Source organism: Oculina patagonica, chromosome 12, assembly GCF_052425735.1.
Source record: "Oculina patagonica isolate OP01 chromosome 12, crgOcupat, whole genome shotgun sequence".
Classification (NCBI taxonomy): domain Eukaryota; kingdom Metazoa; phylum Cnidaria; class Anthozoa; order Scleractinia; family Oculinidae; genus Oculina; species Oculina patagonica.
This window is the reverse complement of record NC_135769.1, coordinates 13,108,413-13,356,211: the sequence shown is the minus strand read 5'-3', so window position 1 is coordinate 13,356,211 and position 247,799 is coordinate 13,108,413. Positions and strand designations below refer to the sequence as shown.

The 247,799-nt window shown below is 38.4% G+C and overlaps 16 protein-coding genes and 1 non-coding gene across 25 annotated transcripts; 8 read left to right on the top strand and 9 right to left on the bottom strand.

Moving 5' to 3' along the window:
* Positions 1-4,415: 4,415 nt before the first annotated feature.
* LOC144632703 (uncharacterized) lies at positions 4,416-13,497 on the top strand. The gene is made up of 7 exons (XM_078491412.1): positions 4,416-4,879; positions 5,992-6,074; positions 7,323-7,580; positions 8,285-8,548; positions 11,323-11,577; positions 12,822-13,085; positions 13,367-13,497. The coding sequence occupies exons 2-7, from the start codon at positions 6,005-6,007 to the stop codon at positions 13,369-13,371; spliced, it is 1,116 nt and encodes a 371-aa protein (XP_078347538.1). The 5' UTR covers positions 4,416-4,879; positions 5,992-6,004; the 3' UTR covers positions 13,372-13,497.
* Positions 13,498-15,405: 1,908 nt separating this feature from the next.
* LOC144632686 (putative cysteine desulfurase) lies at positions 15,406-27,647 on the top strand. 3 transcript variants are annotated; one of them, XM_078491389.1, is made up of 20 exons: positions 15,406-15,968; positions 16,062-16,202; positions 17,654-17,684; positions 19,235-19,351; positions 20,319-20,448; positions 20,524-20,589; positions 20,973-21,038; positions 21,401-21,582; positions 22,177-22,235; positions 22,317-22,390; positions 22,822-22,932; positions 23,280-23,326; positions 23,472-23,676; positions 23,906-23,970; positions 24,528-24,572; positions 24,737-24,848; positions 25,287-25,445; positions 25,584-25,637; positions 25,993-26,378; positions 27,490-27,647. In XM_078491389.1, exons 2-20 carry the CDS (start codon positions 16,121-16,123, stop codon positions 27,521-27,523), a joined length of 2,025 nt encoding a protein of 674 aa, XP_078347515.1. In that variant the 5' UTR covers positions 15,406-15,968; positions 16,062-16,120; the 3' UTR covers positions 27,524-27,647. The 3 variants fall into 3 exon arrangements, 2 of the variants coding, with proteins under 2 accessions (XP_078347515.1, XP_078347514.1); XR_013566931.1 differs by having other exon boundaries at positions 15,407-15,968; positions 25,993-26,490; positions 26,642-27,647; XM_078491388.1 differs by having other exon boundaries at positions 15,407-15,968; positions 25,993-27,647.
* A 2,211-nt stretch (positions 27,648-29,858) lies between these two features.
* On the bottom strand, positions 29,859-36,562 carry LOC144632214 (FGFR1 oncogene partner 2 homolog). Its single transcript, XM_078490809.1, has 4 exons — positions 36,361-36,562; positions 32,941-33,126; positions 31,909-31,971; positions 29,859-31,153 (listed from the first exon to the last, which is right to left on the bottom strand). Exons 1-4 carry the CDS (start codon positions 36,481-36,483, stop codon positions 30,908-30,910), a joined length of 618 nt encoding a protein of 205 aa, XP_078346935.1. The 5' UTR covers positions 36,484-36,562; the 3' UTR covers positions 29,859-30,907.
* Positions 36,563-36,634: 72 nt separating this feature from the next.
* Positions 36,635-36,718, top strand: Trnal-cag (transfer RNA leucine (anticodon CAG)). The gene has a single exon. It is a non-coding gene; the product is annotated as a tRNA-Leu (tRNA).
* A 1,357-nt stretch (positions 36,719-38,075) lies between these two features.
* LOC144633425 (hexosaminidase D-like) lies at positions 38,076-49,614 on the top strand. The gene is made up of 18 exons (XM_078492301.1): positions 38,076-38,125; positions 39,973-40,238; positions 40,655-40,793; positions 41,914-41,983; positions 42,665-42,774; positions 43,134-43,221; positions 43,935-44,013; positions 44,448-44,533; positions 44,653-44,818; positions 45,549-45,617; positions 45,847-45,906; positions 46,360-46,492; positions 47,073-47,090; positions 47,137-47,201; positions 47,568-47,655; positions 48,434-48,532; positions 48,843-48,929; positions 49,408-49,614. The coding sequence occupies exons 1-18, from the start codon at positions 38,076-38,078 to the stop codon at positions 49,580-49,582; spliced, it is 1,848 nt and encodes a 615-aa protein (XP_078348427.1). The 3' UTR covers positions 49,583-49,614.
* A 5,401-nt stretch (positions 49,615-55,015) lies between these two features.
* On the bottom strand, positions 55,016-61,613 carry LOC144632056 (collagen triple helix repeat-containing protein 1-like). 4 transcript variants are annotated; one of them, XM_078490662.1, is made up of 4 exons: positions 61,518-61,613; positions 57,330-57,463; positions 56,267-56,412; positions 55,016-55,544 (listed from the first exon to the last, which is right to left on the bottom strand). In XM_078490662.1, the coding sequence occupies exons 2-4, from the start codon at positions 57,460-57,462 to the stop codon at positions 55,179-55,181; spliced, it is 645 nt and encodes a 214-aa protein (XP_078346788.1). In that variant the 5' UTR covers position 57,463; positions 61,518-61,613; the 3' UTR covers positions 55,016-55,178. The 4 variants fall into 4 exon arrangements, with proteins under 4 accessions (XP_078346788.1, XP_078346789.1, XP_078346787.1 ...); XM_078490663.1 differs by lacking the exon at positions 61,518-61,613 and adding an exon at positions 57,648-57,739; XM_078490661.1 differs by lacking the exon at positions 61,518-61,613 and having other exon boundaries at positions 57,330-57,543.
* LOC144632054 (putative cysteine desulfurase) lies at positions 55,462-100,295 on the top strand. Of its 2 annotated transcripts, none has more exons than XM_078490660.1 (20): positions 55,462-55,598; positions 70,330-70,506; positions 71,096-71,126; positions 72,260-72,376; positions 72,758-72,887; positions 73,044-73,109; positions 73,812-73,877; positions 74,017-74,198; positions 78,424-78,482; positions 94,482-94,555; positions 94,777-94,887; positions 95,169-95,215; positions 95,378-95,582; positions 96,008-96,072; positions 96,749-96,793; positions 97,346-97,457; positions 97,961-98,116; positions 98,235-98,288; positions 98,439-98,691; positions 99,551-100,295. In XM_078490660.1, the coding sequence occupies exons 2-20, from the start codon at positions 70,425-70,427 to the stop codon at positions 99,715-99,717; spliced, it is 2,022 nt and encodes a 673-aa protein (XP_078346786.1). In that variant the 5' UTR covers positions 55,462-55,598; positions 70,330-70,424; the 3' UTR covers positions 99,718-100,295. The 2 variants fall into 2 exon arrangements, with proteins under 2 accessions (XP_078346786.1, XP_078346785.1); XM_078490659.1 differs by lacking the exon at positions 55,462-55,598 and adding an exon at positions 61,330-61,640.
* LOC144632112 (uncharacterized) lies at positions 85,154-92,742 on the bottom strand. The gene is made up of 3 exons (XM_078490713.1): positions 92,403-92,742; positions 87,779-91,327; positions 85,154-85,200 (listed from the first exon to the last, which is right to left on the bottom strand). Exons 2-3 carry the CDS (start codon positions 91,299-91,301, stop codon positions 85,154-85,156), a joined length of 3,570 nt encoding a protein of 1,189 aa, XP_078346839.1. The 5' UTR covers positions 91,302-91,327; positions 92,403-92,742.
* A 4,106-nt stretch (positions 100,296-104,401) lies between the features above and the next one.
* On the bottom strand, positions 104,402-110,090 carry LOC144632726 (mitochondrial inner membrane protease subunit 1-like). The gene is made up of 6 exons (XM_078491444.1): positions 109,934-110,090; positions 108,125-108,222; positions 107,804-107,873; positions 107,212-107,259; positions 105,912-106,022; positions 104,402-104,751 (listed from the first exon to the last, which is right to left on the bottom strand). Exons 1-6 carry the CDS (start codon positions 110,036-110,038, stop codon positions 104,698-104,700), a joined length of 486 nt encoding a protein of 161 aa, XP_078347570.1. The 5' UTR covers positions 110,039-110,090; the 3' UTR covers positions 104,402-104,697.
* LOC144632696 (protein fuzzy homolog) lies at positions 109,214-121,989 on the top strand. Its single transcript, XM_078491401.1, has 16 exons — positions 109,214-109,346; positions 110,082-110,210; positions 111,227-111,348; positions 112,203-112,287; positions 112,632-112,700; positions 112,820-112,924; positions 114,589-114,677; positions 115,184-115,292; positions 116,711-116,737; positions 117,307-117,375; positions 117,469-117,575; positions 118,637-118,728; positions 119,148-119,252; positions 119,354-119,504; positions 120,503-120,613; positions 121,267-121,989. Exons 1-15 carry the CDS (start codon positions 109,338-109,340, stop codon positions 120,552-120,554), a joined length of 1,320 nt encoding a protein of 439 aa, XP_078347527.1. The 5' UTR covers positions 109,214-109,337; the 3' UTR covers positions 120,555-120,613; positions 121,267-121,989.
* A 141-nt stretch (positions 121,990-122,130) lies between these two features.
* On the top strand, positions 122,131-131,973 carry LOC144632708 (uncharacterized). Of its 2 annotated transcripts, none has more exons than XM_078491416.1 (9): positions 122,131-122,362; positions 127,656-127,887; positions 128,195-128,248; positions 128,404-128,454; positions 128,594-128,666; positions 129,255-129,392; positions 129,623-129,703; positions 130,652-130,713; positions 131,175-131,973. In XM_078491416.1, exons 1-9 carry the CDS (start codon positions 122,216-122,218, stop codon positions 131,291-131,293), a joined length of 957 nt encoding a protein of 318 aa, XP_078347542.1. In that variant the 5' UTR covers positions 122,131-122,215; the 3' UTR covers positions 131,294-131,973. The 2 variants fall into 2 exon arrangements, with proteins under 2 accessions (XP_078347542.1, XP_078347543.1); XM_078491417.1 differs by having other exon boundaries at positions 122,131-122,371; positions 127,680-127,887; positions 131,175-131,972.
* A 3,290-nt stretch (positions 131,974-135,263) lies between these two features.
* On the bottom strand, positions 135,264-154,967 carry LOC144632679 (mediator of RNA polymerase II transcription subunit 25-like). Its single transcript, XM_078491374.1, has 23 exons — positions 154,598-154,967; positions 152,937-152,988; positions 152,023-152,147; positions 151,792-151,855; positions 151,331-151,371; positions 151,015-151,141; positions 150,831-150,896; positions 149,929-150,019; positions 149,243-149,347; positions 148,115-148,254; positions 146,657-146,777; positions 145,453-145,661; positions 143,583-143,662; positions 143,413-143,467; positions 142,866-142,982; positions 142,431-142,538; positions 142,157-142,180; positions 139,550-139,588; positions 138,809-138,949; positions 138,033-138,254; positions 137,536-137,697; positions 136,886-137,152; positions 135,264-136,238 (listed from the first exon to the last, which is right to left on the bottom strand). Exons 1-23 carry the CDS (start codon positions 154,711-154,713, stop codon positions 136,080-136,082), a joined length of 2,631 nt encoding a protein of 876 aa, XP_078347500.1. The 5' UTR covers positions 154,714-154,967; the 3' UTR covers positions 135,264-136,079.
* A 6,941-nt stretch (positions 154,968-161,908) lies between these two features.
* LOC144632716 (CD151 antigen-like) lies at positions 161,909-169,736 on the bottom strand. The gene is made up of 7 exons (XM_078491430.1): positions 169,558-169,736; positions 167,491-167,682; positions 166,938-167,012; positions 166,270-166,365; positions 165,100-165,255; positions 163,599-163,682; positions 161,909-163,442 (listed from the first exon to the last, which is right to left on the bottom strand). The coding sequence occupies exons 1-7, from the start codon at positions 169,657-169,659 to the stop codon at positions 163,389-163,391; spliced, it is 759 nt and encodes a 252-aa protein (XP_078347556.1). The 5' UTR covers positions 169,660-169,736; the 3' UTR covers positions 161,909-163,388.
* A 5,429-nt stretch (positions 169,737-175,165) lies between these two features.
* Positions 175,166-189,830, bottom strand: LOC144632720 (CD151 antigen-like). The gene is made up of 8 exons (XM_078491436.1): positions 189,642-189,830; positions 187,005-187,196; positions 186,353-186,427; positions 185,866-185,964; positions 177,411-177,563; positions 176,643-176,726; positions 175,774-175,868; positions 175,166-175,727 (listed from the first exon to the last, which is right to left on the bottom strand). Exons 1-7 carry the CDS (start codon positions 189,717-189,719, stop codon positions 175,815-175,817), a joined length of 735 nt encoding a protein of 244 aa, XP_078347562.1. The 5' UTR covers positions 189,720-189,830; the 3' UTR covers positions 175,166-175,727; positions 175,774-175,814.
* Positions 189,831-191,084: 1,254 nt separating this feature from the next.
* Positions 191,085-198,272, top strand: LOC144633424 (uncharacterized). The gene is made up of 3 exons (XM_078492300.1): positions 191,085-192,611; positions 192,979-193,374; positions 198,252-198,272. Exons 1-3 carry the CDS (start codon positions 191,085-191,087, stop codon positions 198,270-198,272), a joined length of 1,944 nt encoding a protein of 647 aa, XP_078348426.1.
* Positions 198,050-226,845, bottom strand: LOC144632683 (uncharacterized). Its single transcript, XM_078491381.1, is given in 18 exon segments — positions 198,050-198,535; positions 199,099-199,194; positions 201,161-201,265; positions 202,063-202,173; positions 206,896-207,093; positions 207,511-207,681; positions 207,938-208,054; positions 208,868-208,984; positions 220,236-220,352; positions 220,520-220,615; positions 221,200-221,352; positions 222,860-222,979; positions 223,230-223,340; positions 223,539-223,649; positions 224,287-224,397; positions 225,432-225,542; positions 225,856-225,948; positions 226,434-226,845. Coding segments are annotated over 18 exon segments (2,361 nt in total). The 3' UTR covers positions 198,050-198,524.
* A 9,633-nt stretch (positions 226,846-236,478) lies between these two features.
* Positions 236,479-242,460, bottom strand: LOC144632376 (coagulation factor X-like). 2 transcript variants are annotated; one of them, XM_078491005.1, is made up of 5 exons: positions 242,368-242,460; positions 242,181-242,259; positions 239,639-239,770; positions 237,233-237,355; positions 236,479-236,787 (listed from the first exon to the last, which is right to left on the bottom strand). In XM_078491005.1, exons 2-5 carry the CDS (start codon positions 242,230-242,232, stop codon positions 236,675-236,677), a joined length of 420 nt encoding a protein of 139 aa, XP_078347131.1. In that variant the 5' UTR covers positions 242,233-242,259; positions 242,368-242,460; the 3' UTR covers positions 236,479-236,674. The 2 variants fall into 2 exon arrangements, with proteins under 2 accessions (XP_078347131.1, XP_078347132.1); XM_078491006.1 differs by having other exon boundaries at positions 242,181-242,256; positions 242,368-242,405.
* Between the last annotated feature and the right edge of the window lie 5,339 nt (positions 242,461-247,799).

The following is a 247,799-nucleotide window of genomic DNA, read 5'->3' as shown; positions in this document are numbered from 1 at the left end:
TTGTTCCACTGGGATCATCCGCAGAAAGAGAGCTTTAAGAAGATCAAAGAACTTGTGTCACAAGCTCCGGTGCTACAATATTACGATGTCACAAAGCCAGTGACCATTCAGTGTGATGCAAGCGGAAAGGGGCTTGGAGCAGTGTTGTTACAAGACAACAAACCCGTGTGTTATGCATCCCGTGCACTAACTGACACAGAAACGAGGTATGCACAAATTGAATCTGAAATGTTAGCAGTTGTCTTTGCCTGTCGCAAGTTCCATCAGTACATCTATGGCAGAAGTGTGGTAGATGAGACGGATCACAAGCCACTGCAGGCGATAAGTTCCAAACCATTGTCACAAGTACCGCTGAGACTTCAGAAAATGATCCTCAATGTGCGTGGGTATGATGTGGAGATACGATACATCCCTGGTTGTAGACAAGTCCTGGCTGACACCTTGAGACGAGCATCTGTGCAGGATGATGACTGCAAAGCTTATGAAGAATTCCAAGAAATAAATGTGGTTCTGTTAGTCTCGGATGAAAGATGTGAAGAGTTCCAGAATGAGACCAAGAGAGACCCAGAGCTACTGTCAGTTCTTACCATGGTGAAAAATGGATGGCCAGACACGAAAACCGAAGTCCCCACAGAGGCAAGACCCTACTGGACATTCCGAGATGAACTTGCCGCAGCAGACGGACTGCTTTTCAAAGGGACACGCCTTATTGTACCAAAGGTACTAAGACCTGAAATGCTCCGCCAGATCCACAAGAGTCATCTTGGAATAGCCAAATGCAGACAGCGAGCCAGAGAAGTACTATTTTGGCCGGGAATGTCAGTGGAAATTGAGCAAATGGTCACCAATTGTAGTGTGTGTGCTGACTATGCCAAGAAACAGCCCTCAGAACCATTAAAGCCCTCCGTGCCACCATCACTTCCTTGGAAGAAGATAGGAACCGACCTATTTGAATTTCGTGGAGAACATTATTTACTTTCTGTGTGCTACCGTAGCAAATTCCTTGAAGTTGCAAAACTGGAATCTTTAAGAAGTGGTGCTGTGATAGAGGAGTTGAAAAGGCAGTTTGGAGTCCATGGGATCCCAGCAGAAGTTGTCTCGGATAATGGCTCCCAGTTCAGCAGTATGGAGTTCCAGGATTTTGCCAAAGATTATGGCTTTAAGCATACTACCACCTCACCGCATTACCCACAGGCTAATGGGGAAGTAGAGAGAGCAGTTCAAACTGTTAAGAAGTTGTGGCGAAAGAATGATGACAAGCATCTGGCTTTGTTGGATTATCGAACAACACCATTACCAGACATTGAGCTGTCTCCAGCACAACTACTCATGGGTCGTCGGCTGAGGAATAAGTTGCCCATGAAAGAAAGTTTACTCCAGCCTGCAAGCAACGACCAGTATAAAGTCTCCAGGTATCTAGAGAAGACCAAAGAAATTCAGAAAAAGTACCATGACCGTCACGCAAGCAAGGACCTGAAGGAACTTCAGCCCGGAACCAAAGTGCGCATGCAGCCTTGGACAGCTGCCAAGGAATGGAAGCCAGCTACTGTAGTCCAACATCACCACACACCAAGATCCTATGTAGTTCAAGGTGAAAATGGCAGGAAGTATCGCCGCAACAGGCAGCATTTAAGAGTTTGCCCAGCTCCAGGACATGCTAGCTTGGATGCAGAACTATCTTTGGCAGCAGACCATACTGTAGTCCAGAATAAGGAGCTACCCAGAGAGGAACCAGACCAAACCACAATTGCACCTGCACCGCCAGATATTACATCCCCTGAGCCGCATCCAGAACCAACAAAGGAGAACAGTGCAGGTCCATATGTCACCCGCAGTGGCAGACCAGTAGTAAAACCCAACCGGCTTGATCTATAGACTGGTCTGAGATAGGAAAGACTCTGTTTAGTTGTTCATTTATTTTACTTTAAGCCAAGGACAGTGACATTATTTTCTTTTTCGTATTTTCTTTACTGTTTTTTCATTTTGTAATTATTTTTATTTACAACAGTTATATTTCTTTCATTTAAAGGGAAGGATGTGATATAAATGTGTCAAATAAGACTCTACCCTCCCTAGCTAGTCATTATGTGCTGCTGTATGTCACGTGACGAAGCACGAGGAATAAACACATTTCACTTGTCAGCCATCTTGACTGTTCTGTTATTTTACATGTGTATCATCGCAGGATCAACTGCAACACTAGCTATCTGTTTGGACATCCCCTTTTCGTAATCTTCGTTGACTAAACCTCAAATTTACTTAGTGTTAAAGTTTAGAACAACAACAATGGCTGCTTGTGTTGACACCATTATTTTTGGTCGGTCGTTAGTTTGTTGTATTTGACATCGTAGACAAAATTTCTCCATTTATTTAAGGTAACAAACAAGCCAGCCTTTAATTTTGAAATAGGATATGCGGTATTTCCGAGCTCTACTGCCGCCCTATCACGATTAGTGCTTTATTTTGGCTTAATTAAACTGCATTTTAAAATACCTAGATGGAAAATGTGTTCATTTGACAACCGTGGTTTGTCAAACATTCACCAAAAATAATCGCTGCTAGAACCAGTTATAGCCCATGTTCATTAAAATGTTCTTTTCTTATTACCAACTTCTCGCTAATTGTCCAAAAGAAGTTATCTTAAATGAACAGTTCACGCTTAAAGAGGTATTTAACAAGAACATTAGATATTAGTGATTGTTACAGATAACGAAAACCGAGTAAACAATGGGCGACATATGAGCACCATTTTGACATTTTTAGAGAACGTGTCGCCTTAAAAAAGTTGCCTTATTTGCCTTAATTGTTTACCTTATTGACCACGTGGTTTTAACCATCACGTTTTGATCAAGCGGAATTTCAGAGTTCTACTGCGTCAGCAAATATAAACTTTTATAACAAGAGTTTTTACAGCGCAACACTTTAGTCAATTTTCTGCTGTGTATTCCATATTTTATTGCTACAAACTTAGGACATCTTAGAACACAAAAGGGAACACATTAATTGGGTTCCTTAAGGTGGCTCGATCGGATTTTTTAAACTTGGCAGTCAAAAAGAAGAATAAGTTTGTAATGAAATGTCTGATTTTCAAAATAATTGAAACATTTGAAGGCAGTTAATATAAAGCCTTAATTCAGGTAAACATTGTGCTGTTTTTCACCCTACATCGGATCGCTGCCTCATTATCTGTCTCAAGTTTAAAAAAATTCTATCGAGCGCTTTTTATTTTGCGATCATTTTAGTAAGCGAAGGCCCTTTTTCGATAAAAGAGCGAAATAACACTTCATACCAGTTCATATTCAAGCCGATGCTTCAAGAAATCAAATGAAACGATTTCTCTGAGATTTTCTCCCAAGGTAATTGGATAGTACAAGATTCACTTAAGGCCAAAATGTTACTTGATCGGGCCTTGTGAACGTTTTCTCAATAATGTTTTAAGACTGCTTTGTTTTTGTTGTGTTTTGGCACCTGAAAACTTCATCCAAAATTTTCTCGAAAATGCTCTCATAGAAATTCTTCAAATTTCGCAGACCTTGAGAAAACTATGTCAAGTCCAAGATCTAGAAGCCTTTTTTCAAAATTATCCCTCTATTACAAGAAAATCGGTCTCGTGTAAAATGGGTGGTGACGTCATTATGTTGCTATGGTTACTCCGATTTCGATGAAACTTATCTCATTCGAAACTTTCATCTTTCTTTAGTACAGCTATACTGATCGATTTTTAGTCGGATTGTTTACGGTGGCGTACAAGTTGCTCAAAGTTGAAAGGTATCGTCACTCAAAAATCCGATCGAGCCACCTTAAAAAGCATTTTAAAATTCCTAGCTGGAAAATGTGTTCATTTGGCAACGCCAGTTTGTCAAAAATTCGCTAAAAATCTAATCGCTGCAAAAGGACCAGTTATCGACCATGTGCATAAAATGTTCTTTTCTAATAAATAACTTTCGCTAATTCTCCAAAAAAATTATGAAAATTTCACACGAAGAAAGTTATTTCACAGAACATTTGATATCACTGGTTGTAACAAATATTAACAAAAACTAAACAAACAATGGGCGCCATATGAGCGCCATTTTGATATTTATATTAGAGAAAATAAGCGAAAATTTCGTGATACATTTGGAAATGTCAATAATCGTTTTGATGTTATCTTAACATCGTTATCAAGTAGAATAAATATATTGGCGGTTGCCGGTGTCAAAATGACATAGAAACATCGTTTTACCTTATTGACCACGTGGTTTTAACCATCACGTTTTGATCAAGCGGAATTTCCGAGCTCTACTGCGTCAGCAAGTGTAGACTTTTATACCAAACGTTTTTACAGCGCAGCACTTTGCTCAGTTTTCAGCTGTGAACCCGTACACGTGTATTGATTCCCGGGTTTTCACGGGAATAGTAATTCATATTTATTATTACAACATATTAATTGGGTACCTTACTTTTAAGCAAATAGCATTTTAAAATTCCTAGCTGGAAAATGTGTTTATTTGACAACGGTGGTTTGTTAACAAATTCCCTAAAAATAATTGCTGCTAGAACCAGTTATCGCCCGTGCTCGTCAAAAAGTTATTTTCTAATGAAAACTTATCGTCAATTCAGTCCAAAAGTAGTATCTTAGCTCAAAAATGCATGCGCTGTTTTCGTGCAACACTGGCGCCAACATGTCTGGGAAGATGTAACATGAGTTTTAACAACCCATATCCCAATTTTAAGCTGTCCATTTCAATGTATGTCGTTGCACTAATTAGGATCTCTTATTAAGGAAAAGCACGCAAAGATCACATCGAGTTCTCCACAGAAACCTGACTTAAAGGGTTTGGCTTTGCGGAAAGAGCGACTCAAATTGAAAAACTGAAAGAAATTGTACTCTAGTGAGGTAAGTCCTGTTAACTTAACTTTGTAACTACCGTGTTTAGAACTAGCAAGTATAACATAAACAAGAAGGCGAACAAGGTCCGCGATTCTGTATACCGGATGCAAAACGATTGCAAGAGACACGGTTCGTCCGTGAAATTCAACATGGTGCTCGTAATATACTTAACTTTCCACAGAAAACCAAGCAGAAAAAAATTATCTGCAGCGAAAAGCGAAAAACGTCGATTTAAAACCAATTTTTAACCTCGAAAAATCCCGAAGAACAGACAACTTTAAGTTTTTTTTAGAATGAGGGGTAAAGATTTCAGAAGTTTCAAAGGTTTCTAACGTAATTTTCTTTCGTTTGATGATTTCTTGCCGTGGGTTAGACAGCTCCAAACAAGCGTGCATAGAAAATTTGCTGTTTTTATTTTTATCGCTTTGAGTTCGCATGCATTAACTGCAATCGATTTGCCGTTTTGTCCGTGCAGGTATTTATCTCGTAAATTGCTCGACGATCGCAAGAAGAAATTATAAGCTGTAAAAAAGTCTTAAAAAGGGCAATGAAGTAGAAACTTTCATTGTAGAAATGCTTCTGTTCCTTCACTTACGACTCGACGCAATACGTGGATGTTTGAATGTGGACAAATGTGACGTGGCCTAACATTTTCCATTGGCTCATTAATGTCAGTATAAGGACAGCAAAGATCGGTGAGCTAAACAAAACGAGTTTAGCTCAAGATCAATTATACAGTTCGTTTGAAGTTTTAAAAAGCTCATTTTCTTTTTTTTTTTGGTGACATTTTCCGTCAAGCCCGGTCAAAGCCTCCTGACAGAAATCAAAATTTGAAAATGTGGAGTCGTACTGACCATACCAATAAATATCGAAAGAAGCATTCTGAGTTTGAAATAAAAAACCTGATGATTCTTGATTCATTTGTGGTAAAAACAATCATTAACGCTATAAACCTGAAATGAACATAGCAAATCGTGACAGAGCAACATTTCTTTCAACTGTTTTAAATTCAGATATTTTTTTAAAAAAATTTATCATTACGAGCCATATGGACATTTGTCTGCTATTTATGACGTCACACTCTTTTTAACCCCATATTTTGATTTACTTAATGCCAGGAACTGACACAAGATGAGGATGTATTTGGGGATTTTTGTGTTTGCTGCTTGCATTACTTTTGGCTTTGTACACAGTGAAGAAGGTAAAAAATCCTGTTTTGTAGCCGAAGCTAAGGAGATGGAATAAAATTGTAAAATCCTCGTTAGCTCCTAGTTTGCAGTGATTTTTCTTTGGTTAATGAATTTTAATCGCGCCTGGTATCTTTCTGATCTATATAATGCTTAAAGGACTGAGTGAAGTCCAATTCGTTCCGTAATCATACAAATGGTTAAAAAAATCGGACAACCGCGTAGCAGGAAATGGACGACACGAAGTCCTATTACAGTGGAACCCCGATATAACGATCTTCGATATAACGATATTCCCGATATAACGATGAATATTCTATGTCCCGGCAAAAGTTACAGTAAAATGTATGAGACAGAACCCCGATATAACGATCTTCGATATAACGATATTCCCGATATAACGATGAGAATTTAGCGAACCGAACGTAAAATCTTCCCCGGTATAACGATATTAACAGAACACAGTCAAAATTTAAGCAAAACCCTGAATTTAATACAATAACTTTACTGTTATCGAGTAATCTCTAACGTTTTTGACAACAGCTTTGTATGATGATATACAATTATGATACTGTGTTTTAAGCCTCATTATCCAGTAAAGAAGTACATCGAAGTACATGTTAGCTTGACCCCGATATAACGATATTTTCGGTTATTTTACGGCCATATCGTTATATCGGGAGTTTCGATATAACGATACCCCGATATAACGATATAGTTTTACTGCTCCCTTGGCATATCGTTATATCGGGGTTCCACTGTACCAATTAATAATGAGTATAACAAAATTCTTGGGAACAAAATTAGCCAAATTAAGTGAAGTATGTTGACAATTTGTTATCACTATGACAAAAAGCTATTTTTAAAACTGAAAGTTTTAGGAATATCAAGGAGTATTCAGTGCTAATAAGGAACCAAATAAAGAGCACGCCCATGAGCAGCACACGAACTTGTTATTGGACACTACACGCTCTTCAATTTAGTGAAAAGTAGGGCAAGCTTAGAACCAATTAAATTTGAGAATTTTGTCATAGTTATAATTTTAAAAGTTAAAACTGGGATTTTGTATCAGTGTAATAAGTGAGCTACATCAGAACAGTGAGGTCTAGCGAGTCACAAAGGGACAGTCCCAACAGGAAATTATCCAATTGTCGCCCCTTTTTTTTTTCTTAGATTGCTTCCTCTTCGGGAATGTTTGAAAACATAGTATTTATTTTGGTGTGGTAAAGTTTCTTTCTGACACATTTTGTTTCTTATAACAGCACCATTTATGTGTCCAGAGTGTGAAGCTAAAGGCCAAAACGCAGACAGTGAGTGTGACGCCAACATTGAAAACAAGCCTTGCTTCAAAGAGGACCCAGTGTGCGGACTGTCTGTCAGCACGCGATATTCCATGTACAAAGAGACATCTCGTACGTGCATTAGCCGAGGAGAATTCTATCAGAGCAAACAAAAGTGTGAACAATACGGCATATGTGCCGTGGCAATGTGCGACACAAGTGGTTGCATGGCTGAATTTGGTGAGTTTATTTTTCCATTTCATTTATCCTCGGAGGTACACACAAATTCAAATCCCCACCGTACGGGGAAAAAGGGTTGATGATACCACCCCCTAAAGTTTTTGTTCCATTGATGCACAGCGAAATTACTTTGCATTGAGTAAAAAGCCCTTAATTTACTGTACAATGTGATGTCATATGACGTCGCTAGACCCGCCATCTTGAAGCCGCCATTTTGGATTTCACAATTTTCTTAGAAAGCCAGAAAATATTAGAAATTGAAAAAATCAAGCTCTTGATGGAATGTAAGATTGTACGAAAAAAACTTGGCCATACCAGCATAGAATAATTATATAAAAAATCATCGACCCATAATTAACATAATTAAACTTCCGCTAGGGATGAATGAACAGATACCGAAGGTCATAGAGTAAATCCCCATCGAGTGGGGGTGCGTCCGAAGGTTAATAATACTTTTTCCATGGGTGAGCTACTTTAAGTATGCTGAAAAAATAAAATGATCAGGGAATATTTTATCGTAGCTATAAAATAGCGTGAGTAGACACTTAACCGGGTATTAGTTTAGTATCTCGGAATACCCTATCAACTGTTGCTCAGCTTGAAGTTTCACCCCTGTGTTGCAACTCATCCTCAGTTAGCAAAGTTACAAGGAATAAACACTCTAAAAAATCACTTATTCCATTTTTTTTAATTTTTTTTTTAAGAACCATTTATGTGCCCAGAGTGTCTTGCAAAGGGTGAAAATGCTGAAAGGGAATGTGAAGCCAACATTGAAAACAAGCTTTGCCGGCTAAACGATCCAGTGTGTGTGTCTGGCGTCCAACACACTGGCTCCGAAACAGGAATAATTAGAACCTGCTCCACCAGAACTGCCTACAACAGAATTAAAAATGATTGTGAAAAGTCAAGAGAATGCTCCATGGCAATGTGCAATACAAGTGGTTGCAAAGCTGACCTTCCCACGTCAGGTACTCTGAGTTAATGTATGCATGTGTAAAAAATCAAAGCAATCCGAAGGACAGTTAAACCAATAAACAGATTCGCGTGCTATGCTTCACACACTCAAAAATCGGCCGAAAAGGCTAGTAATAATTCGATTTCAGACCCTACTTATAGTAAATTAAACAATTCCCATATGTTTTCTCTCTTGTAATGAGCGCCCAATAAAATAAACACTCCCCATCCCGTAAGTCTCAAAATAATAAATAAATAAATAAATAAATAAATAAATAAATATATTATATGTATATACACACTGTATAATTTTTTTTTTTTTTTGCTTTTTTATATCATATCTAGCTTGAATGTCGATCCTGCAAACTTTAAAACTTTAGAACCTTTGCCTATCCACTCTATATGTTAAACATGCTGCCTTCATCGTTCAAGTTTATGATGAATAAAAATGACGACACTGCAAATACTGTTTAGTTGTGGTTATTCTAGAGCTACTGGTTTAAACAAAATTACAGTCCAACCTTTTCACTTGAAAAAAGCGTGGAATGCTAAAACTTACTTTAAGATAATAACAACAACAACAACAACCATTTTTTGCCCCAAAAACATCGAGAATAGTACAGCATAAAAAAATAACTAATTAACTTATTAAAAAAAATAAACAACTAAAAACGGGCCTCAAAAAAGCGGACCAGAATTGGAGGGTCACAAAAGGATACTGGAATTCCAGTTGAATTTTAGCCCACTACTGCAGTAATTGATGCAGATCTCAGATCTAAGCCATTGGTTAAAAAACTCATTATTTCCCAGTTGACAGTTAAAATTTTTACCAATCCTCAGCTATCCGTCAAACTCGATCCAGAACCTTGAATTGTGTTATTTGAAACAAAGTTAGTCGAATGTAGCTTGCGCTGCTGCCAAGAGAAATTTTCTTGTATAGCTATTATACCATTTTGGAAGATGAAAATACTGCAAAAAGACCACAAGGCGTGAGAGATTGTACGTAGCCTGCAATCTTCGAGCAAAAATCGGCCTTATTACATAAAATTTTGGAAATTTGCGATTTTTCAAAAAATCGTTTAATTAAAATGCACAAAATTAATTGTCGCTAAATTTCACTGTTGCGAATTTTACGTGACTGCACATGCATGGGCACGCTTTACAACTGAACCAATTTAGGTAGCCTGGTGCCATGTTAATTCAGGCAGCCTGGCCCTTGAGGAAGGGTGTAAGGGTGTAAGCGTGTACGTATGTACATCTCGTTCTAAAGTGTGTCGGGCAAAAAGTAACAGGCATTTTCTGGCATTTTCATAGAAACACCGGGCAACTTTGTTACTGTGTGGTATGTTCCAATATCAATTAGCTGTTTACTCCAGCTTCCCTCCTCTAGCTACTTGCAATGAATTGAAATTTGTTCGAACATGTTACCAATAATTTATTATTTCCTGTTTAAACTAAGATATACTACAAATCTTTCTCAAAGGGGGGGAAGTAATTGTCCTTATGTGGTTGACTGTTTATCGTCAGAATAAAAAGTGTAAAAAGTAATTGCACTTGTCACATCGTTATTACATCTGCAATCCGTTACTTTCGTTTTGAATTTTAAAGCGTGGTTTCCTTTTTAACGATGTGAGCTCAACCTATCGCTTTTGCACTGAAAAACACTTGGCCATGGCAATTATTTTCTCTCTCTTTCAATGAGTAAAGAAGTGGTTATTTGTCTAGAAATCCGTCTAAAAAAGCCTAGCCCACTCGCCATTACCAGAGATGTAGACTTAAGGTTTATGAACTTTTGCTTTCGATTAGGTTTTCAAGCTCTGTATCATTACTTCTTGACTTTATAATGTGTCATTCAAAAACTTATGCCGAATAAAGAGCATGCTCATGAGCAGCACGCGAACCTTGTTATTGGACACTTTACAGGCCCGTAACCAGGATTTTTCACGGTGGGTACGTATGAGCGGCTCCGGCGCGAACTCCTGAGCGCCGCAGGCACGAAAACGTAGGGGGTATGGGGTCATTCTGCCCCAGGAAATTGTGATAAATAGGTTATGTGAGACGGCATTCCGTGCGTTTTGGAGACAGTTTTTTTCTAGCGCCTGGGAATATTAATGTACTTCGAACGGTTCGACTAACCGAGACTATGAAGGACATTTGGTATAATGTATCGTTGAAATTAATCTAGAATCACACAATTTGGTAAAAAATATACCACACGAATCTACAAATGGTGGACCTTCAACCCAAAGGACCATATTGAATGTAAACAGTACATGAGTACAGGAATACCATTTCCCTTTATAAACCGTATTTATTTATTTATTTTATTTCGATGTATTTTTTTTTCACAATGAGCAGACTTCCAAGGCTCGAGAAGGGGGGGGGGGGGGTGCGGATGCACCCATTGCTTCCCACTCCCTACGGGCCTGCTTTAGCTGTACGCGCTCCAATTTGGTGACAAATAGGGCGTGCTAAGAACCAAACAGATTTTTTGCTATGATAAAAATTAAAACTGTATCAGTTTAATAAGCGAGCTATATTAGAACAGTGAGGTCTAGCGAGTCACATAGTCCCAACTGCAAATTAACAAATTGTCGCCCCTTTTTCTTAGCTTGCTTCTACTTCGGGAATGTTTCAAAACATTTTTTTGGTATTAAAAATTAAGGTTAAAAGCTGGTAAAAATATGACTAAACACTCTGACGTTTAGTCATATTTTTTCGGCCAAATGTACATATTTATTTTGCTTTCGTTGAGCTTCTTTCTGACACTTATGGTTTGTTATAACAGCACCATTCATGTGTCCAGAGTGTATAGCTGAAGGTCAAAACGCAGACAGTGAGTGTGACAACAACATTAAAAACAAGCTTTGCTTCAAAGAGGACCCAGTGTGCGCACTGTCTGTCAGCCTGCATCCCGTGTACAAAGAGACATCTCGTACGTGCGTTAGCCGAGGAGAATTCTATCAGAGCAAGCAAACATGTGAAGAATGGGGCATATGTGCCGTGGTAATGTGCGACACAAGTGGTTGCATGGGTGAATTTGGTGAGTTTATTTTTCCATTTCATTTAAACTCGGAGGTACACACAAATTCAAACCCCCACCGTACGGGGAAAAAGGGTTGATGATACCACCCCCTAAGGTTTTCGTTCCGTTGATGCACAGCGAAATTACTTTGCATTGAGTAAAAAGCCCTTAATTTACTGTACAATGTGACGTCATATGACGTCGCTAGACCCGCCATCTTGGATCCGCCATTTTGGATTTCACAATTTTCTTAGAAAGTCAGAAAATATTAGAAATTAAAAAAATCAAGCTCTTGATGGAATGTAAGATTGTACGAAAAAAACTTGGCCATACCAGGATGTAATTATATAAAAAATCATCGACCCATAATTAGCATAATTAAATTTCCGCTAAGGATGAATGAACAGCTACCGAAGGTCTCAGAATCATAGAGTAAATCTCCATCGAGTGGGGGTGCGTCCGAAGGTTAATAATACTTTTTTCCATGGGTGAGTTACTTTAAGTATGCTGAAAAAATAAAATGATCAGGAAATATTTCATCGTACCTTATTACATGAAATTTTCGCGACACGTTAGTTTCGCGCATTTCGCGATTCAAAAAAAATCGCGAAAATAAAGTGACGCGAACAATGTGTGGCGAACATAACATGACGCGAAATTAAATGACTCGCATAATGTCAATAATCAAGAAAGAACGTTAAGTACCACTGAAGGAGGGAATTTTCAATGTCAATGGATGTTGTTGTAAATTGACTCAAGGAAAAATAATTCACGTACAAGCATGAACTTCTTCATTGTGAGAACTGCTCTGTTGTTACTGTTGATATTTAGCCTCGCAGTTGTGTTTTTGTTAAATTTGACGTTATTTATTATTTGATAAAGTCGTCTCATTTTATTCAAGGACATGTCAAATAATTTTGCTAAGTAAATGTACATTGTGTGTTACTCAAAAACGCGAAATTATAGTAATTCAAAATACACAATTTTCGCAAAATCGCGAAATCTAAGTGACGCGAAATACGCGCACTTCAAAATCGCGAAATTAACATGTCGCGAACATTTCATGTAATAATAAGGTAGCTATAAAATAGCGTGAGCAGACACTTAACCAGGTATTAGTATAGTATCTAGGTATCACTTATCAACTGTTGCTCAGCTTGAAGTTTCACCCCTGTGTTGCAACTCATCCTCAGTTAGCAAAGTTACAAGGAATAAACACTCTAAAAAATCACTTATTTCAGTTTAATTTATTTTTATTTAAGAACCATTTATGTGCCCAGAGTGTCTTGCAAAGGGGGAAAATGCTGAAAGTGAATGTGAAGCCAACATTGAAAACAAGCTTTGCCGGCTAAACGATCCAGTTTGTGTGTTGGGCGTCCGACACACTGGCTCCGAAACAGGAATAATTAGAACCTGCTACACCAGAGCTACCTACAACAGAATTAAAAATGATTGTGAAAAGTCAGGAGAATGCTCCATCGCAATGTGTGATACAAGTGGCTGCAAAGCTGAGCTTCCCACGTCAGGTACTCTGAGTTAATGTGTGTATGTTTAAAAAATAAATAGCAATCGAAAAGGACCGTTAAACTGCTAAACAGATTTCTCGCTTCGCATGTAATGCTTCAAACAATCATAAAACGGCCAAAAGGGCTAGTAATGATTCGATTTCAGCCCCTACTTAAATATTAAATTAAACGATTCCCGTATGTTATTTCTCTTGTAATAAGCGGCCCCATCAAATAAACACTCCCCATCCTGTGTTTTAATATTATTTACTGTTTTTTTCTGCTTTTTGTTTCATACCTAGCTTGAATGTTGATCCAGTAACTCGATGATGGAATATGACGGTTTTAACTTTAAAACCTTTGCCTACTTACTCTATATGTTAAACACGCTGCTTTCATCGTTGAAGTTTATGATGAATAAAAATGAAAACACTGCAAATACTCTTTAGTTGTGTTTATTCTAGAGCTACTGGTTTAAACTAAATTACAGTCCAACCTTAGCACTTAGCAAAGCGTGGAATTCTAAATCTTACTTCACGACAACAACAACAACCATTTTTTTGCCCAAAGACATCGAGAATAGTACAGCATAAAAAATATCTTAAAAACTAATAAACTAATTAACAACAAATAAAGAACTAAAAACTGGCCTCAGAAAAGAAGACTAGAATTGGAGGGTCACAAAAGGATACTGGAATTCCAGTTATCAGTTGAATTTTAGCCCATATTTCAACTACTGCAGTAATTGATGCAGATCTCAGATCTCAGCCATCGGTTAATAAACTCATTAATTCCCAGTTGACAGTTAAAATTTTGACGAATCCTTAGCTATCGGTCAAACCCGATCCAGACCCTTGAATTGTGTTATTTGAAACAAAGTTAGTCGAAAGTAGCTTGCGCTGCTGCCAAGAGCAATTATTCTTGTATAGCTATTATACCATTTTGGAAGATGAAAAATACTGCAAAAAGACCACAAGGCGTGAGAGATGTGAACTGTCTGTTACGTTCCTGTACGTAGCCTGTAATCTTCGAGCAAAAATCGACCTTATTACATAAAATTTTGGTGAATTTGTGATATTTTAAAAAAATCGTTAAATTAAAATGCACCAAAATTTATTGCCGTTAAATTTAATTGTTGCGAATTTAACGTGACTGCACATGCATGGGTACGCTATACAACTGATGGAACCAATTCAGGCAGCCTGGTACGCATGGCCCCTGAGGAAGGGTGTAAGCGTGTACGTATGTACATCTTGTTCTAAAGCGTGTCGTGCAAAAAAGTAACAGGCATTTTCTGGCCTGTTTAGTGTTTCACGTGCCAGTGGCAAAATGTTCCGCGGAGAGAATGAGAGGTGACGAGGGAAGTTTCACTCAGACGGACGTTGTTGGCTATTTTGTACACATCATCGATACACCGCGCATCTTTGATGCTGATGCTGAGTGTTTCGTGATGTTCCAATATCAATTAGCTGTTTACTACAGCTCCCCTGCTCCAGCTACTTACAATGAATTGAAATTTGTTCGAGCAAGTTGCCAATAATTTATTTTTCCTGTTTAAACTAAGATATACTACAAATCTTTCTCAAAGGGGGAAAAGTAATTGTCCTGATGTGGTTGACTGTTTGTCGGCAGAGTAAAAAGTTGAAAAGTAAGCGCAGATTAAGTTCACATCGTCATTTCATCTGCAATCTGCAACTTATGTTTTGAAAAGCGTGGTTTCGTGTTTAGCGCGATGTGAGCTCAACCTATTGCTTTTGCTCTGATTATCACTTGGCCATAGGGCAAAGAAGTGGTTATTTGTCTAAAAATCCGTCTAAAAAAAGCTTAGCCTACTCGCCAATCGTATAGCACATGACCCATTAGCAGAGTTAAAGACTTTAAGGTTTATGAACTTTTGCTTACGATTCGGTTTCCAAGCTCCGAATAATTACTTCTTGACTTTAAAATGTGTCACTCGAAAACTTATGCGATGCCTTTACGAGATTCCTTCCATGCACTTTTCATGATGCATTGAGACTCCAACACCAACAGCAAACAGAAGACAATATATCCGGCTACTTTTATTGATAACTATTTCAAGGCCCTAGTACTATTGCTTGTTTTAGATTTGTAAGTGGTAAAGAATCCTGAGAACCTTGTAATAATTTTTTTAAAAACAAAATTTCATCTTGCCCGTTCTTGTGCAACAAGCCATGTTTTTAATATATCTAATATTACTAATGTTCTCTCAAAATACATTTTAATCATAATAAGAGCCTTCTGTTCAATGCAGGGCGCCTACTCTGTTGACACTCTTTGAAAGCTAATTACTGATCGGAGCAGAGGAGTGAAAAAAAGAAAAAAAGAAAGAAAAATTGCCTGGGCTCAATGCAGGAAAACTACGCTCTTCCGGTCAGCGTGAATCCTTGCATGAGTAGTCTAAACATCTGCTCATAAGAAGTTATTTTAAAATCCTAAAATTAACCACAAGCCATGGGTAGGAAGAATTTGTACATTAACCCAGTTAAAAGCGAATCAGATGAAACATGCAGTGGGATACGATTCATTCATATTCAGTACCATTTCGCTCGCGTGACCGTTTTCAAGCATTTGACTGAAAAAATTATCACGATGCCAATCGAAAACTATTGCACTACATATATGTGATTAAATTAAATTGTTATCAATTGTAATTAAGTCAAGGAGAAAGAAAAGAAAGAAACAACTTTTAAAAGGTTTTCTAGGAATAGTCTCTTATAAAAGCTGACGTCGACAGAGCGTAATCAATAAATGCCCGTGGATTCCGTCACGCATGAATGGGTCGTGCGTGATGTCATGATGTCATTTGCATATAGCCAGTTGACGTAAAGATCGGTCATATATAGTAACACGCGAGGAACACAACGAAAGATAATCGATTTACAGGTAGGCAAAGCGATCAAAATATATTTCATTTCATTCAAGCGTCCTGTGATTATTACTTTTAGTATTAATTCTTGCGTTCCTTGTCTTCTCTAGCGTGCAAAATCAGACAGCAAAAGAAATTATTCAAAGCAGCTCGTTTGAAGATAAAAGTAATGCTTCCGATATTTGAATTTATCGAGGAAAATATTATTGGAGGAAATACAAGATTTGTAGGACCTTATGGTGAAAAGAAAGGTATTTAAACCCTGTATACATATATATTTCAGTATAATATTAGCGGTTAAAGAGGGTATTACACAAAACTAGCTACAGAAATATGATTTTGCTATCTTGCAGCGCCGTACTCCGGTGTCGTAATCGACACAAGGTTTCTAGAAGCTGGACTCGCTCAGCTTTTAATTCTATTCGATATAAAAACATTATCCCATATACCCTTGTTATGATGCATGTCGTATTTTCAATTTTTGTACTTTACTTGATATATCTTTATACTCAGTTTATACAATCTGTCACTTAACCGGAACATCCGTCATTAGCATAAATTTCTATCATGGCCGGTCGCTTTATAGTGTCTTGGCTGGTTGCCTTTGTCAAAACGCTTTCTACCCGTTAAATGTTGTTTTGTGGTATATTATTATTTTAATACTCGTAGTTGAGTCAGGCTTATTATAATTTAAGCGAGAAGGTCAACTAAAAATGTTTTAAAAGGTCATCATGCAAGGCTCTGTGAGGAATGTAAGGAGCCCTCTGGCTGACATCAGGAACGGACTAGGCTAATGACAGAATACTGAAGTGATAATTATGTCAAGTACAATTTTTTTTGAAAACTCTGGCGCATCTTCGAAATCTTCCTGCAAGAGTATTCGTTTTTTGTTTACACTGCGCCGAAAGCAGCTGACACATGGAGGACATAAAAGCCCGCAGAAAAAAAAAAATAAAATAAAATAAATAAAAGCCGACAGTTCTTGCAAACCATCTGAAAAGAGCGCTGAACAAGCAAAACAACAAAACAAAATTTGCATGGTTCATTGAGCTACGAGGACCAACTAGGGAACGTGCAGAGGAGGTTCATCCGAATCATCTCGAAGCCTTGTAATTATAATATTTTAATGCAACACAATGCGGTTTTGAGTGTTGTTTTTATAACCCAAAAATGCCGCCAGCTACGCAGGCTAATCGTTTGCAAGGACCTTAACGCCTTACGTCACGCATGTAATCCGGACATTCGTCTGTCATCTTTGCGGAGGTTCAAATTTCGTGCCATACCGATCGTTCTCAAACAGTTAATCACTTATACGTGGCAATCGCTGGTGAAATATTGGAATTTTTTCAGAGGAGCAAGCTTTTACCTTCCTGACCGTAAATAGTTTCTCCAGTGCCTCCTACGCAGACTCACCCTACATTATAAAGTCTGAAATATTCATTTTGAAAACGCCGTCAAACGTAGAGCGCGTTTTCAAAACGTGCAGTTTTATTGCAATCGTTAATAGAAGGCATGCATAATCGCACTGGAACACGATAAAAACTTAACTGTTATTACTACATCATACCTATTATTATCGTTATAAAATTATTTTCAAAAACCAGTACTAGTGGCAAAAATGGTGTTGTTTTAGGTGAATATTTATTGTCTAAACTGAGCACAAATGTGACAAATTTATAACGCAGTATGTTTTCTTTTTTAGTTATTTATTGTGACTACACAGCTTCTGGCAAGTAAGTGAATACGAAAAGTACTGTAAGAAAAACACTCTTTGCAGTTTAGAACGCATGCATAACGTTCAAGTGTTACTTTTTGCTTATTGAAAGTTTTTCTCAGCAAACATTTCCTGTTTCCTCTATGCAACACGCCTGCGGGGAATCATGGTAGCTGTATTCGTTGTTGCCAAGTCCAGTGGGGCGCTTTCCATTTGACCAAAAAATCCGGTAATTTCGGAACAAGGACGAAAGGTACAGAAATTTCCTGGGAAAGTTTCCAGAAAATCCGGAAAGTGTTGACTTTCCGAAATGCGAACCATTCAACCGAAAACCCCGGAAATTCCAGAAGCAAAATCAAATGGAACTGAAAGTTCCCGGAAATTGTTTTCGAAAATTTGGGTCTACCTTGCAAGGTTGTCCTCTTTTCCGGAAATTTTGGAAAAAGCTACCATTTTACACTCAGCCTAAGTTCCTTCGGTAGAAAATTTAGCGATTTGTGCAGCTGATAGCAGCTATATGTGTTAAGGAAGCATTCTTGAAACTCCAAATAAAAAATTTAGGTGAACTCGGTTGTTTTTCGTTGTTGTTTTGCAGGCGGCAGCATAGAAATGTACAAATATTTATAACGCGCGTGCAGGCTACGCTCATTAAACTTTTTGGGTTGGCGACTATTTCGTTGCTTGTAGTGTGCCTTTTGAAAGGTTCCTGTATTTGTGGCCACAATGTCATTCATGGAGTTTATTTTCAGTGCTCGGAATGCTTTTTATTTGCAAAAATAGCGAGTTATATCACTTATATGTGCAGGAAACCAGCCACAGTGCATTATTTTAATACAGAATTTGTTAGAAATTTCCATATTTGACGCACTACCTGACCATATGCAAAGTTTGCTTTGCCTTCAGTGCAGTCAACCGGAAAAGTTGAAAAATGCTGTTCCATTTGCCACTGGAATTTTCTGGAAACTGAAACCAGAAGTTTTGGTCGAATGGAAAGCGCCCCAGGACACTTTTTGTTGGTCACAACTTCCATGATTCAGCTGATGATTCTCTACAAGCACGTCTTATAGCACAGATATTGTTGACGTCACCTATTGTCATTAATGTGCCAACCAGAAAACTATTGGCTAGCGAAACAAAGAGTTCTTTTGTTTAAATTGTTGGACATTTAAATAACAAAGACAATGTTTGTAAACAAATATCTTCCCTATAGAGGGAAAAGACGAGTAGAACTTGAACCACCGGGCCCTGCCTTTAATGCGTGTTTCACAGATGTTATCAATTCTGGGAAAAACAAATAAACAAACAAACAAATATAAAATATGAAATCTTACTTCTTACCAAAAAGTGAAACCTGGTATCCATTTTCCACAATCTGTAATTCTCTTTCATAAACAAGAGAGGAAATATCCTCTCCTGTCATAAGAAACGTAGATTTTCTTTGTAAGGATGCTTATCTGAATCAATCTCGGATTTCTTTTGACTCTCTTAGGTTATTAAATTTAAGTGTTTTTTTTTTTTCCACGACGGCGAGGAGCTAGTTATAATTTACCTTGTGTTCCTATTCGCCAGGCCTCTCAGGTTTATCGAGAACTACATCCGGGACTATGTTTACCCATTTTACGCCAACACCCACACAACCACAAGTGTGACGTCACGACAGACGACGAGATTTAGGCAAGAGGCACGGTAAGCGATGTAGATCATTAGGGAGGTTATATTGGCTTCGGGCTGAAGTCATCAGGTGTCACTGCAGTAACAGGAGATCGTATTGATTAACTGAAAACCCTTTAAATAGTGGTTTACTGTAAAAGAAAAAAAAAAAAAACACCGAAGATCGACAAAGGTACAGTAAGCCAAAATGGAACACGGGGATGGTTAAAGATTTGGGAAATTTCAAACAGATTACAAGCGTCAAACTTGAGAAATTCAGGCGTTACTTTTGCCAGATGCACCCGACCCTTGAAGTAGCGTATTTGAAATTAAATCTTTATTTTTAGCTTTCTTGTTCCCAAGATGCAATAGGTATGCAAACTGTGGCAATTACAAGTACAACTGGTATAGTTTACTTTGTATTGCATTGTAGTTTGCGGTAGTTTTGACATCTTCAAACGACAAGAGAAGCCAGACAAGTTAATTGTTAAAAGAAATTAAACAACTTGTCTTCTAAAGGCCGGTTCTCATATAATTGCCCCGATCGTTTTTATCGCCTCTGTCACTTACATAAACATGACGTTTTCATGCGTTCGGGGTGATTATATGAGAACATCACACAGACAATCGATAACGTCTGCGGCAAAGGCTGCGGCGATTGGGGCGAACACGATCGCTTGGATCGCCCGTGTTGTATCCTCCTTGCTTCTCTTTCCCTTTTTCACCGTAAAACTGCAATAACAGAAAGGATAGGAGGCCGCAAGTTTTGCTCTCTCATTGAAGGCTGCCATTGTGTTAGATCTAGGGCTAAAATGTTTGTTTTTTGTAGGTCTTCGCTCATACCAGGCGATCGGAACGATCATATGAGAACCCCCGATCGCTTCCAATCGCTTCGATCGCCTACGATTGCCTCAGTATTTGCAAACGATCGATGCGATAGAAACGATCGGGCGAACATATGAGTACTAACCTTAACTATTGTTATTTTTGTTTGTTGCTGCAGTTCTATTATAAAAGAATGCGTGAATGCTACAGATGAAGATGTGGTGGTGTTCACAGGAAGTGGTACGACAAGTGCCATTCACAAGTTAATTCACGCTCTGCAGCTGGAGGAAAGGAAACATGAAAAACATGTAAGTACCTTGATCATCATTGAGCTAACGCATGTGATATAGTTATTAAATACAAAAACGTTTCCTTTCTTTCAGGTTGTGTTCGTCGGTCCTTTTGAACATCACTCAAATATTTTGCCATGGAAGGAAACTGGAGCAAAGGTATATCATAGGGCATATTTTAATGACGTATCCATTCATTTCCCGAGGTTACTTTTAACTCTGAGTTATTCTCCACAAAGCTAGTGACTATAAGGTCAGACGACACACTCATTTTAAGTCAATGTTACCCATGATAACCTGATAGCATTGTAACTGTTGGACTAACCTTATACGTAGACATTTTTTTTGTACATGTTTCGTTGACCTCTCTGATCGGTGACGTCACCTAGCTACCAGAGAAGAGTGCTTAAATGAACTGAGAACGCGGCCAGCCGGTAGATTTGGCTCGCGTGTAACATCATAAGTTGTCTTCTAATGGAAAAAGACGTTAGCCATCTTGAGGATAACACCTGGGTTACGGTCCGTCACGTTTATCTCTACAGATTGTGCGAATAGATGACAATGATGAAGGAACAGTGGATATGGACATGCTTCAGGAAAATCTTCAGGTAAAAAAAAAAGATTGCTTCTATCAGAGTGGTATAACATAGAGGAAAACCTCGGGAGTCCACCTCAGATGACTCACGTGGTCGTGAAAGTAGGACGCCACGTTTAAACTCTCCCCCCCCCCCCCCCCCCCACTTAGCTTTGCCAAACATATTTCAGTGCTTGCGTTAGAAGTATTTCTATTCAGTGGCGATAATGCCTCGTGCTTCAGATGACTGACTCATGTACATTCCACTGCAAAGGCTATATTTGTTTCTTGCGTATAATGCTGAAATCTTTGGACGCTCATGACACGGTGTAATTTGTCTAAGATCTGTTTTACCAGATCCATTAATTCTTAGCGTTTTTTTTTTTCGTGTTTTAGAAATATAAATCGGCAAATTACTTCATGTACGTGGCGTTTTCAGCGGCTTCAAATGTGACAGGAATCCTGACAGATACTGTGGCTGTAGCTGAACTGTGTCACAAATATGGCGCCTTATCTTTCTGGGATTATGCCGCAGCCGGTCCATACCTCAAGATCGACATGAATCCGACACAGAATGGGTAAGGAAAGAGGTTGTTTTTTTACAAAAGCTATAGTTGAAATCACTTACTTCGCTTTTCATCACAGTACAGCAAACACAAACTCAAAATGTCGCGGCCATCTTAGTTCGTACTGTGTTCATGCCGTCCCAGCGACTGATTTTATGTTGTTTATACTAATAATAATTTAATAATAATTTATACCTTTATATAGCGCTAAAACTATAAATATTCTAAAGCGCTGTTAACAATATGTAAAAATAATATAAAAATATAAAAATTAGAATGAACCTGTTTTATACTATATTAAACGGCCAGCCAGAATTTGTCTGGCTTTCCTAGATCTTCACCAAGCTCGGTAAGAAAGAGTCTGTGCATGATATCAGGCGCTGATAACGCTTTAAAAAATTTTACTGAACAAGCAATTTTAATTAAACTTTGGTAGACCCCAGGACGGACCATTTTACAGTATGACGTAAATTAGACTACGAACCTGAGTTTCTTTCCACGACGTGAAAAATGTCGGGTAAAACACGGTTGGTTTGTAGCCATAGTTTATAATAGCTAAATGTATTACAATGTTGTAGTTTTGATTTTGATTTTATTATGCTGCAGGTATAAAGATGCAGTTTTTCTTTCCCCTCATAAGTTCGTTGGAGGCACTGGCACTCCAGGTAAGCTTACGCCAGTATTTGGTTGTTTGATTGAAGACACGTGACTTATACTAAGTACACCGTATTCAACTGTTTTTTCAGGTTTGCTTATTGCTAAGAAAAGTGTGTTCAAGAACCCAGTCCCAGGCGGTTGTGGAGGCGGAACAGTGTTATTTGTAAGTTATTCTTTTTTGAAAGATAGGACTTCCAAATATAAAAGCACTTCGGCAATCATAGTGAACGAACTGCTCTTTGTGATCGAGAACTGGGGTCTGTTCATCCGTAAACAAGTTCAAGATCAAGCTTTAGGCGTAGAACTTCTATTTTTTTCTAGTTAGGCACAGAACTTTGCTTCACTGGCTACTAGTACTGCCAGTCCATGTGGTAGTGTCGCACCCCTCATATCGTCTTAACAGTGATCGTCATGATTTATGGAACCAGGCTTTACTCGATAGAAAGCAACAAGTAATGTTTCGGAATTCCCTGCCCCTACTTTAGGTTATGTAAATATCGACCAAGTTTCTTAGTATCTGTCCAAGAAAGAGCGAACTTCGTTTGCGTCAATTCCCCTTTTTGTGTCCTGAACGCTTTCCTTTTCTTTTATCAGGTGACACGCGACACGCATTTATATTTGAAAGACATTGAAGAAAGAGAAGAAGGTGGAACACCAGCTATTGTGGAGTCAATACGGGCTGGTATGGTCTTCCAACTTAAACAGGTGAGATATAGTACGGGCAGTACGGGCTGGTATGGTCTTCCAACTTAAACAGGTGAGATATAGTACGGGCAGTACGGGCTGGTATGGTCTTCCAACTTAAACAGGTGCGAAGTTTTTAAACTTTATGGTGCATGCTTAGAGAGAAGCGAAGGAGTTGCCTGAGGCTTAACCGAGACGCACGTTGTAGCTCTGTCTCGCCTGACTTATAATTGACCGATTTTTATTAACTCGTGCAGCGCTGAAATTTAGAAAAACGTCTACGTTAATGGAAAATTAGACGCTGATTTTCCCTACATGTATTCATTTTAGATCACTCATTCTAACTGTCACGTGCTATCTTATTTCAGTCTGTAGGGACGACAATCATCGAAGAAAGAGAAGAACAGCTTTGCAAGTAAGTTTTTTTCATTTTTCTTTTTTTCACATATTTTTCTCGTTCTAAAGTTTGCGACGAAAAATTTGAATTATTATTGTTCGACCTTGTGCCGTCTCCAGATTTACGCACGTAAAGCAATTTCTCTTTTTCCTTTCCTTCTTAGAAAAGCGTTTGAAGCATTAAACGACAACCCAAACATCGCAATTCTAGGAAACGACACAGCTACACGTCTACCAATTTTCTCCATATTAATCTACCATCAGGACAGCGGTAAACTTGTGCATCATAACTTTGTCTCTGTGCTTCTGAACGATCTCTATGGCATCCAGGCGCGTGGAGGGTGCGCATGTGCAGGACCTTACGCGCAGGTAAGCCTTACAAAAGGTTTTCATTTATTGTGTGTGACTTGACATCCGGTATGGGAGGATCTGTACTTAATAGCATACGAGTTTCAGAGGATAAAAACAAAAAAAAGAAACAATACAATGGAGTGAGAAAGACAGGGCAAGAGCTGAGAATCTTTCCAAAAGCCGCTGGTTCCTATTTTCCTAACTGACCTGATGTAATCCTTTTTCTTCATTCTATTTCTAATTGCAGGATCTGCTTGGTCTCAATGAATCAATGGCCAAAAAGTTTATCTGGTTTCTAGAAAAACACGAAAAGTAAGCAAGCTTACTCACTTTATATTCTGTAAAGGACGCTTAGTTCTTTTCTTTTCTCCCCCGGAAAAACTTTTACCACCAAATGATTTCTTGTTCAATTCAAATTCAATAATAACAGTAAATAAAACTTCATAGCAAGCTAATGAAATTGACAGGCAACGTTCAGCAAATGTCAATTTTGACTTGTTCATTAACTTTGTTGACCTGCTAGACTAAAAGTATGCGTCAGTTGCTGTACAGCTGTGTATGAATTTGATTAGAGTGCATGCTCTTGAGATGCAAGATACATCGAACTTTTTGGATGTTCATCAAAATTGCTCTTTATTTTGTTGATGACAGTCTTTGACCGCTTTGTTTAAAGGAATATATTTGCTAGATTTGCTGTGATATTAGTTACGATTGCTTCCAGTTTATAAAGTGTTTTTGCCCTGGCGCTGATAGGCCGAGCAGACAACATTCTCGCTTTGGTTTAATAGGTGTGTGAGTGTAGCGAAACTAAACATATCTATTATTAAATGCGAAGACAAAAGGTTTTATTTTGTGATGTTTTGTTTTAGTGACGATGTAGGAGGTTTATTAAAGGAACCATTAGAAATAATGAAGTAAGTAGAACCCTAAGTAAGAAGTGTATGACTTGTTTTGTACAAAGTAGTGTCTTAGTGTTGCAAATATAGTAGAACCGTACTTCTGTATACTGAGTTTTGTAATGCGTTGATGCGATATTTTTGACAAAAATTACATATTACTGATTTGCTTTTCTGTCCAGACCTGGCTTTGCTAGAGTGGGTCTTCCTTACTTTATGAATGACAAAACAGTGGATTTTGTACTAAATGCTGTCAACATGGTAGCCACGCATGGCTGGAAATTATTACCGCAGGTCAGTGTACTCTAAAAACAGAACTGTGTTGGTTTGTTCGATGAAAAAAAGAACGGTCAAAAATCAGTTATCACCATCGAATTGTAGACATTCCGGTACCGTAAAAGGAATTTAGATAGTAAAATCGTAAACATGCTTCAATCATTAAGATGTTAACCCATCAACCAAACACTGCGAGTCAACTACTGTTCGACGCATTTTTAGGGCTTTATTGTGATAGAATGTGGAGGACGAGACAGGGCAGTCGAAAACAGATAATGAAAATGTTTCTTTTTAAAACGAATCTCCCGCGCGTCGCTTTTCGCGCTCTACTATGAAGACCCTGTCCCTGCCTGTATGCTGCTAAAGTGCGCTATAAACCTTCGCCCTTTGTTAATATGTTCTGGTTATGGTTGTCTGGTTAGCCTGAGCAAATTTTTGTTAATCGTGTTTTTGCAGTATCACTTTGATCCACACACGGGTGCTTGGGAACACAAGCAGTTTAAAAAGGACAACGGAGAAACCTTGTTCAGCTTATATGACGTAAACTATCAAGGAGCGACTGGAATGAACGTTAAAACAAATGAAGTATGCAGGGATTACGAAGGGTCACTTGATGTAAGCAATATTTAAATTTCACTTGATTTCAAGTATTGGTGTAAACCACATGAAAAAATGAAGCTACCCATACCAATAAGTTGTCGTTAATGTCTCATTATCTCATTATAAAGAAGTTCTCTTTTCTTGTCACTTTAGGATATTGCTGAAGCAGCTGAGAAAGTTTTCAAAGAGGCAGTTGATGTAAACAAGGTATAGAAAACTCTAAGAATACAACTACTGTGTTTTTTACTTGAGTGTCGAAAGTAATTTGTGTCCGTTTCCGTGTCCTTTGTGATTGGCCAGAGGGATTACATTGGTTTGGTTTTACGACACTCTATTAAAAATTGCTTTATAAAGTCATTGCAATAGCAAATGGTAGAAGAGTTTACAGTTAACATCAAGGCAGCAAATTTCATCGTGCTAAGGGTAATAAAAACAATTTACAACCAAGTCCATATTTTACCTGTGTCTTAATATATTTTTCAAGATAAATCAGTTTTTGATGAAATATTGCTGAGACTTATTTCTATTGCGTTTCTGAATTATTTATTTTATGTCAACACAGGAAATTTCCACAGCAGAGGAAGAAGTAATCGAGTTCACAGACGACAGGAACCAGTTAGTCTGGTTTCTTCAGCCAAATGAAGCGCAGTTTTACTTAGCGGCAGAGACATTAAAATATAAACCTAAACCTTTTGGCAGAGCCAAGCCTCCATTTAACCCAAGGCATGGTCATTCACCACGGATATCACCGCAGATATCTCCTGCTGGTTCAATTCCAAATTTACATTTGGATGGTCACGTGGTTAACGGTGTGGATACCGCGTCCAGCAGATCAAACACAGATTCATCTGGTGATTCAGATGATGCTACGCAGAAGCAAATGTCTCTGCGCGAGGACTGGCAACCAAAAGAGTCGCATAAAAAAGCTTCTGGTGGAAAAAAGAAGAAGTGCGTCATTCAAAAACTTAAGCATGCATTAGGCCATGTGTCTCAACACTAACATAGTTCAAACAAATCTACGCAGAAGCAAATTCTCTTCAAGTGCGCAAGGACTTGGAACCTAAAGAGTCGCATGAAAACGTTGCTGGTGGAAAAAAGTGCATCATTTAAAACATATAAGCATGCTTTACGCCACGTGTCTCAACACAATAATGTTTCAAAGAAATCTTCGCAGAAGCAATTTTTTTTTCAAGTGTGCGAGGAATGCAAACCTTAGCAGTTGCATAAAAAAGTTCCTGGTGGAAAAAAAGAAAAAATGCGTCGTGCTTTGGGCCATGTGTCTCAACACAAAAATATTTCAAAGAAATCTACGTACGCAAGAGGAAATTTCTCTTCAGGTGCGCTAGGATTGGGAACCTAAGGAGTCACATAAAAAGTAGCTAGTGAAAAAAAGAAAAAAGTGCGTCATTCAAAAACTTAAGCATGCTTGGGTCATGTGTTAAATATTTCAAAGAAATCTACGCAGAAGCAAATTCCTCTTCAATTGCGCGAGGACTGGGGACCTAAGAAGTCGCCCTTCTCGTCCCTAGAGCTGCTTGTCCGTTTTTAACAAAGAACAGCCTCGTTCCCAAGGCTTTTCCGGCCCGTTTCAAATTACCTGGGGAAAAGCCCTGGGAACAAGGTTGAACAAAGGAAATTCAAAATTTAGCAAATCCAATCAACCGTTTAAAAATCCCTTCGTTGAAAGGAATTTTGCTTCGGTTGATTTGATTGGCTTGATTTAAATTCCCTTTGTTAAAAATTAAGCCAATCAAATCATGTGTCCCCAGAGCTACTTGTTCCTCGTGCCCAGGCAAAGCCGGCTAAGAAGGACAAGGGTCTCTGGTGATGAGAATGAGGAGTCGCATAAAAAAGTAGCTAGTGAAAAAAAAAAATGCGTCATTCAAAAACTTAAGCATGCTTCAGCCATGTGTCTCAACACTAAAATGTTTCAAAAAATTATCACAGAAGTAAATTTCTCTTCAAGGCTCGTAGTGCCAGAATTGGAGGAAAACGTGTGCATAAATATTTATTTTGTAGATAAACATTATAATCATTTTACGACGTGTCGTTTCAACAGCGAGCGAGAACTGAAGAGATATACGAGATGTTGATGTGTGCATATTTTAATTTATATTTATTGGTGGTTTCTATTTCATGGTATTCCGGTTTTACAAAAATAATTTTTTACAATTGTTCACGTTATAATTTGAATAAAAGACTTCAGAGACAACTAAATGATTTGTTTACGGCTTTTATTTCACTCGAGAACTTGTTTCTGTAAACAGTCCACAGTCTATGACTATCTCTGCGTTTGCTCATTCGCAGGACGAGGAGAGCTGGAACGAGCTCAAGCACCCCTTCTCCTTACCGCCTTTCAGCTCTACTTTTAGGTTGGCCTCGCTCCATTTCTTTCGTTATTCTGTGACTGATACAAACAAACGGAACAAAATTATGTATCAGTCAATTTCAAGCGAGATCATCCCCCCGGGCAACCCCCGGGCATTTGACCGCTGCTGAGGCCCAGATAGTGAGGAATTTGATCGAACAGAAGCCCGGGTGGTCGGGCATTTGACCGTTGTCATAAACTAAAATTTGCTGATAAATAGGGCATGATTGTCCTTTTAGACCAAGTCTGTAGGCAAAACGACCGCAATTCAACGAGAAAACCGACTTACAATGACATTTCAGCCCCGACCGGTGGGGCATTTGACCGTGCAACTGGCCCACATAGTGGGGAATTTGATCAGACATTTTGAAAAAATTCAAATGCCCGGGGGTTTCCCCCCGGGGGGGGGGGTGATCTCGCTTGGAATTGACTGATACATTTACTGAATCCTCGTGACCTCTTTTGCTCCCGCGGTGGACAGTGATAAATTGGTTACACACGTCATGGACAAAGTTATTAGTTTCTAAAGAAACTGTCGTGCTGCGTCGGCGGTGAAATACTTAGTTGATTATCAGCTGGAAGTTGATGTCGTTCATTCAAGTAGATAAGCCGCATTAGCTGACATTTCGAGCGTTAGCCCTTTGTCGGAGCATTGGAAGATTATAATCCCAGTTGGTTATCAACTAATATCCCGATTTCTGGAACCTCCAGGGGAAACAAAAATTGCTTCGAGAAGTCGGGGGTAAAATTTTAAGTACTATCCAAGGAAAACGGAAATTGGTTCGAGAAATCGAGGGTTCAAGAAATCGGGATTCTACTGTAAGAGCGCACATCATGGCTGTGATTGGCAGTTACCTTATGGTCAGGCATTCGATTCAGAATCGTAAGGTCAGAGTTCAAGCACTGGCCGGGATCGTTGAGTTGTTTTTTTAGCAGTAGAATAGTTCCAGTGAATTGTTAGGGAAAACTGCTAAGGGATAACCTGCGATACCTGTCCAGGGAGAAGCAATCCTGGCCAGTTGATCCACTGCGCGTCAAGACTACAGACACACCCTCTTTTTTTCTTACGTACTCCGTTGAGCACTCACAGATGCCTCTCTCCATCCAGGTGTACAGGTGGTTTTCACTGTCACGCCACTGTCACGCCGCGAAAAAATAAATCCAAAACTATTGAGTCAAAAAAATCAAGAATATTACAGGTTGTAGAAAACTACTAAATAAACTTTTTGTCCAATTCTCAGGTCCGTATTTTGTTCCGTACTCGAGTTATCCGTCAAAATGTTTCACGCAAATTTAGAGAGAACAGTATGGAAACTCCATGATGGAGTCCAACTGGTTGGGCTCCAACATGGCCGCCGGAAATTAATGAAAACATCTGGCATTAAATTTTGCTACAAAAAGCGGTCCGATCACCCTCGTAAACAAGTAAACATTCGCATAAACACTTCTAGCAACACCTCAACTGTTCAGATTGTTAAAAATCGCAAAATAAGACATTTTTTAAAGAGAACGTGACAGCCTTCTGGCGGCCATCTTGGATCTCGTGTGACGAGAAACTCCGAAATTCAAAATGCTCTATCTTAAAGACGGCGATTGCTATCGAGCTAAAAACCTTCAAAACGATATATATTAAGGACATCTAATAGCCAATGATTTTAGAATTTTGATGACGTCACGGGTACCGGCGAATTTACTGCTGGGGGGTAACCCTGCGATCAACTGGCATCCCATCCAGGGGGAGTAGCAATACTCCTAGTCGCTTAATGCTACGCAAACCGGGATAAGCTCCGGCTGTATGGGCCACTTGGCTCGGACACAGACTTTATCTAACCTTACTCCGTTGAGCGTGAAGTGAAAAATAAAGCGCGCGTAAAAGAAGGAGTGCTGGGTGTCATATGTTATATCGAGTGTCCCTTGCGTTCGAGGATGATTGTTTCAATGGTTTGACCAGCGTGTCCCCAGACCCTACGGTCCATTTAGAACATATTCTTACGCGACAGAGGAGCCCTGGAGTTTCAAATCGAGATTTGACAATGGAAAACTTATTTAAACGCCTAATATAACAATAGTGCAAAAGTTTTTATTCGTGTGCAATACCATAAACTAAGCCATTCCTACTAACTTCTACTACAAAACAAGAAGCAATCTAACAAATTTACTCATCCAATTCAGGACAAAAAAGATACAGATATTTGAAGCAGAAGTCACAATAAATAATAATACCTATATATTTTATTAATTCTTGAGGTTCCTCATTAAAATCCAGCCAGTGGGCAAGCAGTGGAGCAAACAAACATACTTAATATAGTGGAACCCCTGATATAACGAACCCTGTATAACAAAGTCCTGATATAACGAACGATATTCGCTAACACGGCCGAAACAACAACATCTAATTTATTGTATTGAAATAGCACCATGGTATAATGAGGTCCCGTTATAACCAACACAATGCTCTAGTCCCTCAGCGCTTTGTTACATCGGGGTTTCACTGTGACTTGGCAATAAAAACGTGCACGAGTTCAACTTAATCCTAATGAATATCAGAATAATTCTCTAAAAATAATTACCGGTATAGACATTATACTGAAAAGTAGCTAAGAACTGCAAGAAAGCGAGTAAAACGTTGACGCTTTGCATCTGGACAGAAAATGTCACAAATTCGTTATACATAATTATATAGTAATACACTGTATTTTTATAAGTTTATCCATTACACTGGATACCAACGGTATTTAAATTATCGTGGATCCCTCCGGGTGTGTTGTTTTTATTCGTAAATCCACACTTTAAAAATATGTCGAGTGTTATTGATCTCAGAATTACTGATGTTGCGTGTGACAGAAAAGTGAAACTACGCTCCAACTTGTCACAAGACATTTAGCCTTGCATGTAGGAAGCAACATTTATACATAAAACAATTTACAGTAAGCTATGGGGGGGGGGGGGGCAGTTGACAGTTGACTGTAGAAGAGGAGCTTGGATTGCTCTATGTTCTGGTACACAATGATGTGGAAAGGATTATCATTTGAAAAGTCAAAATTGTGTAACATACAACAAAGGCCGTATATCGGCAAAGGTTGACCATCTTGCATTCTAAACAAATAATTCATTCTGTAGGAGTTGGTGTACATGTACTGTCAGGTTCCTGTTTAGGTGAAGCCTCCTCTTCACTGGCTGATTTTTCAGGGAATGATATTCCACTGATCTTTAACAGTTCTCTAAGGCCTTTGTTTTCTGACTCAATAGAAGCCATTTTCTCTTGTTCCTGTTGAATTGCTTCATCATCTATGTGGATTGCTTGTGCCATTACAGCGGCCATTTCACAGATTTGCTCAGTTTTAGCTTGTAACTCCTGAATGAATAAAATAGTACTGTAATTAAACTAACAAGATGTTCAAGGAGCTAAAAAGTATAATACATTTTTTATTTTGCTAGTGAAATACTTATTAGACAGATCTTTTTCTCTTATGCTGAGATAAACACGTAAGGATAAAAACAGAAGATCTGTCTAATAAGTACCGGTATCTCACCAGCAAAATATAAACAAAATATGCTGTCAATCGTTTGCACTCATTGATATTTGTATCCCACAGCCTCCCTCTGTGGGAACCCAGGCGTCTTGGGCTCTTTGACCCTCAGACCCCATCCTTCCAACCCCATCCTCCTAAGAAAGCAATACACTTTGTGCAAAAGAGCATAATAAACGCTAAAAATTAAGGTCATTGTACAGCATAAATTTTATGATAAATAAGATCTACAATCCACGCCACATTTTTTGGGACACTTGCCGTTTTTACACTTGAAACAGGGGGAAAAACTCGCAATTCCCCCTTCCCCATTACAATGTTGTGTGCCTTGAAAAAACAATGCCTCCCATTGCCATCTACCTTGCAACATTCTTTTGGGGGAAGAGGGTTCTTCATTTCTGAGAATTTGTAACAGAATGTCACATTACAGTTTTTAAAATGAGTGTCTCAAGTAATTATGGCATGAATTGTAGTACCTGGGGCTGGATACACCCTTTGAACATGTTATCTTAATGTTAACAATACACATAGAAAAAAAAATTGTATAAAACTACATAAGTTATAAAGAGAAACAAAATACCTTGTAATTGTTTAACTTCATGCAACCAGCATCAAGTCTATTTGCTTTGATTAGTCCAAAAACCTACAAATAAAGAAGCAGGCATGTACAGTGGAACCCCGATATAACGATATGCCAAGGGAGCGTAAAACTATTCGTTATTCGGGGTATCGTTCGCCCCGCGTGGCACCGAAATCGTATATCGGGGTCAGCTCATGTACTTCGTGTACTTCTACTGGATAATGAGGCTTAAAACACAGTATCATATTATCATACACTGTGTTAGGTATTGTAAGTATTGTTTTCAGGGTTGCTTTGACTGTGTTCTGTTATTCGTTATACCGGGGAGATTTTCGTCGGTTCGCTAATTCTCATCGTTATATCGGGAATATCGTTATTCGGATCGTTATTCGGGGTTCTGTCTCAACATTACTGTCTTTTGCCGGGACATAGAATATTCTCGTTATTCGGGAATTCGTTATATCGGTCGTCGGGGTTCCACTGTACATGTATACTCGTCTGTACAACTCTACCATAAAGACTGACTGACTGCTATTAAATTATATAAAAAAAAAACAACTGAAACCGGACTGTACACAAAACTATCATAATTTCTGTTTGTACATGCAGTCAGTTTTGCCATACTGAACAGCCAATAAGTTATTTTTGTAAGAAATCAAATTTAAGAAAAATATTTTTGAAAGGCACATTCAATAACATGTGCAATACGCATGTATTTCATGCACTTGTCACATATTTTTATTTTATTCCACACAAGTTTCAAACACAGTTTACTCTGTTAAGGTATCTGGGAGCAAATGGCAAGATTGAGAGAAAAATCTCAATAATTTTTTATACTGATCATAGGCTGATTCCCAGAAACATTCTTGATCCAAACTAGACAATAAATAATATCAGCTACAGTACATTTTATGTTTTCATGCACTTAAATAAAGTGATTTATTTTATCTGATTTACTGTAATTGAATAAATATAAATACCACACATGAACACATGTATTATTTTAACAAAAAAAAAGGATCTTAAACCAACTTGTTCTCTATATTTGGCCATAATGAGCTCCAAAGCTGACTGATATTCGGCAACTGATGTCTGAAGTTCAATATTTTCTTGCTGCAGTTCGCGTATGCGAGCATTCTCCTCCTGGCTTCCTAAAATAAGTGTGCTGCGAGGCCTGCGGTTTGCCACCTCATTAAGGTCACTGACTACCTCATGATACTGAAAGGAAGAAAAGCAAATGGTCGTCCAGTCATTATAACGTTCAGACAGTAAAGAGCAGCCTGAAAAAATAACATTATTCTTATGCACAGAATTCAAACATTAATAATTCACTAAAGGGCTGAGAACATTCAATTTGCAAGTTTTGTTTATATAGAAGTACCACGCTCCCCAAGGGATTGCCAGAAAGAACAATTACAAAACTGTAGCAGTGATTAGGTTTGGCATACTTTTCTAAAATGGCTAATTTTTGTAAATGAAAATAAGATTTGGATATGTAAATATCCTTTGTAGTATACTAACGTAAAATCACTGAGTTCAAATACAACTGTTACAAATAATTTACGAAGTTCACATGGTCTCTTGTATGGCTGTATTAACTGTAGATTGTGATTGCTTTTGTTTGAAAATATTTAACATTAAAATAGTGAATTCATTCTTTAGTTATCAAAGTTCAATATATGTAGTGGGGTTAAATTTGGGTAAAATTAGGTCAAGAGAACTGCAAACTGTACTAGTTCAAAATAGCAGGGTGTCTGAAATAACAGAGTTCTGGCAGGGGTATTTTGCAGAAAATGCAGAATGCAACATGATGGTGACGGAATGGCGATAATATGACCAACAAATATAAGCTAACTACTGGTTAGCTTTGATACCACACATGTACACATGTACATAATATACCCCTGCAAAATAATCCTGCCGACAGAGTTCTAAGGTAGATAGCACAGTTATTTTGGAGCGATTTTACAATATGATGCAAGGCCACTTATTTACATATCTCTGAATGCTCTTTTAGAACATCGCATATAGAAACAAAAGGAACTATTCCAATTCCATGGGATGCAAATTAGTGGCCCAGTATTCTAGAGTTTAGATGTTATTTTACAGCAAATAGCTGGAAAATACAGCCAAATCCAAGAGGAATGAGTTTTTGTTTGAGAAAGTGGGGTAGAGGGGTCCTACTGTACCAAATTCAGAGCTCAAATCCAGAGCTGATGGTACTACATGCAGCCTGGATATAAATTGAGAGTCCAGCTAATCAAAAATGCAAAGTTAAAAATTCCAAGAAAAATACTTCCAATGCCAATTTCACTGCATGATGGCGATGTCCCTTTTCAAGAACAAAATGGAATGATTTCAATGAAGTTCTCTTTATACCATAACCGAGAAAATTCTCGCATGCTGATTGGTCCAAAGTTATGGTCGATGAGAGTACAGACCATAAAAGTGACGTCAGATCACGCCACGTACACGCACGGGCTAGAAATGTGTACGTTTGGTCTCCATAAATGAAAGCGAATTTCATCTTCTTTTGTTTGAATCAAGTACGCATTTGTTTTCAGAATTCAGAATTGGACTTCTTCAACTCAACAGAAAATTTACCAGGCTTTTGAATTTTTTGTCTAACTGAAAAGAATGGTGCTAGCGAACCGGCAGTGAACTCAGGGAATGAGCGTGAACAAGATCTTCAGAAAGAAAAATCATCTTGCCGCTTCTAGCGATAGGCACACACTCAACGAGAGAATATTAAAAAGGTAATTAAAATTGTTATTCTTTGAATTCTTGTTCATCTTCTTTTGTATCATTGTCCTTTTCATGTGTCGGGTATCTTTACGTCCCACCGGCAAAGTTTCTTCACTGTCAGGCATAACTTTTGATAGATAATTGTTCAAGTTTTTTATGGTTTAAAACAAATCGACCACATTTTTCCATTGCCTACACTATTATTATAAGACAATAGAAATGACGCCATAAAATGTCCAAAACTTTGCAGTGAAACCACTCACCTAACGGCTCGTGGTTCCACTTGAGTTTTGAACATTTTCTGACGTCATTTCTATGGTCTATAATTTAACAATTAGACTACAAGCCCGAGTTTTCTATGGGTAAATAGTCAACGAGGCGCAGCCGAGTGGCTATCGCTCATAGAAAACGAGGGCGAGCAATGTAATTGTTTTAGTAGAAACTCAAAAGGATTGTAGTCCAAAACCTACAATATTGTGCACTTTGAAGACAAAAATCAAGAAAATTTACTGCTTAAAGAGCTACGCGCGCGCGCAACTGTTTTCTATCGGCGAATAGAAAACAGTGGGAGAGCCAATCAGATTTACGGATTTCCAATAGAACACAGCCCAGCCAAGTTTATAATAAAAGAGTTTATATAATAACCTGAATTCTACGCGCATTTGATTGGTTCTTACTTATGATCTGGTACGACACATATTGACGTCCGGGCGGTGTGACTCACGCGTGTGATCAGAGTTCATAGTCCAATCAGAGTTGTCGGCAGTTTTTCAACTTGCGGGGCCAAAGCAAGTCGCTTACATCTTCAGTGGACATACGCAGCATCGTTCACCTTTCAATAACTGGGCGAAAGCTGAAGAAGACGGTATATAGAAATCCGAATCTGTATGAAAGTGAGTGTTGTACAGTTGGACGCACGAAACAAAAATCGGCGCTTTGGGCAGTGACATTCTTGGATAGGTAGTTTATGACTTATTACCATTTTTCTTTTTTCTCGGATTACAGTGCTTCGTGTTAACAAAACTTAATAGTGAATAAAAAATAGCCGGCGGCGGCGCTAGGGCACTGAAGTCTTGTGTTATTATAAAAACAAAAGATTCCATTTTGCGTGGGTCTGTTCAGTAAGATCACAGATGACGTCAAGTGATGACGTCATCAGTGACCCACTTGCCTTCGGCTTGTGGGCCACTTCTTTTGTTCATACCACATTTTGACGTCATCTGTGATCTATAACTGAACAGACGCACGGCAAAATGGAATCTATTTGTTAAGTAGACCATGGAAAAATGTGGTCGATTTATTAAATGCATGTAACATTTTCTAAATAGCATTCCAATGAAAGCCCGACGAAAATCGTCCAATTCGTAACAACGATTTCTTGCTCTATAGTTAATTGACAAATGCTTAAGGTGAAGGGCTTGCAGAAGAATAATATAGGCCTTAGCTTGTAAGTTGTTAGCTCGAATATGAGCTGTTTTTCTAGTCAACCCATTTAAGCTTAATTTAGGAAGATTTTGATATTTTTATTTACTACGAACGTAACATGCAGTGATTGATAAACAAAACGGTTATGAACGACAAACAACCTTAAAGCTTTGCACTGCTACTGTTACTAACTTACTTAATAAATATAAAACCTTGTTATTTGAGAATGAATACATGTACCACTGTCATCACAGTTTCGCGTATCGAAAAAAATAAGCTTACCTGCTTCATAGCATCCAGTTTAAAGTGTAGATTGTTTGCTTGACTAATGAGTGTATCTGATGAGCCATTATGCTCGCGAAGACGAGATGCCAGACGTTTAGCGTCTAATAACAACTGGTCCATTTCACTATAAAATCGATGTTGTTTTCTGTCGTTTCAGTAATAATCCGCCATTTTGAACTTCGCTTATTACAGAAACCGCTGACTCAAAATAAACTGAAAAGACTCATACAAAATGTTTATATAACATAAAAATAACGAAGTTTTCCGTGTGGTCAGGATGGCCGAGCGGTCTAAGGCGCTGCGTTCAGGTCGCAGTCTACTCTTGTAGGCGTGGGTTCGAATCCCACTTCTGACACATCTTTTTTTTCTTACCCTTTTTTAGTCTCTAAGTTTCAAAAAGTTTTCTTTGGGCTTCCTTTAATTATTTAAGCGTATTATTTCATCACTCTTTTCTCTGAAAAATAATATTCCAATTTTATAGCGGCAAGCGAACTACTACTGCAAACGCCATCAAAAAAGCTATCATATTTGCCCCCCCCCCCCCCCCCCCCCCCCCCGTCTTCGCCCCACCCCCCAAAAAAAAAAAAAAATACCCCCCCCCAACCCCCCCCCCCAAAAAAAGGGAAAATTTTTTTTTTTTTTTTTTATTTATAAAAAATTTTTTTTTTAAACCCCCCGTGGCTCTTTTGTAAAAATTTTTTTTTTTTCTTTTATCCCCCCCCCGATATAACCCCCCCCCCCTAACGCCCCCCCCCAAACCCCCTAAAATTGTATAAGCCCAGGGCTTATAACCGGAAATCTACGGATTCTTTTTAATTGGTCCAAAGGTTCTGGGAGAGGACGACTACCTCCAAGAACCCTGAAGCATGTGTGTCCCACAAAATAAAATATACATTTCGTTTAACCCTTTCACTCCTAAACGCGCATTCAGGCGCTAGTGGAGGTGCATTGATTCACTTGTGACGTCATTAATTAGCACGTCAGTGGAATTTCGTGATAAGAATCTGATAGAGCTTGAATCGACCTTTCTACAGGACTGTTCTTTTTGAATATCAGTTGCATTCTGACAGAGCTAATCAAAGAAAAACAAAATCCATTTTTGGTGCAAAATCGTTGCTAAACAGGCCAGTACACCTGTAATTGGTCAATTGGTCATCCTTTTCAGGGTTTTTCATTGATAATGTCAAAACTTTTTTGACTAAAAGATAGGATATGAAGAGTACAAAGTAACGAGAATAAGAAAACGAAAAAAAAGGAAGCAAAAGGGGCAAAAAAAAAATTTGGAACGGTTCAGCAAAAAAAAAAAGACCAAATTTTGGCTTATGCGCATGCACCAAAGTAAAATATTGTACATGTACATTTTTACACTGAATCTTTATGAAAATGTTGCTGAAGTGTAAAAAAAGTGCTTCTTTAGCAAAGTTGAGGTAAATTCCAGACCATAGCACCAAAATTTCAGTTTAGCGGCTAAAAAAACGCGTTTTTTGAGGAAAATTTGGGGGGCAAAGGGTTAAGGGATGGGTACTAGTAAAAGATACGACAGGGAATATTCTTGCATATTATCATAAGACCCGTACGGACCCGCGCGCAATTTCCTTGGAAAACCATATGAAAAAAAGTCCCGTATGAGGGCCGTACGCCTCGCTCTAGCAGGGCCGGAAAAAGCCGTACGGCCCTACTAGAAAAGCGTACGGCCCCGCTACTGCCACGAGATGCCGGAATTAGAACCAGTTGATTCCACAGCTTTGAATTCAGATGAACGGTAGTTAAGATTTTTCTAAAAAGCAAAGAATGTCCAACATGTTAATTAAAACTTTACTATCTAGAAAGGATGTTGTCGAAACCTTCTCTCGCTTAAATGTTCATCAGCCGCCTGAACAGACCCGAGACTACCTTGGAGTTCTTACCGACTTTTTTCAAACTACATGAAATTTCACGGCAGTGACGGGGAAAATTTTCTTGTGCATCCTTTGATCTTATTTGCTGTCTTATGTAAACTGTTCATAAAAGTGTCATCATTAGCAGGTTATTAGTCATGCTTCGTTGATCACAGTCAAGGACTGTAACACAACAAACATCAATGATTAACTGACAGCGCGAAACGAAACATCAGAAGAAATAAGAAAACGAGAAACAAATAGTGTAAAACATTTTAATTACTTTATTATTGTACTGTATTTGTCGAGTGTAGGAGATAATGTTGGCTCGTTTTCCTTTATGGATATTCTGTTGGATTGGATTGTTCAGTGTCAGGTAGGCTCGAGTGATTTTGTTATGTTGTCAGGTGTTTTTAATTTCTCTTATTATTTCATTTAATTTTGAACTGTTAGTGACAGTGTCATGTTCCGGAAAGAAAAGGTAGGGTTGAAAGCTTGCAATTACAATTTCTGACTGACCGAAACCACCAGCGAAACCAGCCGAGGCAGTCAGGAGTTATCGTCATGTAAATGTATTGCTTCGTCGCTTTGCTAGAATGCTTTTTTTCTGCTGATTTGTCCTTACGCACAACATAACCGATTTCGATTGAATAGCAGTTTCATTTATATTAAATCGTTGATACAAACGCCAGAAACAAACTCAGCTTCCTGCAGTGTTCCTGGACGGTTTATACCGGCGAATCACCGGCGAACTTGATGCTTCGTAGCTATATCCGCTGACCAGTTTATAGATTTAGCTAGATTTTTAAATTCGAGGCAATATCTTTCATAGTCTTTCATATGACTTGTGGTTGCATCAGTAGTTTCCTTATAACATGTCTTATAGAATACACATTAAAAGTGCCATTTAACACTTCGTGGCATTCATTTATACCTTTTGATATGAGTATTTTATATAGAAAGGAACAGACAACCCACGAGGGTGTATTGACTGCATAAAACCGATACTTGAAGTATCATTAGTCGAACGGGAATCCAACCTATGACCTCTGCGATACCAGTGCAGCGCTCTAACCAACTGAGCTATCAAGCCAACTGGGAGCTGGGCACTTGTGAATAAGTGACCAGCTTACAGTTGGCTTGATAGCTCAGTTGGTTAAAGCGCTGCACTAGTATTGCAGAGGTCATAGGTTGGATTCCCGTAAAAAATTCAGGCTTGCTTTTCTCAACTGCTTAAGTTGCGCACATTACTGCGATGGTCTTTCATTTGCTTAAAATGTAAATTCCGCAGTACAAATATATGAATTTCATATATTCATTTCGAAACAGGGAATGTTTGTATTCTCACACAACGCCAAGTAACCATTAAATATCATTATGATTGGATTGAATTCAGGCTAATCCAGGATCACTGCGTCAACTTTGAATTCTGGTTTTCAAGTTGTCAGTAATTTGTTTGTATTTTTTCTCTTATTTAACGTTGTTAACTTTGGGCAATGTCAAACTTAAGTTTTAACAATTGAAAAAAAAAAAAAAAATGGCAGCGAGATCCGCTTTGAAACGACAGGAGGAAAATGGCCTTGGTTAGTTTGTTTATCGAGGAGGGACTTTCAGGGATCGAATCCGGGACGGCGCAAGCTGTTCTCACTTTTTACCTTTGGCGACTCAGGGTGACTTGCCCGCAAACTATAAATCAAAATATTTATTTAAATTCTTTTTAACTGGAAACTAGACTAAATAAGATATGGTGCAAATATTGTATTGCTGTTGGTGCATATTCAGTTTACGGAATAGCTTATTACAAAACAGCTCCTATACAGTGGCGGTGGGGCGGGGGCATTTATTTCCAGGGGGCGCACATTAATGAGGGAGGAAGATTGCGACCACTTGACGCGAATCTTACAAAAGGATTTTTGCTCTTTAGATGGAGTCTGACGACTGCCTTAAACATCACTCAATACAATGATACCGATACCTTGGTGAATCGACTTATAACTGGTAAGGAATGACTGTAGTTTTATCAAGCAAGGCGTATGTGTTGAAGAGAAATACAGTTCATTTTTTGCTAAACAAAGGCGACTTTTCTCAACAAATTAGGTTTTAGTCTTGCTTTTGCGTAATCAGTAAGTGCATTTGTTGATTTACTCATTAAACTTTATTTATTTTTTCTTAATTATTATTTAATTATTTTGTTATGAGAGGATCACAGCTTTTAAGATTCGTTTATGGTAGCTTACCTAGCTACCGTTTAGGAATGCAAATATCACTAAGATACAAAAACATAGATCGGTGTGAATGTAATAATAATAATAATAAATTTTGAAAATGCATAAGCTGACACAGCATAATACATACGCTGATTTTAACAAAGATTTTAATGCATAAGCTGAGTGAGATTGCACTTCACTTTTCAGAGTTATCAAATGCAAGAAAAGAAACGTATGAAGCAAAACTTGAACTAGAACACACGAAAGAAAAATTAAACAATCTTACTGCGAGAATGACAGCTCAACACGCTAGCGCTACGCCTGGTAAAGATAAAGCTAAAAACAAGTAAGATCACCTATAAGATCCCCCTTTAAAAATTAAAATATGATATTTGTGTACTTGAAATATTTCCTAGTCTTAGAACTATTTACAGATTATACATATAGCTATTTCAGTGCTTATAGAGCTAGTCCATCCCAGAATGAGCCAATCAGCGCTAGCAATAGCAGTAAAACTTTCAACCAGTGCACGAACTAATGATAAACCTAAGCACGCAATGAATACTTTCCAACGGTCAGTCGAAAACCTCGTTGTTCCGTCTTTTTTCATTCCCGTTCTAAAAGTTTTAACACATGTCACATGCATTAACTTCCACCACTGTTTCGTTTAATAATACGGGCAAACAGACGGATCATCCGTCCAGACCAACTACCGTATTTACTCGAATAAGCGCCGCGGCGCTTATTTAATTTTTCGCGCTTCAAGTGCGGCGCTTATTCGAGGGCGGCGCTTATTTGAGGGCGGCGCTTATTTAAAATTTGGACGCCATAAGGAATCTTATATTTTACAGTAATTGAAAATAGCGTCTTTTGATTGTCAGTATTCGTCTCTTGCTGAAGAGAGAAGCTGTCCTGGCAAAGTTCGCGACCTTCACATTATATACAGAACTACCAGAGAACTACATATTGTAAAAACGTTGGATAGAAAACTTATGGGCGAGCGGAAAAACAAACACATTAAACTGCAAAACATCGTTTTTGATGGAAAGAAATGTCCCAGTTTGTTTTAATTGATTTGTAGTGCTGTTTTTAGTTGAACGGAATCCCTCGAATAAGCGCCGCATCGGGGCTGCGGCGCTTATTCGGGGGCGGTGCTTATTAACTTTTTTGTCCCAATTGCGGCGCTTATTCGAGGGCGGCGCTTAATCGGGGGCGGCGCTTATTCGAGTAAATACGGTATCTTCATAATTCGTCTGCCAAGACCGGAATTATGAAGATAGTTGGTCTGGACGGATGATCCGTCTGTTCGCCCGTATTTATACACATACGAATTATCGGAAGAACTAAAAAATGCTCGCCTAATTAAAATGCAAGTTCGTCCAGACGGATCATCCGTCTCTAGTCTTATAAATCGGGCCAATGTTCATTACCTGAGATTAAATTGTACTCATGCTTTTTTATCTCAGATTTAGTGGCCACAAGCTTGTTCATCTTGATCTTGGTGGAGCGCCTCCAAAGATGACCTACTTACTACAGGTGATCTTTCACAACTTTAATTTACACTATTACTGACTAATGCATACACAACTCTAAGAAAGGGAAAAAGTTTGCCGCCTTGTACATGTAATTATGGGCGTCGGCGTTGACTTTGGGGGTCATTTAACATTAGTGCAAAATAACCATCGCCTGCCGTTATGAGCAGTAAGGACTGTACCAACAACAGACTATTCAAGATCACAAGGGCTCCATTTTTACTACCCAATCCAATTTAAGTCGCTAATTCCGTAGTTTATTCATTTCGGTATGCTAGTGTTAGATCGGGTTAGGTGACAGCCAGTCTAGCTAAATTGAAGTTGTTGTTTGATCACGGCGATTTGATATTGATAACCTTACTGACGTACCACACTACCCGCCTTCAAAACGGGGCAGTACACAAAATATTAAACCAAAACTGTCAATTTCATTTTAGTTAGCACGTAATATGCTGTTATATAACAATAACATGTAAGTAGGCAGTGTGGTCTAGAAGTTAGATCGCTGGACTTAAAATCCAGCATTCCAGGATTCAAGACTTTCCGCTGACCACGTTCTGGTCTTGTTCTCAGTATAGTTGTACTCTTTCGAGATATTATTTTACACGTGCAAAATGAATTTGCCCTGATTTATTGATAAAAAAGATTGAATATCAAGTAGGGAAATTTGCTTCTCTCGTTTTAGTTATTACCGTACTTTGTTCACTGGGGTGCGACAGGGCTCCTTATCGAGTACGCTGATACGTTCCCTTACTCTGGAGAGCTCCAAGTGATTCAAGGACCTGACGCATACAGGTGAAACATCGAAAACCATCGGAAAAAAATAAAAATATTAACAGTAATATTCTTGTAAACGTTAAACTTGAGCTATATAAGTCACTCTAGTAACGATACATATGGTTTTACCTACATTTAGCTCAGTAAGTTGCCTAGCTAGCAGTACCGGCGTTTTATTTTTAGCAGGGCGGGGTGTCAGTTTAACAATCAGATGATTCCAGCTTTTGTCAAATACAGAAAATTCTTGTTTCTAGCTAATAAAGTGGTAGTTTAACACGAGATTATCCAAGGGAAAGATATGTTACTAAGCGGACAGAGAAGGTTCACTGATCAATCACACTTGTTAACTAATTTACATTGCATCTTTTCGATTTTAGCGAAGAAGAAATTGCGTTTCTAGTTAAAGAAGCACAATATCACAACCTGACTGTCATTCCACTCGTGCAGACATTCGGCCATCTTGAGGTATCAAGACTTTTGCATGTTATTATTAAAAAGTAGTGTAGTAATTTGAAACAATTTTTCTATAAAGAAATAACCCTGCATCTTAAAATAAACTAGTAAAAACTTGCCGATTTTTGACCCAATGCATATTTCCACACAAACCATAGCAGCTGCGACAAGGCGCTTGTTCGGTATACACACAGCGAATTTGGAAGAGTGGGAATGTGAACTAATTTTCCAATTCGATATGGCGAAAATACGTGACCCCCTCTCATTGGTTAATGTACATTTAGTCGCAGCGACTTGTCGCAGAAGTGTGCACACGCTGCGACAACGCTGCTTTCGCTCATTTTGTCGCTGCGATCAGTCACACGAATTTAAACTGGTTTAAATTCCGCTGCGACTGACAAAAGATTGTCGCAAAAATGCACCGTGACATACGAGGGAACATGTTGCAGCAACTGTCCCCGCGACATGTTGCAGCGACTTGTCTCCTAGTGTGTCCCGACATTTTTAAATGAAACGTCTGTAGCAAGCAGGCGAGTGTAATTATAAAGACCGGTACGTGAGGCTTGCACGTGACAATCCAAACTTTTTGCGCCTCGCACCTCTCGCAAGGAGTAATTTAAGAGAATTAGAACGACTGTTTCGCAGTCTTAGCAGCCTGTTATATCTATGGATTTTTGGAAAATAATCAATTTAATTATCTTACAATGACCCTTTTCCCCCATTAGTTTGTCCTGAAGCACAATAAGTTTGCACATCTTCGCGAAACAGCAAAATACACCAACTCCATTTGTCCAAAAGATCCAGGTAGGAGGAGACACCGTACTTCTCTAACATGGTCCTTGCTGGATACTAGTCTTACGATGCCGAGTCAAATAAGCATTTTATGTTATAAATTTCCGCAAAGTTCTATTTCTACTTTGTTTTATAATGTATAAAAGACTCTGCTTTATAACAGGTTATTAATCTCACTTTGGTGCTGTATCAGATATAGTACCAGGGAAAATCGTATTTGAAAGATTTTACAAAACAAAACAACATAATACAAAACAAAGCCAAACCATAACACCGCATTAACATTGGGTTGGGCTTGTTCCATATCTTTTACTAGATCGCAAGTCAAGCCAATTTCACCAGCCTTTTAACTGGCTCTGTTTTAGAATTAATAACCTGATGTCGGGGAGAGTTCAAGGAATGATGAAAGATTGAATATTTTCCCCTACCTATGATTCTTTTCACAGGGTCTGCGGCATTAGTTAAAGAAATGATCAATCAAGTGGCCCAGCTGCATCCGGGGAGCAAGTGGTTTCATGTCGGAGCTGATGAGGTGGGCAACAACACAGAAGACAATTGAAAGCTAAACGATTATAAATTAGTCGAAGCGATTCAAAAGAGTAACAAAGTATTTCTCGATCCCACAATATGGCTTGTTCATATTTTTTGCAGGTGTGGAATTTGAAGACTTGCCCAACATGCACAGACGATCAACGAAACAAAAGCATGATATTCCTGGAACATATGATTCCTGTTCTTCACCATGTCCGGAGTAAGAACGTCACACCCATTATGTGGGATGACATGATGAGGGACTGGACTGTAGACTTCCTCAAAGGTTAGCTATCTTATTGTCAGAGTTGAGCGAAAAATTCACTTGTGCTTGGGAATGAACATCATCATCAACCCAATAACTTCTCGCTTGACTCAGTTCAGATCAGTGACTTCCGTACAGTGACTTCACTCACTCAGACGATCCCACCAACGTTTGGTTTTGTGTTGTTTAGTTTCAACCGAACTCTACTGACGCATTTCATCTACGCACTTTTTGGTGTCTTTGCATGCAGGTTATATTGGTTCAGTGCAGGTTCGGCTCGTTGACCGTTGTATTTTACCACAAAAAAACCGAAGTTTGCAGGCTTTTTGCATGGTTACGTTGTTTTATTCTAAACTGATAAGCTCTCTGGGCGAATGGAAGTTGAATGCAGTTAATATGCGATTTACCACTTGTGTGGAATTCTTTTTTTTTTATTTGTTCATAAACATAATAACACTTTTAACAAAAAATTAGTGTAGACGAAAGAAAGCTACGCAAAATATTACTTTCATTAAAATACCTCAAACAAAAAAAAACTACTGATAAAAATAAATAAATGAAAAGAAAGAAAAAGGCGACTCTTCTGCCTAAAACGTTTTTGGTTTTTGGTTTTCGTTTTCCATTTGTTCTGTTGTTCAGCTCTTGTATGGAATTCTTGTACATGTGTCAAGCGCTCAGGAAATAATGGACGAAATCACTCCAATAAAAATAACTAAGCAACTGTTTAACACGCTATTTGTGTTTTCTCCAGAGGTTGGAAAGTTAGCGGAGCCCATGATTTGGTATTACAGGACCGACCTCAGAAGACATTTTCCTAAGGGTAAACTAGCGATACAAAAATCTTTTAATAAAGTAAAATCAGTAACCTTTCAGTAGAGTTATCTCAAGGCTGAAGAAGAAGCTATGGCACAAACGAGTGAAAGGGAACTAAATTCAGAGAAATTGACCACATTAATCGCAATAATCGGTTTAACTTAAACTTACTAGTTTGTATGCCACAATATTAATATTGAATGAAAATAAAAATCATAAAAACTCATTCTCTACAGAAATGTATCAAAGATACTTTGAAGCGTTCCCTAAGATTTGGACTGCTAGTGCGTTCAAAGGTATGTTTCTTTTATCGGCATTTATATAAAAAAATCGAAACTCAGAGCAAAGGAAAGGCTCAGTAACAGGCTTACGCCTATTTAGGACGATACCGCCGTGAAATAATCAACTGGGTTGGTTTTTATTTTGTTTGTAATGATAAGACGTCAGGTTATTATCTGGCCTTAACAAACTTTATTTTGGCCATATTTCCGATGAGCAAACACTATTTAACAGTACTACTTTACTGCTGCAAGAATTACTCCATCCTGGACCCTCCCTTCCGATACTCTAACGAAATTTATGCGATGGAAACTAATTAAAACAATAACAAAAAAGAGAGAAGCCAATGAAGGAAAACCACAAAAAATCAACTGCCCTTTTCTCAAAAACTCTACATGTATGACAAACCAGACAAACTGCAAGTGAAGAATACCACTTAGTGATTCAGTGCTCTCTGTTTTCTTGTTTAGGTGCCACTGGACCAAGTTCTGACTTCGTTACGATATCTAAACACGTGTCAAATAATCTACAATGGGTGGAGATTATGTCCAAGATTTCCAAGAGAAGTGAAGTACTAGGCATCGCACTAACGGGATGGAGCAGGTGAGTTGTTAACTGTCAAAACTGACCTGAACTCTCCACCGGTACACTGAAAGCTGCGACGTCCCAGCTCATAAAATCATGCCTTACTGATATGCTTTGCATGTTGGCTTTGAGTGTGTGAACGTGGTATCTTTAATAGCATGCGCTTGCTATGTTCTTATTATACACCTTTTTATGCACATGCGAAAAGATGGAAGTCTATACACAGAACATGTGTGGAGTTTAGTGCGTTAAATGGCACTGGACTAGTTGGGATTCTTTATTACTAATATCGCCTTCGGTCAGTTAACAGTTTCTCCAATTAGTATGATAGCAGTTTACACATGCACGCAGTGCGGACCTGCATGTTCTTTAAGATCATTTTTGACGAATAATTTTTTTCATTGTATTAAATTAAAATTGGTCGCCAAGATTGACTTTGTATCCTTAAATTATTTCTTCTATTTGATGCTTAAATATAACACTATAAGCATTTATTCCGTGTTCCAATTTTAGGTAATTCATAAAATGCATATTACGTAGTTTTTTGTTGTAGAGTGAACTTAAAAGACTTTTTGTCTGTTTTTGTTGATTGCTGCAGATACGATCACTACGGAACACTGTGCGAGTTGATCCCCTTTTTAAAAACATAAAGGCGTTCGCAACCTGTGTGAGTTATTACCAGCAGGAATTCCATCACTTGTATTCTGTTTAAAAACTATTGATGAAGGTCAGTTTGCACCCATATCTATACATCAACACTAGTACTACAGTAACATGCTCAAACTTTAACAACAATTAATTAATAAATAACATGTAAAACACGAACAGTGCTTAGAAGTTGAGCAAAGGCAGCTTATGTTTTACCGGTGAAACCAGTTCTTCACTAAAATATATTGTTTCGCAGCGTAGTTGAAATGCAATTATAGCCTAAAACACGACTTTTCAAACTCCTATTACTCGCTGATAAGTTTGGTTTGCTCAGGGTGATTGGGTGAATGTTTTCCAGACCTTGTAGTAGTTTAAGGTGCTCATCTGTTTGTTTGTGAAATGAATCTCAACTCATGTATTTTGTTTTTTTGCTTCTTGCTTTAAGGTGAAATGAACGAAGTCTTACGTCAGAATGTTTCTGAGGAACTTGGTTTCAGTAGTGCTATTGATGTAGAGGGAAATAAATACTTTAAGTAAGATAATGACACTGTAAAAGTTTTCAGTAACTCTTCACCCAGTTAGTCGGCAAAACAGAGTACAAACCACTGAGTACGAGAATCTTTATATGTTCTGCATGGAGAGTTAAGTCGATCTCAGTTCACTGTGCAGTTTATCTGAAAATAATAGCAGAAATACAGGTGAAATACAGCTTTGTGTTAATGACATACACTACTACAAGTTCCTAAATAGATAGTTCTTTTCATATACATAACGTAGTAAATTACCTTAGATTATATTGTATTATTAAACAATATTCTTAGGTACAAAAAGTGTCATCACATATTTATTTAACCCTTTCGTCACGGGAGAGCACATATGAGTTTATGACGTTTTCACACCAAAATGGTCATGCAAGGATCTACTCATTGAGAGCATAAAATGTGACTCCCCCCCCCATACATGATATGGTTCACCACCCCTTGAAGTTTTGAAACTTTTTCTAAAATAATTTCATGGTCTCTAATGCATTTGTTATGAACCTACTTGCAGCGAGCTGTAAAATAAGGTATAGTTTAGGGGGTATATTATTATGTATCAAGATTTCTACTTTTTTGAACTTTTTTGTTCTTACTTTTTAAACCATTATTTGTCAAACCAGCCACTTTTTCTGTAATTTTTGATGTGATTTGTGCAATACACAGGTCAAAAGATTCCAAATGGTATATCATACATGGGTATAGGGGGACTATTTATTAAATTGGCATAAATCCTCAGTAATTTAGTGCTGAAAAGGTTAAATATACCTTTCAGTGATGACGAAACATACGGGGATTTTCCAGGCCATGAAATCTACAAACTCACTTGTAAACTAAAGGACGCCCACCATGGACTGGGGCTAGTTCATAGCACGTGAGTACATTGTTTTCGTGGTCTTTGAAACGTTTCATTCAATCGGGGACCACACAATTTTTCCTTCACTGATACTGTTGCCCTAGGTATTTCTTGTTTTCTGTTTCACTTTGCTATTTCCGGTATTTTTTTAAAATCTACTATTACCTTTATCTTTACTACCTAGCTCTTCAATAAACCTAAATCTCTTTAGGTGGAAACGTTGGTCACTGGGTCCTACATCAGTCTTTAATCACGATATATTTGCTGTGTTAAATTTCATTCAATGATTGCAGATTGTAACCCTTCTGGTTCTTCTTGTTCTTTGAAGGGAAAAAGGCTGGATGCTAAAGAGACAACTGGAAGAAAAGGCTCTCAGTTATTTCCGCTTGCATTTTGCACGCATGAAAAGTATTCAGTAAGTTTATTGAATAAAGCGATACCATTAGGTGTAAGAGCTTATATTCATGGTAATCCGACAGCACTTTGAATGGTTTCTTTGTAGTAAACCTGTACTTATGTCTAAAAAGAGGAAAGGTTGATGTGTGATTATTTATTCACTTTATTTTATTTTATATCCATTCCTTTGATTAATCAGACTATGTGGTTATTTATTTTGTTTAGGTTTAGTTTAAATATTTATTCTCTATATTAATCAGACCAACTCTCATGGTGTAAAATTTAAAGATAATCGGCGTGGTAATAATTACCGGTTATACCGGTTATGCAGTGCACTTCATCAGGCCTATTACCATTACTTTGTACTTTCTTCTAACTTCTTTTTCCAACTGTGGATTTTAACATTTTCAAACCAAAGTTTCTAAATGAGAAGCTTACTCGTTGATTTTAAATATACGAAACAAGAGACATTTTGACACTTTTTATCTCTCTTTCAGGGCCGCTAAAGTATACACAAAATTAAGAGATGAGGCATCAGACCTGTTGACACAAATATACAGCAATAACACTGTTACTGAGTGGCTCAGGGACAAAATAGACGATAAAATAACCGACGCTGAACTTCAAAAAATCAAGATAGAAAATGTTGAAAGCAGTTTTGACACCAGATAACACAACTTGTTCTTAGTTATTCTTTTAATTGAGGATTTTTCTTGAACAAAACAAAAGAGATACTTTGTTTTTATTCGTTTTAGACCAGAGACGTTTTTACAAATGGCATGGAATAAATGAGCACTAAAAACATTAGTCAGGTGACTCTTTAATTGCGTTCGACGAAGGAGAACGAGCTAATTTTGTTTTTGCGTCCTGGTCTTTTGAGTTGGTTGCCTGTGTACTGTTATGCGGATGTCGGCCGCTGCGCGCGCAGTGTATGGACTCAGTTGGCCGCCCGTTTGCAGGGGCTCTCGGCCGGGACTGGTGCCACGATGACCTCGATTTTATGCAAAAGATGGCGTCCCAAACGAGAGAGGTGCAGTATTGCGTATATCATTATATCAGGACTAATAATCAATTATGATATATCACGTTTTTCTATATGTTTCTTCTAGGTAGTGCTATTACCGGTATTGAATTTGGTGATTAGGGTTGATTTTTGATTTCCAATGGGGTTTTCTCTGTTATAATGTTGTTCAGAAGGAACTTTTCTCTTCCCAGTGTGAGTGATAAATCATGTATTTTAGATTATTAATAATTTATTTTCCTCCCAGTGTTGGTGATAAATCATGATTTTATTAAGTAGTATTTCTTCTACTCTCAGTGATATAGTGAGAAAACATGATATTATCAGAATATTTAATTAAGTAGTATTTCTTCTCCTCCCAGTGATATAGTGATAAATCATGATATTATCAGAATATTTAATTAAGTGGTTTTTCTTCTCCTCCCAGTGATAGAGTGATAAATCATGTTATTATATGACTAGCTCCGTGAGCGGTCAAGATGAAACGAATCGCGTGCTCTGATTGGCTACCCGAGCGGTCAAGATGGAGCCATCTTGACCGCTCGGGATCGCCCCCTGTGTTCCCGCAAGCGAAAATCTCTTCAGTTCCGTCGACGCTACTACAAAAAGCTTTTCCGTCGTAAACTTGAGCTGTGAAATTTTCGTAAAAAAATTTTCTCCTGTTTCTAGCGAAAGAGAGTCCGATAACAAAAAATAAGTCTTGAAGCGAACGAGAACAAACTAATTAAACAACAAATGTTAACGAGTTTCGTGAATTTTATTTGCCACAACAACCAGCTATAAATACAAAAATTAAAACGCAAAGCGACTTGAAGACATGTTATCGGTTTTGTTCGGCGGAAAAGGGAGAGAAGTCAGTGACATACCTGAAGAATAAAGAATTCGGCAAACTTGTCGTTTGTGTAAATCTTGATGGAGAAAGCGGACGGCACGGCGAACCAGGAAAACATCTCTTCACCGAAGCTTCTAACGCTCACGTCGAATAAGGTTGGGTCGAACATTTAAATCAATGATATAGGAAAGTTCAAGCTTTTCCCGTGAATTTATAAGCCCAAACGTTTTCAACAATCACAATTTCAATATTCAGCTCGTGTCACCGTGACGGCAGGTTTGCACCACTAAAGCGCCAGAAGCGAGCAAATACTCTGCAAACGTCCCATAATCAAAGGCTGGCGGCCAGATGGAATGGACATTCTTGTTTAAGGCTTCAAACTCAATGTTGATTCGCAATTTTAGCCATTTCAATATCCTTTTGAGGGTTAAAACAGGTTAAAAAGAGGTGAATTTCGCTGTTGTCGCGTCGCTTTACTTCGTCTCGATTCATTCAAGAATTTGACAGTCACTCGTTAAACTTTTAAACCAATGAAATGATTTTAGCGTGCGCCACTGATGTGCATGCAACTGGCTTCCTTTTCAGTGCTCGAAAAAAGTCAAATAATAAATCCTTTATTGACCAAGCTTGTTCGGTCAAGATATATGGGTTATTGGCCAAGCGTGAGGTCAAGATGGCAGGATATTGGCCTCGTTCTTTTTTTGCGTGTTTATGTTAAAGCGACTTGAAGACATGTTATCGGTTTTGTTCGGCGGAAAAGGGAGAGAAGTCAGTGACATACCTGAAGAATAAAGAATTCGGCAAACTTGTCGTTTGTGTAAATCTTGATGGAGAACACGCAAATGCATGCAGTGATGCAGTGGTTGAAGTGTTAGCTCGATACGGTTGAATGATGACGTCTGACCTGGGCTTGTAGTTTCGAATAATTCATGTTGTCGGCAAAACTTGGCTTACGGAGCGGGGGGATGGGGGAGGGGGTTAATAGGTTTGGGGATAGACGGATTTCGCCTTAGAAAGCGTCTGGCCGATTGTGGATTTTTGTGATACATTGAGCGGATTCGCGGATATCAAAAATAGAATCCTCATGTCCTCATTCCTCATGTCGGAATATCATAACACCAGCATACAAACCAAAACACTATACAGGGTTTTCCGTTACTCGTGTGGCCCTCTGCATTTCAATGTTTGACTGTTTTGATTTTTCTATGTAAGGAGTGTTTTCGATGTTCTACTACACAAGGTTATGGGAGGTGCGGCCTAATAGTTAACGCGTTGGACTCCAGATCTAGAGCGGTCCGGGTTCGAGCCTGTCCGGGGTAATTGTGTTTTGTTCGTGAGTAAGACACTTTAACTCTCATTGTGCCTCTCCACCCCTATGTATAAATTGGTACCAGCGAATTAATGCTGGGGGTAACCCTGCGATGGACTAACATCCCATCCAGGGGGAGTAGAAATACTCCTAGTCACTTCATGCAACAGAAACCGGGATAAGCTCCGACCTGTATACTTATGGGCTACAAGGCCCGACACGGAATTTTTTACTACTCAACGTTAAAACAAAAACGGAATGCTTTGTAAGCTGTTTTGTAAAATAGCTTTTCGAATTCATTACTGATGTACATGTTTGTCGTCATTCTCGACCCCAGAGCACTGGTTTGTCGTTCGAAAATGAAAGCGCGCGCATTCACACAGTTCATTCTAATGTCGACGTCAAGTTGATTATATTTGTGATGTAATAAACTCACGTACTGTATTTCTTTACAAAGTTGTTGTCAGCTGTAAAGAAGCTCGAAGATGGGAAACTGTTTTTCAGGTTGTACGGAAATGGACGATAGCGCATCCTCGTCAGGACGAGAGAAGAATGCCAAAGGAAAACGAAGATTCAAACTAACAAGAAGAAACAACACCAAAGCTTCTCCAAAAAACTCTCCAACATCAACACCGAGAGATGACCTCTCCATCACTTCAGTAGAGTCATCCAACGATGCCGGTACTGTTGGTACAAAGAGCGAGTGCTTGAGTGAAGGACGTCAATCAATTGAGGATTTAGCAGTCATTGGCCGGGCCATTCCGATTGTAGAAAAACCAGAAAGTCCTGGGATCGAGCCCGGCGCGTCAAATGCGAAGATTATCGTTGTGCAGCCATCCATGACGAGCGAGAATTCTTCAAAAGAAACTTTTCCTTGAGAAGGCATAAAAAGGCCTATTACTGGTAGCGAATCAAACACGTCGTTGTCGCCTTTCTCTCCGCTTGAAGAACCCAAATGCGACGCCGATCTCGAGGAGCTCAGTCTTGACGAAGAATCAAGTTCCACACTCGCACCGCAACGCGTATCTGAGGAGCCTGAGCGGAGCAGCCACTTGCAACTTCTTGAGTTTCTTAAGATACGTCTTAATATGGCCGTTAATAACATGGAAATCAACAGGCTGCTTACCAGCGTGGATCGCGCTTTAGACAGAACAGCACGAACTCGCGAGCTAGGATTCCGACGCATGCGTGCCGCTGAGGAGGCACGGCGAGCTTCACTGGACTTCCAGGAAGAGACTGGTACCGCATATAGTCATGAAGAGGAGACTGGGGATGAGGACGACGAGGAAAGTGACGAAGGGGGTGGTACTCCTCCTCCACCCATCCCTAGGGTCTGTTGGCAGTGAGAGGGTCTTGAAGAGGGAGAGGGGCAAAAATAAAATCCCATTTCCAAGCCCAAATCTGCCCAAATTTCTCCCAAATCTCATTTCCCTGCCCACATTTCTCCCAAATCCCATTTCCCTGCCCACATTTCTCCCAAATCCCATTTCCCGGCCAGCCCACATTTCTCCCAAATCCCATTTCCCTGCCCAATTTTGCCCAAATCCCATCTTTAGGTCTATTGTTTTGCCGAATTTCCAAGTCCTATTCCCTGTTCTATTTTGATTTTTTTGCGATTCCCAGTCCCAGTGACCCAAAGCCCTTTTTTCCAGAGAAAATTTGTCCAAATCCCATTTCCCACTTTACCCTTTGTGACCCCTCCAATAAGCCAACAGATCCTTCAGATGGGTAGCTGAAGCTATGCGACTTACCGGTAATGACGTGCTCACTGCTGTCCTGTGGGTGCCTGATCAGTTTATGTCGGCAAGACTTTGAAATCACGGTGCATTTATTTTTGGGATGCACTTGACAATTTAAAAAAGGTCGCCTTTTTATTTTTTCTGTTTCCACTGTAAAGACTAAACAACTGCCCAACACACCGACACCTATACCCGACACATTGTGCTTGTTGGGCTTGGAGATTAACAGACTGGAGTTTTGCATCGGACGCCAGCTTGGGTTGTGAATTAGCATAAATCATTTTACGGTAGTAAACTAAGATCAACAAACGACACGCAACATGAAGCCAAAGATTGACCGTGTAAGGATGACACGTTCTCTCGGCTCGACCGTCAGTTAGAAAAGGGTTCCCTCTTAACTATGGATCGATTTATGGGTTTTAGGACTTGTTTCGTACTGTGAGCTCGCCTGAAACATCAAATCTTGCTACCAAGCTATTAAAAGGTAAATTCAACGTAAATGAACTATTAAATTAGTAAAAGTTAATTTTCTTCAAAAATGTATATCAAATAAATGATTCACGAATGGCCTAAACGTATGCGTGATTTGAGATTTGAAGGAAAACGTTCTTGTGATTCGTAATTGGCACCCCCTCCCTTCTACCATCCTGTGTTTTCATGCAGCAAGACTCAGTAATGAAAAAAAACTACCCATTCAGCAGTTAAACTCCAGCTTATTTGGGACTTCAGCTATGAAATTGGTACGACTTTCTAGTGCTGCATGGTCGCTTGCAGGGTCCTTGCCCTGTGCCGTTGGCCGTTTGATACAGTGTAACGTTGACTTAACGAACCTCTATATAACGAAGTCCTTGGTATAACGAACGATATTCTTCAGCCCGGCCAAAATTACAGTTAAATGTATGGAACAGAACTTCGATATAACAGGGTCGTCACAAGCAACAGGCACTCAAGGCACTTGCCTCGTCTAAATATTTACCCAAAATTAAAAACAAAATATGGTTTATTGGGAACTAATAATCCCCAGTTGGACAAGATTGATTTTTCTCAAGAAATACCTCATGAAAAATGTATCTGAAAGAGATTCGTAGCTTCTATATCAGAATCCACTAGCAAGATCTTGCCTCTTGCCTCGTCTATGGCAAAGGTCTGGTTATGGCCCTGATACCCTGTTCAAACTGACAAAACTGACTGATTTATACCACGGAACAAGATCACGATACTTTTTTCTTTGGCTTTTATTGCAGAGGATTAAATAATACCAGAAACCCATAGGTTTCTGATAATACAGAGGATTGTACACTTGTTTTTCTAAGCTTTTTGATGCTGAACTACTTTAAAACTAATGACCGGCATGACTCAGAACTTGTTTACTGGTCGGTTGCATATAATGACACCTCTTCAACGAAGATCCTTGACATTGTGGCAAATCCGGTATTTGCATTTCCCAGCGCCCTACCAGTACCGACACACGGCCCAACCCGTATTTCCACTCTAACGTTTCCCTCGTGGATGTTACGGCAGAAACCTTCAATATGGCCGTGGACATGACTATTGAGGTTTCCTGCATAAGCCTGGTACAATGCACCCTCGATAGGACCGGGGGTGCTGCACTCCACACCGTTAAATGTGAAATACCAGCGATTGCAACAGTCATGACATCCAGAAATCCTGATATTCCCAGAGTAGTAAACATGAAGGGGCGTGTCTCTGTTGTGCTTCTGGAAATCACATGCCTGTTAACACAAAATGGTTTCGCTTTAAATGATAGGAATGAAATGATCTTCGCAGTGAGTAAAATTTTAATCAATTCTCTTTTAGCTTGAAAAATATCTTAGTTGCAACTGAAAGCCATCATCATATATATGATGATGATGATGATGATGATGATGATGATGATGATGATGATGATACATATTTTTTATTATGTTAATTTCTTTTTTGGGTCCGTTTGCACAATTTTTCCCTGATAAAACTAGCATTTTTTTGTTCCTGTCCTCCAACAAAAATAAAGGGGTCCAGTGATGAGCCCCACTAAACATGCCAAATGGGTATTTATTTAAATCTTTTATCCCCCGGGACTTTCATTCAGTAAACGTACGGCATTTTAAGAGTTTAAAATCTTATTCGGGTGTAGAGTGTACCTCTCTTAAAGAAATGGAGAAAAGACGTTCAAAAATCAATCGATATATTTAGAAATATTTTTAAATCCTACGAAAGCTTAATCACGCCAAAATGTGTAAACATTGTTTTGACCCTGTTTTCAACACACTGGTCGTTACCAGGGAGACGTGTGTTTGGTCACCGCTTGTGAAAACAAGTTTTTTCTTTCTTTTCATCTAAGACGTGTGTTGACAGTTTTTTGTTTGCACATTCTAGTGGCGATATTTTAAAACGGCATGGAAATCAAATAGAAAACGTGTGTTATTTGCTACATTGCGTCGTGAAAATGACTCACCCATATGACGCCTTCGTCTTTGTGATCTTCATGCTTCCAAGTGCACTCTTTCCAGGAATTGCCGCTTGTATAGGCGCGGGCGCACAGCAAATGTAGAGCCAACAAACTCAGGGCGATGCGCAGAATCTGAGCCATTGCTTCAAAGGCTACGAACAATAAAATAGCACAACAGCTTTGTGTAATAGTTAATTGAATAATGGGAGCAGTTTCAATGGGCTTTTCAGTCCTTATATAAATTGTTATGATTTTAATAAAAAATATAGAAAAAAAAAAGACAAAAAAAAAAAAAAAAAAAAAAAAAAAAAAAAAAAAAAAAAAAAAAAAAAAAAAAGAAAGAATAGATTTTTGAAAAAAAGAAGGCGTAAAAGTTTTAAAAGTTAATCTCGTTTTTTTTGTAACTTATAATTATAACGCCTGGAAGACATTTTTGTTTGTAATGAAGCTTTAATTAATTTGGTTTTGCCATTTAGATCCATAGAAGTAATTTCTTCGCTAACATTAAGTTGATAGAGAACATTTGACAAAACGTAATCAAATAAACTAAACGCAGCCGTGACAAAGTCCCTCCAAGTAATCTTGATTCAATATTACAGTCGTAAGTACAGCATGCCCGCTAAAAATTGCTTGAAAACAATATAAGAATTCCATCTAGTTAATCAGACGTGACCATTTTACCATACATAAAAATGCGTAGACTAGACTGGCAAACAAATTTTAAAGAATAAAAATAAATAACTTTCATAGGCCAGCATGTTGAATCGAAAATGGGAATACCTTTTCGTAGGATTATGATATCTACAATTTTCAAAAAAATTCAAACTTAAACTTCATCAAAGAGAATTTCTTTTAAAGATGCAATGAAACTATGGAAGACCCCAGGTTTTACCTGAAACAAAAATAAGAACGTTTTGGAAACTAGATCTTGGACTGAAATTAAATCTAATAGGACTATCCCAGAGCCCATCTGGCTAAGTTTTTAAAAAAGAAAGAAACAAGTAAACTGGAAACGATTGACACCTTTGGCGCTAAAAAAAAATGTTTCTGTCATTTTATACCTTTGTACCTTTGCTGCACTGAAAATGTATGGTCCGCAAATCTGTAAAGAACGTTTCTGGAGCAAGATGGCGAGCAACTGATCTCAAGTGACTGCGTTCCGAACCTTTTCCACATTTAATAACTTTGCATGTGGCGAACATCCTAAGAGGTATAATAAACACGGGATGGTTCATAATAATTACTCCTAAGATGGCTAATCAAAACGTCAACTCAATAGAATGACAGGTAGATGATCATGTGACTAAGACAAATATCAATATCATTTAGTGTTCGTGTGAGATATCAACTGTTTTCCAATAAACATCAAGTTTCACATATCACCAACCTTATTCATGCCAATTCCAAATATTTCACTGGTGCTTTCTTTTAACCTGTTCCTCGTCGCCCGGCGCAGTGTAGTGGGTGTTCTATAAATAGCTATGTTCTCTGGGCCCTACTCGATCAGCTTTCAAAAAATATCAATATAAAATATCAAACGCTATAGTTACTATTTTTTACTATAGTAACGAAAGAAATGCATCTGTTTTAAAACATAAAACAACAAATACTTCGTAATTAAAACTTAAAGGGGGTAAAGTGGACAGAGATCCATAATTACCAAAAATAGTACGTCCGAGTTGAATCGCCTCAAGCCAAAGAGAGCAAAAGTGCTTCTCTTCGCCTTATAGACTTGAGAGCTGTTGGTTAATATCCAATTCACAAGGATAAAGATCGTTACAAGCTGGGACAGATATTTTGCAAATTATAATAAGGGGCATAAAAACCATATTATTCAGTTAACGAAAATATCCTTTATTAGTATATACCACACAAGTGAATAGTACTTTTTGCGCGTGCTGATTGGTTAACTCTGAGGTGATTAGCAAAGTACTATTCACCTCCGAGCAGCTAAAGAGAAACAAACTGCCTTCACGCGTCGCTTTGTTTACCGAAATTGATGTTTTAGTACACTAGTTATTCAACTTCTGTCGGTGAATGTAGTGGATATTTACCCCCACTTCGGTGAATAATTCTTAAGTATTTTATAGGATAACCCGGCGGTCTATATCACGTACCTAAAAAAAAAAAAAAAAAACAAAACCAACAAAAAACATCGTCATTGATACCCGGGCGTACAATTATCAAAACAGTGGAGTAAAAATATTTAAGGGCATCATAACTGACGTAGTGCAAATTTCTGCTTAAATGAAATATATCCAACTATTGTAAATATTAATTTTTTTAATTTTCCTGCCCGAGCCGAACCACGAAAAAAATAAAACTGGGAGACTCAAGCCCACTTGAATTGCGACTAATAAATATTCTCTATATCCTTCTTTCCTTAAATCGAACACATGCGAATACCGTATCCCAAGAAAAGAAATTACAGTCGAACCCCAAAAAGTCCCCCTCCCCGAATTAGGGTCGCCCTCAAGTTAGCCTGTTAGGCTCTCGATTTGTGGGGAAGAGCGAAAAAAGCGGGTTTCCCCACAAACCGAGAGCCTGGAATAGGCTACCCTCAAGTAGGCGCCGTGTACGTACAGGACAACAAAAATACTTAAAGTGCCGGCTTTAGTGCCGGCCACACAGCGGTCAAACGCAAAAATTGACGTCACATCCGGTCTTTGCCGCCTCGATCTTTCGACTTGAAAGTGGGCAAACTTATGTAAGAAATTCTTAAAGAAATAGTACGGTGAAAGAACAGTTCAAGCTGGGACACTCAGTGAAGATGAATTAGCAAATTTCCAATCCATAAGCGGCGTATAAACCTTAACTTTCCAGGGACGGCGTTAACTTTTGGATTTAAAGCGAAAGTTTTCGGAAAATTTAAGACCCCATTTAAGACTTTGTATGGAAAATTTTGGCGGGAATTACACAGGAACTGCGCACGCGCGCTGCGTTTGACCGCTGTGTGAGTGCCGGCTATGAATAACAGCGCACTAAAGCTCTATAGGACAGCGGTTATTTGATGAGGCTTTGCGGCACCCTGATGCAACAACAACAACAACAACAACAACTTACATACAAATACAAACAAACGAAACTTATTAAAAAAAAAAAAAAAAAAAACAAAAACAAAAAAAACAGAAGTATGACGAATGCAGTCACTTCAATCCGATCGGGAAGAAGACCGTGACACTGACATTTTAAAGAAAAACTATAGCTGTTGTTATTTTTTTTGTTTTCATTGTTTTTAGAAAAAAATAGTTATATTTTATTCAGAAATGTTTTTTAAGGAGTTTTTAAATGTGAGGGGAAAAGTACCAGTTTACAGTAATCGGCCAGTTTCGTCAATTTCGGATATATCTCGAAAACTCCCAGAAAATCGCATTGTTAAACAATATAAAATAAAAAATCCTTCATTCATGTTTTCTCTTAATGAAATTCTTCGGCTTTATTGTGATATGAGTCGGGAAGGAATGCAATATAAATCCATCTGTAAACTACAATGCACAGAAATACACAAACTATTGGAAGTACATAAACTATGCGAAGAACACAGACTAAGCGAAGTACACAAACTATAAAACAACATTACTAAAAACTTCACAAATTACCGTATTTCTCGAATCGCCGCCCCCGTAGCGCCCCCTCGATAGCGCCGCCCTCGAGCGCCGCGCGGCGCCGCCCCCACGCCCGTCCCGCGGCCTTTGTCCGTCCTTCACCTTCCTCCCCTGCGTCTCCCAACGGTTGCGTCGCGCCCCTGTCTTCCACCATTCTCTCGTCTCGGCCGCGCTTCCGGCACCGCCACTTCCCTCTTCGCAGGCTCGCCAGATGCTTTTCCTCAATCCGGCGGGCTGCCCGCCCTCAATGGCCGCCCCGAATGCGCCGCACTTGAGGCGCGAAAAATGCGCCGCGGCGCAAGGTAAATACGGTACGTGAATTACACAAGGGCGTTACACAAGCCACAGAACAACTGAATGCACGGCAACAACACTTCAGTACTGCAACCTACAGTCAGTTTGGACACCAAATACAAAATACATACCAGTTGCGACCACTAAGCAAGCTGGAGGGAAATTAATCGTTGTTGTTTTCCCCATTATTTTCAGTCCAACTTCACTATCATACCCACAACACACTGTCTGGCGATGCCTGCACGTTTCTTCCAACGTTTCCTAGGGGGATCAAGAGTTTTGCTTTCTTTTACTTTATCAAAGCAGGCAGTAAACATATATTTTTTTTTGACGTTGCTTATTCAGGCAAACACACTTAGCCATGAAAAACATCAATGAATTTTATTCAGTTTAATTTCTTGTGAGCCGAGTCAATCCTTGGCATGTAGTAGCATTCTCTTATCGTTTTCTTCGTCACATGTAGTAGAATTCTCTTATCGTTTGTTATATAACATAGAGTTCTGTTATTGTTTGCCGGCTCTGCTGGACGTCCCAAGACGTATCTTAATACCGTTTAAAAGAAACAACCAGCAATGTCAAGAATGTAATCCCACCATTTGTTTATTTTGTGACATGTGTTTATTGCTATAACAAACCTTGTTCTTCATGTTCAACAAACATGTACCCCTGGCCATAACAGTACTAAAATAAGTATTTCATAAATTTGTGTGGCCGTTTTGTAACGTGAAGCGGGAAGGCACTTCACACAAAATATTTATAGGCACTAACATCTCAAAACACAAGCTGCTTGCTTGTACCTTAGCTAGGTATGTCTGGTGTTACTGACCAAACAAATTTCTTATTTATGCAAACTTTGCTGTACATGTTTTTGTAAAAGCCATGTTTTCCCAAGACGTATGCCTAGCTTCCAGAAAGTACCGTCACAAGCAATTACAAAGTGTTAACCTTCTTTTTTAATCGGTAAATGGTAAAAACAAAAGTCACTTCATCTTAATTACATATTTAAACAAAAGGATTTCTATCATTTCTAAATTAAAAAACACCAAAACAATACTTCAATCTAATAACTGGCGCTCGAAATTCGTGGCTTTCTGCTGTTTATAAAACTGGATAAAAATAGCATGTAGCACAGATCTCGCGTGCAGTTTGCCTGCTGCATTTGGGGAGTTGATATAAGGTGGACTACTTACGTATTACCCGGATCATTAATTTTATTGTTTACTAGTAGCTTTCCAGAGGTGTTGAATCATTTGTCATGATTTAATTAACTTTACTGTCTATCAATTGGTTTCGATTTAATTACTGACGAGACTGCCAAAACATTATTACAAACATCAGTACTAGTTGATAGGGCTTACTGTGTATGATCAATACAGCACAAACTCTAGTAAGGCTGATTTACACCTAGTAACCGACACTTTGGTCTACGCCCAGCTGTGAATTACCTGGAAGTCGGTACACGATGGAGTCAGCAAGTCCTGGTAAGAAAATTAAACACTTTTATGCGTTTTCAACCAAGAGGCTTATGATCCCTTTACAGTACTGTACGTCAACAGGGTTATTTTTTAACATCAGTATCCAAACTGTTCTTGCATGCCGGGACGGATTTCTGATTACATCTAAAGGATTTTTTGTTGACATTTTCCGGTCAACTGATTGCAAACCGTATAAGACCTTTAGAGCGGTGCATTCACATAAGTGGGTATACGTAGCACCAAATTAAGAGATGCAACTATTGTTTGTTTGATTTTCTTGACCGGCTTAATCATGGACGAACTGAAGATTATCTTATTGCTGTTAGATTCTTTGACATTCTTGATACTTAAATTCAGTTGTCCCGTTTTCCGAATCAGCAATCATTTGCTGGTAAGGACTGATACACAAGTTAGCCGGTTTTTCTGGTAGAAATCTCTTTGTGCAGTGTAAACGCTGCTCGGTCCTACTCATTATTTATTAAACAAATCAGAAAATTATATTTTGCACAACGCGCATAGTGCCTTGATGTTTGAATAAACTGTAATTCATAGTAAAAAACCAGAGTAGACGAATAGATGCTGGTGTTGCTCATGAGTGTTTTGTAAAATACATCAAAGTACCGCGCGGTCAGTTTTGATGACAGCCTGATTTGAGCGGCAATCAAGGTTTTTTGGACGAGGGCTGGTGCAATGCATATTGACCAATAGGCTTCAATGCCGAGAAAGAATTCTTTTACGTAGAACTTTTCTGTATGCTATGAACCATTAACCTACTTAGTTGAACCCGTGTAAACTTGCTCGGCCAGTATTTTAGGTCAAAGTTGTCAGTGTTTTTGATGACATGACCTTAGTGCCGTGAATGCGCTGCTGATTCTCGGCCATTTCAAAAACAAAAAAAGGTTTCTGCGTAATGTGCGACTGGTGAACTTTTAAATTTATCTGATTGAACGGCAATGTCATTTGCGAATTAAGTTTGACAGTTCAACCGGTATGTTTGTTTAGATTTTCGAATTCCCTGGATAGAGTTTATTTTTTTGCGTAACAAAAAAAAAAAAAAATTGTCGACGCAAATGAAAAAAAAAACTCTACTAAAGTAATGAGATGGTGGCCTCGAAATTTTTATGAGCATCAATTGATTCTTACTACGCCCACATATTCATTACCTATTGCGTCAAAGAAATCTCGAGCTCATAATTAAATTGTTACATCGGGCTGAACATGACAAGAATAGACCTATTGTAAAAAGAAAGCGGACAAAATTGTTCGATGTTTTTAATAAAAGATGTTCAAACAGGCTGACACTTTTTGAAGTGGAGCAAACATTGCGTTAAATCAAACAGCGTGTATTCGGGATTTGAAAGCCAAAAAATAAAAAAAAGTCAAAAAGACTTGTCGTAAAATGCAAATAAAACAAAATCAAAACAATTTTTGTAAAACCGCGAAAACGGAAAATCGTTACCATATCATAAAGCCTTAATTTTCCTGTGCTTTTCGTCCAGTAGCTTCTCAAATTTTACTAGAAGTTTAATAAAGTGACGGCGCTTGTCATCCTCTCAATAGAAGCACTAAATAAATTGCATTCATTTACAATATCATGACGTCATGGCCGCTTTCCATTAAAAAGATATACCGGCCTGAAGCGGCTTAGTAAATGTGTGCAACTAAAAAAAAGGTAAAAAAGAAACCCTATGCTCTGTTCACACATGAAAAGCAAAGAAAAAAAAATAAAAAACACAAAAAACGTTTTCAAGAATCTTGCTGCGAGCAAGATTACAATTTAATGCGAGCATCTTAAGCAACCCGGCAAACCATACCGGTATTGGTGAGTTGTATTCTGTGTAGTTACAAAAATCAATCGATATATTTAGAAATAGTTTTAAAGCCTAAGAAAGTTAAGAAAGCTTAATCATAGAGAAATGTGTAAACATTGCTTACATTACGCTGGTCGTTACAAGGGAGACGTGTGTTTTCCAAATCAGCGATCATTTGCTGGTAGCTGTCAGTTAATCCTATATTGTCAACGCAACTATTTTCCTTATTTTCTCAGAACTGTCCAACTTGGGATTAAATTTGGATAGTTTCAATTAGGACTTTTAGTTAAAATGCACGAACTGTCCAATTTAAGAAAAATTGGACACTTCTGTCTTAGTAAATCATATCCAAGAAAAAACAACATGTGACAGATACTAGCCAATTAGCACAAAGCATAGCGTCAGCCTTGTAAACCCTTGGCATTGTTACTCGATAATGGCGGGTTTTTTATTAGGCAGATTTGCCACGTTTTCTCCATTCCTTTTGAGCTTTTCAGCAATAGTATTGAAAATGAGAAAATTTCAAAGTTGTCAGAAGAGAGGCTAGCTACACTAAGAAGCAAAAACCAAGACCAAAAACACCTCCAAGAGTACAACACTTGGCTGAACGTAAGCGCAGCGAAGCGAAGCAAGAAAGCTGGAAGATATCCCTCGCCATGAGCTAGATGCAATTCTTTGTCGTTTTTTGCTGAAATTAAAAAAACAACAACAACAAAAAAACGGCGACGAATACGAACGAGATAGTGGAAAGGAAGATATCAGATTCAAGAAGTTGCAACGCTCGTTCCGACACTTTGTTTACGACCGTCATCGTTTCATGCAATTTTTTCACTCACTTTGTTGCAAGCTTCGCAAATTCAGGTGAATAAAAAAGCTGTGTTGTCAAGTTTTATTTTTGAAGACACTGATGCTTTGAGTGGGTTACGCTGTGTTATGCCTTTTTATTACTGAAGGCTTTTCCCGTTCATAAAAACTACCCCACATGTTCATTACCTATTGCGTCAAAGAAATCTCGAGCTCATAATTAAATTGTTATATCGGACTGAACATGCCAAGAATAAACCTACTGTAAATTGTTCGATGTTTTTAATAAAAGACATTCAAATAGGATGACATGAAATTGTCACTTTTTGAAGTGGAGTAAAACTTGCTTTAAATCAAACAGTGTGTATTCGAGATTTGAAAGCCAAAAAAATAAAAAAAAGGCATGAAAATCTGAATGAAAAGATTAGTCATAAAATCCCACTGACTTCTGCAGAGCACCAGCGTGTAGATTCACGAGACTTCGTTATTAACTTTCCAAACTCAACATACAAATTTAATGAAACAAATGAAATGGTAAGTTTGTTTATTGCTGTGATCACCTCAATGATTCCTTCTTATACTCTGTGACCGATTTTTCTGCCTATTTTATTATACTTTTTGCTTATAAGGTGAAGGAAGATTAAGTTTTATTAATTTTTCATTCCCTTTTTGCGAAACCGCTAAAAAGGAATATCGTTACTGATCATAAGTTTTCCTGCGCTTTCCGTCAGGCATTTCATAAATTTACTGAAATTTAATAAAGTGAAGGCGCTTGTCAACCTCTCAGTAGAAACACCAAATAAATTGCGTTCATTTACAACATCATGACGTCATGGCCGCTTTCTTAAAAAGATATACCGGCCTGAAGCGGCTTAGTAAATGTGAGCCCCTAAAAAAATAGGTAACAATAAGAAACACTATGCTCTTTTCACACATGAAAAGCAAAGAAAAACACTAGAACGTCCTCAAGAATTTTGCTGCGAGCATGTTAAGCCACCCAATTATGACCGAAATTGGTGAGTTATTTTCTGTGTAGTTATAGGTACTTAGCCTCTCATATCGGAAAATCTTATAACAGATAACATTGCAAGCGAATGTTGTCTCCATGCCTTGTTTAACAGTTTGCTATGAACAAATCAAAAATAAAACCAAAAATGAATGCAAACTGAACGAAATGTTAGACAATTTTGGACAAATTTCCAAACTTTCGTTCGCTTCAAGTGAAATAAAAAAATGCAGTCTGACGAATTGTCACGCGCGCGACTTACTTTGCACTGAAATTCGCCGATAAATTTTCATGACGTCATTTCTATGGTCTGTAAGAGTGTAGGCCGTGGAAAAATGTGGTCGATATATTAAATAGACAAAAGGCCTAGATAAAGCTCGCAAACCAGAAAAATAATAGTGTGTTCAAAGAGTGAGGAAAACAACATTTTTTTGTGATCTAGGCTGAATTTCTGACGTATTCACTGATCGCTCACTGTCGAGAGTAAGCGACCAGAGAATACCTCTGAAATTCGGGTTAACGTAGGCTTAGAATACTATAGATAATATATAGTTATTACCTTTTTTGGCATACATAGAGTAAAAGAAGATAAGTTAAGTACTACTCGATCTATGCATTATATTGTGTCCGCTTTTTTGATAGAAAAATTCTAAACGCCCGGCCCCCCATAAGGTTGTCGGCATCTTTCAGGCCCTTGGCCGGAGACAGCACAGATATTAAACATGAATGGAACCTGGCATTTGAGTTGGCCGCTCTTTTAAAAAAAAATAAAATGATAAATTTCAGTCAAGCAAAATGTGGTGCGTCGCATCATGAAAGGAATGAAGTAACAATTTTGTTTTCCAATGATGCGGGGAATTTTATGTGAACAGACAAGACTAGGGATACAAAGGGTATTTTGTCTGAGTGAGGATGAATAACCAGGATAAGAGATAAAAGTTGATCTCTGGTTAAAAAGTTTAACGTTTTGAGACTTTTCGATTGACAGTCTGCAACCTTTCGTAAATTAAAAGACCTTTCACAGATAAAAACCGCGAACGTGGAAATATATACCGTGAAAAATATGAAGTAGAAAAAATTGCACTAAAAACAATAAAAAAAAACCTTTGCAGAATAAAATGCTAAGACACTTGTGATTGCGGTATGCCAAGATTCCGGTGTTTTCCTTACGCGAATTCGTAAACAACATTTGTTTGTCGATAAGTTTGTGTTCTTGGCTTAGGAGATACACATTCCCGTTGTAAGGTCTCGAATTCCATCATTCAGTGAGCAGTCTTGTACGTGGCTCAGTTAATTGGTAGATGACATGACTGCAACTGATCATGGTTTGAGTTTGATCGATCAGCCTACTACTTAATAACCGTTCCGATTTACTCTTCTGGTAACACCATTCTCAGTCCGTGACAATCGAGTCTCACTTGAAGGTACAGGGGGGACTGGTCAAAAATATTTTATACGGGGAGGCTCCGCCCCGTAATCCCTACCTTTAGATACCATTTTTGACACGGAAAAGGCAACCCATATTCATGTCTGAAGTAGGGGTATTGCATTTATTTTCTTAACTTTTTTCTCTTTATAAACCCTTAAAATACTTAGATGAACAGTTCAAGATATTTTGTAAAGCCCTTTTATAAACCTAAAATACGGTTTTCCTACCTATATTTTCTTTAAAGCAGCCCGTAAAATCCCTAACTTTTTATACAGTCAACTCTCTTAACGGAAACCTCTATAAGACGGACACCTCTCTAAGACGTACAGCTGGTGTTTGTCCGATCCCTGCCGTTTTCAGTCATTTTACTGTATTTAAATTCCCTATAAGACGGACACCTCTCTAAGACGCCCCCCAAGGACAGTTGGAGCCGGGGCACAACCTTCCCCTATAGCCCAATATAGGGAGTACCTATCCCCCCTCCCCTACCCCGGAGTTCAGAACGTGTATGGTACCTCCTTAGCTTACGACCTTTTGCTACGCGGTGGCTTTGACAATAGGAAAATTGAACATATCAGATTAATGACAGATAGTTGTTAATATAACATTGAACTTTATACCCCCAAACTATTAAACGCAAAAAATGGAAGATTAAACATTAAAGCAAAAATTGAATCAATCAGGAGTAAGTAAGGTATGTAGCCATGATTGTAGCGTAAGACTAAATGGGATACAGGAAGACTAAATATTTGGCTCCAGGTCAGGTACAAGAATGAATAAGAACCAACTGTTTTGCCGTTCGTTCGACTTCTCAGTGAATATTTATTATCGCTTACTACTCGTTTTTGGCATTGGTTTCACGGGGTGCAAAGTTGTTAATAAACACCAAATTGGCTGTGATCTCGCTAATAGGTTAAAGCGTGATTTATCCTCCTAAAGTCTCTTCAAACTGTCATCAGTAGATAAATTTTTTTATCAATGAATAATAATTTCATTTTGATTGAGGCCTCAATGTAACGATCCGAAGGAATCTGGTAACCGTCATCAAGGGTGCTTTGTACTAGTCCTTAAATTTCTTCAGAGGCCAGCTTCATACGGTTAGTATTATGTACAACATTTACCAATGTCTACTTATGCTGTGAAATCGAATGACCACCCTCATATCAAATAGCCAGCGAACACAGACGGTTTTCCGGCTGTTGTTTTCGGCGTCAACATCAGCCGGAAATCCTCCTGTCTTCGCAGGCTAAAAGAAGAAACGTCTTCCCTTGCTGCTCCTGAAATTATACCATCCCCAGAAGAGTTAGTCGAGAAGTTTTTTAACTGGGCTGATTCAACAGACTCATACCATTATTTAACAGTCCTGGCATATATCAATCAATGGTTTAACTGCTGTCACTGAGCCAAGTAGTCAATCAGAAGTCAAGTACAAAACTGTTGTAAAAGAAATAATGGAATTCGAGCTACAAGTAAGACCTTACAACATGAATTTGTTTCTCCCGAGACCACCAACTCATCTACAAGCAAATGTGATTTGATATTCCCTGTGTCGATTTCCATTGGAGATATATCGAAGAAACTGAAAGGTGTTTACAAACCAGGAAGAATATATTAAACACAAAAACCTTTCAAAAAAGGTTTAACCTTGCCACTCACGCTATTTAAAATATCTAACAGGGACTAACATGAGAAAGAGGATGATTCTAGTAAATGATCATTCTTTTTTTTGTAAATAGGATGGATCTTATCCCAGCGCAACATGTTTTTTTAGCTATCAGTTTACATACGAAAGCTTGCAATTGACCTTAGCGCTAGGGGTCGCGCTAGGGTCGTTCTACTTAGGATGAACCTAGTGCAAGGATCAGTAAGGATGATTCTATTTACACGCAAAGAGGATGATCCTAGAGCTAGGATTATCCTCTTTCCATGTAAATAGGGCCTTGATTACGACTCAAAAAGGTTCCCGCCCCCACCCACAAACATACACTAATAATAAACAAACTCTCCCGAACCCCCGTAAACGTGGTCAAACGTCGCTCCCAACATTTGTGGTCCCCCGGTAACGACATTTTTCTTCGCGGGTGGCTTTTGACAAATAAGAAACATTATATAATACTTATACATCCAAAAATTAAATGTAGGAATAAGAGATGAAAGTAAAAACGAATCAATCGGGAGTAAATAAGATGTGTATAAGCTTAACATAGTGTGGGGTAGGAGGGCAAAATATTTGGCTTGAAGTCAGATACGAGACGAGTGATTGAATGAAGAACCAACTGTTTTCCCGTTCGGCCGACTCCTCAGTGAATAATTATTATCTGTGACTATCTCGTTTTTGACATCAATTTTACGGGGTGCAGAGTTGTGAATAAACATTAAAGTGGCTGTGATCTTACTAATGGGTTTAAGCGTGATTTATCCTCAAAAGACGTTCTTTGAACTGTCATCAGTAGATAAATATTTATCAAAGAATGAAAATTTAATTTTGATTGAGGCCTCAGTGACACTTGGCACCGAAGGAATCTGTAACCGTCATCTACAGTGCTTTGTACAAATCCTTAAATTTCCTTAAGGTTTCCAGAAAGCAAACTTCATGTCGTAAGTATTATACCCAACACATGGCACATGCAACAGTTAAATTAACACTTTAAATGCTAGGCCTGCGTGATACCCATATCCCCCTGTGTCACTCCTGATGATTGAGGTGAACATGCTAATGTGATCAGAATATACATGACACGAATTAATTCCAGATGAATTTATTGCGTCGGCGATACTGTGATGCTTAAATAAAACAGAGCCTGCTTTATACTGTATTCGTGATATCCGTTTGAGCAAAGAAAATTCTTCTGCTGCGTGTTCGTGTTAAGCGTCGTAAATTAATTGTAGAACTGAATCAGAATTCGGCAATGAATTATTGTGTGCTTAACTGATAAAACCAATTTTTCTGAAAAGGAACGTTTCACTCAAAATATTGTCTGATTTGTGTACTAATACCTATAATTTTCGTGTCCAAGTACAAAACGAACCTATCTTGATGCCAACTATGGGACACATCTTGAAGGGGTGGGGGTGGGGGGACTGGTGTGGAAATTGAAACACTTAAAAATGCTAATAAACCGATGACATCCATGTCACGAACGCCCAAGGCAAAACATAATGGACCGCACTCAATGCTTCAGACTGATAAATTCTCCGTGCAACCTTTACTTTTTAGATGGAGAGAGTGACAGTAGAATCCCGATCTCTCGAGCCATCGATTTCTCAAACCTGCGAACTAGAACCAAAAGTCATTACTCTTCCATTAATCGAACTGCAATTTCACCCTTGATTTCTCGAAATATTTTTTTTTACTCTTAACGGCTATTGTTCTAGTTTTATACGTTGTCCATGGCGATGACGGATTTAGTTCCTTGTATTTCATACTTTTTCCTTTTTGTTCAGCTATCCTTCTATCAAACTTCCTTTTCGAATTGTCTTTCAAACGTTGCCGCTTAATTTAATGGCTTTGCTAAACATTGCTCAATAAATATTCTGGCTGTTTCAAGTTCTCTCTATTTTTAATTTCCAATCAAAATGGTTCTCATTCTTAAAGCATATGAATAAGAACTTCTTTATCAGATTTTTTTGTCTTTAATTTCGAAGTCGCAGAAACAGAGGACAATGGCGATCAAAAAAGTGGCAACTTAGTTCAACATCTCAAGGAAGAAGAAACCAACCAGGTTTTTCTTGACGAAACAATGCTGCCAATCTTGGAATTTATTGATGAAAATGTGATCGGGGGCAAGACAAGATTTGAAGGACCTTACGGCGAGAGAAGAGGTACGACTGTAGTAAATACCGACTTCATAGCTCGGCCCGGCTAGTTCAGAATCATCTACCAGCCGAAGCACGCGGTTTGAAAAGAGATATTTATGAAACTGAATCGCCGGTAGACCGACAGTACGCTATTCATAAAAGAAAGGAAGATGTCTAGAATTTTTCGGAAGGGTTACATGTTTGAAGATTTGGAGACATGGGATAAGTTACAAGGATAAACAAAAGCTTCCTATCATTGACAGATTATACTCCGCCTTTAAAAGAAAACACCCAACCTAAATGAACTTTTAGTCAACCTACTCTTAACCTACAATATAAACCAGGCGTTTGGTTATGATGCATTGAAAATTCTGTCAACTTTACTTCGAACTGAGTAACCTCCTTATCAAACTTTAGACCGATGATACTCTTCTTTCTGCTTCTTTTGATCACCAAGAATTAGCCCAGGGCTAATTTTCGGAATTCTGGCCGGGTAGTAAAAGAATCTTAGTCAATCTTAGTGAGTTAGAGTAAAATGGGAATGTATCCCTTCATTGATCGCTGGACACTTGTTACGGTACCTTATTCATATCTTTTGTTTTTATCTTATTAGTTATTTACTGCGATTACACAGCTTCAGGCAAGTAAGTGGATTTTAGTAATGCTTTCCAGCCCAGGGTGAAGAGGTATGGCAAACAATAATGCGTCAAAATATTGATAAAAATAAAATCTCAAAAGGGAAATAATCAATACTGAAAAAGGACCATTGATGGGTGAAGGAACTACGTCACAAATTGCACATTGTACAACCTGTCAAAAAGTCTTGTGAAAACACGTGACGCGTGCGTGAATACACTTCATTCGTACACGTGAATGATAAATTATGTATCGTTGATTATGTAACAAACAGCCGTAACAATATTGAACGGATGTGGAATGCTGAATTGTTGTGTAAAGAAACGATTGTAGGAAAACGTGTCGAGACTGTAAACAAAGATTGGAGAAGGGGAGAAAATAGAAAATGGAGTCCTCGATTGTTAAGATCGTGACAAGGGAAACTTTCTAAAATAACCTAAATTTTCTGATTTTGTTTTAAAAGTTCGTCGTTTGTGTTCAGCTTCAATGACTTTAATATAAGCATCGCTTATCGACCATTTTTGTTCCTTTTACTTTTGTTAGCTGCTATTTTTATTCACGTGATATGTGTGTCAGTAGAATCTGAAAGCCTTCCACAGGAAGCTTTACTATTGTTAGCAACTACTAAGTTTAGCGACGTTTTCTGAGCAAGATTTAGCGACCATTAAGTTAAGTGGTTTTCCGAAAACTGAAAACAATGAGCGATATCATATAATCCAGTTTTTATTGAACTAATAGCTAAGATGAAAATAAATAAATGTTCAGTAAAAAAACGAGGTCACTTGAAACTGAATTGAGCCTTATCATTGTAAGAATGAACAAAGGTAATTGAAAATGTCAGAAAATGGGTCCTCGTCAGGGAAAGCAATCTTTCCCTCTACGATGAACGCGATCCAAGCTCTCTTCAAGCCCTTGTTATTTGTTGTCTGGCCTTCTGAAGTTGTTATAAAGTTGTACAGGGCCACTATATTTAATTTAGTATTTTTCCGGAGCCTGAGGGTGGGAGGTACTTAAATTTAACACGTACTAAATTTGACCGAGACAAATTTTAGCGAGTACTAAATTTAGCAATTTTCGCCCCCATGACTCGCTCAAATTGCTAAAATTAGTAGGCACTAACAATACAATATTTCGTCATCAGGCCTCTTGGGTTTATCGAAAACTACATCCGGGATTATGTGTACCCCTTTTACGCCAACACCCACACAACAACAAGTGCGACGTCACGACAGACGACAAAATTCAGACAGGAGGCACGGTAAGGAGAAATAAGCGTTCAGCTTTTGTTAATTTAGTCAAAAAGCCTGCTCAGTTATGTGACGTATTCATAGAACCCCAAGATGACGTGGAAATGACTTGGAAACTTGTGGTGTTTGCTGCATTGGAAAGTTAAGTGAGAATCTTCTGGTTCTTGCTTCGTAAGTCAACAGTTCCCTCAAAAGTTTTAACTGATTAACTAGTGGGGTCGAAGACTCGCCGATTTTATTTTCGTCCGTATATACTGTGGCAAGCTACATTGAAAGTCTGATTTGCCATGCAGTGCTACTTCTGTCGAGTGCTTGATCCTTTTTATTTTACAACGACTTTTTAATAGGATAATTAATGAACATATTGGATTGTTCTTAAATGCTTATTTCAGTGAAATCATTAAAAAGTGCGTAAACGCTGGAAAAGAAGACGTGGTTGTGTTTACAGGGAGCGGAACGACTGGGGCAATACACAAACTAGTTCATGCTCTGCAATTAACAGGAAAAGTAGTGGAGAAATCTGTAAGTACAAACAATCTTTGCGCTTCATATACTTTCTGATTTCTGGAATGTACATTGTAAGTTTCTAAAGTTGTGGCGTTTGAACATTTCAGTCTTTGTTTCAGTGACTAACATTATGATTCAGGAATCAAATTTGTTTGTTAATTTTTCAAACAGGTTGTGTTTGTCGGTCCATTTGAACATCATTCAAATATCTTACCTTGGAAAGAAACAGGAACAAAGGTAGTGTGACAGTAATCGTACCGACTGCATGATGATGAATATTGGTTTCGTTGATGCTGAGCAGGGTTAACGATAGTTTATATGCCATTGCCGTGGTTTTAGTCAGTATTTGCCCTGGCCTTTGGTTTATAAACATTACTTATGTAACCAACGATATAGGCTTCAAATATTCATCTACAGGAATATATTATTTGTTTGAGATCGGTTGCATTACCTACACGAATGTTGTGTTAAAAAGTTGAACTATTATTAATGACACGACTGAATAACGTCTGCATATGTGCAACAACAAGCAATCTCATCCCCAGAGCCCGTGACCCTTGTTCAGCGGAATGTGAAATGACCGCTCTTCAGGGGAACGTGGGCTCTGGGTACGAGATTGGACAATAAATAAAAGTAAATGTCGACGCGAACATGATGTGTGGTTCTTTTGTACAACGGCAAGAGAGAAAGAAAGTGTTTTTCATTTTCGCACCAAAGCGCGTTTTTTTTCTACCTTAGCAAACGAAAATCAGAACACTTGAGTTTACGTTGATTTTTTTTCGCCAAGAAAACTAACCAAACTTAAACCCGTTGTACGAAACAAGACAAGAGCCAGACAATCATACTGAATAAATCGGAGTTGTTTGATGTGTTCTTTTTTATTATTATTATTATTATTATTATTATTGTTATTATTACAATATTCTGTTATCATCATAGATTGTCAGAATACAGGATAATAACCAAGGGACAGTCAATATGGGGATGCTGGAGGCTAAACTCAGGGTAATGTTCAAATGTTTACCCGATCATTTCTGTTTCAACACTTCTGAGTAGTTCATCCTCTCGCTTACTGCTCAGAATTGGTTAACCTTTGTCAAGCATCAGTGATGTTTCAGTGATATTGCTGCTCGTCCTTTTACAGAAATACCGTTTAGCAGAATACAACATGTACGTGGCGTTTTCAGCGGCTTCAAATGTGACAGGAATCCTGACAGATACTGTGGCTGTAGCTGAACTGTGTCACAAATATGGCGCCTTATCTTTCTGGGATTATGCCTCAGCCGGTCCATACCTCAAGATCGACATGAATCCGACACAGAATGGGTGAGAAACGTTCCATTCTAATAGAGAAGTCTCTTTTTAAAAAAAATAAATCATCTGGCCAATCATAACGCGCCAAAATACATACATACATACATACATACATACATACATACATACATACATACATACATACATACATACATACATACATACATACATACATACATACATACATACATACATACATACATACATACATACATACATACATACATACATACATACATACATACATACTTTATTGCATAGCTCCCCCTTGGGGGCTCTTCCGCCATACAGAAATTAAAAAGATAAAAGATAAAAATATTTACAATAAAGAAGAAAAAAGAAAACAAAAAAAAATCAGAAAAAAAGGGGTATAGTTGAAATAAAAAATTCGCAATTAAAATTATATACATTACAGTTAAACGGGTATTTACAAATTTATAATATGTTTAAAAATTCTCTTTTTAAAAAGGTTCAGGTCATTTGTCTCTCTAATGTTCTTAGGCAAGTTATTAAAGAGCTTCGCTCCACGGTAGGCAAACGATCTCTGCCCTGTCTTTAGTCTACACTTCGGCAGCTCAAGATCGTTTTTCTGCCTGGTGTTACGTGTGTGTGTTATTGAACGTCGCTGAAAACGAAGATAGCTTGGAGTGGCATTATTTAAACATTTCCTTACCATTACTAGGTCGTTAAAAAGCAATTTATCTTTTACACTAAGCCATTGAAGGGATTTCAGGGTCCCTGAAATGTGATCGTACTTTCTTAAGCCAGCTACGATCCTACAAGCATAGTTTTGAACTGACTGGACTTTTCCCACATTCGCTTTGGTTGTGTTACTCCAAACCGTCGAACAATAGAACAACTTGCTAAATACAAAGGCATTTATGAGAAAGATCAGGGTTTTCTGGTCCAAAAGGTGCTTTATCCTGTTAACTCTAGTTAGTTTATGAATGCAGTCTGAAACGGTTTTAGTGATATGTTCATTATAATTCAGATGGGAGTCAATATACACTCCTAAATCCTTTGCAACAGTTACTGGCTTGATTTCTGTTCCTAATAATGTCGCGGATGGTAGAGTGGCAGGTAAAGTCCTCATGAGTTGTGGGACTCCCACAAACAGAAGTTTTGTTTTATCAGGATTGATGAGCAGGGAATTTCTACAGCACCAACTTGAAATTTCTTTAAGATCATCGTTAACAGCAGAGATGATTTCGTGCAGTTGGTTGGAGGGGAACCCAAGGAAGAGTTTGGTATCATCCACATATCCGAGTGCTTTGCAATGTTTTGGGACCTGAAGGAGGTCATTTACATATAATGTAAACAGTACCGGCCCCAAGATGGATCCTTGCGATACCCCTACCGTTACGGGTAAGGGGTGGGATAAGGTATTCTGGATCTTGACTACTTGTGTACGTTGTGACAAATAGCTTTCAAACCAGGCACACGCGGTTTCAGATACACCAGCTTTGCGAAGTTTACACAACATTAAGTCATGCTGAATACTATCAAAAGCTTTGGACAAGTCCAAAAGAACAATGACAGATATCTTCCTTTGATCCATGTTATTAAGTAATTCATCAGTAAAGTGAAGTAACGCAGATTCAGTTGAATGAAATTTTCTATTTCCACTCTGCAGATGATGTATGATATCGTTCGAGCTGAGGAAATTAACAAGTTGTGAGTGCGCTGCCCTTTCGCACACTTTAGATAATAAAGGAAGTAACGAAATAGGTCTCGTGTTCGCAGGCTCCTCGCTATCCCCCGATTTAAGAATTGGAACGATTTCTGCCTTTTCCCAAGAAAGTGGGAAGCTGCTTGAATGGAAGGAGTTGTTAATAAGACTGGTTATTACAGGAGCGATGACTGGTAAGCTATCTTTCAAGGTTTTGGCATTGACTTTGTCGCAACCAGGAGCTTTGTTTGATGGAAGACTTTTTATAATCTTCTTCACATCGTCAACGGCAATAGATTGGAATGCAAATTTGGTGATATTATTTTGACCGGGGCTGCGATCAATTTCGCACGGATCAATTCTGTCCATGTGTTGGGTGTCAAGATTGTGTTCCTCGGCAAGATTCACAACTTTTAAATACCGCGAAATAAATCAAAACGCGCAGATATGCCACCGGCGCCCAGCGCGGGAAAATCAGGAAACCAATTTACAATTAGTTTTAGATAAGCACCAGATTGGCCGAAAAACAACATGTTTGTTGTGATTGGTTGCAAGAGTATTTTCACTGAACTAATCACAGAGCTTAACAAACAAAGCAACAGATCGACTACTTTAGACGTGTTTGACAGACAAACGAAAATTGCTGTAGAAGTTTGAAGACTTTTTTCCCGAGCCATAATCGAATTTCGTTTGTCAACGTGGAATGAGAAGTGACTGCCTGCTTCTTCAAGAAACGTGGCCTGCTAAATAGCTAGCCGTGAGCCTTTGTTACATGTTTTGTTTGTTAAGTCAAGTTTTCGAGTTCGCTGTAAGCTGCGACCCATAATTATGTGGAAGATCAGAAACAAACTTTTTACTTTTAGACAAACATTTAATTTGCTGAGAAACGTGATCTAGACCCCCATTAACGCCCTCCATACACAGTGACTACTTTACAATCAACCCAAACGTCAAATTTAACTACCTTTTGTAGGAATTCGGGGTTCTTTGAAAAAAGGGGGCGCCATTGTTTTTTGTATTCAGTTGCAAGTGAAATTACAGCGTATATTTGAATTTATAATACAGCTGTTGCAATAACAATAATGTAAGTGTTTGTGAAATGAGAAAAAAGAACACTAATTAGGAAAGAAAACAAAAAGGCGTAACAAAAGTTACAAAATGTTTACACAAGAATGAATTAAAGTGAAAGGGTAAAATTAACATGATACAGCTGTTTGTTGTTAGGTTTATCCAGTGAATAAGCAAGCCAAAGTTCCTTCAACTTCAACATGTATTTTGTTGAGCATGATCTAAAATAATAATAGTAAAAAAACAGTTGCGAAAGACAACCTGTGAAATTCTTCTAATTTTAGACGTTGAAACCTGACTGAAGTTTAATGCTCACAGATACGTGTTGACCGACATTCTTTTGATGAATATGGCTATTTATATGTATGTTGCGACAACATATCTATAAATAAATCTACAGTATTCGAAATTTATTTTTTTCGTCAAATTTGACCAGTCAAGTCTACAAACCACAATTTATATTACTCTCGGCCAAGGTTTATGTTACCACCCGAAGGTGATTAATAAAAACAGAGGCCTTGATAATTTTCTTCATCATGGACATCATGTGAAAAGCTTGTTTTATTTTGCAAGTAAACATCAATTCTTTAATTAATTTTTGACCTTTGATCGCGTTTACAACGTTTGTTCTGATCACAAAACATTCACGTCATGTGCAGTTTCAAGTGCTGAGAAAAAGGGTCCAGCACTTTGCAACTCTCATACTTTGATGGGTCAGTGCTACAAACATTTAAAGCTGATTTCCAGTCCGTACTGCGCAGACTCGGGGTTTGTTTTCGTTTTTGTTTTGAATTCGTTGAAACGTTACACTTCGGTGACAGCATACATGACGTTTTGTAGTCCGCCATTACGGTTCGTTTCGTTCAAGGTTCTTCTACTCGTTATTATTTGTTCTGCAAGGATATCTGGCGTTAACAATGAAGAAAAAGGTAAGTTTGTCGCGGAATTTTTAGTTTTGCTTGTAAACATTCCCTTCGAGTGGGCTCACATAAACATTGCAGCCGAGATTGCGCAGTACGGACTGGAATTCATCTTTAACAGTTACTGCTACCAAAAAGGTATCAATCAAATGCCCAATCATTGATAAACAAACTGTGATTATTTTCTTGACGTCACTGGTAACCATAGCGACGGTATAACATGTTACAACACCCTTAATTTAAGATTTAAGTCCTTATAACTCAAAAGCGGTGGCGCAGTGGTGAAAGCACTCGCCTCCTACCCGATGTGGCCAAGGTTTGAACTCCGCGTCATCTATAGGTTGAGGTGGTTGTGGGTTTGGGTTCTCCAATTCTCCTCCCTACGCAAAAGCCAACACGCCAGGATCTATATTCCAACTCTTTCTAGATTACACGACCCCACAAGCTTCTAGGTTTGAATACAACCTTGCATAAATAAAGGTAATTTTCTTTTTCAAGTGCTGAGGAAGCCGCCATTAAACCGGATCAGTTTAACTACTGGTGGAGTTCAACTTAAAAGTTACTCTTGTCTTTCTTTCAGTTATAAAGATGCTGTTTTTCTTTCTCCTCACAAGTTTGTAGGGGGACCTGGGACTCCAGGTATGAAATATTCCTAGTTCATAAATGATCAGCACTGTAATAAGTAATATTCAAAATAGGGAACAACTATTCACCAAAGTGGAGGTGGCTAGTGGTGGAAATCTACTGAACCGTGAAGCCGCCACTAGCCACCGACACTGAGGTGAATAGTTGTTTTAGTAGATAGTAAAACAGTGAGATAATAAAGCCCGAACGAATGATTTTTGACTATTTTTTACCCTTCAAAGATAACAATTTTCTTGCGCGCGTTGCTTGGAGGTGCATAGCAAAGGTTTCGTTCAACCCACCTGACAGAAAAGGTCTAACAGCGGATTCTTATAGAAGAATAACTGCTCTTTAAGACTAGGTACTATGTAGTCCGAAATTGTGGTACCACCGACGAGATAAATAGGGTTCTTTTACCAAATATGGCTTTTAGCATAGAAACGAGGCTTAACCAGTTTTTGACTTGTAAAATTCACATCCTTTATCAAGATATCACAAAAATAACTAAAAAGTGACACGTGAGCCTCTATCTTAATTTTGACTGCTTACAAAACCATAAACCCTGTCACGTGACATGTCACATGACCGTTTTCCCTCAAAAATCGGTCTTTTTTCCAATTCTGACAAGTTTGAGTTCCTGCTAAAACCTTACAAACAGGTTTATTTATGAATTAAGCACTGAAAAACAATTTAGAGGTCTTATTCCGTTAAATCATGATAAAAAAATTCCATTTTGATACACAAACTTTGACAAAATTGTCGAGGAAAGTACACGTCTGCATTTCATTCCTAGTCAGCATGGAAACGAGGCTGAACTTAAAACGGTCTTTAAACGCATACTATCTTTGAAAATAGGCAGTGATTTGAAAAAATAATTTTGTAAAAAAAAAGAATTTATTATTAAAGGGTGTATGGGGTCTCGTTGCCATGGAAACGGTTACCATAGAAATATGCCAGAAGTCACACATTTTCTTCTTTTTTCAAACTTTTAGAATTTTAAGCTGCATGTTATGAATTCAAAAAAAAAAACAATATTATTTTGCCTTTAATACTGTCGCTAACTTTGTACTTGTTCTATTTTCGGGCTGGATTTAGGGGGCAATGGCCCAGAAATACACTTGCAAACTTTGAATTATAGGGCACGTACGAGGCTACGAGAATATGCAAGTGGTAAGACACATACAGTCTACATAAAAAAAGATGACAACTTAAAACGAGAGTACAATGTAAACACTTTTTACTGTGAGGTATCTCTATTACATTTGTCTCACTTAGTTTACACATCTTTCAAACAAATGTATATATCATAACAGCATCTTTTCAGGACCAATACGCACTTGAAATAGCTACTCGTTTTTACAAAAACGCTCAGTCGCTTAGCAGCTATTTGTTCCTTTTTGCATCACTGCGTATGAATGTAATATACTACAATTGCACGGGACGAGCGTCAGTCAGCCCCTGCAGAGACATTATCTGACGGATACTGATCTGATTTCTACACAGCAAATAATTAACTAAATTCACTCGGTCTCGGACTCACTTGAATCATCATGGGAAAGCAAGTCTCCGTTCAAAGGATTGTTGCATCCTTCATCTGCCATACACAAGCAGGCTTCAGTGCATGCAAGATCGCTCATCTTGCAGGAACAATTGCGCGTACATTCAGAAGTTGTGCAGCGGCATGTTGTCAGCTCTGTGATCCCTGATGGAGCAGGACTCTTTGTCATCAGGACTGGAACAAGCTTACCATCATCTAGCTTCCATCCATTTCCTTCTGGCGAGGGAAGGTTCTGAAGTGGAACAAGGGATTTGTTCCAAACAAACACTTGGAAGTTAGCTCTGTTAAGATGGTGCCTCAGGCAGTCTGATGTCGGAGGTAGTTCTTCGCTCTTCAGATTCCTTTGACAAAAAAGGAAATATCGGGCCTCATCTGCAATCTCAAAGCTTTTTCCAGACGCATAAATGGAGCAGATAAAAGATTCAGCAATGCCTTTTACGGACTCTTGTAGGGGATGATTTTCTCCTAGTCGGCTTAGATCCTGCTGCGCCTGTTTTTCCTTCAGGAGTACCTTCCAGGCCTTCTTCTTCCCTATACCAGAAAAGGCGCTTGTTGAATCGCATCCAGTAAGTGCATGGAACGATAGCAGGCATTTACACAGAGGCCTACCCAGGGAATCACAGACATCATGGACTGGAATAAATCTCTGTTTGTCCTTCACACCTGTTTTAAACCACAGTTCCTGGCAGCCCAACTCTTCAAAATGTGCTATTGAAAGCACGGCCACATCCGTGTCTGGGGATTGAATAATAATCCGTTGATGGGTGGATGCGGCATGTTTTGCATGAAGCAGCAGGCGTGTATCAGCCTCCTCGTGATCGGAACGTAGATTGGGGTCTTCAGTTGTCGAGTTCTCCGTGACAAATACAGTTTTTAAACCATCCTTGAATCCTCCAGCAAGAAATACCTCCTGTGAAGGGGTTAACCGTGCGGGCAGCTGTTCACTGAAGGTACTGCAAAGAAATGCGGCCAAGTTTTCTTTGTTCTTTGGGTTCGAGATAAACTTTGCCCACTGCTTGGGGACTGGCGTGGATGCACTGTGGATGTTCACTTCTAAGGAACTTGACTCTCCTCTCTTGCTTCGTTCACCTGCTTTAATTGATACAGATCGGTACTGGTCAAAAACAAGGTCCACTCTGGTGCAGCTGTTCCGACCGAATGAACTTGTGACAAAATCTGTATACTTTCCGGCCAACTCTCCAAATGTTGCGGCTCCTGCAGATTTTAAGTGAGCGTCCGTGTAAGAACCGACCACTCGATTTTCGGCCCAGAACAGAATTCCTTCAAATTTTCTGTGCAAGACAATTGATCCATATGATAAACAAAAATAGCAATATTTTGGCTTGTAGTGTTATTTGTCAATATTTTTGGCGATGATTGCTGAGAACGGTCAAAAACCGAAAAAATCATCCTGTTTCGAGTCAAATTTAGGCGTCGCGCTCAACGCGCTGAAAAATTACTCTTTAACTCAAATAAAATGAAACTTGTATATCATTTTATTTTATGTCTTGTCTATTAGTTCATGTTAAAATATTTGAAATCGGACTTAACAAAAATTAATTATGATTTTTTTTAAACACCCCATAAAGAGCCATCGCAAAAATCACGCAAACATACTGTTGGTTAGAGAAGTTTTTCTCAAAAGTTTAACGCGATCTAGAGCCCTGGACACTATCCACGATTAGTACTAGGGTTGGTGTACTAGAAACAAGAAAAAAAAATTTTGGGCACTAAGCTTTTCGAATTTTAGGAGTTCTATCAACAAAGCCTATTTTTAACGGTCGTAACGCGCGTCACGCAATTTCTTACTATTGTGTTTCCTAACTTTCCCACATAAAACAGTTGTCCGAGGGAGCAAATATTTTTGAAACTAGCTTTCTGCTCGGAAAAAGGCATGGACAATCCTAAATTTATCAAATATCGCCCCAAAAATAAGAATTAAGAAGGTTAAATCATGAGCGGCTCCGGTATGAGTTGTCTTTAGTTCCGTCTTTAACTGTGCAAAAAGCTTCGAAAAGCGGTTTCCGTTATTCGGTAATCATAAATTGGGAAAGAACTACGAAAGAAACCCTTAATAATTTAACATATTAAACACATTTAACAGCTAGAAATTATTATCATTGTATTATTAAAGTGTACGCCCAGAGAAAATGCAACGCAAATGAAAATAGGCCAAAGCGAATTTCTCAGAAAATGTCTGTTTCAGTCGGCTTTGATGCACGCGGGAATGTTAATGAAAGTTATTTTTAGTAGGTTAATTTCAACCCGTGTGACAAATGCTTGCTGCTAAAACTATTTCTTGTTTTACTTTATATCATTTGTTTTTCAATTTTGTGAATAGGCTACAAACTTTTCCTTTAATATTTATTTTCTTCACTTTTTTTTGCACTGCCCTTGTGCTAAATTTAACTTATGCAAATTTGTGACAATTGATGTCGTGCGTGCTTACATTACGGCAGGAATAGTTTTGCTCTTTGCGTTTCGTGTTGTTTCGTTCTGTGAAATGGCAGGATTTTGTTCCTTCTCGGCAATTTTAGGTGGTAAGTACGAAAGTAGTCGTGGACATACAGATTGTATAGCCCTAAATGATTGTGACGGCGATATCAGTTTGCATCTAGCAAATCACCACCTGTCAAGAGAAAATTGATGTGAAAGGGATCTAATACTGGCAAGAGCAGGTCTTTTAGAACTCACTGAAGAACAGATTAAGAATATGATGGTTTGTCCAGCCCATCGTTTTACCTTAGGAAAGTACTGGCAAGCTCCGAAGACCTGCCAGTATCCAAGACATCATAGAAAGAAATCGGCGGTAACAGGAACTCATGTTATAAATTTCAAGCTGGCCAGGGAAATTAAAAACCTCTTTGGAGAAGCTGCACCCGTTGGTTCCCGTAAGTTTTATCGTTAAAGATTGTTCTTAATCGCTAAAAATTGTTTACATTGTTAAGCCCTAGGCTGAAACAGATTTCACTTCCGTAAATATGAAATGCTAGGTCATTACTATTGTTGCATGGTGACAACTGTTCTCTGGACGCGTTCTGTTAGCTTACCTGAGACCGGCTCAAACACAGGATAAAATGTTATTATAAAGTAATTTGAATGCGACTTAAATAATTTATTCTTAGTGACATAGCTTGCAACACCTGATGTTTTTAACCGTGACTAAATAAATTACTCTTTCAAGTTTGCTGCGAACACAGGGGTCAGGGTTGGTTGAAGGCGATTGTGGGGGAGGGGGGGGGGATTACTATACGTGGAGGTTCTGCCCATTTGTATGGTTTAGGTATATTAATGAGCAGAATTTTGCAAGTTTAAGTATATAAAAAGGTAAAGCATGTATACGAGCCTAGGGGCCCATCACGTTTCCGTAGCATAAAGCGACTAGGAGTATTCCCATCGCAGGGTTACCCCCAGTCTTGCCCAAAGAACACGACATATTGAACCCGGCCAGGACTCGAACCCGACCACTGCAGGAATTTTGCACTTAGTGATCCGGTAGAACCCGAATTTCAAAAGTCCTGTTCACATCAGCACTTATCCACTTGCGATGACTGCCAAGGGCTAAAGAAAGTACTTCAGGAACTCCGACTTGAGATCGAAGGTCCATCCTGGACGCCAGTTAATTCAGAACAACGAGAAGATTTACTGTACGACTTTGACCGCGCAAAGTCAGATATCTTTCTATGGAAAGCGCACATTGTCCGCTCAATAAACCAGGAAGAGGCAAAGCAAGATTTACTGAAAACAGCCGACGCGACGTCCGCCATTGTTATAATGGACTGGGCCATGAAATTTCTTCAACTGAAATATCGTGAGAAGCAGTCCGAATGGTTCGGAAAACGAGGGCTCAGCTGGCATATATCCACCGTCATAACCAAGAATGTCAGCACTGGTAATCATATGCTCACATCCTTGATTCCTGCCAGCAGAATTGGTATGCAGTCTGTTCGATCATCGAGAACACACTGGAGGCCTTAAAGAAGGAACATCCTCACATAACTCAGGTGAACTTTAGAAGTGACGAAGCAGGCTGTTACTACAACAACTTTCTCGTGGCGGCCGTAAGAGATGCTGGGAACCGAGTTGGTATCACCGTCACACGGTACGACTTTTCCGAGCCACAATACGGGAAAGATGTCTGTGATAGGATCCTTTGCCCGATGAAGTCAGCTATCCGACGCTATTGCAACGAGGGACACGATGTTCTTTCTGCAAAGGACATGCGTACAGCGCTTTCCGAACGTCCTGTCCGAGGCACAACTGCCAGTGTTTGCTCTGTGAATGAGTCTCAAAAGACACTTGAAGTAAAAATGACAGATCATTTCAGCAGGTATCATAACTTTCAATTTGAATCAAATGGCATTAGGATCTGGAGAGCTTATAATGTAGGGCAAGGGAGGCTCATTCCCTACCAAGACATCATCGTGAAGCCTCAGGGTCCTACAGATCTTGTTATAGATGTCGACTTTTTTCCAGTCAAGGAAGCACGAATCCATAACGCCACATCAACTGATGGTGAGGAAACCAGCGGTCTTTTCTCTTGCCCTGAGCCTGGGTGTCAGATGGTCTTCAAAAAAGTTAGTGAGCTTGAGAATCATCTTGATGTTGGCGAGCACCGCCAAATGCGCGGAGGGTCCGAAACGGTGTATGACAAACTTAGAAGAGACTGGGCCGAGAAATTCCTTAATGTTGACAACAACGAGGAAAGAAGCAGTGCACCGGTAGCACATTGCGATGAGCGAGGAGACGAATTTGAATATCAAGCTCCTAGTTTTTGCAGTGACTTACAGCTTGGCTGGGCTCTACACAAGGTGCGAAATCAAGGTGTGCGATTTCCTGATGATGTTAAACAATACCTAACGATGTAATTCGACCTTGGAGAGAGAACCGGCAACAAGGCAGATCCCGGAAAAGTGGCTACAGACATGAGAACAGCAAGAAGACCAAATGGTTTGCGGATATTTGACAGGTAAGACTGGCTCACGAAAAGTCAAGTACAGGATTTTTTTTTCGAGACTAGCGGCCACACGAAGAAAGCAGGGGAACCAAGAGTTACAGATGGAGGATGTGTACGCAGAGGAGGAAGGGGAAAAAAGGCGTGAAGTGCTAGAGAGCGTCGCCGCTGAACTCAGTCCCAGGCATCCAATCTGCTATGATTCTTACTGCCTGTGTGACCTGGCACGAGACGAGAGTCTTGACAGTTTCAGTGTAGTTATGCTTAAGGAGATATTAATTAAGATATTTTGAGATTCCCTTTGGTTCACGAGATCGGAAAAAAATCTAGTAGTGAACTTGTTCTCATTTTTTGAAGAATGTGACTGTCGCCAATAGGAAAAAACGTTCAAATGCTATCTATTCAATTCGCGGATGCGTTTGGCTGTTGTTCAAACGTTTAATAATAGTTTTCTGTGAACCGAGAAAATAAAAATAGTTTAAAGCCCTGTATTACTGTTAATGTAGGAAAGGATTAGAGTCGTTCTTTTTTTGTTGCTGAGTTAAATTAGTTATACTATCCACTTTAGGGACCGGTCATTATTTATCAGGGGTGGAGGACCCACGAAATTGTGGAAAAAGTGGGCTAACAAATTATGACCCTCCCCCACACTGGAACCAAAAATTGTGACCCTCCCCAAATTGGAGTCTATTAAGGGTGCCCGCGGGTATTTCCAGGAGCGGAGGTGCTATTTTAAAAATCGAATTTTGGGCATGGAAAGTTAAACCGATTTTTCTTATTTTTCGGTAGTCGTAATGACAAACTAGAACTATAAAATAAACGAAATAAATGAACAGGAAATATCAGCATATTTAAATTACTCTATTTTTATTATTACGGCCACCTTATTAGAAACCCCGTTTTTACTCCCATACAAACTCTGTATTTTTACATTCTCGTAAGCGGACATTCCCGTAAGCGGCCGCGGACACTTTCCGAGATTACGCGGACACCGCAAAGAAAATCATATAAAAAACCTCTGTATCTTGTATTAATCAATCAACTTCACATCGCCGTTCGTCACAATGATTTTACTGTAATTACAGAACCATATTTCAGTGTTTGTTTTGTCGTCATTCACGTCCGGTTACATTTTGAAACACAAGCTCCCGTAAGCAACCATCTATCCCCTTACACCTCTAGTGGCCGCTTACAAGAACCATTCTCGTAAGCGGCCAGCTCCAGTTGCGGACACTTTTTTCGCGTCCCGAGGGTGTCCGCTTATGAGAGCTTCGACTGTAATACTATTTTTCAAAACGCAAAGATCATTAGCTTTTTTATTACTGTCAATAAGTTAAAATTATCCAAAAATTCATTTGAGCAAGTTTCAACGAAATCGGCTGGGTAGAAATCGATGCACAGTTGACTGTTATAGATTTCAGCTTCGCCAGTTGTTACAACAACGCTTGAGTAATGTTTCGATTGCATTGACAGGTCCCTTACTTCTCTTTTTTTTCGATTCGCCATCGATGTAAGCCTTACAGTATCTTTTAATAAAAGTGGAAGCAGAGAGAAAGAAACTAGACACCCAATTCTTTTTTTCTTTTTTGGGGAGTCAATTTTACCAGAATTAACATCAACTTTGTTTTGATACGCCGCGACGTGTAAACCTTCTACAAATTTGCATAAATTGAATTCAGCGAAGACTGAGAATTATTTGATGACGGCATATGAGCTATTTTCAAAAGTCGAAACCAATTATAGAAGTCGTTTTGCTTTGCCAACGTAACAATTTAAGAAATGAAGTATAAAGGGAGGGCAAAATATTAATGTACTTGACATCCTAAAAATAACATTTACATTCCAGCCGATTGAAATCTACATTCCCTGCAAAGATTTTCGCCGTAGTATAAGTCGATGTAAATTCGCCGTACATAATTTTTTAAGGCACTTTATACTATGAATAAAACTTCTCGTTGTTAAAAATCTCGTCAAAATGCGCGAAGGGTTTTTTCATAGTTCATTCCTTATGATATCCAAATCACGGAAACGTCTTTTTCGAAGCTTTCCGGTGAAACTAAAGACTCACACCGGAGCCGCTATGATTTTTAAAACCTTCTTAATTCTTATTTTTGGGGCGATATTTGATAAATGTAGGATTGTCCATGCCTTATTCCGAGCAGAAAGCTAGTTTCGAAAATATTTGCTCCCTCGGACAACTGTTTTATGTGGGAAAGATAGGAAACACAATAGTAAGAAATTGCGTGACGCGCGTTACGACCGTTAAAAATAGGCTTTGTTGATAGAACTCCTAAAATTCGAAAAGCTTAGTGCCCAAAATTTTTTTTCTTGTTTCTAGTACACCAACCCTAGTACTAATCGTGGATAGTGTCCAGGGCTCTAGATCGCGTTAAACTTTTGAGAAAAACCTCTCTAACCAAAAGTATGTTTGCGTGATTTTTGCGATGGCTCTTTATGGGGTGTTTAAAAAAAATCGTAATTAATTTTTGTTAAGTCCGATTTCAAATATTTTAACATGAACTAATAGACAAGACATAAAATAAAATGATATACAAGTTTCATTTTATTTGAGTTAAAGAGTAATTTTTCAGCGCGTTGAGCGCGACGCCTAAATTTGACTCGAAACAGGATGATTTTTTCGGTTTTTGACCGTTCTCAGCAATCATCGCCAAAAATATTGACAAATAACACTACAAGCCAAAATATTGCTATTTTTGTTTATCATATGGATCAATTGTCTTGCACAGAAAATTTGAAGGAATTCTGTTCTGGGCCGAAAATCGAGTGGTCGGTTCTTACACGGACGCCCACTTAACATTTGAATTAAAGCCATTGCGTCGATAAGACATGCTGTGTGAATTTGTGAATGCGGAAGGCTTGATGGGCAGGTGACATCCTTTTCCAGGAGAGGCATCAAACTGCTTTTTGTCGTCTTTCGGAGACTGCCATCTGGGTGTGCTAGTGAAATGGGAACACTGCATAGCTCATACGAAAGCACCTCTTGCAGATCAATGTCCCTGTGCTTTGCAGCAACCAGAAGGCGACCAAAAACCTCACGATCTGCATTCACTGATAAAATCTTCTCTTTCTTGCTGTTGACAGTAATTTTTTTCGCCACTGAACTGAATGACTTTATTTTCAACTTTTGGATTGGATCCCAGAAACTGATCTCGTTACTTTCGATTCTCGACGAGATAAACTTCTTCATGCTTTGCCTGCCTGACTCTTCTGCCTCCAGAAGTCTGTTTGCATCTGCATCTGGAAGAATAACACCAGTAGCAAGATTACTCAAAGGTAACGGTGTGTCTTGAATGTCGTCTGGAATACAAAAAGGGTCGTTGAGGAGACCACTGCTGAAGGACTCGCTCAGCTTCTGAACATCCCTTTCATCTCTTGTTACTCTTGTTGTTCCTCCTTCTTTGTGCGTTCCGATGCGGTCACAGTTGTCGACTGCACACATTTCCTTGATTGCTTGGGTTATTGCTGCTCGCTCGTGGATTGTCAAGAACCATCGATCCACCGCTTCCTCTTTGGTACTCATGCCTACGATGCCACCCTTTGACTTAGAGTCATGATTTACTGATTGTTCAAGTGCCATATCTGGCCATACTTGTGCAAAAGGTTGCTTTGAGCGACTAACAGAATGGTTGCCAGCAATAAACTCTCGATAAACTTCTGGATGATTTAACTCCAGCATGTTCATGTCCGAAAGATAGACAGGAAGCCACCTTGCATAGTTGACCCTGTCCATAGCAAAGAAATGTGGAACCATTGCGGCAGTTGCAGACAGGTGGAGTTTCCAGTTCCCAGTTCGTTCAGCTTTAATAAACTGCAGGAGAACCAGTACCATGTCAATGTAGTCTTCCCAAAAGCGGAAAACCTTTGACTTCTCTCTACTTTCAGACTTGAACACGTCTAGCAGTGACGTCAACGGCTCTACACAGGATTGCAGATCCAACCAACCATCACTTGAGAATTCTTTCTTTGGCACTGAGTTTCTGCACTCCTTAATTGCGTCAACGAAGTGTTGCTTGGCACGGTCCTCCAGTTCAACTTGTTGCTTGGACAGCCATTCCAGGAACGCTTGCCACAGGAGCCTAAATAACGCTTCCATGCTGAGCTTGTGTGCACGAATACCTCTATTGTATGACTTGCCAAGCATCAACACTGATGTCGTGCCAGCTGCATAAACTCCGGATTCAATGAGCAGATCTTCTAAGCCTGATTGTGCGTACTTCTTTCCTAAGAGCGCGAGGTAGTTAAGCGCGATATGAAATCCCCCCATTCTGATTACAGTGTTCTTAAACTCTTCTGGGTACTTCATCTGTAGCTGTTTCGCTTTCGAATAGAGGGCCAGATCAAAGGTAATCACAGAGTCGCGCTGTCCCACTGTGTGGCAAATCTTCTGCGCAAGTTTCAGTAAGGTATAGAGGGTGCTGAAGTTGCTTGCCTCGGCATGGATCATGGGATGGTAGCCAATCATTGTCCTCACTGGGATGCTGGGGTATCTGGTGGTGTTAAATCCACTCCATCCTGGTATGGACTGCTCCTCTGGCTTCTGCTGGTTGTTTAACAAAAACGGGTCTGAAAGGCGCAGTAGCATCCAGCACAGATCGTCCATACAAGTGGATAGGAGCTGGTGATCAGACTGAAACCAGTGGATAACATCTTTTCCAACGAAGTCAGCCAGATTAGGCCGTCTTCTACCTATATTTACTTCTTCGATGATGACCAGACTCCGGCTGGAATCCAGTGAGCGCTTCTTTTTGGAGTGATCGGCGAGCACTACCTGTAATGGCATGGGGCCATACTGCTTCCGCTGATATAAAGCCATCGTTGTGGCATGTGTTGTGTTCTTTCCATCAATTGTCTCTTCATTTATATCGTTGTTATCAGCGGCCATTTGTATAAATGCACCAGGCCTTATGTTGGTTGGGATAACAATGCCATGGGCATTAGCTCTTGCTAAACTTTCATTTGCCAGACTGGTTTCAACTTGCTCGATCTCTTCGTATGAGGAAGAGTGTCCCATTCTGTTTAAGAGAGTAATCAGCTGTTTCGAACCAGTTAAATGCTTCACGCACATTGCGAGGCCAATTTGTTTAGGAAGCTTTATCCTTGCATGCGATGCACAATGAATGAGATCTTGCGCAACCATAATGATTTTACGCTCATCAGTGGTATTAACTGTGCTGGCTGGTGAATGGTCACTGAAGATCTCTCCAGTTACAATCCATCGCAACAGCCAGTAAAGGCTCTGAGGAAGGAGACGTTTTGCGATGTCGAGCTTTAAATCTTCGATATTTAGTGGGTTGATGTTAATACCCTTGCCTTTCACGATCTCTTGCCTAATTAGGGAAGCTACAGAAAAGATTTCAAGGAAGTCGGAAGTAGCTGCTTCTGTTTTAGTTGTGGTCGCAGTCTTTGCTCTGGCAGGAGGTGGACAGTCGCTGGCTGCATTTATAACATCAAGCAGAGAAATAGAGGAGCTATAGACAATCTCTGGTTTTGTCTTTTGCGGCGGCTGATGAAAAACAAGGAGTTCCTTGTAATGACCAGTTAATCGCACTTTCAGCTTCTGCTTCGTATAGCTTGTGGCAGCACCTCCCATCTTCTGTACTTCCTTTTGAAACATAGTCAGAAGACCGTTCATATCATAGGCTTTTCCGTTCTCAATCTCAGGGGTGATTATCTCCAGTAATCGATTGAAGGCTTCTTCAAAGACGTTTTCTTCCGTGGAGGTATTCTGCTTACGCTGAATATTTGTTTTACTGACATACGAAGCGTGACAGGCCTTATGGTACTTTCCTCCGGCTGATATTAAGTCAGTTACCGACTGGATTATGGTTAACAATTCGTTATCTTCACGAGCTTCTGCGGATTCTTTAATACTCTTACATGCTTCATTGGTGACAATATTTAGCAGCTGCCTGTCCTTTTTCCGCGTTGCATTTCTGCAAAAAATACACTTCGACCAGTCAAACAATACACCTCGTTTCTTGCGTTCGGTGTGCACATCGCTTACAGATTGCGTTGCACAGTATCTGAGGTTTTGCTTGCTGGTATATGTCTCATAACAAGATGAGTGCCACAAAACCACTTTCCCATCTACATCACGTAGATCATTGGGTGAGAGACGCTGTGACAGCTCATCTTGTCGAATCCCGATTGCAGTTATTACTTTCTCTATGGAAGGGGGCTTTGCTACACGAAGAACATCATTACTTGTTTGGCAGAAGATGCACTTATCAAAACAGGTTGTGGTTGTCTTAAACCTCTTTGGTGGCTTGGGAAGAAGCTGCCAGCCGAGTTCATCATCCATTCTTTGGGTACATCACAGTTAACAACCTATACAGTTTATGCAGTACCAAAGGTTTCATTAATTAACCATCTTTTTGCATTATTCATCAAACGCTATAGAAAGCGTGGGTAAAAAACTCGTGTGCAGTAAACAGAGTTTGTAATAGCTCTATAGCGAATAGCAAACTGAATTTTTTTACATTATATAGAAATTTTGAAACATTGAATTTGAAAGGTTTGGAAATGGAAACAAAGGGCGAAAGTGTCGTAAAAAAAATTGCTAAACAAGGCAGCCAGTGTTGGCATATATTTTTGCAATTTAGACAATTAATATATATGAAACTATTTTCGACTGCTGCTGAGATAAAGGGGAAAACCGTAATACAGTAATTAGTGCCATGCTTGTCAAGATAAGTTAGTCAGATTTCACTTTTGGTATTCCTCTATTAAAGTTCGCTTCTGTTTGACTAAATGTTTCACCAATAAACCAAAAATGTCAAATGATGCAGTAATAACGAGTTATATCGTACCAAGAGTCAATCTTTAATCCGAGTTAGCCTCCAGCAACAAGTCAACTTCAAATCAAGCTTACTTTTAGCGTATATTGCAACATTCTCTTTTTATTTTCAGTGTGGAAGTGACTGTTATTCATCATCAAATGTTACTACCGGAGCCTCAATTGCCATACCTTGATTGGTATATGGATGTAAACCCAGTATTTAAAAATATATTGCCTTCATGACTCAGTGAACTTTTTTTGGTAGCTGGTAAGGAAATGAATTATCGCAAGACTGAATTTCATACTAAAAACGATTTGAACATCATTAAAAGCGCAATCTTATGATGTTAATATCCATGCTGCTCAATATTTCTCATCTGACGGCAAACAGATGCTTTTCTCTTCACTTAAACATGCATCTGCTCAAAAGTTTTTAAATGTTGCTACGTATGCTACTGCTACGCGACGAGTACTGTGTGCCACGTTGTGAAGTTAAAAGAACTTATCCACGAGAAAAATACAGTATAAAAGAAGGACAAGTTAAGATTGACCTAATGTTGACTTGTCACTCGAGTCAGACTCAAAATTAAGGTTGAATCATGCCACGATCAACTCAGTACTTACAGGTTCGATAGAGATTTCCATCTGCAGAATTGCATCGTAAAGAACGAAAAACCGTCCTAGAAATTGAACTTAAAAGTCAAACCTCTATTTATAAAAGATCCTGTCTCTATTTCTCAACTTAACAAGTTATATTTTTTACGAAAAGTACCATAACAACAACAGAGAACTTCAGATCAATCGAGTCAAGATTCAAAATGGCGGACTAAAATGAGGCTTGGTTACTTATTCAAGCTAACTCGACCCATTCCCCAGCTGTTGATATAAAATTTGATTTTAAATGAATATTAAGCCATTTTAAGCACCCAATAACAGAAAATGTTGTATTAAAGGCAAAATAATATTGTTTTTTTTTTTAATTCATAACATGCAGCTTAAAATTCTAAAAGTTTGAAAAAAGAGGAAAATGTGTGACTTCTGGCATATTCCTATGGTAACCGTTTCCATGGCAACGAGACCCCATACACTCTTTAATAATAAATTCTTTTTTTTTACAAAATTATTTTTTCAAATCACTGCCTATTTTCAAAGATAGTATGCGTTTAAAGACCGTTTTAAGTTCAGCCTCGTTTCCATGCTGACTAGGAATGAAATACAGACATGTACTTTCCTCGACAATTTTGTCAAAGTTTGTGTATCAAAATGGAATTTTTTTATCATGATTTAACGGAATAAGACCTCTAAATTGTTTTTCAGTGCTTAATTCATAAATAAACCTGTTTGTAAGGTTTTAGCCGAAACTCAAACTTGTCAGAATTGGAAAAAAGACCGATTTTTGAGGGAAAACGGTCATGTGACATGTCACGTGACATGGTTTATGGTTTTGTAAGCAGTCAAAATTAAGATAGAGGCTCACGTGTCGCTTTTTAGTTATTTTTGTGATATCTTGATAAAGGATGTGAATTTTACAAGTCAAAAACTGGTTGCCTCGTTTCTATGCTAAAAGCCATATTTGGTTAAAGAACCCTATTTATCTCGTCGGTGGTACCACAATTTCGGACTACATAGTACCTAGTCTTAAAGAGCAGTTATTCTTCTATAAGAATACGCTGTTAGACCTTTTCTGTCAGGCGGGTTGAACGAACTCCTTAATTAACGCCTTTTTCGCGGTCTAGCTCCTTGACTAAGAAAAAGTCAAATAGGAATTTAGTAATTAAGTGCATGCATGAAATTTATTCGTACAAATGACCTCAAAATTCCTCAGAATACGAATAAATTAATTTATCTTGTTTAATATAGCATAAAAAAGTGGACTCGAAGTGTGCAGATAAAAACTCGTGAGTTTTCTTTAAATGCTACCAGATAAAACTACGCTAATTAATTCCTATTTACCTTTTTTCTATAACGACGTTAATATTGCAGTTAGGTGTATATTCACAAACGGAAGAGTCATTGCTTAGTTTTGACATCAGACCTCACCATCACCCACATTGAGACTTTGAGGAAAACAATTTGAAATGAAAATTTTTACAATGACGGTCTTTTTAAGGATTACAAATTAATTAAAAAATTCGGAATGATTTACAATACTTTTAAGATAACTTTTAAATTTACTCAGTGTATTAAAACTCTTCCTGTCCTAAGGCAATATAAAAGGTCTATGATCGTCACGATTTCCTATTTGGAACTATTGACAGTGGTTGTTTGTCAATTAAACTAAGAAAGGACAAAATTTCAACTGACTAAATTTACTGGCGGGCAGGGGACTCCTATATCAAAGGGACGGGGATGCTCGCCGGAAAGTTTCAATTTAATTCATAAAGACAATGTAAAGGAGACCAATCTCTTTGACTCCTTACAGAGGCTATTTGTCTGATCAGTCTAGAGTGAGACTGCCAGCACAATATGATGGTGTTTTTATTTTTTCACGTGCAAGAGGCCTCGACGGCTAAAAATATTAGCGTTTTGTCTTGAACATCCTAATTGAGACCAAAATATGCGAGATGACGAGCATCCCCGTTTCTTTCATATGGGAGCCCCTGCGGGCTTAATTTAAAATGATGGAAATACTTAAATAATTGAGGATGAAATGTTTTTTAACTGTTTTGTCCTTTCAGTATTTTTTTTTAATTTATTTCTAAGGATTGCTTATCGCCAAAAAGAAACTTTTCCGAAATCCCGTGCCTGGCGGATGCGGTGGAGGAACAGTTCTCTTTGTAAGTTAAATTCTTAACAACTGTGAAATGTTTTCTTCTTTTCTAATTAACAATTGGTTCTTGCTTTAACGTACGCTATCGAGTTATGGTGCATGCGGGAAGTTTGGAGAGCACGAAAGGAGCATAAAAAAATGCTCGAGGCGACAGCCGAGAGCAACTCTAGCTTCTTGAGTTGCAACACTAGTATCAATAAGTACATGTCTTTTCATAATCGTATACAGGTGACGCGTGACACGCATTTATATTTAAAAGACATTGAAGAAAGAGAAGAAGGTGGAACACCAGCTATTGTGGAGTCAATACGGGCTGGTATGGTCTTCCAACTTAAACAGGTGAGATATAGTACGGGCAGTACGGGCTGGTATGGTCTTCCAACTTAAACAGGTGAGATAAAGTACGGGCAGTACGGGCTGGTATGGTCTTCCAACTTAAAACAAGATGTGACCGATGAAGTTCATTTAGCACGGGCTGGATGGTATGGTCCTTTAGCTCAACTAATCAGGCCGGAAAGAACTATGTATGCGTCAACACGTTACGGATTGTCAAAAGGCGAAAAAAGTAGAAAATAAATCTTCTGGTGTTTCGTAATCAGTGTAATCTTGTATCTTTGCAGGCGGTGGGAACCAATGTTATTGAAGAAAGAGAAGAGGAATTATGCAGGTTGACCATTTAGCAGTGTCATGTTCTTGAACTTTAATCTACTTTAGTACGCTTCTTCGTTGCTCTTTTAGCTAAAAGACCTAAAAGACCCTTAAAATCAAATACGGGTCCCCCACAACCAATTCTACTTTTCACTAACATTTTTAATCGCCTCTCCTATAGACATGCCTTTCAAGTATGGCAAAAGAATCCCAACATAACCATTTTGGGGAACAACAAGGCTCGCCGTCTGCCGATATTTTCTATGCTAATACATCATCAGGACAGCGGTAAACTTGTGCATCATAACTTTGTCTCTGTGCTTCTGAACGATCTCTATGGCATTCAAGCTCGTGGAGGGTGCGCATGCGCAGGACCTTACGCCCAGGTAATTAAGAGCTCAAGTTGCAAATGGTTACATGACCTTACAAAGAAATCAGTCTGTCACTCTCAGTAGAACTCTCTAACAGAGAATAGAAGTGTTCTTGAGACAATACTGATTCCCTCTACCGCAGTATTTTCTCGTTTTAAAGTAAAGAGCTTTATCCTTAAAATGTTAGTAAGAGCACGACGAAATTTACAGACTCCTTTTTACAAATTTACAGATGTTTCCAATCTTTGTTATTCTAGCCTGCGTGCAGCTGTCCTTGGACGCAGTCTATGTAATACTAAAAACAATCTTCGCAGAGAATTTGTAATTTTAATTACAAACTAAACAGGCAACCTGGATTCTTTAAAAAACAGTTTCTGTCGGGGTAGCTGAGTGTTTGTTCCTAGCCATTGCACATGATCACATGATTAACTATTTCGCAGGACCTTCTGGGAATAAACGAGACTATTGCAAGAAAATTTACTTGGTTTCTTGAATCTCACGAGAAGTAAGTTTAAGCAACATTCATTCTGTTTATTTTTCTATTTAGGTAATACGTCTCTGAACAAAAACACTTATAGGAGAAATGCAGATTTTCACCTACTGGTCTCCTGATACGTTTAATGATACAGTTTTGCATGCGCACCAACATAAAAACACGGTTTCCCTTAACTCAGGCTGTATTTTTAAAAGCGATTTAAGGGAAGGTACTTTTTATTAGGGGTTGGGCTGGGGATTCAGAGGGTAAAGTCATTTATAAAAAAATAGGGCATTTGGGGAGGGATGAACCTGTTTTTTAAGCAGGTGTTGCGTCTTTAACATTGGTTCCTGTACTAGTTTTTGGTGGTGGTGATTCTTGTCAAGCATTTCTTTCTTTTGAACACAGAAAAAATTAAAAAAACTCTTTTGCATAGCTTTGTGCGTTATTCTGCATTGCCTGTATAACTAAGACCTATGGTCGGCGAAGTTACCTAGCAATTAATAAAGTGGATATAAGCTTGGTGTGGGTGGGGAGGGGGAAGAATGAAGGATCATATGTTTTTCTATTGTTTCCTATGCAGGAGGAGGGCCACAACTTTAATTTGTTTTAAAGTACCTTAAATTCCCTAGTCCCCTTCCCCTAATACAAAAGTACTTCCCTAATAATTAACAGTTGCAAATTTATAAATACATTTATCTTGCAGCGAGGATGTAGAGCTGTCATGCAAAGAGCCTTTGGAAATAATGAAGTAAGCAAAGATGATTTGTCATTAACAAAATAGTAGTGAAAATACATTTGAAGATTTATTTTCAGCGGACTGATGATAGCCGCTTACAGTTGAACCATGCATCACGGAATGACGTCATAACAAAGTCTTAGTGACCCTAAACAGTTCTTTTTTGGAGGTGATTGTTATCAAAATTAATGAATGACAAATACAGTGTCCACGCAAAGAACTTTACTGGTTTGCTTTTGATTCTGAAGATTGACATCCTCTATTTGAAAAAGCCTTCCAAACTGTTGAAAACCTATAGAAGCAGAGAAAACATAAACGTTTCCGGAATAGAAATTTTTCCATCCTTTATAATTACGTTGGGGTGGCGAATGATTGCACATACACTGCTAGAGATAGAACAACAGGGATAATAGCGTTTGAAGAGTGTGTAACAGCAGTGTGGTGGTATGTTATGCACCTGTGGAGACCTAGAGTATTAGAAAGAATTCGTACTCAATATTAGTTTTTACTGAAACTAAAATGAACTGGCTAAAACTACAAACTCAACTTGTTGCCTTTTTTCAGACCAGGCTTTGCCAGAATCAATCTTCCTTACTTCATGGATGACGTTACAGCTCACTTTGTGTTAGAAGCAGTGGACATGGTCGCCACGCATGGCTGGAAATTATTACCGCAGGTTAACATTAACAATTTTTTTACGATTACCTTCTCCAGTTGGGCTTATTTCCATTTCAGAGTATCCTTTAAATTATAAACAGATGTGTATATTAATTTCCGCGTGAAAGTTTACTCTGGGTACTGCCCGAAAATTTGGGTAGGGTGTGAGGTGCGCTTCCTGAAAACCTTATTTTATTTCAGACAGAAATATGCGATTTCTTTTCCCAGGAACTGCTTTGCCAAGTCTTGGACTTTTCTTGTCGAATTCTTTAAAAGTCCCTTCAGGCGCGTCTTAATCGCACTACTCAATAGATGAATAACTTTGCTGAAAATAGTCTCTTCTAATAAATATAGCCCAAATTAGGGATGTGCCCTACATTTCTCCCCCCCCCCCCCCCACCCCCACCCCACCCCATCACCACCACCGCCACCTTCCCGGTATTCTAAACCCTTCAGTACATCGTACTTATAATTGTTTACTGTTCAAGCTTGAGTGAATGGTTGTTCTTTTGGTTCTTGTAGTACCGTTTTGATCCACACACGGGAGCCTGGGAAAACAGATATTTCAATGGAAACAAAGCAAGTCCTCCCTTCAGTCTTCATGACGTAACTTATGACGAAATTGGAGTGGTAATGAAAAACACCAACGTACCGCGAGATTATGACGTCAAACTTGACGTGAGTTGGCCTGTCTTTTTCGAGGAAATAATACTCTTTTACAGTGCTTTTCACGGTTATTTGTTGAATTCAGTTGGAGTATATTGATTTTTTCTCTTTCCTTGGTTTTTATTTTCAGGAAATCGCAAAGTCTGCAAGCAGAATCTTGAAAGAGGCGGTTGAATTAAATAAGGTTTGCTTCTAGCCAAATGCAATGTTAGTCATGTTAAGAACATTGAGTTGCTTGGGTAAAAATGTCAATCTGTACGATGTTAAAAAAATTTTGATATATGAAATAACCGTGAAAAAGTTTGTCTTAATTAATGGAATATTTTTTTTTTAGGAAATTAACACTTCCGATGACAAAAAAGTCGAATTCAAAGACGACAAAAACCAGTTAATCTGGTTTTTGCAGCCTCAGGAAGCACAGTTCTACCTGGCCGCTGAAACTCTGAAGCATAAACCCCAAATATTTGTTAGGACGAAACTTCCATTTAGGCCGAGAAAAACGTCAAGGATGGTACGGAAATGGCCGGAAATTCGTGAAATTCAAGAGTATCTGAGTAAACTGAAAGCATCTGAAGTTGGAGTGGAAGGTGAGGTGTATGTTCATACAATATGTATGAACACCGAGTCATTTTTGTTATGCTTCTGATTGGTTAACAAAGTGGCGCCAGTTTTTTTAAACCAATCAGTAAGCGTGGTAAAGCGAATTACTTTCGACACTTGAGTGAAAACCGCTTTAAAAGAAACGGCTTGTATACATAACAAGTCAGGAAATAGTTACCAAACTTATAACTTATTCAAGCCGATTCTCCGAATTTTTTTTCAGGATATCTGATTTTAAATAGTAGGTGAAGTCACTTTTGTTATAGCCTGTTCCAGGCGTTCGTTTAGTTGGGAGGAGCGCGAAAAACGGCCATTTTTTCCACTCACCGGTCTTCGCGCTAATCCCGTTTTTCGCGCTGCTCCCCAACTAACCGAACGCCTGGAACAGGCTACTGCTGTTAAGGATCGACATTCTCCTCAGGGCCGTAACTAGCAAGAGGCAAGACGAAGCACTTGCCTCATCTAGATTTTAACCAAATGCTTTTAGCTATTAGTTATTTAGTTATTAGGAAAATAATCTCCATTTAAACGAGATTGATTTTTTTCGAAAGAAATACGTTATGAAAATGCTGAAAAGAGAATTTCAGAGCTTTAAGATTCCGAACAATTTTTGCGATACATTTCCCAGACCCCACTAGTGGCTCGTGCTTTCGACAATCGCAGATTTTGCCTCATCTGTGCCAAAAGCTTGGCTACGGCCCTGCTCCTAAAACGATGTGGGTTCCTCGTGTGTCGTACGAAAAAATAGAGGGCTGTGGACAGTCTACGTGTGTCGTTCAGAATCTCAACAATAACTCATTATGGTGGTATATTCCTGACGACCTGTTTTGTTTGAATTTGTTTCAGGCTTGCCTAAGAAATCTGATGTAAACAATAACTGTATAGTTGAAGAGAAGAGAATAGAGACACTGAAATCTGTCAAACCGCGAGAGGCGTGGCAATCGCCAGGCAACAAGCCTGAAGAAACAAATAAGGACAACAAAAAACGAAGTAAAATATGTTCCGTTCAGTAGCGGTATTGCCCTGCCGAAAACCGGGAAGGAAAAATTGAAGCGTTTTCAGGATAAGAAAAATAGGCCATTTCCTCCGCTTGGTTTTTTTTGCAAAAGAGTTCAAGTGTGAAGCCATGCTTTTAAAGGGAAATGCGTTTCAGCGATGTAGTTTTAACATGAAAACACTCATTTTTACACAACTCATGTTGTACCGAACTCGTTTGAAAACGGGGGCAAAAGGAACTGAGAAATGGCCTATTGATATCAAGCGTACCGCATATTCACTGTGACAAGGAGAAGGAATACGTTAAATTTATTGAATTGAGTTTGTTTGACAAGAGTTTTACACAGCCATGTAAATGTATGTAAATGTTGTGAAGTTTATATGCACCGTTTGAGAGTCCCGAAACCTTGGCAGGCATAATAATATTTAACTATGACTCAACAAAGATTGCATCGTACACATCATACGTCCTCTGTAAATAACTGAACATTAATAAAATTGGTTGACTCACTCTACTCTAAGATCTCCCGTCAATTCTTGTTTTGCCACTTCATGTAAATACACGGCGAAATTTAATAAAGTGTTGTTGCTGTCAGCATGATTTTTACTTTAATCCACGTAATAATTTAATTGTTATACGAATATGGTGTATATTTTGATTAAAATATAGTGTTGGCTAAAGCTCATCGCAGTGCAATAAACCAACCAGCTTACCAAACCGACCGACCGCCTGACCGACCAATAGCCCGCGACAGGAATGGGGAGGAGGTAGTGAGTTTTGTCACCCGATATAACCGGAATCTTTTTAAACTTGAACTTCGCAAATGCGAAGCGAATCTGCGTGAAGCGATATATCGCTAACTTTTCCAGCCACAAAATGAATGTGCGAGACCGCGCTTGCTTCTTGTTAACTGCCATCATTTTTGGAAAACAAGTGATATATCAGGGTCATCTCAACAAATGAAGGCCTTCTCTAGTTCAGTGGATAGAAACTATAGACAAATAATTCAGAAAAGTCGCAACTTCTTGATAGCAACTGAATTTTGGCACGCTTTTGTAATGATTTTTACAAATTTTATCCTGATTTTTTTCGCTCTTTTTCTGTCTTCTGTAAAAAAAAAAAATAAGTTCAAAAAACGTAAGTACGTGTACGTATGTACGCAAGTCAGTGTAAGTTTGTATGTAACTAATCAGAAAAAATAAAATTAATATGCGTCAAAAATCCACAGTTTCTCCTGGAAAATCACCAAGATCGGTAGAAATGTGTTAGCCTGGGAGATTTTAAAACTCGTCCAGACTGGGAGATTTTTAGTCTGTATATCCGGGATACTCCCGGACAATCTGGGAAAGTTGGCAAAGATTAGTTATTTTCTCGTAGTATTAAAATAACTAGTCGGTTTCTGTTGTTCGCATCTTTATTATCCCCATTAAATGTTGTGAAATAATCACTTAAAAAAGAGAAACCGATTAGAGAACTACATTTATTTACAGACAGGAGAAAAACAATCCAGTCAACATAAGCCTAACTGGAAAGTTCACATGTAAGCGGATAAATGCCGGTCTACCGTGATGTTACTACCAAGTCTAAAGCCAAGAGAGTTTATGTGATTTTTTATTGATTTTTGACATCTTTATGACCACTTTCTGACAGGTTCTGTCTGAACTGGCCAATTATGACTAAGTGCAAGAACTTTGACAAAGTTGTCAAGTTCCATGTTCACTCTTCTTGCATTTATACAAAAGCCTTTAGAAATCTTCAAATGGCCGCATTACCGCACTGCACTGTTATGCACATCGGTAAACGTTCCGGACAACTGACATTGTGACTTATAATGTTTCTCTTATCCAAAAATCTTTCCTGTAACTAATTAAACGCCTGGAACAGGCTGCTTGACATCCAATATACTAAAAAGAACAAATTGTGTATCGCCATACAGCTACGATTTTAATAAACTACATAGGCCTTTCGACCGTAACGGTCCTCTTCAGTGTAGTAACATTTGAAATGGCAACGACCAGTAACATGATATTACAGTACAGATAGGGTGTGTCGAGATATTTATAAAATTAAGTAACGCCGGTGCGTAATGCACACGGATCAACCCTATTAAGGCCATCAGGCTCACTAGTGCGCAACTTACTTATCCAAATGGACTCTTACTCATTTAACTTCTCAGGAGAAGAATGGCTTAATACTACAAACTTAAATGTTTGGTTAAAAGTAGAATTATGGAAATCTAAATGAATTTTAAGGGCAGACTCCTTGCTGTTTCTATGCCCAGTTATGCGGTCACGCAACTTTTGGGTTGTGTTACCTACATATTGTTTTTTACAAAATATACATTCTGCCATATAAACTAAAGATCTAGAAGTACATGAAGATTTGCAATTAATACGAAAAGAATTCCCTGTAGTGGTACTATTTACGGTGTTGATGGGATTAATTAAATTACAGGATAAACATCGTTTAACCCCACATGGAAGTGTCCCTTTGCTCTCACCCGGAACAGACAAAGAAATAGCCTTACGTTTGTACAAAAGGTCTCTAAGATTGGATGCCCTGCGAGTGCAAATCATAACACGAGCTCCTAAATCCCTCCAAATGGGTGATTTGTCCAAGATCTTGGAGCCCTGTAGAACAAATTCCCTGGTTTGCTTAGCACCCGGGCCATATGTAATAACCCAAGGTACTATGTTTTTGTTCTCTTGATTTCTCATGTTATACGACAGAACCCGGGGTTTGGAGGCTATCTTGTTAAGAATACGTTTAACCGACCCTCTGTTGTAACCACTGATTATAAAAGCATCAGCCAGCTCGTCTAATCTGACCAAAAGCTTGTCATTGTTGGAGATGATACGTCTAAGACGTATGCCTTGGGAATATGCCTTGCTTGACATCCAGTGTGTCTTAGGACACACCATAGTTAGTAAAGGATACATGTACTGAAGTCTCTTAATCTTTGCCAGCTGCCCTTTGATTAAGGTCTTCACATGTGACAAGACTTGCGTTAATTACTATGGCGTGTGATCCCCGCCAAAATTGACTACTTCAATTTCATGTTGTCGTACTAAATTGTGGTATATCAATTTTTCGAATATGTTCCAACTTTAGTTCTATGTCCCCAAATTCGGAAACAACAATTTTTATTTTGTCACATCAAATTCGGTAACATTGATTCAAATTCGTTCCAAATTATATTTTGTAACATCAAACTCGGCAGTAGTTAATAAATTCTACACTGATCACAATTTCGGATCAACTTCAAATTTAGTTCTCTCCAATCAAATCCTGAAATGCCTAAAATTAATTCTCTCCTGTCACACCATTTTCGGAACTACCGATTATTCTTTGAATGTCACCAAATCGAATGTCAAAGTGCTAAATCCTGTCTGTCACTGCGCACACAAAACCTCGAATGTTATAGGCAATGTTATACAACGTCAAATCCTGGTACCCAGTACGGCCGAGCAAGCCTGGTTACATAGTTTACTTACTTTATTTTCCCGGGCAAAGGTAATTTATTCCTCCTTCCTTTTCAATATGGCGGAACACGAACAACAGTCGGAGAGAATGGCAGTGTTCATTCGCCAGTTGTTAGTAAGTCTCGAAAAATTGAAAATTGCAACGAGCGCTCAGACTATCTAGACAGCGTCTCATATCGTATCGACTGGTTATATAATTCTCAGGAGGAGGTAGCAAGGCGTGACAGGCCGCACAATCTCTACCGGTGTAAAACATTTGAGAACCTTTATATTTTTGCTCTAATGAGCATATCCTTTAAAGATTTTCCTTTCTAAAAGGAAATGATGGGTGGATCTTTGAAGATTTGTTTGAGTAGTGGTTGTTCCTCTATGATGTGCCATTTTTTCATTAAAATTTGTTTGATGTTTGGCAGTGCTGGTTCATATTGTGTGACAAAAGGCAAAATTTCTTTCGTATCTTTTTTGTTTTGTTTAAGTGCTGACTTCCTTTCTGTGAAGTTAATTTGTGATAGGTGTTTATCTATCAGATTTCGTGGGTAGCCCCTTGCGACCAAGCGTGCTCTGAAATTTAAAATGTTCTCTTCAAAAGTGGTTTCTGAAGAATTTGTTCTTAGGCGTCTAAGAGCTTCACCCTTTATGAATCCTTTTTTCACACTTGGCGGGTGACAAGAGGTGTAGTGGGTGTACTGGAAGGTTTCTGTCTTTCTATCTTTGCCCGGAAAAATAAATTAGTAAACTATGTAACCAGGCTTGCTCGGCCGTACTGGGTACCAGGATTTGACGTTGTATAACATTGCCTATAACATTCGAGGTTTTGTGTGCGCAGTGACAGACAGGATTTAGCACTTTGACATTCGATTTGGTGACATTCAAAGAATAATTGGTACTAGTTCCGAAAATGGTGTGACAGGAGAGAATTTAGGCCTTTCAGGATTTGATTGGAGAGAACTAAATTTGAAGTTGATCCGAAATTGTGATCAGTGTAGAATTTATTAACTACTGCCGAATTTGATGTTACAAAATATAATTTGGAACGAATTTGAATCAATGTTACCGAATTTGATGTGACAAAATAAAAATAGTTGTTTCCGAATTTGGGGACATAGAACTAAAGTTGTAACATATTCGAAAAAATGATATACCACAATTTAGTACGACAACATGAAATTGAAGTAGTCAATTTTGGCGGGGATCAAACGCCATAAATTACTGCATGAGTACACCTCTTTGAATTGTTATCCTATCTATTTTCTTGTAATAAATTTTCTTACACAATTTGGTATAGTAAATACAATAAGTTGTTCACCTATACAGTTACAGTGTAAAATTTAATGTTTGTTTATTTGTTTATTGTTTCGTGTTAGCACCTTTAAACAGTTGCAACATTATCATTGTCAAATCATTTGTAATAATACTAAAAATCTTATATGTACACTTTGTGTCTGATGTCTCCTCTTAACTTCAAGGACTTCCACCATGCATTTAATTCGCAGTCAGTTGACCTTTTTGTAGCATCAGCTATTATTGAATGGGTTTCTGACTTTTCCAAACTCTGCAGGAGGCCATACCTGAAAATAAGCAATTAATAACACAGACATTAATTCAGCTGTACCTGTACATTGTATGACCATCAAGAAGAGAGTCAGGCTTGTCACCTTACAAAATGCTGGCAGATACCGAAAACTTGTGATCGTGGCCAGTAGTAACAAGAAATGAACCTGCAGTCAGCTGGGTCCAGGAGATGTAGATAAACTCAAGCTGCACTGAACTAGCCATTTAAAGTAACAGCTTATTGAGGAATAGTATACACTCCAAAAATAAAGGTACATGTAAAGGTTGAGTATGTATTGATCCAAGTGGCCCATACAGGTTCCATTAAGCATTAAGTGACTTAAGGAGTATTTTTACTCCCCCTGGATGGGATGCTAGTCCATTGCAGGGTTCCCCCCAGCATTATGTTGCCGGTACCCATGCCATTTATACGCCTGGGTGGAGAGAGGCACTATGAGAGTAGAGTGTCTTGCCCAAGAACACAACGCAGTCACGGTGACCCCAGCCAGGGCTTGAACCTGGTCCACCTGAGGCTACCCTGTCTCCCACATCCAAAAATTAAGGATTTACTTTTTTACTTTACCAGTCTGAGGTACAACTTTCTTTATTTTTAAAAATACAAAATGATTTATCGACCCTCCAAAGGAAACAAAAATTGATTTGAGAGATCAGGGTGAATATAATGGCTGTGTTTGACTTTATAGTAAAGAAAATCCAAGGGAAACATCTTTTGGCTGGAAGTAAGGAGATTTGCCAAAAAATCACGGGTTTTAGATACTGGGATTTCACTGTTATAATTATCACAGTTAAAAAGTCAGTGAAGCATATATTAGTGGTGCTCTTCAAATGACAAAGCCAAGTTAATACGTAGTTGATAGAGGGATATGGTTAGGAAGCCCAACAAAGTTCTTTGTTATAGGTTTCAACTTTTTGTTGGCTATTTTGGGTGTTGACCATGCATAAAACTGGACAAAATACAATAGGTGGTTATGTGAATTCATGCAGCTAACCAATAGAAACATTATGATTACATAATTCATGCAAAGTGTATATGAGTGCAAAAAAAGATGTGCATGGTCATGGACCTTTCAACATAAATTTTGGCCTCTTTATTTACTCCTTTGATGTTTGCTGGGCTTCCTAACCATTTCCCTCTATTATCTACGGTTAATCTAACCTTAAAGAAAGCTCTTCCTCGAATGAGTCCATAAGGAACTGGCCCATAGTCCCTTGAGTCTTTTGAACAATCTGGATTATCACCTAGCAGCCAAACATGACCCCTTGGAATCTTGGGTATGAAAGAAAACAAAACCATATAGAAAATAAGCAATCTGATTGGCTAAGAGCTACATTACTACAACTCTATAATTTGAGATAATTAAAAACATATTACCGGTAATTAAGTATTCAGAAATATGTGAATTTATTATAATTTAACACCTAGATTGATGATTATGAATTGGACAGGCCTATTGAACATACCGGTACTTCAAACTACATGTAGCATGCATGGGTAATGATTGTGAAAATTAAGTTACTGTGATCAATTAACACAGGGATTGCATCTTGGCTGTCTACTCAAAAATGTGTTTGCAGGAAAACACCAAGTGAATGAAAGGTTGTTGTAGGATAACTTTCAGAAAAAAGTCATCTTTTACAGTGCAACTATTTGAACCGGGGCACCCTGAACAAAATTAGCCAATCACAGTGTTAATATAAAACAAAGGATAGGGATTTTGACCTGATCGTGGTGGCGAATATTATTTTAGTTCAAACTCTAACACTTCCATCGAATTTGAAAAACCAAGACTGATTTCGCTTGATCTTAAAAATTTAGGATCGAAAGAAACCAATCAAGTAGAAGGCAAGTTTCCTGAGAGGTCTGCATCTGTTTGTAACACCTTGTTAACAGTTCAAATTTTGTAGTTAATCTTTTGTTTACGTTCTAGAACATTATTGGTCCGTTGCAAAAATATGTCCCTATCCTTTGTTTTCAATTAACACTGTGATTGGCTAATTTTGTTCAGGGTGCCCCGGTTCAAATAGTCGCACTGTAAAACAACTTTGTCAAAACACAAGCTTTACACAACATAGATTCTGACTGTACAATCTTATATATCCATTTTGTATTTTATTATTTTTTATTTAAATAAATGTATTTTACTAAGATGAGAGCTTTCAATAAAACCAAGCACCTGTCAAAGCAGAGATGTTTTCAGATATTATTTGCACAAAAATAATCTTACAGGAAGTTTGGCTTGCATTACAATTTTACATGTAGGTGTACATGTACATGGGAAGAAAAACAAAACAAGGAAGACACAAGTAGAAGGCAAATAGATAAACATTGAGTCATATCACAAAACAAGTACACTAACTAAGACAGGGTAAATTATCTAATAATAATAATAATAATAATAATAATAATAATAATAATAATAATAATAATATATTTCATTATAAAATTGCAAACTCACTTTGAAATCATCCTTTCCATCTATACCAGTTCTAATGAGTTCCCCACTCTGCAAAATATAAACATTACAAGATAACACAAGGGAACAAACAAAGGCAATAAACTGCCTGATGGTAAAATAAAACATTCTGAATTGATCAAGATCCTAAAACAGCTTCAATGGGAAAATACATGTATGAGACAACCAGCCCCTCATGCATGGAACTTTCTCTAATAAACATTTCAACAACAAAAAAATGTAGTGTACAGTTATTGAGTACTTAGTTGCGTCTAAAATATGTTAGTAGAAACTCAGCTGTGTTCTATTGGAAATCCGCGAATCTGATTGGTTCTCCCACTGTTTTCTATTCGCCGATAGAAAACAGTCGCGCGCGTGAGTAGCTCTTTAAGCGGTAAATTTTCTTGATTTTTGTGTTCAAAGTGCACAATATTGTGGGTTTTGGACTGCAATCCTTTAGAGTTTCTACTAAAACAATTAGACTACTCGCCCTCGTTTTCTATAAGCGATAGTCAACTTGGCTGCGCCTCGTTGACTATTTGCTCATAGAAAACTCAGGCTCGTAGTCTAATTGTTAATTAAAGTGCACACATACCATGGCAGCAATCCTCTTGCAAATGAGACAATTAGGATCCTCAGGAGATCTCACAATGACAACATCACCTCTGTAACCAAGCAAAGAAATATCAGCCGGCTAAGGGAAAACAATTTACTATGCAACCAACAAAAATTATTAAATAATTTGTGGATGCAGGATCTGGCAGTATGGAACTGCACCTTAATTTTCATAAACCCAAATCTCAACAAATTAACCAGTTTACCAGTACATGTACATTAATTTCACTCTATCGGCATCTGGAGCCCCTTCCCTATACTTGTTTCATTTATCACACATTTGCTGCAATTGTTTACTTACTTCTTTATTGTCCTAAGCTGTGCACTCAAATGCTCTGTGATCACAAGATCTCCATCCTGCTTTACATTGAAAGTAGGAGTCATAGAAGGTCCAGAAAGCTGCACTGCCCCAACAAGAAAAAGACAATGATTTAAAAAACATACTGAATTTTAAGTATATATACATGAAACAATTATTCCATGAACCTGTGTTGGCAGGGACGGTGGAGCATTTTTCCAGGTGGGGGGGGGGGGGCTGACTAGTGACTTGAGGTGGGGGGGCTTAAGAGACTCTTCTCTTAGTAAATCTTTATTTTTTCGGAAAAAGTGGGAGGGCTAAAGCCCCCCCAGCCCCCCCGGTTCCACCGTCCCTGGTTGGATATAAGATGGTAGATAGCGCCTCGTTGGCTGTAATGATCTCATATTAAACAAGTGCAAGTGGAATAATTGTTTTATTAAAAACGCCCAAAGAATTGCAATATTTGAGCTTCCCAGCTGTTTTTATTGACACGTATCAGCTACCATATTTGTGATCAATGGTATAAGAGCTCATATTCTATTGCCTGTTAACCAATCAAAACTTGGGAATTGCAATGTACCATTGCTAGTTTTTAATAAATGCATATTTATACAATGTATGTACTATAGCTACTTAACTTACATAATTTTATGCAAATAATTAATTATAAAGTGTAGTGTTTATCAATTTAACTTATAAGATCCATTGGATACTGTGTGTTTTCATTCTAAAATTATTTACTTTTATTTTTCAAGAAAAAATAATTTAATGCCATAAAATTTTATGGAAAATGGTCTGTGTGTAGTTTATAAACACTGAAAAAAAAAACTGAACCAGAAATCTAAGCATAAGCTGATTTTTTTATACTTTTTATTTTATTTTACTTTATTTATTTTTTTGATTAAAAAATAATAATTAGCAATTTTCTGAACTCCAGATTTCCCATTCTTTCCAATACTCACTTACATAAGGATGACCTTGTGCTGGGGGCGGCAAGATGATTAATTGCTGATCATGTTTCTCATGTCATATTTCAAAATAAATCATAATAATGAGGGCAGAGATCAAATTCCAACTATAAAGTTTCCTGTTCTTTTGTATGCAGAGATGAAATTTGAGATAACAGAATGTGGTTTGAGTGGTCAGCTAAACAAAACATGCTTTGAGGGCGTTTTCATAAGAAAAACAGCTTTATTAAAATACAGGAAACTGCAACATGGATGAAGTAAGTGAGAAGTTTGACATTATTTTATTTTTCTTTTTGCATTTTTAATGTAAATGTATCATTTCGTGTAGACTAATACGCTTCCAACGTGTACATTTATTATACACGGGCTGCTCGACTCATAGCGTGAGATCATTGCATTTATTATTATTGTGGTGATTGTTTTTTAACCAAGTTACTACTTTTTTCGACAAAACTCTGTCTAGCACTAGTTTATCGTGCATTCTGAAAACAACAGGACGTAAACAACAAGATTTCATACCAAGATCGACTTTTAACTGCACATATTGGATAACATGTGTTTTGGAGGCATGTACTTATCGGTATAAAATCACTAAAAACATTCTTAATTGCAACCTTTGATCGTTCATTCTAGATCTACAGGACTGTGCTCGCTTGCTTGGTCACGAATAAATATCGTAAAAGAATAAACAGGTGCAGCGAAAATTCGTTATAAGACTTATCCAGGGGACTTACTGATCGATAAATTAAGACAGCTTTGGAATGAAAAAGTTCAGTGAAAAGTTGCAAGCAAAGCAATCTAGCCTGTCTGTAATAAAATTTGCTTATTATAAAAGTTTACGTACCACAGTAAACTCTGCCACATGTTCCAATACAAAGTTAAGAATGCAACCAGTAGCAACAGTGACACATCCTCCGTACAATAATTTGTACACAACTCCCAAAGTCATTTCATGCTTTCAGAAGATCAACTGTCCGCCATCTTTGTTTCAGTTGTCAGCATTCTTCAGGAGCCTGGACGCATGCGCGTGGCGCGAGTTCAACATGGCGGCTTACTTGGTTTGTTTGACAACTGATGGTGGAATTCCACTGTTTACTCGAACGAAAGGAAACCTACCACAGGTAAACTGCTTTTAGATTGATAAGGTTTCTTTCTAAAACGTGTGGCTTTAAATAAATACTCACAGAAAGAAACTGGAAGTTTTTTCTTTGCAAGTTTGAGCTAAGCTTTATAGTTACACATGGTGTGCAAAGTTCCGCAGAACGAACGAGACGAAACGGAAATAATTTTTAAACATGAAAATCCCAGTTTCTGTTAAACATAAGGTTAAAAAGTTAAAGGAGAGTTAAATGTACTGATTAATTGCTTAGTTAAGTTTACTTGTTTGAAGTTGTTTTGTAAGATTTACAACAATGTACTAAACTTTTTTGCAACTACGCCTGTGGCAATCTTCTCACTCTCCCACAATATGTGTATATTTCTATCTGTACAGTCTTACCATACACACTCATACCTGCCAACTCTCCAGATTTTCCCAGGAGTCTTCAAGTTTTTCATTGAATCTCCCGGTCTGATTTTCGGAGAGTATTCATACATTGTCTTAAATGATTTCCTTACAAATACATGTATGCAAAGATTTCTAGACGGTCTCCAGATTTTTGTACTCTGGGGGTTGGCAGGTATGCACACTACTGCATATGAATGTCACCCAGTATAAGGCAACTTCACAGTAAGTGTGTGTGTTGGTAGCAAGATTTTTAATATTCCACTCCCGCGGTGGCCTAATGGTCAGATGTGCTGGACTCCAGATTGAGTGGTCTGGGTTTGAGTCCTGGCTGGGGTCACTGTGTTGAGTTCTAAGGCAAGACACTTTACTCTCACAGTGTCTCCTTCCACCCAGGTGTATTAATGGGTACCGGCGACTTAAATGCTGGTGGGTAACCACAAATCCCATCCAGGAGAGAGTAGAAATACCGCTACTAGTCACTTCACTGACACTGGGATAAGCTCCAGCCTGATGGGCCACTAGGCTCCTAAGCAGACTTAAATAACTGTTACAACTGGAGTTTGCATGTGAGTTCATGTACAATGTAAGCCTTTATGTTACATTGAAGTTTGTTTATATTATTTTCAATAGTTACCTTTCCCTGTGATTGGATCACTTAACGGTGTCTGCATGTTTGCTAACAATCAAGATGTCTCTCTGCTTAACACCGTCACAGATGATGCCAAAGTTGTTTGGAAGGTTTTTAATGAGAGGTATGTACTGTCATACACATATTATTACATGTATGTACAGTGTATTATGTAATTTGTAAATTATTATACTGTGTTGTTCCAGAAAATGAAGGCTTTTTTGTATGTATCCCCCACCCCTTTGGAAATTCCAGTTACTACGATTTCCAGTTGAGTAAGGCACAAACAAAGTTTGGTGAGGAGGTTTCAACGTTACAACGGCATTGTTGTCAAGGGAAACTTTCTCTGTTTCCATTGGTAATTGTCGTTACAGGTACTGACAGCCATTGTTTGTGCCTTACTCAACTGGAAATCGTAGTAAGCCTCATTCTTTTTAATTTAAAAATTTTGGCTATTGAGACCCCCTCCCCCTCGGAATTTCCAATGACCTTCCTTGTGAGTGGGTATGGATATTTTCTGGAACTACACATTGCAGGATAATTACAAAGTTACGAAAGCAGTAATATAATGTACATGTACATCAAGGCTTAAGAAGGACCAGTTCATTTGGGACAAGTAGATTTTCCTTCTAGGCAAGTAACTTCATTCTAATTAACTTGCCTGATGGACAAGGGTGCAGGCAAGTCATCTGCTGACTAAATTATTATTTTGTGACAAAAAAAGTAAACTAATGACAGGTATATGACTGTTCTGGGCAAGAAATTGAGTGTTGTTGGTCTGAAGGACAATCTGTAATTCAAGATTTTTTCCAGCCGTGTAACATGTATGTGTTTGACATTGTTGAGCTAAAGTTTGCTTCTGCATGTACATTAACTGTACTGTCTGTCTGTCTGTCCGTCCGTCCGTTCGCCATCCCTCCGTCCGTCTGTCTGTCTGTCTGCCTGTCAGTAACTTACTTGTTCTTCTTATGCTTGCAGGATCACCTTAATAATTACCACTTCTGATGACAGTGCTAGTGACATGCATCTAAACAGATTGTTAGAATTTGTCTTTAATTCTATGGTGAGTACCATAATATCAGGAAACTTACCTGTTATCTAAGTATAATTTGTTGCTCAATAGTACACTCTGGTTCCACAAAATGTACTTACAGACCCCATGAAAGTTCATAAATAGAAATTCCAAGAGAAAAGTTTGAAGCTACATGAAAGTTGGATTTTTTTAAGGGGGTGGAAGGGAGGTGAGAAAATTTAAACCAAAATACTTTCATGGGGTAGGAGGGGAAGGAAGATAATAATTAAAGGAAATTTATAAAATTAATATTAATGTTGTTTGATTCATGTATAGTATTCTTTAGAAGTAATAAAAATGTACATGGGTACATAAACTGTCTTTCAATTTTTCAGGTTTTGCTTTTAGGAATAGATGGGCTGACATCCATTAGAAATGTAGAACTTCTCAAAAGGGAGCTTAGAGTGAGTTCATGATGATTGCTACAATGTATACTGTTGATATACCGGTACATGAAGTAAAATAATGTTATACATTGACAGTTTAACATGTACATATGATGTACTTTGATTTTTTTTGTCAGTGTTGTTACAGTCTAATTGACAGTCTTTTGGAAGGCACAGATTTAACAGGAAACATAACTCAAGCTGTTGATGTCATTCTTTGTCCAGATGTTTCAATTTTACAGGTATTATTCCACATGATTAAAATATGAAGGATTAGCTTAGAACAAAATTAATATGGTGCAATTTCATAATTGTTCAAGATTTTCAGTCATTATTTTGTCCATGATTAGCCCCAGGCCCCAGTTCGTCGACACCACCACCACAATGCCTCGAGGAAAGGGTGACAAGTTCAATTTGCAGGGATGGGGGGGAGGAAAGATTGGAGCTGTATCTAGGCAAGGGGTGGAACCCATAACAATGATAAGCTTACAGCCCTTACCAAGGTACATGTAGTAGTTAATTTCCCTCTTCAAAACTACAACCCAAATAACCAAACACGGAGACCAAAAGTTAAATGGCACAGAGAGAGGCTTTATTGAAATTAAACAACACCAGCTCCTCCTGTGCAAGGCCAGAGGTAACCTGCGATCAGGCGTTATTTTTCTCGCGGCGGAGGGTCAACGGAAAAATGAACGCGTGATACAATTACTTGTCAAGTCGTCTGTAAAAAGTCCAGAATCTGGACTTTTTTCTGATTGGTCAGAAAACAAAAGGCAACATTAGAACTCTATCCTGATTGGCTAATTGAGTTCATGTCTAATTTCCGGTCCAAAAATATCGCGCGTAGATGATTGTTATCATGGCGGGTGTTGAGCGGAATGAAGTAGAAAGCGAGTTCTTCTAGCTTTTAGAAATCTCTCAAGAGTTTTGTTCACAAAACATTTAAAGACGAACAAAGAGAGTGTATTCGACGAATAGTTTGTGAAAGAAAAGATGTTTTGGCGGTGCTTCCGACGGGATTCGGCAAGAGCGTGATCTATCACCAATGGTGTCGAGGAATATTACATCACACCACCAAAGACGCCAGACGATCGTGCCAGTGACAAAAACTACGACCTTGAAATGTCTGACCTGAGCCTTACACAAAATCAGCCTTTGCAGAAAACAAATTTTAAAAACCATCCGATCAGCTCGTTCAAAAAGGGTTATTCAAACACATGTTTGTGAGAGTAAAAAATTAATGTAATTTTAAGGTGCTAATCACGCTTTTAATATTTGATGGCATTGCCCACATTCTCGACAACGTTGACAGATATTTTAATTAGGGGGCGGCAGACGACTTGACAATTAATTGTATCAGGCTTTCCTTTTTTTCTCCTTCCCTCCGCCGCAAAAAAAAGAAAGCCTGATCGCAGGTTAGGCCAGAGGGGGACTGCCCAATAACAACAAAACCTCTCCGCCCACTGGTCAATAAGGGTGGGAGGGAGGGAAAAGCTTAAACACGAACGAAACGAAACTAGTGAAACAGCGCCTAAACACTAGGTAATGAAGACACAATGTAATCTGATCGAAAGCACGTGGAAGGCGAAACTTGAGCTAACGTCCACGTGGGCCAAGAAGGAACCAATAACAATCGGGAAATTAACCGTTTTGAAAGGCAGTTCCAAAACAAAACCATTTGTTGGATACCCATAACTATACTCTGAGCTACACTTGCTAGTGATAAATTGTCAACAGATTTTCTGATGACAATCTGATTGGCTCATCAAGTGAGGCAAGTTTATTTCATACATGTACATTGTTTTCACCTTACTAGCCATAGGCAGGCCCTTAACCAGGCTTAGAGGTTTCACACTGTAATAAATTAGCTTCCCACGTGTATAATTATTAGTTTATACAACTGTAGGAGTTTCTAGATGCCTTTGCTACAGCAGTGAACAGTGAGTTTGGTTGTTTGCTTGTGATGGGCAAAGTGGCAGTAGCAACAGAACGGTGGTAAGCAGTGGTCCAACTCTTAAATTTATTTACATCTTTATCTTGGAGGGTGTGTGCCTGCTGTAATTATTCAATTGTATAGGGCTTTTTGGAAAAGCCTGCTTCCAGACTGCTTGCATTGACTTTTAATGTTTTTCTTTCTCACAATAAACATGCATCTGATTTTTGGTAGATACAGGCACATGAACACTATGGACCCTTTCAATTTTCTTTGATTTTCTTGTAAAATTATGGGCTGCAAGCTTTCCACTAAGATGGGATTAGAAATTAACTAGTATAAATTATTGTAAAAACTGATAAACTGGGCCATAAATCAAGGTGAATATAAAACTTGGTCCTAATCTTACAATTTGCCCACCAAACTTGATTTCTAAAAGGAGCTACATGTACATAACTGTAAAAAAGTGGGTGTCCAGCTGTCTTTTGGAGATCTTTGCCAAGACAAAATGGTCCAAGATGTTGCAGCAATTGCCTGTTTTAACCTGAGGTGATTTGTTATCTTTCAGGTGGGAGTTAACAGGCCTGGAAACAGTTTTGTTATCATTTCTTGTGCGTTCATTACCAGCCTGTTCTTGTCGTGATATCCCTGTGTATCTTCCTTATGGTAGTCCAAAGGTATGGTGCTGACTATGTTATGTCTCTTCGCTCTACCTTCAATTACATTCTTGTATTAATTGACCATCTGTCATTTAAAGTTTTACTCAAGATTTTGGGTAAGATCAATAAAAGTGGAGGCAGCATGGCCAAGTGGTTTACTGGGCAGCATGGCCAAGTGGTTAATCTGGAGGTCCCGGGTACCTCCACCCTGCCACTAGCTAGATTTGTTTCTCGGTCTCCCCGAGTTCAAATCCTCAGACACACTTTGTAGATTGCCAATTGGTGTGCCTCCTGCCAGTTGGGATTTTTAACCATGTTATGTTCATTTAGAACATTTGTTCATTCTGTTTCAGTGGCATGCCTGCAAACTAGTTATCTCGAAGCTAAGTGCATGACCACTATAAAAAACGACATTTATTTTATTTTTTTCTTTAAAGTCTATTTGTCTAAAACAGGTATTGAAGTATTACTTTTTGTAGCTGAATGTTTTTCAAATTTGAGGCTCCAGATTGGTTGCAGAGTAAATTCTGTCTTGATTACTTTGCTAAATTCAGCTTACATATTAATTGTAACGTATTGTAATCTTTAAAGTGCCTATGAAGTAAAAGTTAATTAATGCTTATTTGAAAGACTTTTACAAATAAAGAAGAATGGCGTTTACCGTTTTGAAAAATCTTCTTTTGTTCAGGAGATATTCACGTTTTTGTGTTATGCAAATGAGGAAAGTGATGATGTCATAAATTGTTCCACAAAAAGATAGATCACAAAATCAAGGATATCTCAGAAAATATAAAGGTGTTATTTCTGAAACTTGGCATCAGTAGTAACCTTCCTTAAAGGTGCAAGATGGCCCATACTATGATGTAACCATGGCAACACTCTTGGTTTCAGGCTATTTCTGTCATAAACCAAATATCTCACTTTGCAACCCTTTAAAGTGGGACAGAGGGTCCAGCTTGGAACACACATAATGCCCTATCACCCTAACTCTCCTCATTAGCTTGTTGGGAGTGGATCATCCTTGATTAAGCAAAAACTGGGGATATCATTTTTAATTAAAATAGGTATTTGCAGCAAAACTGTTGCCATGGCAATGGCACGACAGGTGTCGTTTTGTGTTTTTTGTGGTGTACATTAATCGTGCCAAGTTTGAAGAACACAGCTCAAATATTCCAAGAGATATTCTTGATTCAATGCTTCATCTTTTTGTGGAACAATTAATGACGTCATCACTTTCCTCATTTGCATAATATAAAAACGTTAATATCTCTAAAACGAAAAAAGATATTGCAAAAAGGAAAACGCCATTCTTCTTTATTTTTAAAAGCCTTTAAAATAAACCGCAATAATTTTTTACTTCATAGGCACTTTAAGTACATCATGTATGTATGCAATCAAACTTCTGCAGTTCAGTAGTTCTATTCATATCATTTCAGGTTCCTCACAGACTTCTTACATTTCAAGTAAGTTTTTTAAATTTCTGCATGTCTGTGTGATTTGCAGAAACATAACCCTCTTTTCTTGCCTATAATAATGAAGTCACAGTGAACAAGAAGTTTTGTGTGGTGTAACATGTCAGTGTACAGTCAAGATCATTGTCTCACTGTAGTTCAATAATTTTCCATAAATTATCCATACCTCCCCCACAGAAGGTAGTTTTTCAAATAACCCCCCCCCCCCCTCTATTGAAATTCCAATTAAGCTTCACACATTTCCTTACATTTTTCGGCCTGTGAACCGCCTCCCACCTCCCACTCCCCTTCTGTGGGGGGAGTATGGACACTTTCTGGAACCACACATTTGGGGATGTGTACATGTATTGAGGATCAAAATAGCAAAGGTCTTTGCAGCATCTTTTACCGTTAAATACTTTAAGGATCTCCAAGGTTTTTTTCGCAAAGGCAGCATTAATACACCACTATACACCAAAAGCCTTTGCATAAATATTTTACATTAATACATGACACTAAAAATCCCTTTAAAGGTTTTGTTCTTTTTTACAGACAGTAATGTTGCTGTTATTTGTCTGCAGCTCATTGAAGGTGTGGAGGTGTGTGTGATATGTGGGCCTAAGCCATCGCTTCAAGACACACAAACTAAGGTAAAGTATGTTAACTTACTGTTAGTGTCACTGTTCATATAGACTTTATTTTCTTTGTAGCATACAACAATGGATATTTTTTCATGTTTGTAGTTCTTGGATCAGTACTGGAGACTTGCTGTAGATACACTGAAATCTAGCCGCAGATCTCACCCTAGGAACCTTCCTGGTGACATGGTGCTCGATAGTGGGATTTTAGGGTATGATGATTATGACTTGTATGGCTAGATAAAACCGTTTTACTGAAACTTTGTCTGGTTTTATTCTTCTGTGTTTCTTTAATCTCAGTTTAACCCTTTGACTCCTGGAGATTTTCCAAAAAACGCATTTTTTAGGTGTTTTTGACCCTTTAAGGTCTATTATAAGCTAAAATAGCTCCAAATCACTGAAATCGGCCCTCAAAACACAAAATGCATGCTTATTTCTCACCAGAATCACGTTAAACAACTTTTTAGCTCGTGCATGGGCACAAATCAAAGTTTGGACATAGTTTTTGGACGATAAACCATCCTACCACTTTAGGCTTTTCATTTTTTGTTATTTTTTTTTTTTCGCTTTTCCTTTTCTTCTTCTTCCTTTCTTTCTGATGCAGTGTTTGGCCTTCTAGCAGGCTTCTTTTTAGTAGAAGAATTTCCGCGAAAGCGTAAAGGAGGCAAGAACTACTTACCATGGACAAGCAAAGGGTGGAAAGAGGCAATTTTCCTCTGAGTTTTTCGCTAAAATTTTGAAGCATATTTCAAGTTCCATTAATCTAATCGTACTGATTAAGGTATCGTTGGAGAGGTTTTCTTCTGCTTCACAATTCGAGCATAGATGTTGCCTTTCTGGGTAAAAGGTGATGACGTCACAAGCGGGACAAATGCCCCGATCCTTTGCGGCCGGTTTAGGATGGTGCAGGAGTCAAAGGGTTAATAACAATCTTTAATGGCCCAAAGTGGCATTGTCAGAAAGTACTCTTCTTGTTTCCTCTCCTAATTCTAGTCATTGTTTATTTCACATATTAATCATGCCACCTATTCCCAACCAAGTCAGAAAACTAATGAATACAAAATGTAGCTTCAGACAAAGTCATCTATGTGTATCTAGTATGTTCAGCTTCGGTCAACATTTTTGCTTATATCTTCCACTCTTTTTGTTATTTAAGCTTTCCATGTGAGAGACAGATTTAAAAAAACAATGATAGGAAACATACATATACAGAAGTGTTACTTTTATGTGCTTGGTTTGTGTTCGTAACAGTCTGGTTGTGAATTTGTTGTAGGTTTGTTCTGGTGAACACAGATGAGCGCAAGTGTCTATCAAGTGTACATCCATCAGGGGTGTTGACTGGCGTGGATCAAGGCAATGCCCCAGGTTCATTATGTAACTGTAGGCATGGCCTTTATTTTAAAGAATGAAATTATCATTATTTTGTTTGTTTTCAGTTCAGTCAACTCTAATTATGGCCTTTGTGAGAGTTTTCTATGCTACCAATGAACGCAAAAAGACCCCTATGGATTTAAGGGCAGTTCAACTGCATGATCATCAATAGCTGTAGTACTTGCACTGTTCCATTTATATTGTAACCCATTGAGACACCAGAAATACTAGTTACAGTTACTAACACTGCCTGCGATAAAACCGTTTATTCCACATACTGTCAGTAAGTACTGCATGTAACATAGGTTGAACATGATTAGTCAGAGCATAACCAGAATTCTTAGTGATCAACCAAAGCCTTGAATTTATAAGCATGTCCATAGGAGGTTCATCAATAATTTTGTTACCAACAGGAGGTGGAATGACCACAGCTAAGAGGAAGTCCATATTGGTGTCATTTTACAAGTCAATAGTTGGAACTTTATTTCCAGCCCCGGAGTCAACCACATCTTCACAAGGTATAGTGTATGATTAAATCTTGTTTTTTTTTTTACAAAAAATGCACACTAGTTAACATTGTGTCAGTCATCTGAATATGGTTGTGATTCTGTCCATGTAGATGAGCCGTCTTGTGAGCTACACAGCAGTCTCCCTCATCAAGCCATGGAAACCTACATGTGTGGAAGTGATCACAAGTGTTATGCAATCCGTACAGCAACGCATGAATTGTTTTTACTGTTTTCAAATGATGTACCCAATTATGCCCTCGGGTAAGTTGAAATTATATCCTAGTTTGTCATATGGTAAGTTTCTTAGCTGTTAAAATTTGGAAGTTTTGTATTTTAACCCTATCCAGACCGGGGGGAGGGTAAAGTGCCCACACTGTCTTTGAACGCTTATAACTTTTTCAAGATTCAACCAAACACTGCCAAACTTTGCGAGTTTATCTAAACTTTATCTGGGAATAATTTGGTAGGATAGGTTGTTGTGTCAGGAACTTGACATCACCACGGCAATGGCATTTTGACAGGCATTCACGAGTGTTTCTATTAATGAAAAATAACTTTAATGAAATTATTTTCACCTTTTTATGGTTTTTAAGCACAGTTTTATTGATTTTGAGTACTTTACAGTAATTTTGGGCGGTTTTCTGAAGAAGGCGGATCCAAGATGGCGGCTGTTTTGACATTATGATGTAATGGTCACATGTGTGACATTATCATCCCACGTGACGTATACCAAAAGATAGATTTTCGGACATACTTTACATCCCCTAAGTTTCATTGTGATTGCTTAAATATTCTGGAAGTTACGGGGGGGGGGGCGGTCTGAAAAGATCCATAAAAGCCCGGTCTGAATAGGGTTAAGAACATATTTTTGAAAAATAACTATAGCTTACATTTATTTATCAATTAGCGCATGGTCATTGTGCGTTTATCAAGTTAGTGCATATAGAAAGCACAAGAGAAGGCCAAAAGAATTTGGACCTCAACAAGTGCACTTCCAACCTTTCAATCTTGCCATAACACTGGTCGGTTTTACTCAGAATTGAAATTCTTTTAAAGCCCAGTATGTCACAATTCAGTTTCAGGCACTTAAAAAATATCTTTGAAAAGTTCTAAAGTTTCCGTGTTTAGTCATTACATGCATACAGTATACACGTTGGCTGTATTGAATTACATCGCATGACTTATCTGGTTAAATGTAAAAAATATCAGTTGGTCAGCACTGTTCTTTATAATGATGTATTTTGCATGTCCCGTTGTAGGTCACTGGCTAGCAGTACACTTACACTGCTAACAAAAGGCAAATTGGTATAACCAAGGATACTCAGCTCTTCTTCTTCCAGTGCATTGGCACCAACTGTTTATCTAACCCAGTAAGTATTTCTAGACAAGAATTCCTTCAAATGTACATTGGTCCGTCAAGACCATTCTGAATTTAAGTATGTCTGCTGACCGCTAAGGAAATTTTATTAACTACGAAACCTGTAGTTTAAACCTTACCTATACTTAGTTGTCCTTATTTATTATAACTCTTCTCCAATAAGTTTGATTTACACTACCCACATACGTAGCAGGAGAGAGAGTGAGAAATAAAAATACCAAATATAGATACATAGCAAACACATTTTTAGAAAAAGCAGCTTGTGCTTGCGCATGTGCTTATGGTTGCGTCGGGACCGTTTTCACTATGAAATAAAAGCTGTTATGCTTGCGTCGCTAGTGGAAACCAGGCTTTAATGGGTGTACAGCAGCAAAGTGAAGAGGCTTATGCGTTGCTTTCTCTTAATCTCCCTTTTACAAAACGAAGTGTCCCAATCGAGATGAATAATGGTGCAACTGTTATTGTTATTTATTTTTGTTTTTATTTTGTGTTGAAATGTTTTGAACCTTGTTCTTTCGCGTGTGTTCTTTCAGTGTTTGTATAGACTCCATGCTTGCGCTTGCGTCGCTAGTGAAAACAATACTTTCAAAAGAGAATGTTAGGTTTTTTTCTGATCATTGTATTGTTCGTTTATTGTGTTAACAGGAGATTGTAGTAAAGACAACAGACTGCAGGATCCAGTGAAGATGATGGCATCCACAAATGCTATTCCTCTCTGTGTAAATAGTAGAAGTGTTTTGTCAACTTCATGAAGAGAACTTTTGTCACTGCATGTAAAAGGAAATATTTTATATAGTGTAGTTTGTACATATATATACATGTATATTTTTTTTTAAATTGTATCAAATTTTATAGCTTTAAATCCCGCTGCTGGTAGTAATTTATTGTAGCTAGTTCATTGATACATAAAAATGGAAAATTGATGTACAGGATTATATTTAAACAAGTTGTAAATATCAGAAAGAAAAATACTTGTCTTGTTAAATGAAAATGAAGTCGAGAGTCTTTCCTTTTTTTGTAGTTTTCCGTTGTTCGTATGTAGCGACAAGTATCCGGAGGTTCCAGGAAGCGGGTTTCCGTCTGAGGGCTATGGAAAACGTGGAGTTCTGAAGAATGAATAAGAAGGGGTCTTTGGAAAATACGGGATCCCGTTCCCGTTTCTCTAAAACGATAATTCGAATTTGTTTTTAAAGTATGTAATTGTGAACTAATTATGGAGCAAACCGTGGCTGTTTTACTGATGGTAATAATCTTTTCAACCGAACACTCAGGTGAAACATTACATCAGGGCGTTCCCTGATTTCATTGAAACGTAGTTTTTCTTTCTTTGCCCGCACAATAACTGATAATAAATACTTTTCAGTGTAATTTATGTCCCGCTCAGTTGCAGTTTTTATTTACGCATGTAAACAAGAAGCAGTCTCAGCCGCGCGAGCTGATAGGGTGGACAAAGCCTGGGTACTTAGTTTCACGTGAACAACATGCGCCTGCATGTCCTTGACCAATCACCGCTTTTGCTTCAGTTTTAAACAAGCATGTCGTCAGCTTCTACAGCGCGCGCCATGACGTCACAATAGCTTCAGGTATATAAGTGATGCACGCTCGCAGAAATCGTCATTTTACCGTTAGCTCTCGTAGAGTGAAGTTGGTAAAGTTTGTATTGGAAAAAGTCGAGATTTACTTGAAGATGGGCTGCGTTTTTAGTAGAAAGCAAGCTCTGAGTTTCAGAAAGAAGAGAAAGGTGAGAAAAGTTCAAATGGCTATGAACTTTACTCAAAACTCGTGCGAAAGTCGTACATTTGCGCTACGACTTCTTCAAACGATTTTTTGTAACCGTTAGGCTTTGTGACGTCAATGCACGCGCCATCCAAATTTAAACTTTGCGCGAGATCTGGGACGGTAAACCTGGTAAGGCTGCATTCATTATGTATCCTACAGGGGGGGGCAGAGGATTTTAGGGGGGGTTCTCAAATTTTTAGAGCAAAAAAAGGGGGGATATGAAAATTGTTAAATATCTACTGGGGGGATGCCTATTTTTTGTAAGATTCTGTCTAGCTTTTGTAATAGTTTTAAAAAAGTGAAAAAAGAAATGATAAGTACAGCAGCTTCTTTCAAGGATTGTAAGCAACAAGGGTACCTCTATCATTCTGAGAGACTATAGGAGCTATTTGAAGTTTTCAAGTAGTGTGCCTGGCCTGTAGATGTAATGTTTCGATACAGCATAGAAAGTAAAACATCTAAAATGGAAACATTTAATGCAACCTCAGTCTAAGCAGTGCAACTTTATTGAATCAATGAATGCAAAAGAAAACAATGTAATTCAGTGCACAGATTATGAAATTGAACAACAAATGTGCACTTAAATGTTCAATGAAAGGATACGAACAATATGACTGGAAAACTATCGCGTCCACGTTTGAAAATATGAACAAGCTATACGTCAAAGAACTTAACAAATATTTAGACTGTCATAAACTTTCTCTCCTTGGGAAGAAAAATGATAAGATAATATAAGGAGAATAATGATGCTGAACAGCAGGAAAATTAGGATGAAGAGGATGGCAACAGCGGAGATGAATCTGTGGATGAGTGTGATAGTGAGAGTGATGATGATGATGATGAGGTTGTTGCTTTTGTTGACGAGAGTGACAGTGAAACGGAGGTTACTGTCAATACTCCTAGCCCTGGTAGTACTCGTACACGAGCTGGCAGGCTATCTATACCTAATTTGCGCTACTTAGACTGGCTGGCATAGGTATGACATAAACTGTCAAAACTCTCTCGATGTTGTTATTAAACATGTCTCTTGAAATCTCAAACATATATACCTTATTATAGGAAATTAACGATACATGTTATTAACACAAATTTCAAAAATTCACGTTAATTTTATTGATGTTAACTTTTTTACTATAAGGATTTAACCAGAACCTTTCTTGAATTCGCGTTAATTTTATTACGCGTAAATTTTGTTCGCGTTGTTAAAATGCTTCGTTATATTCCTATAATAAGGTAGTGTACTATTATACAGATATTTATTTTGATATTTCTTGTGAGGGAGGAGGGGGGTATTCATTTTTCGGCTGATTGCATGGGGGGATTATGAAAATTTGTATGGACCTTGGGGGGGATATAAAAAAACGAGTCGCTGAAAAAAAAAAATCCTCTGCCCCCCCCTGTAGCATACATAATGAATGCAGCCTAACTAATGACAAGCGCAATCATAACGGTGCGTCAGAAAATAAAAAGTGATTTACATAAAAACGAATGAAACAACCTGTATTTTTTCCTCAAGTGTATCACATTGCATGAAAGAACCATAAAATTTCAAGACGCCGTGGATGGTTTGCATCGCGCTAGTCGCCTCAAGTTTTTTTTTTTCACTACTTGTGAAACAAAATTCAAGCGCGGAAGTTGCCGATTCAAAATTTTTTTAAAAAAGCTAATCAGGTAGTAGTAAACTGCTACAGGGGGGAAGACCTAGGGCGCTTTCCAATCGACCAAAAATTCCGGAAATTTAGGAACAAGAGCGAATGGTACAGAAATTTCCTGGGAAAGGTTCCAGAAAATCCGGAAAGTGTTGACTTTCCGAAATGCGAACCATTTAACCGAAAACCCCGGAAATTCCAGGAGCCAGATCGAATGGAACTGAAATTTTCCGGAAATTGTTTTCGAAAATTTGGGTCTACCTTGCGAGGTTGTCCTCTTTTCCGGAAATTTTGGAAAAACTACCATTTTGCACTCAGCCAAGCTTCCTTTGGCAGAAAATTTGTCGATTTGGGAAGCTAAAAGCAGCTGCATGTGTCAAGAAAGCGTTCTTGAAACTCCGTGGTTAACTCGGTTGAATTTAGTTGTTGTTTTGCAGGCGGCAGCAAAGAAATGTACAAATATTTATAACGCGCGTGCAGGCTAGGCCATTGTATTGCTCGTTAAACTTTTTGTGTGGCGACGTTTTCGTTGCTTTAATAAGTGCCTTTTGAAAGGTTTCTGTTGTTGTGGCCACAATGTCATTCATCTCGGTTTATCAGTGAGCGTAATGCTTTTTTGCAAAAATATCGAGTTATATGTGCAGCAAACCTTGCAAACCTCCAACAGTGCATTATTTAAATGCACCGTAGAAATTTCCATATTAGACGCACTACCATATGCAAATTTTGTTTTGCATACCATGCAGTCAACCGTAAAAGTCGGAAAATGCTGTTCCATTCGCCACTGGAATTTCCCGGAAATTTGTATACGTAATTGGACTACATGCTGTCCAATTTGGAAATAATTTGATGAAAAAAATTCCGAGGGCAGCCAAAATTGGACGAGGCCGTAGGCCGAGTCCAATTTGGCTGTCAGAGGAACTTTTTGAATACATATTAATTATATAGCTTGTAGTCAGTGAATCCAGCATAAACAACAAAACTTATGTCCAGAACGGGAAAAGCATTCAACAATAGTAGGCATAACACAGCACATGCAACTCACTCAGAGCATTGTCTTCACAAATAAAACTTAAACAAAACAGTGCAATTTTGCGAAGCTTGCTACAAAGTGAGTGAAAACACTGCATCAATCAATGTCATGAAAGTCGTAAACAAAGTGTCCGAAGAGCTAAACAACTTCCTGAATGTGACATACTCCTTTCCACTATATCGTTCGTACTTCATCGCCGTCTTTTCTTTTCGAATTTCAGCAAAAAACGACAAAGAATTGCATCTAGCTCATGCCTCATGGCGATGAATATCTGACAGATTTCTTGCTTCGCTTCGCTGCACTTACGTTTACCCAAGTTTTGTACTATTGGAGGTGTTTTGCTCTTGGTTTTTGCTTCTTAGTGTAGCTAGCTCCTCTTCTGACAACGTAGAAAATTTCTCTTTGTTGTTTCTATTGCTGAAAAGCTCAAAAGGAATAGAAAAACGTAGCAAACTTGCTCCATAAAATTCCGCCATTGTCGACTCACAATGCGACCAGTTTACAGCGCTGACGCTATGCTTTGTGCTAATTGGCTAATATCCATCACATGTTGTGTTTTCTTCGATTTGATTGGCCGAGACGAAACTGTCCAATTTATTTTAAATTGGACAGATTGTGAATTTTACCAAAAATTTCTAATTGAAACTATCCAAATTTAATCCCAAATTGGACAGTTCCCAGAAATTAAGGAAAAATAGCTGTGCTGACAATATAGGATTTACTGACGGCTATATAATTAGTATACGTAATTGGACTACATGCTGTCCAATTTGGAAATAATTTGATGAAAAAAATTCCGAGGGCAGCCAAAATTGGACAAGGCCGTAGGCCGAGTCCAATTTCGCTGTCAGAGGAATTTTTTGAATCTAATTATTTCCAAAATTGGACAAGCATGTAGTCCGGTTACATATTAATTATATAGCTTATAGTCAGTCAATCCAGCATAAACAATAAACTTATGTCCAGAACGGGAAAAGCATTCAACAATAGTAGGCATAACACAGCACATGCAACTCACTCAGAGCATTGTCTTCACAAATAAAACTTAAACAAAACAGTGCAATTTTGCGAAGCTTGCTACAAAGTGAGTGAAAACACTGCATCAATCAATGTCATGAAAGTCGTAAACAAAGTGTCCGAAGAGCTAAACAACTTCCTGAATGTGACATACTCCTTTCCACTATATCGTTCGTACTTCATCGCCGTCTTTTCTTTTCGAATTTCAGCAAAAAACGACAAAGAATTGCATCTAGCTCATGCCTCATGGCGATGAATATCTGACAGATTTCTTGCTTCGCTTCGCTGCACTTACGTTCACCCAAGTTTTGTACTATTGGAGGCGTTTTGCTCTTGGTTTTTGCTTCTTAGTGTAGGTAGCTCCTCTTCTGACAACGTAGAAAATTTCTCTTTGTTGTTTCTATTGCTGAAAAGCTCAAAAGGAATAGAAAAACGTAGCAAACTTGCTCCATAAAATTCCGCCATTGTCAACTCACAATGCGACCAGTTTACAGCGCTGACGCTATGCTTTGTGCTAATTGGCTAATATCCATCACATGTTGTGTTTTCTTCGATTTGATTGGCCGAGACGAAACTGTCCAATTTATCTTAAATTGGACAGATTGTGAATTTTACCAAAAAATCCTAATTGAAACTATCCAAATTTAATCCCAAATTGGACAGTTCCCAGAAATTAAGGAAAAATAGCTGTGCTGACAATATAGGATTTACTGACGGCTATATAATTAAAACCAGAAATTTTGGTCGAATATGGAAAGCGCCCCTAATTGCCCGAAAAAAATACATGAGAGGCATTTACAATGGACAACGAAACACGCATTGAAATAGCCGCCTCGTAACCTATGAACTGCTTGTTCACGCCGCTTGTAAATCCGACCCGGAAGTCAGAGCATAATGAATTGTTTGACAGGACTATGCCAGCCTCTAGTAATAAAAAATCCGTTTTCCTGCTTGAAAGCTATTAACTTCTTTAATTAAAAAATAAAAAACTGATATAACAAGTGTCGTACATCGTTGCAAAGAGCTTTTTTCGGTTAACCGAAAAAAAATCGGCACTTTTGCACTGGCAGGCCTTGATCTGCAACTAGCATTCTCGTGTAAGAAATTAAATAACTTTTTATGACACAAGATCATAAAATGCCGGTAACAATCCCCTCACTCCCCCCCCCCACTCCCCACCCCTCTACCCTCGCAACCTCCCGCTGGTGGCGGGTATGAGTCTTCTAAGGCTACGTTTACACGGGACCGGTCCGGAACGGATCCGGTCCCGTGTAAACGTAGCCTAAAATCATTCGAATCGACAAATAGGCAATGAACGGGCTCCTAAGTGGAAAAAAAGGATAGGATACTAATTGAACGCAGGGTTACTGCTCCCCGCCCTCCCGTTTAACATAACGTAACGTAACATAACGTTAAACATAACAGCGCCCCACTCCAATATGGGCTTCCCAGCTAAAACGTCGCCCTACTCGTATAAAGTAGATATGAAATCAGGCAGGCACAAAAAACTATGTAACTACTTTCCTTAACTGAAGTATTAAACATTTTTTTCTTAGATACCAAAGACTCATGACACGAAGACTCGTGGCATTATTTTACCATCTGACGACGGGACCAAACCCGTTATAAATAAGCCAGTTGGTCGCCCCGTGATTAAATCTAAGGGCTCGAAATTAATATACGAGAATATTCGTCAAGAATATTCTACACTGGCATTCCTCATGGGTGGAAAAAACTTTTCCGATCCGGAATTGGTCTTTAAAGAGGAAAAACCAGCCACATTGAAAGGTATGCTTTGACTTTTTTTTCCTAAAAGCTAATATTAGGAACAAGGGCGCCATGGATTATCTCGCGTAATGAGCCGTGTTATCTTATCTAGGGACTAAGCACTATCCATAGGGCAAACCTCTGAGTTTTCGCAGCAGTAGTCTAATCCATGAGCTTCCACACACTAGACGTACACTGAACTTTCTTTCTTTCTCTCTTTCTTTTCACTGTATCTTTCCACACTGCTCTTTTAGTTTTTCCTGCATTTTTGTCGCAATAAAACTAACACTAATCGTGATTGTGTATATTTTTTGTACCCCAAATTAAGATCCAGAAGTCCTTCCCGTCCCGAGCATTGTTCCTGCCTGCCCTAGCCACGAAGGTAAATTTATCTCACATCAGTTAAAAACAGAATATATCTTTCCATAGATCAGATGTTCACGTTTGAGGTTTCACATGCGAGGTATCTTCTTGCTTGGCAAGCGATATCATATTAATCGCTTTTTTAATTTTTTTCATCTTTGCCTGATTTTCCAGATGAAGATCTCTCTAGCAGGCAGAAACTACCTGACAGTGTTACATATGAAGGTAATGAAATGAAAAATATAATATACATCTAGCTCTTTTCATAAGAAAAGATGTCGTTTAAAAAGAAAACTGGAGTGCTGAAGGACAAGAATAGAAATAGTAATGCATTTATTATAATTACTTTTGCTTTTTAAAATAGGATTTCATCAGTACGGCTTCCACCTTATGACTGTTGATGCTGAAAAATTCAGCAGCTCTGTGGAGAATTCTGCGTAAGTGATTTAATTTTTTATTTCTTTTTAGTACTGAGTTCTGGAACTGTAATAATTGCAAACTAGCTCTTTAGCTAAGCGGGCTGACCACGTCAATAAAGATTGATTGATTGACTGACTGACTGACTGACTGATTGATTGTTTGATTGATTGATTGTTTGATTGATTGATTGATTGATTGATTGTTTGATTGATTGATTGATTGTTTGTTTGATTGATTGATTGATTGATTGAAGAAAATAAAAAATATGTTTAATTTACCAAAGAGCCAGATCGGAGGGATAGATGGGTAGAAAGCCAGTGATGAATAATTATCTTGTATAAAGACTGAATGCCTTGTGAAGCGTTCAAATTGAACACGCGTCACTTAATTATGACCAACGTGATAAAAGTCAATTTAGTTTTCGTTTTCATTTCCGGCCATATACGTTAACCAAAATGCATTTTAGCTGGTTTTCAGTGTTTTAGACAATACCCTCCTGTATCTTCTTTCCTTTTTTCAATTGTTTACCGTGCCAACTTTACAGCTCATTTTTCAGGTCATTTTACACTGTAATTCAGTATTAATCTTTTCTCTCTGTGCCACAGGGCCATTGTGTGTGGCATAAGTTCCATCATTGGTAGAGAAAGATGCATCGTTGTTTTTAAACAAGATCAAGGCAAAACGGCATACCTGCCCGACATTGCCGCACAAGGGTGGGAATTATTTCACACTCTTTCCACAGAGTAAGTGTATGTTTTTTATTATAAGAAATTTTCTGTTAACATGAACAATTTAAAGCTGACTTTTGTACTCGACAAATAACAATCCAATAAAATCTTTCGTTTTTCATTCTGTCTCATTTGGATTCTTTTAAACTCTCCATCTGAGTAAACTTCTCCATTGGAGCAAACGCTCAGACCGGTACTTCGCCTTCTTTGATTTAATGGCGTTTCGACGTCTTTACTTTATTCAGGCTTGGAGAGCAACTTATCAGGATTGTGTTTCACAAACCATCTTGGTTTGTTCAAGCCAGCCTAGCGGACAGTCTTTTTAGGTGAGTACTCTCTGATAATCAGTTCACGGTACAATCGATTAATAGAGTAGTTTTCAATTGAGTGTCGTAAAACCAAAACCAAAGTTACCACTCTGGCCAATCACAAAGAACACAGACAATCCAGTAAACTAATCAAAACTCAAAGCTAATACATGTAGCTAGCACAAAGCGCGTGCGAGTTATGACTGGTTACTTTACTTCTGATTGGCTTTGAAAGTGGCGCGAGTGTTTTAAACCAATCATTAAACGTAGTAATGCAAATCCAATGCAAACGCGAATTACTTTCGAGGCTCAAGTGAAAACCGCTCTAGTACTCTGCTTACTTTAGTATAACCTTTAGCATCTTTGGGTGGGAGGCGCGGTGGCCTATATAGAGCTAATGGTTAGCCAGACTCCGTATCGAGCCCCGCGGGGGGGGTGGGGGGGAAAACAGGGGGCGGGGGGTTAGTGGTTTAGGGGGGGTTCCCTTCCCCCCACAAAAACAAAAAAACCAAGAAGCCGGGGACGAGGCAGGTATCGAGGGTTCGGGTTCGAAACCTGGCCGGGGTCATTGTGTTGTGTTCTTGGGCAAGGCGTTTTACTCTCATAGTGCCTCTCTCCACCCAGACCAGCATCCCATTCAGGGGGGTAGATAAATAAATAAATATTCCTAGCCGCTTATTGCTACCGAAACCGGGATAAGCTCCGCATGGCTTGAGGCTTCCCTTTTAAGAATCTTTAGACCCGATTTTTTAGAGGGCGCACCTGGTCAATCACTAGCCAGTGAATTATTATTGATCTGGTTGATAAACTTCGTCCCAGGGCCTTCTTCGCCACGATTTTCAAAACGGCGATTCCCCTGCCCGCCCTTTTGAGGGCGAAGAAGACTTTGGGACGAAGTTGTCCAGTGGATAGCGTTATCCATACTTTGAACACCTGGAACTCCTGTTTTTTTTCTTTATCTTTCAGTGAAGAAGCAATGAGAAAACTTGTATTTACCAAGACCATCATTGAGCTGGGGAAACTTACAGGTGACCAGAGTAGTTACTGGAACTATTTAACAATTATTCGCCGAAGTGGAGGTGAATAGTACTTTGCTAATCACCTCCGAGTAAACCAATCAGCGCGCGTGAAAAGCACTATTCACTTGTGTGGTATAGCCGATTACCTGTAACCTCCTGTCTGTAGCTACCAGCAATTCTGCTGAGATAATTATAAGTTTTGTACCAAAACAATCTCGTCATTTCAAGCACTTGCAGGAATAGCTGTAATTCGTCCGTCTTCTATGGTGGCTTGCTCCCGAGAGAGTTAGCGACCAGAGAAGACGGCTAAAGTTCAGCAGGCTGACTTGCTTACATGGTGACAGAGAAGTTGTACATGAAGTTTTAGGCTTTGAGTTTCTTTTGGATATGAGCGTTTGGATACATATTCATTTGCTTTTTCTATAAATTTTATATACTAATTTTGTTTGTCTTTTTCCTTTTCCTTTCAGGTTTCCCCGGCCAAATCCATTATGCAGATCTAATTAAATTGACCCTTATCTCAATAAATTTACAAAAACACTGTACTTTAAAATATGCAACAGCACTAGTCTTTCATTTACATGTATAAGGAAAATAGTGAACATCAGTACATTTATAAAAAAAAACAAGTGGAAAAGTTGTCTTTTTCTTAAAAAAAAGCTTTCTAGACAAAGCTTCGGCGAAATGTATTTCCTTACGGTATTAACCTAATTGTTTCATACACATCCGATGTTATTATTTATCTCTACATGCAGTTTCGTGTAATTCACTTGGTTCATAAACTGACCTCATGCTTGTAAATATACTTCAGTTACGAATGTAGTAAGAAATACTGTTAATATAGTATGAATGGATAGAAAGCATTTAAGTAAGTTTAGTATAAAAATATTAAAATGTTGACTGCTGATCTTTGAAGGTACACAATATTTTCATAAAATACACATTCAGCTGCACAAGTAATAAATGTATAGTTATTTCCACAATTCAAAATGTAAGAGCTGTGATAGAATGAGATTCATGTGATGTACTGTCAAGTGATTTTGTTATGTAATGTGATGAACGTATTGTAATATTGTAAATTTAATTTTATGAAGAAATCGATTATATGATTACAATTGAAAAACAAATTAACACTGAACTGACCAATCATATTTAATTCTCTGTTTTCATATTTTGTAACATTTTTTGTCTTAATTTTTAAAGCAATAAATAATTTTAAAAAAGGAAATTGCTTGTGTTGTCTTTGCTCTACATGTTCCTTTGTAAATGCGCGCCTCTGGTATGTTATAACTGACGAGACGCTGCATTTGGAGAGTATTCCTGTTAACCCTGAAAGGGATGTTAGTTCATAACAAATTACTCTCGACAAGCATTCATGCCAGGTTTTCCTAAGTACTCATTTATACTCCTAGGTGTAGAGAGACATTGTGAGTGTGAAGTACACACATGCGATCCTTAGTCCAGTCAATATAAGCCATTTCGTTGTCTAACCAAAAACAAATTGCAACAAAAATAAAACATGCCTTATTCGACTTTGCATATATTGAGGAATAACATACTAAAAGTCACCGTGAATCGGAGTATTGGAACCTCGTCTTTTTTTGCGATATTTGAACTACAATGAAAGATGAGAAATTTAATTTATGATAACTAATGTGATTTTTACAAGTAACATTGAAGGGTCCTTATCAAAAAATAATCAACTAACAAAACCAAACAACACAAGCCAAAAATCATTAAAAAATGTAGCAGTATATTTCCTATTTATCGTGAATAATACTATTCTCCCTTTTTGTACCTTAGGAACGTATACAGCGGCCGGTCTCTAGATGCAAGTATAAAACAACGTTCGTATCGGATATTTCTTTAAAAAGCTTTTTCAAAAAATAAAATGATAAATATATATACCTTTTTGATGAAAGAAAAACGCTGGTCAAAAAAGTCTGTAAAGCGGCAAAAAAATGGCGGGAGTCTTGGATGAAACCCTTAAATATTTAGAAAATAATCGTGATTTGCTCCCCAAAACCTCTATTGGAAGGTGCCTATAATTCCAGAATCAACACTGATTGATCTTTGCAAAAGTCCCCGAGTGACTGAGCCGTCACAACGCCGGGACACACCCCGGCGTAACTATGGGCACGCCTCCATCTCTGCATTCTTTTACAAAAGATGAAAAATTATTTCAGGAGTAGCATTAACTCATCAGGTTGTGCTACGAATAGGCATTATATCCCGACGTGTGGGTAGCATGCTGGGTAAAATTATGCTGCGAAAGTGCCTCACTTGAAGGACATCCAGCTTTTCTCAGGTTTATCATTTTAGAGAAGAAAGATCAATCTCCTGCTGTAATAACGGCAACCCTAGTGGCCTGTTGGTAGTTAAATACTTAGAATATTTCCTGAAATGCCCCAGGTCGAGTTTCTTCAAGGAAAAGATTTTTAATCAATTTTATTTGTGAGTTATTTTTGGTTCATCTTTTCATTTGTGAAGAGGAGTAATAATTTATCTATATCCTTACCTTACTTACCTATTTTGTATAAAATTCGGCTTACTGTATCCTTTAAAATCAGAGGTAGTAGCGCACGAACTTATCTTTTTCACTTTTGAAAAAATCTTTCTTTATACTACCTCTTTCCCGAGTGAATCTACATATCGCGCTTATCTCACATCTGACCCTTTTATCGTGAGTCATTTTGGCTGTCTTCTTTCAAAATAATGGCAGAGCCTATTTTTTGAACTTAACACTAAATAACGTCATAATACATTCTTTCATGCATAGTAGGTGCTATCCTGCCGAGATGAAGCTAGAGTTTGGCCGTCGGAGTTTTTCGTTTTTAGGAGCGTCATTTTTATTGTTTACCGTCGGAATGATTAGACTTCTTTTTAAAAAAAATATGAACATTTTTATTTGTAATTTTTATTCGTAGTTTTTATTTTTTTTAACGTTGTCTTTTTAACATTTCTAAACTTTTTTTAAACTTTGTAGTCATTTTTTAAATTTTAATATCTTACAGGACCCCAAATACTTGGGTTAATCCTGTTAAAAATTTTTTTTATTTTTTATTTTTAAAAGGATTTAAAACAGCGAGAAAAGCTCTGTTTGAATGCTTTCCCGGCAGTGGGAAAAATGTGACGGTTGGCGTACAAACTGTATTTATACATTTGACGTGGCTGTATACAAATCTAATGTTGAGTGGTAGAGTGATACCTATTTCACTGGCTGCCTGCCCTCTTAAACTCTTCAGTTATTTCAGGCCACAGACCCTTACTTATTTATGTCTTTCCTTTTGTAAATATTTAGGGTGATAGTTGTTGTTGTTGTTGTTGTTGTGTTGTTTGTACATTTTTAATTCTTACCTTTCAGAGTGGAGGCGTGCCCGTCCGTCTGTCCTCGGGACCTTCTCCTCACTTTGACTTTTTTTTATCTTTTTTTGGCGCTTGCTCTCGGGGGCGGCGTTTCCTATCTTATTTTTTGTTCCTCGGTTATCTAATAATATAATTTTTTTATTATTATATTGGTATAACCCAGTCACTGAGGGGGCCGGACTCGCCGCTTGAGTGCTCCTCTCTTATGTCCTCGGAAATACGAGTAAATTCGTCGCTCTTTTGCGTTTATTATGCTGCGCGGTTCTGCTTTCTCTGGGTCATTTATCTTCGACTCTTTTTAGTTTCGGAAGATTTCGTTTTCATTTTGCCCCCAACTCCTGGATCATTCACATCGGTTGGGTGGTAGTCGTTTGTGCAAAACCGACCGCTTTCCTCTGTACTCTTTCGAGGGAGTTTATGTCCTTTTGGGATAAGGATCCGGCTGCGCAAGCGTATTCGGCTTTGGGCGAACAATAGCCGTGTATGCAGTTTCTTTCACATTCTTGGGGCAATTCCAGAGGTTTCTTTTAATCATATAAGTAATTATTTGTTGTAAACTGATTTGTTGGCTTGTCATTGTTTGGTTTTGTTAGCTTGATTATTTTTGTCGATAAGGACCCTTCATGTTACTTGTAAAAATCACATTAGTTATGATAAATTAAATTTCTCATCTTTTATTGTAGTTCAATATCGCAAAGACGAGGTTCCAATACTCCGATTCACGGTGACTTTTAGTATGTTATTCCTCAATATATGCAAAGTCGAATAAGGCATGTTTTATTTTTGTTGCAATTTGTTTTGGGTGTAATACTAAGTTGACTGGACTACCTACCGAGATCCCAAACCCGCCATTTGGCCAGCAACCTCGCCCAGGAGTGGAGCCTGCGGCTTAAATAATTATTTGACTCAACAGGGGAAACTCACCAGGCTGAAAACTGAGCTAAGGGATGCAGTGTTGGTGTTAAACGAAAGAAAATGGCGGCCACTATAAGTTTTCAGTTCAAAAAGTGTTCAACTTGGGCTGAAATTCACCATGTCATCGTCATCAAGTCTCTTCGCGCCAGTAGGCGCATAAGGCCGTAAATTCACCATGTTATTGCAAAAAAAATTTCCCAGCCCGGTTAGTTAGGTATAAAATTCGCATGTAATTGGCCCCTAGTGCAATTTGCCAAGATCACTGTAAATTCCAGTGGCTATTTAATACAGTTGAACTTTATTCTGCTTTGCAATTTTTACACTTGAAAGGTCTAACAGTACTCTATCTATTTAAAGACTGACGCTTGAAAGACTAAACAGATATTGTTACTAAAATTATCTGAACAAATTACATGTAACATGTATCTTTGAGGAGGTCATTTCCGATAACTTTCCAAACGAACCTTTAGGCGACATAAAGCTAGTGTTTTTCTTCTATCCTGGCTGTGTCCCGTGCCTCACGTGAAAAGCTTTTATCTCGTCTGAACAAACAACTTGGCACATTTACATTTCTTTCAAAAGTTATCGGAAAAACCATTGTTAAGATGCTTCACAAGTTTGACTTGATTTCTTGACTTCTGAAAACGTTTCCAGTGATCACTATGATGTCATAGACAACGTTTATACTTATTGATCTTGGATCAACACCTAAAAACCCTAGCAAAGTTTTATATATTTTATCTCAATAATTTAATCCTCCAAGACTATAAAACATTTTAATGCTAGTTACAACTGTATGCATATGGAACGTTATTGTTTATTTTTACGTAAACTTATCCTTTTTTGTTTCTAGTTAACCGCGGACATTTCATGCAAAACGGTCTCGTGAAATTACGACCGTGGTCTTTTACAAGTACAAAAGGTTTTACACGTTACTTCTGTCAAGTATACTTAACAAGGTACGACAAACAAAAAATTGACGTTTTTCTTCTGTGCAAAAGATAAATAAAGCAGGGTTCCCTGTTGCATTTCAGATGATGTCAAACCAGGCACAAGTGTACAATACGTTAGGTTTTACATAAAACATAGTTCCACTATGGCAGTATGTCGAGTAAGCTCATGTTGTCCGGGAGAAAACTGGACTGAGACTGCGATAACTGCTGCTGCTGCTGAACTTGCATCTGAGCCTGCGATACCTGACCTTGAGACATGGGGGACTGGGTCTGAGCCATCTGTGCTTGCGACATCTGCACCTGTAACAGTGACAACTTATTCTGTTTTACTCCTGATTGTTCTGTAAACGGTTAGGAAACAACTATTCTACTTAATAATGAACGCTACGTATTCACTTGATAAAAGGCATAAATCCGAAAAAGTTCAAACGAAGGAAACAGTGATTACAAAACAAGAAGCAGCCCAAGCGGAGTTGTTAAATTTAGAAATGAATTATAATTACACTTGCTATTTGTGAAATGATCCAAGCGCGAGGGAGGTACTGTAAGGCCTTAGGCCTTGACAGAAGGGATCGAGGGAAGCGAGGTCCATGCAGAAAAGAGCGCGAGTCAATACAATTGTACGACTTTTGTTAAACAAAAGCGCGTGAGAGTGAGAAACTTTATCCGATCCAATACTTTGCCTTAAGGGACAATAAAGTATCTTGATTTGGCTGATTTTAGTAACTGGCCCTGGCTGAATTATGCAAATCTCGAGCCGGGTGTTATCCGCCAGAGCCGATAACACCCTCCTCGATCTGTACAATTCTACACATTATGCTCAGTTTCATCCAACAATCGCTAAATGTCAGTGTTGAGAATAAAATGGATTTAGATCAATTCCTGATGTAGGTTTTTACATGTCCTCGATTAACTTTTAATCCCGGATTAAGAATCAGTCCTGTTACCTGGCCAAGCGGCATCTGAACACCCGCCTGAGACCGCTGCTGCTGCTGTAGCTGCAGTAGCTGCCACTGCTGTTGAGTCATTCCTTGCTGCTGTGCACCTGCCAGCCCTTGTTGCTGGGCTGAAGCCTGGTTTGCCTGAAGGAGGTGACGAAGCTGTGACGATATTCCCTGGCTTGTCTGCATCTGTTGAACCTGTGGATCCTGTGCAGTCTGAAAGGTTTGTTGTTGCTGTGGCTGCTGCTGTTGTTGTTGCTGCTGCTGTTGAAGCTAACAATAGTCGTGTGTTAATAGGCTTAGCTCAGCTCTATTTATTGCGCATTTCACAAAAAAATAACCCCGCTGTTTCTTTTTATTACCTAGCATAAGTATCCCATTTCCTTCGTTATTGTCTGAAAATTCAAATTTAGCTAACTTCGATTGCGATGTAGAAAGTGCATAATACTAATAAGCGCTCAAGACTACTGTCAGGAATTCCACAAAGTCCAGGCTAAAGTACCCCCTCCACGCACCTTCCTAGTAGAAAGGGCTGTCAGAACAAAAAATAGAATATTTAATTGTTTCCTCTCAAATAAATCTTCCTTTGATTGTAAGTATTTCTGTCCAGCAATTACCACATGCAGGCAAACAAGTAGTGAGCATAGCAGCCTCACCTGCTGAAATTGTCTTGTCCGTGCTAGTATCTGTTGCGGCGTCAGCTGTTGTGTCTGCTGCTGCTGCTGCTGTTGTTGTTGCTGCTGCTGTAGTTGTTGTTGTTGCTGTAATAGCTTCTGTTGTTGCTTGAGCTGTAACTCTTGGAACGCTTGATATTGTAGCTAACATACAACAGATGAAAAGTCAATCAAAATAAACTCACCACTAGTACACTGCGCGCGAGACTGAAATAACTTTTGAGCTGCCTTTTAAAAAGAAATTTTCAGAATTGTCTGATTGTAAAAAGTGAAACGATCGATTTTCTCCGATAGTGGATTTTACAGATTTTTAGCCTTTAGTCTTCATCTCCTTTATTAATATTATAATACCACTACTAACACTGTGTTAATCTATTTGAATTTATATTTTGTCAAGAAAAAATAGAAGTCTCCAAACATGGGGATTTCACTCCACTCGAAAAGTCAGCAAAGTTCACCGGTTTATACGGAGTACTTACAGCAGCATTGTCCGGTTGATCCATGGACAAAACAGGCATATTGTGGTTCCCAGTGTTCACTCCACTGAATGTTAATCCCATATTGGGGGGCACAGAGCTCTGAGCACTAGTCACCAATCCCTCTGGGTTTTGTCCTAAGCCTTGTGTTGCACTGGTCATCAGTGCATTTCCTCCAGAATTTATCAGAGGCTGCTGGGAAACTTGTGACTGTTGCTGTGGAAACTGAAGAGATTTTGTCACAGTTTCAAAACTCTGAGCCAGAGCCTTGCGGTTCGTTAGTACCGACACTATTAAACTGTTTCTAAAATTTGTAGCACAAAGTGATTAATGAGTTGTTAGTCCTAGGGATGTTCCCCCCCCCCTGGTAACCCCCCTCCCTCCCATCTATTAGCATCTTAACAGGCTACCCCCAACAATTCACTGGTATCAATTAAGTCAACTGTGTGGAGTGGCACTGTGAGAGTAAAGTGTCTTGTACAAGAACACAACAGGTAAAGCCTGCTGTGAAGCCAAGTGGCTCATCAGGCCGGAGCTTATCCCGGTTACTGTAGCATTAACCAGCTAAGAGTATTTCTACTCCCCCTGGATGAGATGCTAGTCCATCATGGGGTTACCCCCCCCAGCAGTAAATTCGTCAGTATTCATTTCTACACCTGGTTGGAGATGACGAGAGTCAAGTGTCTTGCCTAAAAACATAATGCAGTGCCCTGGCCAGCCCTAGAACCCAGACTGCTAACCTAACCTGACCTTATTGTAAACATGACTCATGAACATACCTGGCCTTGTGCCATACCAGCTGCTGCAGCAGCGGCAGCTGCAACAAAGTTGGGCTGTTGTTGAGGCTGCTGTTGTGGTTGCTGTCTCAGTTGTTGTTGTTGCTGTTGGAGCTGAAGCATACGTTGTTGATGAAGCCTAACCTAAGATTCAAATAAACAAAAATTAAAACTTGAACAACCTATAAGGATGTTTGCACTATAGTTTGTAGTGTGGCTGCTCCATGTTACCAGGGTACTCCTCTTAGTGGAGGTTCAGCACAACACGTTTCCCTTTCATAAACAGTTGATGGCATTTTAGCGACACTTGCACACACAAAAATCGTTCAAACGGATCCACTAAAACCTAGTGAAAATGATATACAGTGCCTTTCTGTCACATCAGTTACCGGTACATTAGATGACCCTAACCCTATCACTAACCTACCAGCTGCAGTAAGCGTAAAACTAACTTAGGTTCAATAATCGCTTTATCTAAGCCCAGTATCATCAAATAATCAGAGCACAGTTTCGACTAGCCTATGACTAAACTAGAGCAGATACAGTGTATGGCATCGCCATTAGGAAAAACTTAGGTTACCAATGATGGCATCAACAGCTTACGAAAGTGGAAAACCATACCCCATAACAAACCAAAACGGCTAAAAACCATACCCTTTGGCCCCCCTAACACACCAACAAATAGCTTATATGAGAACATACCCCCCCCCCCCCACATATGGCATGATATCATTGTAAAGGTACCTTAGCGAGTTGCTCCATTTTGTGTTTTTGCACAACACTCTAAAATCAAATGAGACATTTGAATAAATCAAAACATGTTATTCTTTGTCATAATATTCAAACGTACAGTACAAAATCAAAAAGTCCAATTACAACAGAACTGTGAATCGTCACTATCTACTGTCTCATATGTCATTACATAATCATAAAAATTCACAAAGTGGTTTTCGTCTGGACAGCATCCAAGTTCTAAAATCTAACGTGTTAATCCTACAAAGCTTTTTGTTTCACAAATTCTAGACATGACAAACATTACCCCAGGGGGGTAAAGTAGTAATGTAGGGGGTGCAACCTGTAACATTTGTTATGGCTGAGTTCACTCAATGTTGGTGTTACACTTGCATACAGAGGGAAAATACTATGGGTAATAACTTCAATTTAATGGGTATCAACTGACTGCTCTGCCTCGGAGATGAAGCATTCTGAAATTTGTCATGTCCCAGATGAACATGTTTTTTAACTGTCACAACAACAGGTATTTTTATGGCCATCATGTTGGTGCCGCCTGCATTATTACTATTTATAATATAGATAGGAGTCTACGCGCGCTCTGATTGGCTAAAAACCTATGTTTTATCAGAGTATAAAACATAGAAAAATCATGTTTTATTGTTTTTCGTCAGCTTTCCTCGAGTGCTTCGCGCGTCGTTGACTGTTCGTTGGCTATAACCACTCGTATCCAACAAGGGCGAATGGAATAATTGTTTTATTAAATTCCTTTTTAAGTATAAATCCACTGGACATTTCATTTTGATGTAAACGAAGTGAGGCGGGAAAAATTGTGGCGCGGTGTCCACTGCTTGAGTTGAATGAAACTCGCAAGGAAAGCGAGCGAGAGAGTTTTCTTTCGAAGATTTTCTTCGACAATCTCCTCTTAAATCGTCTATTCATGCTGGAACTTGATTGTGACAACAATTAAGGTTTACGGGAAAATCCGAAGCAATAGCTTTTCTGGAAATTATACGTCTTGTTCAAGTCGAACGAAGCAAGGGACGGATGTCATCGAGACTACTATATTATGCTGAGACGAAATTGCACTCGGTGCAGTCGGTGAAGTTTATCGAAGTTCAAAAAGACAAGATCAAGATTAAAAGGTAACAAACTTACCTGAAATGCTTAGCCTTATTTTACGTCGAATACTGAATGAAATTGTGTCAGTTTTCTGGTCTTCCCGTAAACTATTTTCTGCTTTTCATCTTTGTTTACTCGCTCTTGTTGTACATATTTTTAATTAAACTTTTCACTTGCGGTGTCTAAAATCTATATCATAAAGCAAAGAAAGAAGCCTAAGCCATGTTTTATACTGTCATAAAACACTCCGGGCATTTGAGAACACTCGAGAAATGTAGAAAACATTCGCCTGCAGCTCATGTTTTCTACATTTCCCTCGTGTTCTCAAATGCCCGTCGTGTTTTATGACAGTATAAAACATGGCTTAGGCTTCTTTATTTGTTAATTATAATATAGATAGGAGTCTACGCGCGCTCTGATTGGCTAAAAACCTATGTTTTATCAGAGTATAAAACATAGAAAAATCATGTTTTATTGTTTTTCGTCAGCTTTCCTCGAGTGCTTCGCGCGTTTTTGACTTTTCGTTGGCTATAACCACTCGTATCCAGCAAGGGCGAATGGAATAATTGTTTTATTAAATTCCTTTTTTAAGTATAAATCCACTGGACATTTCATTTTGATGTAAACGAAGTGAGGCGGGAAAAATTGTGGCGCGGTGTTCACCGCTTGAGTTGAATGAAACTCGCAAGGAAAGCTGAGGAAAGTGAGCGAGAGAGTTTTCTTTCGAAGATTTTCTTCGACAAACTCGTCTTAAATCGTATTTTCATACTGGAACTTGATTATGACAGCAATCAAGGTTTACGGAAAGATCCGAAGCAATAGCTTTTCTGGAAATTATACGCGTTTTTAAGTCGAACGAAGCAAGGGACGGATGTCATCGAGACTACTAAATTATGCTGAGACGAAATTGCACTCAGAGTCGGTGAAGTTTATTGAAGTTCAAAAAGACAAGATCAAGATTGAAAGGTAACAAACTTATCTGAAATGCTTAGCCTTATTTTACGTCGAATACTGAATGAAATTGTGTCAGTTTTCTGGTCTTCCCGTAAACTATTTTCTGCTTTTCATCTTTGTTTACTCGCTCTTGTTGTACATATTTTTAATTAAACTTTTCACTCGCGGTGTTTAAAATCTATATCATAAAGCAAATAAAGAAGCCTAAGCCATGTTTTATTCTGTCATAAAACACTCCGGGCATTTGAGAACACTCGAGAAATGTAGAAAACATTCGCCTGCGGCTCATGTTTTCTACATTTCCCTCGTGTTCTCAATTGCCCGTCGTGTTTTATGACAGTATAAAACATGGCTTAGGCTTCTTTATTTGTTAAATACATTTTACTCAAAATTATTTTTGTAATAACTCAGTCGTGAAAAACGCTACAAAGTAATAATTTGGACAAAATTATTGCCTGTTCTATATAAACTACATGTAATATTTTTCTGATGTTTTTCATGCAAACAGTGTACGTTACATTGATGAAAACCATTTAAACCTACCCTTATTCCCTCCACAAAGTTTGTCTATGGGAGAAAAGGAAATGCATTAAGCATATATATAAATTTTAAACATATATTTTTATTTAGATTAACACTACAGCAGACTGTTAATTGATGCCTATTCGCTGACAGAACACGACAAAAATGATCTCAGTTTAATACAAACAGTGCAGATCCAAAAAAAAATACAATATTGTAACAAAGTACTTAACCCAACACACAAATACAATACAGCTTTTATAGCAACATATGGTGTGTAAGGAGGGATACAGACCTGCTCTTGAGGGATTAATCCAACAAATGCACGTTTCTTAGGACTAAAAATCAAGAGAAGAACTTTAACATCACACTGTGGAACAGGTGGGAAATGAACACAGCCTGCCTGAAATGAACAAACAATAACTCAGTTACTGTCATGTAACGATTTGCATAGAACATAAAACACAACGTTAATACCGTAAGAGCTCTTGTAAGCACCTCCCTCGTCACTCTAATAAGCCTCCCATCCCGCTGCCCCCTCCATTAAGACCCACTTCCTAAGTGGTAATTCATGGCAAATTATGAAAAAGGAAACAATGTAACTTAACGCTTTTGAAGGTATTCATCCACCGAAATTAACTTAGAGCTTTACTAAGAGCTTTCACGGCATAGACAGTCAAGGAACTTTTATTGTATGACCCCCTCCCCCCTCAAAGTTGTGCACACTTACAAACTTGACTCCATTGGATGCCATTACTCTGTAAAGAGCTCTCAAAGATTCTTGATCATTAGGAGCAAAATGGAATGCCACTGTCTTGGAGTTCTGTAGCAGGGGTCCTAATGTGGACTGCAAATGAAAAGAAATTTAAATATCTTTCTATAGTTTCTCTAGTACAGATATCCTGAGGTATATTTGTACTCCAGAAAACTGGCTTATCTGTTGCCCTTTTATTTCCTCTGACTGCATGAAAGTGCTAAATGGTTTAAAGGTCTTGGTGAAAAAAACAGTAGGATAATAAAGTGAACCTAGTGTCACAGTAGATTTGTATTGACTTGCCCTATACGGGCGCGCAAAAATACTACAAAAGTTTTCAAAATAAAGAGGGATAGCACAGAATTATATTAACTAATAAATATTAAATAATGCAGTTGTAACAAGTGTACTGTACAGTAGAGTCTGATTTCTCAAAACTTGATTTCTCAAGACACCAGATTTCATAAGCAACTTTTCTTTTCCCTAGCTAGCTTAAAATAGGGATTCTACTGTATTATCTTACCAGCAGATTCTGTGGGATGAGTTGCATGATAAGCTTTGGAGGCCAGTTAGCTTTGCTAAAGAAACATAAAAAATGCAAATAAAATTATAAACATAAATAATAGAAACTTTTTGTGCTACTGTTGATCACTGATGATCACTCCTAAGGTATCAGGTTACATATCTACTTACAGAGTATCTCCAGAAACAACTGATGCATGGCAAGCCAAAGAACGTGTTATTCTCTGCTGAGGGCCATTAGGGTCACGAATCTGATGAAAAAGTGTACAATCCTGTCACTGTGTGACGTGAAGACCTACTGTATTTTATTGTGGACACTAATTATTGTGCCACCATCATCACTTACAACAGCTTCCATCTGACAGGCGGATATTAATGAGAGAGACCAAACTCTGATCATTAAATTATACAGGTATGGAAGCAACCATGCATGAGAGAGAAAGGTAAATAACTTTTATTATTTCTCTCGTAAGTGCATGCAAATTAAGTGCTGGAAGATTGAAGGCTGATAATGCCGTTATTATTATTATTATTATTATTATTATTATTAATGCAGGAAATCTATTTTCCAATTGGTACTTAAAAATGATTATTTTTTTCCAAGAGGGCACGGTAACGAATCCTGCAATCTGATTGGTTATTAGCGCGGGCAAGATTCTCCTATCTCTGCCCACGGGCCACGGTAACGCTTTCGTGAGTTTCATTTCGCGGCGAGACGAACATGACAGTTTTGCTCTCCAAAATGATTTAAATCGATGTAGTTGCTCACCAACCGTTGTAAATTTGAAAGGGAAAATTAGCAGTGGAATTAAAGGCCTTGAAGTTCTCCAAAAGGCGAGTATTTATTCTCTTTAGTGACAAAATGAAGTTATAGTTTTATGGCCGTGGTTTGCCGATCGTTGTTTGTGCATTCGCACTGATTTTCACGCCATTGCGGTTAACTGCAAGTCGCCGGTTTACAGACTCGATTTATCCTTTCAAACACCTTGCTTCTCTGCTACTTTTCTCCAAAACCGAATACTGCTTATCGCCATTCAAGAAAATGAGATGCTTTATTAAAAAACAGTCAAATTAATTCTCGCAATATTGTGCCGTCACTGTGCAGGCGACCAAACTACACATTTCAGCTTCATTCAGTTTCACTTTCGCAAACTTTTTGTCAAAACAGAATACTGTGGGAATCAACACAGAGGTTTTTGACTCGTTAAATACAAATGTAAATAGCTAAGTGCTTTCCAGTCCGAAAAGTAAGTTTAATTAACTAAAGAACTCACAAGCCGAAATGGAGTTAAAAGTGTTTCGCAACTCGCTGATTGCTCTGTTCTCAGTACATTGTGCTTTTCTATTATTTCAGATCCTTTTTTTCTTTTTTTTCAGATGAAATTTTCCTTAAGTACTGTTCATTTTAGTGAATTTATTTTGTTTGGCAGTAAGCTCTTATAGCAAACAGATCATTATTTACTCTTGCCGTAGCTCATTTATGGCAATCGACTCAACATTGGATGCGCGCGTATATAAATACAAACACATTTGGCAAGAAAGTCTTTGTAGGTTTTTTAGGTGTTTTTTAATCAAACACATTAAAGTAGGAAAAAAAAAAATAAGTTATTTACCGGCTTAGGGTCGGTCCGTATAGTGAAAACTGTGACCTCGGCCTTGAAAATGCCTCGGTCACAGTTCTTCACTATACGGACCTCCCAGCCGGCAAATAACATATATATATGTACACTGCTAAAATGTTTCCTACAATTTGCATAAAATACATGTCAACCAAACCCATGAGACACTGTAAGTTTGTACCTTTACACCTGTTCTTAATCAGGGTACAGTATGTTAAGACTGAAACCTTCTTTTAAATTATAATCTTTTTAAATTATAATTAGTTAGTTTTGTGGCTATTAGTACCAATTTTGTAGTATTTGTAATGGAGTCATTTTATAGGAATAACCTCCACCAGACTCCCTTTTTCAATTTTAAAATTGTTTTTTTTTTTTTTAACTTGACCCCTCCTGTTGTTAATCAGGGTCAGTACAGTACTTACAGTATCCTGCCATTCCAAATGACCTGTCCAGGCAAGAGCTCTCTGACTGGGAGCTACTTGAGGATTTTCTGAGCTTACAGTTGGTGTAGCTCCAGTCACAGGGCCTGGTCTAGGTGCTTGGTTGCCCGGAGTCTGTGCCCAATTTCCTGATGCACCATCCTGCATTGAATTGGGCTGAGGCTGTCCACCAGTGGGAGCTGGGTTCCTGACTGCATGAACATGTAAATGTCATCACTTTTTTTTAGTTTAAGTGGTAAAATAAAGTAAATTGTGTGAAGTATACGCCTAACTGAAGAAACTTGACCTTGTACAATGTAAAAGCATAAACCATCAACAATGTGACCCAATGGTATTTTGGGTAGACAGCCTTGTTAAGCTTAGCAATATCTCTCGTATTGATAATCAAGTATTTTCTTTCTTTAAGAGCCTAAAGAGGATGATTTAATATGCAACTTGTCTTGTTATTATGTTTACTCTTTCACAGGCTTTATTGTAATAGTGGGAATGTTCATACATAATGGTAGGGGAATAGAAATCAGCACTCATCCAGGCGAGTCTCAGTTCTTTTGGACAGAAACAAATATATTGCACATTGATGTACATTTGTTTAAGTCACTTGCTCAGATGACGGCACTATGAAAATTAAGTTTTTATCCCTGAATAATGGAGTGACTGCAACATCATCATCTGAAAAATTAAGAACTTTTATTAACTTCTCTTTCACTTTTCTGTAAAGGCGTCCGCAGAATTAAGTTATAAGTAATACTTGTTAGCTAAGTTTATTGGATAGGTTTTCTTTTTTTAGCTTATATTCTTACTATGTTAATCTTGTAAATAGTTTTATTTATTTTGTTTCTCGGCAAATTAGCAATTTTTGCATTTGCTAGTAACCCAACAAGCCTCGCCAACCTGAAAAAAAAAAAAGTTATGATGATGATGATGATGATGATGATGATGATGATTAAGTGGTATCCATTGTAGTAGACAGAAGGAGCCAAGTTTGGTTTCAAAGGCTGGTGCAATGCTGAGTTTGTGTGAAAGACCGAGAATGGTGACAAGACAGAATGCAAGAGCCTATTTCCAAGTTAAGGAATAGGAAATGATGATAATGGTGATGATTGTGATTTTTTGTGATGATGATGATGATGATAATGATGATGATGGTAGAAGTTTTAAAGTGGTAACGAAAGTTGACTGTACTTACAGGATTGCCCTAATGCAATTCTCAAGATTTCTTTAGCTTTTTGCTGTGCTGCTGGATTGTTGTTCAAACCTGCAGCTGGTGTTGCTTGAGGTGTGTTTACCATCATACTATCTGGTGGCATCTAAAACGTAAAATGGAAACTGGGTAAAAACTGACGCTCAAAAATTGCTTCACCACAGCTGAATGTTGCCTGAATTTCAGCCACCTCTTCTGGTCACTAACTTCCCTGAGAAGAGACCGATCTCATGGGAGTACGGTAAGCTAAGGTTGCTGAAACTCAGGCTAATGAATGCTGTTGAACTAAAAACCCTGCATTTTAGTTTCTGGACTGACAGCCCTTGCTATTGCAAGGTTTTTGTTCACCATTTACATGTAAATGTTACTATGTCTATCTCAAGAACTACCCAGTTGTATAATCTATAAGATCTCATAGGTTGAAGTAACATGATCTATGATGACTGAATGCATCGATGGACGGACAGACAGACAGACCGATGAATGAGTGAATCAACTTTATGCATTTAAACAAGGTTACCACATGACAGTGAAAAAAAAAATTAAACATGGTTTGCTTCTGATGTTACTTGGTATTATATCACAGAGGAGTGTAGTCAATATTGAGAAAGACCTTCCTTCCTCTGACTCCTGTTTGAATGAGGGACAGAAAAGGTTTAAAAGTCTATGCATGCTTAGTTTTTCATTGATATCAGCATTTCTTATCAGCATCTGAGACATACAGTCATGTCTAAGATGGACAGTCCCCAGAAAGTAGTTTGTATACCAATAACAATCTATTTATTTTAATTTGCCTGCTGGTAAAACAGAAACTGTTGTACACTATTCAATAAATTTTTGTATGGGCACCCAGAATAACACATGCTGTGCAGCATTTCTTTAGTCTGAAGACTTTCTGGATATTCTCTATAGAGCAAGCTGTCCAAAGGGTTGATGCATACACTGTATAGCATTGTCTGCTTGATCATTGCATTATAATTAAGTTTCCTTTGATCAATTGGCAGGGAACATCTTATTTAAAGCAACATGGCAATTCTCTGTGCTATGTTGGTCAAAGGTAAGCTGACTGCCAATCGTGATCCCTAGATTTTTGTGCAAGCTCACTTCTGCAGTAAGATTATCATGGTTTGAAAATCAAAGAATTCATCCACGAGAGTATACTGATTTCTCCACGATACAGGTGTAGTCCCTTCATGTAAAACCAGAAAGCACTGACCTTAATCTCTTACATTGAAAAGGAACATAAACAAAATATAGCTCTTCTTTGTGTAGCCTGCAGGTTTGTTGTGGTTAAAGTGTGCTCGTTGTCGCTGCATCCCTGCTTGCTTGTGCGCACTTTAAACCCCAAACAAAACTGCCAGCTATGCAGGCTATCCTTTTTGCTACTAACATTGTTACTTCAATTCTGTTTAAAGTTGTCAGGTTATAAAAAGTAGACTGTACCTGCGACACCTGCATATTAGGAGTTGATCCAATACCTAACTGCATGCTAACATTTGGTTGTTGTGGCAGTTTGGTTTCAGGCAATGAAGGTTGACGAGGCATTGTCTTTTGTTTCTTTGGTTTCTCTGGACTTTCTTTCACTAAGGGAAATACAGAATAACATCAGAAAACATTTGCTACTTGATGTGATTCTCTACACTCATACCACCTTAATGTCAACAACTCAAGGCAGCTCTTTGTTTTTATAATATGGTATAGCAAATAAATATTATTGAGGAGGAACCATTTCGATAATCGCAGTCTACACTGTTTTTAAGGACAACATCTGCGGTTCACAAAAATGTCAACAAGTATAAATTCCATCAAATTCTCAGAGACTTGTTAATGTTAAAAAACTGGAATCACACATGAAATCTAAAAAAATTGACTACAAATAAGAAATCTGCATTTCATGACTTTTTAAGGAACGGTCTGAAAGGGCACCTGATACCTTAACTATAAAAAGCTGTGATAAAATGTTTCTTAAAAACTTATTAAGAAAGTTGTGAAAAGTGCCAAAAGGAAATTTGGCACGTTGATTTTTTTAATTTTTTTTTATTTTTGCTTTCTTTACAAGATGCTAAATACCTAAAGGGACAGAATCCGAGCTTCAACACCCAGACTGACTTCATCTGTGCGAAACTCTTTGTTTGAAAGAACATTCAAACATTTTTATTCTTTGTGTGATTGCTGTTTTGTTTTTACCCAGCATTTTATTTTATACATTTTTTATCAACTTTCATTTTGATCTGATAATGACGTTTGCTCAAATGTTGAAATGTCATCCTTTTGTAACAAAGTACTGTTTTCTTAATTTGTTTTTAAGAAACATTTTACCGCAGCTTTTTATAGTTAAATAAAATAATTGCAAAAATAAAGGTTGCACAAATATGTACATGTACCTAATATTGCTATTTCTTAATACAGTAACTTAGTTGTTGTTAGTGAAAACTAACTGCAGTAAGAACGGTATTTTCTTCAATTTGTTTCAAAAACTTAGCCAAGAAACAAGTTTTTTTTTTCATTTAGTACTTAAACAACATTTATTGTACAGTAAATTGATATACGTGTACATAATATCATACATACCACTGGCAGTCATCTGGGAAGGTGTCGCTACAGACTTCATGTTAGTATCAGTTATGTGTGCCCCATTCTTTGATACTTCAGCTTGTGAATCATTGCTGCGAGTAACTGATTTGAAAACCAAAAAATGTACCGTATTTACTGGTAGGCATTAAACTGTTAATGTTAATTATAACTTGAATAATCTTAACTCATTTCTTAGGACCTTTCTTCGGGAGAGGGGGCGGGAATTATTAGAGGGGGATGTTTCAAACCAAATGTTTTAAGAGAAATAAAGTTACAGTAGGTAGCTTATAAAAAATTGAACTTCTTGAGGGGGCTTAAAAGAAAGGGCTTAGATAAAAACAAGCACATTTTATGACAGTCCCAGGCAAGCAAGGTTTAAAATCGTGGAAGGCCAAAAAACAACTGGAGAAGATCAGCCGAACAAGAACTGCGGCAGATAGGTCTACGATGGACCCAAATTGAACACCAAGCCCAAGACAGAGAACAGTGGAAGAAAACTGTGGATGAGCTATGCTTCACTTAGGAGCCAAGGCTATATATATATATCCAAAGGGCAAGCTGTTATTAAGGTGTTTTTTTTTCCGAGCCCTGGTACCTCTGATGTCATAGTTATTCATGTAATACCATATTCATTATTTCTGTAAACATCCAAACAATGAATGTAAAACAAACACTGTATTTACCTGGCAAATCCAGACCCTGTATGCACACCAGATGGTTAGGATCTTTGGAGTAATCTTTTGATAAAATACTTTTACTGTCAACTATCAAAGACTGCAACCAAATTTAAGAAAGATTATACCATTAATACTTATTTTTACTGGCAACAGTCCATGATTGTCATTCATGACAAACAATTTCCTGTTGCACTACATGTACTTTACTTTGAACATGTGACAGATCACAACATCACAACAATCAAATCAAAAATAAGGGCCACCTGTTCACTTGCAAATAACATGTACAGTCAACTCTCTCTAAGACGGACACCTTCAGGACCGGCCGCAACTGTTCGTCTTAGAGACGTGTCCGTCTTGTAGAGAGTCGAGGTAACGTGACACCAGTAATTCTGAGATAATAAAGCCAAACCTTTGCACAATGCAACAAACCTTTACTAACTGCAACAAGACTAACAAGGCCGTATTTGCTTGTTAAATCAAAAATTGAGAGCTACAAACTGTAATACTGTAAGTAGAAAACGACCTCTTTAGTGTCCATACACGTAAGCAGAGAAGTAATCCGTTAAAGCGTCATTGTTTCTGGTTAACTAGTAAGCTTGGTATACACGTATCCTTATGGTGCTAACTAACTTTGCTTTAGGTCGATACGACGTTTGGAAGTATTTTCAATAATAAAGCATGATAAAAAACACTTCTCAAGTGTCCGTTAATGATATTTAAGTGTCCGTTGTCTGTCTTAGAGAGGTGTCCGTCTTATAGGGAGTTTGGTTACAGTAAAATGACTGAAAAACGGCAGGGACCATCACCAGGTGTTCGTCTTATGGAGGTGTCCGTCTTATAGAGGTGATCGTTAAGAGAGAGTTGACTGTAATTTACTATTGATATAATTTTATAAAGCTTCTTACCCTTTCAAATGCCCTTTGAAGTGCAGGAATTTTTCTAGGTGAAATAATGGAGAGATGAATTCCTTTCTGAAAGAAAAGGACACAAAAGAAAGTTGTAACAGGAATAACAGCCAGCTGTACGCGTACATGTCACTTGTAATTTGCTAGGTGAGTGGGTAGGTACAATGTTTGCAAAGCTTGTCACCTTTTGGCCCATTTCTTCAGCAAGTTGTTCAACAGTTTTGTCGTAGTAATCATCTGCACACTCACGGCTTGGCAAACCAAATGGGGGTGAGTTGCACACCACCATACAGCTTTTACGGACGATATTTCTAGTGTAAGAAAAAATAATAAAGTTAGCCATTATTTTCAAATATTAACTGCAACATAATACCAAACTGAAGCTCATGCCAGGACAGCAGGCAGCTAAGCTACACTACTGAAACCAGTTGTTGCTATTAAATAATACATTTACATTTGTGAACTATTAAAATTAAAGACAAAAATATGATGCAACTCACTTATAACCTTGGCCCCTCTGAAGAGTTCTTTCATCAAAGATCTGTGAGAGAAAATAATCATGTAATGTTACTAAGTAGAGGTTTATCCTAAACTAACAGTTTTTGACACTAGAAAAGCTTCAATAAATATAAGGGTTCTACTGTCTTGTTTTATTATTTTTTTTACATTACATGTACATTGAAACAGAAATATGCCATTTGAAAACAATTTATCAAGTGACATTTCTATAATTGTTTAAAGCATGTTTTGACCCATTTTCCTTTGAATTAAAAGCATGTACATGTACACAATAATCAAATTTTGCATACTCATCTAATAAATTTAGGATTGTTATTGTAATCTGGTTTACTTTGTAATCTGAGATGCTCAGTGTATACAGTGTCAGCAAAGACTGTCCTAACTTTATAGACCTTTTAGAAAAATCCACAATTTGCATGTAAATACTGATGACTTTACAAACCTGCAAAGCAATACTTAGAGCTTCAGCTAATAAACTGCACTCCTCACCCCCTCCACCCTCAAATCTGAAATGACAAAACAAAGCAATTTAGTCAATGATAACTTTTCAACTGACTGATATGGAAATAAACAAAATGCATTATAGGGATTGCCAGGATAACTGTTTGTTAGTCACTGTTACCAGTAGTTTTTTACGCTGAATGTCATATATGTGAAATTCTAAATAACTAACCTCACTTCATCTAGGAATTGTAGCATCTGTTTAGCATTGCGTGTTTCTTTGACATACTGTACAGCTGGCTCAGGAGTGTGGCCTATTGTTCCATACACCACCAGACCATACTGGTTTGGTCCATACTGATTGGGAATAAATTAAAGTTTCATCAGTAACAGCCTAAACATACAGTGCATGTTACCATCACGCCATTCTGGTTTTATGGAGTAATTATGATAGATACATGGTTTACCTGTACTGCAAAATAACTACGCAGTATTAAAATGTCACATTTGTAGAGAAATATGTGGTCAACCTTTATAGAGACTGGGACTAGCCCGGTCGTGTCATGTCATGTCAAGTAGAGACTGGGACTAGCCCGGTCAAACCTCACGTGTAGTTATTTGTAGTCGTTCATCATAGATAAGAGTTCATCCATTTCCTTGTTAAATGACGATTTATTCGAGCATAACAAATCCGAATGATGAACGACTACAAATAACTACACGTGAGGTTTGACCGGGCTAGTCCCAGTCTCTACTTGACATGACATGACACAACCGGGCTAGTCCCAGTCTCTATAAAGGTTGACCACATATTTTTCTAATTTGTATCACTATCAGGGTCCTCTCTTTTGAAAAAGATCAAATAGTTGATGTACAAGAAATGAGACCAATAAATATTTCTAAATTCAAATTTTTCAGTTTTATTAATTTTTTTAAAATCATTTTGGCATTATGCCCTCAGAATCCGCAAACTGGATAACCATAAAAAACCTTTGGATTTTAGCTGGCCTCTCCTAAAAAAGAAACATTTTGAATGCAACAAAATGAATGTCCTCATATTGAAAATGTCTAGTCGTTGGTTTGTCATTCAAAGAGGACAGGGAATAATTTTATGAGATACTATTTAATCCCTGAGAATTACATTACCTCGTCTCCAAAGCTGTATTCAGAGTCCACAGGAATCTCTCCATTGAAATAACTATTGAATGAGGCAACAAATTATGATGTTAAAATAATAAACAATAAAAAAGAAAGGATAAACAATTATGTGCAACTGTACAATGTAGGTACTCTAGAACAATTATAATTATCTTTAACATCTAATAATAACAATAATAATAATAATAATAATGTATGACTGAAGAGTAATTTTTTTTAATAATATTTATAATTATAACTTAAATTTGACTTGCCATACATGTAGCTGTTTGGGCAATTTTGAAATACCTATACAAATGAAGGGATTAGTCTTGCATTGAAACCACAAATCAATACATCTATTAGTTTTTAATTTAATAATCAAAAGAAATCGCACAAAACAAGTGTTGTCAGTTGTAATTTAGATCATTTCAAAAGCAGTAAAAATACTACGTCAAGTGGTGGAGCATTTAAGTGCATAATTTAAATTTCTTTTTCTAAAAGAACAGCTGTGGATTAGGTTTCTGTATTGTTTACTGTACATCAATCATATTGGATTTTCTCTATGAGGACACAGATCTGCCACAACTGCAAATAGCAGGGTAAGCAGCGTTGCGGAGTGGTTAGAGCGTCAGACTTGTAATCTGGAGGTCGCGGGTTCAAGTCCTGTTCTGACCACTAGCTGGTGTTGTTCTCGGTAGTCCCGAGTTCAACTCCTCTGCTGCGTTTGTAAATAGCCAACTGGTCTGCCTCCTCCCAGTTGGGATTTTTAACCATGTTATGTTCACTTACAATAATTATTTGTTTCACATTGGCCCTGAAAAACCCCATTGGGGGAGTGGTCAATTAAGTATATTATTATTATTATTATTATTATTATTATTATTATTATTATTATTATTATTATCATTATTATTATTATTATTATTATTATTATTATTATTATTATTAAATAGCTTTAGTTGTTAAATTCATAAACATTTTTTCAGATGGTATGTGGGATTTCTTAATGCTTTCAGCTGTAATTTTCTATTTACTATTTTATTCTTTTAATTTCTTATTTTCTTAATTCAGATACACTAGCATATTAGTTTTACACTAACATCCAATTTAAAATAAAATTTTCATCATAATTGACCATTGACTGATTGATTGTCAGATTTTGATTTATATGGCTCACATTCCAGTTTCTGAAATTTCATTGTTGGGTTTAACACAATACATGCAAACAGGTCCTTTATAATAATAGGCAGACCTTGGTAAATTTGTCTGAAGGAATTTAAAACAGGTACTAGACGACAGGCAAGATATACATAGCAAATAGTCGTTCTGGATGCATAATAGCCAGAGGAATAAAACATGTTTTGTTTTTCTAAAGAAATACTATTATAAACGAGCAACATAATTATATTCAAGATTAGGTTACGATTTCAGTTTACAATACAAAATCATCGATATTAGTGTTGAAATAAGCAACGGAGTTGGTATCTGTAAGAAACTGTAGAGATAGCGTCAACCACCATTACCATGAAATAAACAATTGACTTTAAAACTGAACTGAATTACAGTGATAATAAAAGTAAAACATTTTTATCGAGTGCTACTGCCAAGATTAGCTCGTAAGATCATAATAAGTCTTGTTATGTTAAGCTGTCATGAATAATACTCACTGTATTGCGGGTTCTATGTAGGATTTCTTTAGGTTTTCAAAGTCCAGCAGCAAGTTTGCAGTGCCCTCAACAACGAACACAACATCGTTTTCGTACAAATCACCAGCAGCCACCATTATCAACGAGTTCCTCTCTAAAGATTAACGGGAAGTCGATCAACCCTCATCTATATACTCCATCCTTTTTGAGGGGGATCCCCGATTATGATTCAAAGTGATATTTTTAGCCAGATGATACCACAACAACTTCGCGAAGCAAACCTCCGAAAGCGGAAAGAATACCAAATAAAATTCTACATCCCGAGCTCGCTGCGTTCTTCCTGTCGACTAAGCACCAGACTCACTCGACTCCAAATGTCTGTGCGACGAGAGGGGCTGAGCACCAACCGCGGTCACGGTCAAACGACAGAAACACAAATACCCCTATGCAAAAAAGATAATAAGGTTTTATTACCACAATTCAAAGTTGGATATATTTCCGGTGTCCTGAGGATAAAGTAAGTTTGTCAGTTCGGATGCGAAACATATGTTTAGGCAAGGTAAAAAATATATATATATATTTCTCTTCGAAATTTCTATAAAAAAAAAGACGGGCGGGCGCTTTTTTTGTTATTTGTTATTTAAGAACGACTTTCAGCAGATTTCAAATATCGGTCGGAAGAAATCGAAAATTCGATTTCCCTCATTTTTTGCCCACAAATAGCCTTTAGCTAGCCTTGTAATTTGATGTAGTTTTTTCGTCTCGAAGCGCTTTAAATCCGTGAAAAACAAGAAAAAGGAATTTCGCCCACAAGATCGCCAAAAATGGCCGAATACAAAGCTAAAAGTTGGCAACGTAAGTTTTTACTTAGTTCGCGTGCAAAGAAGAACCTGAATTTTTGGATACGTTTTCTTAAAAGGCAAGGTATTCAGCTTCCAAAAATAGGTAATAACTTTACTTGAGCGTCATTCGAGAATTAATTACAAATTTTGTAAAAACACCTTTATTTACTTATAGGAAAATCCCTAATTTATTGATAAAGTTCAGAATTTTTTTCGCCATGTGCCATAACTCCAAATTTCTTCAAACTTCGGCTGTGAAACCCTTTTATGCTATTGTAAATTATGTATGAAAATCAGCTTGGGTTCTCTTTCGAGAGATGTTTGAGGCGCCTCTGAAATAACCCAATTTTAACGAAATTACATCAGCAAATGTAAACAGCGGACTATTGCCGTGTTTTGACGCCAAGCGGTCTTGTCAAAAATAAAGGCGATTTAAGCCGACAGTTGTTTTACAAGTTCTCAGTACCTATAAGCCAATATCTTGTTTCCTAAATACAAGTGGAATAAACTCGATTTTAGCGCCAAAGTTACCTTTAATATTTAACTCGAACAACCTGAATGAGTTTCTTTAGTGTGAGACATATCTTGACGTGTTGTCGATTTCATGTCGCAAGACGAAAATAGAAACTAATTTGTGTTGTGGGCCCACTGCAATTAATACATTCAAAATAACACAACACCGAAAGAAAGATTTTCCACATCAAAGATTAAGTAAAAACTAAGGTCTTCCATGACACTGCAAGTGATAAATGGCATAAAATTTATAATTTTGTGTGACATAGCGAAAATTTAAGAACACTGTGAGAAATAATCAAATTACAAACTGAACTGTTCGACATTGTGTAGTGAACTGCATTCATATTTAGGAACGAAGCAAAATTAAACTAAACTTCATCTTCGCCTGTTTTTTTGTTTAGTAGACCGCGATTTTATTTATGGTAAATGGAAAGAGTTAACCGGCAAAAGGAATTAAAGTTAGGGTATAAACATAGTTAGTTATGGAATAAAGCACTGGATACACTGCTGACATGAAGCGATAAAGCTGCACGGTTAAGTCATGCTAATCCCAAGATACACGCTCTTTTCTACATCAGAACGTCTAATTTTCGGCCGAAAGATATGAGCAAAAAATTTTATTAAAATGCCCCTTTTTTAAAATTTTAAAAACAAAGTCAGATGCGACAGAGCGCCGTTTGAAACAAGCCAAGCCCATACCTACCCCCCACTGAGGTGGGCGCATACCCCTACTCAATCTTCCCAAATTATTTCAACAACTGTGTGTCCATAAACGATTGGTAAATACTAGGCAGTTTAGATGGTCCTGCTTCATGGTACTTTTGGAGCTATTTTTTAGACGTCGGATAGCAGAAAATATGCTCTGAAGTCGCCGATGCCACAGCTTATTTCAAATATGACCTTACAGGTTGCGGGCCTTTCCTAGTAGCGTTTTGGGAAGAGAAGTGTCGTTGAAAGATCCGCACCATAATATCCCGCCAAGCATGATCCTGATAAAACGTTTTGTGTCTTAAAAATCCACTTTTATGCTGCGTTGACGATACTTTTTTGGGGTAGGGGGGTAGGGGGGGGGGGGGGCTTGCACCAAATTTTTGTTGGGGGTAGGGGGAATACAGTCCCATGCTCCGCCACCTATGAATATGGTATTGCAGTAAATTCATTCCTTACCGAAATGTACATGTTCACGTCGCCAATGGGTATTGCAAATTGTTGGTGGTTTCTGGTCAGAATTTGAAAAGATCAGGAGCCATAATCGAATTTGAAAAGATCAGAAGCCATAATCGATGGCTCCTGAAAAGATATAATTATTCCGTACCTGATTTGAATTAAAATTCGTTCTTTCTCCAGCATCGACGTTCTTACAAAAAATTAAAGGTTCTTATATAAAAAAAGCGAGTATATATTCTTCCTGGCCTTGAACAATGTTAGTCACAGTTACTTCTGGCAGGAACAATTCTTCGAAAAAGAAACCAAGAGATCCACGTATTGCTTCTTTCGTTTCACCTAAATATGACTGGTGTCGATTTCAAAGTGATTGCAAATTTCTTTTAGCATTTGAATAGCAAAAGAAGACAGCTTCGAGGAACGGACAAGTTCACATAGCTTATAGCAGTCATAAACTATTGGATGCTCCAGCGACACTTCCTGCATGACTGTATTGGTGAACTCTTGAAGGGCACCCTCCCTCTCTGCGTTGTCCACTTCCTCATCACTAACATCTGCCACATCTTGCCGGCGTCGCTTAGCAGCCAGGCGACTAAAAAAGCTTGCTATCTGCTTGGAAGACGGCGCTTGAAAAGAGACGATACCCTTCACTGTCCCTGGTTGTCAACATGGCTCTTGCAACAGAGTCTGGATCTGCTTTCGCCCTGATTTCTCTCCAAGATCGAATTTCTTTGTCAAGTAATCTTTCTGACTAGTAGTGAATCTACTTTTTTTAACTTGTGAGGACCGCAATGCCCAGCCTATAGGAAGAGACACGCTTCCTGTTGGTCGTGGTTTAGGTACTTCTGTTGGAATGTTTGGGACGATACCAGATTGCACTTCAAGTCTCTCTGAACAACCAGTAATGGCTCTGTCAAGAAGACTCTCGTTTTCAATAGCGCGGTGATGTTTGCCGCAATCAAGGTGCCGCTGAAGTGAGGAGAAACGCTGATAACGTTTAATACATCCTTCTTCAGGAAAGGAAAAGAGAAATGCATTTGATTCATCCAAAGAGGAGTCGTCAGAGCTTGGTGAATCGCTTGGGGCAGGCATGTCAGCCTGTTTCGAAGGGATCTCTGGTTTCTTAGATTAAATTGTTGTAAAAGTCGCTTTTTGTCCGTTAGTGACGCTGTCAACTGCTGATAGCACTGGAACTTCCGTATTTGGTTGGACGTCGAGTTTCTCCTACTGAATCAATTTTCCAGGACGAATTTTATAGGCCCTCCATACAATCAGCCCTTCGTCAGTGTAATCTATGTTTGAAACAGCGCTGACACCTTCCAACATGATAACAGGGAACGTCTCGGGCTCAGGGGCTCCTGAAACGGTAACGTTAACCGATGGTAATCCAACCGCCCAAGTACTCGTAAAGGATAATTGTGGCCTCTTGAACACTGCAAGCATTTATTCAAGAACACTGCGAGCATTTATTCACTGTCGCCTTAAGGTGCGTAAATTTATCATGAAACATATATTAGAGCAGGTAGCCCAAGAGTGTGACCACTTTTAATGAATTAACATTCGTTCGTGCAGTTATTATCCAATCAGAAGCCGAGGACAGCTTTCCGTTGACGTCTGATTGGACAATTTACGTTCCCTCAAGGTAAACAACGCAAATGCAAAGATTGATTGCAAATCTATGAGCAGTTCAAAATAATTTGGAACAAGGGAACAAAAAGAAAATAAAGCTGGGAACGTCAAACGGGAACAACAGTTGTGTTTCTGATATTTTAGGCAACAGAGATCACCAAAAAACGACAAAATATTTTAAGGGAAAAGCGGAATCCCCGGGACGCCCTCTTAAGTATGGTGCCACGCCTTTTTGTATCTCAAAATCTAATTTTCCTGTGAGTAAACAACCAATAGACAGAGTTTTTATTGTTGTATTTCTTTTTCAAATGGGCTTATTTCCGGGGAGGGCTTACATACGATGGGGGGAGAGGAGGTTATTTTTAAATGGACGTTTGCAATACATTTGCGTTTCTATTGGGACGTGATACCGTGCGTTATCTTTTTGGGGCATACAATACCAGATGGTAAAGTTCTTTAAATATAACAAGAGGGGGGGAGGGGGGGGGGATTTTTGTTATAACTAACAAAACAACCTCCACAACAGCAGCCTATATCAGAAAAGTTGTACTTTCTTGGCTTTAAATCGAGAGCGCTTATTATCTGAAAGATTATTGCGTCAGATTTTTAGGGGACTTATTTCTTGGGAGGGAGGGGCTTGTTTTGAAAGTAAAATACAACAGTTACGACAAACACCTAAAACAAATCAAATTTAAATGAATATTAACTTTGAATGGGAAATTGTCACCAGTGGTTGTATTTCCCCGTGTGATGAGAGGAACTACTTTTGACAACAAAGACACGTGACCAGGCTGGTATATCCCTCAGAGTATGAGATTTTTGTTTACGAAAATGATCTTTAGTTTGTGAAGGAAATTTCTACTTGTTTGTTAGCTATGTATGTTCATTGTAATCTGTACAAATCTGATCCGATGGCAACAAATACACCTGTCCTCTGATGTATCAACTTTGCTCCCCGTTTTCCAAGGCCTCCCTCTGCTTTAGGCCATCTTCTATCTTCGCTATGGCCTGATAATTTCTCAGGAACCTGGCATCGCTGAGATCCTCGGCGCCATTCAGTTCCTAAGGAAGATCGGTGGTAGGGACAAATAGTGAACTGACCAATGTTTTCAGAAAAGGTAAAAACTCCTGCTCTGGCAAGAATCAAATCAACCTCTGTTTCGACATCTGAGATCCCCCATGTAGACTTATGTCCCGCTATTTCTCGAGTACAGTATAACAACGGAATAACTTCTGTCTTCTTCGCCTTATCTCTTCGCTCGTAGGTGCAGGATTTTCGACAATAGCGCTAAAGGAACACTTTGCTTCCATACAGAAATAATGATAAAAAACCTGTTTCCCTCAAACTCGCGTTCTAAGCGTTACCCACGCCAGTATCAAGGTTTTCTAATTTATAAACGTCAATTAAGATCATTATCAACGAACAAATGTAAAAAGTACGCCAAAGTATCCTGAGTGATGTGTTTTGCGTACCGTGTTTTAAAGGAAAACATTTCATTGGCATTTATCTGCTAAATACATTAAATAATCTTGCCATCCTTTTTAACAGTGTTCGTTCACAAAGCGGTTTTACACATACTGTTTACATTACGGCGACAAGGAATCTAACGAAATCACGAAATGCCGACCACTACATTAATTACCGACGTACGGGCAAAAGAAATATTTCTTCTATTAATGACATTGTTTAATCCAGGAATGAACTCTTTTGCCATGATATTTTAATTTCAATAAGTAATTTATATCTTAAGAACGGAGATACGTTTATAAAGGAATTTCAAAAGTTATATTTGATATATCAAACAAGCCCGCTGAAATGAACAACCAGCAACCACTGCTTACATTTGCTAATAATTTCGTTAAAATTCGGTTAATTCAGCGGCGCCTCGAAAATCTCCCAAAAAAGAACCCAAGCTGATTTTCATACATAATTTATAATAGCATAAAAGGATTTCACAGCCGAAGTTTGAAGAAATTTGGAGTTATGGCACATAGCGAAAAAAAATTCTAAACTTTATCAATAAATTAGGGATTTTCCCATAAGTAAATAAAGGTATTTTTACAAAATTTGTAATTAATTCTCGAATGACGCTCAAGTAAAGTTATTACCTTTTTTTAGAAGCTGAATATCTTGCTTTTTAAGAAAACGTATCCAAAAATTCAGGTTCTTCTTTGCACGCGAACTAAGTAAAAACTTAGGTTGCCAACTTTTAGCTTTGTATTCGGCCATTTTTGGCAATCTTGTGGACGAAATTCCTTTTTCTTGTTTTTCACGGATTTAAAGCGCTACGAGACGAAAAACACTACATCAAATTACAAGGATAGCTTAAGGCTATTTGTGGGCAAAAAATGAGGGAAATCGATTTTTTTAATTTCTGCCGCAAAATCAATTTTTTGATTGAAATTTGCTGAAAGTCGTTCTTAATTTTTTGTTGCATTCCTTACCTCTGTTGTTCGAATATCGATTCTTTTTTATCCAAAATAAAGTACGGATCTGGAATACGGAGGCTTTATAATTTTAGCTTGAGTTCGTATTAAACGCAGACAAACTGTCTTACAGAATTTTCAACTACGTACAAAGTGAAAGTAACGCCTGTTGGTTTTTGTTAGTTCAACTTTTTCAACAACAAATAAACATATTTGGGGCCTTACATACTTGGCCTTACATACACTCGGCAACTATTTTATCTATCCTTGCTCATGCTAACACTTCAATATGAACGAAATTCGCCGAATGCTCACCCTTTCGCCTCCTTTGCATATCTCTTACATGTAACAAAAGAATATATATATGTTATCACAGGCGGTCACGGGAGCCCATTAATAACCTGCGCAGCTGTAGGTTTAAAAGAGCTAGCCTGCGAACAGGCACCCGAGTAGGACAGGGCAAACAATGGGAGTCTGCTCACAGGCTATGAAACAGCCAGTCGTAGTTCCAAGTGCTTAGATTTATCTCTGTTTACAAGTATAGAAAATTAAAAGCACTGAAAAGCTAAGAACCTTCTCTCCAGTAGTTTTGAAAGGAATGAACTCGTTCAGCTCTAGCTGGAACCAGCTGTATGTTGCGTACGTGAACTGCAATGATTATTTTTACTCTTTCTAGTCTGAATCATCTGCAAAATTTTACAGAGATCAATGGAAGGGCCACCCAGGAAAGCATTGAAAAAAAAAATCCAGATGGTTTCTCTTTGTGTAATCTTTAATAAATCATACCTTTTTATGTCTCATTTAAACTCGTTTGCACTATTTAGTGAATATACCATGTATACAAACCAATGCACGAGCCTCAAACAGACACCATAATTCCCACGCTTGATTAGACAATTACTTTCAATTCAATTTAACCTGTGAACAGGCTCTTCTGCGAGGATGGGGCGAAAAAAAGCAGGCTTTTCTCGGCTCGCTTCGCTCGCTGATCGGATCAGGAGCCTGAGCAGAAAACACCATGTGGAATGGTGAATAAGACACACTTGTGTTTCTAATCTAACATGCTCTCTAGTTTTATTGGTCGGTAAGCACTGACTTTGTTTCGGTCTATTTCATGCAGTGTGGCATTCCCAGGAGGGTGACCCATTTGAAAGGGACGGGGTTACGGTTCGGAAAATGAAGGACGATTCTGGCGTGGCTCAATCTCATCTTGACCTCCAAAAGAGTCCATTTTTCATGCCTGACAGGTCTAAACAGCCAACACAATATGACGGCGTCTCATATTTCTCCACGTACATCCTTAAACGAGACCTTGACGGTTAAACTGAACAGAGGTTATATGCTTATGCTATGAAATATTGGCGCATATCGTGAACACCCTACGTAAATCGTATCCGAACAGTTTAATTTAACCCCCCACGCGAGACGACGAGCATCCCCGTCCCTTTTATATGGGAGTCCCACACCCGGGCTCCAGTATAAGATGGCGGTCAAAAAATGTTTTTTTTTCTCATAGAACGGCAAAAAAATATTGATAAAAATTAAAACGCCACCGCCGTGTAGCACGAGAATAACTGTCTTGTTAGGAAACAAACACCACTTTGTCAGTTACCAGCACAAAAGCCCCACATCTTTCAAGCCATCCGGCATCAGTCTTTACTTTGCCCCCTTCCTCTCAAAAGCTCGAGAAATAACAGGACAGTCTCCTTTCGTGCCTAATTGCCCATCAGGCCGGAGCTTATCCTGATTTCCGTAGCGACTAGGAGTATTTATATTTCAACTACCTCTAGAATGGCACAATGGGATGCTAGTCCATCGCAGGGTTAGTCATTTATACACCTGGGTGAAGAGAAGCACTGTGCGTGTCTTGTCCAAGAACACAACACAATGAACCCAAACCGCTCGATCCAGAGTCCCGCACGCTAATCATCATAGACCAACACTCCCTTTCTGGGAAGCTAAATAGAATAACGATAACTCAATTTGCAGAGGTGATTACAGTCCCCTTTTTAAACTGAGCCGCCACAGCAGTTTTTTTATTATTATTGTTTTGTCAGCGAAACAGTAGATATCTCGTTAAGGGGTTGAGGGAGCGAATAGCTTGCTCATATTTATAATAGTAGTCGATTGTATATAAATGTCATATATGTCTTTTCTTATCATAACAAAATGACACAATCTGCCAGGAATTCTGTGGTCCACTTGGAACACGCGAGGAGAGGTCTGGAAACTATTCAGTAATACTCCACTAAGCGCACCATACACGAGGAGAGAATAATTCCAGTTAACTGCAATAAGAGATAGAATGGACCAGGAAATTAGCAAACATGTAATAATTGAACTAACACAGCTTATACTAAATATCTCCTGATGGGATAAGTTTCTAGCCATGTTACACTTCTACAGATACGTTTTACTTTTCATTTTTTTTGTTCAGTACTTACCTGGACAGCAGATAGAAGCAATGTAACCATGCCCAGAATTAGCACATGCTCGCGAAAATACTCACTCAACTTTGAAATACAACCCTGTGGTAGAAAAATAACATGTACTCTGAATTAGGGAGGATGTTTCTCAATATTGTTGCAATTGTTATATAAGTAGCTGCCAACTTCGGGGCAATTTAGGATAAATTTGGGAAGCGCGCCTATTCTGCTTCGTTTCTGTTGCTCTTGCTTGCTGTCTTACTGGCTAAAAGGTTCGCCAAGGAAAAAAATTGGGAGTTCTTCGCTAGTTTCTTACATTCAGTTGTTGTACTTGTGACTGTGGAAAAGTATGCGACGGGAATTAGCAGGTATAAACCTCGACAGGAACTTTGCAGCTAAAATGCAACTGCTCACGTCATCTTATGTATGCAAGGTCCACGCTCAAAAGGAATTAAATAGGGCCAGCGAGCCATGTTATAATGTTTATTTTTCAATGCGGGAACATTGAATACAGGTCGAAATCAATTATGTACACCAGTTGGGATTTTGTAAGAGGCGACCGCTGAATACTTGATAGGCTCAAGTTACACTAATTTAGCGGTAAAATTTCTGCGACCTTGACAAATGACCTCTAAAGGGAGGGTGCGTACTGCACACCGCCTGAAAGTACCACTCGTAACCTCGTTCCCAGGGTCTCGCTCCCCAGGGAAAGAGGTTGCATCGCTCGAAGCTTGTCGATCGCGAGTTCTATTTATAGACAATACCTTAAGGAGTGAATATGTGATAACGAATAATATGAAATGACTCATTTATTTGATAAATTACGGTTGATTGATTTATAAAGAAAAACAGTCCGTACGGTTTTCACAGCAACTTAAAGCAGCAAAAAAGAAGCATCAAAAGCCTAATGAGAAATCAGGCTTCAACGGGATTCGAACCCGTGCAAACACGGACTGGACTATGAAGCCAAAGAGTGCTGGCCGATCACTTGTTCCACTCATAATCGTGAGATGACAGATAAATAATGATATACAGGGCCGTAACCATGAAAAATATGACAGTGGCGGATCTCGGGAAAGGGCCGGGGTGCCCGGGGCCCCACCTTATTTTTAGGCCAAATACTGGCCCGTAGGGCCGAGAAAAATTATTTTCAAGAGCAGGCCCCCGGGGTCTGGATGATCGGGCCCCCTTCTTAGCTGAAGGTCTGGATCCGCCACTGCTCACACCTTAAAAAACAACAACAACAACCGAAAAACGACTGAGGCAAGTGCCTCGGTTTGCCTCAAAGCGGCTTCGGCCCTGCTATATGACCTACATGATTATCCGTAGAGGAACGCTCCAATCAAACATTGCTCTGATTACTTACTTAAGTCATCAGCCACAGACTAAAATTAAGTGATAAGGCCTCACTGGTAATCGTCCTTCTCATGAATCAACTTCAGGCGTTTACAGGTGTGTATTCCCAGGGCTTACTTGATTATTATAACAATTACGTTGCAATGATAACAGTCACTCATACCTCACGGTAGATGTTTGATGGGTGGTCCCTCTTACCACATGCAGGTGTGATTGTCTTGCAGCATGAGTTTGGAACTGACAAATTCTCGTTTTCGGGCATCTGTTTCCATGCTGTGATGTTCCATGACGAATAACTCTGGCTACCGCAACACTTGTGCTAGATATAGTAGAGCAGTTTCAATTGAGGGTCGCGATCGTAAAACCAAAACCAAAGTAATTACTTTGGCCAATCACAAAAGGACACCGACAATCCAGTGAACCAATCAAAACTCGAAGCAAATACATAAAGCTGGCACGAAGCGCGGGAAAACGTGCGCGAGCGAGTCACGATTGGTTTTGGTTTTACTCCTGATTGGCTGAGAAAGTGGCGCGAATTTTTTTAGCCAATCACTAAGCGTAATAATGCAAAACCAAAGCAAACGCAATTACTTTCGACCCTCAAGTGAAAACCGCTCTAAATGGTTTGAACCCAGGAGTATCAGTAGGTCGTAAAGTATGATCGTCCGGGTGAGAGTAGTTCTCAGAAGAACTGTTGTTGGTGACTGACGTTTCGACAACCTTAATTAGACTAACAAAAGACGGATCGAAACTGACCAATTACTGTTGACCAACTAACACAGTCTTACAGCTAATAACATCACAGCTGAACTGTCCAATCAACTTCAACGGACCAGACTTATAACATCATCGACTGACAACCGACTTTTCACTTGACTCTGAAAATGACTTCCGCTCAGTCACCAACAACAGTTCTTCTTAGAACTTTTCTCACCCGGACGATCACACTTTGCGACCTACTTGTGCTAGAAAAAACATCAATGAATACAGTCAACTCCCGCCTTGCAGACACCCGGTTATTACGGACACCCCGTTATAACGGACAGGTGTTGTCCTGACGAATACGGAATTACTGAAACAAACTTTCGCTATTACGGACTTTCTCTATTACGATCTATTACGGACACCAAGTTGTGGTCCCGAAAGGTGTCCGTTATGGTGAGATTTAACTGTACTGCTTAGTATTGGTTGACAAAAGTCAGTTCCCGTTAGTGGACACTGTTGGGGCCTACAATACTGTCCGTTTAGGAGGTGTTCCTTGTAGTGGATGTTTCGTGAACAGTCTACACTTAGCTTCTAATCTCAGATTGCTTTACAATGAATTATTTTTTACCCTTTGTTGAAGAGTGTCAAAGGATTCTTTAACGTCATCTGATGTTCCGTACTCATTCATTCGGGCGACGATGGATTTATCTAAATCCTCCTCAATCTAGCAAAAAAAATAAAATTAGAAAAATAAACATGAACACAGTCAAAATAGACGGTTAGGAAAAATCTAAGAAATCGATTCACAACTGGCAAAAAAAATTAAAATGAACGTTAAAGAATTTGTGAAAAGACTGTAAGATCAAAATGCTCAGTTTTACTTTTATCAGGTGATGGGATTGAAATGTCACGGTGAAAATATTAAGATGGTCCTAAATTATGCAGATATTAGAGGCACTAAATTAGCAAAAAGAGATGTCACTGTGATCAATCCGTGTGTTTGGATCCCTAGGGAATACCAAGCTTTCACGGGTTTGTAGGCAACGTTTACGTTTTTCCTTGCATGTAAGGCAAATCTCCCTCAGAGTCCCAATGTCACCCCTACGGTTTTTAAACTATAACCAGTTTTGTGGTTTTGCCAAAAACATTGCTTATAAACCCGTGAAAACCCTCATGGTAGTTGAATTCAATCTTGCCACGTCTTGGATTTGTTTCGTTGAATACTGCTACTTATTCCCTGCTGGCGCGTACCATAGACATGCATAGAAGGAACTGGGCATTTACGAAGCTACTTACATGAGCTCGGTGCACGAATGCTACAATTCCTACTGAGCATTCGACTATGAATATCAGCGTCAACAAGATTAGGAACTGCAAAAGAGATGTAAACTTGAAAAAAAAACTTGACTGTAGAAGTACGATGTGCAACCGTGAATCGTTATGCAACGATGTAGAGGAAACTGGACACACACCCCAGGGCATTCTCGTCCCTAGAGCTACCCGTCCCTGTTAGCCAGAAGGGCCTTTACGGTAAAAGGTGGCTTTGTGAACACGTAATTTGTTTGGCTAGATTTCAACAAAGGGAATTTTAAATCAAAACAATAAAATTAAGGTTCCTTTCCGTAGTGCAAAAACCCCACCAGCTCTGGGGATTATAGTGACACTAAGGACAAAAGACGGTAACTTAGTTTGCAGAACTCCTCCCTTAAGAATGGAGCGCTCGCTCATTGTCCTCTGTAAAGATTTCGCATGTTAAACTGAGAAAACCAGACGGACTGGGTGCCAGAGAATTCACTGGAACATCAGTAGAGCCAAGTTAGCAACCTGCTACTCACGTTTGACTACCTACCGAGATGAGGAAATATCTGTGTTCTTTCACCACTCCATAGCAGCCACAGATACACACAATCATAATGAGTCCCCCAGTGGCAATCATCAGACCGACTATTATCAGAAACCACGAGCTTCCCAGCAGCACACTGTACTTGTTCTCAAAAATTAGCGTCCAGGCTCCTACTATCACCAGTGCTACGCCGCTCAACTGAAAAAATAAAAGGTCCATGAAGGTGAGCCCGCCAGGCCTGTCTCTCCTTGACATTATCCCATACTTGATCCCGATCTTGAGAAATGTAGTAAAACTCGATTATAACGAAGTACTAAGCCAACTCGATCGCCCATTAAAAATGACTGCGAGGGAGGGTCATTATACAGGATTTTTCTGTTTCAGTTTATACTATTATTAGTAACTTTAGCTGTGCTTCCGAATATCAAACTCTTCAAGACCACATCGAAAAAACAATAAGAATTGCTGGATCTTTTATAAACCTGGATCAGAGAAATACTTGAAGAAATATCGAGTAAACGACAAGTAAAATATGGAGACGCAAAAGATAAAAGCAATACGTTGCACGGATACAAAGTATCGTCATCTTCATCATCATCATCATCATCATCATCATCATCATCATCATCATTACTATTGAAATTATAAAATTGGTAGATATTTCGATTTTAAAACAAACTTTCTTCATTGGCTATAAGAAGAAAATTTTTTCTTCTTTTTTATTCGGCTTTTATTCCAGGGACTACGTTACAAAGGGGTCCCACCAAAAGTAGCATACTGTATTCAAATCAATCGCAATACAATGCAATGGGTGTATTGATGCTATGGTACAAATCTAAATGTTATCTTTAGATAACAAAACAACGACAAATATTATGCTAGTTTCGGACAATAAGTAGTATCAGTGAACTGATATTGGATGTAATCGGAAATTCTTTACATATCAAAACGTAGTGTATGATCGTCCAACCCAGCACGCTGACTTTCAATTTCAGATTTTTTTTTCTTGAAAAACTCCATCGCCAATGCATGAAACAATCATAAAGTAATCAATATCCGCCCACAAATACTGCTACTCTCTAAGATAACAGGAGAAAGTCTGTATGGTCTCGCCAAACGGGGAATAAAGTGCGGAGGTTTTGGCAAATTATTTGCTAGAGTTTACTAAGGTATCAAAGGTCATGTCTTTCTGAATATGTACGTACAGTACATACAGTATACGAGGACGCGCGGGCATCATGTCCCCGAACAGTCTTTGGGGGATCGTATCCATTCTTTGTTCCTTTGATGTCTTTTTTAATCCCGATTTAGCAGTAACATTAACAAGACATTTTCTCCTCGTTACACTGAGTTCAACGAACCATGTTGTTAAGACATTTTTTCAGGGTGTCAATGGGTTTTATATTACGACGATGTGTAATTTATTTCCATAAGATCCAATGATAAGAAATGCTCAATTAATTAAAACAAGGCCGAAAGGATAATACAAACACTTGTTTTCAAGCCTTTTATGAACCCTTGGTTTCCGGGTGTCATCCGTCTAGTCTTACCGTCTAAACACAAACGTTCGTTCGATATAGCCTTCGTTCGACGAAAATATAATGGAAGTTACTCACGCGCCGGCAGGTTAAAGGCGGCGAAAACGTGAACCCAAAAAATTGTCATGCCAACACGTGATATAACAGAGAAATATACCACAAGTAATGCAGATTATTTGAAATATTAATAAAAAACAATTTTGTCCAAAAGCTCTTTCTACTTAGCAAACTCCTCTCATATTGAATGCATACCATACTTTAAAAGTTCTTGTAAATCATTAAAACAAAACAAATGGTAACGTGATTAACACCTAAACGGCTTTGATGTGTAATTAAAATAATCAAATTGCATTGTACACACAATGTATACCTAAAAAAAGGACTGAACGGGGAGTTTGAAGGTTTGGCTTTTCTCAACAGCAATTGGTTATAAAGATTATTTGTTTAATGTTTTCCACTTGAATCATGCCAAATGTGCCAACAATGTCATTCAAGTTAAAGTTTGTATCATAACACAATGGCGTGATGTACTTACCCAATAAAAGAATGTAAACATGTGCATTGGTGCTTTCAGGCATCTAACACTGCAACAACGTCTCTGCTTCTTTTTCTTCAACTCAACATTCTTCCACGCCATCGTGAAAGGAAGATAGGAAAACGTTGAATGCGGGCAAAAAACACGCGGGGTCGAACTGTAGTACAAGTATGCGAAACTGGAACCCCTTTAAAAGTCGACGGACGATTGGAGATTATATGACAATAAACATGTACCTTAATTTTATGTTTAGGAGAATTGCCATTACACAATATTCTTCAGGTGCGAAAAAACGGTTTGATATTGCATGTCAATTACGTACTATTTCAAAAAAAGTTATAAAACGAACGCCAAACAGGAGTTCATTTGAATATGTAACAAATTATTAATTACAAGAAACCAATAATGCATCTAAAGACGTTCGATCAAAATATAACATCTCCCCAGGCCACCTGATGACAGCATTCGTGACATAACAATATTACCACTATAATCTTCACGTGAAGAGCTTTGATACCTAATCCTTTTTGGAAAGGTTAATAAAAAGATAACAAATCTACAGATCATATTTTGTGTCCGGCATGTAAGTTATGTGCCCTCATGCGGCAGACAGAAACCACGAATATTTTGGTATAAGGTCCCGGGTCATAATGTGTCAACAACTCAGTAATTCCCAGATGTCAAGAGGAGATACGTCCCCGGGGATACGTCGTCATTTGGCCAGTCCATTTATACAGCAATGCATGGTTTCAGCATACATAATTATCATTATGAGCCGAAAACTTCAACATCCCCGGGGTATACCCGAGCATTAGTCAAGTCCCTGAACTCTCTTTCGCGCGAAAGAGAGAGTTCAGGGACTGGACTACCCGGGCATTTGACTCATCAATGCAATGTGCCCAAGGTGGGCGGGAATTTGTCATCAGTGGTAATTATTGGGATGAGGAATATGAAACCATACGAGGGAAGGGTGGGGGAACTCAAATTGTAAACACAAAATCGTCAAAATCGGGTTAGGATCGAATATCATAGCTCCTGATCAATACCATGGAGATCGGGAAGCTAGAGGACTTAAAGGAACAATCCTGTCCTTTGTGGTATTGTGGCTGCAAAAAATGGGCCTGCAAAAGCTTTACTCTGCGTTTGAAAGTAAGTTATGAATATTTCATCCCCGTTTATCAAATATGAAAACCTGGAAGTCAAAGCTTGTGATGGAGGTTAAGTATTTAATTTTGCATGTAAGGTCATATAAGTCGTACTCCAAAACGAAATACACTTCTGTTCTATTCAGTCTATTGACAGGGGACCCAAACGCTGTTTTAGTTTTTCATAATCTTTAAATAAAAATGTTCTAATATTTACCTGCGTTCCTGTGTCTTTTTTTACCAGTTTGGGGGCGATTTGAATCAGAGCGAAGGCGGATTACGTTGCGAGTTTTAAACGGTAATCGGTTAATAATAACAGTTAAGGGACCGGTCATTATTTATCAGGGGGGGAGGGCCACTAATTCTTCAAAGAAGTCGGTTAAAAGATCGTGACCCTCCCCCAAATTGGAGCCAAAAAATTGGGACCCTCCCCAAATTGGAGTCTAAAAAATTGTGACCCTCCCCTTTGAATGTACACGTACAAAAACAATTTGTAAAAATTATTGGTTTGCAGTTCATTTTATTTTTTGGTTGTCTTTTGTTTGTTCTAACTGAAATCGGTGTTAAGGGTGAGCTTTGGAATGAGCGTAGCTGTGTGCTCTCTAGGGTGGCCTTGCATTCTCCCCCAAGAAATTTTGTGGAATATCGATTCCTCTCGATCTGTTTTTCGCGTCTCTGAGCAACAATGTAACCCTTCCAGAACGCCAATTAGATCACTGTTATTTTGAACTATAAAAAGAAGTTAACGAAATAAATTATGAAACTAAAAAGTGATTATGATTTCGGACGATCATTGATAAGGTGTGCTTAAACTTCCTGGCTTCAAAATGAACTATTTAATTAAAAATCATTTCATGCTGGAAATAATTTTTTCAGTGTAGAGTGCATCTAATTACACGAGTCCCAAGCGTGAGGCCCAAGAAGTCATGACACAAGCAAGTGTAGGGGGGTCCGGGGGCATCCTCCCCCGGGAAAATTTTTCACTTTACGTCTTTTTAAATCGCAAGAAATTTACAAAAATTAAAATTAAATTGTCAAAAATAAAAAAAAGTTATCAATTTATACCAGTGAAAAACACCTGTAATCAAAGGTATAAACTATTAAGCATTCAATACCTATTGCGACTTACAAGTTAAATAGGCACTATTGAAAAAATGTTTGACTGTTCCCAAGGGCAAAAGACAATATGTAGTTAAGGCAAAGAAGTTAAGCAAAGTCTAAATACAGTCTTTGAAAAGATAAAAGCTCATTACTGGCCATACTTGAATATTGACTTGAATGTTTAGTCAACACCATTGTTTTGACATCACGAGAAAGGGCGAACATCAGTTTCAAAATTAGGAACTAGATATAAAAATCATTTGAGACACTTTAAAAAAAAGTCATGGCCCTCCCCTAAATACAGTTTGCACAGTTATGGCCCTCCCCAAACTGGCGCTCAAAAAGTAGTGACCCTCCCCTCAAATATAGTGGCCCTCCCCCCCAATAAATAATGACAGGTCCCTAAGGAAAACCCCTGGGGGACTCCCATATGAAATGGACGGGGATGCTCGTCGTCTCGCTTGGGGGTGTAAATTTCGGATTTTGGTCCGGCTTAGGGTGTTCTGGGCAAACTGTCATTATTTTTAGCCGTCAAGGTCTCGTTTGGGGTTGCACGCGAAGAAATAGCCAAAAAGAAAGAATTTTCATTCGTTATACTTACTCGATTCATATAAACAAGGTCTCTTTTAGGGGTCTTCATAAGCTTCGGCCACGCCTAGATTGGTCTCTTTTAATTTTAAGGGTAAAATTCAAAATTTCCGACGAGCATCCCCGTCACTTCTATATGGGAGTACCCTCCCCCCCCGGGAGGAAAACTTGAGACATAATTATGAATAACTAAAACAGCGTTTGGGTCCCCTGTAGTCTATTGCTCATTTTTCCCATGATGACTGAGGGAGAGGGAACATTGATCTCCATATGTGACCATTACTGTGCGTGACACCATGTTTGACCCCGAGGGATGGGAATTTTAAACAACCAAGTCTTCAAAAGGTCAAACGCCTGGGGGCTACCTAATAAACACTCATCTGCTTTCTTAATAGAACGTGGAGTTATTTTGATTAGAACGTACATGCTGTTTTGCAAAAGCCTTTGAAAAAATGGGGTTGGTGCCATAACCTGAGGGCGTAATTTTGCTGATAGGCGAGCAGTCTACTTTTGCCCACGGTTCGTTTGTTTCTCCTTGGAGCGAGAGGTGGCCTGCGTCAAAACTGAAGGGCGAGGCTCTAAACATCCATCTACCAACTAGGGGTGAAGAGGGATTGGTGAAAGTCTACCGTATTTTCTCGATTAAACGCCGGACCCCGATTAAACGCCGGCCTCGTATAAACGCCAGGTCAAAAGTGCGTTTGTTCGAGGTCCCGGCGTTTATTTGCGGTCAAGCTAACAAGTAAAGTTTAATTTGGCGTAACATAGCTAGGATGGACGCTGTACAACAAAATAAAACATGGTAATGTTCGCGTTCCTGTCTTCATGACTGACGATTTTTTTTTCTTGTGTTAATGCTCGCAGTCGTTGAAATCGCGAGGATCCCTCCTGGAGTTTGTACCACTAGTAACCTTTACTTGCTCCTTTATTGTTCATATACCGTTTATGTCCTGTTGTCACAAATCGTGTTTGCAACATAAATGTGTTCAATCCGCAATAATGTACCTTTGGGTAATAATCACATTTGGAGACCCAGGGACAGGTTTTCGGGGCAGAACGAAGGGAAAAATTGTCCCGTATTGACAAACTGCCCCTGGATCTCGGAGTTTGGTAAGTAATAAATCAATCCGAATAATTGACAGAAATTGCACCTCGTTAATAAACGCCGGGCCCCGATTAAACGCCGGCTTCAAATAAACGCCGGGTCCACGAAGCCAAAGTTGATATAAACGCCGGGGGCGTTTAATTGAGAAAATACGGTATTTTGATTTCCACTTTTTGACGGTTTGATTATCACGAGGGCTGGTTTAAATCTAGCAATCACAGCAAAGTATGCCGTTCGCTATTAAACTCGGCCTTCTGGGCCCGGTTGTTCAAAGCATGATTAAGCTAATCCAGGATTAGCGTGAAATTTGATTTCAATTTTATATAATTTCGTTGAGGTTTTCTGTTAATATTTTCTGTCCCACAGTTTTGACATGGACCAATCTCAAACTTAATAAAATATTAGCTTTGGGAAACCCTTTAAAACAAGAGAAATTAAAATCTTGATCATCTTTTAATCCTGGGTTAGCGTTAATCGTCTTTCGAACAACCCGGCCCTGACCTTTAACACTTTGCTTCACGCGTCACTGACGTATTTACCGAGCCATTCACACAAAAGTTTTACTGAACCTTAAAGAAAAAAGAACTCATGTTTGGCTTTTACCTTTCTTTCTGGACACCTTCTTGCGTGTAACATTTCAAAAAACATTTCCAGCAAACTGCAATTCTCGTCACCCAAAAGATGTTCCTTGGATTAGCTTATTCGTTTCCTGTTAGCGATTACAAGTAGATCGGGTTTTCATAAACTTGCAAAAAAGAACCCCACCAATACTTATCCAATAACCCATTTTATACAAAATAAGACTGAACACTAGCCCAAGCACCCACAAAACTGATCACGTCTGAAATACAACAGACTGTTTAATACAAAAACAATGAAAACACAATTAGAGATACGATTCTGTTTATTGAATCAATTGTGGGAACGTTTGTTGTTAAAAAATTGCCCCTCGGACTGTCTTATGGCTGGTATACACTAACAGCACTCATTACTAACATGTGTTTACAACCCAGGGGGGGTACTCCGGCTTGTAAATGACGGGGATGATCGAAGGATATTTTTGGGTTTGAAATTTTCGATCCTGGGATTTTTTTGGGTAAGAAGATTTGGCAAGTATTTTTTTGGGTGACTTGATTCAAATAGGGGATCTTTTTGTGCTTTGGCGCGGCCTTGGCGTATTTATGGTATGATGAATAAACAAACACGAGCGTTATTGCCCCTCCTAGCAATTTAGGGGTAATTTGACAAGGGATTTTTTTAGGGGTTATTTTTGGTCCAGGGATTTTTTGGGTAATGTCGGAAGAGTTAGGGATTTTTTTGGGTCCTGAGTTTTGCCTTCATTCGATCATCCCCGTCATTTACAAGTCGGAGTACCCCCCTGGGGTTTACAACTAGTAGGAGAACATAAATTCGCCTCTGCATCTGTTTTTTTTTTTTTTCATTTTACTAAACAAAATATAAAATAAAGTTATACAACCACAAACAAAATGAAAATAAATTTATATATACAATCACTATCAAAATAAAATAAAACCTTCAAAACGACATGTCTATTTAACGTGTTTTCCACAAAAAATATAACCTTTAAACTTCGATGTAATTAAAACTAAAAAATGCACACCTTACAATTTTTTGTCATTATACACGTGGCACAGAAAACCTTTCACTGTTCACTAAACTAGTAACACACAACACTAAGCATACTTTAAATAGAGCATACAATATTTCTAGCTACACGGCCCTCTTCTCTCAAGTTTAAACAAATTCACAGATTTGTACAGCATTCTAAATAATTGCGCGGCAGGTTTTCAATTTGACTGCACTGAAGTGAAATTTTATTTGAGTAACATTTGTAAACGAAACGACAGTTGTTGCAAGCTCTAATAGATCTCAGTTTCACATTTTCAAATAGCCAGCAAAGTCACGCGATTAAGGCATAGGGAAATCAAACAAAAAATGTATTCATTCTCTCCATTCCGATGTAGTTTCTTTTGTTCTAATCCCCTGAGCGTATTGGTCTCGAAACCAAGTAAGAAAATAGGCCTGTAAGTGCTAACGCGACGCCATACTGATACGTGCGTACCTCAGAGAAAACACATTTTTTTTGTTTTACCAAAAATAATTTTAGGAATAATTAATTACACAAAAGAAAGTGTTGAACGATTCAGTCACTCGTTGTGTTGTATCTTTAAAAATAAACACGCTCGCTTGCTTTTTGTAACACGTGTAGATCGTGATGCAGCAGGCACTTTCCATGAAGTCATTTTTATGCCCACGAACATGTATCTATCGATATCTACAAGGGCTGGAAAATGGAATTAATATTCTTCCACAAAGCGAAGAACACAGACAGTCACGACAATTCCAATCAACTGTGAAAATAAAAAAGAAACCAATATTACGACACTTATAATGGCAGTTACGTTGAATAACTAATAGTTTATATATTTTTTGGTATGAACGAGGACAAAATCGAGGCGAAAAAGTACATTCACTCCCTCCCTTATTTAGAGGTACTTCTCACAGAATTGTAGGAGGCGCGGTGCCTGATGGTTTGTGTGCCAGACTCCGGATAAGTGGTCCGGGTTCAAGCTCTGGCCGGGTTCACTGTGTTGTGTTCTTGGGCAAGACACTTTACTCTCATAGTGCCTCTCTTCACCAGGGTGTATAATTGGGTACCAGCGACATAATGCTGGGGTGGTTACCCTGCGATGGACTAGCATTCCATTTAGGGGGAAGTAGAAATATTCCTAGCCACTTAATGCTACAGAAACCAAGATAGGCCCCGGCAGTATGGGCCACATGGCTCCACGCTTCCCTTTTTCACAGAAACTATCTTAAGCTCATATATTACTTAACGTAGCAAAATAATCCAACAAGGAAGAAGACACTTTGAGAAAGGAAATCTGTGCGAACCACAGCAATGTTTTGTCATTTAGTAAAACACAAAAAGATAGCTTCTCTTTGAACTTCTTTGCACATGCCAAACACAACAACCCAGTTCTGCTTTCTTACTAGATACCACTGCCATGACATCTTGCTTTTCCAGGCTCTCGCAAACAGTGTAATCTTTACTACAACTACCGGGAAGCTTTGCAGTCATGACGTCATAACAAAAAAAAATTAGCCTATTTAATCTGACTCACCTGAATAGAAGCCACGCCTATTCCAACAATTGCCAGAACGGTGAAATGTTGTTGAAAGAATTCCTCTACCTGTGTCAAACACCCCTGGGAGAAAAAAATCACCAATTGTTTTGTTTAGAATACGGTACAGGAGTCCAGCAATGAAAACTCATAAACAAAAACGATTTTATTGTTCAAAGGTAGCCATAGTGTTTAATGAATAAAAAAAAAAAACAAGAAAGGGTCGGCTGCAACAGAATATAAACTATACACACTTATTATACAGGGAGTGAAATGTACTACAGTAACTGTAACGTCGCTAAAGAAGGACTCAGGACAGCTACTCCCCTATTAAGTGCCAGACATTTCTTGTGTAATTAGTTCTGACAGTTTTTTGGTACACCATACCCAACATGTATCTTATAGGTGATAAGACTTTCTCCTGTCCGCCACCAATCTCACCACCCCCTCTTTCTTTTACCTTCCCCCTTCCAAGATTCCAAGGTGATTACCCATTCAAGATAACAATTTAAGCACTGCATATTGCCCATCACCCCTGCAGTTGAGGAAGGGAGTGGTACTGACTGACTAGTGATTTCTTTCAATCACAATAAACCTACATCGAACATGTAACCAAGTTTCAGACAAAACTGAATATTCTGATAACATGTTTTAATTCTGATACATCCAAGATTCCAAGACTCTGATTTAAGAGACCAAGACACAGCTTGGATGTAAATTGTACCCAGACACGTCATTTCCTATTGGCTATTGTACTGTCATTCATACCTTACTATTGATATTTGAGGGATGTGTCCTTACGCCACACTCTGGTGATGGTGTTTTACAGCATGAATCAGGAACATTGTTGCTTTGCCCATCCCTCTGCTGCCATGATGTACCATTCCAACTCTCTGCCCCAGTGTCACCACAGCATTTGTTCTGAAATTTAATTAACTTATCACAAGGAGAAGGCAATCTGTCCTATGCTCAACATTCCAGTCGGCTGCACCTGGTCTCTGAAATGCACTACCACCAACTATTCGCAGCACTCAAGAAGCTAGAGTTGTTCTTGGCTTTTGCCTTGAGCAACTCTGACACTTCTTGAGTGCTCTCCAAAATTCTTGCATGCACCATAACTCGATAGTCCATGCTAAAGCATGAAACAATAATTGTTAATTAACCAACAACGCCAGTGCCTTAGCAAAGACCTGACCACATGCTGCAACACTGCCTGTAACAGTGGATGATAATGTAGTTTTGTCCGCACACTGCACACAACTGGTAGTGCATGGACACATCTGAAAACTGTTGCATGCAATTGAATGTTGTAAACGTAGAAATCACAAGATTCTACTAAAATCTATGATAATATTGTACACAACAATTTTAGGGGTGGGCACAAGTTTCTGGATTAAGGTGGCTCGACCCAGTTTTTTTCTAGCGATACCTATCAACTTTGAAACCCTCATACTTAAAGGGATTGTAGAAACCCAATGTTTACTACAGAGAGCGGCAACAAGTAAACTCGAGATGCGATGAACTGTAAACGTCCTGTTTATTACATGAACAACGATTCACTGAAATCAAATACATAAATCCGCTAAATAAACCAAAATAACAACTGCATCACAAAGGAAAAGAAAGCTAAATGAAAACCGATCGATACTTACAAGTTTTTCGTGACTTGTTCCGCTAATAAGAAATAAAATATCGCTCGACACTAAACGAAACTCAAACATACTAGAACGAAACTCGAAAACTGACCATGTGCTTTTGCAACTTGATATTTACTGCGACTGCAGAATGTATAATCAGCGGCACGCGTCATATATGAAACACTGAAATGTCTACTTCTTAAATGTCCCTATTTGAATCAATTCCTAAAATAAAACCAAGTCATTACATGCTCCACCCCAAAGACTCTCGTAGTCTTTAGGTATTCCACTAGTCTGATAACAGAAACAATGTCATTGATCCAAATTCCTGGATCTCAAGAAAATGTCAATTGTCAGTTCGATGACTAATCACACAAGTTCAGACTTTGTTCTTCTCCATGGACTCCTCAATGGACTTCAATAACTCCTCTTCTAGAAGGCAGAGTTTGCGGATATCTCTCCTGAAGACACCAGTAGCACTTTTCACCAGAACTTGTCGCACCACACCATCAGAGTCTGGGAAGGTTTCTTGAACTAACGCTCTAGGCCACTGTCCTCGGGAAAGGTTTGCATCTTTCATGATGACCAAGTCTCCGACCTTGAAGTTTCGTCTCTGCTTCAGCCACTTTTGGCGTTCCTGTAACAAGGGAAGATATTCTTTAACCCAGCGGGCCCAAAACTCGTTCGCCAAAATGTGCACGTGTTTCCATCTTGCTTGAAACTTGTCAGAGTCTTCTAATTCACAAGGCGCTGAACACGGATTCGGGCGCAACAGCAGTATGTGGTTAGGGGTCAAGGCCTCTAAATCGTTGGGGTCGCTTGACACACGGGTGATTGGTCGACTATTCAGGATCTTCTCAACTTCTGTCAGGAATGTCGTTAGGGTCTGCTCATTGACAAGGTGCTCACCGATCATGGAGTGGAGAATCCTTCGAACGGAGCGAATGAGCCGCTCCCAAACACCTCCTTGGTGGCTTGCCGCGGGGGGATTGAAGTACCACTGAATATTCTCCTGGAGTAGCTCGCGTCCGACTCTCTCTTGGTCCCAAGCCTTTAATGCATTCAAGACGTCGGTCTCTGCTCCTCTGAAGTTTGTGCCATTGTCACTGTAAATAACTCTGGGCGGACCTCGTCTCCCGACAAATCTTGTTACTGCTTGAATGAAGCTGTCCGTCGTCAGATCATTTGCAAGCTCGATGTGGACGGCTCTATACCTGAGGCAGGTAAAGATGCAACCATAGCGCTTGTGAAGTTTGGGATTCTTTCTTACAGATCTGGTAAGTGGTCCTGCATGGACATAGAGTGGTCCAAAATAATCTATTCCAACAGCAGCAAACGGGTAGATCAACTGGTAGCTGTCTGAAGAAACTCTCACTGCCGGAAGTGGTGCTGTGATCTGCTCTCCAACCGTAGCGTTCTGGCGTTTACATTCATGGCACTGCCGCAGGACACGTCTGATGGACGAAACACCACTCACAATCCAGAAACGCTGTCTTATCTCCGCTAGTAGTTGGTGTGGACCCACGTGACCATTAGCATGGTGGTAATGGAGGATGATCATCGCTGTTACACGGTGCTTCCCAGGCAATATCATTGGGTGCTTAACATCATAGCTGAGGTCTGCGCGATCTAGCCTTCCTCCAACTCGCAAGACTCCTTGATTCATGAATGGTTTCAACTTGGTAAGAGGACCCTTGCTCGGATTCGGGTTGGACAACTCTTCAGGAAAGGTCTGAATCTGGACGTTCTTTACGATAATTCTCTCTGCTTCTTCTACATCAGACAATAGGAGGTGGGAGACCTTCTCCTCCGGTTTCACAGGCGAAACAGTGGCTGCTACCAACTTTGTTCGCAGCTGCAACAGCTTACGGGCTCCTCGAATAACCCAGGCTACCACTCTTCTTAATTTCTCCCACGTCGAGAATCTTTCAAATAAAGTGCCCCAGAAGTCTTCTTTCTCGGCACACGCATTGACAGTGATCTTCTCTTTCTTCACTCCTTCATCCTGGTCTGAAAGTTCTTGACGGAGGTCGATGGGTTGCTGCGGCCACTCCTTCGAATCTTTCCAAATAAAATCTGGGCCATGTTTCCACACTTCTAACTTCTCAGTTTCGGAGGCCTTTATTCCTCTTGAGGCCAAATCAGCCGGGTTAGCTTCTGACCTAACGTGACGCCATTGCGAGGGCCTTGATCCTTCTCTAATGACAGCAACACGATTAGCGACGAAGGTGACAAATCTTTTCGTCTCATTGAAAATGTACCTCAGGACGATCATGGAATCAGTCCAGAAGGTGACGCTGTGAATCTTGATGCGACCTTCTAACTCTCTCATAATGAGCTTGTCCATCTTGATCAGCAAAGTGGCAGCGGTCAACTCCATCTTAGGCACACTGATACCACTTCTTAGAGGCCTCACTCGCGATTTGCCCATCACGAAACTGTTGTGGATGCTTCCTTCTTTGTTCACAAAGCGCAGGTAAGTTACTGTCCCATATCCATGTCCTTCAGAAGCGTCTGCGAAGTGGTGGAGTTAGCTCTTTCTACTTCGCCAAAGTCTCGGGGAGTAAAGGATCGCGGGATACTGTAACTGGTGAGGCTTGCGAGTCCCGTCTTCCAATTTCTCCACTTCAATGCCAGTTCATCAGGGAGCCTGTCATTCCAATCATACTTTAATCTGCAAAGCTCCTGGTTGATCTCTCTTCCAGGCAGGATTAGGGGACCAACCAAACCAAGGGGATCATAAATTGTTGCAATTGACGACAGGACGCCTTTCCGGGTCTCTGGATGGGATTTATCACTAACGACTAGGTTGAAGGTGTCTGCTTCCACATCCCAATGGATCCCTAGGGCTCGGTCCATCGGTAGACTGTTGAGATTGAGATCCAAGTCCTTGACAGCTGGTGCACGATGCTCGGGTGGGAAGGCATTTAGGACTTCGCGCTCATTGGACATAACTTTGGTCAGCTGGAATCCTCCTTCGTAATTTGGACTGCCTGACCGGTTGTCTCAAAGGATTTGAGTAGGTCATCAACATAAAAGTCCCTCATGATCGCGTCAATGGTCTGCGATGAGAAACCTTCACCGTTGTCAGCAGCTGTTCGCCTTAATGCATAACCACAAATGCTGGGCGACGAGGTAGCTCCGAAGATATGTACTAACATCTGAAAGGTCTTCGGGTCCTTTGTCAAATCTCCATCTGGCCACCACAGATAGCAAAGAGCGCCCCGGTCTTCAGGAGAAACGAACACCTGATGGAACATCCGTTTAATGTCGGCTGCCACGGCTACACTGTTAACTCTAAATCTTAGAATGACTCCTATCAGCGAGCTTGTGTTTTCTGGTCCCTGCAACAACTGATTGTTCAACGAGACACCTTTGGACTTGCAGGCACAATCAAATACCACTCTCGGCTCTTCAGGTTTTCTCGGGTGCCAAACAGCATGATGAGGTAGGTACCAAATGGGTTTATGGGTAGAAACTTCTTCATCAGGGACTTGACGTGAGGATCCTTCTTCTTGGTATTTCTGGATAACGCTTGCATATTGCTTATGAAACGCGGGGTCCTTTTCCATTCTCTTTTTCAGCCAATGCAATCTCTTCTTTGCTACTGGAAGACTATCAGGTAAGCAGGGAGGACTGTGCCGGAATGGCAGCTTGAGCTGATAATGTCCATCAACAAGGACCGCTGATTCATCCATAATCTGCTTCGCTCTTTGGTCTTCAAAGGACAAACTTTCTTCAACATCTAATATGGTATCCTTGAACTCAGTATTGTACAAACGTTCTAATTGCACACTTAACATCTCTTCATGATCACTCCTTACGAAATTGACATGGATGCCATCGCTGTTTGGTTCACCCATTGGGCCATACACCGTCCATCCTAAGGGAGTGTTTACAGCGTAGGGCTGGCCCCTAGCTCCTCTTCTGATTTCAGAATTGTCATCTATAATATCTGGTCGGTCGCTGCCAATAAGGATGGAGACTCGATGCCCTTGTATTTCGGGAAGACTGATGCCGTCAAGGTGTGGCCATTTTGTCAATTCTCTATTGCTGGCAAAATGTCTCTCTCCAATAGGTAGGCTCTCCATTGTCAGAACCTGGTCAAGTGTAAACTTTGTTCTCCCGTCAAGTGCTTCTATATCCAAGCGGGCTCGGTGACCACGTTCCTTCCCTTCATAATTGACTGTTGAAAGGGTGAAATCAGTCGGCTCGCATTCAAGGCTTAATTCTTCTACGAGACTTTCCAAACAGAGTGTGGTGTCTGATCCGCTGTCTAGGAAGGCATATGTTGTTAGCTGCTTGTGCCCACCTGGCCCACTGACTCTTACTGGGACGACCTTGAAGCAGACTCGCGGTCGACTGCTGGTTGAGGCTTCCACTGGAGCAAAATCTCTGGATACTGCAAAGGTACTGGATCCGATAACCGGGGGAGGGTTAGATTCAGCGAGTGTCGCAGCTGTTCCACCAACTGAGCTCTGGCTACGAATAACTGGTTGCTGATTCGCACTCTCTTGTTCTACTACACGGTCATCGGTCTCTTCGCGGTCAGGCGGGTGAAGAAGGAAATGGTGCCTCTTTCCACAACCTGATTTCCGACAAGAAAATCCCTTCGGACAAGATCTTGAGAAGTGTCCATACGAAAGGCAACTTCCACACAGCTTCTTCTGATGTACAGTTCGTGACCGATCTTAATAAGACGCATTCTTGAAGGTCTCACACTGCCAAATTGTATGCGGTCCGGAACATTGATAACACTTCAAGGTGGCTGAGCCAGTATTAGGAGACTTTCTGTTTCCCTTGCTCTGGGTAGCTAGGGTTGTAGCTTTGAATGGCAGATCTTGTTTGTCTTTGTTTCCATGTCTTCTTTCCTTTTCATGCTGAGGCAGTGACGACTTCAGTTCCTGGCCAAAACGGTTGTTTAAGCGATCAGCTCGTTTCTGTATGAAATTCACAAAATCAGAAAAGTCAACTTGTCCCTTAGAACAAATTAGGTCTCCAGCGACGTCTGTCCATTTTCGCTTCAAGCCTTCATCAGGTAACTTTTTCATCAGCATAAGAATAGTATCTTCATTGTCCAGGCGGCTTACATAAAGTGGTCCCATACTCGTTAAGACTCGTTTGGTATCTTCGAGTTTTCTCGCAAAATCCATCAGACTTGCGGCATCAACTCTTCTAAGGTTGTATTCTCTTAACCTTTTCATGTGTGCATCAGCCACCATGTGAGGCTGTCCAAAATTCTTCGACAAGGTTTTCCACGCTTCACTATACCTCTGACCAATGGGAAGGTTAACACAGCTTTTAATAGCATCTCTCACCTTTCCAACACACTGTGCAAGTAAACGGGTCAATCTCTGGGAGTCATCGGACACCTGACTCTCAATATGGTCGCGGAAATTGGCAACAAATTCTCCATACTCGGAGGGGTCTCCCCCAAACTTCATCAACTCAATTTTCGGGAGAGTGGGGCCTTGTTTAAGAGCCTCAGCAATGGCTTGCCATGGTGCTTTATCTGTTAGTGCTTCTGACGGGGGCGAAATATATGAATCATATATAGTGAAGCGCAATGTTTAGCTCTATTTACCTATTTTACGCCTACTTTCGCAAAAAAAGCGATTATTTCAAAACTCGTCGATGAATTTTCTCCAAAATTTTTCAGGGTGGCAATTACACTACACAATACACTACAGTACACTACACAATCCCTGAATTTCATGCTCATTGAAAACTTCTAAGGTCGTCTAACATAAACGCAAAATTGAGTAAATATTGAAGCGATCTCGTAGTTTTGAATAATTTTGTGCTCTGGGATTTCCTATTGTTTCGAGTTGAGCACAACATCGAATTCCTGTGCACCACGCGTGAAAAACATCAAATATCAAAAAAGAAGCAAATTTCTTTATATGAAGTCTTGTCTTTATTTTACGCATAAATTATACCATCTAAAAAGAAATTCCAAGATATTTCAAAATTCCTCTTGTAGATTTCGATGAAACTCCACAGAGCTGAAGGCGAACACCCAAGGTATACGTAGTGTGGAGGATCTCGAGAGAAAATGCGGTTACGGGCTGAAATTCGATTCAGAGCAAAAACCTGTGTGACGTCATTGTCACGTGATATTCATTCCGATCTCCCAAAAATTTATATCATATTGCAGGTCAGTCTATGTGTAATCCATGTGATATAATGGATATGTCATTGACATGAATCCCTTTAAGTATGAGGGTTTCAAAGTTGATAGGTATCGCTAGAAAAAAACTGGGTCGAGCCACCTTAAGCCATTATGTGCAATGGCGCAGGTCATGTCCAGGCCTTTACAAAAGGTCTTGAAAATAACAGAAGAATAATGGCTACTAAAATTTCAAATATTCGGCCATGAAAACCTTATGCCAGCTGGTCAGTAGGAGCTTTGTGACAGACAGTTGTTAGTGCATTGGAATCTGGATGTCTGGGTTAAGGTGGCTGAATACAGTTTTTACGTGGTTCAATAGCGCGCGCTACGATTTTCTGCTTGACGTCATTATTGCTCGTGCGGGCTAAAATGGCGCTAGCAACTCTAAACAGAAACGAAAAAGAGTTCCATATGTTTTACCGCGCTTTACCAAATTTGTATTCAAAAGAACACTTAAAAATACGTTCAGAGAGGTCTTGAAACCTGGGACGGAGAACAAAACGACAAAATGGTGGATTAACAACCGACAGAGAAGTTCTAAATCTGTCTTTCATTATCGCTCACGATGCATGGCGTCATATTAGTGCGCGCTCGCACGCGCAATTTGATTCGCTTCGGAGGTCGTAAAAGCCAGATTTTGATCCAGATTTTCTCAAAAACCTACCGTACAACCTATTATGAAACTTTCACAATTAAGTTTAAGGGGTGAACCACGTCCACAGCCAAAATTTTGAAAAAATCTGTAAGACAGATTTTGAGCTATTTTAAAAATCGGCAAAATATCACATTTTCCTATTTTGCGAAAAATCTGTCTTACAGATTTTTATATTAGTTTACATGAATGATAATTCAAAGCCAATTTCTTATTTCTGAAATTTTGAGGTAGGGTCGTACGGGTAGGTTTTGAGAAAAACGTCGTTTAAACTACTAGTGCCAGTCCCCTCTAAAGCACTCGGCCGTTCATTTAAGCTTTTTTTTAGCATTTTTATTTTCCAAATATCGTATTAGATGGTTTTAGGATGTAACAAACAGTGGTAAGAGAAAGAGAAAACTTTTCTGGAGATTGTACAAGAGAGTTGAAGGTTGCACTGATTTGCCCTCTCAAAACTGTATTAAGCCACCTTAACTAAGCGAAGTGGCACATGGTATCCGGGGGGTACTCTATATATTTTTGGGTGGGGGTGTGTCGCTGGGACTTCCAAACCCTTACCCTATACTAGACTCTCTTCAGCTGATTTCGCAACCCTTTACTAGACTAAACTACACTGAAAATCGCTACCCTATCCCAGACTTGCCGTTTTCAGAACTGAGTGTGTATATGGGAGTGCCCCCCCCCCCCCCCGGGTATGGTATACAGCATTCCAATGTTTTCATTTAAGAATGTTTTCGATCAAGGTGATTTATTGCTACCTACCTCCTTCTGTAACTTATCAATAGATTTAGTGACGTCCTCATTCACACCATACTGTTGATTCATTTTGTCCTTTATTGTTGTCTTCAGCTCATCTTTTATCTGGTGAAAAAAGTGCACAAAGAAACCTGTTTATTGCAGTACTTACACTTTTTTGTGTTTGTAGTTTGAGGTTAGAACTAACTTGAAATTCAGTAAGGCATTGATAATATTTTTAAGCTGTCTGACCAAATAACTTTCAGACACTTGTTTTTATTGACTCAGTCATATTTTAGGCAATTTAATATCCGTTTTTGGCTTACTCATGTAGTCTTAAATCAAAAAGTGATAGTCTGTGAAGTTGTTAACCAATTTTGCCACAGACATCAGTTTTCAGTTTTTTTTCCCAGACTCAAAATAAAATTCCCTAAATTTGTCCCTGACCATTTCCTGACCTGTGGCAACCCTATTAGCTTTCACAAGTCAGCCATCACAAAAATCTCTATTGTACCTTAGTGGAGTAAACAAATGCCAAAATTCCAATTGTCAGTTCCAAGATGAAAATCAAGCTCACCATCACCAGAAACTGCAGCAGTCAAATATAATAAAAAACATCAGTTAAGTAGTGTACATAAATAGTGTACATATTAAAATAAGTACTGAAGAGTACAATAAATAAAAGTTAAAACTTTTTGGCAGTCTGAAATACTGTAGTTTGTTGAAGGTTTGTCGCTGACTGTGTTTTTGATGTTATTTTCCAAGAGGTTTCGGCTATTGCTTAAGCCTTCATCAGTTAAAAAATCAAAGCTTTCACACGCGATTTAAAATAGCCGCACGTTAGCGTGCGCTTTAAAAATAACGTGTAAAAGTTTGAAACAAAAGAACGTGGCGCGGAACTCATGCGCGTGACAAGGACTTGTAAACCTCTGAAATACTATGTACTGAAATACTATGTACTTGTAAATTTCCATAAGCAGATAAGCCAATATCAGTTCCCTTGGTTTCTATCAACATTATAAAGTCAAACATCATCAGCATAATTACATATATATGGGCAAGCAAAGAGTTTTCAATAGAATTTTAGTTGACAACTTACCACACAGCATAACAGCTAAAAAAACTTAAATTAAAATAATTATGTTAAACTTGCAGTCTGTACTCACTGAGATTAAGAAAAAACGATTTTCTTTTGCAGCTCCTATACATCCCACAATGCCCACAATTATAACGACAACTCCTGCGGCAATCATGAGACCAGGAACAATGACATATATATCACTATCCAGCAAGCTTTGGTAATCACTTTTGTACACCATTATCCATATTCCAACTCCGAGAATTCCAATTCCTGCAAGCTGATGACAGATTAAATACAGAATTAACTCTCAGTTAACTCTACAGGTATGTCATTCAAAAAACTGACCTATACACCTTGTTACACAACTGTGGCGTACAGAAAAACCTGTGAGTAAGAACCTGCATTTTCCCCAGTTAGCCTTAACAGGTTCTTATGCAAATGGTAAATTAGCACAAATTTAGGCTATTTAGGTTTTCAACAGGTTCTTATTTTTGTAAAAAAAAAAATACAATGCAGATTTGATTTACAATGCAGATTTGATTTGGGACTTTCATTAGCCAAAATGTCTAGTGGAGATTTAGGAAGTTTTCTGAAAAAAAACACACAAATTAAAATTGTCTCTGAGAACAGAACTTACATGTACAAGTACACTGTTGATAATTATATTATTTAAAGAATATGAACAAGCTAAAATTATTGAAAAAACAAACAAATGACTTTGTTTAGACTTTTGTGGCAACGAAAGCGATGAGGGAAAGAAAATCGTTTCTTCAAATTATTACTTGCCTGGAAGATCAAGCATGATGAAGGTTGTACTACTGATTGGTGATCAGGTAAAGTTGCATGAATAACGAAGCGTGAGGTCATGTATGTGCTGAACGCTTTTTTAAAAGCAATCATTACTCGAAGGCTTTTAAAAAGCGTTTATGTACAATGTGTTCATGTAAGATTGGGTTCTGGTGGGTATATCCAAGTATATTTTGCAGTGGGTGGGAGCTAAACAGTGAGGAATCACGCCTCAGTGAAAACGCGTTTTTTCTTTATGAATTAATACAGACTTTCTGTAGGTTACGTGTTTAGATTGGAGGGGTACTCAATGGTAAATGCGAGACTTTGCGAGACTGTGAGACTGATATCTTTTCTGCGAGCCCGAGACTTTTTTAGCCTCGCAAAAGAAATTGAGACTCCGAGAAGGCGTCAAAGAAAAATTCGAGACGACGAGACCCCTGAAATTTGGCTTAAATGTTGCGAGACACGTATTTCTTGAAGGACCATTCACCACCCCTGATTGGGCGATGTTCTTTAGTTTGCAAAAATATATATATAAATATTTGCTATGATGGCTTAGACAAAGAAATGAAAATCATGTTTGGAAGTTCTGGCTAGTAGAAAATTGTTTTTGGCTAGCAAAATCAAAGGTGTTACAAGCCCTTCAAATTAAATGGTTGAGTTTTCAATAGTCTCAAGAAATCAAGGTTCAAAATATCAGGATTCCACTGTTTCTTCATGTATCTCTATTCTAAAAAAGGCTGTGGATTATTCTGGAGCGTGACTGTATCTGGCTGTAGACAGGGAATATCACGACAGTGTGCATTACCTTAGCAAAGTCACATGGCTGCAGAGGTTGTCATATCAACACAAGATTTGCAAAGATTGTACAGATTAACAAAATTAAACAAATTCATCAATGCAACCAAAGTAGTATTAGAAGAAATTATGACTTAAGGGTAGGAAATAACGCAATAGGATTTAAATTATTCTGGCAATTGATTTTTGTCCAACTTTAATAAATATTACTCGACTTCCTAGTGGATTCCGTCTTAACATGTTTTCAGGAAAACGCCCAGTTTTATCAAAAAATCGCTTGGTTTGTTTATCCTGTTTGCACATGCTGGAAGGTCTGTAACTCTAAGTGCATGTTTACAAAAAGGCACAGTGCAATAAATCAATAAGTGGAAATTTAATTATCCCTGGTAATTAGCCAAGAGCTAAAGGTTCAACTGAACTAAACAAAGAGCCTCCTTATTATCTCGGCCACTTTCTTTACATGTTTTGCCCAAACACAAGCTCGGTGAGTTATTTCCTTACTTTAGAGTCTGAACTAGTGGTGGCTGTAATGACCAGGCAGGGATGAGGGCAGGTTAAAAACACATGTACAGTAATAACAGGAGCCAACAAAAGCACACGATCACTGGCACACAGTGAGAAACATGCATTATTACAAAGCACGAAAATGGGCCGTTTAAAACTGTGACTGCAAATTAAGCTTATTAAAATTCCTGGATTTCACCTTAAGCCTTAAAATATTCAACTGATAATGTGGAGCATCCTTCCATTTCATCTAAACGCATTTCAAAAACCTTTTTACGTGTATTTACAGACGTAACTATTTAAATCAAAAGACAACACGGTAGAAAAAAGGAAAGAAAATTATAAGGAAAAGTAAAGAATAGACAGAAGACTGTATTCGTTCGTTAAGATTAAATTAAACCAAACACAACGCCAGTTTCATACAAACGTGATATTTTCCGTAGAGATGTCACTATTTTGAGCTTTAAGTTAGGCAAAAGATAAGGGGAATTAACTACGTTGTACATGAATTATTAGCCTTGCTTTAAAATGCCACATTAGTAAAACATTCACGAGAAAAATAAAGACATATTAAGCTTAAGATCGTCGCACTCACACGAAAGCTGGCAATCAGCTGGTCATTTTAACTTACCCAGAATAGGAAATTAAACACGAAGAACAGCGTCTTCATACAAACAATGTTACACGCTCCTTCATTTCGGGCCTTCATGGTTTTAGAGTGCGATAAACGTAGAACAGACTAACCACAAGCAAGACAACTAAAGGAAATCAGTAAATCTCTAGAATGTACATCAATGCAGAAGTTCATAAACATCGGAAGTAGGCGTGAGGGGCGCCATGTCATCTAACCACCAATCAAATAGCATATTTTTACCCACGTGACAGGCGTAGAATATGTTGTTCTCGGCAAATAAGGATCATTGGACAATGGAAAACGTTGAAAGGAAAACAATCTCAATCTTGCGATTTTTGCGAAATTAGGCTAAGAAATGGAAAATAAATAAAAACAAGGACTAAGGACGACTTAGCCTTTAGTTTGGGGGCCTCCAGCACACGCTTGAACGAGTCGTCTAGAACTTGCGCTCCATCCAACTCGCTTTGCTCGCCTGGCGGTATCCGGAGAATCCTCATCCTCGGAGATCCAGGGGCAGTTAGTGGGGCAAAACGAAGGAATAAACCGGGCAGAAATCGTAGCGACAAAAGTTTTCAAGAACGGCACGAAGTGCCCCTGGGCACATCCTCGGAGACTAGGCATGAATAAATTGTGCTAGTAAATTCAGGAAAAGTTGCTTCACAATATACCCAAAAGTTGCTCTAAAGTTGCTCAAATGTCAAAAAGTTGCCAAAAAAATTTAGAAAAGTTGCTTGCCCTCTAGAGTCGTTTTGTTTTAGATAAATACTCAAAACGTGTTTGTTTGTTTGCCATTTAAACATTTTCATTAAATATTCTTACAATCATTAAAAAAAAGGCCAAAAATCCATTGCTATGCTGTGTGCTGCTCACTAGTGTTTTTAAAAAAAAATTAAAAAAAAAATAAATTAAAAATTAAAAATAAATAAAAAAAATTAAAAATAATAATTTAAAAAAAAAAATAAGTTTTGTTAAAACCAGTTTTAATAAAATCCTTCGAAAGGAAACGACCTTTTATGTTTTGGATCGGTTTCATATCAATTTGGTGCTCAAAAAATGCCAAGGAAGGCACACACATGTACGGTGGGGGTTTTGGCACAAATCGAGACAACTCGCTCGGCTCACCCGGGCTCGCCTCGCTCCTTGTCTCGATTAGTGTCCAAAACCCCCACCGTATATGTGTGTGCAAAAATCGCGAGCGGCACCCAAAATCTCTGCGGCTTGAGCGCTCAAAAATCAAGCTGCCTTGCTGTGTCAGAAATAATTCCTATTGAACAAATGCTTCCATTGGGTATATCAACCAAGATGACTGCTGCAAGTTATTCGCAAGAAGTTTTGCAAGCACTCTTGAGAGAAATACGCTAATTTCAAAGAAATCCACAATGGAACGATAACTTTTTATTGGTCCAATCCGATTTCAACGAATGGCTACGCGTGTGGAAAATGACCATACCAGATGGTGACCAGGCCAGCAAAGACCTTTTTGTCTTTCAAAAGAAAACAAAATCAAAGTTTGTTGATTTGGTAAAGAATGAAATAAGAGATTTGAAAAGCGCAAAAGTAAGTTTTGAAATAAAAATAATGTTCACAAAAGAAAATTTTGAGACTGGTGTAACACAAGAGATGGAGCATTATTTTAAAGAAAAACAACCGCACGTTTTTAACGAACACAATAAAAATCAGATAAAACAAGAGTTTGAAAGGTTTATTGAAAGATCAAAGGGACAAATTGAGGCTTGGTCAGAGCGTGGCTCAGGGTGGGTTTTTGAAAGAATAACTGTTGCGTACGTAAATGTTGCACGCTATCAGCCATTGCGCGGAGGAACGTACTTACCTCTCCCAGCCAATTTGGCAAAAAAGAAAGCAATTATTAACGTGCAAAACAGGGATAACAAATGTTTGAAGTGGGCTTTGAGAGCTGCTTTATTTCCACCAAGTGATGGGAAAAATCCACAAAGAACAAGCAAATACCCTGTTAACGACGGAGTCAACTATAAAGGAATTGTCTTTCCAACACCTGTAAAACAGATTGACAAGCTTGAGGCGCAAAACAGCAACCTTGCAATAAATGTGTTCGGCTGGGAAGACAATCTTGTGATTGTACACAGAATAAGCAGAAAAGAAAAAACCATTCCTCGTATTAACCTTATGTTAATTGAGTCAGGCGAAATTCAGCACTATTGTTTTGTAAAAAAAGTAAGCGCTTTACTCTTTGATCAGAGCAAACATCGTACTGCAAAACACTTTTGCATGATGTGCTTGACCGGTTTCACAAGAGCAGACTTGCTCGAGAACCACGAAAAATATTGCAATGGCATGAACGGCAGGCCGACAAGGATCGAGATGCCGGAAGAGGGGAAAAACACCCTTTCTTTTCAAAATCATCACAAACAGATGAGGGCGCCATACGTGATATATGCCGACTTTGAGGCTTTGGTCAGAAAGATTTCAGGCTGCGAGCGTGGGACAGAGAGCAAGCAAAAAAGCTACACCGAGAAGACAGAACAGCACGAGGCATGTGGTTTTGCTTACACAGTTGTAAGGAGTGATGGCAGAAACAAACGACCAGTGGTTTACAGAGGTGAAAATGCTGTTGAAGTGTTTTTGAACTGTCTTCAAGAGGAAGAGAAAACAATAAGAAACAGTTTGTCATTGCCAAAACCTCTTGTGATGACTTCAGTAGATTGGGAAAAATTTAAAAATGCAACTGATTGCCATATTTGCGAAAAACGTTTGATAAAAGATTACTTTTTAGACTCTTTGCCTGTATGGAAAAGTGAAGAAGGCAGCGAATACACTTATGATGGGCAATGGCACAAAAAATGTTTTTACAATACAAAGAAAGAGCATGACAGTTCGTTTCTCATGCTAAAAAGATTAACAGAAGAGGAACACAAAGAAGCAGCTGAAGAACAAGATGACTGCTTATGCTGCGGACAACCTTTGCTCAGGCAAAACTTCAGAGATGCAGTAAAGGACCATTGCCACATAACAGGCAAGTACCGCGGAGCCGCGCACAACGCGTGCAACCTGAAAATGCGAATAAAACCAAAAAACGGACCAAATACCAGTTGTATTTCACAACCTGAGGGGCTATGATGCCCACCATTTAATGCAAGCGATGTCGAAGCTGTCGCAAGCGACACAGAAAGAGGTGAAATGTGTCGCAAACAACATGGAGAAATAAATTTTCATTTGGTGGTCTGCGTTTTATTGACAGCTTAAACTTTCTTCAAGGAAGCCTTGATTCACTTGTAAGTGCGGCACCAAAGGAGTCATTAAATATAACAAAATCTCTTTCTTCACAAAATTTTGAACTTCTTTTCCGGCAAAAAAGGGGATCTATCCGTACGAGTACATGGACTCATGGGATAGATTTAGCGAAATAAGTTTGCCTGAAAAAGAAACGTTTTACAGCAAACTTAACGACGATCATATAACAGACGAAGAGTACGATCACGCAAAGAGGGTATGGGAAGCTTTTGGTTGCAAAGCGCTGGGCGACTACCACGACCTGTACGTTCAAACAGACGTCGCTTTGTTGGCAGACGTTTTCGAAAACTTTCGAAAAATCTGCCTTGAGCAGTACGGGTTGGATCCTGCGAATTATTTTACTTCGCCTGGCCTTTCTTGGGATGCACTCTTGAAAAAGACAGGAGTCGAGCTGGAGCTGCTTACAGAGGTTGACATGCACCTTTTTATCGAAAGAGGACTGCGTGGAGGGATTTCGATGGTTAGCAAGAGATACGCAAAGGCTAACAATCCATATGTTGAAGGCTTCGATCCGAGCAAGCCAAAAAAATACATTATGTACCTCGATGCAAACAACCTTTACGGGTGGGCAATGAGCAAGCCGCTGCCAAAAAGTGGTTTTAGATGGAAAAGAGTTATGCCGACTGAAAAAGAAGTCATGAGGAAAAAGGAGTTTGCAAAAACTGGCTGGATATTGGAGGTAAACCTCGAATACCCTGCAGAACTTCACGAAGAGCATAATAGCTACCCATTAGCTCCTGAGAAAAAGAAAATAAATAAGGACTTGTTTTCACCCTACCAAAAGACTCAAAAGGAATTGATAAAAAACCTCGATCTGGACCCACCAGACAGCGAAAAGCTTGTTTTAACTCTTGAGGGCAAAACTAATTATGTTGTACATTATCGAAACTTGCAGTTTTATTTGAAACAGGGAATGAAACTCAAAAAAGTGCACAGGGTTTTGGAGTTCGAACAGGAATGTTGGATGGAGCCGAGGAATAACAAGCAATTCTTCACGCACGAAGCCGCGCTTTGGACCATCGTGCAAGTAATAAAGCACTGGCTGATCAGGTTTAGTAACAGACCTTTCGAGGCTGTAGACTTTTAATGACCAAATCGGATCTGTTGCCCTTTTTACGCCGCCTTCTAGCTCGCCAGGTTGGTAGAGATAGCGCACATTAACGAGAGAGGGTATTTTTCTTTCTTTCTTGCCAACAGGCCTTGTATATTTTGAGGACGGTTTGGACGAAACAGCCTTTTCTTTGATTGCAGCAGCAGGTTTTTTTCCAGTAAGACTGGTAACTTCGTTGTTCAGAGCGGTAACAACTTCGGGAAGCCTTTTTACCCACGCTGTCGACCGCTGGCCGGATGGCAGGTTCATCTCGACACCGTACTGATAACCAAACAGGCGCCCTGCCAGTGTTTGATTAAAACGTTCAACAATAGCTTGATCTCTGTGGATATTAACACGCCCGCGTCTAATATAGGTTTTGTGATTTTCCATTTCTTTGGTAACAGCTCCCATGAATTCGCGACCAGGGTCAACTTGAAGCATCTGTGGCCATTTTAGTGCACTTCGCCTGTAAATTGTCTGAAAACCTTTTGCAACCTCAGTTGAATCTTTGGAGGTCAAAGGCTCGGCCTCTTTGAAACGGCTGGCAACGTCAACAACAGTCAGAGCGTATTTGTAAACTTTTCGCCCTCGCGGCAGTTTGTCGTGTGGCAGAAAAAGAAAGTCCGCCTGGTGGACCGCGTTAGGAGAAGAAACATCAAATTTTGGGCGAGGAACGTATCGTGGTGCCGGAAGGTAGATCTGCCAAAGGGCCTGCTTAACTAGCCACTTTTTTGCGGCATCTTCGGAAACCTTGGAAGCCTCGGCTAATTTTTTTATCACTGCAATTCCCCTCCAGTAGCCCTGGGGGCTATAGTAGACTTTCGAGATCTTTGCATCCATGTGTATACAAGAAAAAAAGAAAAGTTTATAAAGAAACCGAAAGGCAGCGTACCCAAGTGCAAGCGCGCCAGCGCCAACGAACATCAGTTCACCTTGTTTCTGCTGCTCACTTGGCTGATAAAAATCAGAGAACTTCCAAGGTTCTTTCGGAGGAATCATTTGTTTGTCAGGATGTGCCTGGTTGTAGAGTTTGAAAGCGTAGTCTGTGTTCGTGAAGTTTTGTTTCGCTTGCTGTTTGATCTCATTGTTGGTTTCGATCCAGTCGAGAAGCTTCGTGCGGTCGCGAGAGTACTTCGCGTAAGCTGCCTGGTAAGCCTCAAGAGCTTTGTCGTGTCTTTCTTTTTCTTTCAAAGCGGCGTCATCTCCGCCACCCAAAGCACGAGCAAGGTAGTTGCCGCCAATGAAAGCAGCAGCGTTCAAGATAGCTCCGCCAGCCATAATCGCGATGCTTGCCATTTTTGAACTTTGTAAATATAATATTAACATTTTTTTAATTGTCAGGAATAATTTTTTTGTCTTCGAGGTACTGTTTGAGTGCAATGCTGCCTGCCATGACGGCTGTGAACTTTGCATAGTTCATAAAACTGCTGCTTGGGTCGGGTGTGAAGTTTTCTTTGGCAACTTTTTTGGCAGCCCAGCCAATTTCGGCTGCGAGGCCAGTAAGAGTGGCAGCATCCATTATCGTTTTTACGAGCTTGTTGTCGGACATGGCGTTTTGATATAAAATAAAAATAAATCTTAAAATTAAAAAATAATTTTATGCATTCTTTTCAATCTCATCAAAGAGCTCTTTTAGTTCTTGTTCATTGGAAGAATCTAAGACTCCATCAAGTAATCTTGGATTTATACTTTTTATGCGTTCTTTGCAAGCATAGAAGCCCTCAGTATATATATTTTTTCTTTCTTTTTTCTCTAAAATAGAAAGTTTCATAATACAAATACTCCATCCAAAGAAAATACCGCTAATAAAAAAGGCAGCCTTTACTGAATCGATTGTGGAAACCATTTTTATAATAAAGAAAAAAAAAGCTTTAATTGGTAAAGTTAGCCAGTAACACAGAAATCACTTGCTTAAAAACTTTCGTAGGTCAAACCAACATCATGCACCGCAGAATTAAAGGTTTTTTCCATTTTAGCAAACACCAAACTTTTTGCTTCTTCAATCTTCTCTTTTCTTTTTTCTTCATTTTCTATTTTTTCATACTCTTTTTCAAGTGTTCTTAAATCCTCATACTGCCTGTTTAAACTTTCCACAGATTTTTCAGTAATAGCATTTAAAATTTTTAATTCTTCTGGTTTCAGCCGGTTTAAAAAGGCTTTTGCCCCTTCCACAGCAGCTGTTGCTCGTGCCTCATCTTCTTTAAAGCATTTTGCAAGCATAGAAAACGCAAAAAAGGTTCCAAAATCCATTGGGTCAGGCATAGTGTATGTCCTCGTGTCGGTCATCGTGTTTCGTATACTTTAAAAAATCGAATGTTTAAATTAAAATTATTTAATAATTTTTAAAAAATTACAGTGTAAATCGAAAATCGTTACTATGTGGGGTCATAAATTTAATGTTTTTCAGCGGCAAAGTCGCTGCTTTTACTTTCATAAACATAATTTGCGAGTTTCCAACTTGAACCTGTAAATTCCAACCAGACATAAAGTATACCAAAAATAGCGGCAGCTTTTGTAACGTAATCAAAAAAACACTCACGAAGCATCTTTTTATATAAATAAAAAATAAACATTTAATTAAAAATTATTGCATTGGTTGGCGATACCTGCAAATTTAAGTGATTTTGACTTTTGCGGCATCTTTATACAAATGAAAAATAAATATTCAAAATAAATTTTTTAATCCATCGGACGGATTCCTCTTTGTGTGCGAGGTATAATGACATTTTTGATTGTCGAAGCTGTTGGTTGTGTGTCTTGTGAGTCATCAGTTATAAGAGTTGGTGGGGCTTTAAATGTTGGACTTCTTTTTTCGTTTATAAAGGCTTTTATGTCTTCGCGTTTCACATAAGTTGTAACGATTGCAACGCCGATACCAAGCAAAGATATCCATTGATTTGTGGTAAGAAATCTTGATTCAGGCGTAGCCTCTGTCACTGGCGGAGTTACATTTCGCTTTGCAGCCGCAGATTTCTTTTCCTTTTCTTTTGCAATTATTGCAGCAGCCTCGATAGAAGCTTTTTTCTGTGCTTCACGACCCTGTTTTGTTTTTTCTGCAGTAAGCTTGCCAGCAGCAACTCTCTTTGGATTTTTGGCAGGCTTTGTTGCAGGAGTTGTTGAAGTGACAGGAGAAGAGGTAGAAACAGGAGTTTCCAATTCACGTTGTTCGAGCTCGGCCATTATATTTATGAAAAAATAATATTTAAATAGAAATTTGCTCAGCAAGATTTTTTGCTAAGCAATTTCTAAGCATTGCTCATTAATTATTCAGTATTTTCTTAGCTTTGTTTAGGAAGTCTTGTGAGTATTACTCAGTAAAGGTGCCTTCGGAGCTTTTTTCCGTGGCGCCCTGCCGCTCAGAGGCGATTTCAACAAGATCTGACTGTTTTTTTTGACGAACGTGCTGAGTCGTAATCAATATATTTTGCTGTTATCAAAGCAGCAGAAGCAGGAGCAAGAAGCTTGCCGTAATTGAAAGACAAACTGCCGACAAGATTGGAAAGCTCGCTGTTTATGATGTAGTCATTTTTAAGCTCTTTTTTTAAAGCTTCAATATTTTTCATGGGCACAAACAGACTTGCTGATTTTGTTAAAAGAGTTAGCGCGCTGTCAATAAGATTTTCCGTTGTCTTGGTGCCAACGTATGCCTCATATCTCTTGAAGTACTTTTCAGTGTCGCATGATTTAACCAAAACCAAGACATTAGCTGGAAACAAGAAAACTGTTTACAGTATTTTCTTTAAATAGCAGAAAGTAGCCTCTTGTCGACAACTAATAAAGGTGCTAGTAATCTTAAGTTCCTTCGATCTTTTATTAGGATAACGAAAGCAACAACACATTTCATGTCCGAGGTAAACAGGTCTAAGAGAAAGCAAGAGATTCCTATAATAATACCTAATATATAGTATTGTTTGTCTAGTTTACATGGTACCTACACGAAGGGGTAACAACCACCTAACGTTAAAACTGATAATCTCTTTAGAACTGATGGGTTAATAAACATCTTCTTCCTGGTATTCTTGGTATATTTCTCTTCTTGGACAAAAGTGCGGTAATTACTGACAAATCCTAACTAGATAAAATAAATAAATAAATTACCTTTATTTAGACACGGTGAGGATTAAAGCTATAAGCATGTGGGGCCGTGTATTCCCGATCGAATTGGAATTTGGACGAGTTGTTTTTTTCTAACCCTCCGGACTTATTTTGAAGATAATTTCATATTTATGTTGTTTTGTTGACAGGATGTTAGTAAGAAGAATTGAATCGTTATGCAAGGTATAATACAACAAATTAATGCTTTCGAAGCGATACAGAACTCAGTGGCCTCAATTTAAACTGGTTCCAGTCGGAGACTTATCAGGAGTTTGACTGTAGAAGTGAAGAGAAGTATAGGTAGCGAATTCAACCAGTTATTTCCTCCCTTAAATTTTTTTTTGTAGGCCACTTTAAATAGAACGATTGCCACTTATGAAGTTTGCTTCCTCTTCTGATGATGGCACTGTTGTTAAGTTGCTTTAGCTTCCAACTGAAATAAAAAAACCCAGCAAACTAAGCAAATGTAACATAAGCAAATCTGCAGATCATGCAGTCGAAACCCTATTAAGTAACCACCCTTGTGGGAAATGGTAAGGTGCGCCGCTTTCGAGGGTCAGAAATTAGCATAAAGCGTGGAAGAAACATCACTTCATTGCAAGGAAATCAAAAGGTCCTCACTTTGCTTAGTGACAACGAAATTACTTCAAAACGATTATAAGCGGGACTGTGTTTCATTGATTTAAACAGTCGTCATTTCAAATTTTGGACTCTTGTCTGTCATTAGGTTGTTGAAAACAAGGCCAAGCTAGTTGTATTAAATTCTTGGTGGCCGAGGTAGAACAATACAAAAATCCTTATTGGGACTGCCGGAAGGTGGCCGCGGCCGCCAAAATAATAGAGGTGGCCGCTAAATAAGGGTTTCTCGTTCACATTATTATAGTTGCAATACTTTCGGGACTTTGTTAACTGGCTGCTTTGATAACTGGCCACCCTCTTTTAGGGGTTCGACTGTATTTTTTTGAAAAAAATAACTTGCAAGATGTCAAGACTTACCTATCCTCTTACAAGTATTATCGATAAAGTAGAATCCTGAGATACAAGAGCATCCACCATCCACACAAATAGCATTCAGCGGACAAGTGTTACACTCTGTAAAAAGAAAAACAACAACCGCACGTCTGTTTGTTATAAATTGGAGAGGACAGTTTTCTATCGTTCACAATCTCCATACATGTTGATTCTGACACCCCTTTGTAACAAATCTAGACCTGGTGAAACCTTAATGTTCGCCAGAGATTCAATAAAAATGTCACCAGGGAAAACAAAAACTTAATGAAATACTTTCCTGACACCCCTCTTCCCCCGTCACAAAAAAAGAGAGATAAAAATAGATCATTCGCTTCACAAGAAAGTCCCCACATCTTCAATTGGGTGTCGGTAAAACGCCGACTTGGGGTCGGGGTCAGGGTCGATTTTTTAAATATTTTTTTTAGAATACACCGATTCAGGAAAAAAACCGGACGGTTGCATGGGAGCAAGGCTAAGTGGCCCTCGCCAGCTAGAAAAGTTATAGAGTTTATGTAAACGCGTGGGGCAAATCAAGTCGGAAAAAGCACTTCCTTCACAAATTCGCCACAAATCTTGATCCTTACAAATTCAAAAGTATTAAAAGAGAAATTCAGTTAAGATCTTACAGGCGAGAGGTGAAATTTTTACTGTGACATACAGTTTAGCGGTAAAATGTTGTTGTCGATTTCTGTCATCAATGATATAAAACTTCCTCGTCAGCATAACCTCAATTTTAGCCGTCCTTTGGCTCAATTTTGGATTTTGTTGATCAATAAAACAGAACCACCTTCTAATTCACAAGAACTTAAAAAAACAGGTTTTGTTTTAAGAGGCTTTTCGGTTTTCCGTCTGACAGAAAAACTTAACAGAAATAAAAAGAGAAAAAGAGAATTCAAAGGACGTTGTTTTTAGTAGAATTTGTTATGGGCATGAATTGTTTCAGGTGCAAAATGAATTTTATATGTTTTTAAGTAGCAAGGAAAGTAATCACAGTTTAATATCAATAAACTAAAGCTGCCTTTCATATCAAAAGAAATATTTACAAAGAAGTATAGCGGTTTATTTTGACAGAGAAACTCGCATGTCGTGCAGTTTGTTGTCAGTCTGGAAAATCACTTAACAATCAAAACAGTCAGCCAGCTTTTTTTTAGTAAAATTTTCCATAGACGTGAATTGCTTCATTTGCGAACTGGATCGAATTTGAACAGCAAGCGAAGATTGTATGGTGTGCGTGGTGGCGGGAGCGATGAAAGGCGGCAGGCTACAACTCACCATTTGCATCGAAAACGATGTGTACATTTACTGTAGATCAATTTAAACTTAAATGTCTTCCGCATTTTGGTGGACCATAAATTTATGCTTTTATACTTTTGAATTTATAAGGATCAAGATCCCCGGCTTATTCGTAAAGGAAATGCTTTTCCCGACTCGAAATGCCCCACACGCGTATATAAACTTTGTAATTTTTTAGCTGGCAAGCACTTAGCCTCGCTTCCGGTTTTTTTTTTCTGTATCGGTGTATTCTTAAAAAAAAAATAAAAAAATGACCCCGACCCCGACCATCACCCCGGTCCTGACCCCGAGTCGGTGTTTTATCGACACCCTCTTCGATTCTATTGGTTCGGCAATTCAGTCAGTCGGTCAGGCAGGCAGGCAGCCAGGCAGCCAGGCAGCCAGCCAGCCAGCCAGCCAGCCAGCCAGCCAGTCAATCAATATGTCAGTCAATCAGTCTGTCAGTCAGCCAGCCAGTCAATCAATATGTCAGTCAATCAGTCTGTCAGTCAGCCAGCCAGCCAGCCAGTCATTCATCCAGTCAGTCAGTCAGTCAGTCAGTCAGCCAGTCAGTCAGTCAGTCAGTCAGTCAGTCAGTCAGTCAATCAGCCAGCCAGTCAGTCAGTCAGCCAGCCAGTCAGTCAGTCAGTCAGTCAGTCAGTCAGTCAGTCAGTCAGTCAGTCAGTCAGTCAGTCAGTCAAGCAAGTGAAAAAAAAAAAACACGTACGAACGCACATACATGTACTACTCGCGCGTAGACGCGCATACACAATACCTCGTTTACAATCTCCTCTAAATCCACTCCCCCGGTAACCCGTTCTACATATGCAATGACCATTGTAGCAGATTGCGTGTACGTCACAATCCATGCATTTGTCTCCTGAAAAAAGAAGAGGTCAAAGCGAAGAAGAAAGAAATTAAGTCGTTAATAAACTGCTGAATTACCATCTATACCAAGGCTAGCTCTCAAGTTATACATTACTTCAGGTAAAAAGAAAAAAAAAAAAATCCCTGACGCATACATGGGCTTACTTTCTTCAAACACATTATTAAATATCCAGTTTTCTTAACCAAAAACAGCGGAATCTCGAACCTCCTGCGGAAACGAAAATTATTTCCGAGAGACTGGAAATAAAAATTGCAGTGGTTTACCTAGTAAAGGAAATCCAAGGAAAACAGCTTTCGGATTGAGCAAGGTACGAGAAATCGGATGTCGAAAAAACGGGATTCGATTTCCACTGTATACCGTCGTCAAAGTGTCCATTCACTTATACATGGACGGTTGTATCTTTAGAAAAGCTAATAAAAAAAAGTAACAGTTGCTATTTTTTCTCTCCTGGTCACTTTTCTTGCATGGGCACTTACTTGTACAAGGAAATCATAAAAGTAAGTTACTTGGTAGCGAGAGGGTCGACTTTAAAAGTAAGAGAGAGCATGTTACAATGTGACAAACGGCAAATGACAGCTGACAAATTGATAAGAATGAACTTAAACTGACTAATCGAGTTTTGACCTAGGAATCCCTTTTCCAAAAATCGCGAAAATAAGTTTACACGAACATTTTCTGATTTCTAATATTGCCTTATCAGTTTATTTGATTCATAATTTTCTACTCTCTTTTGTGACTGAATAATTGCTCAAATTAAATCCGATCTTTCTTTTCTATATATTACTTACGCTCACAGTATTTCCCATCATACTGTTCAGGGCAGCTGCATTCCCAAGTGTCAGACCCAATTTTTCTGCATGTTCCTCCGTTTTGGCAAGGGTTGGGATGACAGACAGTAACTGATTAATTGGACAAAAGAGCATACTATCAGCGAAAATACGATTGCGACATTTCATTTATAAATTGCTCAGAAGTATAGTCTTAAATTTCACTTGTGAAGCTCTCAACTTGCCGTCCAGATCAATGGACAAATAAAAAATCAAAGTTATAACAGGTCAGAGTAATTTAGCTATATTGTCCAATTTGTTCCGTTTAGATTCCTTAAAATAATTTACGGTTCGCTTAAAGAAATAAGCTTGTTAATTCTAGTTTTGGATATTCTCGTAATCGACCTTTTTGGTTCTTACTACATCTTGATTGAATCACACAAAGAAGTAATGATTAAAAATGAAGCCGAAACACTCTTATGCTTGCTTTTTGGACGACAACAAAATACAACGTGACATGAAATGGACACTGTAACTTTGAAAATCAATGAGAAGCAATTACAGCCTGCGCTACCCATATGATACCTGGTGCTGAAATGTGGTACTCAGTCTCCCTATAGATCGGCAGATAGAAGGCGACTTGTTGCAAAGTTAAATGTCTCTGCAACAAGTTGCTTCGGAGCTTACCGTTTCTGAGATGGAGAACTTACAGTTATAACTAAAAAGGGGGCCCTTGTCACATAAAACTCCACGTACATGATAAAACTAATAATAATAATAATAATAATAGTGATGATACTACTACTACTACTACTACTAATTATAATAATAATTTAAAAAAACAATATATAATTATAATAAAAACCTTCCCAAAATCCTTTGCAACTGAAAAATCGTCAATGCCAAATAACGTGGTCAGTTTGAAGTCAGCAGGAGTAGTACGTCGTATAGAAATAACTCTTACCATAAACTACTTCTTGTATAAGTCGTAGGTCGATGACGTCATTAGTCACGTGACTTTGCTCAGAAGTTCGTTTTTGCTCACTGTGACGAAAATAGTTTGTTACTGAAAAAGCAGTCATTGCAGTTTAAAGCACATTGGTGTGAGGCACTTCGGACTGCCCAGGTACCGAACAAAATATAAATATTAAGGGAGCTATGTACAATTTTCAAAAAATGGGAGTCTGGGAACAAGTGCGCATCTGGCGTTGCATTAAATGTGAGGTAACAAGAAATTACATGTTGGTAGTTACTTATATGTTAAGTACTTTTTAATCAATCCCATTGTTTTGACGTCATCGGTCACGTGACCAGAACGGATCGCATTTTTAAATTCGCTTGAAAACTTTACTAGAACCTCTCTCTTAGGATCTTTTTTAGCGAAGTTGTAGTTTTTTAAATAGTGTTTTTAAAAATGGCCATTATTACTTTTTCCTGAAAAAGTACGGCAGTAAAAAATACAATTGAAAAGTTTGTTGGCTTCCTACTCAACGACCATTTGCATTTGAAATAATAGAAAATTTTACCAAAGGCTTCAGTGCTTGCACTTTATGATAGCGTTGTCAGTTTCTTTTCATTTTAATTGCTTTTGGCGAGGATGGATTTTATTTCTTTCAGACGAAAGGAGAGGCACCTGGGGAGAATTTAAGCCGCGCCCCCCTGCTTGCGGATTCCCCGTGGTCCGTATTGCGGGCGCATTTTCAAAATGGCGTCGATTGCGATCTAATGAGGAAGTGATTTTGAGTTCTATAGGATAGTTTTGTCAGTGTTCTTTCTTCTTGACGCAATTACGAGTCCCCAAACAAAGGGTATGCAATATCCTTTATTTGTATTCCCGATAAAGAAGAACATGGAATGAGGAGAAACGGTGGAAACTTTTCGCAAACATTTCTAACAGAAACTTACAGTGACCTGAGGTAAGCGTTTCTCATTGTACTATAATTTTATTTTGGAGACTGGCTTAAGCTTATGTCTTCGGCGTTTATGCGAAGATTTATAAAAGTGATAACGATAGAATCGTGCTAAAACTTAGCTAATTGGAATTAAAGCCGAGCTCGGCGATAAAAAATAGATCTTGTAGATTTTGAGGCGATAGTCAGTATCATGGCAATGTCACTCAGTTCGTCGAGGCATGTAATTGTTATTTATATTTGTCATCTGAATGTTAAGCTTCCTAAAACTAATAAGAATCGCATCCTTTCTTTATTTATACGTGAGGAAATGTTTGTCAAAATATTGACCAAGTGGTCATTTCAGGCCGCAAAGAAAAATTACATCTGCCTCTTTGGGCATGTGTGATAAATAAGACCATTTCTTAACTTTAAATTTGTATTTTTCGTGATGTGTACTGTATTGCCAGACATAGACTTACGTTTCTTTTGCATTTTGTGGTATACAGGTAATTTGTGGGATTAATAGAATGCCTAATGTGTAAACAGGATTTACTGAATTCAGAACAGAAGACTTTCTGAATTACTGGTGAGTTAAACTATGGATTTTAACAAGTTCAGGTAGTTATTGATCTCTTCAGCCAATCTCAGCAATTCCCATCCTCCTCTCTACACACATTCATTACCTGCGACATTTAAGATCTACTTTTTGACCAGACATTTGCCTACTTTATAAAAAAGCTGTTTGACATTTTTTTAAGGCATGTATTTTCAGTTGTTGGATGGCTTTCAGTAGCATTTTAAACTGCAGCTAGCAATGTAAAAAATTCAAATGAAGCCTGACATTTTTTCTGCAAAATTATGATTAATGAAAGGAAGGGTGCAAAGAAAATTGATTTCTTCCTGGCCCGACCCAGGTAGACTGGGCAAGGTGAAACCATTATATGCTTACCCAAAGTCCCATGTTTCTCTGGAAAGATCAACAACAAAAAATAAAAATCCATAAATGTCATTTAGCTATCTAGCAATTGGAAAAAATTATCGAATCCACTAGCCCAACATGAAAAAGGCCATTTAATATACAGTCTGCATGCTGGAAAAATAGCAATTTCATCAAAATAAATAGTTTTTGTTTGTTTTGTTTCTATGTACAGGTGACTTGAAGAGTGCAATGACATTCCTCTTAGTCAAAATGAACTCAAAAATACACATTGTGTTAATGTAATAAAATTGTCACATGATTGATTCCCACATGCTGCCCGTTTAAAGAGGCTCGATGTAGTTTTTTATCTCTAGGGTGGTTGTTTTTGAAATGAAAGTTATCTAGGAAGCCAATGTTCGATTTTTGCCAAAATACATCATAATGATCAAATATAACCAAAGTTTATTTTTTTATTGGTCACTTAGTCACAAAGGTTACCATAGCAACGATTGCTGCTTTCTTTTGTTTTCAAACAAGCTTGATTTTCTCAAAATCTAGATTGACTCTTGGTATTCATTTTTTGATATGTTAAAGTTTAGTAGATTGACTAACTGTTGACGAAATTTTAGTCTGTAAGAGCGTTTTCAATTAAATCAAGAATGAAGTTTTCAGAAAAATCCTGTTTTAATGTGAAATAGGCGCTTTTAAATTGTTTCTTATTATCTGAGCGCAGTTATTCAAAATAAAATATAAATATTTAAACCATCAAAGAACACTAAGTGAAAGCGAGTGAGTTTTTGCTTTAATTTGTTAAAATATATCGACTGCCGATTGTGGGAAACTACAAGAAAATACAAAAAACTTCATTCTTGATTTTCTCTAAAACGCTCTCACAGATTTTTCTAAACTTTTGTCTACAGGTAGTCAATCCACTTTAATTTAACATATCAAAAAATCAATGTTAAGAATCAATCTAGATTTCGAGAAAATCAAGCTTGTTTTAAAACAAAAGAAAGCGACAATCGTTGCTATGGTACCCTTTGTGACGAAGTGACAAGTAAAAAATTAAACTTTGGTGATATTTGATCATTATGGTGTATTTTGGCAAAAACCGATCATTGGCTTCCTAGATAATTTTCATTTTCAAAACAACCATCCCAGGGCTAAAAAAAACTACATCGAGCCTCCTTAAACCTGAATACACTTTAGTGACATTTATAGCTATTTATGTAATATGAACATCCCAGAACCCAATAAGGCTACATCTGAATACTGACACTTTATTACATGTAAGTTTTGAAAACATTCTGGGGTTCATAAACAAAATATTTTGTTTCAATAAAAATAATGAAATTACAGACAATTTACGAAATTATTATCGCAGACCATAAATTTACTCCAGCACAGGCTAAAGTGTCTTCAATAGTGTAATGGCAGTTTAATTATAATGTGTGGTTCCAAAAAATATCCATACCTACCCAAAGGATGGTTCTTTGGTTTGGACCCTTACGACCCCCTGGAACTTTCAGTTTAGCTTCCTACTTTCTTTTCAAAATTTGGGCTATTGCGACCTCCCTCCCCTTCGGAATTTCCATTGACCATCCTTGGGGTGAGTATCGAAATTCTGGAACCGCACAATGAAGGCATTTGCCGTTATAAAAGTAAGCTGCAGATTGATACAAAGTAATCTATTTTTAACCTTTTCACATTTACCTGTTTTCTATGGAATATATAATTATATATTGTTTTTACCGGTTTAACTTGTAATAATAATAATAATAATAATAATAATAATAATAATAATAATAGGAGCCTACAAGAATACAAACGGTACTGTAATGGCATGTAGACAGAATAATTAAGATAAAAGTGTGAAATGTAACTGAGACACACTCAGGTTTCAAAAATACTTAAACCGTTTGATAACGTGAATTTTAAAACATAAATCATTTAGACGGTTTAAAACTATTGGGGTACCACGACGTACAAAGATACTTAAAAAACGAAAAAAACCAAGTTGGCCAAAAACAATAAACATTGTACCTGTTATTGTGTGGTTGCTGCAGTCAGGAGGTAGATAGTTTGGAGGACACTTACAGAAAGGCTTTGTTCCCACAACTATACACGTGCCTCCATTTTTACAATATTCAGGTGTGCAAATCTTGATAGCTGAATGATTATGACAAACAAAGAAGTAAAGTGTTTACTAGAAGAAAATGCATCACATACAAAGAAAAGCATCTCGTAGTTTTTTAAAAATAACACGAAGCTTTAAAAATTGGACTAATAGAAAACTAAACTAAAAACAAACAAGCAACATAATTTTTTCAAAGGGTTTCTAAATAACACACCCTCTATCAATTTATCAATATTTGTGTTTTTATATGTTTAGCTCTCAGTAACTTATGCAGATACCCTGACAATTCATGTTTAAAAAAATAAGCCGGAAAATTAATATCCCAAATGTACGACAGCTACTACTAAACTGCATAGAAGGCACAACAAACTAGCACACTGACTTTAACGGCAGTAGAGGCTTTTTGCACGACTAAAACATGCAGACACGAAAGATTTATGTTATTTGGCAGGCCTTACAGAGGAGATGCAGTTACATGCACTTTCTTGAGTTCCATTACCATGTTTATATCTGGACTTAACTCCATAGCAAATTCCATACAGATACTTTCTTACTTTCTTCCTCGCAACCTTTTTCTGTCATTTTATAAGTCTTTCCATTGTAGCTAGGGCAGTAGCAGGCTCCGGTTGTCTTGCACTGTTGTGGAAGAATCGGCGGAACCAGGTGGGGATTGCCTTTAGGACAACCACATTCTGCGCGGAAAGAAAAACAAAGCACTAGGTTATAATGATTGCTAAGTTTTTGCTCGTGTTTGACTCTGGAAATCGTGTTTTTTAATTATTAAAATGTGTCATTCCAAAAGCTAGAGTAATCAACATGCAATCGTTTTCTTACAAAATTAATATACTGGGATAGAAAAAGAAGAAACGTTAAGTGAAAAAAAATATAATAATATTGTCCCACCCAATAATATTGCCATTTAATAAAAGTCGATGTTGATTTACTCACTACAAAGAGGAGGTTTAAAACTGCCTTTGCAGTTGCAAGTAAAATTTTTCTTGTCCTGTGACGGTTGACATGTGGCACCGTTGAGGCAGGGGTTAGGCACGCATGGATTCGGTCTCTCTAAGTGACAAAGATACCAAGAATAACTATTATTATTATAATGCAGCAACTTTTCCCATTTTTTTTAGAAGTTCACATTTAAGATTAATTTCATTTGCTAAATACTAAAAACGTTTTTATTTACCCTTCTAAGGCTTTAATGAAGACCGTGGGACTGGGAGAGTGAGGGTAAGTCATCCATTTCCTTTTTTCTAATGTGGTCGTGTCAAGTTTGACTTTGTATGGCGCATAAATGTCGTTATAAATTCGAAAAATCACTATCTTGGACTTTTTATGTTTTGATTATGTCATAATATCATAACAAGAACTCAAAAATCCTGCCGTACCCCCATCTTGTTAGCTATTACGTACCCTGAGTTATGGACTGATAGTTTTTTAATTACCTGTAAAGTATGACGTCGCATTTGAGTGTTATGGAGCTGGCTCAAAAGCTAATGACTCCAGCGTTTTGATTTACTTCCCGAGTTATCATCACGTGATTATAATCCGGCCTGGCAAATCGATGAAATCGATAATAATCGAGATCAATCGACACCGATTAATCGATTGGTATTGGAAATAAATGACCAATCGATCAAGGAAAATTTTATGACTTTCAACATGATCGATACTAATTGATGTAAATAAGAGAGTTTTACTTGTGACTATCGATTGGTCATCGATTGGCCTATAAATACCAGTAGATGCCAATTAGCTTATAATTATCCATTCATATCGATCGTAAATATACATATTTGTTCAGGTCGGGAATATAAATAACCTTTATGTGGAAGATGAATAAATTCAGCAACGAACATCTTATTGTTTACTTACTTTTTGCGCAGTCAGGTGGTAAGAAATCCGCCGGGCAGATGCAGTGATAAGAACCAGCGGCATCCTTTACGCAAATGCCACGATTCTTACAGGGATTAGGAACACAGACATCTACAGCTGCGTAAGAGGAAAACAGTAAACTTTAAAATGACATAAATGAGTTTTAATGGGAGAAGAGAGCGAGAAAAGAGAAGAGACAAGGTAGAAGAGAAAACGAGGAAAAAGAACGGAAAAAGGAAAAATGGAACTCGCATCAGCACCATGTAAAAAGCCTTTTATTTGGGGGAACTGAGCTTCTTCTTTTTGCAGTTTTGGTCTTCGCACTTTACGTGAACAATATATCAAGTTGTTCAACAGTAAATCACCATCGGATGATTCGGATCAACACAAACTCGCTTGCCTGCTTCCCCAGAAACATTTAATGGACCACTACAACATCAGGCAAGAGAGAAGTTTTGACTTGCCTCGTTTCTATACTTTAAAACAGTCGTTCATACCAGCAATGTGCTGTCGTGCAAATGTAAACAAGTAGATGATGTTATTTCTCTTTTCGTTTTGTCTCGTGTTACGTCGCGGTCACGTCGTGAACGACGTGACCGTGACGTAACACGAGATTATCCGAGGGGACTTGGTAGCTCAGGATAGTGCTTTGTGTAAGACCTCTCGTAAGGTAACGAAGTGATAAAGTAGCAAGGAAACAAGGTAAGAAATAGACATGTTTACATAGATGCATTTTACTGATAAGATGCATCGGGATGCTGTTCTTCGTATTGTGCGTTTCCTCTTGTCGAGTTTTAAAAGTGTTTATTTACACATGTGAGACATATTGTGTAAATGTTTGGATTATAAGGTATGTGAATAATGTAATATATTACATGAAGTATCATCTTTAGTAACACCGCCAAATCTGATAAGGAGATTTTATCTCACATATGTTGCTTAAATAGGTAGTTTGTTACATGGAAAATGAATATATCTTTACGGTAGGTTTGTGTTTTGATATTATATTTGCGGTGGGTATTGTTAAAGTATGCATTAGAAGATAAAGCTGTTGTTAAATTTCTGTTTGCGTTACAAGAAAACCATTTTGGCGCGTGTTAGGGTCGAGGGTTGTTGACGTCAGAGCAGTTTTCAGATATGTCAAATGATGTGTCAAAAGGAGAATATTAAGTGAAGTTATCACGCAAACAAAAATATTGATGTGGTATCTCATCTTCGGCTTTGTTCGTTTCTTTAAACTTTATTCAGGCAAGAAAAGGAAGGCCGCATATTGAATCAGTAGTGTAGAAACAGAATAAAACGATTAAGGGAAGCTAAAGTGCGATTATCGTTATCTGAGAAACAGGAAATTAATTTGCTTTGCTTTGTTAATTGTATACGCTTTCCAGAACGTGATATGATATTTTTTGTTTGTTTTTCTAAGGGCCGGGTCGCACTAAAAAAATTTTTGGAAGAATTTGTTTACTTTGCGGTGAAAATATGTCAACACGCGAGATCTTTAAGTGCGACCTCCACTTAAAAATAAATGCGAAAATTGGAAAACCGACCAAAACTTCAAACGAGCCGTCGTGCTTGGGTAGGGCTGACCGATTTTCCAAAATTTTGTCTTTAATAACAAAGGAAGCCGTCTCCAGTGATAACAGAACCTGTCAGGGAAATGACATTGAAGGTCATGATCGCACGCAATCACAAAGGGCGGGAACTTCGCTAGAACACTCGATCATGGATGGACGTGGCTTTTTTTCTCGGTTCAACACCATTTTATCCGGGTTACTTTTTTGATCAGCAGCAGCAGCGGCAGCAGCAGCAGCAGTTTGGCCCTTTTATGAATGAACTGCATTCGCAGTTAAACGTGGGTGAAGGCAGTCAAAGCAGGCCAGGGAGCGCATCGAGCGATATAACGAGCTCCCCGACGAGTCCCGTTGCTGTTGCAAGTACATCTACAGCATCTTCTCCCGAATCCGGACCGGCAAAGAGAACTTACGACAAATGGCCCGACGATGATCAGAAAATGCTAATTCGTCTTTGGGCTGATAATTTCGATCGCCTGGAGAGCAGAGAAGCACGAAAGGTCTGGGATGAAATCACGCGAGCACTGAACTCGAAATTTGGCACGAAGCGGGCCTGTTTACATGGAGGTGGGGGACCCCAGGTAGGTGAGGTAACCCGCCCAGCCGTGGTCGAAAATTAGCTCGCGTTTACATGCAATCTTATCACCCCGGGGTCCCGGGGTGACCTTTTCACATAAACAAATACATTTCATTAAAGTCGCATATCGCATTTCGTTTTGTTCAATCTTTTATATTTACCGGTTGTATTTCTCGCATCTTTTGCTCTTGACTGATTACTAGTTGATTAGGCAAAGTATCAGTAGTCGAAGCAGTTGTCGAAGTCATTGTTGTTTATAGTCGAAGCGTGAGACTCGATCGGGCTTACGTTTGATGCTTCACTTTCGCTTTTATATTTTAAATTCTTAAAGCATCTTTCGCACTGTTGTTCGACTTCGGGCAGATGAAGCTATAGGAAACGTTCACCGGGTTTTTAGCTGTAACTGAAGCCGAAGGCAACCATATATTGTGTAGTTTGCATTTGCCGCACTTTCAGATTAACCATGAGTCGACCCCGGGTAGCCGGGTTACCCCACCTTGAAATGTTTACATGGCAAAAAGCGACCCCGGGTAGGCAGGTTACCCGGCACAGCAGACCGGGCAACCCGTGTAGGCGGGTTACCCCACCTATCATGTAAACGCGATCGCGAAAAAATGAGAGTTTATATGGACAGGCGGGTTACCCCACCTAGGCGGGTTACCTCACCTGCCTGGGGTCCCCCACCTCCATGTAAACAGGCCCTAAGCGTCAAGCAATCAAATTCATTTCCGGTTGTCACTTGCGAAGCCGGACCAAGATATATTAAGTGATAAGACACAATACATCTTGCAACAGTATCAACAAAATGCAAGTAATCAACGCTTTCACGGAACATGTATCTTGTCCTTCCACGGCGTAAATTTCGAGAGTTTAAAGCGTATTTTACAAAACTAGCAAAACATGTGGCAAAGAAGTGTGAAACAAACAGGAAACCACTCAGCGCAGACTATAAATGCAATGACCGCTAGACATTTCCTTGGCCACAATCTTACGGCTCTATTTAATACATAATGCCTCCAGATAAAACAGATCCCCATTAGAAAGAAGTGAGAAGCAAATTACGTCGAAAAACCGAATTTAACACAGAACGGCAAGGGTACAAATGTCACAAACGTAGGAGAGGCCCGTCACCTTTATTTTGTTAAAACTCCGAGGCCCAGGGGGGGGGGGGTACTCCGGGATCAAAGTGACGTGGATGTTCGAATGGAGGCAAAACTCAGGACCCAAAAAAATCCCTAAGGCTTCCGACATTACCCAAAAAAAATCCCTGGACCAAAAATAACCCCCCAAAAAATCCGTAGTCAAATTACCCCTAAATTGCCTAGGCCGCGCCAAGGCACTTTAGTTTGATTTTAATACCCAAAAAAATCCCCCATTTAAATCAAGTAACCCAAAAACTGAAGTACTTGCCAAATTCTCCTACCCAAAAAAATCCCGGAATCGAAAATTTCGACCCCAAAAAATCCTTCGCACATCCCCGTCACTTGGATCCCGGAGTACCCCCCCCCCCGGGCTCCGAGGACGTCTTTCCGTTTCACAAGCAGGCTTGCGCGGCATAATCCCTGTCCTCTAATACGTTTAATTCCAGGAAAAACTGTAGAGCGCCCTCAAGAACCGTTTTGAAGTCGTCACCTTCCATAAATACACTGAAATAAGGTCGAAGTTTTCGTTCACTGTTCGTTCGCATGGACATCAGTTCATAGAAGACGCCGTTATGAAATTTTTATTTCCGGTGGTGTGACGTCAGGGCCCGTTGTGAATTACCCAATCAGCGCCACAACCAGAATCTGGATGTTCGACATGACCCAATCAAAGCGTTTGTGTCAGGCCTGCCTCTCCTCTTTCCTTCCCTACCCTCCCCCCTCCCCTTAGGAAGGCCTGACAAAACCACAAAACAACAAAGCAGAATCTGAAACTTTGTTGACCTTTTTTTATATTTAAGAACTATCTGCGACAGATACTGGATAGATTAAGTAGGTCGTTTGTGAATTAAAGTGCAACACAGCGTTTTTCAACAGCTAAGTATCTGTCTGTATTCTTTTTTTTTTCTATTATCGGAGTCCTTTAACTGTTTAACGGCTACAAGATGGAGTTTACTTTGAATGTTAGAAAAGCCTACTTTCGGCTGCTTAGAAAATCGCTTAATTATACTACTTCATAATTATTTCATATAAAGCGTGTAGTTAAAACGTAGTATAAAGAATCGAACGCAATCCAATGTCTCTTATTCTTTGTGTTTGAAGGCTTTTCTTCGTGCAAATGTACGTATTAATGTTGAATCGTGCTCAGTATGTTTGTTCCTTGTATTTAAAGTTCAGGTTTTAAAAGGTTATTTTATCTCCGTTTTAGCCTTCATAATCGTAGAGTGCTCGGTAACATTGTCGGAAAATTGCCGGAAAGAAAAACTTGTGACGTCATAATTGGTGTTTTTGAAGACGACCGCAGACCGATTCCACAGACCGCGCCTTAAAATTTAAATAAACGGTGTTTAGTCACATTTCAAGCAGTTATTTCGACGTTCTGTTCGGCCGGGTTTTTTGTTGGTTGTTGTTCAGAGACGCTCATTTTTTTACAATGAAATAGCTAAAACCCAGAAAAAGCTTAAAGTTTTGTTTGCTGCCGTTTTGCATATCATGTGAGTCATAGGTAGAATGCACGCTTGTATGAAAACAAATCAGGAATCTCTATTGTTCTTCCTCGTTAGCATTTAACGTTAATGAGCAGAACTGCACGTGCTTTAACTGTGCACACGCGTTTTGAATCTTGGTACAATTGAAACGCGTTCTCTGCAGAACAACAACGTGTGGTCTTCGGAATCGGTCTGCGATCGTCTTCAAAAATACCCACTATGACGTCACAAACTCGTTCCATTCCTTCCATTTCAGTGCGCGGTTTTTCAAAAACGTTTTCGGGAAGCCTTCGGAAATATTCGTGTTTTTTGCTGTAATTCGTGCTTGAAGGCTCGGAGAGCAATTTTTTTTTTTTAATTTCACTCAATAATGGATAGTTTTATTGTTTGGTTAAATAAAATGGAATTTTAAAATTTCTGTTCATTTGACCTTTAAGTCGTTGAAAGGCGCGAAGCGCCGAACGTTGTGAGCCTGCGAGGTGAGAAAAAACTTTTAGCGTCTCTCCCCAGTCCCACTCACAGTTTTACATTGGCGCCAGACCTCTCGCTGTCGTACTAAGACATTGTAAAAAGACCGAGTGCGTTACATGCGTTCGCAAAAGATACGACTATTTTGCAGTCTATGATTGTGGTGGAAAAGGAGACTGTTTTCGTTTTTCGAAGTGTTAGTCATCAGATCTTTAACTCGGTAGCAAGTCATTTGCTGCCCTTAGCGCCGATGGCGAATAGGAAAGTAAGTAATTAAGTATGTAAGTAGCAAATCATTTGATAGTGCGTTTTGCAGTTGTTGTTGAGTTTTTGGAAGGGCAGTTGGTTTGACTATTTGAGTAGAATGTGTAGAAAGGGCACATGGTGCGATGCTGGTATAGCACAAGCTGTTGCAAATGCTTGAGAATGAAATTTGAGAATTAATATTGTTAAATCCGGAGATGGTTTTTTTGAGCTTATATGATTGTTAGCAACGGGTGCTACTTTACTGATCTGTAACACGAGTCAGCCCAACGGGCACTTTGATTTTTTTTTTATTGTGGATTCCCCCTTCTTTTTTATCTTTAATAGTAAATAGTAAAAATTGTAAATAGATCTTATCACAAAGTTTTTTCCCTTTTTTTAATAACACATTGTAAATAGTTCAGCAATAAAATTAAAAAATTCAGCCTGCTGACTGCCATTTAATTATTTTAATGAACCTACCTATCTATCTTTCTATCTATCTAAAAAGGGAAGAGAAGAAAAGAAGGGATGGGAAGAAAACAGAAGGAAGAGGGCAGAAGATGATAAAAGAATGACAAGATAAGAGAGGTAAAAATTGTGAGGAGAACTTCACTAATGCTCATGCAAGCTAGCAAAACTTAAAGGAGGCATATGTATGACGAACTGTGCTATAAGTGGCCATAGTTATTTGTAGAACTATAAGATTTTGTGTGCTTTTCTTGGTACTTAAGCTTGTTGATGCTTGCTTCTCGGTGAGAAGTGAAGGAAGCTTGTCCTTCTCTGGGATTTTTTATACAAAATTGTTTATAGCAGCTAAGAGTTAGCTCAGAGTTACGTACGTTTCAGACCACTTTGCTATCACGGCGGACGTTCAATAAACGACCCAGAAAATATTCCTTTGAAACTTATAAGTCAAACAGAGACAGCATTCGTAAAGCTAGAGAGGCATATAATGCACTTGAATCTCATGCTCACGAAACGTAATCTTTCATATTTGTTCCATTAATATCGACATGCTATTTAAGGCTTTAAATTAAATTTAATTGTCTTAATCAAAGATCTCTTCGAGATATCGACTTTTTTTGCATGAAGTTAGTATGAGCAGAAGGTTTATCCTGGGCATTGTTGTTCGAACATATCATGGAAGAATTCAAACGTCTTTCAGTTCAAGCGTTTTTTTATTTTCGCGGAGTAAATGCTGTACTTGTCAGTCGCGACGGCTGGGTGCTTTGCGACTCATATACTTTGGCTTGGTTAAAAATGGTAAACTTTGACGTTTGCCTTTAACATGTTTAATCGAAATAGTTGTTTCCTTTCGAGTTAGAAAGATTTCTACTCGGCTTAATGCAGAAAAATAACGCCTGATCGCAGGAAAGGTTACGCACGACAGAGTTACCTTTTGTCTCGTCACGCAATCTTAACCCCACATTGAGAGTTAAATTTTCGTTTGGATATTACCAAAAGCCGCTTCTCCTCGTTATTCTTTACCTTACGGCTACACATCCCATTTCTAACGACTACATTTCCAGCAAAACAGTTGCTGTTTATTTTTCTAATGGCGATGTATTAACTTCTGAACGGAAGAAACGTTTAACGTTTACTGCTTCCACCGGAAGTAATTTCACAACAGGCTACAAAACCGACACTTAAAAGAAGACCACCAGCTGCAAGTCTACAATGTACAAGACCAGTTTTCTGTTTTAAAGAAATGCCGCACGAAGTTGGGCTGCTTAATTACTAGTAATTATTAGAAACATAAAGCCGAAACTTAACACGCAATCAGATTCTGTGCGTGCTAAACTGTTTATAAATCTTAATATGCTAATATATTATCACACCCTAGATCACTATATAAGCCTGAACTCCGTATTATAATTTTAACTTGATAATGATGACATGGCGTCATCGAAACGTTGTTCTATTTTCCTATCGCTTATTTTTCTTCTCAAATGTTTCACAAAACATTTTGTTATTCGAAAGCTACAAAAACACTTATAAATATCACTTAACACATTTAATGATGTTGCAATTAGCGAAGCGCACTAATGACGTCACAGAATTTGACCCCCGGTGTGAGTCAAAATTCGGACAAACAAACCGCTCTGTAAGAGCAATGTATGGTTGGCGGGCACTTTGGAGGCATATTTAGCGATTGTTTCACAAAACCATGGCCAGATTGGCTCAGACTTCGGAAAGCCTTACCTGTGCAACGTAGAAAGCTCAAACCGTGGTTTGAAACAAAAGGTTTTTCAAACAGAGCGATTATTCTGATTATTCAATAAATGTGTAAAATGTTTTACTCTCAGTTATTGAATGAATTATAAAGGCCCGATTTGCTGCCGGGATTTGCTGAAAGAAAACATTTATTTTTATGAGAAATGCATTTACACTGTTCTTAGCATAATATTTTCGCCCTCTATCTATCATGTGTCGAAACAGATCGGATGGCCGGCGATCAGTGCCGTCAAATTCGGGAAGAATTCTGAACTTCATGCAACCGACGATCTTTCCGGTGCCTAAATGAAGCAAACATACAAGTGCTATCCTTCGCAATTATATAATTCGATAGCAATTCGCTATCCGCCGCTTAAATTTCTCGGCAGCCTGAATAATTTTGCAGTGGAAATCAAGGTGTCATTACCGGATCTTCGACTAATAAATTCAATTTTGGGCCATTTTTTGGATACCTTCAATCTGTTTTTCACTTACTAAAGCAAAAATGTTTGAAATCTATCATTTTTCGAGCCTTTCGAGAATCTCGGCCTCAAATTGTGCCTTTCTCGCCCTTTTTTTCTTGTCAAGAATGCGTCCCCTCCATACAAAGCCTTTGCCAAAACTAAAATTGTTGTCTGACTCACGACTCACTGTGGTGAAATCTATTTTTAGTAATAGTGCGCTTTGCTAGATGATGTTGCAATTCTAAATTGTGCAACTCAGCAGAAATAATCAATTGTCATGAAATGAGTTCCTTTTGGTTAACTATTAGCAACGTGTTAGTGTGTTCGTGCGGGTAATGTTTGACCTCCTGACCTCTTTCAGTGCTTTGGCTAAATTAAAGGCACGGCGCCGCACAGTAAAATCTTTAGAAAAGCAGTCACTTGAGAAACACGCAAGTCGTGTTTGCGTTAGTCATGGAGTGAACGTGACATGAATTTCCTTAACCACGTCATCTTTTGCTTATTAAAACCACATGCCTAGCCGGAAAAATGCCTGCTTAGCATGCAAATATTTATTTTGTTCCGAATGTTCAATAAAATAACCCAAACCAGTTCATTTAAAAGAAAGCCAAATCAAGCCAAAATAAAGAGTAGACTATAAAGGCTATCCCATTGTGTTTCTCCGTTTAGCGTCTTCCGACAAGCTTTTGGTAATTCCCCTGACGCGATGACGTGTATCCCGTGCTTTGACACATTCTTGCTGAGCTTGCAACTTACGTTTCGATAACGTTTCGATTCTCAAAATACCGTAAACTCAAAACAATTGGGATATCCAGAAAATAAGTCGTTGTTTTGCAATATTTAACACGTTCCGGGTAAATTGTACGACTTGTACTCGCTCCGAGCCAAACGCTTGAGTAACACAACAATAAATATTTCACACAAACAGAGCGCAGAGTTTTCAAACTGAAACTAGGTGAATGATTATTTATAGCTACAAGCGAGAGATCGCGTGACATGGGTCTGACGTAGTGGTAGTTTTAAATAGCTTGGACATGTCCAAGCGGTCTTTTCGCTATGTGATTTTAGGTTAAATTAATATTAGCCCCTAAAGACTTGTACTAGTAAAAATTGCGTTCTTAATCGTTTTAAACTTCGCAGCCTTCGAGCGCTGAACCCCTTACATTCTTAATTGGTTATGTGACGTAAGATTTGGGCTACTCACGTTTTTTATTCTTATATAATGTTTGTAAATTTGACAAGTCACGTTTTTTCCGTACAAGAACGGAAGTGCTGAAGCACAGCTATAGAGTGACACTTTACAAGTCACGCGCTTTGATCACCCGGAAAGTATTCCCTTGAGAAATTAAAACAGTCCCTTGAGAGTTAACAAGAATGCAATCCCTTCCGGTTCAGATTTTGGCCCAGGTAAACGCTATTCTACTTTTTTTGCTTGTTTTTTTTTGCTTGTAAACAAGCAAAAAAAGTCGAAAAAACGGTTATGGACCATCATCGAACCATCACGTATGGGGAAATAATAAAATCGGTCATGGATCTGTTAATTTAAATTGAATACAAATTTGAAGGTCTTACTAGCAGCTAACAGGCTACTGATATATTGAGACTTTTACTGCAACCGACGATAACAGTTGGTTTGTCGAAACATAAACGTGTCGTCTTTTTAAGCGATGACGTCATCGATTATTGCCATCGCACGAAGGGTTTTTTTAGTCTGTCGCGATCGAACAAAAATCAATTTTAACTTAACAAGAAATCGCCGCGTAGAACACAAAAGCAAAATACTCCCGTGCAGTTAGAATGGAACACTACAATGTATAAACGAAAGGGATTAATTATAAATGTTGGGATTTATTATATTCAGTAGACAGAAATTTCTAATTGTTATAATATAAAGGGCGCCTGTGAGCAAGAGACCGTTTGACCTTACTTTAAAAGCTTGCTCGCGCGTATCGTATGTCGTTCATCAGATGTCACACTATAATATAACACAATCTCTGTTGAAACAATTGCAACATAGGCTAATCGAAAAAAAAATTAAATATATAAAATAAAGTATAACTGTTAATCAACTGAGCAAATCTACAAAGAAAATGTATTCATTGCATTCTTTGCCTGTGAATTTATAAGTACTGTATTTATTTAAATTCAATCAGATCCTAACTATGCTATTTATACAATCACTAACACTGCTTATGTTTGAAAAATGTACGCTGCAGTTGGATAACAGTCTTTTTCACGCACAAGGTGTCAGCTACTTTTGTTTACGATAAGTTATTGACAGATTTCCTCAATTTTATGTAAGACCCCTTGTGAAACGTCATCGCTTCTGCATGCATTGCGTGCCATTTATTTTTAATTTGAAGGCATATTGATTGATGATTGACGAATTGGGAAAATGTTTTGCTAAAAATAATCCAGGCAAAAAATTTAAAGTAACTGCGAATGATTTATAAACTTTCAGTCTGTTAAATTCTTATAGATCTTTTTAATTAGTGAAAACATCTTAGCGCGCAAACCGCCATTTGAAGGAGGGTGACCGGTGAAGCGAAACGTGGTTATTATTATTATTATTATTATTATTATTATTATTATTATTATTATTATTATTATTATCATCATTATTATTATTATTATTATTATAATGAATCAATCACTCGGATTCGATTGGTGAGATTGGTTTCGATTAAATTCGATCAGCCAAACAATCGATTTCGTTCGATTAGTATTTCCTTCAATATTAATGCCCATTGACTTATGGCCAACTGTGCTCCTCTTTGCTGTAACTGCTAAATAGTTTTAGGTATTTGATTTTTTTTAATCCAAAAAATTTTTTTGATGACGGTTACATATTTTAGCTTATTTTATGATATTTTGATTTTCCCGATTTTCCTCGCCGCTGATTTACTAAAAAAAAATCAAGAGTTTCTTGACATGTGTTTTTCTTGTACAGAGACTGCAAGGCATGGTAGAATAAACAATTATGAGAGTTGTAGAAGGGTTAGCATGTTTGTGTTTCTTAGGCCTTTCTCTTCTTTTCTTTGGCGCCAGGCAGCAAGGGGATAAATTTAAAAAGCATAAACAGTTGAGCCCCCAAAACCCGTCAGTGTCACGGTCCAATGAGCGATCTGGTCACTAATTGTCGTTAACGAACCGAAGCATCCGTGTGAAAATTATCCAAATTAATCGATAATCTACTTACTTATACAAAGCGGCGGAAGATATCCTTCTGGACACGTGCAATCGAAGCTTCCATCAGGTCCTTTACTGCAAGTGCCATTGTTTCGACATGGATTCGGAATGCATGGATTTGTAATGGCTGCAAGTAAATAACACACGAGAACAGTTAAAGCGATTAGTATAATTATTCTATTTTTTTTTACCCCATTACCAAAAAAAATATTTTTGTTTGTTTCCAATGAAATCTTATAATATTTACTTGGGTAAACAATTATAGGGAGAACTTAATGAATACAATACGCTTACCAGTGCATTTGAAGCCATCTCCTCTAAATCCCTCGTTACAAATGCACCGTCCAGATCTACAAGTTGCATTCGCATCGCACTTTTGACACAAATATTCTGTTTGATGAGATTGTAAAGACAATAATATTACTTTAAAATAATTGTTCGTTGCTCGTTGCTTGTTCGAAGCAGGGCGCACTGGTTTGGAGTAGGCTCGCCTGCTGCTTTTTACCGAGATGGCTAGAGAAACCATGTATAGACATTTTTTAGACTGCAAAACAGTCGTTTTAACTTTAAATCGATTATTTGAAGGCGCGAACCCCGAAAGCGGGGATCGTTGCGAGCCTTACACGCCGGCCGAAGACCGAACGCGTTTGCAAGAGATACGAATATTTCATACCCTAAGATATTTCATATTCAAGAAACGCTATTAGACAGAAAAGTAAAGCCTGCATGATTATACCCAATGGTAGTAAAGGTATTAATTCCAGTTTTGCATATCGGTAGAAAATAAAGCTCAATTTTTTTTTTATTTTGCACGCGATGCATTATCATTCACTTTCATTTTTTGGAGTTTCCTTTTCGCAAAGTTTCATTAGTATACGATTTTAAACCGATTTGGTTTTTATTGTTAAACAGCATAAGATACTTATGCTGGAAGATTCGATGGTAAAAACTTGTCAACTTGCAATAGAACCCACCTTCACATTTTTGTCCTGAATATTCCGGTGGACAAATACAATAATAATGCAGATAACCCATGTCCCAGTCCTTTGGAAAGCCTGTGTACTTGCTGAAAGTGTCGATGCAGGTTCCACCATGTAAGCATGGATTTGTTACACAAGGATTAGGAACTGATGAGGCATAATAGATATACAGCAAACTAAGCGAGGTACAAGGCAACAGGTAAAATATGCAACAGGCGACACTTCTCGATTCTAGTCCACAATTCAAGCTTATAGCTTAAGGCCCGGGCTAAACGAGGATGAGAGTTGATGGGAGTTGACTGTCGCGAGAGTTTTCGTCAACTCTCATTAACTATCATCAACTAGGGCCAAACGAGAACGAGAGTTCGTCAAACTCTGAATTTCTACTCTTATGAAAAAATTCGAGCACGTTCAAAGTCGATGACAGCGCATGAAATTCGATGAGAGTACATAAAAGTTTCATGCCAAACGGGAGTGCGAGTTTGAGCTCTCAACAACTTTCATATTCGTTTGAACCGGGCTTACTAAGACGATTTTCCTGTTTTATTAATTAGAGGAGCTCTCTCGAGTGGCTCTAATAAAATTAAGCTGAGGGCCCCAAGTTTATCAGTAACTTAAGTTTCTGTCACGGGTCACCCTCATTAAATAAAGTCTCTCACTCACTTGCACGTCAGTTAGCTGTAGAGAAATATTCACACACAAAGAAGTTAAAAGGCACTACCAATTAGAAGAGTATCTCACTACAGTTAAAAATCCAGCGCATCGAATAGGAATTACTAAACTACGATTAGGGGTACATTCCCTACGCATACAAACTGGAAAATATGAAAATGCAGGAGCATCCATACCAGTGGAAGAACGAAAGTGTTTGGTATGTAAGGAAAACCACATAGAGGACGAACAGCATTTTTTAATGCATTGCAAAGGGTATAATGATATTAGAAAAGAGCTTCATTCTAGCGTGTCACAAACTGATCCTCGCTTTGTAGATTTAACTGATCATGAAATATAATGTACTCTCTTAAATTAGATAATTATGCTACCCCTAGAACCATAGCTAAATTTCAAAAAAGAAAAGAAATTTTAAATTGAATGTTAAAACAATAAATAGTTGTATAATTAATAGTCCAATTATTACCGTAAACGTTTGCATTGTAATTTCATTGTCTGTTATTAAGTAATTCGTTAGCATAGTTGCCATAAAACCTTTACTGTAACTAGACCAATTCCTCCCTTTGGAGTGTTAGGCACAATAAAGATTTACTGTTTACTGTTTACTGTTTACTGTTTACTGTTTACTGTTTACTCACTCACTCACTCACTCACTCACTCACTCATTTTAAGTTGCTATGTAATACATGTAAATGAATAAAGTGAATGGAAATGAACTGATCTAGCAAAAGGGCCTAAATAAAAAAGGGTATAGCTCATCATATCGTGAATGAAGAGAAACTTAAATTTTGAACTGCTTATTACACACAACCAGCTAATTAGCGGCTTTCAGTGTATATCTGACCTAAGAAAACTTTCCCTAGGTGAGACAAGCTGTGACTGGTATAACACAGAACACGATTGTTTGGCGTGTGACCGCTTTTCGAATTACGAGGGAGGAAAATGAAATCCTTTGCCATATCACGGTTATATTATAACCTACTTTCACAATTCTTTCCTTGATAAAGAAATGAGCAAATGCATTGATAACTCCAGTAATATCCTGCTTTCCTTGGAACACATTTGCCGCCATTAAGACAAGGGTTGGGGTCGCATACATGAACTGAAAGAAGAGCGAATCAATCAGCTAAGCACAATGCACGACTGCGAAAAACTCAACAAAGCAATGGAATATTTACACGGAGACTCAAAGACAAATATACAGACAAGAAGTTTTCTCAAATCCATGAAATTTTTAACTGGGTTATGACGCACTTAATTTAAAGCAGTCATTGCCATTTTGTAGTGTGAACTGCAAACTAACATAAAATAGACACGAGAAATGACCTTTCTGTTCAGTGATGGTATCTTACCTTCACAGTATGGAGGGCTGTATCCTCGTGGGCAGACACAGGGATACCGTGAGTCCTCTTCAACACACTCCCCGCCATTTTTACAGGGATTCGAGAAACATTTTCTTCTTTCTGAGTGAAACACGATTGCAAAACGAATTAACACAAAACAAAATAGAACTTTAACCATAAATGATGGTTTATTCTTAATCACTCTGAGACAGTATTTAGCACTGGAAATTAACGGTGAACAAAGCCGTTTCTTTCAAAAATCATCTGCTGCTATGTGGAGTAAAAAGGTTAAAACTGAACACGGACGTTTACTCTCACTTTCACACACTTTTCCTTTAAATTCTTCCCTGCAAGTGCATTCGTGGAAGCCATGTCTCTGATGGCATGTGCCGCCATGCTGACAGGGGTTTGGGTCACAGTAATCCAGGTCTATTGGTAAAGAAACAGAGACAGAAACATGATAATATTTTACTGGTCACGGTTCATTGACACTATTGTGAAGCGAGACACCGATAAACAGGAACTAGTATATTGTATGGGGACGTCGGCAGCGACTGCGGGGCTAACTAAGGCGGAAAAGCGTTAAGAATCTCGGCGGTACATTACAGACACACCTGGACTTTCATTTGAATGTCGCTGGGAAATTAGGCTATACTTGTTGGCAAATATGTTGCAGGTGATGTCTCGTGCCAGGTACGTTCAAGGCGTATGAGAACTAGACTTGAAAAAACACACAGGCCACCGGGCAGTTTTCGACAGAGTGAAGAAATTTGTAAAAAAAGCTCTTTAAAAGTTTAAATCTTAAAAGGAATAGAAGTTTCGGGCTTGGCCCTTTTTCAGTGTTCGTGTCTTAAATTTTCGACAGAGTTTTTATTCAGACTCAGCTTCTTAAAAGCTGCATGTGGTCACCCCTCAGGACTTACTCGCCTCACAGAGAACAATTACGAAACTCCCTTCGAATCTCGGCAGTGCTCCGTGAATGAGATGATTATACAGGCAGTTGAAACGTATTTTTAAAGTCTTCTTATAAACTAATTTTACTAAAGCGATTCCATTTCCCACTGACCTTGGCAGTGTTTGCCAATAAATCCAGGTCTACAATAACACTTGTAACGGTTTACAGTCTCCACACATTGCCCATCATTCTTGCACGGGTTTGGTCTGCAAGCGTTCTTTTCTAAAACCAAGCAAAATCAGCACTCAGGACTTTCGTTAAAGGTTACAGGTTGCTCATTAGTTGCAAGCACTTAACTCAGGTCTCTGTGACATGGAGCTACATGGAGCAGGTGGCCAATTTAGATATAAAATAAGAACCGTCACTTTTGTTTTATGGGCGTGACTCAAATCAAATTATGTCCCCTAAAAGGTAACATCTCTAAAGTAAATAAAACATTTTGAAATTTCTGAAACTGACTACACAAAAATGATATATAAAACACACGCTTTAATCCCGAAAATTAACGAGGAACACATGTGACGAGTGTAGCCTGGTGATTATGACTGTACCCCTACAAGGCATTCCCACTTTAGTCAACTTTGCTTGTTGTCTCTGTTTGAAATTCAACTGATTCATAACACGGTACGAGTGGTGTCTGGGCCTTGCTATTGCTTTTTCAATACAAATAAAATTCAATACGAGCCAAACAGCAAGATTAAATTTTTGTATACTCAAAACAAATCTCAGTTTGAGCGTTTAACTTGTTTGTTGTTGCTTCTTCTCCAATTTGCCTTGACAGATGGGTGGAATTCAAAACCACTAAGGATCTACTGAAAACTCGGAGCTAATAGACCATTTCCGAGTTACCCTTTGCCTCTGTTTCAAAACGAGTCTATGTGCGAAACCACTCATTTGAAAATGAGTATTTGAAAATGAGTCTCACCTACAGGTCCATTTTTATGCAAATTAAACTCATTTTCAAAATTTCCCACGTAGACTTGTTTTAAAACAGAGGCAAAGGGTAACTCGGAAATGGCCTATTTACGTTATCAACCTTTGTTGCCTGCCAACGCAGCACATTGTTAAGTTTTGTTACAAACTAACTCCAGGTCTATTATAGGCTTGACGTACAAAAGTCATCAACTTTGTACTGGCCATCAGTCCGTCAGTTTATCAGCAAACAGCATGCAGTAACATTATGTTACTAGATGATAACGGCAATAAATAGTTTTATCATGCGTAATGTACATTTTCATTAAATTTATTTATTTTACCTTCACAGTTGTAACCCATGTATCCAGTTTTGCATTTACATTGATAATTGTTTTCTATTTCCTCGCAAGTGCCTTCGTGTTCACATGGGTTTGATGCACAATACAACTTGGCTGTAAACACAAATAACACAAATAAAAATACATAATTGCAGCACTGTTTCACCAGCATTATGATTTTTACAACCAGGCTAGCAAACAAAAGGAATTATGTTTTATCTGAAGGTTTGGAAAAACATTCCTTTTTTTCTTTTGTTTCTTTTCAGTTTCAGTTATGAGCTGATGCAATGCTATGTCATGTCATGTGACTTTATGAAATTTATTTTACTTCTTCACTGTGGTATCACAACAGAGTAGTTATTTTGATTTCTAGGTGCACTTATTTAATTTTTTTAAAGAGAGAAGACAGAATTTGATCGGTTTATACCCTCACAAAACTTTCCGTGGTAATCTCTTGAACAAAGACAATGATAACCAAAGCGACTGGATACTGCGAAACCGCCATTCCTGCATGGATTACCTGAAACAAAATTGCATCCAGTGCAAACATTGCTAATGTACATCATAATGGTTTTTTATTAAATAAAAACTACTCCTCTTTTCCATTATCTACTATTGGTTAAAATTACTAAACTGGAGTACATTGAAAGTTCGAGGCTTTGCTACAACCCGACTAATCACGGGATGGCTTAAAACCGCACCCGTCTCTACCCGTCAGAACATCAGTAGCACATAACCTTCGTTTTGAAAAGATAATTTTTTAGCATCTACCCTTTCTTCTTGAAACCATGAAAATGTATTTGTATTTTCACTATTATTACTTTCAAAAGAAATTTCGTACTTTCACAGCAATTATTTACTGGGAACTTACTGACATAATTTAAATGAATAAACTCTCTCACGATTAATCACCACTTTAGTGTAAGGGCAAAAAAAGTAAACTAATCGACCACATTTTAAAAGACATGAACAATGTTTAAAAAACTGAAAAGGTTTTTTACAGACCTGGGTGGTAGACATCCACGTGAGTGATGGTGTAATCCGGTGATGGTTTGTAAGGAACGTAATACGGTTCAGGAACATTTTCATATTTTGGCACACGAATGGCTACCGGCACTTTTCTATAATGATCCACAGGAATAGAATTTGGAATAATCTCCACGGGTTCAATATGAGGGCTCCAGTGAACATGTAAGGGTTGAAAAGGATACGGACGAGGAGGCCTTCTTAACGTGTTAACGACATTTGGATCGAAAATAACCTGTCTGTAGGACGGTGCGCCCTCCTTATTCTTGACATCGAATTGATTCTTTAAACCTTTTGTGTTTTGCGATGTAATTCGTAATCCGGTGACCGTTATGGTGTTATAGTTGCAAATCAAAACAAACAAAACAGGCAAATACTGTACCCACAACATTCTTAGAAAATAAATATGTTTCACGAGAAGTTCAACCTTTTGAAATTGATGACTTGCAAAGGTGCTCGTAAATGTAAATAATATATTAACCCTTTCAATGGAAAACTAGGTTTGTGATATATATATTATTTATTTGTGATTAGGTTCCTAAGCGTGTCTTCATATCCTCCACCAAACATTACAGGGATCGTAAAGAAAAGTCACAGGTGTTAACTTAGCGGGTTAACGAACGCAGCAATCGCCTCAGCGCTTGATTGAACAGTTGTAATTTCGAGCTTACAAATTCGTCCTTGCACTGGAATTTGTCACGATAAAAGTTAAAAAGAGGTCTCTATTTGCTTTCCACCTGCTCTTTGCCAAAACATCAGCAAATAGAACAGGTCGCCTGCCGTTTTCTTCCCTAGCCAAATAGAAATTAAAGCCTACCATTCTTGAGAATTGAACTAAATTTTCAAAATAACAGAGTGAGTAAAGTAAATTCCGTGCGTATCATTTTATTATTTGTAAAGTTGAAAATGGCCCAGCACTATTTCTTTGTCCTTCAACTTTAAATTTATAGTAAAAGAGAATCAATATTTACTCGCGTCCTTGAAAGGTTTCATGGGTTGCTCTCCTAACTTAGTCATAATCTAACACCTTTTAATAAAATGATTAACTAAATTCACGCGAGAAATTTTTCCACCTGCTTAAACCTGTTAGTTTAATCGTTTTCTCTTTCCCCTTAACTTCAAGCCAGCAACGCTTTTAGAACAGTGCTAATTCACGTTATAATTTCATCCTTCATTGAGTTTTTCGCACCTCCAAGTTTACCTCTACTCTATCTAATTAACTATGCTGCTCCGTCAGCCAATAACGCTAACTAACGCTTGCTAAATAATTCCTGAGTAACATACTGTGTATTCTATTGGTTCTGTGCACCCCAATTGACACTAAATGCTTTAGATTAAATCTGTTGTAAACAATATGTTAGTGGATTAAGTACTTTTCGGACTGACGTCTATAAAATTGGGAAAACATTGTAAAATAGAGTTAGCGATTAACATGGTGATTGATATGGTGATTGATATAGTGATTGAGTGGAAAAATATATAAAAGTTAGACTCGTTAAGCAAAGTGTGGTGCGCTGTTTCCCGTGCCAGTACAAATGGTGGAGTCCGGGCTTCGAATAATAGGCTAGCTTGCTGGAAACCATAAGGTTAATTTAATTAACCTTTTCAATGGAAAAATAGGTTTTTGATATATATTATTTATTTGTGATTAGTTCCTAAGCGTGTCTTTATATCCTTCACCTAACATTACAGAGATCGTAAACAAAAAAACACAGGTGTCTAACTTAGCGGGTTAACGAACGCAGCAATCGCCTCAGTGCTTGATTGAACAGTCGTGTTTCCGCGCTTACAAAGTCGTCCTTGCACTGGAATTTGTCACGATAAAAGTTAAAAAGAGGTCTCTATTTGCTTTCCACCTGCTTTTTGCCAAAACAGTGAAGTTGAAATGGCCCAACTTTAAATTTATAGTAAAGAAAAATCATCATTTCATTGCGTCCTTAAAAGGTGTCATGGATTGTTTTCCTTACTTAGTCATAATCTAACCGGGCATCACCAGATAAAAATGTGATTAACTAAATTGACGCGGGAAATTTTTTCACCTGCTTGTACCTGTTATTTTAGTCGTTTTCTCTTTTCCCAAAACTTCAAACTAGCAACGCTATTAGAACAGTGCTAATTCACGCTATAATTTCATCCTTCATAGCGCTTTTCGCAGCTCCAATTTTGCCTCTACTCTATCTAATTAACTATGCTGCTCATTCAGCCAATGACGCTAACTAACGCTTGCTAAATTATTACTTAAGTTTTGCTGAGTCACATACTGTGTTTCTATTGGCTCTGTGCATTCCAATTGACACTTAATGCTATAGATTAAATCTGATGTAAACAATATGTTTATTTCCATACTGACGTTCATAAAGGGAAAACATTGTAAAATAGAGTAAGTGATGTGGTGACTGATATACTAATTGAGTGGAAAAATATATAGGCTGAAATATATAGACTAAGTTAGACTGCTAGAGCTGAGACAAATAAACGGGCTTCGAATAATAGATTAGCTTGCTGGAAACCATATGGTTAAGTTAATTCTCTCACTTTAATACGCTTACATGTAGATAGTTCATATTCGCACTTTGCTCAATTCGTAATTGTTTCCCAGTATAAAAAGTTAACAAGCCACCCGTTAGTTACCTGCCTGTCGGATAGACCTCACTTTTCGGGTTTATTCGCTGGTTTATATTCGTGATTTTCTGTTTATTTCTCTTTCTCTTCCTCGTTCACCTTTATTTCTCTTACTTCACTCTTTCATTCTGCTCACTCGCTCAAAGTTACAGGCCAAACGAACATCGGGAGGTTTGTGATTGCCCATTAACTGAACACAAAGACCACCCTTCAGTGATTTATGATCCAACAAGTACCTGGTACAATACTATTAGCACAAGCGTAAAAAAAAAGATGATGGATGATGATGCTGGAAAAGCCAGCATCATCCGCTAATTCTGCTGACAATCAGGCTAAAGCAATTTTAGCGCATCTGAAACCCACTGCCATTTCAAATCCGGTGCCAATAGCACCAGTTGCCACCTTTGAAGTCCAAAGCGAAAACCACCAGTCCCAAATGACAAGTTTTAAAATTAAACGCCTCATACAAATGGAGGTAAGAAGTGCTTTAAGAAACTGTACATGTGTTCCTAATGACCCCGCTTTACAAAACCGCCGTTTTAATGGCGAAAGTAGAGGAGTGCCGTCTCACTTTTCTCCGCGAAATAGGCACAGGGAGTCCCTATTTGCAATAATTGTGGTCTTTGAGGCCATACGACATATAACTGTTATTCACGGGATCCAAGGATACCACAGGAAACTACCAGTCCTCTTCCCACCCTCACCCTTAGCGGCCGATAAATAATATGTAAACACTATGTCTATTCCTTCAAATCTTTAACAAGTCCTGGCTTATTGCTCTTCTAATAAAGCATTTTACAGCCTAATAGCGATCTCGACCACCTACCACAGGTACCCGCTAACTTAACCACCTATGCCCTTCCTCATTCCCTAGCCACGTTCATTCTTACTTGTTAAAATCCCCCGAAAAAATAACTTCAAATCCATTAGTCGCGTGCGAGGTCAACTTGTTTCGGCTGAATAGATTTGAATCACATTGAAAAATTCACGCGCGCAAAAATGATTGACATATGCTTTGTCAGGAGTGGCGTCAAATTACTTTAAATGGTATCACACGTGCCGCGATCTTCGCGCGTAATAACAAACTGCTGTCAGGCAGCGAATGGAAGCGCGGGTTTCACTCCCACCAAGTCATTTTGTAGGCTATCTCTTACCCCAAATTCGACAACCAGACTGACAACGCAGACAAGCGTGGGAAGCTTTTTTGACGGTAGAGAGAAGACAGTTCTGGAAAAACCTTGACAGGATCTTCGCTTTCAGTTCACCATAGAGACTCAGGGCTGCCAAACAAAAGGTTAAATCCACCAAGTCGAATGTTTTTTATTTCGGCGGCAGTACTTTCTCGGCCGATAATGGCGGCTGCTATGCCGCGACTTTTTAAGCGAGCAACTTAGTCTTTCATTAATGACACAAGAGGGGCCACCACAGGTCAAACGGAGGACATATCAGTTTGCTTTTCTGGGTTTTCGACTCCCGCTGCAATTCCCTCAAAAACAAACGGAGTAAAACGGGTCAAAGGCAGAACGATTGGATAAACTGCAGAATACCCCGCAACTGAAACTGTTCCGCCAGACCGTCCGGGAAAACTAAATAGTACCGGAGCGAAAGTAGTAAGAATAATTTTCTCACTCGTAAACGTATTTTTTAATCGATGCTAAATCTTTGTCGAGTATATTTTGCAGCTACAGTAGTTCCACTCCGGTTTGCTTACGGTTAGTAGTTTTACTCGGTTTGCTTGCGGTTAGCTCTTATTTGTTTGTAAGGGTAGCACACTAAAAGTTGCTAAAAGCCGTTTGTTCGAAGGTCGAAAGACCCTCGAATAGTTTATACGAAACAGGACAAGGTAAGATTATGACATTTATTCACTGCGTTATTAACTGTGCACATCTACGCAGTCGAAATTTATTCTTAGCACTTTTTCGAGGTATTCTGCAATCGCTCCCAACGATTTGCCCGATCCAGTCGGAGAGCAAAAAACACGTCCTTTCAGGTGAGATAAGCCTCCACGAACTGTTTCTTACCTTCTTGAAGCTTACTGTAAACTAATTTCTAAAGGCCAACGTATAAAACCCCTTCCATGTCTTCCAAATCGTCTTCCATATTTCGAAGAAACAGAAACAATGATGGCGTATTTTTCGAGTCTCGAATTACTTCATGATAAAATCCCTTCGCTATGCTATTTGTCAATTGCCATGACATTACCGGTTGAATTTTCGACCGGTGAATTTGGCGCTAGACAGGTATGAAAAGTCCTTTAAAAAGGCCCAACCAAACAGAAAAAAATTAAATGAAATTTGAGAAAATATAGGATACCCACAATGCGCCCATGAAAAAGAAAATATGAAATTCGTTGCAGTTTCCGACCTAAATGTAGAGTTAACCACACCAAACCAAGAAATTTCAAACACGGACATTGATGCCGTGCAGTTATTTAACGTCATGTCCAAGATACATGCTACCAGAATAGATTCTTTATGAGATTTCGATAAACAACATATTAAAAACTACTAGGATGTTGTTAATGAGTTTCATAGGGAGGAAATTTAAGGCAGGTAACGGCGCATGTGCCGATTCCAGATTAGATAATGACTTGTCATGCATATTAGCAAGCAGCCTCTGTTGTTCTTGTCAAGAAAAAGGATGGCTCTACACGCTTTTGCGTTGATTAAAGGGAACTAAACGACATTTGTAAAACAGACCCATACCCCCTGCCACGAATAGATGATACCTTAGATGCCTTTCAAGGGGGCCCAAATCTTCTCAACATTAGATTTACGTTCAGGTTATTAGCAAATACAGCAACAAGCCTCTGCTAGGGAAAGGCAGCATTTATTACCCACAGGGGTCTTTATGAGTTTACGATTGTACCGTTTGGGCTCTTTAATTTCTCTCCTTCATTTTAGCGGCTAATAGAACACTTCCTCTGTGGGCTAAAGTTGAAAACATGCCTTCTTTACATTGACGACATCATCATTTACTCACGGGTTTTAAAGAGCATCTTACACACCTAGAAGATGTCTTTCTTAGGCTAGGTCAGGCCAACATTAAACTTAATCCCTCTAAATGCTTCTTTGCTAAAGACCTAAGACACATTGTGTCCAAGGACGAATTTCGCCCAAATCCTGATAAAATCCGTGCTGTCACTGAATTCCCCGTCACTAAGAATACCAAGCCGACAACACAACTTTGACCTCGGATCTTAACATCCTTCTAGAATGCGTGATTTATATAGTGGTAGAACAATACAAAACAACAAGGAGGACCTGGATTTCTTCCCAAGAGAAGATAGTGTGAGCTAGACTTGATGAAGATTGCAAAGACTCCTGCAAAGGCCTTCTGAATGCCAATGAATGCTTCAGTGCTCTTAAATAAATCGCAGGCTCGGACGTTTCGCTGTAGATGTTTCCCATTTTACATTTTTTCTACTCTTTTTGTGAATGAAATCAACTGCCCCTTCCAAAAGGGGCTATTATCCGTCACCCAGAGGCAGGGTATAGTTTCTTTTTTACCAAAGAAAAGCATTCTCCTAAAAAATGGAGGCCAATTGCTCTTTTGAATTGTGATTACAAAATTGCGGCTAAGGCCATAGCAAACCGAATTAAACGGGTACTTCCCCAAATTATTAACAATGACACGAGCGCTTTCCTGAAAGGACGCTCTATAACCGAAAATATTTTTCTAATTGACGGAATAACAAACTTTGTGGATAATACGAATAAACCTGGTCTGCTGGTGTTTGTAGACGTTTGATTCGATCGCGTGGTCTTTTATCGAAAGAGCTCTCATACACTTTGGGGTTTGGGCCCTCGCTGGTGAAATGGTTCAGACTAATCTACAAAGACGTCTGCAGCGCCATCCAAAACAACGGTTGGGTCTCAGAGCATTTCATCCTAGGCCGGATTTCGTTTGTACTGCTATTTATATAATCCCATAAGATTTACGGAACATTTATTTTGTTTTGAATATTAAATGATGTACGGTCGGTTATTAATAAAGTAAACTGGTGATATAACATAAAATGAAGTTGAAACACTTACCCAACAGCTTTTCGGAACTTCGAATTTTTGTTTTACGAGTCATCGATTCCTTTGTGTCGAGTTTTGGCTCATTTCTTTCAGGATATTCAACTCTTTCAGTACTTCACCGAGCATTCTGTTCGCAAGCTTGCATTTCTACAGTTATTTCTTGTTTTCGACTAGTACTTCTTTGATTTTTGCAGCGTGTGTTCGAGGAGAACATTGCACTTCTCTTTGATCTCCACCATGCATGATCGCCGAAATAACGTATCTCAAGAAATATGAATTTTTGCTGATGCCTTGGGGAGGGAGTGGGCAGGGAATGTTTTCGTCGATATTGGCGTTCTCCGCCGTACCATCTTTAAATATATCAACAAAAAACACTAGATAAACTTTTGTCTATTTAAAGTGAATAAACATTCGGAAAAAAGGATAGAAAAACGGTAGCTGGGCAGATAGAACAAAGATTATATTTCTACCCTGGGGACGGTCGATATTCCCCTTTTATTAGAGATTGTATTTTTCGTCGTCATATGTATTTTGACTCACCCTTCGGATTCGCCAAAATACTGCAAGAACCGTAAAAATATACAGCGATACTACACACTAAAATGTCTCGTATTGAAGCTATATTTATTTCAGTTATCATATTGTTACGCAAGCTGTAATGTCCGAGTTTTTTGTCGTTTAAGGTAACTCAGGAGCACCACATATGTGTAAGGATAGCGACGAGAGGCAGTGTCCCCTTTGGTGTTCAAAGAATTCATTCTTTATGTCCAAGAATTGTGTTCTCAGCTGCGGGTCTTGTGGTAATGAACTTACTTTAACTTGGAGGTACTTTGGTGTTGCTCAGTATCTTGCTTGTATATTGTAGTGTTTGTTTCGGGGTTTTTTTAGGGGGGTGGTACAAGTTGTCAAGATACGTTGCCATTTATTATTTAAAATATATAATATTTTAATTTGTTCTCAAGCATCTCAGCGTCCGGAATCCTCAATCCTTGAATCTGACTGGCTAATTGCGCGCTCCAGCGGTCCTGATTTTCCCATCCGGACCCCGCGTACGGACCGCTCACGGCGCGAAATCATTTTGCACCTTCAGTCTAACGAACACATGAAAGTTTTGCTCTCCAAATACAAAAATAGCTGCTCACCATCCATTGTTAATGCTAAAGGACAAAAAAGCAGTGGAATTAAAGGCCTCAAAGCTCTTGAAGAGGCGAGTATTTATTTCTTTCTCAACAAAATCGATTTGTAGTTTACCGTTCGCAGTTTGCCGTTGTTTGTGCATTTCGCAATGATTTTTATGCCATTGCGGTGGAACTCATTCGGTTTTTAGACTTCATCTATGTGCTAAACTGCCTTGTTCATCTGTCACTTTTGGCTAAAACAGAACAACTGAACATTTCTTGAGTACGGTTCATTTTAAGCAAAGCTATTTTATTCGGAATTAAAGTGCTACTATGATCAAATTTTCGATTTCCATGTTTTTACATTTTCGTGTACAATAAGACTTTCTTACTCACCTTGCCAATTTTCAATCAATTACGAACATCAGAAGTCGTTTTGTTTTAACGTTTATTTCTGATATTTTACGGCCGCCATTAAAAAACCTTGTTCCAAGGCTTGGTTGCGAATAGGGAGAAAATGACGTCAAAGGCTAAAATACCTCACGGGTTGAAATTATAATAACAATATGTATTGAAAATCACGCGAAAAGCAACAAAAACTTTGAGCTTGTTTTTCGTGCAATTTTCTATGCTGATTGTTATTCTAATTTCAACCCGTGAGGTATTTTAGCCTTTGACGTCATTTTCTCCCTATTCGCAACCAAGCCTTGGAACAAGGTTGATTTATGGCGGCCGTAAATTCTCTGGAATAAATGTTATAATAAAACGACTTCTGATGTTCGTAATTGATTGAAAATTGGCAAGGTGAGTAAGAAAGTCTTATTGTACACGAAAATGTAAAAACATGAATATCGAAAATTTGATCATAGTAGCACTTTAAGTAAAAAACAGCATTCTTCACTCTTGGTTGTCGATCGAGTCGGACTCGACATTGAAATCAAATCCGCGCGTATACAAACAAAGATTTTGCGACAGATTTTTCCACGATTTCTTAAATTCAAACAAAATTAAGTAGGAAAAAAATAAAAACGTTATTTACCGGCCTAGGTCGGTCCGTATTGGTAAAGACTGTACGGTGGCTTTTTTCTTAAAGATGAATTCCAGTCCGTACTGCGCAATCTCGGCTGCAATGTTTATGTGAGCCCACACGAAGGGAATGTTTACAAGCAAAACTAAAAATTCCGCGACAAACTTACCTTTTTCTTCATTATTAACGCCAGATATCCTTGCAGAACAAATAATAACGAGTAGAAGAACCTTGACGCTATTTCAAACCGACGTTTTAGCTCATCGGAACTTCTTGAACGAAACGAATTAAACTGTAATGGCGGACTAAAAAACGTCATGTATGCTGTCACCGAAGTGTAACGTTTCAACGAATTCAAAACAAAAACGTAAACAAACCCCGAGTCTACGCAGTACGGACTGGAAATCATCTTTAAAGCTGAGGACAAAAGAGAGATAAATGATCATAAGCGAGTATGGCGACCTATCTTCTCTCCCGAATTATAATTAGTATAGATCAATAAATCTGGAATAAGCTTAGTGTCAGAGGGTTTCGTTGACGATTAATTCGTGGACGGCGTGTTTGTACGATTTTTACTTTTGGAGCTTTTGGAACTTTCAGTCCGTTCTTGCTCGTATCATCGTCACCACTCATCCCACAGTTCTCGCTAGGGTCGTTATCAGGTCCTCTCTTTTACAGTTGTGAAAGCCTTTACGCTACATTGCTCTCTCCTTATTTTTTAAGCAGCAGGATTCCAAATTTATTTATTAATCTTGAATTAACTAATACTTTCTTCAAATGAACAACCAGAAGCCGGACCGTCTTCCGGCTCCGTCTTATAAATAAACAGTTAGATTCCAACTTAACAGCCAACCATGTTCCTTCCATTGCTTTAAGCCTTCATTGACTGCTCCAGGTATTGTTCCGAGATTGAAACAGAGCGGAAACCTCTTAAAAAAAACACTTACTATATCGTTCTACGATGTTTACACGTCGGTCTAAGTCATCTCAAAAGAACCGAAACGTTTCGAATGAAACGAACTCCAAACAAACATTTTTGCAAGAATATAATTACAATTTTCTGTTTTATTCAAGTAGAAAATACTTAATACTCTTAATTAACTGGGCAATCGGTGTTTACTACGAGCAGGCAACCTTGGACAAGCCTTTTTTCTCATTGTTATCCCTTCACCTAATCACTCATTAATATGGAGGAATTCCAAATTAGTACTATTTTGTGAATATTGTCCGGTTTTTATAACGAGATGATTACACTTTGACCTACCTCGACACTAAACAGGTAAACTTTGCTCACCTTGCTTATTACTACTCACATGGACAAGATTTACAAAAACCTTGTTCAGCAGTCAAATGACAAATTGGGAAATTATTTTAATAAGGTACAACTAACTATCGGACAAAAATAAGTTGAGTACAAGGTTATCTGCTTTATTCACAACCACCGCAACTTCTCCGACAGAATCTCATCATGTATACAGGATTTTTCTGACACTCTCCTTGCTTGGCCCAAACAGCGCATTCCTCATTTTCCTCGGTGCATCCTAATGGAACGATCACAATCCAATTATTCCTATAACGATTTATCCTTACATTTACATTAGCTTGCCACGCATACATGTGAGTGGTAAAAAGAAAGTTATCATCTAGACAAAAGGCGATGTCTAGTCATTAGGGGATGTATAGTCGTAGTGGATGTATAGTCTCGAGCAGATGCCTAACCTCTAGGGAATGGCTAGCCAGTACTGGGTAGGCAAAGCTTGTAGCAAATATCTAGCCAATAAGGAATGTCTAGCCAGTAGGGACTAGCCTGTAGTGAATGTATATCCTTTAGGAAATGCGTAGCGCTTAGGGAATGATTACCCAGGACTGGGCAGGCCTAGCTAGTTGTGGATTTCTAGCCTTTAAGGATGTGTAGTCTGTATTGGGCTTTGGCTTACGCGGAACATGTAAATTCAGAATACAAAAGATATAGTGAGATAGACTTACCACAGGCTCCAACTCTACAACTTCTTACACAGTTCGTAAGCATCCAACCCGGATTTTTAAAACATTCTCCCGCATTTGCCCAAAATGGACATTGATCTGGATGAGAGTCAATGCATCTCAGAACTGAAAAGCAAGACGGTATGTTTGTCACATTTAAAATAGATGGATTATTAATGTATATATTGATGTTCTTTAGAAAGTAAAATAAAGAAAGGGAAAACTAAACTTTCATAACCAGCCTTGAAAAATATGAACGGAACACTGTGGAGAGTAAAGGATTGGAGGTAAAATGGAGGAACTCGTTGCTGCTTCCCTCAGCTTCTCCTGGACGAATCGTATATTACATCCGGGTATTACAAGAAACGACCTGTAGAGTATACACATAAATTGGAATTTCCTGCTTGATTTTTGAGTTATTTTTTCAAAAATAGCTCTTTAGTCGTCGTGTCCTTGTAATCAGTCGGTGGGTCAGTGAAGTATGTGTGTTTGTCACACCAATCAGATTTCAGGTACTATCAGAACCAATAAAATTGCAGTTTATAAAGGGGAAGCAATCTGACGTAGTCAGCAATTTCGTTCGAAGTTTTTAGATTAGAAGGAGGCGGAATCGGTGAGTTGTGATTTAACCCTGGATTAAAAACGTTTTTCGTAACGCCCGCCTGCTTACAACGCACACGCCGTGAGCAAAAGGCCCAACACTAACTTGTTATTCGTCTTATTCGAGCGTACGTTTGGAGAGGCTAGCTTTCCATTTGCACAAAGCAGATTTGAAGAATAATGTGGTCATTACTTTTGCCATCCGCTTTGCGAAGTTCGTTGGGAAATTGGAAAGTTTGTTATGAAGTTGCCAAATAGGTTGCGAGTTTTTGAATCAAATTGTGAGCTTCGATACAAAGTTCCCAACTTCGGCCCGAAATTAATAAAACCTTCTATAATTATGTTATCAAAAAGGGCTTTGCTACGCTAAACTGTTGGAAACAAATGTCATAAAAATAAAAAACTTTTATGTAAAGCGAGCCGTAAACACGTTGTCTCGAACAAATTAGTCTGTCGCGTCGCGTCGCGTCGGCTTCGATTAAAATCAATAAACCATCCAGTTTCATCCGGTTTACTAACGCAGAAGACTTGAAATTGAAGACAGTGAAGATTATGCCTCACAGAAATCGTTAAATATGTGTTTTTCATACAAAAAAGTTAAAATTTGACCAAATTTCTACCTGCATAAAATTTATTTATCGCCAAATCACTTGCGTGATCGCTGATGCGAAACGTTGTCTTGCACTTCAAGCTACTTCAACTTTCCTTGACAAGCTCTAAAATCTTCGAATTCAGAAATCGCCATGACTTTCGAGCAACATGTTTTGTTTCTCCTCAACAACCAAAACTTCAAAAAATCAGTCGGGCCGAAGTTGGGAACTTATCGAAGTTCGCAATTTGATTCGCAAACTCGCAACGTAATTGGCAACTTCATAACAAAGTTTCCAATTTCCCAACAAACTTCGCAAAGCGGGCGGCTAAAGTAAATTGAAATCAACTGTAAAACATCTCGTTCAAACATTTAATGAACCGGTACAAGTATTAACTTTGCTGTTAAAAGCAACTACGATCGAGAGCAAAAACAGAATAAGAGCGTGCCATTCCGTGACAATTCGATAACTCAATTAGTTCTTGTTTGTTGAATAGAATTTAGGTTGTGAATGAACGAAAATCTTTGTCGAACAGTTCTGACAGAAAACAAATACTCCAGGTGTACTGCGCTTTAAAGAACTTTCCCGAAGAAAGTGGTTTTTGATTTGATGCGTTTATTACTTCGTTTATTATAGTACTTTTCGTTCAATGTCTATATGGAATCGTGGCTTTTTCGAGAAAAACAAGGGTATCGTGTTACGTTCGTTTTTAAAAAACAGAGGTCTCATGTTACAAAAGTGAGAAAAACAACAATATCATGTTTCAGTGTTTGGCAAAAAGCCAAAAGTATTCCGTAACAAACAAAAGTAACACGTTACGGTTGCAACAAAGCTAGCAACAAAATAACCGCTTAAACAGAATAAGAACGTGCCATTTTGTGACATTTTGATAATTGAATTAGTTTTTGTTTTTCAATTAAATGATGAAAATTTACATATTGAATAAAACAGTTCTGATGTATCAAAATGCACGTAAAAGTTATTTTGTTTGCAAGCAAATTTTGTGCAAAAAGTGACTTCGTGGGCCGCCATACACAAATAGCTCAACCCATGGCATAAACCATCCCAACAGGACAATCACCCAGTTTTACCCCAAGCCACCCCATAAATTGAAAAAATAACTCCTGCACGCTTAGCGTGCCTATGTTTAATTATAGGTTCTCGTTCAGTTTAACTTTGTTAGAATATGATGATACACAAAACAAGTCATCAAGCTTACTTTCGCATCGTTTACCACTGTAACCTTCAGGGCACTGGCAGTAATAACCATCCGCATGATGGTAGCATTGTCCACCATTTTCACAAGGTGATTTAAAACATGGAGAGATGGTTCTTTGCACGGCTGATAGACCTACATAACACACATAGGGCCTGATTACATGAGCCGGGCTGGCTCGATTTGCCGAGATGACTCTAGCCCGGTATTACATGAGCCCGGTTAACCGGGCTGGTCGGACTTGCCGAGATGACTTTCATTCCGGTTTTAGCACGAATGATCTTGATCACCATTTTACGGCAATTTGGTGGTTAATTTTTTGCACTTATGCAGCTGGATGGGTTACTTTACCTCTACATCGTATTTTGAAGGAGGAGCATTCATTTTTTCGTCGGATATTGTGCTCGAAAGAGAAATTTAATGCTGGCCCGTTTAGCCGGGCTGGCCCGCTGAACGCGATTACATGGACAATTTTCTGCCCGGCTAGCCGGGATCTCGCATCGCGATACCGGGATCTCGGCTAACCGGGCTGGCCCGGTTGTCATGTAATCGCGAAGCTGATTTTTGTTGCGTTTAACAGACGTGCCGAGATCTCGGCAAACCGAGCCAGCCCGGCTCATGTAATCAGGCCCATAGGACGATCATCACAAGGAATCATCACTTGAAAAATTGTTGTTTTTTTTAAGGTATCACGGAAGGAAAATTGGCATTTTTTTTCCAAGGGAAATTGTGTGCAAACCATCAATGGCAACCCCAAAAAAGTATATATTCTCTGAAAGCTTATTGAATAAAGATTGTAATTTGGATTTTGTTTTGAACATATAGACCATAATAAGCAACGTCAGCATTTTGTTTGCATGATGTTACGCAACTTTAGGTTTAATTGAGAACACATTTATATGGGAGCCAAAACTTTTATGTGGAATTTGATCTACATATATTGGTCTAAAAAACGGTGTCTCAGATTTTTCTTTTCTTGCTCCATTAATTTTTTATTAATTTTTAAGCTTTAAAATGGCGTTTTTGGGCTTCTTTCAGATTAAAAATTAATTAAAAATTAATAGAGCAAGAAAAGAAAAATCTGAGACACCGTTTTTTCGACTTATTTGCCTGTTTACAAGCAAAAAGTAGGAGAATAGCGTTTAGGTGGGCTAAAATCTGAACCGGAAGGGATCGCATTCTTGTTAACTCTCAAGGGACTGTTTTAATTTCTCAAGGGAATACTTTCCGCTGTGGGTGATCACTCGCGCGTGAAGTGTCACTCAATAGTTGTGCTTTAATAACACTTCCGCTCTTGTAGAAAAAACGTGACTTGTCAAATTTACAAACGTTATATAAGAATTAAAAACGTGAGTAGCCCAAATCTTACGTGACATAACCAATTAAGAATGTGAGGGGTTCAGCGCTCGAAGGCAACGAAGTTTAAAACGTAATTTGTATTGATAAAAGTCTTTAGGCGCTACAAGTCTTTAACACACTAAAACGTTGCTAATAGTTAACCAAAGGGAACTCATTTCATGGCACTTGCCCATTGATTATTTCTGCTGAGTTGCACAATTTAGAATTCCAACATCCTGATTCAATGCAGGTGTGAAGTGATATTATAAGTGTTTTTGTAGCCTGTTGTGAAATTACTTCCGGTGGAAGCAGTAAACGCTAAAAGTGTTTGCTTCTGTTCAGAAGTTAATGCATCGCCATTAGAAAAAAAACAGCAACTGTTTTACTGGAAATGTAGTCGTTAAAAATAGCATGTCTAGCCGTAAGGTAAAGAATAACGCGAGGAGAAGCGGCTTTTGATAATATCCAAACGGAAATTTACTTCTCAATGTGGCGTTAAGATTGTGTGACGAGACAAACTCTGTCGTGCGTAACCTTTTACATCGGGAACCCTGCAGTAAGCCGAGTAGAAATCTTTATATTTAACTCGAAAGGAAACAACTATTCCGATTAATAGCAAACGTCAAAGTTAACCATTTTTAACCAAGCCAAAGTATATGAGTCCCAAAGCGCCCAGCCGTCACGACTGACAAATACAGCATTTCCTCCGCGAAAATACAAAAAAATCCTTGAACTGAAAGACGTTTGAATTCTTCCATGATATGTTCGAACAACAATGCCCAGGATAAACCTCCTACTCGTACTTACTTCATGCAAAAAAGTCGACATCTCGAAGAGATCTTTGATTTAGACCAATATATGTAGATCAAATTCCACATAAAAGTTTAGGCTCTCTCGTAAATGTGTTCTAAATAAACCTAAAGTGCGCAACATCATAATTGCAAACAAAATGCTGACGTTGCTTACTATGGTCTATATGATCAAAACAAAATCCAAATTACAATCTTTATTCAATAAGCTTTCAGAAAATATATACTTTTTTGGGGTTGCCATTGATCGTTTGCACACAATTTCACTTGAAACGAAGATGCCAATTTTCCTTCGTGATACCTTGTTATAAATTCCTTTCCTATTGAGTCAGTACAAAACGTTACAAATTGACCCATAATAACAAGGGCAGTAAAATTTTTTTTGATCCACTGCTTACCTTTTGCTGTAACTAGGAACTGTCCCACAATGGCGAAAACAATAGCGATCATACGGCCATTCAAGTTGGTCGATCACTACTATCAAAGAAATTGTACAGGGTAATATGAAATCATTAAATTTGTATCCTAAATACGAAGAAAGGGCAATTGTAATCGGTCTCGGTAATTGATATATATGTGCCTTACCGTAGTATAATCTGCCTATTCTTTAACTCAGCGACCCTTCCTCATGTTTAACCACGTATTCAATACTTATATAGACAGAGAGTTTGATAAAATCAGATGGATTCATATGTATGGTAATTTGTAATTTGTGTCAATCGAACGCCGCTTTGTAATAACGATCAAACCGGTAATAGCTCTTTCTCAAGCTGTCAAGAGGTTGATAGTTTTGTAAATACAGGTTAACTTAATGCTATAACAAACTGCTGAAATAAAATTAATATGATAACGACGCCCTAGGCAATAAAAAATATGGCAAACATAAATCAAACATACCTTGCTTTTGATGTTTTAACTGACTCGAAGAGCTTTCTGAGTTTTCCAAGTTCCGTAATTCACCACGGAACTGCAATCCAGCCGTTTTCAGTTCGACATTCAGTTGTATATATTTATTAAATTTGACTTCCTTTTAGCTGCCACCAACTTCAAAATGACATGTTTTTGTTTAGCAAAACAATAGACATAGTGGTTGGCGAAATATTATTCAAATAAAATTATTTCCATATACCACATTTATAGAATCATTCCTTTCCAAAATACTACTTTTTAGATATTCTGCAAAATGCTAATTTCACGGATCAGATGGGTTTCGGTTTCTGCTTTAAAAAAGGTTTAGTTTCTACATTAAAACGCCGTTCACGTCAATTTCAATCACGCAGTAATTTGACACAGTGTTAAATGTGTCCCAAAATAACCGACAACTCCACGGTTGCTGTTGATTTCAGGCAGGGCAAGCGTGCACAATGGCGTGTCATAACTTATTTTAAGGGTAAAAAGGATGATTTTCTCATTAGTGAGAATTCTTTGTGTTTATAATCAATGTCAAAAGTTCCATTCAATTTCTTTCTAAACGAGTAAAACGACAGCTTCCAATCACTTTATTTTTGGTCAGCAGCAGGTTTAGTATATGTGGTTGCACAGTGTAATTGTTGTAACAAAAGGTTGTGCCCAAATCTGAGGAAAATTGACGGCTTTTCTGTTGAAAAACGACGACGACGAGAAAGAACCCTAATGAATTTGAAACTTTGGAATTAAAAGAGTTGGCCGACCCTTTACAGCACCCTTCCTTCTGACTCTCCTTGTCAGTCAGAAAATTGTCATACAAAACGGCAGCCAGATATCAAGGGGACCTTCAGAACTAAATCACTTTTTAAAAGTGTCAGTTGTCAGAGCTCTGACGTTCAATGGCCGGTTTACTGTTTTTGAAACCTTATGAAAACACTATTAAAACAGCAGCTGGGCTTTTCGGTGATTAATCAGATTATTTTGGAAGATAGGGAGCAGTTAAAATGGGCAATAGCATATAAATGTTCGTTTAGATATTTTACAATGTTCAAAATTTGGTGATGTCTTTGAGTGAAGCTTTGGCAGTTGACCATTTTTGCTGTCGTCATATTTTATGATTGACACGATCGCGTGGGACTGTCCTGTAGTGGGCCTATTACACTATCCTTTATGTGCTAAATGGCGCTGGTAGTCAAACTGTTTATACCCAGGAAACGGGTATTTAATATTTCCTCATATACTGGGATGTTAAATGATATCTGTCAGAAAACTAATTGTGCATTCCAAATAAGTTGAGCTGTTCACTGATAGCTCAAGTGATTATTTAATACAACTCTCCTTTAATTAAACTAAAATTAATGAAAATCGTTTGTTAACACATATCCTGTTCTTTTGTTACCATCTTCTTAAGACACACAAAGATATATGAATACGTTAACACGTGATTATATATGAAACAAAAACAAAAAAACACGTCCAGACCAATTTTAAATGTTTTGCTAGCTTAGGGTGCCAGCGTTGTACCTTAATTTTAAAGATATCAACAGTTATAGATATATGATTTAGAATAAAATTATTTTAAAAAAAGAAATGGGTCCCGAGCGTTTATTGAAAATTATCAAATTACCTCCTACATCGCCATTTATAAAATAGCATTGTGCCGCTGTAATATTTGAAAAGAAGGCTACAGACTGAGATACGAAACTAAACTTCACCAATACGGCGTATGGAAAACGCGTATGGAAAACGCGGCATATAAATAACAAATGATCTTTTGCAGTATTGAAAACTGCTTATAAGTATAGGCCGGGCTAGGCGCAATTTTTCTCTTTTGTGTACGAGCCTCGATATAAAAAGATGCTTTCTTGAACAGATTTTAATTTTACATCTAGCTTTATAGCTTGTGAATAATAAACTCTTGTATCCTGAATACATTGTCTTGTTAAACATACAAGACAAATTAGACGGTCACCTTTTAGCTGACAGCACAGAAAGCCTTTTTTAAAACAAAGAATTTAGAGATCCATGTGCAATAGTTATCTGAGTCGATACAGAACAATACAGAGAATAAACGGTTACAGAACGTTTGTCTGGGTATTAATATTATTTGAAGTTGGATCAGGGACCCTGTTTTTACACATTTTCGTCCTGAAGGAGCTTGAGCGAGGATTATTTATCGAAAAATTCTACCTCGATCGCTTTTAGACGTTTGCAGAGTGCATGCCGGGCATCTTACTTTTTGCTTTCTTTTTACACTTTTTCTAACATAGAACTGAAGAAACACTCACTCGATTTGAAATGGTTGCGAAGTTACTCAGTGACGAAAAGATCAATCCATTCGTTAGGCGTCCTGTTGTTTTTTACTTATCGTCTCAACGCATGCTAATGATACTCGTTTTCGTAATTAATATTAAAAAGAACAAACAAAACAGGCAAAAACAAGACTGTTGTAACGCTGTATGATTTATTTACGGATTTCCCGTATACACTACTCCACAAAATGTTACATTGTTGACGCTTTTAGGCTTTCAAACATGTATGTTAATGCCAGTGATGCTACTTACTAATTTTTTATATATTCCACAAGTTATGCTTAATACAGCAGAAAAACTGCGGCGAGCAGCCCTTAACCTGTTTCTAACATACACCACAGCTTTTCTTGCAGTTGATAAGCATGTAAGTGGGGTTTTAAGTACATTCTCCCAGTGATGCCCATGCATCGCAGTCTTCAGTCTTGATCCAGTTCTCGCATCCTGTCAAGGAGTCAAAAAAAAAAATGATTTTGATAATTACCTTACATTTCTTGTTATATTAAATCTGAGATCGATGTAGTTTTTTTTAAATTAGGGTGCGAAAATCGACTTTTGACAAACGACACGACATATGATAGCATATATGACTGTCTTAATGTTTTTTTTTTTAATGCAATATATAGGTAACTATAGAAAGCTATTGCTTTGAAACATCTTTATTGCGAATTTTGACTAATAAATGAATTTTTACCAAGGGTTTCTTTTGCCACGTTTTCAAATAAATTAAATTTTCTTAATCAATTAATTATGTTCTTTTCTTACGGCACGATCAGCAGCAATTGTCCAGCATGTAAAGAGGGTTATTGCCGCACTCCCCAGTTTGAGCCCACGAAGGGCATGAAGGATCAAGGTCCTTGCAGCCTGAAAAATTAATATGTAAGCAAAATACAAACAAACACTACCAAAATTATCATCAATAAGCGAAATAATGCAATGAAGGTAATGCAATGTTCAGCCTACAACAGAATTGAAGACTACTTTTCATATAAACCAAGGCTATCAAGAATTTCACTGTTTCCCGATTGTTCTAAATTTTGCCGATATATCGGAAAAGTCACAGAATCCATTTCCATTTACGAGTCGGGGACTGGAGCGAATCAATGGAGAGGATTGGTAACGAGCTAAACTTTTCGCCGACGTCCCCGATAGTACAGATTTCAGTTTTCAAATATCGGGAATGATCGCAGAAATCTCGGACAGGTCGGAAAAAATAGCAACGCTCCCTATCTTCCCAATTTATCGCCGACCATCATAGACGATCGGGGATGTCGTCGATCTTTAGTTTTCATAAGTCGGCAAAATCTAGACGGTCAGGAAACAGTAAAATCTGTAAAATCCCCGATCATCTGGTTTCCGCGACATATAAAACCAGGCTTAATTTAGGAATATCAAAAAACTCTTCTTTGAAAGAAATTGAGTGTCTTGGAATTTCGATTGTTAAATCGCACGTGTTGACATTTCAAACAGAGAACAACTGAAGCTGCCTGCATGCGAGAGAACATGGGATTAAAAAAGCTGAAACACACTGAATTTGGAATATATACTATATTATTGACTCTATCATTGTTTGCTGACATACCGCAGACTTTACAGCTCAACTGACAGTTCGCCAACATGTAGTCAGGGTTCGTCTCACAATAAGCGCCTGCTGACCATGCTGCACAACTGTTAGACTCGTCTTTGCATCCTAGAATTTGCATTAACATATGTATTGTTTTACATACAAAAATCACAGTTACGTGTTAACATACAGTATGTCGTCTTGAAACGCGTCAGAACTGGCTATAAGCACGTTTTCCCGCGCGTCGTACCGGCTACTGTATTTTCTTTGAGTTTTGATTGATATACTGGATTGTCTGTGTCCTTTGTGTTTAGTTTGTGAGTCATCAGTTATAAGAGTTGGTGGAGCTTTAAATGTTGGACTTCTTTTTTCGTTTATAAAGGCTTTTATGTCTTCGCGTTTCACATAAGTTGTAACGATTGCAACGCCGATACCAAGCAAACATATCCATTGATTTGTGGTAAGAAATCTTGATTCAGGCGGAGCCTCTGTCACTGGCGGAGTTACATTTCGCTTTGCAGCCGCAGATTTCTTTTCCTTTTCTTTTGCAATTATTGCAGCAGCCTCGATAGAAGCTTTTTTCTGTGCTTCACGAGCCTGTTTTGTTTTTTCTGCAGCAAGCTTGCCAGCAGCAACTCTCTTTGGATTTTTGGCAGGCTTTGTTGCAGGAGTTGTTGAAGTGACAGGAGAAGAGGTAGAAACAGGAGTTTCCAATTCACGTTGTTCGAGCTCGGCCATTATATTTATGAAAAAATAATATTTAAATAGAAATTTGCTCAGCAAGATTTTTTGCTAAGCAATTTCTAAGCATTGCTCATTAATTATTCAGTATTTTCTTAGCTTTGTTTAGGAAGTCTTGTGAGTATTACTCAGTAAAGGTGCCTTCGGAGCTTTTTTCCGTGGCGCCCTGCCGCTCAGAGGCGATTTCAACAAGATCTGACTGTTTTTTTGATGAACGTGCTGAGTCGTAATCAATATATTTTGCTGTTATCAAAGCAGCAGAAGCAGGAGCAAGAAGCTTGCCGTAATTGAAAGACAAACTGCCGACAAGATTGGAAAGCTCGCTGTTTATAATGTAGTCATTTTTAAGCTCTTTTTGTAAAGCTTCAATATTTTTCATGGGCACAAACAGACTTCTGATTTTGTTAAAAGAGTTAGCGCGCTGTCAATAAGATTTTCCGTTGTCTTGGTGCCAACGTATGCCTCATATCTCTTGAAGTACTTTTCAACTTCTTTAT

What these genes read in the sequence shown, in the direction of transcription:
- LOC144632679 (XM_078491374.1), bottom strand. Translation starts at nt 154,713, where the DNA reads ATGGTGGCTGCTGGTGATTTGTACGAAAACGATGTTGTGTTCGTTGTT. An exon ending in TACATAGAACCCGCAATACA is followed by an intron (nt 152,989 to 154,597) that starts GTGAGTATTATT and finishes CTCATTCAATAG; the next exon opens with TTATTTCAATGGAGAGATTC. An exon ending in TTCAAAGGGCATTTGAAAGG is followed by an intron (nt 150,020 to 150,830) that starts GTAAGAAGCTTT and finishes ATTTGGTTGCAG; the next exon opens with TCTTTGATAGTTGACAGTAA.
- LOC144632716 (XM_078491430.1), bottom strand. Translation starts at nt 169,659, where the DNA reads ATGGCGTGGAAGAATGTTGAGTTGAAGAAAAAGAAGCAGAGACGTTGT. An exon ending in ACAGATATTTCCTCATCTCG is followed by an intron (nt 167,013 to 167,490) that starts GTAGGTAGTCAA and finishes TCTCTTTTGCAG; the next exon opens with TTCCTAATCTTGTTGACGCT. An exon ending in CATCAAACATCTACCGTGAG is followed by an intron (nt 163,683 to 165,099) that starts GTATGAGTGACT and finishes TTTCTACCACAG; the next exon opens with GGTTGTATTTCAAAGTTGAG.
- LOC144632686 (XM_078491388.1), top strand. Translation starts at nt 16,121, where the DNA reads ATGCTTCCGATATTTGAATTTATCGAGGAAAATATTATTGGAGGAAAT. An exon ending in AAAGGAAACATGAAAAACAT is followed by an intron (nt 20,449 to 20,523) that starts GTAAGTACCTTG and finishes CCTTTCTTTCAG; the next exon opens with GTTGTGTTCGTCGGTCCTTT. An exon ending in TGGAGGCACTGGCACTCCAG is followed by an intron (nt 22,236 to 22,316) that starts GTAAGCTTACGC and finishes CTGTTTTTTCAG; the next exon opens with GTTTGCTTATTGCTAAGAAA.
- LOC144632214 (XM_078490809.1), bottom strand. Translation starts at nt 36,483, where the DNA reads ATGGACCAGTTGTTATTAGACGCTAAACGTCTGGCATCTCGTCTTCGC. An exon ending in AACTGGATGCTATGAAGCAG is followed by an intron (nt 33,127 to 36,360) that starts GTAAGCTTATTT and finishes TCTTCCTTTCAG; the next exon opens with TATCATGAGGTAGTCAGTGA. An exon ending in TGGCCAAATATAGAGAACAA is followed by an intron (nt 31,972 to 32,940) that starts GTTGGTTTAAGA and finishes CTTTATTTGTAG; the next exon opens with GTTTTTGGACTAATCAAAGC.
- LOC144632112 (XM_078490713.1), bottom strand. Translation starts at nt 91,301, where the DNA reads ATGGATGATGAACTCGGCTGGCAGCTTCTTCCCAAGCCACCAAAGAGG. An exon ending in AATGTTAAGTGGGCGTCCGT is followed by an intron (nt 85,201 to 87,778) that starts GTAAGAACCGAC and finishes GTCTCGTGCCAG; the next exon opens with GTCACACAGGCAGTAAGAAT.
- LOC144633425 (XM_078492301.1), top strand. Translation starts at nt 38,076, where the DNA reads ATGCCGGAATTAGAACCAGTTGATTCCACAGCTTTGAATTCAGATGAA. An exon ending in AGACATTCGGCCATCTTGAG is followed by an intron (nt 43,222 to 43,934) that starts GTATCAAGACTT and finishes TTCCCCCATTAG; the next exon opens with TTTGTCCTGAAGCACAATAA. An exon ending in TTCATGTCGGAGCTGATGAG is followed by an intron (nt 44,534 to 44,652) that starts GTGGGCAACAAC and finishes TATTTTTTGCAG; the next exon opens with GTGTGGAATTTGAAGACTTG.
- LOC144632054 (XM_078490659.1), top strand. An exon ending in GTGGAGGAACAGTTCTCTTT is followed by an intron (nt 94,556 to 94,776) that starts GTAAGTTAAATT and finishes AATCGTATACAG; the next exon opens with GTGACGCGTGACACGCATTT. An exon ending in ATCTGAAGTTGGAGTGGAAG is followed by an intron (nt 98,692 to 99,550) that starts GTGAGGTGTATG and finishes AATTTGTTTCAG; the next exon opens with GCTTGCCTAAGAAATCTGAT.
- LOC144632726 (XM_078491444.1), bottom strand. Translation starts at nt 110,038, where the DNA reads ATGACTTTGGGAGTTGTGTACAAATTATTGTACGGAGGATGTGTCACT. An exon ending in GCAAGAGGATTGCTGCCATG is followed by an intron (nt 107,260 to 107,803) that starts GTATGTGTGCAC and finishes TATATTTTGCAG; the next exon opens with AGTGGGGAACTCATTAGAAC. An exon ending in ATGGAAAGGATGATTTCAAA is followed by an intron (nt 106,023 to 107,211) that starts GTGAGTTTGCAA and finishes TTCATACCCAAG; the next exon opens with ATTCCAAGGGGTCATGTTTG.
- LOC144633424 (XM_078492300.1), top strand. Translation starts at nt 191,085, where the DNA reads ATGACCATACCAGATGGTGACCAGGCCAGCAAAGACCTTTTTGTCTTT. An exon ending in GGCAAAACTTCAGAGATGCA is followed by an intron (nt 192,612 to 192,978) that starts GTAAAGGACCAT and finishes CCGGCAAAAAAG; the next exon opens with GGGATCTATCCGTACGAGTA. An exon ending in TGCGTGGAGGGATTTCGATG is followed by an intron (nt 193,375 to 198,251) that starts GTTAGCAAGAGA and finishes TTTTGTTGACAG; the next exon opens with GATGTTAGTAAGAAGAATTG.
- LOC144632056 (XM_078490661.1), bottom strand. Translation starts at nt 57,495, where the DNA reads ATGAACCATCCCGTGTTTATTATACCTCTTAGGATGTTCGCCACATGC. An exon ending in ACATTTTCAGTGCAGCAAAG is followed by an intron (nt 56,413 to 57,329) that starts GTACAAAGGTAT and finishes TATTGTTCGTAG; the next exon opens with CCTTTGAAGCAATGGCTCAG. An exon ending in AAGACGAAGGCGTCATATGG is followed by an intron (nt 55,545 to 56,266) that starts GTGAGTCATTTT and finishes TTGTGTTAACAG; the next exon opens with GCATGTGATTTCCAGAAGCA.
- LOC144632703 (XM_078491412.1), top strand. Translation starts at nt 6,005, where the DNA reads ATGAGGATGTATTTGGGGATTTTTGTGTTTGCTGCTTGCATTACTTTT. An exon ending in CTTTGTACACAGTGAAGAAG is followed by an intron (nt 6,075 to 7,322) that starts GTAAAAAATCCT and finishes TTCTTATAACAG; the next exon opens with CACCATTTATGTGTCCAGAG. An exon ending in AGCTGACCTTCCCACGTCAG is followed by an intron (nt 8,549 to 11,322) that starts GTACTCTGAGTT and finishes TTGTTATAACAG; the next exon opens with CACCATTCATGTGTCCAGAG.
- LOC144632376 (XM_078491005.1), bottom strand. Translation starts at nt 242,232, where the DNA reads ATGATCGCTATTGTTTTCGCCATTGTGGGACAGTTCCTAGTTACAGCA. An exon ending in CAGTGGTAAACGATGCGAAA is followed by an intron (nt 237,356 to 239,638) that starts GTAAGCTTGATG and finishes CTTGCTTTTCAG; the next exon opens with TTCTGAGATGCATTGACTCT. An exon ending in TTGTAGAGTTGGAGCCTGTG is followed by an intron (nt 236,788 to 237,232) that starts GTAAGTCTATCT and finishes TCGTTCCATTAG; the next exon opens with GATGCACCGAGGAAAATGAG.
- LOC144632708 (XM_078491416.1), top strand. Translation starts at nt 122,216, where the DNA reads ATGCACGCTCGCAGAAATCGTCATTTTACCGTTAGCTCTCGTAGAGTG. An exon ending in GTTTCAGAAAGAAGAGAAAG is followed by an intron (nt 122,363 to 127,655) that starts GTGAGAAAAGTT and finishes TTTTTTTCTTAG; the next exon opens with ATACCAAAGACTCATGACAC. An exon ending in AGCTCTGTGGAGAATTCTGC is followed by an intron (nt 128,667 to 129,254) that starts GTAAGTGATTTA and finishes TCTGTGCCACAG; the next exon opens with GGCCATTGTGTGTGGCATAA.
- LOC144632720 (XM_078491436.1), bottom strand. Translation starts at nt 189,719, where the DNA reads ATGAAGGCCCGAAATGAAGGAGCGTGTAACATTGTTTGTATGAAGACG. An exon ending in TTGATAAGTTACAGAAGGAG is followed by an intron (nt 177,564 to 185,865) that starts GTAGGTAGCAAT and finishes ATTAAATTTCAG; the next exon opens with AACAAATGCTGTGGTGACAC. An exon ending in TAGGCGTGGCTTCTATTCAG is followed by an intron (nt 175,869 to 176,642) that starts GTGAGTCAGATT and finishes TTATTTTCACAG; the next exon opens with TTGATTGGAATTGTCGTGAC.
- LOC144632696 (XM_078491401.1), top strand. An exon ending in GGATCAAGGCAATGCCCCAG is followed by an intron (nt 118,729 to 119,147) that starts GTTCATTATGTA and finishes TGTTACCAACAG; the next exon opens with GAGGTGGAATGACCACAGCT. An exon ending in GTACCCAATTATGCCCTCGG is followed by an intron (nt 119,505 to 120,502) that starts GTAAGTTGAAAT and finishes GTCCCGTTGTAG; the next exon opens with GTCACTGGCTAGCAGTACAC.